The sequence below is a fragment of the Lemur catta genome, chromosome 8, assembly GCF_020740605.2.
Source record: "Lemur catta isolate mLemCat1 chromosome 8, mLemCat1.pri, whole genome shotgun sequence".
Classification (NCBI taxonomy): domain Eukaryota; kingdom Metazoa; phylum Chordata; class Mammalia; order Primates; family Lemuridae; genus Lemur; species Lemur catta.
This window is the reverse complement of record NC_059135.1, coordinates 24,005,352-24,219,046: the sequence shown is the minus strand read 5'-3', so window position 1 is coordinate 24,219,046 and position 213,695 is coordinate 24,005,352. Positions and strand designations below refer to the sequence as shown.

General features: G+C 37.4%; 1 protein-coding gene across 2 annotated transcripts; it reads left to right on the top strand.

Moving 5' to 3' along the window:
- The first annotated feature begins 23,338 nt into the window (after window positions 1–23,338).
- Window positions 23,339–211,739, top strand: UNC80 (unc-80 homolog, NALCN channel complex subunit). Of its 2 annotated transcripts, XM_045559183.1 has the most exons (64): window positions 23,339–23,438; window positions 24,384–24,432; window positions 26,999–27,155; window positions 28,061–28,362; window positions 33,258–33,381; window positions 39,566–39,639; window positions 42,833–42,972; window positions 53,655–53,916; window positions 55,019–55,153; window positions 56,652–56,868; window positions 57,543–57,683; window positions 58,773–59,041; window positions 59,937–60,305; window positions 65,674–65,820; window positions 68,950–69,097; window positions 71,098–71,246; window positions 73,328–73,494; window positions 74,226–74,324; window positions 77,984–78,192; window positions 79,356–79,462; window positions 80,803–80,899; window positions 88,473–88,645; window positions 105,690–105,902; window positions 109,209–109,344; window positions 112,199–112,332; window positions 118,342–118,507; window positions 124,230–124,433; window positions 126,388–126,488; window positions 128,767–128,967; window positions 136,241–136,348; window positions 137,503–137,641; window positions 141,086–141,267; window positions 141,840–141,971; window positions 144,452–144,638; window positions 145,249–145,380; window positions 150,207–150,350; window positions 151,976–152,076; window positions 153,463–153,549; window positions 156,541–156,724; window positions 158,265–158,359; window positions 159,765–159,854; window positions 160,572–160,673; window positions 162,534–162,714; window positions 163,786–164,054; window positions 165,555–165,689; window positions 167,199–167,337; window positions 167,992–168,088; window positions 170,531–170,701; window positions 173,750–173,842; window positions 175,248–175,283; window positions 175,605–175,823; window positions 183,636–183,836; window positions 185,979–186,102; window positions 187,041–187,166; window positions 188,392–188,515; window positions 189,226–189,432; window positions 192,561–192,745; window positions 193,303–193,468; window positions 194,850–195,029; window positions 197,471–197,609; window positions 207,008–207,089; window positions 208,043–208,154; window positions 208,789–208,988; window positions 211,015–211,739. In XM_045559183.1, exons 1-64 carry the CDS (start codon window positions 23,347–23,349, stop codon window positions 211,279–211,281), a joined length of 9,918 nt encoding a protein of 3,305 aa, XP_045415139.1. In that variant the 5' UTR covers window positions 23,339–23,346; the 3' UTR covers window positions 211,282–211,739. The 2 variants fall into 2 exon arrangements, with proteins under 2 accessions (XP_045415139.1, XP_045415140.1); XM_045559184.1 differs by lacking the exon at window positions 124,230–124,433 and having other exon boundaries at window positions 65,674–65,805; window positions 77,984–78,198.
- The last annotated feature ends 1,956 nt before the right edge of the window (window positions 211,740–213,695 follow it).

Below are 213,695 nucleotides of genomic sequence, written 5' to 3'. Positions count from 1 at the left end.
AGCACCACCCAAGACCAACAACATTTCCCTAGGTGATTCATCAGCACATTAAAATTTGAGAAGCACTGGGCTCATTCAGTCCTTGCTGATGTGCTTCAGGAGAAAGAGCCCTTTTGTAGCCCTCTAATAGATGAAAATCACCCCTAAGACTATTTGAGACAACATCCCTACTCTAATGCCAAACAGGTCAGTTACAAAGTGGTAGGAAGTTGTAACTGGTAGAATAAATACTTTTTTGTATTAGAGGTTTTCCAGCCCTCAAATCATTCTAACTTGGCTAAAACTCACGCCTCTTATCAATGGCATCATCACTTCCCATTCAGTCTCCCTTTGCTGATAATGCAGACTTGGTAAAACCTAGCAAAAATCACTAAGGTTTCTCTTTAATAATGTCTTAAAGTTAGCACCCATGTCGTCCTTCAAAGAGTCTTTAAACCACAATGGATTAAAACATGTACTTGTCTAGTAGCATGAATCACAATAAAATTTTTGATTGCTCTTTTTATTAATTAACAAGGCAAAGAAGAATGTACTTGCCCTTAGAAGAGACAAATAACTCATACATAATGTAGGATGACAGGATAATATTCAATGTAGCTTATAGGGAAAAAAATGTCCCTTTCTCATTTATGAAGAAAAGAGGGTAGTCTCGTGTCCCAAATAATTCAGGGCTAGAATGTTGTCAAAAGTACACAGTTTAGCCACCTAAAGTTATTTCAAAATACTAAGTCCCTCACTTGTTTTTCTTTAGCGTGGTGAAGCTGCATCACAGACACAGGAAGGTCCCTTTTTCTCTTTCATGCCTTTCCATCACAAATACACCTCAGCTGCTCCCACTTCTACTTCCTTTAATTTTCATTAAAATTCTCTGCCCCAGGCCTGAGTTGAGGTCTGTGGCCTCCAGATGTGCTTTGTTTGGCTTCCACAGTGCTTTGAGATTCAAGAAAGTACACACATACCAGATTTGGATGTTCTTTTGAAAAGTTGAACAATTTGGCAATGGTGGGCCTGCATTTTCTCATGGTAGCAATTGGCTGGAGCTGGTCTGTGGGTAATCCTGAGATAGGGTTTTTCCCTTCACTTGACCGCCATATCCAGATGTGCTTATTATTCCTCCTTGCCCACTTCATTCACCTTTACTCGTTACTATGACTGTAGACGTTAGACTACAGATTTGGAGTTTGTAACTCTTTTTTTTCCATTTTTTTTTTATTTTATTTCAGCTTATTATGGGGGTACAAAAGTTTAGATTATGTATATTGCCCTTCCCCCCATCCCCCCCGAGTCAGAGCTTCAAGCATGTCCATTCCCCAGCCAGTGTGCATCGCACTCATCATGTAGGTACACACCCATCCCCTCCCCCCAGCCCCCACCTCTGTCCGATACCCAATTGGTGTTATTCCCAGATGTGCACTTAGGTGATGATCAGGGAAACCAATTTGCTGGTGAGTACATGTGGTGCTTGTTTTTCCATTCTTGGGATACTTCACTTAATACAATGGGTTCCATAGAGTTTGTAACTCTTGACCTGTGCCCACTTGTCTTTCTCTCCCCCTCATTGTCTCCCTCATTCTGTGAAACAAAAGCTCAAAAGAACAAGAACCTAATCCTAAGGTGAGGGAGTTGGATAGGTCAGACTAGAATCCTCAGGGTGATGGAGAGCCTGCAAACACCAATATTGAATAGAAACATTTAATAGATTGTGCCCTGTCTCATAAAAAAAGACTTTAAGAAGTACATTTCTTTCACAGTAGCAACTGTTAATTTTTATGCTCATAATAAGCACATTTAGGATTCTACTTGCCACCTATATTTGTCATTAAATCAAGGAAAAGAGAAGAGTGCAGCTTGTTTCATTAGGTCTCCACCTCTGATAAAGACCTCATTGTCAAGTGAGAAATGACAAAGGCTATTTTTCTTACCCAGTAGAACGGAATGTTGCCTGTTCCTTTTAGGAACAGAAGAAAGAGAGAGAAAATACTCTAGCCTAGTCAAGCTATACACTTTATTAAGCTGACTAAGTTGTTAGAATATTGAAAGACTTACTGCCCAAGCCTCCTCCCCCTTACCAATGCCTGCCTTTGGCCGCCCAAACCTATTCTCCTGTGCTGGAATTGGACATCCTCCAATTCCAGCATCTACAAAGTCAATATGTGGTACAGTAGAAAGCCTTCAAGATCCTGCTCCTGTCCCCCCAAAAGTCCTGCCTTCCAGGCATCACCAGTGGCTACTTCCCACCACCACCACCAGCACCCACCACTACACACCCAGGGGTTCTGGAGGACTGGCCTTTGCCTTGCCAGCTATTGGAGGAAGCCAAGATGGGCAGTGCAGGAGGTATATGGTGGCACCTAGCAGCCTACTGGCCTGCCAGAAAGACCACCACAGCTCTTATTTACCTACTCCTGCCCCTGCATTGCCCCCAGCCAAGTCCGAAGGAGACTGGAACGCCACAGAGGAGACAGTGCCTTTGGTGATGTGCTGGCAGATAAATACCTGGTATATATACCTTGACTATTGTCACCTGCTATCATCCCCTAGAAGCTGCCTCATGTGGCTGCTTATGGAGTCTATAATGACCACAGGACTTGCACTCTTAGTGGAGTGTGAGAGATGGGCAACAGGCACTAAGGAGGTAATGTGGGCTTCTGAGGCCAACAACAGAGGGAGGTTGTGAGCAATAGACAGGCCCCACGGGGTGATTTGGGGCTAACAGATGCCTAAGGTAAAGTCTTTCTATGGTCCTTGTTGAAATTCACCTCCATTTTGAACCCACCCAAAGCCCACCTGACGTAGGCATTAACAATACTAATTTTGTACTTCTTTGGCGATTGTGCCAGGCATCCTCAAAAACATATGTTAACTCCTAAGAGTACTGGAGTTATCAGCATTTTTATTTTACAGGAGAGGAAACTGGGGCATAAGGAGGTCATTTAAAATTTAATGGCAGAGCTAGATTTTGAACACAAGCATCCCAAAACAGATGTTTCATCTAATGGATTAGGTTTGACCTAATTAAGTATGCTAATAAACAATTTTCATGACCATCAATAATAAAGATATCAAGTATATATTATGTAAAAATCTCAGTATTACAAGGACTAGAAAAATGTTCACATATTTGCTGTTAATTTGGCAAATGATGAAATGGGCTTATGAATAATAAACTCATTTATATAAAAAGAAATTCTCTATTTTTTTGTAAATACAAGCCATTCAATGACAATAGATTGAATTGGAAATCACTGGAAGATTTTTATGTGGTTCTCTGTATCAAGTCATAGCTCATACAAAAACATCTAGTGAGTGACGTCTGTGTCAAGCAAAGATCAACCAACAATTTCTAAAAATCAACAATTTATTCAGAAATTATTAGGAAAATTGGATGATTTATTTGTACTACAACACACATCACTTGACAAGCAGTTTTGTAATTCATTTTGTTTAGAGAATAAAAACATTTTTTCTAATATGTGTTAACTTATGATCATGTACCAATCACTAAATATTTTACCATCGCCCTTGCTTCCAGAACTATATAGCTTTATTAAAGGCTATTTTTTCTTTCTGTATTATGACACCAATACAAATTTCTTCCTTTTGTTACAAGCATGGAATGTCACTTAAGTTTTTCTTACGAAAACAAGGATCTGCAATTCACAGCATAAAATATAAAAATGCCTGACCAAGCCTTAGATGTGGAATGCACACTTCAAATAATTTTATTTGATTTTGACTATTAATAAGAAAAAATATGCAGATATTCATTCACATCAGAAAACTAAGACAAATACATGCCAAGGTGACTTTTTGGCCACTTTTCTGCTTCAAATGTAGAAAAAAGCAGAAAGCACTCATTATATGGATATCAGAGTATCAATAGTTCATCTTCTGCTGTGTAACTAATATATTGAACAAGGATGACTCATATGAATTTTGATCAAAACACAAATTTATTTTTGTGTCTCCCAGTTCCTCTAACTTTCCACTGAGTAGTAGAAGAAATCTTCCCCTGCCTCAAGCTGAAGACTTGGGCAGACCCATGACTTTATAGTCACTATTGGATAATAAAATTCTTCTGGTTATAAAAAGAGTCTTGATTATAAAGAATCTCAATTCAGAAATTAAAATTTCCATCCCATGCAAATAATCAAACTGTAAACCTGATGATGAGAGACCGGTACCATGGATCTGGCTTCTGGCTGCAAGCCTGTATTGGGAATGGCTTACAGTCCTTCTGTTTTCTTCTCTGTGGACTCACTGTCTCTTCATCCCGACAAGGTGCTGTTTTTGCTCTCTTTAGGGATAAAATTTGGGCAGTAAGAAAAAGAAAGGAGAGGTCTTATTTGATTTAGGGCTGGGCATTCTGTGACTATGGTGATTGGTGATTTAAGCAGATCTTTTCTCTTTTTCAGTGGGCAACTCAGTGGACATCTCCAGCCTCTTTCTACTGGGGCATCTATCCCACCTAGCAGTCCTACTGGGCAGGACCCAAGACATCTCTCTCCATCTCCCTCTTCTACCTCATCCTCACCTGGCCCTCATGTATTACCTATCCCAACAGCTGTAGGAAGCAAGGCAGATCCCAACTCAGCAGCACTCCTCAGTTCTCACAATCAGAACCATCAGTCCTCCTCTGGCCACTAGATTTCTCCACCTTGTAAAAATCTGGTGTATCCCAACATCTGTGTCTTTCTACACCATGGGACACATTTCAATGCTCTCCAAGTAGTTCCTTCGAATTTTCTTTTTATTAAGCTTAAGGTAAAAAGCTACTACCTCCCTCAAAAGGAAAGTATGACCCACGGACATCTCTGTCCAAAGAAATTCCTTACTAATGTCCTCTCACCAAATCCCACTCTATGTCCCATTTTTGAGTCCTTTATCTAATAAGAACATGTAATTGATAGCATTTCATTTGTAAATCTGCACAGGTCACTCTCATTGTTTTGACCTTATATCAATTAGGCTAATCCCCTCAGTAGATTCTCAGGCCAAAAGAATCTCATTTTAACATCTGTTGCCATTGTCTTTTCTTTTCTTCACTTTTGGCTAGAGTAGGCTCATACTACTTTATAAATCTGTACCCTTTTAAATAGAAAATGAATAAAAGCCACAAATGCTTATTGAATGCTACATCCTCATCTGGCCCAATGCCCTCAAGACATTCAGAGCCAAATGAGGAAAAAGATCATACACAACTAACCACAGCCCAAGATTAACAGGGAAAAGTGGTGAAAACTCAAGTTCACACAAAGATCCGGGTTGGGGGGAAGGTCTAGAAAGGACAAAGGATGAAAGATTTTTAGAGCAAAAGCATAAAGGCTTGAGTGAAGAACATGTTTTGAACATAAAAATCACCTGGTATATCTGGAGCATAGACAATTCAGAAGGAATGAGTCCAGAAAAAAAGGAGCTTGGAGATAGATTTTGAGTCTTCTATTATATCGGGAAGTTTGGATTTTAATGTGTAAGCTAGAGCAGTTGTTAAAGGTTTTTGAGGAGGAGAAATGACATGATCAAATGTGAATTTTAGAATAGCAATTTTGGCAATAATGTAGAGATTGAACTAAAAAGAAGAGGCCAGAGTTAGGGAAACCAGGAAGGGATGACTGGAGCCAGGGCCAGGAAAGTGGCAGTGATGATCTGGTTCCTGGGAAGGGGTAAGCTTACCACACTTGTAAAAGAAAAGTGACAGAACTTAAAGACCAGGGGATATGGGTTGGCTAATAAAGAAGGAGAAATAAACTTGAGGTTTTAACTTGAGTAACCAAGTAGATGCTGGTGTGATTAACTAAGATGAAGTATGCAGGTGAGGAAGATGACATGTCAGTGGATTCTCCATATGGAATCTCAGCAAACTGTTAATTCCCATTTGGATCTTAGAAGTGGGATCATGACCAAAGATGGTTATGTGAGTATCACTCCAGATTTTGGATGGTCCCAAGCCAGAGGGTTTAAATAAAAGGAAGAGGAATGCCTTGCTCCAGTCATGTCTAACCCAACCATATTGATCAATAATGAGCATTGCTAAAACCAGGCTTTTAAAATAGGAAAGAGTCCTATTTATCAGATGTAGTACACAGAGTAGGACAACTTGCATCTCTCACAATTCATTCCAGGACATTGTTCTCTCCAGATGCCTTGCGATGCATCTAGTTGACAATGAATACAATGTTGATGACCATTCCAGGTCCATGACATGCCTGTTCTGTAGAGGAACTGAGTTTTAAAACATTATCTGAGCCAGTAGGATGTAGGCTACAACAGTCCTTCTTCACATTGGGGGAGTTGTTTTATATTCAACTCTTCCTTTGTCATCATCAGTGCTGGCTCTTAATTGGTCCATTGCCCCAGGAGTGTTACATCTTGAGTTAGGAGAGGGTCTTGTCTTTTCTAGTTGTTTTATTTGTTCTTGATAGTCACTCCTTAGACAGGTATTACTTAGCTCCATTTATTCTATTTAGGGACAAAACATCGGGTCATCTGGGAATAACATCCTTAAGTAAGGAATGGCCAGAAAAAAAGTTATTAATTTTGCTGTGGTACCATAATACTTGACTTTGTCCTAATTTCCTCATTTCCCAACGCTCATAATCTCAAATAGAACTTTGAAAAATTTCTAACATGTGAATGACAGGGAATTAATGAACTCATGTAGGCTAGGATCACAAGGGAATTAAAAAGTCCAAAATGAGACAGTGTAATTTTTGTATTTAAGTGGCAAGCAGAAAAAAGGGAGGTTATCAGAAAAACCGAGGACCAGCCATTGGAAGAATGATACTAGGAGAAAATGTCACAGAAGCCACAGGAGAGGATGTTGCACAGGGTTAAAAACTGTAGAAAGTCTGCAAAATTGGGAAATAAGAATCTGTTGAATTTCAGAATAGATCATTCAGTGACTTTACAGAACAATGGTGGGTGCTGAAGATAGAAAAAGTTTTCTTGGACTGTACTTCATTTCACTTTCATATAACCTTGGGAAAATTGTATAACTGAGCCATTTGTAAAGAAATTTCTCCAGCTTCTGAACAGCAATCTGAAATGAATCTCCCTACTCATAGCTTTGGGATCTTGGGATATAATGTTTTCCCCTAGAAATGACTCTCATCCAGGGCACACAAGGTTCGTCAACATTGTCAATGATAAAAAAGACATCTCTTTGTGCTTTGGTTCTCATCCTATTGCTCCAATAACTATTTTTGAAAGCTAGCTTCTATTTCCACTGGTTAACAAGCACCTGCATTTGCCGTCTTGCTGGTATATGGGCTGCTAACTCTGACTTTGGCTTCTAAATGAACATAAGTAGATTTATTTCCTTATATTAAAAAAAGTACAAATAAAACTTTTCAAAAGGGTAAACAGGCTTTGGTAAGCACATGAAGCAACTTCAGTTCAATGGAAGGCCAGGTTAAAAGAAAGCGATTTAAGTCTGTCTCATTACTGATTCATTTGTTGGTCTTAGATCTAAGTCCTTAAACCAACCCTTCCAGCCACAAAAATGATGATAGTAATTCTTGCTTATATCCTTGTGTTTTAGCCAATTAGATTTGCAGAGTGATTTATGATTCTCAAATGAAAATTATTGAGTTTTCTCATTTATACATTATGAGAGTGGTGGATGATGAGTTGATGAATTGAAAATACTCTGCCTTCAGGGCCAGTCTGGAAAACCGCAGTAAATTTCAGTTGCATAATTTATTGTGAGCTCTTCTCTAGATAGACTTGAATGCCTTATACAATCATGCAATCATTTGTACATAACTGCCTTTGAATTATTTTCTATTTTGATCCGATTCCTATGCTCACATATACATGCATGTGAGCATACTCTAAATATTCTACATTTTATGACATGCCCATTCTAAAATTAGGTTAGTTTTTAATTTCTTAGTTAGTGGGAAGTGTTTCTGACAACTCTAGCATGAAAAGAGGGAGGGTAGGTTTGCAGGCTAGCTCTTAGAGGGGACTTGTAATTCCTACCAGTTATATTGTCTGTGCTTTCATTCCTGGTGCCAGAGGAACAAGTTTGCTTGATAAGAGAAGCACATTCACAGCAACACAATTTATGCAAAGCAAGAAAAATCCAAGAGGAGATGGGACATTTACCTTTATTTTGGAAGGAAATTTTTTAAATATAAAAACAAAAACAAATCACATTAAAATAATGTATAAATCACCAACTTCTACTTTTTTAAGAATATAGATTAAATATAGGAGAACAAGTAGAATACTTTTTCCTGAGCTTCAAACTCATATCCAGGTTTTTATTAAAATAAAACATTCATCCCAATCCTGAAAGGAGAAACTGTGTTGTAGAATATAAACAACATGAGTTTTCTAATCCCAACCTCACTGTCTACTAGCTATGTAACTTTGGGCAACTTAATTAATTTTTCTGTGTCTCAGTTTCCACGCCTGTAAAATGGAGACCATGCTAGGTATATTAATAGTATGATTAAATTGAAACTCAGTGGATTGTTGGGAATTTTAAATAAAATAATGTGTACAGTTGTCTTATAGAGTACTTGATACTCAGTAAGTGCTACATTTTCTGCTGTTCTACTTTTCATATTTTTAAAAGTAACATTTAGTGAAATAGCACAGCATAATTTAACCAAAAGAATATATTATACATATTTTTCTATACCATGGTGTTCTCTAAACCTGTATTATGAACATCTTTTAATTCAACAAATATAGGTTTGTATTATCTTGTTTGTGACTTTATTGCATTTCATTTGGTGAATATGCTATAACTCAATTAATTATTTATGTCTGAACATTTAGTCTGTCTTTAAATTTTCACTCTTATATATGGTCCTGATTTCCCACATCCTTGCACAGGTTTCTAGTTATTTCCTTAGCAAAAATTCCTGTAAATGAAATTTTTTAGTCAAATGGTATCCAGATTTATATGGGGTTTTTATACACGCAACCAAATTGTCTCCAGAAATTGTGTGCTACTTTTTATTTTTATAACAGAGGGATATTTCCCCGCTTCAATTTTTTCTTTGCCAATTCATTACATATACATTTAGCTTTTCAATTTAAATGCTTTTGATAACAATTGATGAAACCCTACTTATTAAGTTTCAAAAAAAACGCACTAAAAGCAACCCACGGTTTAGATCAGGGATTTGCAAACTTGTTCTACAGAAAGCCAGATAGTAAATATTTTAGGTCTTGCTCACCATAGCCTCTCTGTCTGCTCAAGTCTGTTGTGGTAACGTGAAAGCAGCAACAGACAAGACAAAAGTAAATAGCATAGCTGTGTTCCAGTAAAATTTATTCATGAACACTGAAATCTGAACTTCATAAAATGTTTACATCTAAAACTTTATTTTTCTTTTAATTTGTGTTCATTTAAAAACATAAAAACCATATTAGCCTGTATGAGCAGAAGACCTGATTTGGCCCACGCTGTATTGTACTGACTCTTGAATTGCATAGATGTGATGAGATTCCACGTGGTACATGCTTCCTGATTTTTATCTCAGAAAAACAAGGGCAGAGGTAACATAGATGGAGGGATGGACCATTGAAGAGACTGGTGCCCTTTAGTCTAAGTAAAGACTACCATGATCTTTACTAAGTACACCCTTCCATGATCCAAAATGACTTCAAATCCTGCTCTATAATTTGTTACCAATGTAGACTTAAATAAATTAGCCTCTATGCACCTCAGCTTTTCCTCATCTACAAGCTGGAATCATCCATATGGTGCCCCTAATTCATATGGAAGTAGTTAACTGTTGACCAATATTTTTCAGTGTTCTGGAAAATTCACAGATGAAGTGATGCAATAATATATTGGACACGTGTGCAATTGGACAGCCAAGCCAGTATTTATTTATAATCAATCACTTTACATTGCTTTTTCTACAATAACAACCTGATGCTCTGGTAATTATTCCTTTGCTTTTGTCTGGTGCTTTAGATTTATTAAACATTTTCAACCTTTTATTTATTTAATTCTTTTTGTTGTTGTTGAGACAGAGCCTTGCTCTGTCGCCTTGGCTGGAATGCAGCGGTGTGATCATAGCTCACTGCAACCTCAAACTCCTGGGCTCAAGCAATCCTCCTGCCTCATCCTCCCAAGTAGGTTAGGACTACAGGTGCATGCTACCACACCCAGCTAATGTTTCTATTTTTTGTTAAGACAGGGTCTTGCTCTTGCTCAGGCTATTCTGAGACTTCTGACCTCAAGCGATCCTCCCGTCTCAGCCTCCCAGAGTGCTAGGATTACAAGCGTGAGCCACTGTGCCTGGCCTACCTATTTAACTCTTAAAATAATCCTGTGGGATATATATCTTTGCCATATTTTATAAAGAAGAAACTGATATAAAGTAATTTTTCAAGATTATGCAGAACATGACTAGTTAATAAAAGAACTATAATTAAACACAGGTCTTCTAACTTCAAGTTCTCTTTTCTACATCCAGATAGATCATCTCCCATAAGAAAAGACTAGGTAGCTACCTTTTCTGCTGTCTCCCTAGCCTGGAACTGTCACTCATTTCCTGGCTCACAGAAATTCAAAGTGAATCCCCCCACCCCTCATGCCCCTGCTGCCATAAATAGTCATGATTTAGAACATGCCTTTTAAGCTTTCAACTCCATATCACAGTTTAATGAACCACTAAGGACCCTGTGAGTCAAAGACAGTTGTAATATTGTGAAATACATCTTTGATCTTCATCCCGTTTCCTGACACAAAACTCCTAAAATCCTTGGAATTTCCAAAGTGATAAGTGTCTTGTACATGCTTGTGAGTGGAAAGGTGACTGGTAGCCCTTAGGTAGCTTCAGGATGAGGCTGGTCACAGGAAAAACCAAGGCCCAACTAGAGGGTTGAGACTTTTCAACCACACCCCACAACCTCAGGGGAAGTGAGTCGGGCTGAAGATTAAATTGACCACCAGTGCCCAATGACTTAGTCAATTGTGCTTATGTAATGAAGCCTTCCTAAAAACCCAAAGTGACTGTGTTTAGAGAGCTTCTAGATAGCTGAACACGTGAAGGTTCTGGAAGGGCAGCAGACCCAGAGAGGGCATGAAATCTCCACTCCACTCTGCACACGCCTTGCCCTGTGCATCTCTTCCACTTCAGCACATTAATCAAACCTGAGAGGGGCGTTGTGGGAATTCCGGTTTATAGGCTGCCAGAAGCACAGGTAAAGCAACTTGGAGCTTGTGATTGGCAACTGAAGTAAGAGGCAGTCTTGAGGGACTGAACCCTCAACCTGTGTGGGATCCGATGCCTATGTCCAGGTGGATGGTGTCAGAATTAATTTGAAATAGAGAACGCCAGCTGGGTTAGGAGAGTACAGGAGAAACTGTTTGATTGATTGTTTTTTCTACAAAGCAGATAACAGCCAGGCAACTGGAAGGCAAAGTGACCGGAAAGGAGCAGGCCCACAGAGGGTAGCTGAGTCTCACAGACAAAGACGCTCCAGCGAGAACTGCTGCTGAGGTCCTGGTAGCACCTTGTCTCACCCACAGCTCTATCTCGGTGGGGTCACAGCACAACTTCGGTGAGATTTGCCTGCTTTTAATATTCCCCTTCCTTTAAGCTAGTCTGAATGGGTCTGTGTTTCTTCCAACCAAATCAATCCCAAGTCAAACACCCTCATTGATCTATTACACGTTTTTATTTCCTTCCTACAATGTGTAAGGACCTATATAAGTCCATGGAATTTGGGGGAGGATCTAAGAATAATTAAATATATTTACACATCAGATTTTAAAAATAATTTAAAAAGGAAACTGACACTTGTAGGTTGAAACAACATCAAAAGCTACATGTATATATCAGTATTGAGCACATTTTATAAATATGATGAAAGTAGGCAAAGTAGGTTTTGAATTACTTCTCATAGGAGTTAAAGAACATTGATTATTACCAACCATGAAACTTGTTTTGTGTGAGTCCTATTTCATGCTCAAATGTTGATCAAAGCCTTGGGGGAGGGGGATGAAAAACCTATCAGGTACAATGTGCAATATTTAGGTGACGGGTACACTAAAAGCCCAGACTTTACCACTACACAATGTATTCATGTAATAAAACTCCACTTGTACCCCATTAATCTATCTATCTATCTGTCTATACACACACACAAATGTATAAACAGGCTGATTTTAAAAGTAACATATAATTTAACCATTCAAATAAAAAAAATATATCTATTGAAGTATGACTAGCAGAACTAATTTTTTATTTAAATGTACTAATTTACCTATATTGTTATTTTAAAAGGGCTCATTTTAAAGAATGTAAGACAACCAAAATAATGCCTTTAATTGATATTGTTAAATGAGCCACACGGTTTGTTAATTTTGTCTTCAAAATAAGTCTGTGCCTTTAATTTACTACCAGTGCACCAATACATATGTTTTCTGGCTTATTCTAAAAGCTTAAGTAAATTTGAAGCTAATATAATATTCTTAATATTATCCCAATTTAGTAATAAACATGTTAACCAAATAGGAAAAAATAGCTTTAAAGGTAGAATTGATAGAGTATCCTTTTATAGCAATTTTTCTGCTTTTCCTGGTGATAAAACTCTATTTTCTTGGACAATCTTTTTTATACAACATTTATATAGAATTATTTACTTCTATAGTTCTAGTTTTCAATCTTTTATGTAGCCACAATTTTCTATACTAAGATAATAAAAGTTAGATAATTGTCATTTTGGTCCTTTAAGATATTCAGCTTTTACCTTTGGGCTGAGCTACTTACCTGCTTTTTCACCGTGCATTTATTTTAGACTCAGTTGGATTAGAGTACAGTGGTTCTTCATCCTGTTTTCATATTAGAATCACTTGCAGAGCTTTATAAAAATATTCAGAATCTTGCCCTGCCACCAAAGATTCTGATTTAATTGACCAGGCATAGAACTCACATATTCATATTTTTAAATTTCCTCTGGTAAGATTCTAATCACCAGGATTGAGAACCATTAGTTCTGAGAAATCTACCTAGTCTATTTTAGATACGTAATTAATCATCACCAAGATTGATAAGCATGTGGCTTTTTTCTCAATTAGATAAAAGGATATTGAGCTAGGGGCGCAGCACTTTGAATCAGGAAAGAGAAGAGATGAGTCAATGTATCTGTAACCTAGAGGTGCCATGTGAAATGGCATTTCTCAGAGGGACTCGGGAAGGCTTATGTGATCTTGCGTTCATCGATGGGAATGATTATGCTAAAAACAAAGAAATATTAAAGTATTCCAAACCAATTAATAGTTACTTTGTTATTAATGTTTCTTAATCATAATCAGATGATATTTTAAATCAAGTTGCAAATGCTTCTGCAAATCAAATTCTCCTCCTTTGGGGAAAAAGTGCTGCCCATGGTTACTCTGCTGGATTCTCTGGAAGCAGACTTCCAGGTGCAGCTGCAGGTGTGAGAAATTATAGTTGTATTCACTGTGGGACAGAGAAAGGTCCCTAGCAGAAGAAGTCAGGCTCAGGGGTATGTGCTGCTGCCCTGTGGCTGAGTCATGGACAGAAGCTGACATTCTGGGAGAGGGCACATGCGCTAGAGCACATGAGGAGTGAGGAGTAAGGGGACAAGAGCAGTGGCTGGGAGGAAGTGCTGCAGCAAGGCCTGTCCCTGTTTCACAAGGCAGCCCAAGTGTTACCAGCTCTCTTCACCAATTAAGGTATTTCTGAAATTCCAGCCACTCACACACGAACAAACATTTCATGAATAGGAAAATGTCAATAGAATACTTAAATGCTAATATTCCATTTCTACATTTTAAAAAGGTACACTTTCTAAAATGAACTATTTTATTTTTTATAAATTGGTCCCTGTGCAAACATGGTTTAGGTGATAGGAAAACATAGATCACAGCATTCTTTTAAGTGGCGGTATAAAGGAAGTTTCAAAAAATATTTTTTTCTACACTTCAGTGCAAAAATTAAGATACAGTTTTTTCTAAGGGGCTGTTAGGCATTTTCCACATTATGCCATAATATGAAATGAAAATTTGTACATCTTCATGATCATCATGTGACAGTGTACATAATAATGAAGGCTAAAGATTTAAAATGTTTCAAACCATACCACTGTTAAATAAAAATGAATACTCAGTGACTCAGCAATTGTGGTTTCCCTTACCATGAACCTTTCATATAATTTAAACACTGAAACATGTGATTGTCTATAAAATATAAGAAACAAATAAAATAGGATTTAAGATATTGAGGTCTCCTGAAAGTACGATATACTCATTTCTTCCTGTCTTCTTAAATCTCTATAGAAGAAAAAGACTTTTGTGCTCCTGAAACAGACTGTCAAGACAATTGACAGAATTAGAGGACTGTTATAAAGCCCTTTGGCAAAGCCATTGAAATTAAAGTCAAAATAGAGATCTGACCTATTTTAAGAGGCTGACTGTTGATGTTCTATGATTTTAAATAAGTGAATCCTAAAATGATGTGAGGAGCTAGCATCTGCCCCTGTACTCTACAGGCATCGTTGTGTGGTGCTGGGTCACTTAACCTTGTGCTTCAGGGATGTGTTGACTAGCAAACCCTAATAAGATGTCAAGTGGGAAAAATAAATTAGATGCATTAGATTGCAACATAAGACAAAAAAGAAGACAAAGCTATAGAAGTGTTCATTTGAAAGGCTAAAAGGCTATGTCGTCATGGCAAGAGAATACTACTAATGATACAGTAGAACAGGCACTGTTCCAAGTGCCTTACCTACATTGTGGTTATTTCAAAATGTGTCCAAAAATTATTTGACTGTACTCCTCATTGACAGTTGAGATCTATATTGCTTCCACTTGACTCCAGACCCACCTGAGTGACTTGCTTACAATCAAAAGACTGTTGCAGAATTGTTGTTCCCTGACTTTTGAAACTAGACCAAAAAAGACTGTGCAGTTTCCACCTAATGCTTTTAGGATGCTCACTCTGAGTGAAGTGAGCTGGAAAAAGATCAACTACCCTGAGACCACACTAAGGAGAAGCCACATGCATCCACTCCAGTAGACAGTCCAAATTGAGCTCCCACATGTCAGCCATCTGCAACTATCAGCCATGTGAGTGAGCCATCCTGGGCATATGGCCCATTCAAGTTGTCAAATAACTATAGTCCCAGCCACCTCCTATTGTAACTGCAGGAGAGACTCTAAACGAGAATTGCCCTGACTCATAAATCGTAAGCACAATAAAATGGTTGTTTTATGCTGCTAAGATTTAGACTAATCATTTGGACTTTTTTTTTTTTTTGAGACAGAGTCTTGCTGTGTCACCCAGGCTAGAGTGCCATGGCGTCAGGCTAGCTCACAGCAACCTCAAACTCTTGGGCTCATGCAATCCTCCTGCCTCAGCCTCCCGAGTAGCTGGAACTACAGGCCCATGCCACCACGCCTGGCTAATTTTTCTATTATTAGTAGAGATAGGGTCTCGCTCTTGCTCAGGCTGGTCTCAAACTCCTGAGCTCAAGTGATCCTCCAGCCTTGGCCTCCCAGAGTGCTAGGATTATAGGTGTGAGCCACCACACTCAGCCTAGACTAATCATTTGTTATGCAACAGTAGTAACCAGAAAATATGACCAGTTTAATCCTTACTACCACCCTACAAAATAACTATGCTTATTCACATTTTTCAGATGAAGAAACTGACACCCAGGCTGTAACTTGAGATAGTTATATAATCATATGTTGTATTGCATTGCCAAATGCCAAAATAAATGAAAGATTTTGGTTAAATGTGATGGACAGATCACATGTTTAAAAAAAGTCAGTGTAAGAAATAAAAACACCACCATACTCAAAGGAACAGAGTAACAGCAGTTAGGTATCATCCCCTGCCCACAAGCAGGAGAATTAGCTTAACCCTTTGGAGAAATTTAAAACGAGTGGGTAGGAGTTAACAGGGTACAAAAGTGAGGTGGAAACTAAAGCCAGTTTGGGTGGTAGTTAGGTGGAAAGGGTAAACACAGTGGGAATGCAGATTTCTTACATGGCTTGTGAGCAGCAATGCTGAGTATTTGAACCCTGGTAGTCAGGCTCCAGGGTTATCGTTCTTAAATACCTTGAAATGGGTGTTATCATCTCTGAACTAATGTGCCATTTCAGCTCTTCTTGATCTTACCTGTCTCTAGAGTCAATGACCACTTGTTCCAGCTTCAGTCACCTCTGCAGAGACAATTGCTGTGTGGACTCTTGCCAACTTTCCCTTGTCTTAATGTCCCTGCTACATACTCTTGACTTGTGACCCAGAGAGTTTCTATAAATGCTGAGGCATGAGATGTTGTAGGACCATCTCTGAGCCCACACATATGTGTCCAGGGAGTGTAGAGGAGCTAACACCCCATAAGGCAAACTGAACCTCCAGGACTCTTCTTTTTTCTTTCTATAGACACACTCTCCTGAGAAGCAGTTGTTCCAAGAAGCCGGTTCCCAGAAAATAGTCTCCATATCAAGCAATCAATTGCATCTGATACCAAGTAGCCCTTAGTTTGATATTGCACCATCCTATTAGCTGTGTCTCCTCCCCCACCTCCTCTATTTTTCCTTCACTTCTACCCACTTAGATTGCACTCCCTAATAAGAACATGCAAGCCATTGTTTCAAGCCCTGCTTTCTGAAAAGCTCAGACCAAGATAACATCCAAATATATTTTTATTAAATTATTTTGCCTATATATACATAAAATATATAGCATTGTTTTGCATATTTTAAACTTTTTAACTAAATGGTATTATATACCATAAGATCATTTTGCAAGTTGTTTTGTTCACTCAACACTGTATTTTGGAAATTTCTTCATGTCGTTACATAGAGCTCTGATTCATATGCATTAAAATGCTAACTATTATTCCATTGTGTGAATAAGTCATAATTTATTTATTCTTCTGTATATTAATATGAATAGGATCCTTAGAATTCACCACTAAAATGTTAGCGTGATGAATAATTATTGTTCTTATTTTTTTGTGTACATATGGGACAAATCTCCAGGGTCTACTTAGAAAGGGAATTTCAATTTTACTAGATATTGTCAAATTTGGTTCCAAATGATTTTATAAATTAAATCCTCACTGGCATTTCTACATGGTCTTAACAAAACTTGGTATTGTGAGATTTTTTTTTTAACTTTAATTTTGTGGAACTGTAAATGAATGAAATTGTTTTTATTTGCATTTTCCATATTATTTATAAAATTAAGCATATTGATTATTGAGGCTATGGATGAGATGGAAGTATATTATCATTTCTCAATTTTTGTCTTTGATTTTTATTTTGTCATAATTCTCCATGTATTCTGGATCCTAATTATTTGTTGATTAAATGCATTGCAAATATCTTTTCCCAGTATAGGATATATATACTTTCATTTTTCTGAGTCTTGCATTGTAGAGAATATTTTTGAATTATCTACATTTTCTTTTGTACCTTTAATTTTTTGAGTCTTTTACCAGAAAAACTGAAAGAGTTTATAAGCCAGGAGATAAAAAAAATCTATTTCTTTTTTAAAAAATTAGAAGTTTTACTTTTCACATTTAGGTCTTTAACTCATCTTAAATTCATTTTAAAGGTTTCAGATAGGAATCTCAATTTACTTTTTTCCCAATAAAGACAACACAGCCCACTGTGTGACATGATTTTTCTCAGATTTTATTGTTGGACATTTTATTCTGTTCTACTAGTTAATTTTTCATCCCTATGTTATTAATAATCACATTGTCTTAATTACTATATAGCCTATGTTTCCTCAACAATTTCCTTCTTTTTCAAATCTCTCTTGCCTATTCTTGACTTTTTGCTCTTCTGTATTAATTTTAGGAGCAGCTTTTTAAGGTTTATGAAAAATCCTTAAATATCATTAGATTTAAAAAATAACCAGGTGTCTTTATTAGGATGAGTCTTCAAACCCAGGAACATAGTGTTTTGTCTTGATGCCTTTAAACAATTTATTGCATTTTTCCACAAAGGTAGACTTATTCCTGGATACCTTATAGATTATCTTGTCATTCTCTAGACTGAACACAGGCAAACCTTAAAACAAATAAATGTGATAAATTCAGAGAAGAATTAATTCTGTGAAGTTAAAAACAAGAATGTAATAGAACATTTCTGGGACAGGATAGGGAAGACTATTTTAGGCAGGTTAATAAACCGTCTTATGTTAGAAAGTTATGTTGCGGCTGGTGCCAAGCTGCATAAAGATATAGAGGAAGAAAAGCCAGCAGTACAATGTCTTTGAGAGGCCAGCGTATCAACAAAGTGGAGCAGGAAGAGCTGTATGAAGTGAACAGGGATCATGAAGAACCTTACCAGCTAGAGTAAGGATCTTACATGAGTATGGTCCATGGGCTTTGGGGGTTTGTTCTGGCCATTGAGAGACCACTGGGACTTCCCTCTTTGGACAGATAAGATGTTTGTGCTAAGAATGTTAAAGACATATGGGATATATCCACTTCTGCATAGTGGGAGTGACCCCAAGGTAAATGTGCCCTCTCCCGTCAAACTCCAAAACTACAGCATCAAGGTAACCATCGTATACTCCTGACTGACAGACACATGACAGAGTAATCATGCTTTACCTTCCATTTCTAATGGGTTGCCACAGAGTAATGGTGGGCTTTATCCAAAAACTGTGTGAATTAATATGACTAATTATATTATTACTATTAATAGCTATCATGTGCTTACACAACATTCTAGATTCACTCACTGCAGCAATTTTTTACCAAACCCAGACAGTTCTCTTCTGCACAGCCTATCTGCCAAGAATGTTTATTTTTATACACATCTGGCAACTTGGCATCTGGCCACTATCAAAATGCACCCTTACCTTACAAAAAGAGGATAAACTTCAGGGCTGACAGACATTTAGCTACATTTGTCTGGATCTTCCAATTTCCTTTCACATGCTTCCTAAGATCCAGTAACCAGTTTTCTCATCTGGTTCAAGGCCACCCCATCACTGGGTAACATCTTTGGGAAAGCTTCACATCCAATCCAATGTCTCGTACAGTGAGATGGTAATAACATGCAGTGATTACAATGGAGCTAGTTTATTGACTTGGTGATGCAAGTGACCAGATGAACTTAGTTCTTAACTTTTCTCTAACAGTGTTCACCTAAATCAAAAAATAAATGCATGAAAAAAGGCAATGTCCTTTAGAGAGGACAGTTTTTTTCCCCAAAAGATAAAATATTTGGGGGTTTTCAGTGGGTATAGGAGAAGCAAACCACAATGGTAATATTGATTCTCCACTAAAATATTAGTTTGAAAACTGATCTTAACAGTGCTTATTATAGATTTCTTCCACCTCCAAATGACTCATTGCCTCAAGGGCATTTGAGAACAGGAAAGGAAATAGCTCTTCTTCATCCTCTGCCAGCAACAGAGCAAATCTTCCCTATGTCCTTGAGCAGCTTTTATTAACATGACTCATAGCACTTCTTCTAAACCCTCACAACTACACAATATTCAGTATTATAGTAAAAAGCTGGGGCAGAACTTTTAAGCAGACTTCACAATTTCCTCCATCATTTACTGTGGAACCTCAAGCAGGTTATGTAAACTTTCTGTGTCTTGGTTATCTCTTCTTTAAATGTTGATTTTTAAAAAATCAATTGATTGGTGCACTTAAAATAGACCTTGACATATAACAAGTATTCAATATAATTTATCTGCCCTTAATATTCTTTGACCAATGCCCAACTTCTCCCCCATCAAATATCACTCTTAGAAAATAACCTTACCAATTACTTCACAGCTTACATGGGACATCAAGCCTAAACTCTCTTATATTCTTATCCTTCTTCTTTTCCTGCTAATGTGGCCTCTACCATTACTCCTTATTAATCTCCCATCATAGGAATTATTCTACCACCCAGGATGGTCAATTCATCTGTGCCCTAGATATAGTCTTTTTCAGAACCTTGTTCTTTAATTACCCCCTCTTCCAATTATTATCAACATTCCATTTTTTAATTATTCTCCAATTCTGATCTGTAAATATGTCTAACTCTCTTATTTAAAAAAATATTCTATGGTACAACCCCCTTGTAAGACAATTTAACAGTTTCTTACAAAGCTAATCATAGTTTTATCATATAATCCAGAAATTATACTCCTAGGTATTTAACCAAATGAGCTGAAAAACTCATATTCACACAAAAAATCTGCACATGAATGTTTGTAGCAGCTTTATTCACAATTGCCAAAAATTAGAAGCAACCCATATGTCCTTCAATAGGTGAATGGATAAACAAGTTGTGATATATCCAAACAACAGAATATTATTCAGAAATAAAAAGAAATGAACTCTCTAGCTACCAAAAAAAAAAATAGGAAAGAAACTGAAATGCATATTGCTAAATGTCTGAAAAAGCTACATACTATATTATGCCAATTGTATGATATTCTGGAAAAGGCAAAACTCTTGAAGCTGTAAAAAGATCAGTGGTGGCCAGGAGTAATGAGGGGTGGGGAGATGGGTAAATAGATGAAGCACATGGAATTTTTAGGGCAGTGAAATTATTTTGTATGATACTATAATGATGGATACATTACATTATTTTATTTAGCAAAACTTATAGAACTATATAATGCAAAGAGTGAACTCTAATGTAAACTATGGATTTTACTTAATAATAGTGTATCAATATTAGTTTATCAATAATAAAAAATGTACAACACCAATGAAAAATGTTAATAATAGGATATACTGTGGACTAGGGGAGTGGGAGAATATAGGAACTTTGTACTTTCTGTTCATTTTTTTGGTGAACCTAAAACTGCTCTAAGAAATAGTATATTAATAACTTTTAAAAACTCAACAAGGTTTATGTAAATCATTTCACAGCACCACCTAGATTAGTGTTTGATTGAATAATTAGAGGAAGGTGTGTATATACGCCACGGGGTGGGAGTCTTGGGGCCCGTTTTAGAATTTTGCCTACCCCACTATCTATCCTGTGTTGTTACCCTTCAACAGCATCCTTTATGACAATAGACTAAAGTTGGTATCCTCTATACTTCCAAATTGGACCTTTCTTTTCTCTTTACATATATTTTCCTGGATTATTTTATCTACTTTCATGGTTTCAACTACTTTTTATACAATGTTAACCATAAAATTGATCTAGCCTACCTAGTTAACTTTTCCAAACTCCATATGCATATTTTTAGCTGCCTCTTAATGATATCCATTGGGATTTTCAATAGAGTCTCAAGAAAAACTCATTAATGCTCCCCATATGCACACACATAATAAGGACATGATTCTTCTTTTCAACTTTTTCTCTCTTTAAATGAGACCACCATTCACTCAATTGCTCAAAACAGAAAACTTAGACCTTTGGATGGTATTTATTGAAGGCTTAGTATAGACCAGACATTCTCAATTCTCTGTGTTAACATTCAATCTTCACGGCATCTCTACGGGGGAAGGTACTATTATTTGAAAATTTTGGAAGAGTTTTTCACTTTCCCAGGGTATTATACCTAGTGGGTGGTAGGACCAGAACCCAAACTGTCTGGCTCAAAAACTAAGCTCTTAACTATTGTGCTGTCTATTTTTCTTTCCTTATGCCCACTTGGTCAAGTCCTATTAATTCTACCTCTGCAATATCATTCAATCTCATATCCTTATTTGTAGCTCTGCTATTATGATCTTGGTTCAGAATCTCATGGAAGATTTCTCCAGTCTCCGGACTGGGGGTCCCATATACAGCTCTTGTCTTTTTCAAACAACTCCTACATTCCTGGTGTGTCAATCATACCTAAATGGAAATGAAGTTTTTATTTCCCTGCTTAAAAGGTTTCTATCCAAACTTATTAGCCTACCATACAAAGTCTTTCTCCATCTGATTCCTGTCCATATTTTCTGCCTCATCCCTTTGTTCATTACTGAAACACATTCATGTCTCCCATAATATCTTCTCTTTGCATGTCTGTTTTCTCTTCAATATTGAGTTCCTTATGAGCAGGAGTCAATATTGTGTAGTGCCTGATATGTAAAATGCACTCAATAAATGTGCCCTGAATAAACTGTATTTAGAATCTTTCTTTGTTCCAAGATTTGTATTATGAGATTCATAATAAAGGATGACTTCAAGAAAGCAAATGAAAAATTTATTCCTATGGCAGAAAATAGCAGTATATACTCAAAATATTTCTCTCTGTTGAGATTAGGGCCTGGGGTTTGATTCTTCATTTTATGGGTTGCGCCAATATCTTTGTTCCAAAAGATATGTAAATATATATGTTCTGTTTATTTGTTTGTTTGTAGGTAGGTGGACCCACAGCAATGGTTTTCTATCCAGACTGCTTCATCCTACTCCATGCCTACTTGTTTTACTGTTAGGTAATACATCTAACAGTAATACAACCATAAACTATATAGGCATTACCACAACTGAAGAAAAATGGCAGATATCACTGGGTTGAACAGGATCACCCAATTGCACTTAACGGATTGTAACAAGCCTCATTTCCTCACAGCATGATTCAAATGTTCTTCCTCAGTTTGCAATTAACTGATACTCACACCGGTTGGTTTTAGGACTTTGTGTTCCTACTCTGGCAAAACAGGTAAGGTTAATTTCTTGTGGTTAATTGTAAAAGAAATTCTCACAGCTGAGAACTTTCAAGCTTCCTCTCACTTGCCAAGCTTGCCTTCTTCCCGGGTTTACACTTGTAACAATTTTCATGTGTTCCTTCTGCTAAACCCCAAGGGTGGACTCCTGACCTCCTTGCTAGGAGGTGCGAATGATGCCAGGGTTAGAGACTGCTCTGCGGTTCCCCAAAGCTCCTCCTCCCCGGACGGGGACAGTTCTTGCTTCGGATGCTGAGGTTGGGAAGCAGGCCAGGGCACGGTCCTGGGTGCATCTCGGAGGGAGGGAAGCCGGGTCTGGGGGCTGAAGAGGCCGCGCAGGGGGCCGGCTTGCGCGTGCGATGCGGCGCGTGGACTCCGGCCTCCATCCCCCTGCGGTCCAACCGGCCCCCGACTCGCCTCTCCCGCCGGGCCGCCCGGCGCGGGCCGCCGTCCACCGTGGGAGGTGCCGCCAGCAAGGAGCGGGCGCGGGGGCGGCGCGGCGGACGGCTCCTCCGAGCGCCCCCCTCCCCGCCCCGCGGCTCCTCCAGCCCTGCCCTCCTCCCGCAGCCATGTTCCCCGCGCGGGCAGGGCGGGGGGGAGCGGAGCGGAACGGGGGGCCGGGGCGGAGAGAGCCGGCTCTGCCTCGGGGAAGGAGGGGATGAGAGTTGGGGGGAGCAGCGGGCGGAGGCGGCGGCGGCGGCGGCGGCTAGCGAGGAGCCAGCGCCGGGTCCTGCAGTAGGACTCCCGGGAGCCACCATCATGGGGAAGAGGAAGAGCTCCGAGGGCCAGGAGCAGGACGGCGGCCGCGGCATCCCCCTGCCCATCCAGACCTTCCTGTGGCGGCAAACCAGGTGAGGGGCGCAGCGGGCGCGCCGCGGCCGCCCGGGCTGGGGGCGCTCCCGGGGCCGCCGGGGTCGCCGCCGCCGCCGCCGCCGCTGCCGAGGCCGCGCCGCAGCCTGCAGCTCCCTCTCTGGGGCTGGAAGGCAAGCCCTCCGCACCTGCTCGCAAACACGCATTTCAAAAAAAATATTCCAGCGAAGTTTGACGACAAGCAGATTGACAGTTGTTGAATAAATATATACATTATTTAGGGGGCGGGAGGGCAGAGAGCCTGGGAGAGGGGGCGGGGAGCCAGGGAAGGTAATTAGGACTGGCTGTGCTACTGCGTCCAGCTCCCCCTCCATCGCCTGCTGTGATTCCAGCCCGGTGACCTGTTGTTTTTCCAGCTCCTGTTTGGCAAATAGCCGCTGTGCCCACTTGTTAACCATTTTGCTCAGATTTATCTTCCTGGTTAAAGCCCCCGAGGAGAGTGATTTTTAATAAGGGATTTCCCTCCCCCTCTAGAAACACCTGAAACCTTCCAATACACAGAAAAGATTTTCTTTATCATTATTATTATTATTATTATTATTTTAGCGCTTTATCAGATAAGAAATTCAATGCTGGAAATCATGACTCGCGAGCCGCGTTCATTCTGCAGTTTTTATTATGACGGTCCACATGGGTAATGCACCACTTCTGACCATGGGCGATTTAAAATCTGATTAGGTAAAAGTCTTCAGAATAAGAGTGGATAACAAAAACCGTAGAGATTCACATATCTTTCATATATATAATTACACATGTAAAAGCAAATATCATCGGCTGTTCAACACCTGCTCGTTAACAAGCTATAAGGAAGTAAGAAATTTGAGTTTCATAGCACCATGTCTTATTCATTGAACAATATGTCGTAAGAGTGCTTTAATAATAATTTTACTTACCTCTATTAACAAATATCTCTATTAATTTTTCAGTGCATTTTTGAGGCCCAAACTGGGGAAACAATATGAAGCCTCTTGTGTGGTATGTGATTTTCACTGTTTAATAATTATTTCCATATTCTGTATGGTAATTTGAACCCAAAGAAAAACTTTAAATCATACTGACTATATATTTAATATGTTAATTCATATGGCAGATATTATTGAGCACCTACTGTGTGCCAGGCACAATTTTCTTTGCTGGGGTAGAGCAATGATAAAAAAATATATAGCATTTACATTCTAGAGGGAAGGGGACAAGCCACAAATGAGTAAATACATAGTAAGCCAGATGGTGATAAGCGTTAGGGAGAAAAATTAAGAAAGGAGATTAGGAAGCACTAGGGTGGGGGTTTCATTTCATAAGTAGCAGGTAGATAAGGTTTATTTACTAATGTGGTCCTTGGATGAGGACATGAAGGAAGGGAAGGAAGCATAGCTAAGGAAAGAGTGTAGGGAACAGCAAGTTAAAGAACATTGGCACCAACTGGGGAGTTAAGTGAAAGGTTGGAGAGGGATTGAGTAGCAGAAGAGAGAGCAGAAAAATAACAGGGAACCCGGTGATGAGGGGCCTTCAGGGGCAAGTGTGAAAAGTCAAATACTTAACTAACAAAATCGAGGCTATTATATAGTGGAAGTTTATGTGATGAGTGCCTATGAACTATTTGAACAAAATAATGTGGAATTCTGTACTTTTATGTCTTGCATATGTTCTGCAATTCTGAAAATGAACACTATAAAATAAATGTGGAAATAATGATGCTAATATTTGTGCAAAATCAAGTGCATTTGTCCTGAGATTCTAAGGGAATCTCATATCCTTGCAAATTCCCATTTTACATATTGAGAAACTAAAACATGAAATCATGAAGCAAAATTGAAATGGAATTTTACTAGATTTCATTAATATTTGGAGCTCATCTAAATGTTTTTATGTTGCATATATTATAACCTAAAAGTGGATTTTGGATATTGCCATGCATATTTACAAATAGCTTCATGGATGATCTTTTGATAAAGAGCTCTGACATGTGTTAGGGCCACAAACTGTGATGGAAGCCAACTGGAGAGTTAAACACACACACATCCACTCAAGTAGGAATTTGTTTTGTTGCATCCCCTGCCCGTCAATGTTGTCACAAAGATATTTTTCAAAATATAACTTTCTTTCTTTTTCTTTTCTTTTTTTTTTTTTTTTGTTTGAGACAGAGTCTTACTCTTTTGCCCAAACTAGAGTGCCCTGGCGTCAGCCTAGCTCACAGCAACCTCAAACTCCTGGGCTCAAGTGACCCTTCCGCCTCAGCCTCCGAAGTAGCTGGGACTACAGGCATGCACTACTATGCCCGGCTAATTTTTTCTATATATTTTTAGTTTTCCAGCTAATTTCTTTCTACATTTTTTTAGTAGAGATGGAGTCTCGCTCTTGCTCAGGCTGGTCTCGAACTCCTGAGCTCAAACGATCCGCCTGCCTCAGCCTCTCAGAGTGCTAGTTTTTAGTTTCTTAAAAGAAAACAAAAGATATATCTCTGGTTGTGCTCCTTACCAATAATACCACAGAGTGCTTTTTATTATAAAGGTAAATTTCTTATTTTCCTTTTTTTGGATCAAAAAGTAAGTTTTCTTTGGAGAATCTCCATAGTAAGATACTTCTTTTTCATAGCTATTCTAATAATTCTAATAATACAGTTTGAGCACTTCAGACTTGTGTTATGATCATTTATACAATTTTCTTGATCATTTGGGGCATCACGTACCAATCATGTTCTTATAAGTCAAATGTTTATTAAATTTATTCTAATATTTGGTAGCTACATTTTCTTCAACACCTTATAGTAATATTCTCCTCCCCTTCAAAAAAAAAGAATTGAGTAGGTTAAACTTGTTATTTCTTTGGGAGTACTTCACTCTCTGAATGTATCCCTAGCAAGGGTAGAGGATTTAATAATCAGCAAAGGAAAGATGGCTTATTTCCCTCCTCCTTCCCTCCTCCTCTTTTCCTTCCATTTCTTTCTTTATTCAACAGATATATTAAGTGTCTTTTCTGGTTCCAGGCATTAGGTAAGAAGTGTTCTCTGCCAAGCCCTCGCTAGGGACATGAAATAAATCGAGAACCCCAAAATCAGATTTCTTGAAAGGGTTATATCTTAGTTGACACCTGTTGAACAAATTGACATAAATTCTGTCTCTCAAGACACTTTTGCAAAAGACATTTCATTTTGGTCTGCAGTTATGACAGCCTCTTTGGATGACTCAGCAACATTTTATAAAATATGACATTCAAAAATCCTATGAAGTGAAATGTATCCTAATACTCTTTGTTAGAGAAAGTTTATTTTGATGGAAATAAAAATCTTTAATAATTCAAGCCATTTACTTTGATCAAAACCCTGCAAAGGGGTAGATAATATGAAATTGTCACTGACCCATTGCATATCAACATATACAATGAAATGCCATGTGAGCATACCATAAGGGATTTAGTCCATTGATTTGTTTCTTTTAGGGTATACAGTATCTTGATATCCATGTTTTCAGTAGTCGGAATCTTCAATTCTTTATTTTACATGATTTTGGGTTTTAGTTTTTTGTTTTTGTTTTTGTATCTATAGTCCTTTGAGCGAGTGTTGGTAGAAAACAAGCTGCATGGCCTCTCTCCGGCCCTTTCTGAAGCCATCCAGAGCATTTCCAGATGGGAGCTGGTGCAAGCTGCTTTGCCTCACGTCCTCCACTGCACTGCAACCCTGCTTTCTAACAGAAACAAGCTAGGTTGGTTACCCTGCATTACTTCTTTATTGCATGCCGTTTCCTTTGTGTTCAATATTCATAATAATAACAACCTGTATTGAGTGGTTACTATTTCCCAGGCTCCATGCATATGTTATATCATTTAATTCTCACAAAATCTATTTCATTCATGTTCCCTTTATTTCCATTTTACCAATAAGAGAACTGTCTTGTTTTTAATCTTTTGATTTCACAAGCAGCATGTGAATATAGTCTCCTCTTAAACATTAAAATGTTATAAGTAAGCTAAAGACTCTCACTTGCCCAAGGTGAGTCCCAGCCATGGTTGTTCCCTTTGTTCTCTCAATTCGTGGAGCAATCACTTTCATAAATTTGGCATATTTCTTCCAGACATTTTCCCAACTTTGTAGTACTATATGTGAGTATGTGTGTACATGTGCATAAAGGTTTTTTTAGATTGTTTTGCAGATTGCTTTTCTCCTCTGGCAACATGTCCTAGCCATTGACTCCATTTAGTGTACATGCTCTTCTTCATCCCATTTCCTCTCCTCATTCAAATGTTACCTCTGTAGAGGGATCATTCCAGGTCACAATAGAACAGTTGTTATCTTCAGAGCCTACACTTTTAAGCACTGTGCTGCCTATTTGGACATATACTTGAGTATTTAAACTGAAGAGATGTGATTCATGCAGTTTTTGCCCCATGACAATGTATCATCTGCAGAGATTGCTGCCAATAGGGAAGCCTAAAAAACAAGAATGAGCCCCGTTAACAGTGATCGTAGGAAGTATAGATAAATGCTAGTGTCTGCTGGGAAATAGAGCCACAGAGCAAAGCAGGAATGTTCTTCCCAGCCACGCAGTTGACATCCATTGCTCTGGTCACAAAGTTGGCTTTAACCTGCCTGTGTGATTGTCTCATGCAGGCCACCAGGATAAACTGGGTGTTGCTGAGACAAAACTCCTTCACACTCTGCACTGGATGCTCCTAGAGGCCCCCCAGGACTGTAACAGCGAGCGGTTTGGGGGCACCGACCGAGGCTCTAGCTGGGGTGGCAGCAGCAGCGCTTTCATCCACCAGGTTGAAAACCAGGGTTCTCCAGGGCAGCCGTGCCAAAGCAGCTCCAATGACGAAGAAGAGAACAACCGAAGGAAGATCTTCCAGAACTCCATGGCTACTGTGGAGCTCTTTGTGTTTCTGTTTGCTCCTCTGGTCCACAGGATCAAGGTAAGAAGAAAGCTAGTGTCGGGGCTGGGGTGGGATGGACATGAGGTACGGGTGGGCTTCAAATGATATTTCCATGTTTGGTTGTCTGTGTCTTTGTATGATCTGATAGCTAGTCCAGACGTAGAGAGTTTAATTTCTATATTAAAACTACTAAACGTTACTTCAAAAACACAAATCTCCACTAATCCTTTACCTACTTAAATATCTTCAATGGTTCTTCACCTTCCTCAAGATAATGCCCAATGTACTGAACACAAAATGTAAGCAATGGAGCATGATGTATGGCTTGAATTGCTTTCTTGATGTATCAGCTGTCAATCCCTACTGACCACCCCCATGATCCAGCCTTGAGAGCTGTGGGAGCCATTCCCTTGCTGTTTGCTCTGCCCTCCTTTCCTTCCTTTGTTCCTCTCATGGTCCTTCAAACTCCAACTTTACTGTCATCATTAACATGGTTTTCCTTGGACCTTCCCCACCCTTACTTAGTCACTACCTCTTCTGTATTTCTAGAGCATTTTGTAACTACTGCTACTGTAATACAGGGTATAGAGTAGAAGTTTTAAATCTTTAAGTGCTATGGACTATTTAACAGTTGGGTATAACCTAAGAACTGCTTTCTAAAATATTTAAATGCATAAAATATAAAACACAGGATTACATGAAAACCAATTGTCTTAAATATAATTATGTCCATCTATCTCTTGGACCTGGAGGAGACAACATAACTTGAAATCACTGTGCCACTACTTTGTAGCTGTGTAATCTTGGTGATATTACTTAACATCTCAGATATTCAATTGCATAAAATTGTGGATACCTCTAACACAGGATAAGTCTATGTGAAGACACATAGTATATTTTCAACACATGAGAAGAAATCAAGAACTATTTGTTACTTCTGTGAGTAAGTAAATTACCATATTCCACCTAAATGCTAAGATAAGAGATAAGATGGAATTAATATGTTCAACTTCTTTTCAATAAAATATTATGACCCTAATGAACGGATGTTCAAGTTAGCAATGTATATGTAAAGGTGGTTGTGACCGTTAGCAATCACCGTTAGGGAGTCGGACTAGTGAGTATTTTCACCCATTTTAGTTTTCTAAAACATTTACTTCCTATTAACTTTGTCCATTGCTGGTAAGAATAAATTTGAAACTACCTATAAATTTCCTAAATGCAACACATACACTGGCCACATTGCCCACCAAACATACTAAAATTTTTAAATGTTGTTAAATTAAATTGCTTCAGCTTTCCATTTTAGAAAGTATTTTATAAAGGTTATACTAGATGGAAGGCATTACTTTAACTGAGACTGTCCACCCGGCCTGTGGGATCTGCCCCCACCCACCCCTTAGACCTAGGTAGCATTGGGTGTCCCATTAAATGTGACTCTAAGAGAGGAATTAGAGCCCCAGAGTTTATGCATTCAGCCACCTTAAGGAGTCTTACAAAGGAACATACCAACACGAGAGAAGGCTATAGATGCTGCAGGCATTCAGATTTGAAGAGTAATTGGATTTAGTTGGTGTTATTTGGAGAAAGTAAAGTATGTTCAATTAATCAAAAATTATGTATTAATGCTCAAGGAGCAATGCATGGATGGAGAGATCTCAACCTGTACTCAAGAAATACATAGTCTAGTTGGGGATGTGTCAAATAAAACAAAATGATGATAGTAACAGTCACACTGATAGACCAGATGTTAAAGGCCAGAATTTCAGTATAAGAAGCTCAGTCCCTGCAGCAGTTTTCATTGGAGTTTTACTTGTGTCAAGATTACTTATGAGAAACATGGAAAAGTACTGAGCTCTGAAACTAAGAAATTATTAAAACCAGGTCAATTGAGGTTTGGCTTCCTACATTTCTGGAGACAAATCTGGTAAGCTTTGCTTAATGCTAATTCCCTGCTTGCTCGTTCTAACACCACATACAGTACCATGCAAGCTTCCCTGTGTCCATTTCAAGGGAATGCGGGTTACTCTCCCCTTAACTCCAGACCTTTCTGTCTAACTGCTTACTCAGTATCTCTGTTGAATGTCTAACAGGTATCTCAAACTTAACATGTCTAAAACTACGCTTCTAAAATGCCGAACCTGTTCCTCCTTCATCTTACTCATCTTTATTAATGGCAAAGCCAAAAATCTTTGAAACTTCTTTCTCTCACCCTGCACTTCCAATCAGTTGGCAAATTCTGTAAGCCATATCTTCAAAACATATTCAGAATCTACCACTTTTCTTTGCCCTCTATTTGTACCCTAGTCTAATCATCTTTCACCTAGATGACAATAACTTCCTAAATAGTCTCTCCTTCCACCCTTGCCCTTTCTCAAATTAGTTTCAATGGCTTGAGTGAACCTGTTAAAATATACATCCAGTGATGTCACTGTACTACTCAAAACCCTCCAGTGGCTTCCCGTCTTACTTAGTAATTGCTGAAGGCCTTATCATGACATATCAGGCAATATATTACCTGGCACTCAATAGCTTCCCCAATATTACTTTTTTTCTATTCTTCCCTCATTCACTTGACTCCAGGCACGCAGTCTCCTGGTTATTTCTTGATACATTAGGGATCCTTAGGGGCCTTTGCATGTGCTGATCCTTTTTCATGGAATACTACTTCTGGAGATATCTACATGGCAGCTCCCTCATCTCATTTAGATCTTGACCCAAAAGTCACTTTCTCAATAAGGCCTTCCCTGGACTTCTGGTCTAAAATGCCAACACCTTGCCTGATACATCCCCTTACTTGCTTTACTTCTTCTCTGCACTATGAGCAGGGATTTTTGCAAGTTTTGTTCATTGTTGTATTCAGGAATCTAGAATAGTCCCAGGTAGATAGTAAGTGCTCTATAAATATTTACAGAGTACATGTTAAATTAATTTGACCAACAATTGCTTTATTTGCTTTTCTAATACTTCCCTAGGGAATCCTAGAGGCTTTTCCGCTGTGGGCACTTTTGTGGCTCTGCTGCTAATGGTGCCAGGATCCCAGCCTAGTGTTTAGGTTTACAGAAGAGCTCTCTCTGAACCGGTGTGTGAATTTATTCGGGGATTACATCAGCCTTTTCAGATGAAGATTCCTTGATGTTCTGCTACATTGATTCACCATGTGCAGAATCACTTATTTTTCTTTTTTACTTTTAATTATTATGGATGCATAATAGTTGTGTACTTATATAGGGTACAGGTGATGTTTTGATACATGCATACAATGTGAATTAATCAAATCAGGGTAATTGGGGTATCCATCACCTCAGGCATTTAACATTTCTTTGTGTAAGGAACATTCCAGTTCTACTCTTTTAGTTATTTTAAAGTATACCCTTACTTATTGTTGATTATAGTCACTTTGTTGTGCTGTCAAATATTGTTCATTCTATCTAACTATGTTTTTGTACCCGTTAGATATCCCCACTTTAGCTCCCTCTTCTTGATAGCCTTCCCAGCCTCTGGTAACCATCATTCTATTCTCTATTTCCATGAGATCAATTTTTTTAATATTTAGCTCCTGCATATTAGTGGGGACATGCAATATTTGTCTTTCTGTGCTTGGCTTATTTCGCATAACATAATGTTCCCAGTTTCATCCATGTTGTTGCCAATGGCAGGATTTCATTGTTTTTTGTGGCAATATATTATAATATTCCATTGTGTACATTTACCACAATTTCTTTATCCTTTCATCTGTTGATGGACACTTAGGTTAATTCCATATCTAGGCTCTTGTGAATAGTGCTGCGATATATATGGGAGTGCATATTTTTCTATTTTTTAAATTTCTTCCTAGCTCTTTTTCTTTTAGCTCAGTGATTTTCAATGTTGGCTATGAGAGTCAGCAGGGGGAAATTAAGAAAACCTCACAGAGATTCTAATTCAATGGGTCTGGGTAGGGGAGGTAAGTGAGACCTGAGCCTCCTAGTTTTAAAAGCTCTCCAGACAATTATGTAATAATATGCAAGCGAGGGTTGCAACTCACTGCTCTAAGTGAATTGTTGTGTCTCAAATGTGTTTATTAACCTGTGTTCACATTCTCTGTTTCCATCTTTACATTGTTTTGAGAGGCTGAGGTATTTAAGATGTAGTCCCAGAATGCCATATATTTGTACTTATACAATATGAGATTGCATTTTAAACACCTCAGTCTCTCAGAATGAAGTAATGTGAAGCAGAGAATGTGCTCCTGGAAGAGACCTTCAGTTATAGTTAAGCTGAGTGAGGACAGGTTGTAAAGTTGGCACAATTCGGCAAGTATTTGTGAGTATCTATTGTGCACCTAATTCCTAATGCTGTATTAGGCACTGTGATGAAGCTGGGGGTTGAGGGGGAAGGATGATGATTGATTTATTCCTGCCCTCAAGGAAGTAAAGACTGTTGAGAAAACATTACAAAATAATATACTATGGAGGGTCAAATTATATGTACCTGATGCCATGAAATATAAGAAAAAGGGATGGGCTGGAGAATAGAAAGTCAAAATAGGCAGCATCTAATGATATTGCTTTATGAAGGAGAAATAAAAAAAAATAAATAATCAAGAGGCATGATAATCATGACCGCAAGTGAATAGATCCACCCAAGACTCTTGAGATAAACAGGTCTTGATCATGGCATGGACAAAACAATTTCTGTGGTCTGTGCTTTGCCCAGAATTAATTTTTGATTAGTGATGAACTTTGCATACAGCAGACAACTGTGATTTTCCTAATTGCAATGACAATTTAGGGTCTTGGTTTACTCTGGAAGCGTTCATCTAAGCAATGAAAGGTTTGGTGGATCAATGCACTCTAAAAATAAACCTTGTGAATAATGTTAATCCTTTCATTGACTGGTCCCTTCAACCAATTTTTACATACCAGTTATTGGCCATAAATCTTCTCTTCCAGGAATCTGACCTCACCTTCCGTCTGGCCAGTGGGCTTGTTATATGGCAGCCTATGTGGGAGCACAGGCAGCCCGAAGTCTCCGGCTTCACAGCACTGGTGAAGCCCATCAGGAACATCATTACAGGTTCGTGACTCAGGCACCCAGTGGGACAGTATTAGCAAATTCCCTCAAACATAGTAATTAGGGTGATGGATGATTTGCCCTTAAAATGCCAAAAAGAAGCAAATCCTTCCATGGAGTTAGCTACGTGTCCAGGACGGGGCTTACTCACATGAGGGGAAACTCCAAATCAAGGGAGCACATGCTTTTCTGCTATGTGACTTTGCATAAGTTATTTAAACTTTCTGTACCTCGGTTTCCTCATCTGTAAAATGGGAATTAAAATACCATATTAATAGTACTTACAGGATTATTATGACCAATAAACAGATTAATGTACGTAAAACTGCTTAGAAGAATGTCTGGCACATAGTAAGTGGCAGCTGCTATAATTTATTATTATTATTATTATTGCTACATCATCATCATCATCATTATCATGATAGATGGACTAGAGGCTTTTTAACAAAATCATCTTAGCATTTTATTGCTATCAAAGCATTTCACTTTGGGAATTGTCTAACTAAATAGTCCTATTGTGGAATTGTATAAGGAGCACAACCTGATAGATCAAAAAGTGCATGGTACGCTCATGTTTCACTCCAAATCTATTGCTTATTATGTATGTAACTTAACTTCCCTGAGCATTTCCATTTATGTGAAATGGAGATGATAATGCCACCTTATTGGGCTTTTTAGTAAGGAATGAGAGTGCACATAAAGTGCCTATGTTATAGTAAGTGCTTAATAAATTTTATCCTTCTAGTCCCAACTCTATTTTTAGCATCAACAATAAAATTTTAAGAGAGAAATTATGTGGAAAATCTATAGAAGCATATGTATACACATATATATATTAAACATATACACACATATATATGTATGTAGTTTGCTTACTTCATAAGGTTTTTGTGCAGACAGTAGAGGATTATGCATGTAAAAAGGCTTTATAAAGGGAAGGAAACTATAAATATATCCTTACACACTTTTTCCCCCTGTAACTTAACACAACCTTGCAAAGTACATGATAGGTTAAGGAATTGTGTAAACCAAGGAGTGCTGTATTACTCACATATTTGATAAGATGCTTATAGTGACAAATGCAGTCATTCAAAGGTAGGATGAAATTTTTTTCATATTTAATAAAAGTAGATTAATCCTACAACTTACATGTATACAAAACACTAACTCTTGAAATACATTATAAATTCAAGAGTAATAGACTGTCATAGGTTCAAATATCAAGAAACTAAGTAAATAAAGGTGTCATAGCCAGAAATATACCTCAGATTCCATATACGGAATGAGGTTAACTATGTTGAATTAAAACAATCTGAGAGTGAAGATAAGACAGATGTAAGAAGTTTCTTAAAAAACTGAAAACAATAGAAATAAGAGAAATGAATAAAATATACTAAAGTATAACAAAATTGTTAGTGAAACAGCCATAACTTTACAATGTGTTGATTAAAGAAATTTATTTTTTTAATGTTTTAAAGTCTATCCATTGCTTTCCTACATGAATGGGGAAGTCACTTCAAATTTAGTGCTCTCACTCTCTCTTTTTGACTAATCCATAAACTATCATTTGACACTATAAAATATGAAACCCACTAAGAAACAGCGTCCTTCCATGGAGGCTCTTGGACTATTTAGCTCACTCTCCTCTTGCTTCTGGATGGTATTCACAGTGGGTTTCTTTCCCTCTGCCTGATGCTCGTGGACTCAAAGTGATGTCCAGCATCTGAGGGGAAATTAGACTCAGCTTACACGGCAAGAAGAAAAAACAATGGTACATGGTGACATTAGCAAATCACCTTCTTTCTCAGCACCAGTTTACTCACAATTTAAATGAGACGTTACCATCTTCGTTTCCCACTGTTTCTGATCCTCAAGTAAAGATGCAGCTGATTTGCATCTTACCTCAGAGGCAGTTTAAAGTGATGGTTAAAGCACAGGCTCTGGAGAAGGGCAAGATGGCGGAGGAGAAAACCTCCAGCCAGAGTGTCTCTGCAAGAAAGACAGATTTTAGGTGAAAGTAAAAAAAATAAACAGGCAGACAAACACAGATCGGATGAGGGTCTGAAGGAAGGGTGCCTGAAAATACAGAAGACTCCACGGGAAGAAGTTGCAGAGGAGAACAGGAAGGAGAAAGGCCCCCGAGAGGCTTGGAGATGAGTGACGAGGGTAGGTGGAGCAGTTAAATTTCCCCTCTCTTGCATCGCAGACTGCTGGTGGGCTCCTGAGCGGTTGGAGAGACCTGCTAACACCAGCTCAGAGACAGCCGCCACCAGCGAGCAGTGAGCCTCTTGTGTACAGGGCACCAGGCTTCCAGCTCCCTTGGGGCACCTCCTGGCCCACAGACCCAAGCAGATCAGCAGGCGCCATATTGCTTTATTCTCCCCTTCCCTTTCCTTACCTGCAGCTGCCAAGAGAGACAATTTAGCCACCACAAGCAGGCATCTGCAGGGAATGAGACCTTTCCTTCTGGGACCCTGCAGCAGACTGAGGGGTACTCAGACTGTGAGCTCCTTACCTGCCAGCCCTCCCAGGTGCCACTTGCCTGGTGACTCCAGGAGGGCGGGGCAAATCCTGAGGCAGAGAGACATGGATCCAGCTTGGGCACCCTGTGGGTGACTTGAGACCAGCACTCCTCTCCCTGGCAGGGTCAGGGATTGATCTCCAGGGCCCATAGGACGGGCCTGCAGACCAGATCCCATACACCCAGGTCTCGATTGTATTGCCCTGGGGCACAGAAGGGATATTTGTGAGAGCCTACTGAGGTGGGTTTGCCTTCAGGGGCAGATCAGCATGCTTGAGGGGCAACCCTCCTCCCACAGGAGGGCTGTGTGCACAGCTCAGGCTGCAATCCTGGGCAGGGACCCTCCCTGCTGGCATCACAGCCACCTGGCAGAGACCCAGGAGAAACCGCAGAATAGGGGAGGGTGGAAAGGAGTAAGTCCTGCTCCAGACTGCAGGTCTCAGACACCCGCACCCCCACATGCAGACTTTTCGGCTGAGTGGGGCCATTTCAGCCTCTCCCTGGCAGCTTTGCCCAGAAGCAGAGAACAGAACTCAGACCCCTGCTAACAGCATTTGTGGAGCTTGAAGGCAGACTCACCCAACCCAGCTCCACCCAGACGAACTCTTCCACCTGCCCCTACTGAGGTGGAGAATAAGGACACACCTGGAAGTCGCAGGGTAGCACCCACCACCTGAGGCACTAGAGTGCCTCTTCAGAGGAGCAAGAATTGGTTACAGGACCCAGAAACTACACTGAAGCCTGCTCCTCCTAGCAAGTGCCACCTACTGACAGGGAGGTGATTCCGCACACCCTTTAAGTGCATCTACTGACTCATCATACAGGGTGTGGTCGAATTGTACCCACAAACACCACCTACTGGCTCAGAGACTAAACAGGGCGTGTCATAATTCAAACGAAAATCTACATGTAAGAAGGAACAACTGATCCAGATGGGAAGGAATCAGCAAAAGAACTCTGGAAGTATGAAGAATCAAACAGAAAGCACACCCCCAAAGGGGAACACCAGCTCTCTAGCAATGGACGTTAACCAAATTCAGAACACTAAAATGACAGGAGAAGAATTTCAAATATGGATTGTAAGAAAACTCAATGATATGCAAGAAAAAAATGGATAACCGACGCAAAGAAACAACAACAACAAAAATCCAGGACTTGGAAGAAAAATTCACTAAAAAATTGAAATATTAAAGAAAAATCAAACCAAACATCTGGAAATGAAGAATTTATTCAAGGAATTACAAAATATAGTGGAAAGCCTCAAGAACAGGAAAAATCAAACAGAAGAAAGAATCTCAGGGATTGAAGATAACAGCTTTCAATTAAATAAGTCAGTCACAGAGATAGGGCAGAGAAATAAGAGAAAAGAGCAAAGCCTACAAGAAATGTGGGATTATGTGATGAGCCCTAACGTGAGAATCATAGGCATCCCTGAGGGTGAAGAAGAAAATACACAAGGGTTGGATAGGCTATTTGAGGATATAATAGAGGAAAATTTCCCAGGCCTTGCTAAAAATCTAGATATACAGGTACAAGAAGCTCAGAGGACTCCTGGGAGATTCATTGCAAACAGGAAGACACCAAGTGCCCATCAATACATGAGTGGATTAATAAAATGTGGTGTATGTATACCATGGAGTACTGCTCAGCTATAAGAAACAATAGTGATCTAGCATCTCTTGTATTATCCTGGATAGAGCTGGAACCCATTCTAGTAAGTGAAGTATCCCAAGAATGGAAAAACAAGCACCACATGTACTCACCATCAAATTGATCAACTGATCAACACTTAAGTGCATATATAGTAATAACATTCATCGGGTGTCAGGCAGATTGTGGGACGGAGGGGATGGGATATACACACATAATGGGTGCAGTGTGCACTGTCTGGGGGATGGACATGCTTGAAGCTCTGACTCAGGTGGGGCAAGGGCAATATATATAACCTAAACATTTGTACCCCTGTAATATGCTGAAATAAAAAAAATAAAAAAAATAAAAAATAAAACAAAAATTAAAAAAAAATAAAGCACAGACTCTGGGTGGAAACCTTCATGTAAGGCGAGTGACCTTGGGCAAATTAAACTCCCTGTGGCTTAGTTTCTTCATGTGTAAAATGAGTATAATAATATAACAGTATTATAGAGTTATTGTAAGGGTTAAATGAGTCTATATAGTCATGTGCTGCATAACAGTGTTTCAGTGAATGACTAACTGTGTGTACTACAGTGGTCCCATAAGATTATGATGGAGTTGAAAAATTCTTATCACCTGGTGACATTGTAGCCATCATAACACCCTAGCTCAATGCATTACTCATATGTTTGGGGTGATGCTGGTGTAAACAAAACTACTTTGCTGCCAGTGATATAAAATTATAGCACATACAATTATGTATCGTACACAATTCTTGATAATGAATATGTTACTAGTTTATATATTTATTATACTATACTTTTATCATTATTCTAGAGTGCACTCCTTCCAGTTATAAAAAAGTTAACTGTAAAATAGCCTCAGGCAGGTCCCTCAGGTCACATTCCAGCAGAAGACATTGTTATCATAAGAGATAACAGCTACGTGCATATTATTGCCCCTGAAGCCATTGGAATGAGTTGTGGAGGTGGAAGACAGTGATACTGATGCTCCTGACCTTGTGTAGGTCTAGGCTAATGTGTGTGTTTGTGTCTTAGTTTTTAACAAAAAAGCTTAAATAAATAAATAAATAAATAATTTTAAAGTAGAAAATAGCTTATAGAATAAGGATATAAAAAAGTAAATACTTTCTGTGCAGCTGTACAATGTATTTGTGTTTTGAACTAAATGTTATTGTAAAAGAGTCAAAAATTTAAACATTTAAAAAGTTTCTGAAGAAAAAAGTTACAATAACATAAGGTTAATTTATTATTTAAGAAAGAAAAATTTTTGATATAAATTTAGTAAAGCCTAAGTGTACAGTGTTTATAAAGTCTACAGTAGTGTACAGTAATGTCATAGGCCTTCATATTCACTCACCACTCATTCACTGACTCACCTAGAGCAACTGCCAGGGCTGCAAGCTCCATTGGTGCCCTATGCAGGCGTACCATTGTTTATCTTTTATACTGTATTTTTCTGTATATTTTCTATGTTTAGATATATAAATACTTACCATTGTGTCATAATTGCCTACAGGATTCAGTACAATAATATGCTGTGCAGGTCTGTAGCTTAGGAGCAATAGGCTAAACCATATAGCCTAGATGTGTAGTAGGCTACGCTATCTAGGTTTGTGTAAGCACACTCTATCATGTTCCCGCAACAAGAAATTACCTAGGGATGCATTTGTTAGAACATATCCTCATCCCTAAGTGACACATGACTATAACACGTAAAATGCGTGGAAAGGAACGACATATATTAGGTGCTGAGTAGATGTTAGCTATAATCATTATTTTTAGTATTGCACCTTAACATACTGAGTCCGACTGAAGAGATGAATATTTACATTGATAACCTGGAAATACTAAGACTTTTTAATTATTTAATATCTTTTACAACACATATTATTAAGGTAATAATGATCTATTAAAATGGGTTTTTTTATTTGAAAATGAAATGAACTCAAGAAATAAAATGAACTTAGAAACTTATAAAATTCATGATGAAATTTCTTCCACTTTGCAGCCAAGAGAAGTTCTCCCATCAACAGTCAAAGTCAGATCTGTGACTCACCAAATCAAGACACAAGACATCTAGAGGTTGGTTTACTATAATCGTGAGAAGGGAGGCAGTAATTCCTTGAATGTAATATAGTGTGAAGGGAAAGATGTTAATTCTAGAATCATACTGCCGGGCTCAAAGCTATTTTTTTTCCCTCTAAATGTGAAACTTTTAACAGCCTCAGGTGTTTTATCAGTCAAGTATGAAAATTAATTTTCTATATCTCCCGAAAGTGTGGAGGTGCTGAAACAAGACAATACATGACTAGTGTTTTATCTCAATGGTTAGTGTGTAATAAGTAGTGCTTTATCTCAATTGCTAGCATGTAACACTCAATAAATGTTAGTTATCATTATTTATCCAAGATTATGTAAAGCAGCCTCTTTTTCTCAATTATTGAATCTACTAGTGTTTGTTAGGTAACTCCAGTGTACGTAGGATAGTCCTGGGGGAGTGTAGAAAGGAGTCATAAGACATAGTCCTACCCCTTAAAGAATCTAAAGTTTAATGAGTCGTCAAGATAAACCCACATAAAATAGAAGATGCAAAATAAAAAAGAACATAATTCAATACAAATTTGTCACATTTAGTTCAGAAAAGAAAGAAATGAGACCAGGGTAGTTGAAAGCTACACAGAAATGTATACTGCCATTAACTTAACCTGTCATTAGATGACCCGCTTTCACTTTCAGTTCAACATGTTCAAAGTGAAACTTGCTGCCTTCCATCAAAACAGGATCCTCTTTCCAACTGATACATTACTGCCAAGAGTATTAGCAGTCTTTTTACCCTCCATGCTGGAAATTTTGGAATCCTATTATTAATATAGCCACCATTTACTGAGCAATTACTAAATACAGATACTGTGATTTATGTGCTGTAAGATGAACGTGTTTTTTACATTTAACCTCTTTGAAATTGAGTGTGCTTGATAATCTTTGGCCTTTTATAATCTCCCTACTAGTAGCAGTCTTCACATGGTTGTCATTCTTGTGCCTCATAAATTTGATCATTTCCAGCATCTAAATTTAAAGCATCAGGGTCAGAAGTATGTCAGATGAAATGGTGGAGAACTCTTTTAAGAAACAATACTCTTAAGAAATAACACTCCTGATCCAGAGGAAGTTATTCTTTGGAAAAACTTAAATATCAACAACTCTGAATTGATAATTCTAAATGTGAAGAAGTTCTAAAAATATCTACACCAATTTATTTCACTTACACTTTCCTTTTACATATACCTGGGCTGGATATATAATCAAAAGCTATGCCTAGATAAGTCTAAAACAGCTCTTTCAACAACTATGAAATAAAAAGTCCTCAATGATAAGAAATGAAGTGTCCTAATTTAATTCACAGGGTCTTTTTTTTGCTTAATGGAACATAAAATAGTGATACGTCTTGTAAGTGATAACATCTTAGGTACAATGAAATACGTTATGTTCTACGTAATCTCTGTTTGATTTCTTGCTGTGTCACATTGTTCTTTTCATTATGTTGCTCAGATGTGCTCTGTATTCTGTATGCCCACCACTAACCTGCAAGTTCAGGACTTCATAACTAGATTGCAGCTGGAACTACCTAATTGGATTTTCTACCTCTCCTCTTTCCTCCTTCACATAAATGTCACTTAAAAATTCCTGACTAATTTTCCTAATGCATCATTTGTTTATTAACTTGTTATTTCACATAAACTATTATATGCAAAAAAGCTGTCCTATTATCATATCCCTGCCTCCTTAGGAACCTCTAGTGGATCCTGTTGATCATCAGCTCAAGACAAAACTCCTGTCCCTGGTTCTCCGTGCCTTCCACCACCTGGCACCATCCCTCTTAAATGGCCTTATGTCTCATCCTTTTAGTCAGTTAAGCATTGCCTCCAACTTACAGTGCATGCTCATTTTAGCCTCTGGTGTTTTCTCAGACTTGTTTCCTCTAACAGAATGCTCTTTCCTCCTTCTCATTTGTCTAAATTTTATCCTTGTAAGGACAAATTAAGATCTCAATTCCCTGTGAACTCTTGTCTAATTAGTCTAAACTTACACTGCCCAATATGGAAGCCACTAGGCCCATCTGGCTATCCACCACTTGAAATATGGCTAGTCTGGATTGAGGGTGTAAAATGTACACTGGATTTTGAAAATGTAGTATTAAAAAAAAGAATGTAAACATCTTCCTAATTTTTATATTGATTATATGTTGAAATGATAATTTGGGGTTAAACAGAATATATTATTAAAATTAATTTCACTTGTTCCTTTTTACTATGTTTAATGTGTCCTTTAAAAATTTAAAATCATATATGTGGCTGTTTGTGGCTTACATTATATTTCTAATAGACATGCTGCTCTAACCTGTGCTTACCTGTCTTAAAACTTAACTGTAAGCTGTTGAATTTAAGGCTCAGATTCATCTTAGATTTTTTTTAATCTCCCAAATTACCTAACATGAGGCACACATAAGTATATTCATGCTAAAGGAATCTTTGATCAAGTTCAGAGGACTTCATGAAATTTCTAACTGTATTGATCTCTCCGTACATACATCAGCATTGAATAATGCCTTATTTTGTGCATAAAAATAGAAATTGTAAGGACTAAACTACTATGATAGATTTTTGAGGGTCTTTATACTTTAGTGAAAGATTTCATCTGTAAGATCTATGGGAAAATATTGCACGTTACCTGGCCAGCATTACATTTAGCAGCTAAATGTAATTAAAATAAGCTACTTGGTAAGAGAATTGCTGAATGTATACTTATAAATCAGAATAAAGGTCATCATGTTCAATTGGAAAAATGTATTGCACCGCTCCGCTGATGAACAATGAAAAAACTCGGACCTTGCACTTCCATTCTCATGTTCTGCCTTCAATTTGATTAGCTTCTAGTAACCTGGTGCTTGTTTTTAGCCTCATGCCTCTGTTCAGTTCACCTCAGTATGATGGGTTGTTGATTTGTAACTCTCCTATACTGGATGTGGAGGTGAAAAAAGAATCAAGGGCAAAATGAAATAAAAATATTTGAAAGTATTTAGCCTAATGCTTGGAATGATACAGGTGCTCTCTAGAAGTCTGTTTCCAAAATTCCTTGGACTATGACATTATAATCAGTTGTGCTGAAAAAAATAAAAAACCCGTATAAGTAACCATGTTTGTAATATGGTTGTTAACTCTAGACGATATATCTGAAGGAAGAAAACCCACTAACCTGCTATCTCCATCTCCCAAAGGGACTCCAGGTGGTCTGTGAAACATTCCAGTCGGATTCCATCTCACCCAAGGCCACCATTTCAGGCTGCCACCGAGGAAATTCCTTTGATGGAAGTCTGTCCTCCCAAACTTCCCAGGAAAGAGGCCCATCACATTCCAGGTACCTCATTGCAATGTTAGAGGCAAAATGTATCACTGGTCACCAAAAATTAAATGTGCACTTTTAGCTACTATTATAACCTCTGTTCCTTAAAATATTTATGTGCATGATATGTGTATACACATTCTTAGTCGAGGTATAATTAGATTAATAATTGCAGAAATATGCTATCTCATTTACACACACTAGGGTGGAAGTGGGAAGACATGTCTGATTTAATGAGATATCTGATTAGATACTATTTTTAACGTTTAAGTGCAGAAACTCAAATGATGGTATTGAGAGATTATGTTCCAGAGATGTTAAAGGACTTGTTTTAACATATAAGGATACTTTATACCAGCAGATCTTTGTATTAAAATGAGTGCTTCTAAAGTACCGGGAATTTAAAAGTGTGCTCTTCATAAACATTCCAACCTTGCCCCTATTATTTAATATACATAGTGAATATACTTGAAAACATCTTCCCCAGAAATAAGAACTAGTCTATTGCTTCCTACTCCCTGCTGAAACTATGGACACCTGAAGTCAAGAGGTTTGCCATTCCAGCAAGCGTCCCTGAGATCATTTAAATATCCTTACTTTCAAAAGAAATTACAGCCTAGTGGATAGTATTTTTTTAAAAAGGTATTTAAGAAATAGTTTTGTTGAGGTGTAATTTATATAGCATAAAATTCACATCTTTTAAGTTTACAGTTTAATGATTTTTAGTAAATTTACAGAGTTGAGCAACTATCACTGCAATTCAATTTTAGAACATTTTCATCACCCAAAAATATCCCTTGTGCCCACTTGCAGTCAATCCCATTCCCACACCCAGCTCCAGATAACCACTAATATACTTTCTGTTGGGTTATACTTCTAGACATTTCATGTAAATAGATTTACACAGTTTGTGGTCTTTTGTATGTGGCTTCTTCCACTTAGTATAACGTTTTTGAGTTTATCCACATCATAGCATGTATCAGTAGCTCATTTCTTTTTATTGATGAATAGTATTCCCTTGTAAGGATCTATCATATTCCCTTTATCCATTCATCAGTTGATGGATATTTGGGTTGTTTCCACATTTTGTCTACTATGAATAATGCTGCTGTAAACATTCACTTAAAAATTTTGGGGGGGCATAGGTTTTCACTTCTGTTGGATAAATACCTAGGAGTGGAATTGCTGGGTCATATGGCAAATTTATGTCTAATTTTTTAAGAATCTGCCAAACTGTTTTCCAAGATGGCTGCACCATTTTACCTTCCCACTAGCAATATATGTGGGTGTATTCATCTGTATTCTTGGTAGCACTTGTTATTGTCTGTCTTTTATTATAGCCATTCTAGTGGGTGTGAAGTGGGATCTGATTGTGCTTTTAATTTACTTTTCCCTAAAGGCTAATGATATTAAATATATTTTCATGTGCTTCTTAGCTATGTGAAAATCTTCTTTGATGAAATGTCTATTTAAATGTTTTGCTCACTTTTTAACTGGGTTACCTTATTATTAAATTTTAAGAGTTCTTTCTATATTCTGGATACAAGAACTTTAAAACAAATAGATTCAGAAATATTTTCTCCTAATATCTGACTTGCCTTTTCATTTGATAATTTTTTAAATGATTTACCTGTATCTGGCACTAAAACCAGGTAACATGGGTACAGTATTTTTAAAAGATTTCTTAGAATTGTTAAAAGCATGGAGTCATATAAATACAATTGTTTTTTAAATGCAATACTGTTATGTTTTGCTTTAAAAAAATAGTATGTAAAGAATGTGTTTATCTTTGTGTCTTTATTTAGACTTCAAAAACAAGAGACCCAGTTAATAATCTACTGATTGAGAATATAAAATTTTGACAGCAATTTTTGTTGTCTAAACAGAGCTATTTGTGTTTATTCATTGATTTACTGTCCTGGGGCAATGACGATGATGAGTACTTCGTATCATAAGTGAAATCTAAAAAAGTTTAACTCACAGAAGTAAAGAGTAGAATGGTGGTTATGGTTGGGGGAGGGGAATGGATGAAAAAAGGGAAGATGTTGATCAAAGGGTACAAAATTTCAGTTAAATGAGAGGAATAAACTTTAATTAGCTATTGCACAGAATGGTGACTATAAGAAGTAATAATGCATCCTATATTTCAAAATTACTAAAAGAGTAGGTTTTAAATGTTTTCACCACAAAATAAAAGTATGTGAGGTGATGGATTTGTTAATTAGTTTGATTTAATCACTCTACAATGTAAACACATATCACATTGTACTCCATAAATATGTAATTATACAATTATTATTTGCTAATTAAAGTATAATTTTAAAAATTAAAAATACTGTGGCAGGAGCTCTGTGAGGACTTCCAGTCCATTCTTCTGTCACTTAGCTGATGCACAAACAACATTAGCGTAAACGCTTTAAGCAATGAGGAATTCAGTACTCTCTGATGAATCCCATTTCATATTTAGATAGTGCTCTTTAGTGGAATGTCCTTCTTATATTTGACCAAAATTTGCTTTTCAATAGTTTCTGCGTATGGTTCTTGAATTAGTTTTTTTGTTTTTTTACTATTGTGTAACAAATTACAACAAGCTTAGTGACATTAACCAACATGCATTTATTATGTCACAATTTATTATGTAGGGAGAAATGCAGGCACAACCTAGGGTTCTCTGGGTTCTCTGCTTCAGGGTCTTACCAAGTTGAAATCTAGCTGTCAGCATGAACTCCAGTCTCCCTACAGGCTTGACTGGGGAGAGATTCACTCACTTACAACAAGCTCCCTCAGGTTGTTGACAGAATTCATCTCCTTGCAGTTACAGGACTAAGGTTTCTGTGTTCTTGCTGAGTATCAGTGAGGGCGCTGGTCTCAGATCCTAGAGCCTGCGCACAGCTCATTTCCACGTGCCCTTTTCCATAGGCTACCTCAAAACATGGCAGCTTACTTCTTCAAAACCAGCAAGGAAGAGAAATTCTAATTTCAGTCTGCTAATACAGAGTCTTTACAATATCACATAACCACAGGACATGATGTCTCATCACCTTTGTCATCTAAAGTAACCTAATTATGGGAGCGACATGCCATCCACCTCTGCCATATTCTATCGGTTATAAGCAAGTCACAGGTCTTGCCTGCACTCAAGAAAAGATTATAAAGGATTTGAATACCATCAGATGGGAGTCAAGGATGCCATCTATAAAATCTGTGAAAACTCTTCCCATGTTAACCTTCCACTTATACAAAAGTAACTATCATGACCACCCCACTCCCACAAAGCTCTCATTTTATTTGATAATGACAGTGACTCACAAAGTTATAAATGGCATAATTAAAGCATATTTGGGGGAAGATAGTTTACTTAGGACACAAACTAAAGAGAATAACAATAAGAACTACCTTTTTTGGAAATCTACATGGGCAAAACAGTGCTAGAGTCTTTACATTTATGGTATTATTTAAATGTTCATTTATTCATTTATTTCTATTTCAGTGGATGGCACTACTATGGACCCAAATATCCTAGTCAGAAATATGAGATTCACTCCTCCCCAAGCACTTCACATTCTGCCTTCTTAATATTTCCCAAGTCCTTTCCATTCTCTCCAACCTCATAGTCACTGCCTTAGTTCAGATTCTTATCGTTTCTTACATGGATTTCTGACACTGCTTCCAAACTAATATTTCTACATTCAGCAGTGCCTCCTCCTAGCCCATTACATATGTTACCAAAGTGATTTACAGTATCTGTGGACTCAAGAGACACATTATCTACACCAAATATACCCAACACACAATGATGAAATAAGCATAGGATACCTGCTGTGGACATGTCTATTCAAAGGAATGAAATGGGAGGCACTGGTCCTTATCAGTTATGAAATTAAGCTGGAAAAATGTTAAAAACTCCTTGATTAGAATTCAGTCCTACTCTTGCCCATGGCCCTTGGCTCCACCTCTGGGCTATTAATTTGATCCTCTAAGTCAACTTTCCTTTTTTAAAAAAGGTGTCATGTGTATATGGCTCATTAGTTTTCTCAGCTTTCTTCTTGCCAGTAAAGTTTTGGGGGTTCAATAGCCTCTTTTTATTTTGCACTGTCTCTGGAAGTGTTTGTGCTGATACAATTCTTTTAAAAACCTTTGAGTCCACTGTGAATCCTATTGGGGTCCACTAGAATGGACAACATCCATATCCACCAATCTCTTTGAGATAATCCCATCTCTACCTTAGGCTTCTGTTGAAGTGTACCACCCGTAAGTTTCTTAGATGTCATATATATATATTTGAATAACACTCTCAAAGTCTGTAGAGGGCCTTTTGTCTGATGAAACAGTATTCTGAGGTACGGCCTTAGATCATTCAGAAGTCTTAACAAATGACCTTACAGCTTCACCTTTGGCTCATCCTTAGATCATGTTTTTCCAACAGTACCCTAGATTTGATGTTTGTTGGAAGCTGTTTTTTAATTTTAGCGTTATCTGCCATCTAGAGAGGCTGAGAATTTTCAGAATTATCCAGTCCCAGATTATTAGTCTTTAACAGTTCTTCCTTTAGTTCATATCTTTTCTCTCTCAATTTACTATAAGCAGCAAGAAGAAATCGGAAGGCAACTTCAACACTTTATTTGGAAATATACTTTGTTTGATCACCCAGTTATTTAGGCACCTTTTTATTAGCTTTCCACCTCATAGCAAGCAGCTTCCTGTCGCTACATAATAAAGATCCCTCTCCTCCAGTTTCCAATGGTATGCTGCTTCTTGTTAAGTCCTTCTCACCAGCAGCCTCCTCAAAGTTCAGGAGTTCTACTCACAGTCTGTACAAGGCAAGTCATGCTTAAAAAACAAAACAAAACAAAACACTCCTCAAAGTCTATACTGCTTCTACCTACTGTCTGGTTCCACAATAATTCCCAAAATCTAGGGTTTTATCTTGGTACCAAAATCTGTATTCATTATCAATTTCTGTATAACAAATTATCTTAAATCTTAGCAGCTTAAAACAAAAGACATCTATTATCTTACATAGTTTCTGAGGCTCATGAATTCAGAAACAGCTTTGCTAAGTGATCATGGCTCAGGGTCTCTCAAGATGTTGGCCAGGACAGCAGTCATCTGAAGACTTGACTGGTTTGCAGGACCTGCTTTCAAGCTCCCTCAGATGGCTGTTGGCCAGAGGACTCAATTTTTCACCATCTGGGGGTTTCTCCATAGTGCTGCTCAAGACATGGAAGCTGGCTTCTCTCAAAATAAATTATCCAGGAAAGACAGGGAGCAACCAAGATGAAAGCTTCAGTGTCTTTTATAACCTAACCTCTGAAGTGACATACCATCACATCTGTCTTCTATGGATCACATCAACTAACTCTGGGACAGTGTGGGAGGAGGCTACACAGGGTCTACATACCAGGAGGCAGGAGTCATTGGAGCTATCTTTTAGGCTGGCTATAATAAACAATAATGATGTAATGTCACCATTTGTTAAAATTATTATGACTATTTCTGTACATTTCCTTCACATCAATTATTGAGTATTCTTCCTCCCCTAATTTTGCTTTATACAAATTCCAAAAAGTTTAATTTAATTAAAATAAGAGTAATTTCTTACTTTGAATACTATGCATCTACCTGACTTAAAAAAAAAATCATAAAGACCAAAAGTAGAGTAAAATTTTGAGGTCATAAAATATCCATGGTTTTATATTTCTTATGTAATTTTTCTCAGCCATAGTTAGCATTAGAAATTTATAAATATAAACGCAAATGGTGTTTGTTTTCTCTGACAAAATCCATGTTAATGGTTCCAATCTGATTCGCCTGTAAAAACAAAGCCAACTATAATGTCCAAGATTCTTCTTTGTTGGTGGACATTTTTCCCCATTCTCTGATACTACTACATTGAAGCATCTTCATATACATGCATGTATATGCATTCTGTGACACATATATGCACACAGTCACCTACAGCACGCATCTGTTCACATGTGTGATTTAGACATGAATCCGTGGCACTTTGGAAAAACGAATTAGGTCTTCTTGCTGCCTAGCTGCAGTGGTTGGTTGCCATGGAAATGAGGCACAAGGTAACTTTCAGAAAATGCTAATGTTAACGTGTCTTCATTGGAAGAGTTTATGTATTAGTCAGAAATGAAGAGAACTTTAATAACAAATCAATGCTAATATCCTAGCAACAAAAACTGTCTGCTTCTATCAAACACATTCAATTCATTATGTCTTTTGCTCTGACCTTGACTGAACTGCACATCAGTCTTACCTGCACTCTGCAACCAGTGAAAAGGTAGCTAGGTTTTTTAATTACTGTGAGATTTCATCTTTAATTACTACATGCATAGACTTAATTTATGTTTCATTAAATACTGCATAGGGTCAAGACTGATTTCCACGGTTCTCTGCCTGCATAGATTGTTGGTTATTTCCAGAGTGCTTATCTGCCTTCAATACTCTCTAGTTTCAGTTCCCTATCCTAATTCATAACAACTTGGTTTTCCGCAGCCATAGTTGCTTGGAAAATAGATTAAAGCAATTCTTACCTTTTTTTGTCATAATCATTATTTTATGCATATAATTTTGTATAACGCTAATTATAGAAAAAATTTTGAATGTATAAAATATTAAAAAATAAGTAAAAATCACCCATGAGTACATCAGGTAGCTATAAACATCAACTTTTTTGATATGTGCTTCTGTTCATTATTTTTACATATATCATTTAGAAAAAAAGTTGTATCCATATTCTTTAATAAAATTTCATTTTTTATTTTTATAAGTTATTCTACAAAATAACTTATAGAATTGTAGAATATTAGAGTTGAAAAGAACTTTTCTATCACATTTTTATGTAGTTATGTAAATTCATTTTCCACATGCTAATTAGTTTGGTAGTTAATTAAAATGACTTGTATCAGTTATTAATAGTTCGTGACAAGTTCATTACATCTGATAATGCTGTCCTAAATGATATAAAAATTTTGCTTTTTAGAGATGAGTCAGTCCAGTATAGCTCACACTTTAAGTCAAATAAACTAGTGCTTGAATAATACCTTAAAAGCAGGTGCTGGAGGTTATAAATATTTGCCACAGAATGTTTTAATTCATTATTGTTTCAAATGAGTCTCTTTCCATATTAAGCAATTGAAATGTGAAATTACTTAACAAATTTTGATTACATAAGATACAGACATGTTTTTAGTCTCTGATCACAGCCTAATATTGGTGGGGTCTTGCTGTTCTGCAGCCCATAATCTGCTGAACTGATAAATGCTGTTAGAAAGTAGTTAACAGCTACGGGACTCAATGATGCAGTTAGTAATTACTTTCCAGTCAAATAAATTTTGTGTGTAGAGAGAGACATAAATCTAGTCACTGGTGCCCTCAGGAACAAAATTGTCAACATATTATCTCAGTTGTGGCATTTCCATATAGGAATTATTTTTGATGTTGGCCTAAAGGTGCAGAAATCATGCATTACATGTTTCTCAAGGGCAGTTGTCTTTCCATCTTATTAAGAGTATCTAAGAAATACCTGGGGATATTGTTTAAAATAAAGATTCCTGGAGCCTATCCTCAGAAATTCTGGTTTAATAAGTCTGTGGTAAGACCTGGTGCCTGCATTTTTCCCAGCCTTTCTCCTCCCTTTCCTCCTTGGGGTTCTCGTAGAAATGGTTCGCTGGCATCTCATGTGGAGCACTGCTCTAGAAATTTGAAATAATTTATGAAACTCCCTAATCTAGTTTACTAACTAGAAACATTTCATTCTCTAAGATGTAGGGCAGAAAGTAAAAGGGTAAAGAATAACTATAGCTAGTCCAAGGCAGAGAAATAATCCTGTCGAACTACTAATATCCGATTTAATTACAGCAGCCCAGTCAAGAAAACAATGGTTTTCACAGGCTTTTGTAATAAATCAAATGATTGTCACAAAGCCTTGAGGACCTAAAATTACCCAGCTGGTATCCAGCCAACCTTATACTTTGTCTTTTCTTCATAAATCCAAGAGTACAGCGCTGAAAGAGAAAAGAAACGCCATTATCTTAAGTATAAATAATAGGCTGAGAAGAGTGGTTAGGTCATGCTTCTTAAGAAAGAGAAATGGGATGGGTGGGGGAAGGAAAGAGTATTGAAAGCCTTTTAGGAAACAGGTAAAAATGAGAATCAATGTTGTCACTTTCCCTCAAACTGGTTTGGAGGTGTAATCTGTCAGTGTCTCAGGAGGAAGCAAGTGGCCCATTGGCCAGTTTGAAAAGATATCAAAACAGAGGTCATTTATAAAAAAGGATGAATTTGGAGCTGAGAGACAATAAATCAATAACTGGCACATCAGGGCAGGCATGATAGAGAATGAGGTTGAAATGGTAAACCCAGTCAGATTATGTAGGCCTTGTTGGCCACTGTAAGGAGTTTGCATTTTATTCTAACGGTGAATGACTAATCTATTAGAAGGGCTTGAGCAGAAGCATGCATGGAGGAATAAGAGAAGAAACAATGAGACCAGTAGGAAGTCGTTGCAATAAGCCTAATGAGAGATGTTGGTGATTAGAACTAGGGTGGGGTCCTGTACAACTGATGAGAAGTGGTTGGAAAGAGAATCTATGAGAGTTTATCATGGATTGAAGGTTGTCATGTAACTTATGTCCAAAGAGTATTCTAGTTTTCTGGAAAAAGGATAAACTCTGGCATAGCACATGTGGAAATTTAAGGGATTATAGGAAGCTTTTCTTCATATAACTGCCAACTCAGTGAAATAATTAGTATTGTAGCACCTTTTGTGTTTGAATTTCAACTTACATTTAATTTCCTGTTTGTGAATTAAAATATTCAAGAATGTTAGACTATAAGAGAGCATTAAAATTCAAAACCACTGTGCACATGGGCAATGACCCCTCAACACACAATAACAATGCTATTAACAAGAGTTGAAATAACAAAGTATGACATATGTCTTGATATGGAAGTAGAAAGGCTATAAAAATGATTCACAGGGCATCAGACATAGTCTGGGTCTGTATTTTTGAACTTTTTACTGCAACACACAGTAAGAAATATATTTTACTAATGACTTGACAAACGTGTGAAGTGAGACAAAATTTTCACCAAACATACAAGTCCTTACTCCGTACATTTTATTCTAGTTAATCGATTAATAGTAGCTGTGTCCTATTGAATTATTTTCTTGAGCCACTAATGAGTCATAAGCCTTCAATTCAAAAAATATGGGCCAGAGAAGTTTAGGGAGATCTCTCCTTCTCACTGTCAGTGCCTGCATTTTTTGTAAGAGCTCTTTTGTGTGAGGGCAGTACCCATCTACTAGCTGATGGCAGGGTACAAAAATTTCTCTTTGGCATCATCTGACTCAGAAGGAAATTGTACTTAGGGGTTAAGTTTAGACTTTGTTTATTTGTTCATTTTTTTAAAGTTTAGACTTTAGATTTAAGATACCATCTTGGATCCCAGAAGATCTAAGTTCATATTTTGTCATTTATTGTCTGTCTTCTTCACCAGACCGTATGTTCCTCAAGGTGAGGAAGTTAAGCTTACCTTCATACCCACTAATGCTTCAGTCAGTTCAGGCTGCTATTACAAAGTGCCATAGCCTAGGTGGCTTATAAACAACAGAAATGTATTTCTCACAGTTCTGGAGGCTGGAAATTCAAGATCAGGGTGCCAACATGGTCAGGTTCTGGTGAGGGCCCTCTTCCAGGTTGCAGACTGCTGTCTTTTTGTTGTGTCCTCATATGGTGGAAAGAGGGCAAAAGAGCTCTCTGGGGTCTCTTATAATGGCATTAATCTCATTCATGAGGACTCTACCCTCATAACTTAATGACCTCCTAAAGGATCCACCCCCTAATGCCACCATATTTAGGGTTAGTATGACAGCATATGAATTTTGGGGGACACATTAGTTCATTGTACCTAAGATATCTAAGATATTGCATTATACTGAGTAAATGCTTAAAACTATTTTGTAGTGGAATGAGACTGAACATTAAGTAATGAATATATCATGTATTTAAACTGAATCATGGAATTCCAGAAACTTGAGATTTTTTAAATCAGTTTTGCTATCTGACAACAATATATAAATTTAGAATTTTCAAAATTATCTATTTCCCTCATAATAAAACTTTTGTTTAGCATTTTGCAATTTCCTTAGTTCTTTTACATAATATTTTCACAATTGAAATTAAAATAGCCCAATGAAGTAGGCAAGACAAATATCATTTCTATTTTTATCAGGATAAAAGTCAAATCTGTTCTTAGTACAAGAGAAACATCGTGATCTGAACCTCATCTATTTCTATAACACTCTCATCATTGTCCACCACCCAAATTACTCAACAACTATACTAATTACTTATGATTTCCTCCCCAAACTCATGATTTTTAAGATCAATATCTTTATAGGCATTCTTCCCTCTGACTGAAATGCTGTTTCCTGTCCCAACCTCAACTTTGCCTGGCTAATTTCTACCCATCATTTGAAACTCTCTCAATATCTCTACTTCCAGGGAATATTTAGTAAAAGTGGGATGAGTGGGACCAGTTAGGAGGCAATTAGAGTAAACCAGACAAGAGACAAGTACATGAATAAATGCTTGAGAACAGTAGAGCTAGAAGCCATGTTGTGCTGCCCTTGGGAGGCTTGACTGCCAGTATAATTATCTTCTTTCTGCCATTGGGATCAGGGCCTCTCTCGTGATACCTCCGTGCCAAAGGTCCCGCTATGCCACCTACTTTGACGTTGCTGTTCTTCGCTGCCTACTCCAGCCGCACTGGTCTGAAGAAGGCACTCAGTGGTCTCTGATGTACTATCTGCAAAGGCTGCGACACATGTTGGAAGAGAAGCCAGAAAGACCCCCAGAGCCAGATATTCCTCTCCTGCCCAGACCCAGGAGTAGCTCGATGGTGGCGGCAGCTCCGTCACTAGTGAACACCCACAAAACCCAAGTAAGAGAAATTCTGTCCATTGTCATTCGAACCAACAACTTGGGCTGTTAACAGATTTTCTTTTTCCCTTCTGCACATTCAGCTCTCATGTGCTCCACTGCTGACTATTTGGTTGGTGGATTACTCTGTTGCCATTAACCTTCCCCTTCCATCTTTCACTGCTGGACCCTTTTGCTGCTCTTTAGCATTTAACCTACCATTGGAAGAAGTGCACCTCTTGCACATGCTAATTTAGTATAAACCTTTGTTTATCCAGGATAGTGGGAAATTGGGTCTTCTGGATAATCAAAGTACTAATTAATAGAGAGTTCTAACATTAAATCTATTAATTACTACTATCATAAAATGTGTGACACTAGCATTTTACTGAACATGATTGAACCTCCTTTGCGTAACTCAAAAGTTTCCAGTGTCTCAGTGTCATCATTTGGGAATATTGCTTTTTGATCATCTTGTTTTATTTATCATAAATGTTTGGAGAAATCAACTGAATGCATACTGATGTGGTGACATCCCCATGAAAATTGCTTTTTGATAAATGAATGGATGTCCTAATATCATCTTGAACACCTGTTCTTCCCCTCTTTCTCATCAACAGTGTCCATTGAAAATGTAGAGAAAAATGTGACTTGTACCGTGTTCCAGTTGTTTGAGTTTACTTAAATATGAATTAGCTGGGTCTGAGATTTTTTCTGCATATTCTGAAAATAAACATGAGCAATATCAGAGTGAAAAAGAAATATACTCTATTTTAGTAGTAAATATTTTGTCCCAGGTGGATATCTCCTTTGGTGAATCATTAAATGGAAAGCTACTCTTTTTAATTAAAAAAAAGAGAGAACCATCATCTCCCTATTTTCTTAGCATGCTAGATCTGGGGCTAGAAGGCCTCACTTCTGAAAACTCCAAACAGAAGTTACAATTAATATGAAACATATCTTCTCAGTAGCAGAATTGGGATTCTAAAATTCCACATATGCAGGTTAAATATTTCATAGATATTAAAACAGTAGGCATATCCCTATTAAAAATGTGAAATTTTAATAAGAAAAGTATTTGGGTATGAAGTCCTAAGTCCTGATCGTTGTCTACCTTTATTAAGGACCTCACCATGAAGTGTAATGAGGAGGAAAAATCTCTTAGCCCCGAGGCTTTTTCCAAGGTTTCGCTGACCAATCTGCGTCGGTCTGCAGTCCCAGATCTTTCTTCAGACCTGGGCATGAACATTTTTAAGAAGGTGAGTAGAATTACTGATACTCTTTGATATTCTGGTAATTTTAAAAAGTCAGTGGGGCATGAGGTGTGTCTGGGTCATACTGCAGTGTTGGCTGGAGTGGGAAAGGGACCTCCGGAACACAAGTCAGCTCCTGGCTGTAGCACTGGCTTGCAGCGTGGCCTTGTGCAAGGCCCTTTGTGAGTATGAGTGTGCTTCCTATTCTCAGTGTTCCTCAGGGTTGTTAAAAAGCTCAAATCTTGATGCTGTGTGTAAAGCACTTGGCGTCGTGTGGGGGTGGAGGTAGCTATGGTAGCCGTGATGACAAGTTACCTTCGTATGGGTCTACTCATTTTGTAGAGTACTATATATAAATAGTTCTCATTTAACCCAATGAGATCTTTATTCTCGACATTTTGCAGATAAGAAAATTACCCTTGCAAACATTAGGAAGTTTGCTAAAGACTGAGCCCAAACTCAAAAGTAGGTCTTCTAGCTAAATAGTGAACTCTTTTGAATCCACCACTCCGCTTTTCTCTTTTGTAAGTATACGGAGATAATCAAATAGAAAATAATATGTGTAGACTAATATATATGCAGTGTTTTTTCTGTTTTTCAAAATTATTAGTTTAATTATATCAGAGAAGAACACAGAACATATTATTAGCTTATCTATGAGCTCCAAGTGTTGCTAAGTTAGCAGCTAGGTCTGCCTTCATTAAGAATGCAAAAATAGGCAATGGACATGGGTTTTCTGAAAACATTGATCATTTGAGAGAAAAAAAAGACGTTTTCAATACTGGCTGCATGTAAGAATTTTTAAGAATCCTTTAAAAATATAAGTTTCCAGGCCTGATCCCAGACCAATTAAATCAGAATTGCTGAAGGTTAGGTGCATGCATTGGTATATTTCAAAAGCTTCCCAAGCAGTTCTAAACTCTTAGTAACACTTGATGTTGAGCTTGTTTGACTGGTAAATAATGGATTTGTACCAGTGTATGCCCTGTATCTTTTCCAACTCTTCTTGTGAGCAGTGGCATACATTTGCAGTTGGCTGACTGAAGCAATGAATCTCAATCTTGAAAAATGGAATGGAAAGAGGTAGGCTGATCCAAGTGGTGACTCAGGGATTCTTACACTCTAACCCAATGGTTTGCAAACTTTAGTGTGCATCAGCGTTACCTACCATGCTTGTTAAAACACACATCACCTTCTGAGGACCTGACACAATGTGTCTGAAAATTTGCATTTCTAACCAGTTCCCAAGTAACACTAATGCTGCTGGTCCAGGGACCACACTTTGAGAACCATGGAATATGTGACCTTTTGCTTAGTTTCTTTTGCTTTTTTTAAATGTTGTGGAAATTTCTCCTATTTCTATTGGATGATATTCGGTGACTTTCTGGGTCTCCTCTTCCTGAAACATTTCCTGTATTTTACTTCAGATCATGGAGCCCCTTGGGAAGCAAATGGTAACCTTTCTTTTGCTCTGTGCCTATTCCTTCATCTCTCATCACTGTAGTTCAAGAGCCGCAAAGAAGACCGAGAGAGGAAAGGCTCCATTCCGTTCCACCACACAGGGAAGAGGAGGCCTCGAAGAATGGGAGTGCCATTCCTGCTCCATGAGGACCACCTGGATGTGTCCCCCACCCGTAGCACATTCTCCTTCGGAAGTTTCTCTGGGCTTGGAGAAGATAGGCGAGGCATTGAAAAAGGAGGCTGGCAAACCACTATTTTAGGTGATCACAAAGGCCTTCCAAAGTAGGGCAGAGCTTGAGTGACCTGTTTAGGACTAGATCTAGGGCTCCCGACAAACGTGGATCTTTCTTGAGCAGTTCAATAAAGAAATTACAGGACCCAATTACAGGTTCCCTAGTACCAAAATAATACTGTGTCTTCACAGCCAAAGAAAAGCAGATAATTGAATTAATTTTGTAAGCATTCTGCATAATTAGATAGGTGACTGTCCTATTTCTTAGGTCACTCAAGAGGTAGAAATATGGCCTTAGATGGCTCTGTGTGCTACCTTTCTTTGTGAATCTAAAGACAGACTTTTATTTAACTCTGATATTTAAAAAAAAGGAAGAACCAAAGCAAAGAAAAAATATCTTTTTTTTCTTTCTGGATGGCATAGTAAGAAGGCCAGCTTAAAATCAGGAGCTGACAGCTACCTGGGCCACAACAGATGGTTTCTGACATTTGGCTTAGATTGGGGCTGACCTTATCACAGGCAGCTTCATCAATCACCCTGACCCTGAATATCCCCAAGGCAAGTTCAATTCTTGGTATTTTGTCTGTGCCTCACGCTCGTCCTAATATCCCCTCACTTTCATTTCTGTCCTTGGGAAAGGCAAAATCTCAGCAGTCTTTCCGATGTGAAAACCCTCTCGTGGGGTGCTCTTGTGTATTCCAGGGAAATTGACCCGGCGGGGCAGTTCGGATGCAGCCACTGAGATGGAGAGTCTGAGCGCCAGGCACTCCCACTCCCATCACACCCTGGTGAGCGACCTGCCAGACCACTCCAACAGCCATGGAGAAAACACCGTCAAGGAAGGTAGGTAGGAGGTAAGGCCTGCGGGCAGGAGTTCAGATTTCTTTTCCTGTTTTTTTTTTATTTCCTGTTCTTACACCATGTTCTATTTTCATTGTAATCTGCTCCCTTATGTTTTTGGAAAACTTGCATTATTGTATTATATTGCTTGGTAATGTACTTGTTAACCATTCTTAGCATATCCTTCGTAGCAACAGCTATTTGACATTACGCTATAAATACCGTACCTCTCAGAGGAAAAGCAAGGGCAAGCCATTCATATTTGTTTTCCAAAGGTCATAGAGCCACAGGGCTAAGAGGGACGTTGGAAGACATGCAGATTCAGTGCTTCAGTCCCCTCTATGAGATCTCTCTTAAGGGCTTGTACACCTTCAGTGGGAGAAAAGTCACTGCTTTACAAGGCCACCTATTTTTTTTCAGGCAGCTTCTATTTCAGATAAATGCCTTATGTGCTTTATGTGGAGCCAACACGTCTCTGGATGGAATCCAAGACAGGTTCTCATTCTGATCTTTTAACAGAATAATGATTCTATTTCTTATTCTTATGCTCTCATAGAAGCATACATTTAATCCCTCTTTTCCCCAAATTGTATTTCAAATACTCAATGACATCTATTATCTACCACCACAAATTTATGTTCCATTACTTTTAACCAAAGGAGAAAGAAATTATTCTTGTTTGTTGCTCCATAATTCACTGGATAAAAACAAATATTATAGATAAATAGTTTATATCAATATGATCTGTCATATGCCAGTGGGTAAAATCTACTTGTGATGATCAACTAAACTAAGTCGATGTTAGACAAAAGTTAAATCCTAACCTCAGCCTTCAGGAAGCCAGTTGGAATTCACATTCTTCTATAACCTTCAGTATTTACCACATGCTCCATGGCATTAATGGCTTCTGTGTTTCCCTGGGAGTTGAGAATAGCTTTGAGACTATAAGTCAAATATTTACAAAAGCTACAGCTCTGATTGTGACCATGATTTATGTCTGATTGTGGCCATGGTTTAAATAATAGCATAACTGTCTAACTGAGCTTGCAGATTAATATAGGGAAAACTAAGACACTGCTTTTGCTTTATTAGTGCGATCCCAGATCTCCACTATCACAGTTGCAACCTTCAATACCACATTAGCATCATTCAACGTGGGCTATGCAGACTTTTTCAGTGAGCACATGAGGAAGCTCTGCAACCAGGTGCCTATCCCAGAGATGCCGCATGAACCCCTGGCATGTGCAAACCTGCCCCGGAGCCTCACAGACTCCTGCATAAACTACAGCTACTTGGAGGACACAGAACATATTGATGGGACCAATAACTTTGTCCACAAGAACGGAATGCTTGATCTTTCAGTAAGGAGCAAGAATTTTTCTTACCAAAGTTTGAAAGATATTGACTCTTTGGTCCAATTTTTACAACGTTGGATAAAATAGGCATATAGGTTCCTAGAAATGTTGAACCTTAAAGTGAAAAAACTACCCATATAAAAAATTTCACAAGTGTGTCAACCAGCACAGATGCACCTTTCCTTTTTTTTTCAGGCATTGAATTAGATTTGATCTGATCTCAGAATATTTTTATAATACAAAACTACAGTGAATCCTGAATGCATATATATAATTATACATGTGTGTGCTAAGTCACATTTTTCTAGAATTAGAATGAAAAAAATCTCCATTTATTTTCTTTTATTATATAAGTAACAGGACTACAAACCTCCAGTGTAGCCAGAAACAATGAATAGAACTTCTTAAAAGATTTCAGCTTGCTTTCTCAGGAGTGCCTGTCTTGAGTGTAGTTATTAGCAAATGAAAAGGTTGTTGTATTTTACAATTATATTTCACTAAATTGTTATTACACATTAGGGAACCTGGTGTAGCAAATAATTTAAATATTAAAATCAATAGAGGGACATAATTTAAACATGTAAATATAAATATTTTGTACTTAACTCACTAAGATTTGGTGTTCCCATTAATTGTCTATGTCATGGCAAGTTTTGGAAGAGTTAAGTGAGATAATACATGTATGCATTTTTAATTCTTTGGGTGATTTATATTGTATATTAAGCACATACACGAGTTTCCAATGTAACTAAGATAGGAAAATTTAAAAATTATCTGAATCATTTATGCCCAAGTTCATAGACTAGTCTAAAGAAATGGGTTAAACAGAATAATGAAATCTATTTAGGAAGAGGGAGAGCAGGTAACTTAATCATTCTGTGTTTATGTTTGCCTTCCCCAGGTGGTTCTGAAAGCTGTTTATCTTGTCCTTAACCATGACATCAGCTCTCGCATCTGTGATGTGGCCCTGAACATTGTGGAGTGCTTGCTTCAACTTGGTGTGGTGCCCTGTGTAGAAAAAAATAGAAAGAAGAGTGAAAACAAGGAAAATGAGACTTTGGAAAAAAGACCAAGTGAGGGAACTTTCCAGTTCAAAGGAGTATCTGGAAGTTCCACCTGCGGATTTGGGGGCCCTGCAGTTAGTGGAGCTGGAGATGGTGGAGGAGAAGAAGGAGGAGGCGGAGATGGAGGAGGTGGAGGAGGTGATGGAGGAGGAGGAGGAGGAGGTGGAGGTGGACCTTATGACAAAAATGATAAGAACCAAGAGAAGGTATGATTGAACCACCTTTTGTGTCTTCATCAAATGTTGCTCCTAATATCTTTCCAATGCTGGCTTGCCAGCAATTTATTAACAGAGAACAGCAACTAGTCACTACAGCAAGAAAGTGGTGAGTGTAGAAATCTCTCGTAGGTTCTCAGCAGGCATTAGTAGAAAGAGTTAGATGGAACGGTATTCTAAATCCAAAAACCATTGCCATCCAAGCAGTGTTAGAGCTAATTCTCTGGTCATGTTATTTAAGCAGGAGAACATTTCAGATACATTTTGTTGCCATAATTCTCAGTCTGACACCAAGAATAGCTTCTTTCTCAAGACTTTCAGAGTCTGACCTGAGTAGTATCTTAGCGTACTTAAACTGCCATAACAAAATAGCATAGGCTGAGTGGCTTTAAACAACAGAAATTATTTCTCACAGTTCTGAAGACTGAGAAATCTAAGGTCAAGATGCTGGCAGGTTTGGTTTTATTCACTTGGCATGTAGGTGACCACCATGTCACTATGAGCTCATATGACCTCTTCTTTGTGTATACACAGAGAGAGAGAAAGCATGGTTTCTTGTGTGTTTTCTTATTCCCATTGGTCTAGAGCCCCACCATCACGACCTCATTTAACTCTATTTACCTACTAAAGACCCATTCCAAATATCATCAGATTAAGGGTTAGGGTTTCAACATATAAATTTGGGGAGAACACAAATATTCAGTCCATAACAAGCAGTATAATTTTTCTTCTATATAAAGTTTCTTCTCTTAATTTATGTAACACATTTTTTTATTTCAGCATATTATGGGGAGTACAAATGTTTAGGTTATGTATGTTGCCCTTGCCCCCTCTTCCCCTGCCGCCAAGTCAGAGCTTCAAGCATGTCCATCCCCTAGACAGTGCTCATCACTCTCATTATGTATGTATACACCATTTTTGACAGCTAACTTCAACCACTGTTAAGGAGAAAAAAGAGAAGAATTTTGATTGATTAGTTGATTGATGTATATGGTGTTGGTTTAAAGTGGAAACAACTCTCCTAGCCTCAGCCATTCGTGTCTCAATGTGTCCCATCCCAATGGCTTTACTGATTGTTTCTGAATTCAATTCCCTCTGCCTTGTCAACATCTGGTTTATTATCTCTTCATCTAACATCAAGAATTAGTTTTCTTTTTTAACTTAATTTTAAATATAAATTATTGCAGCTTAAATTCACATAACTTACATTTATTTCAATTTGGGGTTTTAGGTGAAAAATGATGTTCAGAAATTGAAATCTACAAGATATTTGAATCTCTAACAAGTAAAAATTTTCACATTATGTCAAGTGTTTACACATGAGATTACACTGTGCAGAGTTCTACCATCTACATACATATTATATAAACTATAAATTGTCCATTTTTTTCTTACAAAACATCAGATTTTTACATCTAAGTAAGTGTTGCAATGTTCCTTCCTCTTATATAATTTCTTCTCCATTTCTTTCCAGCCCTACTTGATACATATTTAATATGCACTTATCATCTCTGTGTTTCTTTATCTCATTGTTTACTCTTATCTTTCCAATATTTGTGGACTCCAATCCGAATAGTCTTGCCCCAATAATCTTGGGTCCTTGAACGTTTTCTTTAGGATTTTCTTCTTCTGCCTTAATCATATATTTTCTAATTTTAATAGAATCTATTGGTACTTAAATTTCCCAACTTAGCTCCTCATACTTCACTGAGGACAGTTCAAGGATCCTCAGATCTCACCTTAGATAAAAATTATCTAAATAATGGTACAGATCACAAGGGATTTCATCATGAATCATAAGCTCTAAGGAACCATTCGGTCAGCAGTTATGTTGGAATTAGCAAGAAAATACAAGTCATAAGGACCAAATTTACAAACACAGCAAATAGTGAGATTCTTACTGAATTTCCATTCTTTTCCTATCAACTTGTCCATGCACTAAAAGAGATTATAGATGGTATTATGTACATTATAATAATAGAAAATTAGAAAGAAAAAATTATGAACTATTGACAAGCTTTTACCAATAAAATGCAGATATCCAACTAAATTGATGAGGGTGGTTTTATCTAATTTTTATTGAAAGCCTGAAAGTCTCTTGACCATTTAAAATCTAGATATTATCTTAGATACTATAGATTGATGTAGTAAATGTTATTTTGACCAAAGTTATCACTTTTGATCAGTATGGGATTTTTAAAGTCAGATTATGTGATCTACAAAGAAGTCACCAAGATATAAATGTTGTATAGTTAGTTCTCAAAATAACATTCTTTTTATTGCAAAGAATTTATAAAATAAAACCTGATGGTAGGTCAAGTGCTTTGTGTTTATGATTCATACAGGTCTGTTCTGCCCCAAACCCATCTGTTATTTTCAGTGGAATCAGAGGGTTTATCTAATTTTGCAACTTAGTTAATAACTGAAGCATAGGAATTGATCAAGACAGAAAGGAAGATCTAATTTCCATTTCTATATTTGCCACTAACTTGTACTGAGAGCTTGGAATGTTATTTAATATCTATGATTTCTGCCTGTAAGTTGATACATCTTTCTGAATGTCTCCTATGAGAGCAACCTAAATCCCAAGAACATCTGAAGGTCTGAAGAAATAAAAAAACCCAAATAGATATTTACAAAGAGCTTTCAGAGCTGGAGAATTTTTAAAGGAGCATATAGTGATTTTAAAATATATGCAAACCAATCTTCCAAATAAGCCCTTGCCAAGGGTGACCTTTCTGGGCCGTTCTGCATATGGCTCTGCGGTGTGTTCACTACACCGAGGCCCTTGGCTGAGGGTGCCAGCGAGGGCTTAAATCCCATCCAGACTCTGCTCCTGGAACTCAAGATCTGCATCCATCCAGGAACTGCATCTACCCACAGGGCTCACTTTTTCCTAATTTATTCACCCAGAGGGGTGCCTTTTCTAATTTGCATAAAGGTACCCCAGAGGGTGGCAGTGCCCCACACATAAAAATAACAATTGGCATTTAGTTTGCTATTATTTTGTGACTTTCATGTTTTGATTTATTTAATTCTCACAACCCTATGAGATAGATATTATTATGATTCCCATTTTGTAGGGCACAGATAAGTAGCTTGCTCAAAATTATACAGTCAGTAAATGTGGGAGCTAAGATTGGAATACAAAGTAAAAATTTCTTAATTGGTAAATATATATATACACACACACACATGCAGTATTTTTATATACATATATACACACACACACACACACACGGAGTATTTTTATCACACACACACACACACACACACACACACATGTATACATATATAGGTTGAGCATCCTTAATCCAGAAATCCAAAATCCAAAATTCTCCAAAATCCAAAACTTGTTGAACACCAACATTTGCCACAAGTGGAAAATTTCTCATGTGACAAGTCACAGTCAAAATGCAATCAAAATTTTGCTTCATGCACAAAATTATTAAAATATTGTATAAAATTACCTTCAACCTATGTGTATAAGGTCTATAAGAAGTATAAATGAATTTTGTGTTTCAACTTGGGTCCTATCCTCAAGATATCTCATTGTGTATGTGCAAATATTGCAAAAATCTAAAAAGAATCTGAAATCCAAAACACTTCTGGTCCAAGCATTTCAAATAAGGGATTCTCTCTCTCTCTCTCTCTGTGTGTGTGTGTGTGTGTGTGTGTGTGTGTGTGTATATATAGGTATATGTATATATGTATATATTGGTAAGTTTGAGTCTTCTATTTGCTATCTTCTGAGCTGGAAACAGGTTCAGATATGAAGTTATGTATCCAGGAGTTTCACTGGAGAGCTCTTTCAGGATCAACATCTATGAGGTATAGAAGAAGCAGGATGGGGCAGAGGGGGAAGTTCAACTTCAGTGTAGTTGCAAAAGAGGCCTCAGCCCAGGGAGTTCTGAGAGGTTTGGCTTTTCATTGTAGTCCCCAGGTGATTCAAGGGGCTCTTTTTAATGCCCCCCCCCCGCCATTTTATGGCTCTGAGCAGTCACTGGAGTGGACTGCCTCCAGGAAGAGAGCACAATGGTAGATGAGGCAGCTGTCTAGCTGGGGACACTCCTGGAGAGGCACTGAGCTGAGGGCTGTCAGCATCAATATTTCCAACTGTTCAGAGAATGAATGCTCCAGCCCTGAGTCCAGCACCACATCCACTACAAGAGCTCACAGATAAGACAAGAAATACCAACTAGATAACATGAGGGGAGGAGAGAGTCAACCCAACCACATTAAGGTGCATGATAATGTATAGATAACCCCCTATCCCTTTCGCACCCTACCCGCATTTGAGTACTCTCTGTCTGCCCCAAAGTTTTTGTGTCAACCTGATCATATGATTCTGGAAAAGTGCCTTAAAATTGCAAAGCAATTCTTATCGATTATTTCATTTACTCCGCACAGTAGACATATGAAGTAGGAAGGGCAGCTATTAGGATCCTTACTTCACAGGTGTGGAAATTAAAACACAGAGATCAATGACTTATCTAACATCATATGCAGTTAAGGACCAGGAGCCAAAATCTCAGGTTTACGGTTTGGTGCTGACAGCAGAATATAGCTAGAAGGACTGAGGCAGGTTGCAGCTTCCCAAAGAAAATGGCTTCCCCACACTGGGTTCTGCATCATTCCTTAGCAACGGCTTCCTTATGCTTCTTTGGAAATAATTCAAGGAAGTTCCTTTTATGGAAGCCATGTTCTCCGCTAACAACAAAGAAAGATTAAATAGAGCAAAAAAGAGGATGATAATAGTTCTCATAATGCATCTCAGGAGGGCTTCTTATTTAGTCCTAAAGAGAGAATCAAGCTGAATGTTTATAAAGTTCTGTATATTTTCACTTTGTGCGTGTGTCTTACAATACAGTGAAAGTACGCAATTAGAAAAATCCCTTCAAAAATGTCAGAAATTGCCACAAGATTTCAAAGTTCCGGACTTTGATCAATTCCAGAAATATAACAGTAATCCTTGCCTGGTAGGATTATCAGAAGCTTGCAGATGAAGATAGTTTCTAAGAAAACCTATTTGCTTTCATCACTGTGACTCCCCACTGTCTCTCTCTAGGTAGTCGTTCTGACAGTCGAAGATATAAAAGCATGTCTTCTGATACAGAGGTCTATATTTATATTCTTTAGCACCAGAGAATGTTCAAAATGCATAGATTTTTTTCTTCCTTTTAAATCATGTACTAGGTTTTAGAAAAGTTGAGCCATTGACAATGCCATTTCTCAAATTGCAGGTGCTTGCCATAAAACATATAAACTTGATTTAATCATACAGTAGACTCTTAGTAGCAAATGAGCCTCAGTGGCAAAATAAATAGCCTTCTCTTTCTTTCTCATCCCTGGGTGCTAGGATGAAAGTACACCTGTAAGCAACCATAGGCTGGCTCTAACAATGCTCATCAAAATAGTGAAGTCTTTGGGTTGTGCCTATGGTTGCGGAGAAGGACACCGAGGGCTCTCTGGAGATCGCCTGAGACACCAGGTATTCCGAGAGAATGTAAGAGAAGTAAAGTAGATTCCATTTCCTCTCCCTCTTCCTTCCCTCCAGTTTAAGAATGAGTCCTTTGACAATGAGGGTCAGTGTTCCCTGAGAACCATTGCTATTTCATAGTGGTAATTAATACTGTCTTGTGGTGGGGGTATTCCCACAAGATATCTCAAGACATCTGAAACCCAGGCTCAGGAAAGTTTAATTGGGAAAACAATTCTGCTTCCTGCCTAAAGCAGGCTCACTCTCAATTGGTCAAAAAATATATAATTGGAATGTGTGGATTGCAGCTCGAAAGAACTCTGCACAGATGAATACATTTAGCAAGCTTCTGATGACCAATGACAAATGACTTTTTAATCATTTGCCTGAGTGCTATAGAAACATATTTCATATTAGAGAAAGGAGTCAAAGTTTAGGACCTGGTTTGTTGTTCTCAATTAGATATGGAAAATGGCCCTTATTGGGACAAAACAGGACTGTAAAAGTAGCCAGTCATTTTCTGGCTTCTTTGAGAATGAACCTTGTGTTCTGAATATTTGAGATCACGTCCCTTTGAACTGTGTGAAACTTGAAACTCTGCCCTTGGGCTTGCCAAGCATAATTCTGTAATGGAACATGGTCTTACTCCAGTTCATTTTCGTTTGCACTTTTCCCTTCCAATGTGAACAATAACCCACCTCCACCTCCACAGCAAGTCTGAGCTGTGGTCATTGCCTCATACATATGTTGGAATTGATATAATTTGAAAATATTCTCTTAAAAATAAGGGCTTGATGCAAATTTGATTCCCACAAACCCTTTGGCATATCTTGGCAGAGTTTTAGGATCATGTCAAAATCTAATGCCAGTTCATTTTTCCTTGGTATTAGGTTTTGTCATGAAGTGTTCGCACAGTATTAGCATGCTGGGCTTCTTGCTTAATGCATGACCTGTCATATCTCTACCTGTCCATCTATCTATGCTTCTCTTTTTCGCTCTTTTGCATTTTATTATGTTATATTATTTTAGTTTATTATGTGTATGTGAGGGTTATAGCCACAGTGATTGACTTCTAAATTCTTAAACTTGAAATTTTTTGACCAAGATCTAGATTTTGAGGCCAAAAATAAAATAAGAATAACAATAAGGCAATAGAAAGCTGATATTGTCCCCATACTTACACTATGTAATAGAATTTTTAATTTTATTACAGTAATTTATTACAATAAATGCCTTCAAAGACAAATAAACTACATCATTCCCCATGCAGAAGACCAATTTCATGAAATGAAAAGCTAAAACATGATAAAAAGTGTCATGGTTTGGTTGGAGGTGTGAACTGGCTCTGACAGCCAGAACCTATCTTTCTGTGTTCACAGAAAGCAGAGCTAATTGGATCGGAAGCTACTTGAGAAGTTGCTGTTATTACCTAGTTCACCATGCTTTTCTCCCCAGGAGTACTGAACACTTCCTGCTAGGGTATCCAGCCAATTTTTGACCTGCCTTCTCAACTTGATTTATGGGGCAATTTCTCTGTTATCTTATATTAATAGTTCTGTTCAATGTTCACTATAGTATTATATTTGCTTATTCATGTTCAGTAAACATATTGCCCAAGAGATGTAAATTTGAGAAATTTTCCCTGGAAAATGTCTAGTTCAAGAAGCTAGATATTTCCAGATTTCTCTACCATTGGATTTTCAGAAGTTACTTAACCTTTAAAATATAAAGACTATTTCTCACCTGTACCAGATCAGATCCTCTCAATTTTTTTTTTAAGAAACAGAAGGTTACTGTAATTATATTCATCAAAGTGCCTAGAAATTCCATCATACAATCCTTTATTGCTTAGCTTATTAGTCTAATTATTAGCTGGTAGTCCCCAATTATTAAAAAGGAATGTATTCCTTAATAGTTTTACATCTCTTAAAGAAGTTTAGGATATTCATTCAGAATTGAAATATTTAGATATTCTTATACTTGCTTAAACTTCCCATTGAATTCACATAGACCATACAGACATTTTAATAGCCTCTAAAGAGAAGCTATGCCTTTTTGGTGTGTTTTATAGAGAACATAGAAAAATTTGTACTTTGGGGCTTTCCAACCCAAGGTTTTAAAGTGATTAGTAACTATTACAATGAAGAGCTTCACAAATTCTTTGTGGAATTATAATGAGATACTTCTTCATGCAGAACATATTTGACCTATGTGCTTTGCAAACTTCATTTTATAGCAAGTAGCATTTACTTTGTGAGCAAAAAAAAATGAGCTTGCTCAAGATCTGGCAACTAGCAAACTCTCTGGGAATAAAAATACCTGATTTCAAATCTTTTGGAACATAATAAAGGACAAATGAACAAAATATTCATCTGACTTTGTGATATAGATGGAAAGGTTATAACACGGTCATACCGAGAAGCTTATTGTTAATTCCAACTTTCAGCCTTTTATAATCTTTTTTTTTTTTTTCCTCTCAAAATTTCCAAGAATTTTTCCCTGGGCCTTGATTTGTCAAAATGGTGATATAGCTTCAGTTTTCTTCTGGGTCACCATTAAGGGCCCCAATAAGATCCCAGTTCTCAGGGATTGCCCTCCCTAATCTGACTTCCATGCCTATGCCTGGCTGTCCAACATTCTCCATCCTCAGCTAAGGTGGCCCCCACTCAGCCACCTCTCCTTTCTCCATCCTTATCCCTTTTCCCTCAACACAGAGACTGCTGTCATGTCCCCATTTCATTGCATTGAACTTTCGTCTCTCTCTTTTATTCAGATGTAGTAGTATGCTTCTTCCCATTGCACAAAGCCTTTGAGGTTTTCTAAAGGCAGATTCCCAAGACTATCACTTACCTAAATTTCACGCTCTGAGGTTTTTTTCATTAAGATCTTAAAATCTTGATCTTGGTGAAAATATTGAACTCCTTACCCTTGGGTTTTTCCTGAGGAGTAGCTCTTCTCACTGTAAACTCCCTCAGACTCCTCAGTGTTTCTCTGGCCACTCCTTACTGAGACAAGAGGGGCTAGCAGTGTTGTCTGGCACTGGCCAGCGGGGGTGGGTGGCAGCCCTTGCCTTCTGAAGGCTTCTGTCTCAGACTAACGGCGTCCGTAGCTTAAGCTGGTACTTGTGACTTTTTCACTTTTCTTCCTTCATTGCAGGCTCAGAACTGCCTCACTAAGCTATACAAGCTAGATAAGATGCAGTTCCGACAAACCATGAGGGACTATGTGAACAAGGACTCTCTCAATAATGTAGTGGACTTCTTGCATGCTTTGCTAGGATTTTGTATGGAGCCGGTCACTGACAGTAAGTAAAGCTACACCCGAGTCCTAGGAGAAATCGTTCTGAAGTGAAGCAGGTAGTGTTTCAGGGGCACACTTAATTTGTGGAGATAGAATTCAGAGGAGAAGATACATGTGTGTGCATACGGTGTGTGTCTGATGGAGCACAAACAAGAAAAACTTACACATCATCTTTGATGACACATTTTGGAAGCTTTCTGAGGACAACTGACCTCAGTGAATAAAAATTTGGTAAGGCTTGTGGCATCCTCACTTAGCCCTTCCATTTTTACACTACCACTCATGGGACTCCTCCTGCTCATATGACCTTCTGTTTTGTGGTCATATTCATTAGTTCAACAGCTATGAAATGAGAACCTATTATGTGCCTTGGCAATTTTTTCACAAAATAAAACAGGGAACAAAACATGATTACAGTAAATATAATAGTAACAGAATTTCAACATACACATATACACATACATATATAAATACATAATTTTTTAAAACTAGGCAAATGGATCCATAGATAGGCCCACAAACTACTTTATAACTTTATGGCTTAAAGAAAACTCCAGTATGGAGACCTAAGGGAGATCAGTGAATGCCAGTTGCATGCATAATAAACTGAACACCTCCAAGGACCATTTGAATGCAAATGCAGTAATGCAATGAAAGTGATGCATGAAGCCTGAGTTGAATAAAGTACACATTTTAATTAGAGTCTGAGAAGAATAACATCTTAGTATAAGCTTTTATTGCTCGTGTAATACATGTATGATAGTAGTTGATTAATTTAAAATGAAGATATATTTGATGGATTTAGAAGCAGTTTTCCTGGCTGTAACCTAGGCTTTATTGTCTGGTCATTACATTAAAAGAAAATACTGCTTCACTATAGAACCCCTGAAACAACCTATGTTATCAGAGTTGTTTTAAGCCAAGCACATTATAAATTTAAAACACAGTGAAGTGAGGATTATAGCTGAGAAGCTCTTGATTATAAACTTTTTTTCTCTTTCATAAGCTATTTGAAATAGAAACTATGAGCATAAGTAGAATATTTCTTTCACTAATGCAAAATCTAAAGGTAATCCCCATCAGTCGGCACAGGCAGTGAGGGGTAGGTAATAAAGTATGTTATTTTAAGATGAAATGGAAGGTGTGTGGAAGTAGATCACGATGGATCAGCCAGGGAGACACAGGTCCCCACCTGATCAATCTTGGAGCGGCACATTCCCTTCCCCACAGTCCACAGGTGGCTCAGAGGCCGTGAGGAATCCTCTGGCAAGGCCACAGAATACCTGTGTGCCCCTATCAAAGATCTATGGATATGTGAAAAACGGGCATAAAATGCCATGGAGGTTGATGGCTTCAGTTCACTGGCATTTCGCATGTGTATGAGTTAGAAGGAGGTGGCCCTTAGGGAGATTGTAGCTTTTCCCCTCTGTGTGCCCAAGAAGCTTCTGGGAGTGCTCTGCAGTTCTTGGAAGGGCTCAGTTTTTTTCCGGTGACTGCATGACTTCCCCTGCAGGGCTCCTCCCTGCTTCTTCCTTCTCCCTGCCCAGCTGGCCTGGTTCGTCCCACCCCCTTCCCTTTCTGACAGACTGAACAATTTTTATTGAGAAGCACACATTCCTCAGCACCAAACAGGTTGAATCAAATGGTGGCATTTAGTAGATCTTTTCTTTTTTCTTGTTCCAGTGATCACCTACTTAAAAACTACTCTAAGCCTAAAACTCTTTCTCAAAGGTAACAGTTGATTCCTTTTCCTTTGCTAAGATTTATCAATCAAAACATTCCACAAATGCATTGACTATGTCCTGGTAAGAACTCTGAAGGAGACCATGATTCATTTATTTCCAAGTCTGCACAGACGTTATTAAACCAGGGGTGTCTTTAATGCTCTGTTTCTGTATTTCATGTAGCCTTTCCCTAATTCCTGGGTACCAAGTACTTCCTTACTCCTTTCGATAATGGAACTTAATGGAAACATTGCTTATAATTTGTGCCCTTGCATTCCAGACAAGGCCGGGTTTGGAAATAACTTCACCACGGTGGACAACAAATCCACAGCCCAAAATGTGGAAGGTATTATCGTCAGTGCCATGTTTAAATCCCTCATCACACGCTGCGCTTCAACCACACATGAACTGCACAGCCCTGAGAATCTGGTGAGAAGCTCTCCTCTTCTTCCCACGGGAGTTCTCGGTCTCTGCTCTGAGAAAAGTTCTCATGGCAAGAAGAACAGTTGAAGTCTAAAAGTTCATACTTTAAAGTTGAAATATCTATTTTCCCCAGTGTCACCAGTAAGTCACAATGGAGCCTTAGCAATGCTTTTCTCCTCCTTGTTACTCAGCATCCTATCTGCAAGTTGACTTATCTTCCTCTTGCATCTCAAAGGTTATGTAGTGTTTGGTGAAATAGTTGCAAGGTATTTCGAGCCGTTCAGAAAGAAGGTGCTGGAGCACAGTCTGTTGGCTCATGAAATATTAAAGAATGTTATACCAAGAATGATTTGAAACCATATTTACTTTAAAAATTAATGCAAAGATGCTGCTGAAATTGGTTTTGTTTTCTTTCATTGAGCACTGTCATCTTTTAGCTACTCTTCTTAGAAGACTGTTGATTAAACCACTGAAGTCACAGGTAGCATGAGGGAGAACCAGGCTTTAAAGGTTGGTGCTTAGCTGCTACAAGGATATTGTGATTTTGGGTACAAAATATAGATTGAGGGCGACAAATCTGACATGAATAGATGAAGTCAGGTCTTTTGGGGAGGAAAAGGAGCATTTCTCTATCCTACCAATCTAGTAGATATTATGACTCCTATGCAGAAATCAGCCCATTTACACATACGGATACTATCTGCTAATCTACCGAAATCAAGGAAATATTTTAAGTTATTATAACTATTGAAACAATTGACTTAACTTGAGATAAACAGAATAAAACCCCAAACTAAAAACACAGGTGCCATATATGCATTCGATTTACTCATGGCAAGAAATACTTTAACAAATTGATTGTACGTGAGTGCTTATAAATCTTTGTTCACAAACTCATGTATAGAAAAAATACTATATTTCTTAATTTTTTAAAAAATCATCTTAAGTTTGACTTTGAACCCCTATCCCACCAGAATGGTCATTCTTGGGTTTCCTCACTTCGTGGTTTGGTATTAAGACCCTCACACCTTAGATAGCACCTAGAACCTGGGGAGGCTCCACAGGTCTTAATTATTCATCTATACCTATTATTTTACATAGTGCTTTCTGCAGCATGCTTAGGACTGTGTGCCCTCTGGTAAGTTTGGAATCCTTGCTCTTTGGGGTCTTACTCCATTGGTGGAGGAACCACCAGAGAGCACAGTGAAGGGCACAGTGACCCAAAGGGCACTCTCTCCATGTTTTCCTCAAAGGCCCTTCCTTCTGCTTTCCTAAAGATCATGGACATAATTGTCCCAGCGGTCTTAGGTTTTTGAAAACCAAATCTATCAAGGTAAGTGTTCTTTAGGCTTCTGTATTCTGCATTGCCATGAACATTTCTCTAAGGCAAATCTTCTTAGAGAGGAAAGAGAGGGAGGAAATGCTGGATGCAAAACTTAATTTCTCAAAAAAAATGTCCTGCATATATTTTAAATATTGATTAACCAATATATTTGTTTTAATAGTCCTGCACTACCTTGAGTTCACAGTCAAGTTCATGTTCAAATGGCCTACAGCACGCATATAATTTGCTAAATCTGTCCAGCAAAATGCATCATCCTTTGCATAATCAGGCTTTGTTAGATGTGTCTAGAAGACAACATATTTTGTCACAATCATGCAGAAAATTTGGAAAAGCTGAACAGGGGTTGAAATCTCCAGTCTAAACAAAATTCTACCTACCTTTTTTCGCAGGGATCTCTTCAGAAGTCACAATTAAGAGAAAAAAATTAAAGCTCGGGAGTCCAATGGTTAAAAGTGTTAATTAACATCTTTCTAATGATACAGCCAACTTTCTGATATGAAGCATGGTAACTATCCTTTTTCACACTAAGGATGACTGGCAAGGGCCTTGGTAATATTCTTCTATAGGAGCAGTGGAGAGGCCGTCCGTATACTATTGGTTTCGTCAGCAGTAAGCTGTCTTCCTTTTATGATTCCAGTGCTCACCTAAGCCTGAGGAATTACCATCCTCCTTTCTTTCTGTGAAACTATTTAATCACACAGCTATCTTTCTCTCTCCAAACTTCCTTCTTGCTTCCAAACAGGGGCTATATTGTGACATCCGTCAGCTGGTCCAGTTTATCAAAGAGGCTCATGGGAATGTCTTCAGGAGAGTAGCCCTCAGCGCTCTGCTTGACAGTGCCGAGAAGTTAGCACCAGGGAAAAAGGCAGAGGAGAATGAACAGGAATCTAAACCTGCAGGCAGTAAAAGGTTGGAAGCTTGGGCTCTCTGAATATTGGCATTTGCATTATGTCAGTAGAATATGATCTGTTGTGTTGTCTGTGTGGTTCCTGACATGATGTAACTTCGGTGCAGGAATGGTAAAACTATCTTGGGTAATTGGTATCACTGGCATAGTCCAGGAATAACTTTGGTGTCAACTAAATGGCTCCTCTGTATAAATCAGAGCTCAGTTGTTCCTAAACTTTCATATATTTGAACTTCACTTCATAACTATAAATTATGTGGTAAAATGTTATCTCTATGTTTGAGTCACTTCTATACATAATTTACATTTTTGTCCAAAAAGGAAAAGCAATTACTGATATCATAATATCATCCTGTTCAGTAAGTGTTATTCTAAATGTGGCAAAAGACAGATTGTTGAGCAGCACCATGTTGTTTTTCCTTCTAGTAAACATATTTTTATGCCTATTATATATTAACTTCCACTTACAGAGATTAAAAGAAACTACAATTAAAATCCTGCTTGTAGTTAATGACTGGGTTTGCAATAAGGGTGATGTTGTTAAGCAATAAGACAGCTAAGTCATGAGTTAAATGGTAGGTTATTAATTCCATACAACATAGACTCATGGTGACATAAGGTTTGCAGGCTATATAGGTTGTCTGTAACAGAATGTTTTGCTTTATGAGGTCTATAAAGTATTAAGAATTGGTGTCCTGCTCTGTTATAATTGGAGAATGCACAATTTGCATAGGTCAGAGGCTGGAAGCATTGTGGATAAAGGCCAAGTGTCCTCTGCACCTGAGGAATGTCGCAGTTTCATGTCTGGTCGCCCCTCACAGACTCCAGAGCAGTAAGTAGCATTGATCTTGTCTCCAATGCAGAGGGCTAAGCATTTCACACTGGAAGAAGTTCTATTTTCCAAACTGCTATTTGTTTTATTGTTGGTTTTTCATTTCCTTTGAACTTTGCCTTGCTTCTGCCCTTTACATTTCATTCCCAATGCCACTAATCTCTCCAGGCCCAAGTCACAACCAACCATCCTGTGTCTACAAGAAGCCTTCCTAACTACATTTTCCATCTCCGGTCTCTTCTCTACTTCTGCTTTTCATTCACACTCCTGCAAAAGAATCTTGAAAAATAGTATATATGTCAGGTGGGCTGGGGCTGTCATCCACTTTCTTGCTTAAAATCACTTATAAATATTTTTTTTAAATGTATGAATGGTGTCAACGTTCTTGATGAAGCTTTTCTAAAAAGAAATAATAGAAACTTCCCTAGTGCTGAGTTTTAGCTGAAACACAGACTGTATTCCATTGCACCTGCCTGCTCCCCTGAGATCCAGTCCAACATCCTCTGACATCTGTTAATCTCTACTTTGCACAATGGCAAAATCAAAAGCATCTTTAAATTAGTGTCCCTAGAAAATTTAGGGGTTACTGTAGACACTAAATATATAACATATTCTGTGCAAGCCTCATTTGTATTTATTCTCCTTTTGAGAATTATTAACCCACAAGTGAAATGATCAATATTTATTTATCATTTTAGGTACACTGTTCTGCTTCCCAAAAACCCAATTCAGTATTAAATGATTGTTCTTTCAGAAACTCTACAGGGTATTCAAGGTATAAGATTTTTATGTTATTTTTTTCTTCATAGTCAGGGAAATCAAAGCTGAGAAGCAAACAGCCATTAAACAGGGCCTTGGCAACCCATAGCAAGCAAACAAAACCTTCGAAGAACAAAAAGCCCACACAGTTCTTGTAGCACTTCGAAATCTTAGAGACTGACCTTAAATGGGCAGGGAAAGGGGAGGAGAAAGCAGATAAACTCCATGGGTCCAGGAACCATGTGTGGTTTGGCTTACTGTTATTACCCCAATACCAAAATGGGGCTTGGCCAATAGTAGGCACTTAATATATATTTTATGAATGAATGAGTGACTCAATCAATCAAAGAAAGAGTAAAATTGTCAGATTATAATTAAGCTTTTGTTTTCTTTAACTTTCTCAAAATTGAATTTTAGTTTTTCCTTTACGATAGCCTTTAGAGACTTGGTAAAAATCCAAACATAAGCTCTAAGGAAAACAAAATCAATGTGAAATACAAAGTTCTGTGGCTGGATAGCCACAAAACGAGTTAAAAGACTTTATACACAAAGTCTACCCAAAAAAAAGGAAAGAGAATTTTTTTCCCAAATAGCACCAGCAACTATTGAAGCTAATTTGATCAATTAAAATGACCTAACAGGCAAATTAGATTTTAAAAATAAAACCATCTACTATATCTTTATAGATGATTAAGTTTTCTAAATTCCAAAATATTCTCTTTGTTCACTGTGCTATTTAAACACCACCTAATTTTTCAGCATTTCGCACATGTCTATTCTTTCTCCTTCCATGAAGATACATGTTTTAATACGCCTCTACAAAAATATTTCCACTCGGAGGGATGTCATAAAATGTCAAGTATGGGATTTTCCCATGATCCAAGTGGGCCCAGGAGGTGTCATGTCAGATGTCCTCTGTTTAGCACTGGAGAAAGGTGGGTGGTCACTTTGGACAGTCGTAGTTCCTCCTCTACTTTCTCTTTCTCTTTCCATCCTCCCCCCTTCCTGCCCTGTCTCTTCTCCATCTCCCTTCTTAAATAGTCACATTACCTGACTGATACTAAAATGGTTTTGTGCACTCATTTCTCTGAAACTTATCATTGATACACACCATTGGACAAAGTTTATGCAACATTTTATTGAAAAAGATGATAAATTGTAGCTTCCCTGTATGTTTTCCCAGCCAGACCACATAGTCATACACTCATCATGTATCATGTATCCCCCAAAGGTGAGAAATGCTTCAGACCCTGTGCTCATTTGATCAAACGTAGCTGAGAGGTCAAATTCTGGAAAACTGATTTAAATTCATCCCATATTTAATAAAAAGAATGTCCTAGTTTAAAATAAGTCTGAATAAGTATTTAGTACTCTGATGAGATTTTGAGGGCTAAAATCTGGATCTCCATATAAATATCTCCAGAGAATGATTGTCATACATGGTACTGTCATATTTTAGGTCAATTCAGGATTCAGCCCCAAAGCTTGTAAGCGAATCATTACCTAAAACCCTATAAATAAATTTCATCACATGTTGCTAGAGCATTTTCTATAATCTTTCCTTTTCAAATTACTGAAGTAATATATGTTACTCAAGCTGACAAATGTGGAAAACACAGAAAAGTATAAAGGGAAAGTAGTTTAAGAATCAAAATACCACCAACTAGAGATAAGCTCCATAAAATCTTGGTATATTATGTTGGGTACATTTTTGAGCATGTGTACCTAGAAAGCACACTCAGGCATATGGTCACGTGTACTTTCGAAAAAAAATTAACCTAGTGTTACCCCATTTAAACCATTTGATCACTGCCTTTTAACTTTGCCACATATAATGAACATCTTCCGTATCAGTGGTCTTCTAAAATAAGGTTTTAATAACTACACAGGATGTCACTGTATGTGAATCCCACAATTTATTCAATTGTTTCCTGAGCGTTGAACACTTATATTGTTTCCACTTTTTTAATATTTAAGAATACGTCAGTAAGTATTTGACCTTCTTGTATAATATCTATATCTTAGTATGTTGTCCCATCATTTCTTTGAGATTGCTTCCTGGAAATTGAATTTCTCTGTTGAGGGTGTTGATACATGCCTTGGATAACATATTACCAAATTACCTTCTAAAAAGGTTGAATCATTCTATCCCACTACTGGAAGTATGGTAGTAACCATTGCCTTCTGTCCCCTACACCCTTAATCTTTGCCTATATGTGAGTGAAAAGAGAGATCTCATGTCAACTGACTTCTTTTTATTCCTAGTGAGATTAAACTCTCCATATTATTGGCCACTTGTCTTTTTCCTCTTGTGGAATGCCCTAGTCAAAAATCCCTTTGCAGGTGTTCATATTTGTCCTATTGAGTTGTACTTACATTTTACTTTTAGACCCTACTTAAGTTTCTTTGACTTACTTGCTATAAGGTGATGCATTCCCTGGGTATGATGATGGCATTTCATTTATTTATTCATTCTTTCATTCATTAAATATTTTTTGTGGGTTTACTTAGTGTCAAATATGATATTATACTGGGGTGGGGAATGAGGAGTGAGGAACAGTACTGTACAAGCCCCCGAGAGCTTTTAGGAATATTTTCTGACATTTTAAGTGCTTCTGCTACAGGTGAATACCCTCAATAATATTTAATCTTTTTTATTAAAGTTGAAAAAAATGACCACCTCAATTTGATAACTGAGCCAGGACTGTTTTCAAGAAGGGCTCAGAGGGTCAACCTTGGTGTCCCGCTTCCACTGTCACACCCACTCTTCCCACATCCCAATTCATCAAAGATCATTCTGCACGATTTGCCTAAATATCACTGGCAGGAGATTGAAAGAAATTTAGGAGAATTTCACACGTGCTGTAGGACACTTAACCCTGCCCTCTGCTTGCTTACAGTGACGAGCAAATGCAAGGAGGCAACTTGGGGCGGAAAGATTTCTGGCGCAAGATGTTCAAATCCCAGAGTGCGGCAAGTGACACCAGCAGCCAGTCTGAGCAGGACACTTCAGAATGCACCACTGCCCACTCAGGGACTACCTCTGATCGGCGTGCCCGCTCACGATCCCGCAGAATTTCCCTCCGGAAGAAGCTTAAACTCCCCATAGGTAAAAGTATGTCTGTATTTATTTATGGATTCTCTTTTTACCTACCATGTCCTCCGATCAACTCATAATCAAAACAGCAATGCATGGAAGGGTAAAGAAAGAGAAAGCCTTCAAGTCACAAGGCCTAGGCTGACTCTTTCATTCATTCATTCATTCATTCATTTCTTTTTACAGGTATTTCTCAAACCACTACTATGTGCCTCTCGTGCTAGGAATCAGGGACTGAATAGTGAGCAAAAACATGTAGTTCCCCCCAACTTTGCTGAACTTGCAATCTAGTAGAAACTACAATCATTAGGGCAGATAACCCTACAACTAAGTATAGTTGCAAACTATGAATTTTATGAAGGTAATAGACATAGTGCTATGAAAGCATGCAACAATGAGACTGACCTAAATGGGGGGGGAGGATGTAGGACTCAGGAAAGGTTTCTGGAGGTGGTGACATTAAGATGATACTTAGGAGAAGGAAGAGGAAAGCACTCCAGGTGGCAATATGTGCAAAGGTATTAGGATGGAGGAAATTGGAAGAACTGAAATGGAGGGAAGAGTGGCTGCATGACTATGGTAGAACAATAGGGGCCAGAGCATGTGAGGCCTTGCAGTTCAGGCTGGCTTCTCATCCTAGATCACTAGGTAGCTAAGGTGGGATATTGAACAGGAAAGTAAACTTTTTCTGAAAGACCACTGCATGGAAATCATACCGGAGGGAGCATGAGCAGATGAGGGAGACCAGATAGAAAGCTGCCTCATAGTCCAGCTATAAGTAAATAGAAGCTCGGACTGGGCCGTATCCATGTAAACAGAAGTGGACAGATTTGAGAGATATTTAGGAGGTAAGTCTTGAAAGTTGTCAGGGTTAACTAGATGGATTATGGTTTTGTTCACAAAGAGAATCAGATTCTAAGGTTAAGTAGGTGGATTATGGTTTTGTTCACAAAGAGGATCAGATTCTTTTTGTCCTGGTCATATTCGGTCATGTAATTTTATAGTCTAATGCTGAACATTTTGATTCCAAGCATGTACATTGAAAACAATTTGTTTTTGCTTCTATTTATATCAAGCCATGTAACTTTCATTGCTAGGAACATGTTGACTTTGTTGTTTAATCCATTTACTAGAAAGTGCTCTATCATTCTAATTATGTTTAATCTATGAAATAGGAAACTGGTTGAAACGATCCTCCCTCTCGGGCCTGGCAGATGGAGTGGAGGACCTCCTGGACATCAGCTCAGTGGACCGACTGTCTTTCATCAGGCAAAGCTCCAAGGTAAACAGGACATTACTTGTGTAAGGGAAGGTTGAGTCACTCATAGAAAAATGTCAGGGCTGGGAAATGCTGAACACCTGGAGGCGCCAATAAGGAGGAGTTGAAGAAACTCTTGAGTTTCTTAGATGAGCAATGGAAACTAAAATGTTGAAATAGTAGGCTATCATAGGAAGGATTAAAGAAAAAGTGTGGCAAAAAATTATATAATATAATGCAGATATAGAGATGTACATAGGCATTATTTTCCAGTTGTTTTTAACTTTTAATACATATGTGAAATTACTGACATCTTAAACCCTTATCCAAGGATCTAGTAATTCTATAGTGATTCCGTTTACATATTTATACCATTTATCCTCCTTCCACTACTTTTGACTTAATCTGAACCATTCTCCTTATTGAAAAGAATAAAGAAACTCAGAATAACTTTTTTCACTAAATGCTCCTTCATAACACTGTCAAGCATGGTAACAGCATAGGATTTGGTAAAGGTAATGATTCTCAGTGAAATACGTTTCCTACAAGAGTTCTTCCCTGTGGATGATTCATGGTCTGGTCACTTTATACCTAATTTTCAGCATATGATAAGAGTTAGTTTCTTTATGTGTGTACAAATTATTTGCTTCGACACTATTTTTTGAATCTCACTAAAACCAGTTTCCTTCTGTCTAGTCTGTTTTAAAACTAATATTTTAAAATTATAAAAATAATATAGCAAGATCATATTTATGTGTTTATAATTCCTTCCTCACCTTCTTTTTGCTAAAAAAAATTTGGTCAAGTATTTGTGTTTGTGTGGCCCATAGCTTCCTTGCCATGCTTAAAGTTTTGACAACTATTGACCTAATGACGAGATGAAGAACACATTTTAATTCTTAGAAAGAGAATTATGTTATTGTACTTTAATTATAGTACACTCTATAAATTACTTTATACTGATTCTTTCACAGAGAGTTAAAATATTCTATTGGGCTGTCTTGCACTTTGGCCTGATTCTCCATAGCGGTGTTATTCATAAAGGATGAATATGGCTTGCTGATCATGAATTTGAGTTTGGACTTTATCTTATTTTAACTCTAAGAATATCTCAATTATTTTTATAGTGCCTGATTATTTAGTTTTCAACCTATGACCTGGATCTTCCTTATATAATAGTGATGTCTTTTTTGGCACATGGGAATGAACTATACCGACTAACCAAATGTGAAAGCCAGAGAATGAAGTAAACTTCATGTTCTAAACAACTTATTTAACAACTTATTTTTCAAGTCAAGGATTAGTCTAACCACAAAAATTTGCTTTTGGATTTACTTGTCTGACTATTTTCCTTTTTGTTTCAGGTCAAATTCACCAGTGCTGTGAAGCTTTCTGAAGGTGGGCCAGGGAGTGGGATGGAAAATGGAAGAGACGAAGAGGAGAATTTCTTCAAGCGTCTTGGTAAATGTCATGCAGCCTAAGAATTCCATTCCGCTTTCATCACAGAACACAAATTTAATTAGATTAAGTGGTCTATTTTCTATTTCTGTTGACTTTTCGTTCATTTCTTTCCCATACACGTCTTTTACTACTATCTATAGCTTCTCTATTTGTTATCAGTGTGTTCAACAGACATTTATGGAAGTCTGGCTATGTTCCTCACTCCCTGGTGGGCAGTGGGTTTGCAAAGAATAAGACACAGCTTCTGCTGCTGTTCTATCCTTTATTAAAATCTAAGAGTTTTACACAACCTTCAGATATCCTTTATACACCCACCTATCTACTTACAGATTCTGCTCATTACATCCCTGACAGGTGGCCAGCCACCCTCTACACACTTCCACTGAGGGGGAGTTTTAACTTTACAAAGCAACCTGTTCCGCAGTTAGACAGCTTTAATTATTAGAAAATCTTTCCTTACATTCTGAAAATATATTTATTCTTAAATTTGATTTATTTGTCCTGGTTATGACGCTTATATCAGCGCGTGCACACACACACACACACACACACACACACACACTCTCTCTCTCTCTCTCTCTCTCTCTCTCTCTCTCTCTCTCACACACACACACATATGATGCTAGCTCCATATATATTCCACTTCCTGTTCTCTCTTTTAGTCTTACTGCTGCTGGTTAAGTATCTTTGGCTTCTTTGGTTTTCCTCACGTGTTTCTAGATCCATTACCATTCCGATTCCTTTTTACTATGTGTTTTACTTAGATGATGTGTGTTTTTGTATATTTTTTTTTTTTACAAAATGTGGAACTTCAGATGAAATGCAATATGCTACATTTGAAATTAATTAGTGTAATAGTGCAATTATTAAGCTCCAGGAATATAGCCAGTATATGAACACAATTGAAAATTACATTATTTATTTTCACATCACATGGTTTGTATTAACTTTTGCCAGCTCTTCTTCATATGAATAAATATGTATACATTGATGTAGCCATTATTACTTCTTCGTTTCATAAATAACTAAAGTTGTTTGTTTCATTAACTTATGGCATAGTTAAGTCACTTACCCAGGAAGGAAATTAAGAGACAGAACCCAAACCAAGTTGAATTCTCTATCTTTTATTTGCAATTGTGCTATAAAGATCCATCTGCAGAGACCTATACACTTCCCTGTTTTCTTGGAAGTTGTTCATATTATTACTGAACAGGACTAATACAAAGATATTCCAAGAACAATTCTAGTTGACTTTGATTGATTAACAATTTGTAGATACAGTTTTTCAGCCAACCATACATTTAATGTACAAGTGACAGCACTTTCCCATCTCATTACAAAAATATGATCAGACTTTATGAAAAAAATTCTCAGTGATATCTTTATAACTCTATCAAAAGGAAGAATGTGGCTCACTTCAACATGATGTATTCTTCATGAAGCTACAGTGGCTCCTATGATTACCTCTGTCTTTTTAAAATTTTCCTGACTATTTAATTATCTCTTTCAGAATTTGGCTAGGGCAGACATCAAGTTCATTAATTTGTGTTTTTAAGAATCTTCCTAGCAACCAGGGCCTTTGTTATTTTCAGTCCTTTCACACTCTTTTCACTTCTCATGATATTTCAGAGACAATATGTCTATTGTTCAGAATCGTCATTATCATAGATTTTTGTTGCATTTTCTGAGAATGAAGTGTGGACTAAAGTGTGTTCTCCACGTATGTGCCATGCTAGCTGGATGTTATTTGAGTGGTGCTGTAATCACATATCTAAGTTCTTTTTATGCACTGGAGTGTAGTTTTTTGGAACTGAGACTTAAATTCAGAGTGTAGGATCTCTCACATTTGGTGAATATTCCTTCTTAATGACCCTGTTCTGTTACTATGAATTAAATGTCTGTGTCCCCTCAAAATTCGTATATTGAAGCTCTAATCCCCAAAGTTATGATATTTGGAGGTGGAGACTTGAGGAGGTGATTTGGTTTAGATGAGGTCTTGAGGGTAGTGCCCATGATGGGATTTTAATGCTCTTGTAAAAAGAGGAAGAGATATAAGATGTCTCTGCATGTGCACATCAAGGAAAGGCCACATGAGGACATAACCAGGAAGAGAGCTGCACCAAGAACCCTACCATGCCGGCCCCCCGATCTCAGACTTCCAGCCTCCAGAATGTTTGTTGTTAAGTAACCCAGTCTGTGGTATTTTGTTATAACAGTCCTAACTGACTTGGGCACTGAACTTTCCCATTTGTAGATTTTTCCGTTTGGTAGAAAAGATGAAAGTATAATTGAGTTGCCTACTCTCCTTTTGATTCCCTTATAATTACTTCTTCAAGTAATAAGCCAATATTGTTACTTTTATTCTTGTTCCAAACATGTTATCATTAGCATTTCTCATAAACCTTAGTTCATTCTGGATTTTGTGTTTTACTGACCATTATTCCTACAGATTTTAGTCATTGTTTTATATACTCTTTACATTCCATTCACAAATAAAATGGAATATTAAAAAAGCCAGGCTCTAGGATAAGTTTGTGTCAGAAATGCCTGAAATACAGGCAGTCTCTTTCTGCATGTCTAGAAAACAAAACCATAATACTTGAGATTGATATCTGAAATATTTTATGTACCTGTGACTAGCAAGAAAATATAGCTTTATATATCACATTCTTTGCCTATGTTCTCTGGCTTGTTAAAAATTATAAAAGGTATTCTGTGAGATAATGCTTTTGGAATCTCTTGGAAAAGATAAGTATATCTGGCTATGCTAAATGAACCAAAACAACATCATCTGCTAATCTAAGTATACTGTATTTTGCAACAACTACTGCCTTTGATCATGTGCACATCTTTCTATCTCTGAGCCTAATTTTGTTCTTTCTTTCTTTTCTTCTTTCCTTTGCAATCTGTGTGTATAAATGATCCCTGTGCATCCATGATACCTGTGTTGTCCTTTCTTTCTCATTTAAATTATTTTTTGCATTTTTTATTTTTTTTAATTTTTATTTATTATGGATAATTACAAAATTGCTTTTTTTCTTTCTTTAAAGTCGTTAAGGAAAACAAACATCAAACATTCTTACCTTTAATTCAAATGTAGTACTTGAGTTAAAATAAAATGCCAATAGAATTTCTTTAAAATCTAAAAACTTATTCCACAAATGAAAAATATATCTAGTGAACATTTAATAGAATTAAAATGACATTCAGAGATCAGCTATCTTTTTCTTCTGTGTTTTCACATTGACTGAAATTATTTCGTTTTAGAAATCATGTTGTCTCTATTTGAAGGAAGATGTTTGATTAATTAAAGCAATGGTTTTCTTTTTTTAAACCAATCAACAAATTTTTGGATATCTTCTATGTGTTCAGCTCTACCATCAACTCAATGAGCAATGCTGCTTAAAGAAATATTAGATTTGGTCTATGTGAAATTTTGTACCCATAAATGTATACAATAACATTTTGTGTCTCTTTAAAACATCACCCACTCCTTTTGGAGAACTAGGATCTGCATCCCTGCCTCAGGCCAGCAGTCAGGAAGGGTAGGGGAATGTCTTTTGTTGTTTGTACCACAGGAGATGGCTAACGGGAATTATCTGGGTGGAGGTCACCCAGATCGCCTTAGCTGAAAATGGGATTAATCTGGGTGGAGATCAGGAGATTGCCTTAGCCAAAAATGGGATTGATCAGCACCTTTAAAAGCTGTGTTCTGCTCAAAAAGAGGACGTTGGTATTTTGAGACACATGTTGGCCAACCTCCTCATTTGCCGGCAAATTAATAAACTTCTCTTTCCTTCTCCTCAAAAAGAAAAAAAAAGATTTATCAACTAAAAATAATATTTAAAAAAGAAATACTAGATTTTGAAATGTCCCTTCTTGGATTTGATAGCTTACAAAAATAAATTCTATGTAAATTATACCTCAATAAACCTGAAAAAAATATTGAGCAAATGCAACTAAAATGTACTGAAGCTAAAAAAGTAATCATTATGTTCAAGAAAGCCAACGGGCGTTCTTACATCCTAGTACGTTTATATAAGAAATTGATAAAGAAGAGGATATTTGGCAGCCAAATTACTTTTTAACATTTCTTTTAGTATTACAATATGGAATGCCAGCAGGGTAAAATTTTATAATCAGTTTATCATTAAGGATACAGGGAAAAACGCCATACATATAATATATACAATGTTAAATTATGTCTTACATTAAATTTTCCTAACATAATCACTACCTTCAGCAAAATGTAAAAGTCTGACCTCCTTCCATGTAAACATTTGGGTGTTTTAGAGATGCAGTGTTGCAGTGTTGTAGTGGTGAGAGCACAGGCCCATGTCAGTAGGTCTGGGTAGGAATCCTGACTTTATAGCTTTCTATTGTACAACTTTAGACTGGGCTACTTAACCTGCCCTCTCTCTTATCTCTCTGTCTTTGTCTTGTCTCTCTCTCTCTCTCTTACATCCCACACACAAATACATTCTCTTTCTTAATCATCTTAAAAATCTATCTTATAGGGCTATTGCAAAAAATAAAGGAAATAAATTATAAAATAGTTCATACAGTATTGGCACATACTAAGTGCTCAAAAATAGGAGTAAAATTATATTGTTATCTATTGATGCTAAAAAATACAATGGAAATTTTCCATTATAGATAGCTTTTGTTTACAGCGTGATGCCTATGTTTTGTGCTTATAGGATTCTGCTGGTCTTCTCACCCCTAATAAATGTACATCATTCTGTGAAGCAAAGAATATAGGTTCTTGCTGACAGAGAGTGTTTTGATCACTTCTCTCCTCATTATTTTACTTACATTTCTTAACCGCATTATTTCTGAAGTTCTTTCAATCAAGATGGCGCTGCCTTTAGTAATATTGAATACATTTCTTTTGAAATTAGTCATCTTGTCAAATAAATATTAAAGAAAATGGTGAAATACATATCCTTAATGCTTCCCTTAATTAAATGACAACTGTTCTTAATAAATTGGATGAATAAGAATAACTTTATTGATCATCTATCCTGTCTTATGTATTACTTCTATTACAAATTTGAGACAGTTATCACCTAATGTGTTTTAAATCTTAATTATATTAACAAATAATAAAACAACTGGATTCACTACAAAGAAAACTAAAAAAAATCTTATTTGGGGTCTATCTCCAGTTTAAAGTTTGAGGGATTATTAAGTTGATATTTTTTTTAACAGATGAGAATCCTCTGATATACGTAACTATTAAAGGGATATATGCAAATGATTAATAAGGTGACATACAGCTATGGAAAATATCAAGAATATACCTACTCTAGTAGCTTTGTAATGCCCAGTGAGTAAATACAGTAGCATTTTGAAAGAGAGCTGGCTGAAAACAAGACTGTCCTGGAATTATTAGTTCCTTATCTGTAGCTTTTCTTCTTTGTATCATTTGAGATTCTGTCTTTTGAATTTTTTCCACCATTAAATTTTTCTTGTGATACTTCCTTTTGCATTTGATATAAAACATGCTTTACTAACTGAAAAAAAAAAGTATTGAAGATATTGAATTTGGAATTTCTGTATATGGAATATTTGCATCTGAAAAGGAAATATACTCATAAAGAATGAAATATAGGAAATTTTGATAATGATATTTTCATGATATTCTGAGCCATTTTTATGCATAAGAAAAATTTCAAACATAGACAAAAGTAAAGAGAATGGCTCAGTTGATCCCAAATATCCATTACCCATTTGCAATGATGATCAAATATTTGCCATATTTTCTTCATCTATCTTTTATGGTTTTTAAAATGTGTTTTAAAACAAATCCAAGACATCACATTTCATATCTACATACTTCAATATGATTCTGAGTCATTGTGAAAGTTGTAGACCAAGAATTGATAATTATTTTTATGCCATGCCTGGTAATAAAGTCTAAAGGAATCTGTGCCCCAGGCTTAAACTGCTTCCAAAAGTAGTGTTTCCTGATGGTAGGTACCTACTTTTTCCACTAGTAGATATGATGGCCAACATCCCTGTTTGTGACACACTGTCATGGTATACCCACGCCCATAACTGTAAACACCCCCTTTTATCTACCACCAATGCAAATTATTAGAAGGGTAACCTTAACTCTGGATTTGATCTTTAAAAGCAAATTTGCAAAAATTAGTGTTTATTAATAGGAACAAATAATTCACCATATATTTTGCAACCACCAGCGGTGACAGACTTGGGTGTAAGACACCTTAGTTGAGAGCTATGGACATAAGAGCCACCCTTGTGCTAAGACAGCAGGTGGGAAAGTGGGGAGTTGGGGGCAGAGGAAATCAGAGTATTCTTGACAGAAGAGGTGAGAAAGCCATTTCTAGAAATAAGATCTGTGACTTCTCAGAGAAGACCAAGAGTTAGTAACATCTCAAATGAACAATAATAGCACAAATTAAGCCAACCTCTAATTCAGTGATGCTCTTCCTAGAGGTATATTCTTGGATTTTGGAGGAACATTTCAGACTCATGAGAAGAGGCTTGGACCTGGTTTTAAAAACTATATTCAATATTATAACCATATATAAGACAAATGAGAAATATACCAGAAGCTTTAGAAAATCATGAGATATTTAGGTTTTTAAAAATGTGCCTGAGGATTTTTTTAAAAAGATGAAAAATCAATACTTTGTATAATTCTTCTTCAAGTGTGATCCTTATTTCTGCATCAAAATCATGTGGAGTGTTTGATAAAAATACACATAGCCCCAGACCTATGGAATCAAAATCTCTAGCAAAGGATTATTAATTTTCTGTATTTTAATAAGCTCCAGACTGATTAATCCATAGGCAGCTTAATTTCAGAAAAATAAGAGGGGAGGGATCAGTGGCTTCCAAACTTTGGGCCTCAGGGCCAGGTCAGGCTAGCTACATCAGTCAGCTGGGAGGCTTCACAAAATACAAATTGTTACACCTCACCTCAAGAAACTCTGAAGGACTGGATGAGATTCAGGAACTTCCCAAATAATTCTGATGCACAGCCAGGTCTGGAAATCCTGGAATTGAATGACTAACCTTTAAGGTACTTTACAATTCTAATAGTCAGCGACTCTTTGCATCGTCACTGAGAAAAGGTTTTTTATTTAACTGCAATGCTGTCCTTCATATCAATTTATTACAACAGATCTGAAATTGCACAGGGATTGCATCTTCCATAAAAACAGAAGTTAGTTGCTGATTCCAGGAATAATCATTTTAAATATACCAACAGCTCTTACTAATATTCAAGAGGAGACCTGGTAGTAAGATGATCAATCCTACATTTAAATGTAGGTAATACCCTACATTTTCATATGCCATGTATCACCAGATTCCCCAAAGTCAGAATGTGTTCAAATCAAGCATTAGGGAGGAGAGGAAGGAAGTGGAGTGAGGGAGAAAGTTTAGGCCAACAAATATATATACAGAGAGAGAGAGAGAAAGAGAGAGAGAGTAGGCCAACAATATAGGAAACACTGTTGTATCTTTGAAGCTCTTTTTAAATCTATGATCCATTACACTCTCTCTGTTTCATTCCTCCACCACGGCACCACCCCTACAGGTTGCCACAGTTTCGACGACCATCTTTCTCCCAACCAAGACAGTGGAAAAAGCAAAAACGTGGTGAATCTTGGAGCAATCCGACAAGGCATGAAACGCTTTCAATTTCTGTTAAACTGTTGTGAGCCGGGCACAATTCCTGATGCGTCCATTCTGGCAGCTGCCTTGGATCTAGTAAGTTGTTGGAAGAATTTGCCCACTCTGTCCCCCATCCCAATTCATACTGTTAATGAAGGTAAGCATGAATCCCTAATACTAACCCTAACTGCGGGGTTATTTATTTTTTCTCAGAATTAATGGTAAAGGGGAAAGAAAGGTAGTGAGGCAAGAAAAGAAAAAAAAGGGGAGGAAAATCTTATTTAATAAGTCTTGAGAAGTAGACTGTACACCACGTAATTAAAGGTATGTGAGGGTGCTGGAGTCAGACCGCCTGAGTCAGAATCACAATGACATTTATTAGCCGAACCTCTGTAAAATGAGAGTAAGAGCAATAATAATACTAGATCTACCTCCTAAGGCTGATGTGAGAATTAAATGTGATATTAGACATAAAGCCCTGTCACAGTGCCTGAAATATACTCAATAAAGTAGGCCACTATTATATTATTATTAGCTTTATGTTTGCCTTGTATTAGTCTTTTAAACTCTGAGTCTTGGTTTTATGACTTATTAATTGGAGGAAAAATACAAAGGAAGGATCAGTGAAAATAAATTGTATGGAAGCACTCTGAACATTGTATGGTATTGTACACATGAAAGGGATTAAAAAATATAAAGTGGGTCTTATTTAGAAAGTATTTTTGTCAGGTAAAATAGGCCCATGTGTGACTTTTGAACTCAGTCTCTCAATTCCCTTTATTTACCTTCTGGTTTGTAAACTCTTCACACATTGTGTAAACACGGTACAAAATACCAAGTACGCGTCAAGAAATGAACGTCTTTCATTTTCACTTTTAAGGAAGAAAAACTAAAATAGATTTTTATTGAAACAAAAACTGCTAAGGCTGCCTGTAAGTGATCCCTTTTCCAAATTTTATGACACATGAATAAGTGACCACTGGTCACTCATTTGACCTTTGAAAAATCATCCAAACCTTATGATGTAATTCATGAAATTTCTCTGTGATGTTTGCAGACTTTGCTGTCAGGATATTTAGTCACCAGCTAAATGTGGCTTCATTTAAGACTGAAATATAAATACCACTCATCACCCAAAATGATGAATTGCCATTATATAAGATTTTTTAGTCAGTTTCCCATTGTTTGGATATTGGCCTTTGCAGATTTTTTTTTAAATGACAGATTTGTTCAATGTGTATTGATGTATGCTACAGTGACTGTAAAAGGTAGAGAATCACAGGTCTCCAGGAGAGCTGGGGCCAGTGGCAATTAAAAGATCAAAGAACAGTAAGGTATCTGTCTAAAGCAAGAGAGCTTGACAAGGCAAGGAGCCATTTCCTTGTTTCCTAGGTGGGAGAGTGGAAACAATCCTGTCACTCCTTTGAGTCACACATGGTTCTTCTTAATCACAGCTCGATCTGTTCCCAAAGGAACAGATTAAAATAAATAAATGTAACATATTCATAAGAAAAGGATAAACAATTAAACATTTAAAAATTAATAAATATATGAACAGCCAGTTCACCAAAAATACTAGTAGTCAATAAAGTAGACCTCATCAACAAACCATGTATTAGATGCTTTGTTAGTCTACAATTAACAGAATAAAAAAAGAAGTACATATTAAAATATCCACAAATGCATTTTTTATATAACTATCAGATTTGCAATGATTAGAAACTGTTCATAAGGATATGAAATATCAGATGCATGGTGCCAGCCATGGTGTAAGCAACAGGGTTTGGTTAGGGAACAGAAGGAAGCCTTGAGCTAACAGGGTGACAGTGAGAGCAAAGATGGTGACTGGAGCACTCCTCTGCCCCTCCCTGAGTAGTAAGTGAGGTGACGGGGCGGGGCGGGGGGTAGGTGTAGTTCTGTACATCAAATGGCAAGAGTGGTAGAACTAAAAAGCCAGTAGTCTTTGTGGCTTATAAGATACTCACCATGTAATAATGAACTAAGTCGACAAATGTCTATTGAGGGCTTCCTATGTGCCAGGCATGGTGCTAGCTACTAATGATAACATAACAAAATCAACTGAAGAGCTTGACGAATTTTCACTTTTTCTAGTGAAGAGCGTATTTATATAGTGACCTGTTTTCCAGACTTCTTAGTACAGCATTCTAAGGTTGATAAATGATTAATATTTATTGTGTGCCTACTATGTTTCCAAAGGAAAACACTGAAGCTCAGAAAGACCAATTAATAGGCCAGGGCTACAAAGCTAGCAAAGGATAGAGCCAGTTTGGAACCTGGATCTGTCTTCAAAGCCCCTATATTTTGTATTCCACTGTGCTGACTCTCTTAGTAAAAAATTATATGAAACTACTTTAGAACTTACTTTAAAACATGCAAAAATAATAAGTTTTGTATTTTATACCCAATAACTTAGATGTGGTTAAGAAAGTGAAGGTGACAGAAGCTAGCTGAACAACTATTAAATACACAATGACAATTGCATATTGCCATCTTACAGATGGTTTAAGCTGAAGTGCTCCAAAGGTACTGTCATATCCATCTTTATCTCAGTCCTAACGTCATAGCTACTTTTGGAAATTTCTTAGACAACTGACTAATGAAATTAAGGTAAATAAATAAATAAATAAATCATCTTATTTCAATTTGTTTAAAAATGGAGCCAAAAATATAGGCACAGCTTACCATGCAAATTTGAAAATAACGGGATTATAGTAGAAAATAATAATTTTAATTATACTTGACAGTCTATAAAGTCAAGGAAGCACCTGATGAAAGTTGACAGACTGTCATTTGCTCACTGGAAAAGTCTAGGCCCACATTCTTTCAGAGATCCTGAAATCTCCACATAAATATGTCATCATGCCGTGTTAGGGATTCTAGCAAGCAGCTTTTTTCATTCACACGTTTTCTATATGAGAGAACAAAAGCCCCGAGAGCTGAGGTGAGTTTTCTCAAGGTCATATGAGTTAGTTGATGTTGAAACGGGGATCAGAGCAGAATCTTCTGAGTCCATTCAGGACTCTTTTAGCAATACCATATGCTTTCTCTATGAAAAAGATGATTTAAATAAATTAAAATGAGTATCTCTTTGACACGTTAAAAATATACTTAAATGTATATGGTCTCCTGTAATAAAGAAGATTGCTAATGACTTTTAGTGATCCCAAAGGGATTTGAATCTTCAAAAATATTACTTATCACATGAATACATGATAAATTCATAAAAGGCAAATATAAGACATTTTCAATTATAAAGATTTACAACGTATATTCACTCTCTAAACTAGTGTTTCTTAATATTTGCGGACGTAGATTCTTTCAGAATTGGATGAAAATTATGGAAATTCTCCCAAGAAAAGTACATTCATAGACAGAATTTTGCATTAATATCAGAACGTTCATAGACTCCTCCCAAAACCCATACATGAAACCAAAAATATTGAGAACTCAATCTTAATTAATACATTATCACTGGCAAAGACAGACCATTTCATCAAGTAATTGAAATTACTTTATTAATATTCATTGATGATATAAAAACAGAAGGAAACCTGTCATAATTGCTTCCTACATGGAAAGCTTTTAGGACTTATATAAGATATATGGGGATGGATGAAGCACAAGGCTTGTCACAAAGACAGCCACACACTTAGGGTTTTGAAAAATAATCCCAATAAAACAAATTAATACCGGGTTCTAAATGGAGATTATTTTAAGAGTAATATTGATGTACTCTTTGATAATGAAATCTTTTGGGTATTGGGATTTCATTCCCTCTTGTCAAATGATTTTATATTTATCTGGTTTCCAACTGCTGTACTGCTTAGAGTTTCCAAAGAGATATGACACAGGACTTTCCAGCTGTAGGTATGCTCTATTTCTTACTGAAGCTGGATTCCTGCCATTAGATTGGGCTAGAGCACATTGAAAATTTAAAATTTCTTTTACGTCACCAAAATAAGGCTATGACTAGATAGTTACCAGACCTCTCGATTCTCCTTTCTTCCTTTCCTGTGACACCTACTCTGGCCTTGTTTGAGCCTCTCAGTCTTTCAAGTCTCATGGTAAGAAATAAAATAGAGGCTTTTGATGCTTATAAGCAGTGTCTTTTGAGCCTTAACGTAAAGAGGCATTTGCTGAGCATTTTAGATGTGTACTTAGGGAGTAGCCTGGATTGGGAGGTAATGAGCTCTTTGTCACTAGACTGGATCCACTGGCAGCAAATGTACCGGAGGCTCAGGTAGTCGCTCGGTAGGAGGAGATCTTTTCATACTTGAGTCTTTGATTCAGGATCAAGGCCAAGCTGTGTGCAGAGCTCAGAGGTCAAAATTCCAGAGATCAAAATCAGTCAAAGTTTAACAGAGCCCAGTGGTCTCCATTAACAGGCAAAGAGAGAGAATCCAGGTAGACATGGTTGGTTGAGTAAAACGAATAGGTGATGATGATGATGATAATGATGATGATGACAATGGTGGTGGTGGTGGTGGTGGTGGTTGACAGAGGTGGTGGTAGAAGATAATAATAGTAATACTTTCATCATACGTGACAGCTTATAAAGCACCTTCAATTCATTATCTTAGTTGTTGGCATGAAAGCAAATGGATTAAGTCAGGATGTGAACCCCAAATAGGGACATACTTCTCAGTTATGGAAAGGTGAGGGAACCAAAGTAGCTGGTGAACTCTGATAAAGCAGCCTGAGAGGACAGGAAACGGAGCTGTATGTCCTGTGTGCTTGAATCAAAGCAGCATTTGGTATTTACTGTCATTTGTACAGGTGTGTCAAGTGCAGTTGTTTGTACCTACTAATCTGGGTTAGGAGTTCCTCAGGATTACTCTAACTTTCACAGATGTCTTCTGCTAAATGTATTTTCAAATTTAGTCTCCTCTGCATTTGGTTTCACCCAATATCTGATCCATCTGCTTCCTATCTTTTAGAAATACCTCAGTTTTTACATATGCTTTATATATTTTCCAATGCATGGCTTTATTTATATATGTGTGTGTAGTATAGATATGAATATATAAATATAGATCTAGATATGATATATAGTTATGCAAATGAGGTACAGGTGCAGGTATAGATAAAGACACAGATAAAGATATTGATGTAAATATACAGATATAGATACAGACATAGACATACATTTCTGCTGTTTCATCACACAGAATTTGGAAGAGGAGGAAAAAATGAATGTACTCAGTTCATCATCATATTCCAATCCGATATTTTCTCCCACTTCTCTTTTATTGTTTTGTTTTGTTGCATTCATTTTTAAGAGCAGCTTAAATATAATTTTTACATTATGACATAATTTTTATTTTAGAATAGTTTCATTGTTTTATTGGCTTAATTATAGAATTTAAATGTGATTGTTTTGTTTGCAATTTTCTTCAGAATTAAAAAGTATTATTAGATGAAAGAAATACTTGAAACATCTGTGTTCGAAGTTTTGCCAGTCTGGATGTTTTTGTTTCTTTTAAATAATCCTCTTGTCATCATTGCTATGATCACCAAATTTGCGGATACTTGATTCAATTTTAAATCCACCACAGCTCTTCCTCACAATCTTTTTCCTTAGGATAAACTTATCAGGTGCAACTGTAAGGCATTTTTAAAAAGACATATTTTAGAAAGGACTCATTTTATCTCTAGGTTTATATAATCTACAAACACAAAAAGAAAAAAAAATTAAACAGTTCAAACAAAAGGCACTGCTGTCCATTTCCTACATATTTCAGGTGAAGTATTATATTCTTACTCATCCAGTTGAATTTGTAACATGCACAGACAGTGATTTCTAATATACTGGTAATTTATTAGCATAAATAACCTAACAATAATTTCAGTTTGCTTTAGAAAATTCCATAAATATAAGAATACCAATGGGATCATAGAATTCTCTATAGTGTGTGGATGGAGAAAATCTAATTCATGTTAAATTATTTACCCTCATAAATAGATAGCTTTAGGAGGAGTGAATATATAATTTTTATTCACATAGGGACACTTTTAAGAGTGAAAGAGAGGGTTATCAATAATTATATGAGGAAAAGAGACCAGACATAAAGCAGGACTCTCGTAGGGAAAAGACATTCGGTTACCATAGGTCTAATTCACGCTTAATTTTCAGTCTTTTGCACCAAATCTAACACACATTGGGGCTTAATATCACAAGATATTTGGTGATCAAAGCAAATTAAGTCCTTTTAAGATGATAGGAATATATCCATAAGAGGAAATACCAAACAAAATGGTATTACATTCTTTTGAATCATGAGAAAAGTAGAAATAATTCAGTAGTAACTAAACTATCAAATTATTCCCTTAATTCTAGTGGTTCTAATTTTTTAAAAAGGTTCTAACTATGAAATGTAGCGTAAAAAGAATGTATGTCATAAACCGGGTGCAGTGGCTCACGCCTGTAATCCTAGCACTCTGGGAGGCCGAGACGGAAGGATTGCTTGAAATCAGGAGTTTGAGACCAGCCTGACTGAGCAAGAGAGAGACCCCGTCTCTACTAAAAATCGAAAAATTAGCTGGGTGTTGTGGCACGCACCTGTAGTCCCAACTACTGAGGAGGTTCAGGCAAGAGGATCTCTTGAGCCCAGGAGTTTGAGGTTGCAGTGAGCTATGATGACATCATTGCACTCTAGCCAGGAGGGCAACAGAGTGAGACTCTGTCTCAGAAAAAAAAAACAAAAACAAACAAACAAAAAACATCTCCTGTTGCTCTGTGTTCTTGCCAATATATCTTGTCCAACATTTTTACTTTTACCAATCTGGTACATTAAAGTAAAAGCTTTAATCTCTATTTCAACCTAAAGTTTGAGATGTCTTTTCATAAGTTTATTCCTGTTTACACTTTGCTGAAAGATTCCTTTTATGTCTTTTGTTCATTCATTTATTGGAGGGTTTTTTGTCTTTTATTGCTTATTTTATTTTTTATTTAAGGCCTGTCAAGTTATTGCTTATTTTAAAAGAGAGTGTAGATAGTAAATATTAATCTATTTTCTGTTCTTTACATTGCATCATCTCCCAGTTTGTGGCTTGCTTTTTTCTTCGTTCCTTGTGGTGTATTTTAATGAAGAGAAATTTTAATTTAAGTATGTTAATTCATCAAAATTTTCCTTTATAGCTAGCACTCTTTCTGTCTTTTAAAGAAATTCCAAGGTAACAAAGATATTCTTATATTTTCCTTTTTAAAGTTTTAAAGATTACCTTTCATACAAGTTCTTAATGAGGCGGTTCTATGTAAATGGTATAAGAGAAGAATTCGTTTTCCTTATTTTATTTCATTCACTTGGAAAAATAATTATTCTAGCACAATATGTTGACTAGTTTATGCATTCTTCTCTAATATGCAATGCCATGTTAATCATATGTCAGGTTTCCTTACAAGCATGGTATGATTCTGGGTTTTGTTCCATTCTATTTCCTCTCCATCCTGAGTCAATCTATTCTGTCTTAGTAGTTATAACTTTAAATATCTCCTAGGCTATTCTTGGCTCTTTGTTCTTCCATGTGTATTCTATAATCAGCATATCAAGTTCCATGAAAAATCCTTTGATTTATTATTGGAATTGCATTGAGTCCACAGATAGACTTAGAGATAATGGAAATTCAAATGGAAATTCAGATTTGAATTGAGAGTTCTGTTTTTTCCTGAGACAATTTGAGTAATTTTGATTTTTTCAGTAATTTGTCAATTCCATCTTTTTCTATATTTGTTGGCATAAAATTGATTAGAATATTTTCTTATTTGTTCCTAATCTTTGCAGCATCAGTAGCTATTTTATCTATTTTTATTTCTAAAATTGTTTCTATTTTTCTTTATTAGGCTTCTCAGACATTTGTCAATTGCATGAGTCTTCTTTAATCTATCTTTGTTCTCTAATTCATTAATGCCACCTCTTATTTTTATTATTTTCTTTCTTCTTGCTTTGAGCTAATTGTATTATTCTTTAGTTTATGAAATTGATTACTTAGCTCATTAATGTTCTTTTCTCCTTTCTAAAATAAGTATTTAACTATTAATTTTCCTCTAAATACTACTTTAACTGTATGCCATATATTTTGATAAGTAGCATTTTTGTTATAATATATCTTTAAGTACTTTCTAATTTCTTTAATGATTTTGTTTTTGACTCATGGGTTATTTAGATGTGTGTATATTTCAGTTTATAAGTACCGGGTTGTTTTAGGTAACAATTTGTTATTGATTTCTAATGTGATTTTTAGATACTGATTCTTTGGAATTAATGTAGACTTACTTTATGACCTACAACATTACCAATTTTAACAAATATTTCATGTGTTGTTGCAAAGATCAAGCTTGTTAATTAAGTTATTCAGATCTGTATCCTTATTTTTTCCTCACTGATCTAATTTGTCAGTTGCGCTGAAATCCCCTACAATGATGGCAAATTTGTTCACTTACATTTATAGCAAAGACAATTTTTATTTTATGTTTTATTTATGTAGAATCAGACAGCTTTAGAAATGATACAAATTTCTGGACATTTGAACCTCTTATTATGATCAAGTGGCTGGTTAATTTTTAGCAATGCTTTCTACCTTAAGACATGTATCTCTCTAATACTAATATAGCTACAATAGTTTCATTAGGTTAGCTTTGGCCTGGTATGTCTTTTTGCCAATCCTTCACTTTCAACTTTTCTACATGTTTGTGATTTAGAAATAGCTATTATAAAAAATCTATGTATTTAAAATTTTTACACCATTTTGACAATTTTTTTCTAGAAAACTTAGTCCATTTGAACAGATTGTGACCATTGACGTAATTAGATTCACTCTGCTACTTTTGCCTATTTATCACATTTTAAATTTTTTTTATTGTGTGTATGTGTGTGTATTCTTATTTCCATTTCATGCCTTCTTTTAGATTGTGTTACAGCTTGTTTTATTTATCTCATTTTGGTGTTGTTTCACATTTTTAAATTTTTTTTCCATTAGTGGTTTGAAGATTATTATACTTTGTCTATGTTTTTAGAAATTGCATACATATTTAACTAAATGAAGTCTAAAATTAATGACTATCTTTACTCTTCCCTCAAAAATAAGAGGGTTTTAACCCAAACTGTTGTTAAAAATTAAGTTCTATCTTGTTTTAACATTCACAAATTAGATGTTATGTTTTATTGATTTTTAGGAAAATGATTTTTAAATTTACCCAAAAGTTTAACATATTCTCTATTCACCATTTCTCCTTGCATCTCAGATATTCCTTCTAAGATCATTTCAGAAGTGTCTTTAGTGAGGATCAATTGGTAGTAGCTCTCTCAGCTACAGTTTTCTTGGAAATGTCCTTTATTTTAATCTCAACTTGAAGATACTTTTGCTGGAATTGTAATTATAGGCTGACATTTTTCTTTCTGTACTTCAAAAATATTATCTCATTCTTATCTGGCATAATTGACATTATTTATAGGCAATCTGCCTCCACCCCCAACCCAGTTGCCTTGAATTTCTTCTCTTATTGTTATTTTGCAGTTTCACGAAAATATTTCTAGCATATTTTTTTATTTGAAGTTCATCAGGCCTCTAAATCATGTAATTGGCATACTATATCTATTCTTAAAGTTCATAACTATTATCTCTTCAATATTGTATGTTTCATATTTTATCTAATCTTTCTTTCTAGAAAGAAATTGGTAACATATATGATAGATCTTCTCATTTTGTCCTGTACCTTTGATAACCAGTCTTTTGTATTTTTCATCACTTTGTCTCTATGCTAAATTCTGGTAATTTTCTCTGATATCTTTTCCATTTCACTCACATGGTTCTTTTTTTATAAGAACATATTTTGTTTTTATTTTTTTTCTGAGCTTTGTTTTATTTTATTTATTTATTTTTTAATTTCAAAGTATTATAGGAGTACAAGTATTTTTCATTACACAGATTGCTTTTTATAATGCTTGAGTCATGGTTATAAATGTGCCCATCACCGAGATAGTGTTCATTGTACCGATTAGGTAGGTTTTTCACTCATTCCCTCCTCCGCCTCTTGATTTCCATTGAGTTTTTCTTCCCTCTGTGCACATGTGTGCTCATCAGTTACTTCCAATTTAATGGTGCGTAAGTGTGGTGTTGGTTTTTCCATTCTTTAGATACTTCACTCAGGATAATGGTGTCAAGTTCCATCAAAATTGTTGCAAAAGGCATTAAGTCATCCTTCTTCGTGGTTGAATGGTATTCCATGCTATACATATGCCACATTTTATTAATCCACTCATGAATTGATGGGCACTTGGGTTGATTCCACATCTTTTCAATTGTGAATTGTGCTGCAATATACATTCAAATGCAGGTGTCTTTTTCATAAAATGACTTCTTTTCCTTTGAGTAAATACCCAGTAGTGGGATGGCTGGATCAAATGGTAGGTCTACCTTTAGTTCTTTGTGGTATCTCCATACCACTTTCTATAGAGGTTGTACTAATTTGCAGTTCCACCAACAACATAGAAGCATTCCTTTCTCTCTGCATTAGTGCCAGCATCTATTTTTGGACTTTTAATAAAAGCATTCTGACTAGGGTAAGGTGATATCTCATTGTGGTTTTAATTTGCATTTCCATGATTATTAGTTACGTTGAGCATTTTTCATATGTTTGCCGGCCATTTGTCTATCCTCTTTTGAAAATCTTCTGTTCGTGTCTTTTGTCCACTTTTTGATGGGCTAGTTTGATTAATTAATTCAAGATTGATAAAAGGCTTAAATATAAGGGATGAAACCATAAGAATACTAAAAGAAAATGTTGGAAAAACTCTTCTAGAGACCAGCCTATGCAAATAATTTATGAAGAAGACCCCAATGGCAATAACAGCAACAACAAAAATAAATAAATAGGGCTTGATTAAATCAAAAAGCTTTTGCACAGCCAAGGATATAGAGCAAATAGACAACCTACAGATTGAAAGAAAATATTCTCAAGCTATACAACTGATAAAGGTCTAATAACTAGAATCTACACATAACTGAAGCAAATCAGCAAGGAAGAGATCCCATGGTTCTTAACCAGGGGCTATTTTGCCCACTACAGGATATTTGGCAATATGTGGAGGAATTTTGGGGGATTGCTACTGGCATCTAGTGGATACATACAAAAGATGCTAATAAACATCCTATAATGCAGAATGTACCCTCCCACAAGAAAAAGAATGATCAGGCCCAAATGGTCAATAGTATTAAAGTTGGAAAAACCTAATCTAATCTGTATTTTAGTCCATCTGTTGAGTTTTAAATTTCAAGTTACTACGTCTTTTATTTGTAAAAGTTCTATTTGATTTTTATTTTAAAATTGCCTGGTCAACTTTCATAGTCTAATTCTTTCATTATACTTTCAATACCCACATTAATCTTTAAATGTCTGTGATGCACTATGATCCCAATAACTGCAATCTTTGTGAACTTGATTCTATACTTTGTTATTTCTGCTGACTCTTGCTCATAATGGATTACTTTATTTTGTATATTTTTATTGATACATAATTTTACATATTTGTAGAGTACATGCAATATTTTGATACATGAATACAATGTATAATGATCAAATCAAGGCAACTGGACTATCCATTACATCAAATATTTATAATTTATTTGTGCTGGAAACATTCCAGATCTTCTAGCTATTTTGAAATGTAGTGTAGCTTGCTCCTTAGAACTTTATTTGTAGGAATTTTTTAAGACCCTGTGTTAAAAGCAGTGTTTTTCAATGAAACAGCAACATCAGCATCACCTATGAGCATGTGAGGAATGCAAATTTTCAGGCCCTGCAACAGATCTACTGAATCAGAATCTCTGGGGATGGGGCCAAGGAATCTATTTTATCCATCTTCCCAAGTGACTCCTACAGTCAAGTGTAAAGGTTTGAGAAGTACTGGTTTAAAGTATTCCTCCAGAGAGAAATTCCATTTCTTTTGTCAGACACCTAGAAACATTATCAACCTAAGATAATTTTTTAAACTATTTTTTGGGCATGGGGGGCATGTAAGTAGTGCCCTTTCTTGCACTCCTAACTTGTATGAGAATGTGAGATTTTGTTAGGAGTTCTCATAAAAGACTTGTTTCCCCCTCTGTTCTACCCAGACCCAAGTCTTGTCAATTAAGCCAATTTCTGTAGGGAAGAATTGTTTTCTCATTTATCCGCTTCAGGTGGCTTCCACCTGAGATCTTGGCTTTATGTAGGAGCGTATGATAGGACCTCCCATCAGCTTGGGCTCAGATAGATAACTTGTGGCCCATTGAAAACCCATGATCCGGTCTCTCTATTGTGAGCAGAAGCCCTCAGGGCAAATATTCCCATGCTAGTTCATCCCCACCCCAACTCCCAGAATCACACTTTCTTGTAATTTCTCTTCTTCAGTGGTCTTCAATCTTACCTTAGAAACAAAAGCAAAATCAAAATAAAAAGTTTTTTGGATATTTTATCCACCATTTTAGGTGTTTTAAACCAAAACAAATTTGTCTTCATACCTAATTTTTCATATTGTCAGAAATAGAAGTCTTTGGTTTTAAAAAATGCTTACCTAAAATATTAGCACGATATGAGTAAGTGCTAAAATGACTAGCCATTCAGACCATGTGCTAACAGTAATGCCTGCCTCCAGCCTGCCCACAGCTGCCATAGAAATAAATGGCCAGGGACTAGGCAACCTGTCAGCTTTGTATTCCGTTACTTAATGATCTCAGGCAGAGAATTCAATACAGGTTAAGACATAAATACTGAGTCACAAACATGTACTTTCTAGCAAAGAAGGTTTCAGTATGTACTAAAACCCACAATAACTGCTTATTCCCACTGGTTTTAAATAAACAGGTATGCTGCACCAGTAATAGCTTTATATTTTATTGTAAGGCAGTAAAAAAAATTATGTAATTCTCAAGGGGCCCACATAAAATAGTTAGTCTTTAAAAACAGTTAGTTCCTGTCCAGTGTTATATGAGTTTTCAAGTTCACTCAAGGTTTCTTCTCACATAACAAGCTTAGATATAGTCCATCAGGGAAAGGAACGTATTGCAATTATAAGCTTCAATTAACCATCATATTTTGGTAACAATATTTTCTAGGTCCCCAGGCAAAATAAAGCACAGCTGTTTGAATTAGTATCCCAATTTTCTGCTTCACTTTCATAAAGGAAACATTCAATATACATAACAATCTTATAAAATTTAGGAAAAAATGACAAAGGAGGTCAAGGAAAGTAGCCAGATGCTTGAAGTTTTCTAGTTGTAGAATGTTAGAGAAATCCATGCTGCATAATGACATTCTCATGACTTTTTGTAATTTTAACTAGACAACTCCATAGCCATTGCAGAAAACAGCTTGTGTAAGTTTGAACCATATGAAATTGCTGATATTTGACTATTTTTGACCTCCAGAATTAGAAATTCCATAGTTTCAACCTAATATTTTGCCTTCCCAGTTAAAATTGATTTTTCCTTGTCTGGAAACTATGAAGTTGTGATGTAATGAAATAGGAACCATTCTATGGAATTATGCATTATGGAGCATTAAAAAGGTGATCTGTTAACAAGAAAGAAGAAATTTAAATATGCCTACTTTTATTTTAGGACCACCAGCAAAATTCTCTGCGGTATGCTAATGATGTCAAATTTTGTTTAGATGTTCCCCTGTAACTACGCCTCTGATACTCTGTGGTTCTTTTCAGCCATGCTGCATTCTTCCACTTCATTTTTCTTCATTTGTGCCATTTCTGTCTGTGATGTGAATTCATCCCTATCCATTATTTCATGCCTCCATCTTTTGCTGCTTCTTCAGATTGCACTGGGCCATAAGAGGTAAGCACCATCAAAAGGAGGAAAATCGACTTTCCTTTATGCCCAGGAGGAATCCTTTGTCCAAGGTATTCCATAACCTATCCCTGAAATCAATACTTTCTAAACTACCCTTTGAAAGGAACTCATAATGAAAATGATTCTTCACAGCCACACTCACACTAGAATTCCTTGAATGTTGCTGCACACATATTGCAAACTCCGTACTTTGTTTTTCAGGATCTTATACTAGGATGTACACTAGTATCCTTGCTTTGTACCTCAGTATCTCCCTCAGTTCTCTGTACAGTAATATGCATACTACAATATCCCAGAAATTGGTATTATTCACTGCTCTCTTGAATAAAGAATTCCTAGGCCTGCCTCCATCCACCAGGATCATAAGGATTATAATAAAAAGGCAGCATTTCAATGACTCTAAGTCATTATCCCTCAATACAAACAGTGATGTTTCCAAATGTTACTGGTTTTGACTATTTACATGGGTCAGATTCATCAAATAATAACCAAAGCTACCCTTAATGTTGTGCTATATAGCTAATGCAAATTATTTTTATATTGATCTCAATTCCATTTCCAAACTTAGATTAGAATTTCCCAGGGCCAATAACTGATAATATCTGAGTTTTATCATGAGAAGTTTGTGAGTAAAGAGAATTGAAATTGCTTTTCATTCAAAAATACCGTGAGCTTTCTAAGCAACTGAAACCATTTCTTAAAATATATTTTAAGAATTCATTTTTAAAAGAAGGTAAGCCAATCTACATAAGAAACCGCACATACCTTTATTTGGATTGTTGACTCATCTATTTTTAATAGTCTCAGTTGCCATCTAATAGGGACAATAAAATGATCCTCTGCTCCATACCTATGGTCTAGGTTAAGTTTCACACTTGTTAATCTTGAAGGAGCCAGGGTTCACAACATGATGCTATTTCAGCAATGTTATTTTTGTCTTCCCGTCATTAAGCTTTGACTCCACATTGCTTTAAATTGGGAATGTGTCATACTGTGACAGGCTAAGAATAAATTTGCATCCATTGCCTTGACCTCTAGACTGGCTTCCTTTCGAGAGACAGATGTTACAACCTTTTCTAGACACAGATTAGCATATCTAAGAGGTTTAGTAAAATAAACACCTAATACAAGAAAGAGTGTAGATATTTAGTGTGTACAGTATGGCACTGAAATATTGCTGGGTTTAATGCAGAAAGACATCTGACTCTTTTCAGTCTCACGTTTTTCTATCCCTGTGACCTGCTTCCAAGTTTTGGCCCCCACACAATTGATGACAGATTTTCATCATTGATATCCATCTTCTGTTAGTGATAGAGTCTAGAGTCTCACCATTAGTATTCATCTTGTAGCCTGCCTTTTCACATAGGTTATCATTTCATGCTGAGGCAATACATAATATGCCTTGTAAAATTAAATCCCTACATAAATATATTAATATTTCTTATTGGAAATTTTGAGGGCTGCATTTAAGATGTAGATGATGAGGACATGCTCAAGGGGCTAACTTACTTGAATCATCCAGTGTGTTTGCGATACTGTGGTGCTCAAGAATAGGAACTGTGCCTGAACAAGGAAGAAGTTTAGGAAGACTTCTCAAAGGAAGTAACTAAACTGAGTCTCAAAAGTGGGAATTTTCTGGATGGAAATGGAATTTAAAGGCTCTGCAAGCCAAGGGAACGGCATATGGCAAGGTAAAAGATGTCATATTTGGGAGACTGCAACTAGTTTAATGTAATTGGATCAGAGCGCTTGAGATGGGGATAGAAAGGGAGATGAACCAAATCACAAAGGTTGTACATGTTTATTCATTATATGATGAGACGGATGGAAACTGTAATAGATTTTAAATGGGAAAATGGTGTGCTTATATATTTTAGAAAATAATATTACATGAGACTAATATCCCACTTTTATTAATAAGTAGTTAATTTCTACTTGCATTCTACAAATTATCTTTTACTGAGATTTATATGAGTATAAATTAAGACAAATGTAAATACTAAAGAGGAACTAGACGAGGCCTGTGCATCACTGAGACCTGGGGTTGCATCCTACATGCATCCCTTTCCAGCTGTGTGACAGTGAACAAATTATATCACATTTTTTAAATCTTAAAATGAGGATATTGTTTCTAGAACATATGGTTCTTATGCATTATAATTCATAAGAGTTAACTGGCACATAATTGATTCTCTATATTAGCCCCTATTTTAACATTATGGTTCAATACATTGTTAACAATACTTTTGCTTAAAATGATGAAAATTGTTTCAATGAAAGTCTGTGGTTACTGAGTGACCTGTGTTTATTAAGTAACCCTAAGATATTGGATAATATTGTGATGTATTTCTTTAAAATCTAACACAAGTCAAAATGCACATTAATAGTTGATATTTATTTTTTATGACCTATTGACCTTCTGTGGGAAATTTCATATCCTTACTTCCCTTAACATTTTTTTTCAGCTTTTAAAGATTTCAGTAAAGTTTTGATTCTTACCAGTTTCTGGATTTCAACTAAAATCTGTATTTTCTTTATTTTTTCAAGTATATCGTGACCTGACAAGATGGAGCCATATTTTTCTGAAAATATGCTCTGTTTCTCATTTATCAATTAAATAATCTTTGTCAAACATTTTCAATTGAAACTATGCCTATTTAAACACAATCTAGTCTGTTATTCATGACAAAATGGAAAGGAAAAAAAAAAAAAAGACTAAGTCACCAAAATCTAATAAGGACTTCCTTTTCTTAATAGCCAAAATGTGCAGGCACAATTGTACCTCCTTGGAACGTATGTATGGTCATAGATAACAGATTATTGTTGGTACAAATCACTGTTGGCATCTTTGGTTAAAATAGGACTAGTTATAAAAATGGAATATTTGTTTGATTCATATTAAAATTTTAAGTTCAAAAAAAGTTTGCTATTTAAAACCTTACTAAACTCTCTCACTCTTGTACTCAAATCCCAGCCACCATAAATATACAAAGATAGAGGCATGTAATTACTTGAGATTCCCGAGAAGAAGGCAAACACAACACAGAAACCTGCTTAAAATATCTAATTCTTCAATACAAATTTTCCTTGCTGGTTTTGTTTTCCAGATTTTCCACTACTATGTCAGCCATACTGACACCACCTTGGGAAATATAATCAAACAAAATCAAAGCATGGAGACTAAAATAAACTAAAAGTACAGAGCAATTTCCTTTAAAGCCAATTTAAAGTTGTTGTTCACTAATCCTACATTATTCTTTCCCTCAACATCCCTACTCAGGAAGCCCCCGTGGTGGCCAGAGCAGCCTTGTTCCTGGAATGTGCCCGTTTTGTTCACCGCTGCAACCGCGGCAACTGGCCAGAGTGGATGAAAGGGCATCACGTGAACATTACCAAGAAAGGCCTTTCCAGGGGCCGGTCTCCCATCGTGGGCAACAAGCGGAACCAGAAGCTGCAGTGGAACGCGGCCAAGCTCTTCTACCAATGGGGAGACGTGAGCTTTCCATTTTCTTCTATAAACATGAGGGTGCTTCAGTGAAGTGGAGAAGTATTTTGATCGATTGTGTTTATTTGGAAGACAATTTATTATTTGTTATGTATCAGGCACTAAAGGAAACATTTTTTGGGGAAAATAACTCATTTAATCTTCCCAATAAATCTATGAGAGATATTACTATGCCTTTTACAGTTAAGAAAACTGAAGTTTATGCAGGTCCAGCGACTTGCCAAAGTTTACGTATGTAGTAAGTCAAGGAACCAATATTCCGTTTCCCAGGTTGGATTCCAAAACTTTGCTTTTAGTTGCTGTATTCATCAAGAATCATCTTTGTGAAAATCATTATTATAATTGTTAAATACTCGCGACTTTGTTTTGGCTTTCTATTCTAATTTATATTTTCCAAGACATGATTTTTTGCCAATTTCTTAATGGAATCTTCTCTTTTGTTGATGTGCCTCCTGTAAGTTGCCTGAAAGCCTTTAGAAATTACACACACACACGCACACACACGCATACATGTGTGTATATATATATGTGTGAATTAGTTAAAAAATTAATGAATGAAACTTCTTCAGGGATTCTGATAAAATGGGCCCTTATAATTACAACTTCTTTACCACAGGGGGAAAAATGTAAGGAATAAAAAGAAATTCAAGAGGACTGAGGTTTTTCCTGCTAATTTTGGACAGAGCCAAATCCAAATACACATAAAGAGAGTTCCATATATTCCTCTTTTCCTTAAAGATTACCTGGAGTTAGTTATAATTTCTCTTAATAATTCAGTTGAATGTATCCACTAATGTGTCTACTAAGGATATTCTTCCTCTAGTTTTACCTACATCTCTTTTGCAAAATGCCAAAATAATTCAAAAGGCATAAATAGTACATGCTTGTCTCTGCATTCCTGGGCAGCTAGCATGATGTCCCTCGAATGAGTGATCAGGTTACTCCCCACACTCAAAAACTACTTTTCAAGCTCTATCCAGGAAAATATAAGAGGCGCTAGGGCACTCCTCAAATCATGGTTTGGGTGTGGCAAAGTCATAACATGTAACCAAAATGTTTGTACCCCCATAATATCTTGAAATGCAAAATAAAAATTTAAAAAAACCTACTTTTCATCCTCCTTAAGAAAGCAAAGTGAAGTTCAGCTTCAGGAACTGGGAGGTCCTCCCAGCCCACCTTTCTAGATTTCCTGCATATCATTTTCTCTCACAAAATCGTGCTTCAACCAGGTGGCCTCCTTGTCAGCCTCTGAACCTCTGGTGCATTTCCATGAACATGGATCTTTTGGCCCCGTCATCTCAATATCTATCTGCTCTCCCCATTCTCCATCAGCCAAAACACCAATTCCTCGAAGTCTACACACTTTGAGATGTTCTATGATTCTCTGAACTGAATTTAATCTGTCTTCTGAATGAATAAACTGCTTTCAGTCTCTTTGGCCACTGAACAAGTTGTTTTGGTCTGTTGTTACCTCCTCAGTAGACTGTAAGCTCATCAAAGGAAAGAACACAGGCATAGGTAGTCAGACATGATGTTTGAATCCAGTTCACCATCTGCTGAGCAGCTTTGAGCAAGTCTCTCAACCTCCCTAACCTTCCTATTTGCCAGACACTGATCTTTTGTACGCGGGTTTACAATCTACTAGGGCTCATTGAAAAAAGGTACTAGTGCACTACTATAACAACTTATTCAACTTTGTTTTATTTAATGCCTAACAAATTGCCTCACTTAGTAAATATTTGATGAATGAAGGAAAAGAGGAATTAGCATAGCCCTAAGGCATTTTTCTAGCCTTGGATGAGACGTAGAGATCTAAATTATTACTTAGATATTTACTATTAGACCAGACAAGATCGTTTTTGAGCAACTCTTTAAGCTTTATAAACTGTGGGTTTAATTTAAATTGCTTAGTTACAACATCCTGGAAGGATTGATGTAGAAACTTTTTTTTCTTTAATTTCACTGTCTGGTTTGTGATCTCCATTCCAGTATCAAAATTGTATGTCTCCTCCTTTGGAGAAGTCTCTAAAATAGTAGCATCAGGATCAGGCTTTGTGTTGTGGTACTGGTTTTGTTTTTATGTTTTGTTTTGTTTGTGTAAAATTTCTCAAGTTAGCAGCTAAAATTTTCAGATCCTGCATTATCTTTCTACACTGCTTTCTCATCAGCATGGTTTTTGCTTCCTGGGTTTTAGCTCCTCACTTAATTCCGGAGTTTAATGAGACCTCTTTGTTTCCAGATACCTAAGACATTCAAAAATGTCTTTTTATTTAAAGAGTTCTGATCATACCCTTGTATGTTGGTTTCCAGTAGTGAATATATTTTCTTGCATGCCCAGAATTTAGTAATTTTTCTAAATATTTGCAAAGTATAATACAGGAGGAAACTAAAAAGCTAGCTGGAATTTTGTTCTTACTAAAGCACAGAGTAACCAAACTGTCAAACCCCAAGTTCAGTGATGAGTTTAACTTTTTCCCTGACTCTCCTCCCTAAACCTATGTCTCTTCCATTGTTGCATACAGTAGATGGTTGGCATGTCAGAGGAATTAGATAGAGGTAATTTTTTGTGTCTCTTCTTGTGGAAAATTCCTTTTGAAAAATCAGACAGTAGTATGTGATGATTCAGAAAAACAAGGGTGTTGGTTCTAAGAATACCGTGTAAAAGCCAGTATTGTCCATGTGCTAAGTTATTAAAAGTCATATTTCTAATGTCATTGTTGGGTCCTCTACCAAAAGAAAAGCATTTCTTACTAACTCATAGAGTATCATGGAAGGAGGAACAAAGTCTATAAAAGAAGCCAATAAGTACATACATAATGGCAGATAGAAATAAAATTGCAGCAACAGAATTCTTGCCAACTTCCAAACTCATTAGCATGACAGTCACATTCCCATAAAATAGCATAATCAGAAGCACTCTGAGGAACTGTGCCTCTTTATTTTTTACTGCAACAAAATCCTTCATTAAAAACAACTGCATACTTCTTTGTATCAGACCTATAAAATAAATAACCTTTGAGTAAATGGAAATATTTTAAGAAAAAATATTTGTACAAGTATACAAAGTTGTCGTTCCAATTTCTACAAGTCTTTAGACTAAATGACTGCGGAGATACTGGCAAATTTCTTTTATCTCTGAGTTTTCATATTGGCAAATATGGTGGAAACAACACTCTGGCATCCAGAGACACTTATGTGGAAATAATTGGTTGATTATGTCATCTGTAATGTGAAAGCCTATATTAGAGTCTGATATATTTTGTGCTGTTTCATTCTTTTTTCTCCTTGTGGTAGGCAATTGGCATCCGATTGAATGAGCTGTGCCACGGGGAGAGCGAGAGCCCAGCCAACCTGCTGGGTCTCATTTATGATGAGGAGACCAAGAGGAGACTGAGAAAGGAGGATGAGGAGGAAGACTTTTTAGATGACAGTAAGGAGACTCCCTTTACTACAAGAACCCCTGCTTGTAAGAACCTCTGCTTTAGGAGCACTTAATATTTCTCTTTCCTCTTTCACATTCTTACCACCTTCCCATGTCTCTCCACTGCACCTTCTCCCCCTTTCCCCATGCATGGATGTAAAGCATGTGCATAAAGCCACACAAGAAGGCAAGAACCAGAGAGAGAAGAAGATGGACAGGGTCAAGGAGCTGCAGGCAGTGTGGAACACCCGTTACTTTTTAGTCTTAGTCTCTAACCCTTGCTATTATACAAACATTAATAGTAGGCTTCTCTGAGAGAATACAGTTGTGGGAAATTACTGTCCCAGAAGAGATTTTTTTCAGGCTTTGTGGTTTATTATGGCTCTAGGAAATAAAGTCAGACAAAATACAATTGAACAAGAAATGCTTTCCAAATGACTAAAATATTGAAATATTTTAAAAAGTATATTATAGCATTTAACATGCAATTTAAATATTAAAATACTCAGAGATTGCAGAACTGTGAATGTCTGCTGTACTGTATTTATTTACAAGACTTAGAATTGAGACCCATCATAAAAGAGTAGAGACAGATTCCTGTCACATCCTTCTCCAACACCATTTTGTGCATACATGTGTTCTGTACCACACAAGCTTGTATGTATGTGTACCACTGCCTTTTATGGAGGATAAATTAGTATCTTGATACGGTGGATATATTAGTATCTTTATATAGTGATGATAGTGAAATCTCTTCCTCTTGACCTTCCCTTAAGGTTGGACATTCCAGCTCCCTGGTTATATTTGAAGGGTTGTCCTTCATTAGGTGTTGCCAAACCTACTGCATCCTTGAATTGTAAAACGATGGGTAGAGTGTAACACTGAACAAAACTAAATAATAATCAAAGAAAACCCTTATGGTCTTCTTTTCTACTTTCATGCTAAGGATTTTTTTTTTGCATTTTTTAATCATTTTGTCCCTTCTAAGATCTTATCTAATCAGAGAAAATCTTCTTGACTTAACTGTTGACAAAACACCAAGTTCTCACATTAGTCTTTCCAGCATAATGATGAAACTTGGCCCCAAAGATAGTCTAGACAGTCTTAGAATGTCTTATGGAATTGAGTCTGATCCAGAGGAAGACTTGAGGATTATCCAGCCATCACAGAAGCTAGTGAAGGCCTGCTATAAGACCCATCTAGCCAGAAGGCATCCACAAACCACCCTGTATCTTCCAGGGACCCTAAGAACATGGAGGTGCTGAACCAATATTAAACAGATGTATCCTCCTAGGCCAAAACAAACTTGAATCTCCAGTAGACCATATAAGTATCATTTACCAATATACTATGCCTGGTATATTAGCTTTTTTGTTGAAACCACATAGAACTAAAACCTTGAGCATTCTAACAGGATATTTCATATGATAGCCATGAGATAGTCTGGACAAAGACCAAGTTCATTGTCTACAGGACTGATAGGAAGACTCTGGATAATAACCTCAAGAATAAAAGGACAGACACAGAGGTTGATACTGCATGTCTAGTGTTCATTATTGTTTTTTTTTAAAGTTTTGAACATCCAGGCAATTTTTAGTCATTAAATCTAAGATTGATATGTCTGATTTAGCTCCACTTCCAAGTCAATACATAGCTCATCTTGCATTTAAAAGCTAATTATGGTGCAAGAAACTTTCAGTCTGGAAATTCTACAGAAGTTTTTCTTTTCCATTCTTAATGAGAGGCAAAGTCTTCAGTCAGATATTAACTCTGGAGAGAAAATAATGGTTTTCATGAGGAAACAATACCTTAGCTATCTTCAGAAAGACCATAATTTCTACCTATTGTCAAATGAAATCATGAAACATGTATTCTATTCAATTAAGGAAGCCTAGCACTCGGGAAACATTTTAGAGATATTTTTAGGAATGTTGACATGCAATGATACAGTGATTACTTGATGACTTGATTCATTCAAAATGGGTAACTATTTTCTTTCTTTTATGAGAGACAGAACTCAACATGGCTTCGATCTTTTCTGAACTCTGTTAAGTAATCAGTACATTTCTGCATTGTTTGTGATGACACATAACTGAGCATTAATCCCAAGAATTTTAAAAGTTACTATGATGTCACCTTGGCCATTATCTGTGTTTAGAGCAAAATCTACTAGTTGGCCTGTGGTTGAGACAATGTTTTACTAATTCAAAGACCAATATTCTTCAGAGCAAAACAAATATTTGCACACTTCTAGTGTAGCTGTGCCTTAATATAATAGGCTAGCTTATGTAAACTGTATGATCAGGTAAGTATATCTTGTCTGTGTTGCACAAACACATCTAGACTAGAGCTGAAACTTCCCTGCCCTCAGAACATCAAAACAGACATCCCTCGTAAAATGAGCTGATATGATTTTTGTAATTCCAAATCCAGTTTCTTGCCATGTACATTGTCTAAATCTGACTGAGTAGCAATGTGGAAATCTTGAAAGACTACTTTCCATTTCTGTTTTCATTAAAAGCCTTTCTAGTTTAGTTGAAGCTGCATTTTATTACTCTATGATGCTTTAAGGAAAACAATTTAGTTCTGCTTGTCTGATATTTTAATACTGAAGCATTCTTTATAGAATGACAAAATGGAGGAAGAGAGAGGTGTATGGCTATGCATAAATTATGCTAGAGAGAATAAGTAAATTGAGCTTACATAGGTAAAATCCTCACATGTAATTTGATTTTGGACATATGTAGGTAACATTCTCATATGCAATTTGATTTTACATATGTGTAGCTATGTCCATCAAACTGTGCCTTTCTGTATGTTTTACTGGTTTGTCTTCTTATGAAAGAACTCTTTTATTCCATAGGTACTGTGAACCCCTCTAAATGCGGTTGCCCCTTTGCCTTGAAGATGGCGGCGTGCCAGCTTCTCCTGGAGATTACCACCTTCCTGCGGGAGACCTTTTCTTGCCTGCCCAGACCTCGCACCGAGCCTCTGGTGGTAAGTGAAAGCTTGCATGTTGACAACCAGGCTGCTTGGAGAGGCCAGACACGTGACTCAGTTTCCAGTATTCAGTTTTTCTAAATGCCGAATGGCCACTGTATCACATAATTTAAAAATTCAACCAAGGGATTTTCATACATAAAAAGAAATACTCTTTTCTTTACTAAAAATAATAACTCCAAAGTTGACCTGGAAATCACTAAAGATAACACTACTGAGCACAATGTTTGATCACTGTCAGTTATGCTGGGAATATCTGACGGTCTTTAGGTTCCTTTACTCTGCAAAGTACAAGGCGTTTTATGGCTAATGTTTTCCAGAATTCACCAACAGATTTTTTTTTGGTACTGACTGCTCATAAATCTATATAGAAATATGCTTCCACTTCCAATGACTGCTCTCATTTAAATTATGGGTGAAAAGACTTCAGTGTTTAGTGTCTAAACATCCTCAAACACATATTATTTATGTAGTATTTCTTATAAATTATGGATAGACAGATAAAAGACACCCCCACACACTCACATATACATATACATGCACACTCATGTACAATGTACCCTCAGGGCCTGATTTATTTAACCAAGGGTACAAATACTGTGTTAGAGCCAGGAGTTGTCCCCAGAGTGTGTGGTGGCCCTGCACACCTGGGGGCTGATTCTCCCTGGCCCTTAGTTCTCTCTCTAATGAACATGGAGTTTCCAGTGTTTCTTTCACGACAGGCATCACCCAGCCAGAGCTGAGGAACCAGAGAAATTCTTTTTTTTTTTTTTTTTTTGCTTTTACACAAGGCTAATACCACTCTCCCAGAAAAATTATCACACTAACAATTTATGTGCTTCCATTTAAGTGAACTTTAGAATCCACCCCTCTCTTGCTATTTAAACCAAACTTGGCGGGCATGAGGGAGGCCATACCCCAAGCAAGGCCATGCCGGGTGGGAGCAGAGGAGGGGTGAAAGAGCCAGCGCCCTGGTGTCCCTGAGCAGCGCCTCTGCCCCTGGGTTTCCAATGTTTTAAGAAGCCCGTTTCCTCACACCCGAAAACATAAAATGGATATTTTAAAGTTAGAGATATTTATGAGTAAAACATGTTTTTAAGAGAAACTTACCCACATTTGGACTGTGAAACTGTACCATTAGGATATTGGAAGGAAGTTCCTTCTCCTGGCATTATATAATTTCATATTAACCTGGGCCTTTAATTTTCTAAATTACCACTTTCACTGTCATACTGAGACTACTCTATAAAATCAAATCAAGGCTACCACTCACACATGTGTTTAGTTTAAAGTCAAGTATAGTACAGTGTCTGATCTGTAGGCCTCTACCAGTGTTATCCTGATCAATGTGCTAATTATATTGACATCTTCAGGAAAGCACAGAGTATATCTGCTATTAAGTTTTCAGATTTTAATTGGTCACCATTTTGATCCATGATGACAAAAAAATAAGAATCTTAAAGACTGACTCAGTTATTTTTGCTCTCTCTTTCAATTCTATAAAGCTGTAGTTTAATGTCCCTTATTGTAACAAATTTTATATTTTAAAAATCAATCAAATCTTTTAAAAGTTACTGTATAACCAATTGGCAGACTCGTAGGAAATGCCAAGAAATGAAGCAAAAACAGAACCCGCAGGGATTCAGTCAACAAGAGGAAAATTTTTACTGCTGTACCACCTTTAACTAGATCTCAGAAATTTTTTATTCCTTACACTAAGATTTTTGTTGGTAAGAGTAGGTTCATGTATTGTGTTGGGATGTGACCTTTATAACATAAAGGAGGAAAGAAGCTTTTTCTCATACTTAAGCTACCTAACTATCTTTGATAGTAAAAAAAACTCACGCCACACTCTAACCTACTGAACTGTTTTACCAACACAGAAATGCTTGAAATTACTTTCTATCTTTAAATTATGGTCAGAGCACTTAACATGAGATCTATACTCTTAACAAATTTTTAAGTGTGTAATACATTTTTGTTGACTATAGGTATATTGCTGTACAGCAAATCTCTAGAGTGCTTTCCTTATGCTTGACTGAAATTTTATGCCTGTTGGTTAGTGACTCCTCATTGTCCCCTCCCCTCAGCCCCTGGCAACCACCATTCCACTCTTTGATTCTATGGATTTGGCTATTTTAGATACTTCACATAAGTAGTATTTGTCTTTCTTGTGACTGGCTTATTTCACTTAGCATAATGTCCTCAAAGTTCATCCATGTTGTCACATATGGCAGGATCTCCTCTTTCCTAAGGCTGATTTTTTTTAGAAATTGTACTATATAGTGAATCAACAGACTAAGCACAAATTTAGTCAAAATGAAATAGTCTAAAGTTTTAATAAACACTTGCTGCGAGGATTCTTATAGACCTTTGGAGTGCTTTAGTTGTTCAGTAACATTTTTAGTGCTATGAAAGTAAATAGCTACTTCAGTGTACAAAATAATATAAGATAATATACTCATTATATTAGAAGCTATACATAATCTGATATAATCATATTAGAAGCTGTACATAATCTGATATCTGATGCTTTGAGATGAGAAAAGATCAGGAACACAAACTTTCTACCAAGAAAAATTCTTTCTGATAGAAATTCCATAAGGCCATTTCCAAAATGGAAGAGAGTTTCATATAAAATATCTATTTGAAAAAGTCCTAGGTGCATTCAAAATGTGGAAGAGACAGCAAAAGAACTTAAAGTACAATAATTAAAACAAAAGTTAATTTGTTTAACCACAGTTATTTCATGGCTAGAGTCAGGAAAACTTGGGAAGCCACTGGGTTGGTGGAGAATGGAGATAAATGAAAAGGAAAAATTATATCAAAAGTATTAAAATTTTTTAAAAATATATTTTTACCAACTAAATTTTTTCCCAGATAGATCCCTAGATGTAACTTAATTAATGTGCTTTTTTTTTCCCCAAAGAAACAACTTCTGGCAGCATTTTTATTCACTCTTTTTGTAAACCACACAAATAAATTATGTCTAAAAAAAGGAAAAGCAGCATTTTTGTATGATTCATAGTCTAAAACAGCATAATAATCAAATTTTTCTCTAAATATTATCTTCCAAACTTGAGAACAATAAAAGAATTTTTTTTAAATATAATTTTGTTTATAAAACTGCTGGTCTGTTAAAATGTTTCCCAATTGAATTAGTGAGACCAATAGACAATGACCAAGCACCACGGAATAAAAATAGTAATTCCCATCAAATGCAGAGATGAGTTCATAATAATAAAGAAGAAGGCAGTAAGGAGGTTGTTGTGTGTCTGCATTCATTCATTAGAGAAAACAGCATAATACTGGATGCTTTTATGAAATATTGCGCTAGAGGCTATACCAACTGTACCAATGGGATTTTTAAAAATCAGGTTATAAAAAATATACTACTGGATTTCATTTATAAAATCAGAAGCAAAACATAGAAGCTGGATTCAGTTATAAAATCAAAAGCAAAACACAGTTTATATATACCAAGATTAAACTGATGAATATTTATTGAGAGTAGAGTATAAGCAAGGTTATGTGATGGTTGCAGGGATAGGGAAAGGGGGTGGTACAGAGTTGAATATATTTGTAACAGGAGAACTAACACAGTAAAAACCTATTTACTGAAGCAAAATATGAGTGGCCCTGAGAAAGTAGCAGAGAGGATTATGGCTGGCCAAAGAAGGGACAGGAAAGATCCAAGGAACCTTCTTGGAAGAAGCCATATTTGAATGTAGTTTTGAAAGATTAGGTGGGATTTTGACAAGCAGATAAAAGAAGAAATCGGAAGGGATAACTACTTTGGAGAACCAGATTTATTATATTATTACTTTATGTCCCCAACTAAGCAACTTCCCTAATTAAGTTTGGCTACCACAATGGGAAGTAGATAAGATTTTCTTTTCCTAAAAGGGGTTAATTTCAGGGAAGCAATTATAATTCTAGAAATACATTCCTAGAATATTTTTGACAATGTTAAAATAGATTCTGTGTAGTTCCTGTATTTTTCTAGAAGTGATTTAATTTTCTGAGTATCAAAGTGTAACTTCTGTTCTTAATCCAAAAGGAAAAGAATAAACATGTGGAGTCTAAAATTTCATTTCACTGATGACAATCAAAAGCATAAAATCTTAATCTTTTAAAAACCCAGTTAGCTGGGTTTTTAAAAATATTTTTGTTTTGCATATCTATTTGAATCTGATGTCATAATTAGAAAAATACTGTATAAAAATAAAGTTAGCATTTTATATATTTTTTCATATCCTCCAAAAGTACTTTATAGATTAATAATTAAATATGATCTTTAGGATGAGCAAGTCTCTATTCACAGAACAGGTCAAATTTTCAATTTGGGACCTCATAGGCTAAACTTCTACTAAATAATTATACACCCTTTGGGTAGATGACCAGTAGTGGGATTGCTGGATCAAATGATAGTTCTACTTTTAGTTCTTTGAGGTATCTTCATTTTACTTTCCACAGAGGTTGTACGAATTTGCAGTCCCACCAGCGGTGTCTGAGTATTCCTGTCTCTCTGCATCCACACCAACATTTGTTTTGGGACTTTTTGATAAAAGCCATTCTGACTGGAGTTATGTAATATCTCATTGTAGTTTTGATTTACGTTTCCTTGGTGATTAGAGATGGTGAGCAATTTTTTATATGTGTGTTGGCCATTATTCTGGCTTGGGTGGTACAAAGGCAATATATGTAACCAAAATGCTTATATTCCCATAATATTCTGAAATTTGAAAAAAAAAGTAAAAGAAAAGAAGAAAAAATAATAATTATACACCCAAGGCTTACATTACTGTGTGGATGGGATCATTCTGTTCATCAGCTGAGAGTGATGGAACCCCTCTTATACTTAGGTCCTCCTAGAAGGGAGTAAAAAACTCCCCTAATGTATGATTCTGTTTGGAGCCTCTGGCCCTCACTCGTGAGATTTCTTAAGCCTGAATTGCCTTTCTCCACTTATTTTTACCAAGCGAACTTTACTTAATCCTCAATACTTAACTCAAGCATTACCTCTGTATTTGTTTTCTATCTCTGCTGTAACAAACTACCACAAGTTTAGTTATTTACAACAGTACAAACATGTTATCATGTAGTTCTGGATGTCAGAAGTCCAAGACAAGTCTCACTGGGCTAAACCCAAGGTGTTGGCCAGGTTACCTTCCTTTATGGGCTCTAGGGAAGCATCTGTTTCCTTGCCCTTTATTCCTCTTCTGGAGGCCACTTACATTTCTTGGATTGTGGCCCCTTCCTCTATCTTCAAAGCCAGTAATATATCTCTCTCATCCTTCTCCCATAGTCACATCTTCCTTTGACCACAGGCTAGAAAGGTTCTCTACTTTTAAGGATTTGTGAAATTAGATTGGGCTTATTTAGCTAATACAGAATAATATCCCCATCTTAAGGTCCTTAAGCTTAATCACATCTACAAAGTCCCTGTTGCCACATAAACTGACATATTTACAGGTCCCAGGGGTGGACACCTTTGGGGGGGCCATTATTCTGCCAACCACAGTTTTAAGTCTTATTTCTAAGCTTTCAGTCTTGGAATTTATCACCAGTTTGCCTTCTCACTTTCTATTCTGGGATTCCGAGTTTCTTTAGGGAAAGAATGATTTTTTATTTATCACGCAGTACCTATCACATTCATACTTAATGCATGATTATTTAAAAAACTGATAAAGGCCAAAGATGCAGCCAAAGCTGTGGACAAAGAGTTAGAATGTGAGGAAGGCTGTTCCGGATTTGGAACAAGGTCTATGCTGCTGGAAGGTCAAGTATCTCAAGATAAGGGAAAAAACTATGTTAGGGCAGATTTTATTTATTTTTTAATTCAAGATTAGGTTTTTATGGCCACAATCTAAAATTGGCATTAGAGAAAGGAATTTGGCTGTTTACATGCAGTTGTAGGTAACTCAAAGTGGAGGGAGACTTGCCACAAGGCAGTGCAGTGCTGGGGAGACGTCAGCAATCATGTGTTCCTCACTGGCGTTTCAGGACTTGGAGAGCTGCAGACTCCGTCTGGATCCTGAGTTGGACCGCCACAGATACGAGAGGAAGATCAGCTTTGCTGGGGTTTTGGATGAAAACGAAGACTCAAAAGATTCTCTCCACAGCAGCAGCCACACCCTCAAATCAGATGCAGGTGTTGAGGAGAAGAAAGGTATGGAAAAACAAGGATTATTTCATGTTTCAGGGTTTCTCATAAGATATTGGGTCTGGGATCTTAACTAGAAAATTGTGTGCCCCAAATTTTGGCTCCATGTAATACTGAAGGTGTAGGCTCAGTGACATAGGAAACCACACGAGTTAGAGGTTCGATTCTGCAGTCAGAGAGGCCTGGCTTCTAGTCCAGCTCAGCAACTCTCCACAGCCCATTGCATCTAAGGTGCTGTGAGCTGTAAGATGAACCATCATTATAAGAAAGGAAAACCCCTCCCAATTCAATTCTTAGGCAATAATTTCTTATTACTTAGCTTGTATTTTATTCTTGTTGAAAGAGGACTTTCAGATTTAATTAGATATAGATCTTTATTATTTTTATATATCATTCTTGTGCAACCAAAAATATACAAATAAAATAAACTGGTTAAAGTTTTTCTAAACCATCTTCAATTCAGAGTTCAAATTTCTTTTTTTTTTTTTGAGACAGAGTCTCACTCTGTTGCTCAGGCTAGAGTGCCGTGGCGTCAGCCTAGCTCACAGCAACCTCAAACTCCTGGGCTTAAGCAATCCTACTGCCTCAGCCTCCCGAGTAGCTGGGACTACAGGCATGTGCCACCATGCCCAGCTAATTTTTTCTATATATATATTTTTAGTTGTTCATATAATTTCTTTCTATTTTTAGTAGAGATGGAGGTCTCACTCTTGCTCAGGGTGGTCTCGAACTCCTGAGCTCAAATGATCCACCCGCCTTGGCCTCCCAGAGTGCTAGGATTACAGGCACGAGCCACCACGCCCGGCCCAGAGTTCAAATTTCTTAATCACTTTTCAACACAGACTTCTCAATGTCAATGTTTTTCTTTATGATAGTGTCCTTTATGCCATCAGAATGTTAGTGATAGATCATTTCTTAAATAGATTCATAAAAGGAGTAAAGCTATTTGTGCTAATTAAGCCAACTTGCAAATTGTATGAAGTTAGCCCACCTTCAATCTCTCTTCAGGAAACACATCTGACTTACCGTCTCACCCACTCTACCACCCCTCACTACCACTTGGCTCCTTGGGGTCAAAGACACTGGCTCCTTTCTGTATATCTTGCTGTTGGTGCTTTAGATGTTCACATGGACACAAGCAATAACAAAGGTATCACTACTGCAGTAGTGAACCTAAGATATCATCAATTGTATGACAAATCTCAATTTATTTCAGATATGTTAAAATTTGAAAAAGTTGTGCATCTTAAAATGGGTGAAATATAGTAACTCACTGTTTGGCTTTGTCCAAGTTACTTACCTGCTAAGCATAGTTTTCTTTTCTGTAAAATTGGGTTAATAACACCTACTGCATTGTAACGCTGAAAACTTTAAATCACACAATGCAAGGAAAGCATAAACTTAGGACCTGGTGAATAGTAGGTATGTAACAAATAACTATTGTCATTGTTATTTTTTATATCATGAGGTATAAATTAGAACCCACATAGAAAATCCTAACTATGAACTAAAGATTGCAAAGTTGTTTTTTTTTTTTTTTTTTTTGAGACAGAGTGTCACTTTGTTGCCCTGGCTGGAGTGAGTGCCATGGCGTCAGCCTAGCTCACAGCAACCTCAAACTCCTGGGCTCAAGCGATCCTCCTGCCTCAGCCTCCCAAGTAGCTGGGACTACAGGCATGCGCCACCGTGCCCGGCTAATTTTTTTTTTTCTATATACATTTTAGTTGGCCAGCTAATTTGTTTCTATTTTTAGTAGAGACAGGGTCTCGCTCTTGCTCAGGCTGGTCTCGAACTCCTGACCTCAAGTGATCCGCCCGCCTCGGCCTCCCAGAGTGCTAGGATTACAGGCGTGAGCCACCGCGCCCAGCCAAGATTGCAAAGTTTTAAGTTGCTTTCTAGAGTCTCCCTTAAACTGTCAGCTTCACTATCTGATTTTGCTATTTCTTAAATTCCATTGTCTTTCAATGCTTTTCTAATGAATGTAAATTAAAAGAACATTAGCACATTTTTTAAGAGTCAAAGATGATTTTATGCACTGAAGTATTTTCTAGTGTCATATAAACAATGACTCAATAAATATTGGATAACTTAGTGAATGAATGATTCTTAGAAGGAATAGCACTATATAGAGGGCTATTTCTATATAGGAATACAGAAAACACAAAGTACTTAAATTCTGGTAAGGAATGGGTATACACTGGGAAATTTTGAATATTTCAAGATCAGAATATCACATTTTAAGAGTTAATAGCTAAGAATGTTATAGGAAGGATGAGCCAAGTCCTAAGCAATTCCTGAGTATGGAAAGTATCAAATCAATATTTTTTTAAGTATGACTACTTCAGACAAGGATACCTGCATGTGATGAGAAAATTCTATCTTTTAAACAAATCCCAAAGGGATTTTAATTTAGAAGGCAGTCTTTTTCCCCCATTCAAAGTTATTTTGCTAATTACCATTTAAAGTAGTCAAATAAAAATTGTTAATACTGACATGGCTAAACTTGAGCATAGTAAATTCTATACCCGTTTAAAAATAAAATATTAATTTTTAAGGACACCATAATTTCATGATTGTTTATGTAAATTGCCTTAAATGTTCAAACACTCATATGCTTAGTATTTTTTCTCCTCACTAAATGGCTAAGTTAATATATGAAAGTTGTTTAATAAATGAAGAAAAGAAAACTGAAGCCATAAGTAAAATGAAAGCATATCCCTAAAATGTTCTTAATCAGTTGGCAAAAATCTTCCCAAAGATTCCTAAATATTCCTTAATCCACTTGACAAACTGATATTGGTGACTAAAGCCAATGTGAAAATGGGGATGATGGGGACCCTGCTAACTAAGATTATTAAAATTTTATATTGTTTGTTTTTATAAAACCTAAAAAGTAAGTTTTAGAAATAAACAACTGGAGGACAATTCAGATTTTACCAAGGAAAACTAAAGTGAAATAATCCTTAGACCTAAAAATGTATGCCTAAAATCCCCAAGCAGGGTCTGTCAAATCATTTTACCCATATTCCCAAATACAAACTAAAACTAGTATTCCAAAATACACCCACTAGTCTAATCATTCAACCCGTCTACTGAGCACCTACTGTATGCCAGGAACTAGCACAGGTTCCTAGAATACAGCAATGAACAGGAAAATTTTCTCACTTATATTTTAACTTATATTAACCAATGGTTAATAACTAATAGTTATTCACATACTAGTGAATAATATAAAATACCAGAGTTTTAAGTGGAGGTAACTGATACAAAGAAAAACAAATCAAGGTCAAAGCTGTGACCTGGACTGGGAGGGAATGAGTCAGAGAAGGGCCCCTACTGGTGACACTGAGCAGAGAACTGCGTGACATGGAGGAGCCAGTCATGCAGAGGGCTGAGGAAGGAATCTCCAAACAGAGCACAGTGAGAACAAGGCTCTGATGCAAGAATGAACTTGGAGCATTTGAAGAAGGGCAAAAGTCCAACATGGCTGCAACAGAATGAGTTGGGGGAAGCGTGGTAGGAAATGGGTCAGAACGTTATGCAAAATACAAACAGGGTCTGGTAGGTACGGTTAGAAATTAAATTCTATTTTAAGTGTGTCAGAGAGCTGTTGGAAGGTTTGACCAGAAAAGTGATATAATGTGTGTTTTTATGCATTCAAAAGATGACTTGAGCTATGGGAGTGGGGGGAGAGGCAGAGCAGTTAGGTAGCTACATTATTCCAGGGAAGAAGGGATGGGACTTTCAAAGTCCTGTTGGTATTTTGAAGTGTAGAGCCAGCGGGAGTTGCTAATGGGTACAGTGAGGGGTGAAAGAAAAGGGGGGAAAGAGGTTTTATCCAATTTAGATGAATTTGTTTCACTTGCATACTAGTTCTTGTTGTCATGGAGATAAAAGCTAAAATTCAGTGCTGTACAATCTCCACCAATGTTTTTCATGTACAATACCAAATCTGAATTCTGACTGCTGTTCCCCTTGTAAATAACCAATGCCATAATTCTGAGCCCTCATTTTTCAGTGCTATAGGATGTCTCTAATCATCTTTGGTGGTAGAACAGGTTCTCAAAATTAAATTTCTTTCGGATCACATTAATTTGAGATTATTTTGCTGCGTTCATAAGCTGAAAGGTTTCATAAAATCAGGCAAAGAATGTTAATGTATGCCTGTGTAAAAATGCAAGAATTATCTCTCTAATCTTTTTCTCTACTTCCCAATCTATTAATACTTAGACATGAAATTGTACTAGTAGTCATTAAAAATGATAATTATATTCTGTTTCAAACATATTACAGATATGTGATAAAGTCTCAACTAAGCCTAAAAATAATATTGAAAAATACACTGGGTGTTGTGCTATAATTAAAATACAGCATTATAGTTCATAGTCTTTGTGGAATTTGTCTAACTGTGTTGCAAGAAATTCCATCCAGATGTGAAACCTGATTTAATGTGTTCAGGGAGCTCCATGAGGCGTTTATTAGCTGACTAGTGATAATTTTAGTCTTCCTCAACCACAAGAGTAAATTAGAGATTAAACATTAACATTGTTCAACAAAAATTCTGCTGGGCTCCTTTATATGACATTAAAAGTATACATTTAACTAACATTTTAAAGAGTTATACAAGTTTTATCACAGTCACATATTAACTCTCCTGTGGGTAGGAAACCAGAAACAAAATGCAAACTTTCTGATTGGGACTTTTAAAGATAATAACTGTGCCTTAAACAATTAGTAAGAAATTGTGTTCACCCCATAAGAAGGTAAGCTTACAAAACTGGCCCCTTCCTGATAATGGATTTTAAGCCCTGAAATTTTATTTATCCCATCCTTATAAAATCAATGTGTGACAACACCAAATCTTTGATGAAAAGGAAGGAGGTATGTATATGACTATGGGAAATAAAAATGTATTTGATTTTTTTAAAAAAATAGCTTTCAAGTTTAAACGTGTTTCTTTTACTCTTTTATTTTCCTTACTGATCACTGTTTCTTCCAGAACACAAAAGATGAATAATGCATGTTCTTCTTGGTACACATACACTGTAAGGTTGGCTCAGGGTGTTGCAACATTTCGACTCACATCTCACCCAGCCTTTTGACTGAGAGAAGGATGCTATGAAATCACTAGGTGCATTGAAAATGGAACCATTTCACACTCATGCTCACCCAAAGCACCCCAATGAAAACAGATCCTTTAGTGCCTTTGCTGAGGAGCAGAGCGGAACCCACTGCTGACTGTTGGAGAGAGAAGCGCCTCTTGTTTTTATTTTTTAATGAGGTATTCCAAAATGAAGGGGTTTACATGACAGCTCTCAGAATTCTGTAAGTCCCATTTCAAGAGAAAAACAAAAACAGACGGTTTGTGGTTCTACTGAATCAAGTAATCACATGATCCAAATGTCCTAACAGTCCTAGCTGCTGCTGGTGCAAGGGCACACTCATGCTTGTGAACCCTGGGCCGGAAAGAGAGCAGGTTGTTCCCAGCCCCGATGAGCTTGTGTCTAAGAAAGAAGCTGCTCCAGCCCTTCCTGGCGGCCCCAGCCTCCTGCCTGCCTCACAAAACCTGCACAACTGAGGGCTCGGGAGGAGCCTCTTACCCAGAACTGCTGCTTATTCAGGCCAACAGAGAGGAGGCTGATCAGGGACAAGTCGGGGAGAGCTTGAATATAACACTGGCTGGGGAAAACTAAAGGGGAAAAAGCCCTATTTTATTCTTTTAATACAGTTCCCAGCAGGAAGATCAGGATAGGAGGTTCTCGCCTGCTCCAGATTAAAGGAACCCGCAGTTTCCAGGTGAAGAAGGGGGGTTCCTTGTCCAGCATTCGCCGGGTCGGCAGCTTAAAGAGCAGCAAGTTATCACGGCAGGACTCAGAGTCTGAGGCTGAGGAGCTGCAGCTGTCCCAGAGCAGGGACACTGTCACTGACCTAGGTAACATAGAGGAGTGGGGTGTGCAGGGACGTGGGGGGTAGGAAGACAGGGCTCAAGTCCTGAAACAACCTGAAGTCCATTTCCTTACACATAAATAGACGGAGGGCAGAGCCATAGGTCAGACAACTCATTCAGCCAGAAAACCGTACTACCCTCTAGAGTCACCGGTCACCCTCTAGAGCGAGGCTGCTCAAGCCTTAACGTGCATATGGGTCACCTGGGAGTCTTGTTGAAATGCAGATTCAGATTCAGCAGATCTGGGGTGGGGATCTGAGATTCTACATTTTCAACAAGCTTCCTGGGTGAAGCTGATGCTGCTGATTCAAAGACCATGCTTTGAGCAGCGAGTACATAGCATACACGTTAGGGAAAGAAAACTCTTTAAAGACAGATCATTTTTTAAAATCCGTATTTTCTGATGAGGACCTTCTAAGTCAAATGTAGAAATTCCCTTGGAGTTGGCTCTCTATATTTTAAAGTCTCTATATAACAGTAAAAACAACCAAAATGTCAGAGAGGAAAGATTGTCTTGACCTGACAATTAGTGATTTTCATTTCACTTCTCAGGATTTGTTTTCTCTAACTATCCTGTGGGAATAATTCTATTTACTTCTTGCCTACTCTGTGGGAATGTTCTACAGATAAATTAGGAAATGGTTATAAAATGTGTTAAACACCTAAGAATGAACTGTATGTACAAGGAAAGCATTAGAGTTGTAGGTTGTCACTATAGGATCCAAAGAGACTCCAAATCCCAAAATACGTTAGTCCGAAATATTGGCCCTGATTAGCATCTTAATAGACAAGAAAAAGATTAAGTAGGCATGTAGGTAGAGCTCACCAGCTGCCTAGCATTAATGATTAGGTAAAAGTTGAAGCATATTCCCTTTGCCATCCAGTCTCTATATGAAAAGCAAAATAGAAAGCTGTCCTTTCTAGGTAGGTAGTTTCAAAAGTCAGTAATAAATGTGGATAAATTATTGATTGAGTCTACTGAAATAGAAGCTGAGTACATTTAATCAAAGAAAGTTTAAAATAGGAAACGTTTCTACGTCCACCCACCCTCGCCTTTGAAAATAGCTAATTTATGCATGACTTAAGATTCAGCTTATTTTTTAAGGAGGCAATTAAAAAAATCCTATGCCATCTTTTGTTACAGGTCTGAAGCTGTAACATTATCATCAGTTAGTTTGGGGGAAAAAGTATTGTCGTTAATTATTTGAATTGATCAAATTATTCTGACCAGTTGAGTCAAAATAGCCAGCCTAGAGACATTGTTTTGTCATTAAAAAGACCCATAAAAGCTTTTAGATTCAAGGGAAAACCATGTTGTATAGTATAATAAGTAGTGAGCTGTTGAGAGATGTCTCCTTCATACTTTCCCAGAGAAAGGAGTTTGGACACGGGAGTTGTCCACAACTGGACATAATTGCTTCCAAATTCCCTGAGTTTTTCTGAGACACCTGCACACTTTTGAAATAGCTCTGATAGAAAAGTCTGGTTGCTAGAGCAATAGCAGTAGCTGCAGTCACAGCAACAGTGGAGACAGCAGCGCAGTGCGAGGCCACTGCAGATGGGTTGGGGTCCCTACTTAACTACACCTGCGAGGTCTGGTCATTCTGGAATGTATTTGGGCACACTCAACCAGTAACTGGCTTATCTCAGCAATTCAAGGACTTGACTCTGTTTTTGTTTTTTTTTCTCTGCTCCCATCTCTCAAAATGGAAGCCACCATAACAGAGATCATAAATGTCTTTGAAATTGCCAGTTCAGCTGGTGGTGAAGGAAACAGCTCCTATTAATACTCCGCCAACAAAGTCAGTGTTATGCCCTGTAATCTACTGGGTCATGGTAGTCTGCCCTAGGATTCAAAAGCATGGACAACTATGCCATACCAGTATGCTCTCAAGGGAGACCAAACATTGAAACCTTTCATGTTATTTTTCTTTTGAAGAAGGGAGTCCTTGGAGTGCAAGTGAGCCCAGCATTGAGCCAGAAGGAATGAGTAATGCCGGCACTGAGGAAAATTACCACAGAAACATGTCATGGCTTCACGTAAGTAGGAATCTCAGAAAGAGCCCTGAGATCAATTTCTTTTGGCATTAGGGAAGATCCACAGAGGGAGGACAAAACATTACTTTAAACCATCAATCCAATTTTGCCTCCAGGAGAAAGCAGAGGCTTATATTTTTAGCTGAGTCTTTCAACACTCTTTAGGATTGGTGTTGTGCTGGATTGTATTCATTTAAGCTTAACTAAGACAAAGGTCTTCTGTTATGGCTGGGTCATGGGTCACCATAAGCCAGGGAAAACCATGAGGGATCAGGCCGACTTGGTGGTCAAGATAACCTGAGTGGCACAATCGGGGCATCGCCATCAGTTTTTATACAGGTTACCACAAGTGCTGAGAGCAAGATCATGGTGTCAGTCTTGGGTATATATTAGATCAAGTTGTAAATCAGGACAAGGATATTCTAAGATGATGAAGGTCACACCTCAAAGGGCTATCCAAAGGGCATAGGCAGGAAGGGATCCCAGGGAAACTTCGGGCATACGTTGGAGTTCAAGGTTGGAGCTGGGTGTGAAGAAAGAAGAAAGAGAAAGGTAAGGAAGCATACATAATCTGAGATATACAATTGGCAGGGTACTCCAGCGCCATTATTGTCATAGATGCGCTCTCTTGCCATTCACCCTGAACTTAATCTAACTTCCTGGCAGGGTGAGGTAAGGGCTAGCTGTTGGATCGTAGTCCTCAGAGTATACAGTGCTGCGCCTTCAGTGTGGAAGTAGTCACCGGAATTGCCCGATTTTAGGAATCTCTGAGGCAGCTGTTTTTAAAGTAACCTTTTTAGTGAAGTCTAACCTACACGTTGAAAAACATACCTAACCTGTATGTACAGCTCAGTGAATTTTTACAAAGTAAACACACCTGGGTAACCCTTGCCAGACTAAGAAAAATATTATCAACACCTTAGAAACCATACACAGGTCTTCTGTAGTCACTACTCTCTCCTACAGTAACCACCGTGCTACCCTCTAACACCATACATTAGTTTTGTCTGTTTATGAAATGCATAGAATTGGTATTATACTCTATCTACTCCACTGTGTCTGGGTCGTTTTGCTCATATAAATGTTAAGCTCTCCAACTTTGTTTTTCTTCTTCTTCTTCAGGATGGTTTGGTCTGTTATTGGCTGGATTCATTTTCATTAGAATCACCTTGTCAATTTCCATTAAGAAAAACTTCCAAATCAGCCTTACATTTAATATATAAGTGAATTAAAACTGAGGAGTTAAAATCTTTATGATATTGAGTCTTCCAATGTCTATAATTGTCTATCCCTCCATTTATGTCCCTCCATTTATTTGGAGCCTCTTATATTTCCCTCAATAATACTTTTTAGATTTCTGTGGAGTGTTCCACACATAAACACTCTGGAAGTGTTTATATAAGAGCAGTGTTATTTCTTCTTTAAATATTTGGAAGAAATCACTGGTGAATATTTTTAGACCCAAAAATTTCTTTGTAGGAGGGTTTTAAATTATAGGGTTGATTTATGTAATACAGTTAAGACCACTCAGATTTTCTATTTCTTCTGGGAGCAGTTTAGGTAAATTGATATTTTTTCCTATGAATTTTTTCCTTTAATCTGAATATTCACATATATTAACAAAGATTATTTATAATATTCTCTTAAGATTATTTTAAATTCTTTAGGATTTACACTGATGTGCCTTTATCAATTCTGATATTGATAGGTTGTCTTCTCCTTTTTCTTTTTCTTTTTCTTTTTTTTTTTTTTGGATCAGTCTTGCTAGGAGTTTGTCAATTTTATTTATCTTTTCGAAGAACCAGATTTTGGTTTTGTCATTTTTGGAATGTTGAATTTTTGTTTCATTAATTTCTGCTATTGTCTTTACTAATTCCTTCTACTTTTTTGAGTTTAATTTGTTTTTCTTTCCTTAATTTGTTGACATGAATATTTAGCTGGAAAAATGTGTATATATATGGTTTTAAGTTCAGAATCTTCATTTCAAAATGTTTGGAAACCATACACTCCACGATAATTGTTTTAAGTTTTCAAAGATCTGTTAACTTTTTATTGTTTCAAAGAGATCTTTCCATCAAGTATGAATGGAGGGAAAACAAAAGGCCAATGGACAAAGGCTTGTAACTCTTTGTTCTCCTGTGGAAATTATTGCATCACTGTGGTTTCAAGTCCCATCAAGGGAAGCTGACATTCTTGACTTTCCATTTTCCACCCCACAGAAATGTTCAGTTTGTCTGTACCCTGATTGCCTGGCTGAGTCTCAGGGGTGTTTGTATTGCAGGTCATGATCTTGCTGTGCAATCAGCAAAGTTTCATCTGTACTCACATTGACTACTGCCACCCCCACTGCTACCTGCACCACAGCCGTTCCTGTGCCCGGCTGGTCAGGGCCATCAAGCTGCTCTATGGAGACAGCGTGGACTCCCTCCGAGAGAGCAGCAGCATCAGCCACGTGGCTCTCCGCGGCAAGAAACAGAAAGAAGTAAGTAAACGATCATTGGATAATATACCAATAATAGGGAAAATGATGTCCTCACAATCTCTCCTCTGGAAATAAAAAAATTTTCAGACAACTACAATTGTATAAGCCAGGCTACCGGTTTGTGTGGTTCTGAACAAAGGAAGAAGATGAGTACAAGAAAAACAAATGCTTTCCCTGGTTGTGTCTTATTTCTGTAAATAAATGTGAATGCATAGGGGTGGTTGTGATGAGTAAGTTATTGTGGGAGGCAGAATAATGCCTCCCCCACAAAGACATTCACATCCTAACCCCTGAAACCTGTGAATGTGTGACCTCACACGGCAGAAGAGACTTTGCAGATGTGATCAAGGCTTTTACGATGGGGACGTTATCTGGATTATCCTGGTGTACTCAATGTAATCACAAGGGTCCTTATAATTTTTTCTTTTTTTACAAAAAGGAGTCAGGAAAGTCAAGGGCAGAGGAAGGAGATGTACTGACAGAAGCAGAGGTCAGAGTTATGCAGGGCCATGAGCCAAGGAATACAGGCAGCCTGTAGAAGCTAGAAAAGACAAGGAAATGGATTCTCCCCTAGAGCCTCCTGAAGGATCCCAGCCCTGCCAAGCATTTAGACTTCTGACCTCCAGAATTGTAAGATAATAAATTTGTGTTGTTTTAAGCCACAAGGGTTGTGGTAATTTGTTACAGCAGCAATAGGAAACTAATACAATTATGTATTAAGAAACAAGCAACGAATGGCCCAACAGGTCACAAATAACAGAGTCAGTTAGAAACTCTTGTATTTCCCAAGCCTTCAGCTGCACTTCCCTGACAACTACCCAGCTGCCCCTGAACAGGCGTGATAGCCAGGACACCCAGCTGAAGGCTGTGGGCTGCCCCTGCAGCTGCTTTTCCCAAGTGGTTTTGCAAAGAGATTTTTATATAACACCTATTCATTTCAACAAGCATTCATTGTGTGCCTGCCGTTGGCACAATAGTAGGCCAGATAGTCTATTAAAAAAAAAAAACTAAGAAGGAGCAGAGAATATTTCTACTGAGGAGTTTGCAAGCCAGATTTGGGCTTAGGGTAGGGGGCAGGCAATAATATATACATCAAACAACTAGAGAATATGAGCAGTAACAGCAAAAACGTACGGTTGAGTTGTGTGGCAATTTGTAAAGCTCTAGCACTTACAAAGGGATTTTTTCAATTACAACTTTTTTATTATGAAAGCAATATATGTTCATTAAAGAAAATTCGGATAATACAAAAGATCCTAAAGAAAAAAAAATTGTGTATCTCATCAGTGTACTAGTTCCCCTTCTAGGATATAATCTCTTAGTATTTTTTCTAAGCATATGTGTGTATAAGGTAGGTATATATCTTTGACAAAGTGCTTTTTGACTCTTACAAACCTTTGCAACAGATATTTATCTGCCTATTTTATAGGTGAAAAAATTGAAGCTCAGAAAGATGTGCTTGTCTGTTATTCACATCTATAACATATTCACCTGGACTTTAACCTAGCAATATGGAATATCAAAGTTAGGGCTTTATTAACTAGACTCAGGGAATGAAGGTGAGGAATGTATCAATGTGGGTTACAAATAAAATGCATAAACTGCTAAATGATGATGTAAAAAGAAAAGATGTGTATATGTTCGTGTGTATGCATATATACATTATATATCAAACATAAATGACATTGCATTAAAAAAAAACCTATTTTCATTTGTGTAAGTTCTCTCTTTATATAAAAACTGTCTTTTGGAGAAAACCATATATGCTGAAAGCTGCAAAAATACATGAGTCTACATTAATGTTCATTGTTCTTTATACACACTACAAAATTTCTTACTGCTGTACCTTTGCTTGAAGTATACCTTCCTCTCTAATCCATACATAGCCAAACCCAAACATTCCTTTTCTTTTTTTTTTTTTTTTTAATTTTTTTTTTTTGAGACAGAGTCTCACTCTGTCATCCCAGTTAGAGTACAGTGACATCATCATAGCTCACTACAACCTCAAACTCCAGGACTCAAGCGATCCTCCTGCCTCAGCCTCCCAAGTAGCTGGGGCTGCAGGCACATGCCACTATGCCCAGCTAATTTTTCTGTTTTTTGTAGAGATGGGGTCTAGCTCTTGCTCAAGCTAGTCTCAAACTCCTGACCTCAAGCATTCCTCCTGCCTCCACCTCCCAAAGTGCTAGGATTACAGGCATGAACCACTGTGCCCGGCCTCCAAACATTCTTTAAGATCCAACTCAAATGCCATCTCCTCACTGAAATCTTTTTTGATCCCTCAGGTATTAAGCACAGGGAATACAGCAGGTGAATGATAAATGTAATTTTCCTTCCTTCCTTCTTTGCCTAAATTATAATGGCATTTTTTTTGTGCTTTTCTCATTCTTCATTCAATCAATTAATTATTCACTCATTCTTTCATACATTCATACATACATACATACATACATACATTCATCTATTCAATGAACTTTTAAAGAATCTAGGGACCTAACTCATACTTTGTGCTGGGCATAATAATGGGCAAAAGAGATATGGTCCCTGCCTTCATATGATACACACGATCTAGTCTTAAGAGTCAGGCATTAATCAAATAACCTCCCAACTTGATGTAAAATCGCAACAGCAATAAGTGCAACAAAGGAGAGGCACGCTATACCAAAAGTTTATGAATGAGGCTTTGAAATTATGGGGTAAAATAAAAGACAATGTTTCCAATAAAGTGACAGGTGATCTTTGACTGAAGAATGCACAGATATTAATTGGATAGAGAATTTTCCAACCAGAGAGAAGAGGTGAGTGTGAAGGACCATGGCTGGAGCACAGAGGACTGTGGAGCATGAGGGGCTGCACAGGCAGATAGAGACCAGACCCTGTGGGGCCATGGGAAGGCCTTTATTCTGTCCTATGGAGTAGGGGCAATCATGCTCTGCCACTTAATTTTAAACTCTTTGAGAACTGAGGAGGTCTTCCACATTTTGTATCCTGTGTGATACTCTAACAGATCACTCACTTATAGCAGAAGAACAATAAATATTGAATAAGTGAGTAGAACCATAGCCTTAGAGTGTTTCATGAGTACCCTCCACTCTAGCTCAACCACCAGGACACTGGCCCGAGGCAGCAGAAGAGGCTAAGCAACCTTCTGTTGTTGCTTACATTTCTGCCAGGGAAAGGGAAAGTGAAGTAAGAATAAGTGCCTTCTAACCTTAACACATTGAAATTAGTCATTCAGGAGGTGAGCTGAAAAGATATATTGAATCTTCTGTGATAAACATTTTATTTCCAAAATGCTAGCCTCCTGCTGAAGCTCTTTTTATCTCTCATGATGTTTTTCACTTGCCTGTTGTGAATCTGTCACCTAAATGAACAATGCTCACATTTCCAGATCCAAAATGAAAATAGAGTGGGAAATAAATCAAGAATAAAAGCAGCGTTCTGATTAGAATCAAGTCTTATGAGCAATTGGTATTTCATACCTGTTTTTTTAAATTGGTTTTTATGGCAGAATATATTTGTGGCAGCCAGTACATTTTGTAACCATCTAACTCTGATCAATCTGCTAATCTACATTTCAATGCTCAGGAACTCACTGTACATGCTGTTAAGTCTATATTAGTGCACTTCCAAACTTGAGGGTTTTTTTTTAATAAACTATCATTCTATATGTATATTTCATTTTTACCAAGGAATTCTGATACTCTTCTTCTGTCCGTACTTTGTCCAAAGCCATGCTCTAAATAAAATAAATGTACAATTAATGCTTACTGATGAAAAAAGTAGTAGACAAAACAATTTTTTTTCTTTCAACCAAAATGGAGAGGGGGATAAATGGTGATACATCCCCCTAGAAAGACAGGACACCGTGTGGGTAAACTTTGTAAAGCCAATGCAAATGGCAAGAGGTCAACCGATTTATTGCAAAATTAGTATTTTTTTCTAAAGCTATCTATGAACAATGATATTGTGAGGCCAAGACCAGGCCCCAGGTCTTGATTTCATAGGCCAGAATGACTCCCCATGTAACACACATACTTTATGTGCCAAAGATGTATGAGGCACAAAGAGTCTAGGTTACCTTCAGGAAAATATTACACTTCAGTTGGCATAATGTTCTTCTCAGAAAGATGAGGAAATCTATTTCTCAGCCAGTAGGCTGACTTCAACATTCCCCAATTTTGAATATCTTATTATTTCTACAGTGTATCACCCTTCGTGCATGTATCTGCTTTTCTACTTATCTTGACTTTCATTCGTTTGCATGTTTGTCATCTGCCTCTCCTAGTAAGATACACTTTCCAGGAGGACAAGCATCGTGGATGTTTTTCTCCTAAGCATATCTCCAGACGTTAGCCCAGTTCCTGGCATGTGGTTAACCTAAAAAATATTCTTGAATCACTAAATTAATACATAAAATTTTTATTTACAATAAGTGTTATTCTCCTCTAGCCAATAATCTTTTGTCATAAGGAACAGAAACCCATTCCAATTTGTTCAGATAATGAGGGAGTTTCTTCAAAGGATATAGTGGAATCCCATGAAACCAAGGACAGAAAGGGAAACAGCCAAGCCTCAAGGGAATGAGAACTAAAGCTGCTGTCCTCCTCAGGAGGACATGGTCTCTTATCTCTGCTTCTTTTTGCATCATCTTCATCTGCTCATGCACCTCTGTCTCCTGACCAGCTCCTATTGCTTTATTGATCTTCTACTTAGACTAAAAATCTCAGAGTGGCATCATTATTTCTCAGCCTAGCAACCATCACTAAATGATTCAGACTCTGTGTCTCTTAATTCCCTAGGACAGGAATTTGATGGGGCCACCTCCTCCTCTTTTTGGGCAAAACACCATAAGTGATAAATCCTTAGCCAGTCAAAGAGTTGGTTTTGCATTGCAAATCTAATCAGTAGTGGTCAGGATGAGGAGCGAAGTCATAGAGTCAACTCTGATGGATTTTCTTAAGACATACACATAGAAGAAAATGACAGTAGTCCAAGTTCTACACCATCCTGTAGCAAGCATTCCCCAGTATCCCTGCCAGATCTTGGGGCTGTGTAACTGCTTCCCATGGACCACAGCTCCCGCTGGCAGAACCACCTCGACAATGTACGACTTAATCTATTAATGATAAACTCTGTCCTTTGGTCTTGGGTTTGTAGTCTTGAGTTTCTCTGCAGGTCCCTGTTTGATATTTAATTTCAAACATCAAGCATCTCACAGACCGGGGAAATCTCTAACTTTTCAAAGAACCATTAATAGATGCCTTTGGAACTAGCTTCCTACTCTATCCAGTTCCTGTATCTCTTCTATACAAGTTTTACATCAAATCACTAATGCAAAAAGCAGCTAATTATAGGTTTGTCAGTTTGCGCTAGGGGTCACACCAGTAAAGGGACTTTAGAGCCTTCATACAGTATATCCAAGTTCCCATCATATAAGTACCATCTATGATATCTATCTTCCAAGACTGATCAAGTCATTCAGAAAGAATTGCTAGCCTAACACCCTGATGCAAAAGCCCTTCCAACTCCCTTCTCTTTCCACCAAAACAAGCACCCTAAGTATCATGAGCACACCGGAACACACCAAGCTTCCTAAGGAAACATGGCAGGATATTAAATATTTGAGTATATATAAACATATAATGAGTATGACCCGGGAAAATACTCATTATAAAATCATAGTGAAATGAATTATTTAAAATTGTGTGCCACATACATAGCATTATCACAGCTGTGCTAAGATGCAGAGGAAAAAAGGGCTAAAAGAAACCAAATAATGGCTATCATTGGGTTTGGGATTATTGAAATTTGTGTTTTCTTTACAGTTTTTCTGTCTTTTTCAGACATCTTGCAATGTGAATGTGGTGTTTTATAAATAGAAAGAATAAAAGCAGAGGCATGCCAATTTTTAAATATCTTGACTCTTTTTGAAAGGAAGTCAGATACACCCCTACATTTATATGGAAAAATATTACTGTATATGATTTTAGAACAGTTTTCAAGTTATATAAAATAGGCATGCTATTTATGCTATATATTGTTTTTAATTCACAGGGGAAAAAAACAGTGCAGTAGTTCTCTCCCCAAATGATAATGTGTTCCCGATTATGTGCCTCCCTGATTTTTTCCTTAGAAAACACAGCAAGAGCTCTGAATCACTTGTTTCCAAATAGGTTCATTTAAAAAGTTGGTTTCATACCAGTCGCATAATAGATGCATTATCCTGGGTCTTTTTGTCAGAGTTTCGAAAGTCTTTCTTGGAACATGCATGCACTTTCAAATTTGCCTTTTCTTTCAAAATATCTTCATCTGTAACACTATGAAGCTCTGTTCAAGAATTCTTAAGGAGTTTGCTTTTTCCCCTTGGCTAGAGGGAGAAAGTGTTTCATTGACATGACACTGGAAAAACAAATGAGCATTTATTCTGTGAGAGGAGGATTCCTTCTTTGCACAGCCTGGAGTGCAAAAATAGGAGGAACTAGGACTCAGGATAAATAAACAAGGGCCTGTCCCCATCAGGACTGATCCATCTCCCGGTTGCTCTGTTCACTCCATTCCTTGGCATTTAGGGAGTTAGAGGAAGCAATTGCATTATCTATGCTCGTGCAGATGAATCACGGGCTATTCTGGACCCTGGGTGAGGAAACAGTTTGTAAAAAGAGCTGCTGTCTTCTATAGACAAGTATCCTTTTTTAAAGAAATCATTTTACCTGTACAACTCAGGCCCTGATGATGGATGCTATGAACTCATATTATACTTTCTTGACAAGTTTTTTCTTTGCCCTTTAACATTCTAACATTTCTCTACAAAATATTTTCTTTCTTCCATGAGCAAATAGTCCCACTTCTAGCATCCAACCTTATGAAGGAAATATTAAATAGAATGGATTTTATCTGACTCGATATTTTAAAAGATTTGTATTTTTAACAGCTTGATGGACTATAACTACCCCCGAAATGGAAATTAGGAAATCTTTGTCCTTTCCTTATTCTGCTAATAATTAGTTTTGCAACTTGGTCAAGTTATTCCACCTCTTTGGATCCCAGTTTCCTCAAAGGTAAAAGAGGAGCTTGCTACTAAATATCTCTAAGCTTCATTTTCACTACAAAATTAACTGCTTTTATAAATTTCAGGAAACATGGGCCCACAAAAAGGCCTTAAGTTATTCCTTCCGTTAGAAGATTGTTGTCTGGAGAATTTGGGGAAAATATAGCACTATTGGTTTTTGAGAAAGCACAACACTCATCACATATCTCATGTCCTTTTCAGTGCTCAGATAAGTCATGCCTGAGGACACCTTCTCTAAAGAAGAGAGTTTCGGACGCCAACCTGGAAGGGAAAAAGGATTCCGGAATGCTAAAGTACATCAGACTTCAGGTATTTCACTTGGATCAGAAGCATTGGTGAAACATTAACAGGGAAGGGACTCCAGACAACCTGTTTTCTAGTATTTAGGACACATAATAGTTGGCACAGTGTTGGCATAAAGCCCCTTTAATTGGTGAGCAAGAGTGCCACCAAGTGTGCAAGGAAAAAAATCCCTTCTTGCTAGAGAGCCAGCTTCCACAGACTAGGGGAGTTTGCCTGAAACCGCACCTCTCCCCACTCTCCCCATTGCAGTGGAGCTAATTTCCCGCCAGTGTGTGATGGCAACACCTGTGGGTTTTGGAACGCGACAGTCTGGGTTTGTATCCCATGTCTGCTGCTCTGGTTGTGGGACCTTGGGCAAGTTATTTCATTTTTCTTGGTCTTAGTTACCTTATCCATCAAGTGGGGATTTTAACACTAGACCTATCCCAAAGGTACTGCATGGATTAAATAAGACAATACATTAACCTATTTATCCAGTGCTTGACACATGATTATATTGCTATTACAACCTAAGCTCTAAATCATAATACCTTCCCCCCCAAAAAAATTATTTATGTTTTTCTGGAATATCTTTAAAATGATGACTTATCCAGAACCTACATTTGTCACCTAAATTATCTGAAACAAAGGATTAAGTGGGATTTTGTGGGCTAATATGGAGCAATAACCACAAACAATGTATAATGTGTTTCAAAGGGAAATGCCATCCAAGTTCACACTGGCTTGGAAAGCTAACTTTTTAAATGGACTCTCCTATCAATTAGAGACTGCTTGTAGTTTTCAGTGGAAATCCACTAATAGAAAGGAAAATAAGATCCTTTAAAAATCCTTCAAATCTTTTAATACAGAGATGTATTCGCTGGGTCATTCTTTATTAATAGAGTTGTACTCGTTCTATAGTTTATTTCTTGGGGGGAGGGTTGCAAAGCAGTTTTGTGGTGAAAACATTTTAAAATTAATATGATTTTTTCCTAATTGTGCTTCAGCTAATAAGGTGTAAAGCTTATCATACACCATGTCAGCTAAATATGCTCTCATTTTAGAAAGTATTTTAAGGTCATTTAAGAAAAGCAGCAAGAGGGGCATGGTGTTTAAGTTTTAAGAGGAATATAATAATCTGTCTTAAGTGATTTTAAAACATAATTTCCATCTTTGCCCAGGTGATGAGCTTGTCGCCTGCCCCCTTATCTCTGTTAATCAAGGCAGCACCGATTCTGACGGAGGAGATGTACGGAGACATCCAGCCAGCTGCCTGGGAGCTCCTGCTCAGCATGGATGAGCACATGGCAGGGGCAGCAGGTAAAAAAGACCACCTGGACCCTGCGCCTGCTGCCACTGCCACTCCTGATCCCAGTGTTCAAATAAGAGAGGGGTGCATTCGTTCTATTTTTGCTCCTGGGTCAGATTGATAACAATTGCTAGAACTCTAAGCAGAGCTGTGTGCTATAGGAAAATAGACCCATGTTTTGTGTGCTCTTTTCCAAATTCACTGTGTGGTTTGCACAAGAACAGTATTTGTTTCTGTCAGGGTGTTATCAAATTATAGAGAATGACTTGCCCCAGAACCTACATTTTCAAAAAAAATAAAATTCTTGTTGTATCTTAATCTCCTATATTTACTATGAAGCACCATTGTTAACTTTATTAAATCTTATGTGGATAGTGTTCTGTGTTCAAATTACAGTATCAAAACAAATTTGTTACAATTTTAAGTGACTTGTCCAAGGTCACATAGCTAATCAGTGGTAGATGCAAAAGTGTGCTTTTCATTTTTTGACACTTTTTGTACAGATCCTTTTTTTCTATACTTATTTTAATTTCAAAATGTACATGGTAAAATTCAAATGGTACAAAAGTCTGTGAGGTTAAAATTATCACCCTCTTTCCTGTGATCCCCCATTCCCTTCCCTAGAGGCAACAATTTTTAAGTTTCTCAGGAATCTGCTAGGCCACACTGCGCATATCTATGTATGTGTGTATGCATATATTGCATGTTTTCCTTTCACACAAATGGACATACTGCAATTTGCATTTTTTTCATGTATATCTAGAAGACTATTTTTAACATCAGTTTATAGTTTTGCCTCTCTCTTTTTGATGGCTACAAAATATTCCATTGAATGAACAGATGCCTTAATTTATTTAATGAAGACCTATTAATGAAAATTTAGGTTGATTCTAGCCTTTCACTTTTTTATACCATACTGCAACAAATATCTTTGTTCGCATTAAAGCTCAGGTTTTTGCTTCTCTACCACATGCTTCTCAGAGACAGCTGTGAAAGTTCAGGGAAGGGCTCCCCCAATATGGGACAGGCACAGAAACGTCCATGAAAAATATAAATAGGTGGACTGGGCTTTAAAAACACCAAATAGTTAGCCTAGCAGGGAAAATGGTGTGTGTAAAACTGTGTGGATGTGGAAATGCATTGGGCTTATTTGTGTGGCCTGTGGAGACTGATCTGATGACTGCAGTAGCTTTTGCAGAAGGGTCACCAGAGAGGTGAGTGGGGCTCAGATTGTAACAGACCTTGAATGACAGGCTTATGAGTGTGGACTTTCCACTGAACTGTGGAAACCACTCATGGGTTCTGAACCAAACAGTAATGTTGTATACAGAGTGTGAATTATTACCAAGTTTCATATGGCAGCAATGAGCATAATAGCTTGGTTTTAGAAATAGTGATTGTGGGGGTGGGGGGTAGGGAGGATGAAGAGCGGTTGGTTAATGGGCACAAACATTCAGGAATGGAATAAGGTCTAATGTTCAACAGCACAGTGGAGTGACTAAACAGCAACGTATTGTATACTTCAAAGTAGCTAGAAGAGGGGATTTGAAACGTTCCCAGAACACAGAATGATAAATACTAGTAGTATGGATACCGTAAATACCCTGACTTGATCATTACACATTCTATGCATGTAACAAAATAGCACATATACTCCATAAATATGGACAAATATTATATACAAATTTATGAAATATATTTTAAAATTAAAAAAAAGGAATAGTGATTTTTAGATGAAGGGGAGCTGGTGATATGTCGTTGGTGATGTGACACCGAAGCTAAGGAGAAAGGCCAAAGCTGGAGGTAAACTCAGGGAATAAGTTGCTTTGCTGGCAGCTGAAGCGATGAACGTGGGCGGCATCTCGGTAGGAGAATCAGTAGGGAAGAGAGAGCTGAGGGACGACCACTGAGCCGTTGGCCTTCTCCACCTCCAGAGGACCAGAGGAAGAAGCCCAGCTGGAAAAAGTGATCAGGAAAGTAGCAGAACTCCAATAATCTCAAGCCATGGAAGCAAAAGAGAAAAGCTCTTCAAAGGGGTTGTCATAAAGGTGTTAAAAACTGAAAGGAAACGAGTGCTGTAAAAATACTGTTGAATCTGAGGATTAGCGAGCATTACAAGGAAACTCTTTCAGTAAGGATTTTAAGGCAAAACTGCAATATTTAAAGAGTGAGGATGGTGTTTAAAAGTTGAGACAGGGTATAGTATATTTTCTAAAAAAGCAAAGGAGAAAGCTGGGCTGCTTAAATATAGAATAAGGAAAAGCCTGATTAGCAAAAGCTAATGATAACAATAACTGACATTTGTTATAGAACTATATCACACACATTATCTTATTGATAAACCATTCTATAGAGGAGCAAACTTGAGTCAGAGAGTTGAAAGGACTTATCCGAGTTCACACAGCTCAAGAACCAGGAAACCAAACCCAGATCTTCTGACTGCGCGTATACACACCCTTCCCGTTACACCATGTTCCCTCTAAAATGTAAAACATACTTTAGATGTAGCACTTTTCACTTCACAAAGCACTTTCTCATATATTGTTTTATTTTATTCTAACAACAAATTTGGAGGCAAGTATTATCACGATGGAACAACAAATTTGAAGTCAGGTGTTATTATCATCGTGGCCATTGCTGTTATTATTGAGAGTTTACCAGTGAAGAAATGGAGACTAAGAGAAGTTAAGAGGCTTGCCCAAGATCACATAACGGAGAAGTATCAGAGCTAGGACTCAGCCCCAATTCCTCTAGCACAACTGCCTAAGCACGTTTCAAGGCTCTGGGAAGGACTGCAAGAGAGATTCTAGAGTATGTTGATAGAGTGTAGTTCTCTGTCCCTTTATTCATTAGCTTTATAACTTACCGTAGCACTTGACCTTTCTCTTATTGATATTTGACTCCCCCCTCCAATTTTTTTAAAATGGTATTATGACTCATGAAATCTCTTTTGGCTTCTCAATGTCTTCAGTCTCTGGGAAGGGTAGAAGTTTCTAACAGCATCTACAATGTGGATTTTGTTTTTAACACAGCTAATGTAACTGAGGTGGTTTTTAATGGACATCTTTATGTACCATCCTTGTATTATTATACGATGACTCTAGCCATTTCCTAAAAAGCATATTTCAGAATGTAATTTTCTTTTTTTTCATTTGGTTCTCCTGTCATTCACTTTTCACTGTGAGTCAAAGGAAACTTTGCTCAGGATGAATTGTTCTACTGAAATGTCATGCTGTTGCTACCATCGCACAGCTTTTGGAAGACTGGGTGGCCCAAAGAATGATGTTTGGTTTCCAGTGACTGAAACAAACTTTGTTTTTGCCAGTGCTGGTAGCCTAGTTCCATTAGTTCAGGGGTCATTTTCAGGAGATAGGAGCAGTTACCACTTCTCTCCAACATCAGGACTTAAGCAAAATTTTACAATGTGTAGCTGATGAGCTCTTGACTGTCTCTAGCCGCCATGTTCCTGCTGTGTGCGGTGAAGGTCCCCGAGGCCGTTTCGGACATGCTCATGTCAGAGTTCCACCACCCAGAGACTGTGCAAAGGCTAAACGCTGTCCTCAAGTTCCACACGCTTTGGAGGTTCCGCTATCAGGTCTGGCCTCGGATGGAGGAGGGAGCACAGCAGATTTTTAAGGTGAGGGGCACTTCTCACATGGGCATTAGATTAGTAAACCCAATCCAAGTCGTGTTTACATCCTTGAACCTCAAAGCAAGAATACATGGCCAATGATATGCTTTTTTCCCTCTCTGATTATATGAGTAAACCTAACTCATACATTGATGAATTCTTGTTTTAAAAAATTGAAATATAAAAGAATATAGAGTAAGAAATCACATCTCTATAAATCTTAAAGTCTCACTGCCATCCCCAGAGGTAAGCACATAAAAGTTTGGGGTATTATCTCCCAGACATTCTGCTGTCTATACACATACAGGAGGTTTTTGGAGGATGGGGTGATTAACACAAATAGAGGCCACTTGATTGAAAGCCTTCATTTAGCTGATCAGTAAACTGAGGCCCAGGTTCATCCTGTGCTCTATAACAGAGAATCTTGGAAAATAGCCCTTTTCTATAATGCTTGCTCATTCTGCAAGGAGTCATTTAGAGCCTTAATACTTACTAAGATTGTGCCATACTTATACTTCAGACTCATTCTACCTTTTATTTCATCTTACTCACCTCATTTCTCTGATACTGACTAACAGATCCCACCTCCCAGTATAAACTTCACCCTGCCCTCGCCGGTGCTTGGAATGCCATCCGTCCCAATGTTTGACCCTCCGTGGGTCCCTCAGTGCAGCGGAAGCGTCCAGGACCCCATTAATGAAGACCAGTCTGTAAGTAGCAGACACTTTCCTTCCCCTGTCTCCAGGATCGATGGTGTACATATAAAAGACAATAATGAATGTGTGAGGCAGTTTGTTCACTCTTGTCATGAGGATGTAGTAATAACACAGAAAATCAGCCACAAAAAGTCTTTGTTCTTATGAATGGAATAAAAAGAACTAATATCTGGTTGTGAGCATTTGCAGACCTCCAAACCAACACAGATGTGTTTTACAACCAAAGCAGCAGCTACTTACAAAGCTATTGAAAGCATTAGGCATTGATTGCTTGGCCAAAGGCAGCCGGTTTGCCTCTGTTTGTTACAAAACCAACATAGTCATCTAACCTATAGTATATAAGCTATCTGAAAGTTAAGGACATTGATACTAAAAAAATTAAGAAATGGAAGAGAGTTGGCAGCTCTTATTTCCGTGTTTGAACCTTAGTTTTTTCTTCATTTTGTTTTTCATCAGTATTATCATCACAAACATCACTCTGAGACCTCAGGTCTTATCATTGTAATATAATATGTATATTATATACATATGTATTAATAAATAATATTATGTATGTAATATAACTCAGAAGGAGTTAAGTTTAGAACACAGCCCATTTATAGACAAAAACCAAGAATATGCACCTTTGGAAAAACTGGATCTTCAAAATATGCCTTTATTACCTGTTGAATGGTATTTTTCCAAATACAAGAGTAATGTAGAGAATTTGGAAAATAAAGCAAAAATAGAAAAAGAACACATCTCTTTGTACAAATCCTCTTAAATAAATTCCTCTGGAATTTATGGCAATTAATGTAATATTAATAACTATTAATGATTTTTAACACATCTCACGAAATATTCCCAGAAAGATTGTGTCATTTTATCCTTTTACTATAGAATTGAAAAATGTCTTATTGACTAGTATTATTTTTTTGCTACTTTGCATGGTCAAAAAAAAAACAAAACCCTGTACTGTTTCTTTTATTAACACTTCTTTGAAAAGATTAGTATGAAGATATGGAATTAGTTTGAGCATTTTGGGTTATCACACATGGATTTTCTGGGCATTTATAATTTTCTTTGGAGAGCTGTTTGTTACAATACACCTATTTTATTTTAATTCTTCCATGTACAGTACCTTCATATCTAATGGTTTCTTGCCAAAGAGAAAGACACACCTGGTTCTTCTCCTGTATGTGCAGTAATTTCAGCATCTGAACCACCAACATAAGGATCTTTGATTTTTCTCCCAAAGAGGTGGTGGCTTCATGTGAGCCAGCCAAACTCTCTATCCCAAGTTCAAAATGGATCAAATCTGAAACCAAGTCCCCTGATTCTGTATCCAGTTCTCTCTCTCATTTCACAATTCTTACCTTATGCCTTATCATGATAAACCAGCTTAGCCACCTGGCTCTGAAAATGAATTTCCATGTGGCCCATCAAATTCTCTTAATTGCTGCTATGCCATTCATCATAGGAAACTTTTAGTCTTAGGTTAAGGTCTAGCATACAGGGATCTTTTACGAATGTAGCCCCTTCCGAAGAGTGATCAACATCCCCTGCCTGTCTCTAGAACCCTGTGTGACTACAGATCAACAAAGAGATGTGGAATTGCTGTTGTATGTAGACAGTACTGCAACTCAGTAGGGAAGAACTCCAGTGATTACTTCCCCACTCTGACATCACTGATTCTGTCCCCAAACCTCTTGGAACTTGTCTTGGCATAAGAATCATGATTAAGGCATGAATATAATAGCCAGTTTGCAGAGTGAATCTTCTCTTCTTTATTGTTCCTTATCCTTCACCTATAGAAGAGTGGGTTGTTCTTAATATTTTTCCATTATGCCTTGGCTCCTGGTAAACACGGGCAAATTTTACATTCAACCTTTGCAGTACTATCAGCGCTCATAATTTTCATTCGGTAACTTTGTTTTTACAAATATTGTTAAGTGTTTACAGTGTGCCACTTTTTATCTATAAACATTAAGTAGTTACAGTGTGACAGATACTTGAGCTATAACAATGAAATAAATCATGTAACTAACTGGTTCATATGAGAGATATCTCTTTCCTCCTTCTTCCCATGGTTCTGACTTTTATTAACCTTATGAAATAGAAATCTTTCTTTTAAAACCAGTTCAAAAAATTTTGGAAAGAAAAAGAATATTAAAAAATGTTATTTGCTCTTAATGTTTAAGAGTGAATCATTGGTATTTCCCCAAATCCTAAAGGTGATATAGGAGTGTTTCCAGAAATTATAGATATTTTTGAAGAATCATTCTGATTGAGTGCGAAAAAGTAACTTAGCTCTACACAACCTGGAAATTTGGTAGAAAAAGAAATGAATAAATCTTTCTAAAACTAGATTATGGATATCCTAACATTTCCTGGGGACAAACTACCAAATCTGTGCTATTTATTGGAACACTCCTTATGCCTGTGACCTCACAGAAGAATTGCTATTAAATAAATTTGCTTTCATGTCTCCACAGAAATCCTTTTCAGCCCGTGCTGTGTCCCGCTCCCATCAGAGGGCAGAACACATCTTGAAGAACTTGCAGCAGGAGGAAGAGAAGAAACGTCTTGGTAGAGAAGCCAGCCTCATCACCGCCATCCCCATCACCCAGGAGGCTTGCTACGAGCCCACCTGCACACCCAACTCAGAACCGGAAGAAGAAGGTGCCCTCCACACACGGGACTTCACGAGGGGCTGAGTCACAGGGACATAACTTGCTTTGAAATAAACATTGACAGTTTTATGTGACATGAGGTGATATGTCCCCTCCTATCTCTCTGTCACTTTTTGACACTATCCAAAGAAAGAGAAAAGTTGTTGTTTTCTAAAGTTTAGAGTTGGCCTGTTTTAAGAGGAGGGCATTAGCTGTGTTGAATGAGCCAGTCTGATAAAGGACCAAACAGTATTTGTGATTCAGGGAACAGCTGAATCCAGACTGTGTATTAAAGTAAATGTAACTAACCTTTCATTGACTACTTTCAACCATCACAAGTACAGTTTGTCGGTTGGTATCAAAAAATGATTTATGAACCATTCGCAATTCAGTGATTCTCCGCCCTGCTTTTGTGGAAAAATTGGGAGGGATTTTCTTTCTCTCTTTCTGTAGAGTTCCCCACCCCCCTTTCCTAAGTACATTCTAAATTACTTAAGCCTTATGGTCTGAGAGCAGTATCCAGTATATATACACTTGTGATGTAAGAACAACCATAGTTGTGATGACGATAACTTTTTTGTCATAAAACCAAAGTTCACATTTCCCATTTTGTTTGCCAGTAGAAGAAGTCACCAATCTGGCTTCCCGCCGACTGTCTGTGAGTCCGTCCTGCACCTCCAGCACGTCCCACAGGAATTACTCCTTCCGCCGAGGGTCAGTCTGGTCTGTGCGATCAGCCGTCAGTGCTGAAGGTGTGTCTTCTCGCAAATCTTTTCTCTACTACTTATGACTTACATGTTTTGAAACATTTTCCAGTTAATATCATTATCTCACTTCATTTACACTGTCTTCATTAAATAACTTGTTTCATGACTTGAAATTATAAAAAAATTAGATTAAGTGGCATCCTAAAAAAAATTTGTGTTGATTTAACCTAGCAATTGTCATTTTTGAGTTGGCTCTATTTTAATTATATTACATGTAATCATATTGCTGAGGGTTCAGTTAATGGTTTTCTATCCTGGCTACACATTACAGTCAACTTGGAAGTTTTAAAAAAATAAAAGATCTGGGCCACACCCCAGACAAAGATCAATGTCTCTTAGGGAGGGACCCATGAGTTAGTATTTTTAAAACCTCCTCATGAAATTCAGTGCATGGCCATAGGATGCTTTAGGATGCTGTTTTAAGACAACCTAACAGTCAAAAGAAGACTAAAGCTTATGCTATTTTCGTAATGATGTGTGACTCTCGGGGTGGAGGGCTGGGGATAGAATGTGATGCCCTTCTGTTCCAAAAATTTGTAAAATATGTTTCTCTAACGATAAACAACTGTCTGAGACTCACTGCTTCGTGATTATGCAAACTTCATCACTGATTTATAAAGTCATTAAAAAGATATACAGAAATTGAGCAAAGAGGCCAGTAGTTCTCCACCTTTCGCTGTACAACCCTAGAGAACTTTAAAAAATGACTGATGCTAATTAATCACAATTTATGAGGATGGGGCCCAAGGCACATCTACATTTTATAACAACTTTATTGAGACATAATTCACATACCATAAAATTTGCCCCTTTGGAGTATACAATACAGTAGTTCTTAGTGTATTTGTAGAATGTGCAAACATCACCATTATCTAATTTTAGAATATTTTTATCATCCCAAAAAGAAACCCCATATTTATTGGCAGTCATTCCTTATCCACCACTTCCCCCAACCCCTGGCAAGAACTAATCTACTTTATGTTTCTGTAGATTTGCCTATTTAGCAAAATTCTTATAAATGGAATCATACAAAATGTGGCCTTTTGTGGCTGGATTTTTTTCATTTATTATAATTGTTTCAGGGTTCATACATGATGTAGCATGTATCACTGTTTCATTCCTATTTATTGCCAAATAATATTCCATTGTATAAATGTACTATATTTTGTTTATCAATTCATCAGTTAATGGACATTTGTGTTGTTTCCAATTTTTGGCTATTATGAATTATGCTACTATAAACAGACATGTACAAGTTTTTTGGGGGGGAAACTGTCAAACTGTTTTCCAAAGTGGCTGTACCATTTCACAGTTTACCAAAAAGTATGAGGGCTTTGATTGCTTAACATTCTTTTCCTTTTTTTTTTTTTTTTCCAGACAGAGTTTCACTATGTTGCCCAGGCTAGAGTGCTATAGCGTCAGCCTAGCTCACAGCAACCTCAGACTCCTGGGCTCAAGCAATCCTACTGCCTCAGCCTCCCAAGTAGCTGGGACAACAGGCTACGCCACCATACCCTGCTAATTTTTTCTATATATTTTTAGTTGTCCGATTAATTTCTTTCTATTTTTTAGTAGAGATGGGGTCTCGTTCTTGCTCAGGCTGGTCTCAAACTCCTAACCTTGAGCGATCCTCCCGCCTCGGCCTCCCAGAGTGCTGGGATTACAGGCGTGAGCCACCATGCCCGGCCTGCTTAACATTCTTGCCAACACTTGTTATTGTTTGTTTTTGTCTTAATTTTAGCCATTCCTATGGGTATAAAGTAGTATCTCATTGTGATTTTGATTTACATTTCCCTAATGACAAATGATATGGAGCATCTTTTCATAGGCTTATTGGCCATTTGTATACCTTCTTTGTAAAGTGTCCATTCAAATCTTTTGCCCATTTTTAATTGGGTAATATGTCTTTTAATTGTTGAATTATAAGAATTATTTACATATTCATACATCTCAAACTATCTTCTAATTTCTCCTGTGGGATTTATTATTTGACCTATTGATTATTTAGGAGTGAGTTGTTAATTTCCATATATTTATAAATTTCCCAAATTGCCTTCAGTTTTTGATATTTAATTTCATGTCACTATGGTTATAGAACATACATTTTATGATTTAATCCTTTTAAGTTTATTGAGGCTTGTTTTATTGCTTACATTTTGCTAGAGAATGTTTCAGGTGTCTCTTAGGTCTAGGTGATTTATAATGTTGTTCAAGTCTTCTATTTCTTTGCTGACTTTTGTCTAGTCATTCCAGCCAGTATTAAAAGTCAGGTAGTAAAGTATCCAGTGATTATTATTGCATTATTTATTTCTCCCTCTAATTCTATCAGTTCTAGCTTCATATGTTTTAGGGGTCTTTTGTTAGGCGCAGATATTTTTATAATTGTTCCATCTTCCTGATAGATTGACTAGTTTAATATTATAACATATCCTTCTTTGCTTCTAGTAAAAAATTTTTCTCTTAAAGTATACTTTGATATTAACATAACTACTCCAGCTCTCTTTTGGCTCCTGTCCACATGGCATATCTTTTTTCAACCTTTTTCTTTTTATCTTATTTTTGTCTTTGAAACTAAATCATATCTCTTAACAGAACCTATAGTTGAATCATATTTGTTTGTTTCTTATCCATTCTGCTAATTATGCCTTTGATTGGAGCATTTAGTCCGTTTACATTTATTGCAATTGTGGATATGGTAGGATTTATGTCTGCCATTTTAAAATATGAAATATGCCATATGAAAAACATAGTTTTCTTTATATCTTTATAGTATAATAGTTATGTTTTATGTAACATTCATAATGTTATATTAAAATAGAAAAGATTTATAATAGCTAATTTAAAATATTTGCCTAGTAAGTCCAACATCTAAGTTTCCTCAGGGACAGCTTCTATTGAATGCTTTTATTTCAGTATATGAGTAATATTTTCTTGGTTTCTTGCTTGTCTTGAAACTTTTTATTGAAAAATGGACAATTTAAATTATATAGTATAGCAACTCTGCAAATCAGATGTCCCCTTTCTCCTCAGGGTTCTTTGGTTGCTGGTTGTTGTTGTTTTGCTATTTGTTTTATGATTTTCCTCAACTAATATGGTAAAATCGGTATGCTTTGTTGAGTGTGATCACTGAAATCTCTACTCAGATTAATGGTCAGGTAAAGATTAGACAGAGATTTTCTCAAGTGCCTTGAACTAATAAGTCTTCTAGCCTTTGCTGAGGGACACTTTGGATGTGTTGAGACGCACTTTTGATTTTCCGGTAGTTTAAAAACTCTGTTTCAGCCTTTATTTTCTTACTTTCTGCTTGTGTAGGATCTCAAGATCAGCCAGAAGTGAGATATTAGGACCTTCTCAGGTGTTTGCTGCTCACCCTGCCCATGCATGCAGCCATCTAGATACCTAGGAATACGTCAGAGGTTTACAAGTCACTTAGAGAAATCTTGTTCCCCAGATTTTCCTTTTAGGTGTTTTTCTCCTTTTTTTTTTTTTTTTTTGTTGTTGTTGTTGTTTTTTGTTTTTTTGGTCAATCTTCTGCTTGCCCCAGCTGATATAAACACCCCTAACAGTTGCAATGTTAAACAACTTTTGTTGCTAATTTTTCTGGCAGATGCCCTGGGGATAGAGCTGTTTGTACCAAGTAAGCTTTGAGTCAAGTTAAATAAAAACAAGTCCAATGAATGGGGATTTTTCCAAGGAACTGCTAGATAGGTCAAGTTGTGACAGTTCTCTGGTGATGAGGTTTTTAGGGCACACCAAACCTGTTCTGCTGCTGCAGTAGCTCTTAGGCTGCTGGTTCTCACAGATACCATGCTTGTGAGGCTGTTAATTTTCAAGGTTACCAAGGAGCAAGACAGAGAGGGAGGTAAATAGGGCAAGTTAAAATGCTAGAAAAACTACCCATCTTACCAAAATTCTGCCTTTTATTTTATACCTTTAAAAAAATGCTCCTTGGATTGTTCCAAGCTTTTGGTTAATTTCAAAAGTTCTGAAAAACTTTATTTTGACTATATTTGCCAGTGTTCTCATTATTTTTATGGAAGAAGATTTCAGGGATCTTTACTCCACTATTCCATAAGTGTTTCTGCCACTGTATCTATATATTTTTTAAAGATCTCCACATGCATCTAGTATGAAGACATGATTAAAAATAACTAAGTCCTTTACCCTCTTCATAGGCCCTCTAAAATCCCAAGTAGCCACATAAATTTCAGTATGAGACTCAAAGGCTCACAGTTCATTAGTGCTTTAGAAAAATGACGCATACATTTTCGTATTAAGCTGTTAAATTCCTTTCCTACCTTCCTTGCGTGCTAAACCTAAAGGCTTTCATTTATTCCCATATGGAATTATATTTCCTATTAATGTATTCTTAATTATATTTATTGATGAAGATGAGAACATTAATGTGTTGTTCTTACCCTAAATATATGCATGTGTATTTTCTGCTACCCCATGTTAGTGCTTACGATCTTTCACACACTCCCATGCACACAACCAATTGCATCTATGAAAAATGTCTTAGTCTCCACTTAGAATTTATCTTCACTCATTTAATAATGTGAGCTGATCTACCTCTCCCAGATTGTCAGGGCTTCTCTTTCTCTACAAAATAAACAGAATGACAATACTTAGACGGTGGGTTGGTTTCGTTGTTTATTTTAACATGGAGAGGCACCTTTTTAAAAAAAGTTCTGGCATATTCTTATTGTTGCTAGGATTTTACTGTCAAATAGGTAGGCCTGGAACAGAGAAATGTGTGGCATTAGAATTACATTACTAAGAAAAGCACCCTGATTTTGTCTCCCCTTCAGACGAAGAACACACCACCGAACACACACCAAACCACCATGTGCCTCAGCCCCCACAAGCAGTGTTCCCAGCATGCATCTGTGCAGCGGTACTTCCCATTGTCCATCTGATGGAGGATGGTGAGGTGCGGGAAGACGGAGTAGCAGGTACAGTTTTGACCACACTGTCAGTGACATTCTTAAGCTGTTCATTTGATAGAGGACAGCAGGTTGCTTTTGAACACATTGCCTACCAAACACGTGTTGATATATTTTATGCACATATTATAGTTACAGGTTTGTAAGATAATGTACTAACACTATCACTTTCTCCACCTACTACCTTTCTGACCAAAATAATGCATTTAAAATAGATATTTGGGTCCAGGAGAATTTCTCATGACCATGGAACAGAACAACACTTATTAAGCCACATAGAAATCAAACAGTGACTTTGGGCACCAAAAAAATCTTAGCTATTAGCTTGCTGCCACTAATGCTATATTTTCCATTTAATTACCTTTCCAGAGATCCTACCTGCCTGAAGAGAATAATTGCAAAATGAAATTATAAACTAGGTGTAAAGATGAGTTACATGTGTGGCCGAGAAAAGCTTAATATTCTTAATGTTACATAAAAAAGCTCTTATAACTCAATAATGGCTTTTTAAAACCTCAATAGAAAAATGGGCAAAGGATATTAAACAACACTGTTGTTTAAAGCAACAATAAAATCTTACAGTTCAGCTACAAAATAGAAACACTATTCTGCTCTCCACTTCTGTGAGACCAACTTATTTAATTTCTACCGATGAGTGAAAACATGCAGTATTTATCTTTCTGTGCCTGGCTTATTTCATGTGTAAAGATATTTTTGCAACCAATTTCAACCTAAGGAAAACCCACACCTATTTTAACTATTTACAGAAACACATGAAAGCTAAAGCTCTGTGTGTGTGTGTGTGTGTGTGTGTGTACTTCTTATTAATACTGTTTATATAGCTCTTAGTTTTATTTGAATAACTTCTGAAGCAAAAATTGATAGGATTTATTCAAAATGTAGGCTGAATAATAAATTCATGCTAAATTCTATATTCCTAATTTGTAGAATTAATGGAATTTGGAAAGACTGCTCAGACTGAAGATCATCCAATGTTTGCCACCACTACTTTTAACCTACCTGCTTTCCTAGCCTTGCCACTTCTAGGCAATTAGCCTGACCACCTTTCCTAAAGAAGTAGCACTACATTTCTCATTAGGATTAATTATTTGTTCCTAAGACTTCCTCATTAGAAGTAAGAACCTAATTATTACTGGCTCAACTACTTTATCTCGCTGAAAGAGACACTGTTTAAAGCATTTGTGTGGACAGTAAAAAATCATCTCTAATTCATACACATTCTAAACTAAAACATGTTTTCAAAAACCAAATTTCTTTAGGAATTTCTCCATAAAATAAGCAATAAAATATGACTTTAATGTAATACATACTTACCACTGCTAATATTAGAGTAATTTCTACAACAAAGACAACCACATATATCCACAAAAGTACTCTTTGCAAAAGCATGCTAAGACCTGAAGACAATCCTAGATTTTTTGTTACTTTTTCTTTACATGTGAAAATGTTCAGAGATAACAACAAAGAGAACAAATATCCACCTTTCAATAGAAAAAGAGTTCACAGAACCTGTTTAAGGCAAAGAGACGAAAGCTTAGCACATTGTTGAATCTTTTATCTCATAGCTTTATTTTCATTTAAGACAACTGTTCAATTTTCTTTCTCTTCTAAAGTGAGTGCTGTGGCCCAACAAGTCTTATGGAATTGTCTAATTGAAGATCCATCAACAGTTCTTCGACATTTCCTGGAAAAACTGACTATCAGCAATAGACAAGTAAATTCCTCTTCCTTTTTAGTGTAGCTATGTAGCTACAAGTGTGAATGCTGTTAAAAGGAGGAAAAAAGTCTATAGTGCTGTGCATGCAACATCAATGTCCCCTCACTCTGTGGTCCCCAACCCCTGGGCCATGGACAAGTACCAGTCCGTGGCCTGCTGGGAACTGGGCCACAGAGCAGAAGGTGAGCGGTGAGTGAGCAAGGGAAGCTTCAACTGAATTTACAGCTGCTCCCCATCACTCGCATCACCTCCTGAGCTCCACCTCAGCCCCCAACCCCCATCCGTGGAAAAATTGTCTTCCGTGAAACTGGTCCCTGGTACTAAAAAGGTTGGGGACCGCTGCCTTAACACATAGCCAATAAGTACTTTTTAATGATGAGCAATATTAAACTTTGCTGTTTTCTTTTGAATTTCTCCATTAACTGATGTTTGTGTAATGTCTATGGCACACTGCTAGTAATGATCCTAAGATACTGCAAGATTCTCAATCTTTTATTTATTTATTTATTTTCTTTACATTTATGGGTTGGAGATTCTCCGTCTTTTAAACAAAGATTAAATTCAGTCTCATGTCCTTACTATTGAATATGTTTATTGAATATTCTCATTGCTTGGCAGTCTGTGATGTAGATAGGATTATAGATTATGTTAAAATTCTTTATTAAAACTCAAAAATCTAATTTGCCAGATCATCCTGTAAGAAGACTATGCCAAATAAAAGTATTTTTCTGGCAAAATACACTGATGATCTAAAATTATTTGTTAAAAAATAAAACTGAAACAAAAAAAAATTTTTTTTTAAATTAAAAGAAATAATGAAAGAAATGATTTATTCATATCTGTGTTATAGTCATATTTACTGGAAGGTTACATTTAGTTTCTGAAAGGCAAGGTAAGGTTAATTACAGACATCTCAATTTGTCTTGTTATGATCTCTCTTTATCTCTGACTTGAAACCTAGGAAGCAGAATTATGAAGTTCAAAAAACCTGGTTTATTTAATGGTTTTCAACATAGGTCCTCACATTCCCATCACACCTGGCTGCCATGGCAGATAGATTTAACTACATAGATAGCTTTCCTGTGATTTGCCTATGACCTATACGCATGTTGTTAATTAGAAAAAAACAAAAAAAAAAGATAGTTTTCTGGCTACTGCTCAGTGATTTTTTTCTACATGTTAAGCTCCTAGGAGAAAAGTATTTCAGACAAGTTTAAACATAATTTGACAAGTATCACATGGACTATATTAGAATGTTGAACACAATTAAAATCAACATGTTGCAAAAGTAAGAAAAATAGACCCCCCACCCAGCTTTTCAAGAATTTTATTTCCTACAACATGGCAACTGAATGAAACATCAAAATTCTGCTCGTCTTTCAGGATGAGTTAATGTACATGCTTCGCAAACTTCTCTTGAATATCGGAGACTTTCCGGCTCAGACTTCTCATATCCTATTCAACTACTTGGTGAGTTTCAGCAGAGAGTATGTTATAAATGTTCATTTCCAAGAAGAAAGCAGTAACATGAGAAAAAGTTCTTTGGGGATTTTTTTTTTCAATAAGTTTCCGTTAATTATGTGATTAAAGGTGAATCATAGTCAAATTCAGCACTTTTAGTATAGGGAAGTCCCTGTCTCTGCCACAATCTTTGGCTTCTGGAAGGCACTCGATAAATAACAGTTTCCCCTCCATCTTCCTTTAGCAACGTACACCTTCCTTATGTTGGTTCTTAATTTTGGTTTTCTGTAGAGAAAACTTGTGTCATTTTTAGACATTATTTCACTTTTTCTAACTCAATGTTTAAACACACACACACACACACACACACACACACACACACACAGAGGTAAGTGTTGCCCTAAATGGGAAGTATTTGTGAGTGTATTTTTCCACAGCTACTATTCTTGAAACCACCCTGACAGCTTCTCCCTGAACCTTCCAAGATTTACCAGTTTCTTCACATTCTCTTCCTTACACCGCAAATGAATATGCAGTTTGGGAACTGGGGCCTGATGACCACTCTTTGAAATTGCCCTTTAATCCAGGCAGACAAATAGCTAAATTAAATGTCTGTGTTGGGAAAACTCCTTCTCTCTCCTTTACTACTGTCAGGGAAGTAGTTATCCATATGCATTATGTATCCCTAGCAGGGTGATAAATTTAACTCACACCGCAACTCCCATGTGCAGAGAAAAGTTGCAATTCCTTCTTCTTGTCTATGACTAATTTGGTCATCTTCCTCCCGAGTCCCTGCATGCTGGTTGGCAAGGGGAAAATATATAAATGTGTCCAGTCCAGATTTAAGCTGAGACTGATATAAAAATATAAACAGCACTTTTAGGTAGTGTTCAGTCTCTCTTGGATAAAAATGTTTAGTCTCGAGGAATTCTCCTCCCTTCCTACTGCTTTTGTCTCTAGAGCTTTGTGGAATGGGGAGAAAAAAACAAATTTGTTCTATGTCTCATCCCTTGCATTTTCTCCAGCTTCCCAATTTGTGAGAAAATGTTGTTAGTCTAGCTGGTTGCTGGCTGGCCTGGCTGGCAAGAGCCAAAGCCCACGGCTGCTGAAACTCAAGGCCTGTCTGCTCCTGGCAATGTCTGCTGGGAGACTCAGCCTCACCTCAGCGTCTGCTGGTGCTTTAGACCCCCCTGAGTTCTGGCCATGAGCTCCAGGTGTCTGTAGCGTAGGAAGTCCCCTGTCTAGAGCCTCCCCCTCAGTGACACAAGCCTATGGCAATTCCATCTGGAAAGTTCTCCAGCCAAGCGTTCCACTTCTGAATCCTGTCTACACCACCCAAAAACCAAAGGTGGATTAGCAAAACCAAATGTCAGGGCCTCCCTCAGTTTAACTCATTGACTAACACACTAGAAAAAAATTTTTTCCTTGGGGCTACAGTGTTTTATGATGCAAATAGAATAAGAACTTCAAAAACAAAATGATCCTTTCTAATTTAATGAAAAATTTGTTATTTTTTATTGTTTTCTGTGCATGAGTTATATGCAACTTCAAAAAAATAGTTCTCGAGGCTCCCAAGGTGAATAGACATGTGAATAACGTATGCTTCACGTGGCCCCAGGCTCAAAATTAGTGTGAGTTAAATACAACTCACATGGCAGTTAATGAGTTAAGTAAACTTGGATGCCCTGCCAAGTTTACATTGCATCTGGGTTCGTATGGAAATACTCTAAGGTGAGCTCCCATCAGAGTCCCGAACAGGAACAGGAGGTGAGACCCCCTTAGGTGTTACCCTTGTCTGCCCGTGTACCTGCCTGTTCCCCAGGTCACTGCATAAGGCAAATGTTAACCGTACCATTGTTCTCCTCCATCCTTTAGCCCTGCAACAGAAAAGATGTTTTAAAGGGGGTTGCTGCCCAGATAGTTTTAAAAGGATAAATCTCAAAATACTTAACTTACAAACATGCACTAACACTAGTTGAGCAGGCTGCCATCTCTAGCACCGTTTTTCTACTGCACGTGAGGAAAACCCACCCCACCATCCCAGAGAGATGACCAGGCTGCACTGACGGGCATGGGGGACAGAGAAAGAATCTGAACTTTTGTGTTAGTTTTAAGGAATCCTCCTTTCTGATTGATCAAGGCACTTTAAACCCATAGGACTTCCCACCAGTTCCAATGCTTTATACATTTCTGTTAGGAGTAAGGCTTGGCCATTAGGGTGTTCAGTGTTTAGAATCACCAAAGCAGATTGGACAATAACACTGATTCTTTCAATATAACTGGGAAGTTTCCCAGGACTACCAAATTTTTAAAGAAACAATGGCTAAAATCCACCGGGGTCGGGGGAGAGGACCTTTACATTATTTCTTTCTGAAAGTATTGTGCGTTACTGAATAAGGTAGTTAAAACTTATTTTGTCAAACATTCCAGTTACAGTCAGTTCTCATCTTGTTCCGACATATGGAATGTTTAATGTATTCTGCCTCCTATTGACAAAAAATAAACTTATGATGAGACATTTGAAATGTCATCCTTAAAATGCGCAAAAGGGCACACAGGTTTTCTAAATTATGTTTCTTCTAAAACGCAAACAAAAATTTTGAAGTTCACCAACCTAGCCAAGCACTCTTAGGTTCAAGACTATTAGACAGAATCCAAGCTGCAAATAGCATTTGGGTGAACTTCATGTACAGATTAATTCTGTATGTCCTGAGTACCTGAGCTTTCAAGTGACATGATGCCTGAAAAAAAAAAAAAAAAAAAAGATCTTTCTTTTTAAGAATTAGCCATTTTAGTGATACTTGAAAAGGTAGAGGAGCCTGTGTGGTCCGTTTTCCAGTTGCGCCATCTCCTGGTGACTGCCACGAAGCGTGTTAGGGAAGCATTTGAACAGAGAATAAGGCACAGAACATTTAATTTTAAAAAAGAAAAGCCAAGGAAATGAGAATGTGAGCCCAGGATTATTGTGGCTTTGTGAACTCTTCTTATCCTGACTTTTAGGTGGGACTAATCATGTACTTTGTGCGGACCCCCTGCGAATGGGGGATGGATGCCATTTCAGCCACTCTGACATTCTTGTGGGAGGTGGTGGGCTACGTGGAAGGCCTCTTCTTCAAGGATCTCAAGCAGACGATGAAGAAGGAGCAATGCGAGGTAAAGCTCCTGGTGACCGCGTCAATGCCAGGTAATCCACTACTGCTTTGGGCTGACATAAAAATGGTTTTAATGTTATAAATAGCCCTTTGAAAGACCAAGAGGCTCCTTCATTCATGAGACAATTTTCAGAGTTCTAACCTCTAGTACTGAGTGCTTCAAAGAGTTTTTGTTTCATACAATCAGAAGAAAGACAATAGACCCTTTAAAAAGTCAGCAGTTGCCAGATGAAAAGGGAGACATCAGAACAGAGATCCGTGTGAATCGGTCCTTGATGGGATGCCAAGGCTGAAGATTTATTTAAGTCTATCGCAGAGGGCCAGCTGAACAGAAAGCCTTTTTGAGTGAATTTTTGGCACTGCAAAGAGAATAATATTGTTTGCATGGCATGGACCCAGTCCTTTGTAAACTCAATGAGAGACAGCTTTATGAAAAATTGGAGAAGGGAAAGGCAGGAAGAAGGAGAATTACAAAAGAACGTGAAGTGTGATGTAAACTCTAGATATAGTTCCTTTTCACTTCAGAGAGCCTGTTTTGCCTTAAGACAAAGATTTTGACAAGCCTTTATCCTTGTGCAGTGACTAAGAAAATATGAGATGGTACGTGTAATGAAATAAGGAGAAAGAGAAAATGACATAGAGATGAGAACACAGGCTCTGGCAGTAAAGAAGCCTGAGCTAAAATCATAGCACTGCCATTTATTAGCCCTATGCCTAGCATTAGCCGTGAAAAGTACATCATTTTTCACAGCTTTCTTTCCGCAAGTGTAGGAGAGGGATATAATTCATACTTCACAGTCGTGAGGAATAAATGAGTTCAGGTATATAAAACACTTGCTGCCATACCTGCCTGATGGTAAGCATTCGATAAATGATAGTTTTATATATTTTTATGTTCTGTAGATTATCCCAAAAAATGATCAGTTTTTATTACAGCAAAGAAACCCGTATTGTCACTCATATACTTAAAGACAACTCATTAAAAATCAAGGTTTATCACGATATTCACAAAGATTTGTAATTAGTGAATGAAAACTGTCTCAACCAGCCAAGGAGAATACAGAAAATGTAAATTTAAATTACATTTCAGGTACTTGTTTTGGTTTTGCTAATTATCTCTGTTTATATTTTCTTGACCATTATTGCTTGGTCATCTCGTTTAAAATATAGGAATGTATTACTTATTGCAATGCTTGAGGTTTAAATTCTGACTCTTCCACTAAATAAATACGTGTTTTTTAATACATTATTCAATTACTCTGTTTCCTTATTTGTAAGATGAAAACAATAATACTCCTATCATGGGGTTGCTGTGAGATTTAAATACAATTATGCATGTAAAAAGCAGGTAAAAGTATTGGGAAGTCCATAACTGGTACCTATCATTATTTGATAAGTGAACACCTGTAAAATATATATTTAACTATAAATAAAGGAGTGCAATTGGTATAATACACATCTCACACTGAGCACTTAATAACAGTAAAAACAGCTCATTCAAAATGTTGTATGCTTTAAAGACAAACTTTCCTGTAGTAGAAGTCAGTTTATTATGATTTTTACCTTCTGTAGGTACTAAAACCTTGGTAGTTCATGGACAGAATGAGTGTGATATCCCAACTCAGTTGCCAGTCCATGAAGACACTCAATTTGAAGCCCTGCTGAAGGTAGGAATGACTTTTGACAGAAATGATTTTTTATGCACAATGCCTAAATTGAAACATGCCATTTAGAATAAAATGGCATTTTTCTGTCTCCAAATGGATGTATGCATTTCTTTACTCTTCTAGAATCTGCTCCACTCTTATGTACTTATGCTATTTCCTTGCATAATTTTCTTCACTTTCACTGACATTTTAGCCCTACATTGAAGTAGGCAAAATCAGGCAGGTTCTGTCTCAGCTATAGCAGCAGCTTGGCCCTCTGGTGTTATTGCTAACTCCCCTTGGAATGCTGCGAATTCCTGCTCAGGAGGAATTCCTGGCATCACTTGTGGTTCTGGAGGTGCCCTGGGTGTGCTCACCGACAGTGCTGGGGCAAACGCTAGCTGTCAGCTGACAATCCATGCCAGAGACCCCTACTGTGGCATTTAGTTGATGATGTAGTCTTGACTTGCCAATGGCAGAAATAATTTGAGAAGCAGAACTATATTCCTTAGGATAGATCAGGTGAGTCAAAAAAAACATTTTCTAATGGTTATGGTAATGATTCCCCTCAAAGGAAATGTAATCCATAGCTAGATGCTTCTGTAAGCTTTTTAAGGTAAACTAATAAGTAAACCAGTACAATGATTCCCAATTTGCCTGGAGTCTAAACTCTTCGTAATGTAATTTCCTGGAACACAGCTCTGGGCGCAGATGTGAGCAAAGACCTCTGAAAAAGTCAGCTTTGCCAAACTTGTGCGTTTTATTTCAGTAGAAGGGGTCATCATCCCTTCTTTAGGCTTCACCCCGACTTCTCCAGAGAATTTCTAAGGCCCAGTGAAGCAAATTGCAACAACCACTCCATTTTTATCACCCTGCTGAATGGTAGCATAGCGTGAAAGCAGACAGAATGGGTTCAAGTTCTGGCTCCACCATAACCAGTGTGACCTAAATCAAATGATAGGACCTCTCAAGTCTCAGTGTCTTTTGCAACAGTACTGAGATACTAGTTCGGGTTATACAGATTATCCATGTGGAAAGCGCTGAACCTAGTGTATAGTATATAATAAGTACTCAATGCATTGTAGTTTGTGTTATGCTTAATGTTTTACTAAACACGATTTCTTCCTGAAATGGAAACCAGTAGTGCCACTGTGCCTCCATAGACCATCACTCAGTCTGAATTACAGTCGTACATCTGGGAGCACTATGAGAGCAGACAGTTTATATTACATTTTTGGTCTTTATTATATCATTCTTTGGATAACTGTGTGTGTTTATATTTTCATATATGTATACATATACAAGATATTAATATGTATAAAATCCTTATGAGAAGTTATCTTAATATTTGTATTAGTCATCTTACTACCTAGTACATTATATTTTATTGATAAATATTTATTAAAATGTGTTGTTATTGTTCTAGGAGTGTTTGGAGTTTTTTAATATCCCAGAATCCCAATCAACACATTATTTTCTCATGGATAAACGATGGAACCTCATCCACTACAATAAGGTGAGACCATACGGTAATGACATTGAATTTGAGTTGTGTCAAAGGCTCATCTTGCCTTTCCTGAGAGGCATCATTGTTTAGAGGTTGACTGTATAGCCACTTGGGTCACACCACCTTACTATCTATGTGGCTTTGGACTAGCTACTTTACCTGGTTACTCTTCAGTTTTCTTGTCTATAAAATGAAGGTAATGATAATAGTATCTACACTAGGGTAGTTGTAATAGCTGAAGGAGATAAGCTAGGTAAGGCACTTTGCCTGACATCATTATTACATCTAAGTGAAAAATGAAGTGGCCCATATAATAACTATGTGTATCTATTTGGAATTTTGATGCTGTTCTGGTTCTCTTTTCTACCATATTAAACATGACTATGGGGACCTGATCTAATGGACAAAAGGGCACTTAAGGACAACCACTGACATCACTTCACAGTGATCTTCCAGATGTTATTTAGTAAATTGCCTTTGGCTCCTTTGCTCCTGGCATAGCACGTAGGCACTTAGGGACCTAAGCCTCAGAGGTTAAGCTTTCCTAAGGAGGGGGTTTACCTTCTCTGGGTTTTTGTAGAATTGGAAAACATAAAAGTAGTAAGAGTCAAAACCATTAGCAAATTCATGAGCTGTTTTGTTTATCCAACCTTTGGGTAAAGAGGCAATGAGAATAAATGTTTAACCCTTTGAACTTTTTTTTTCTCTTTGTGTAATCCAACACAGACCTATGTTCGAGATATTTATCCTTTCCGGAGGTCAGTATCTCCACAGCTGAACCTTGTACATATGCATCCAGAGAAGGGACAGGAGCTCATTCAGAAACAGGTGTCTGACCACTTCAGTTTTACTCTGTGCTTCTGTCATGTTGTGGGGAGAGAGCATCCATAAATATGTTGCCAACCCTGAGATTCTGTGATTCCATTATGACCCTCTCTGGAGAGAGTTGATGGCCCTTGCTCAATGGATTGCTCCCCAAAATAGTGTGTTAAGTTTTATAAATTGGATCATAGTGTAAAAGGTATTAAGAAACGTTCACTTGGAGTGGTACTATGATGAATTATTGGATATAAACAATATAAATCTTATAATTTATTTACCTACCAGTTTCTAAGTATGGATTTTCATTTTACTTTTTTGTAAAAAAGAGATTGGAAGAACACATAATGTAGCTATTAAATGGTTTCCCAGAGGTTTACACTAGCTGGAAAAAGAGAAAAAAGGGTCAATGTAGTATGCCTGAAAAAAAACATTAAACTAAGGTCCAAAGATTTGGATTTCATCCCAGCTCTGCCTCTGACCAGGAATCTGACCTTGGGCATGTTATTAACTTCTCTTAAAACAGGAAGAGACATAATCAAGCAGTTGTATTAAGGTTTAAGGTTGAAGAGCAGAAAAATGTTCACATATCTACTCTCAAATCAGATTTTGAGCTTAAGAAAAGTCACTATTCTACATGCAAAATATAGCTTTAGTATATAGTTCTAAAAGTGTTACAATTTTAATATTGTCTATGTATTATGCTCATTTTTAAATAAAATTTCTAATCAAGAATTTCAGGACACTTGATCATTTCACTCTTTCTGCACATATCAAGGATAATAATTTGGCATCAAACTATCTAAAAATATCTTCATGTAATGAATGAAAATGGCATAGAATTAGACCACTTAAGTAGTTAAAAATATAGCTACCTATAACTACCTAAATTTTATTTAAAAGAAAGAAAATACTGAATGTGTTGCAAGGTGTGAGATATTGGGCAAAACTGTGAAATTTTAAATATAAACAATTTCTAAAACGGTTCCCCCCAAATTATTCCAGCCTCTGATTTTGGCAGCAAGATAATTAAAACCATAATCAGTAATGGCACTTCACTAATGTGTGTGTGTGTGTGTGTGTGTGTGTGTGTGTCTGTGTGTATTTAGCATGTTTAAGAACATGTTTTAAAAGAATCCCCTAAAATTGGGCTCTTGCTGTATGTACACTCCAAGTCTTCCTTCTGAGTTCCTCAGGGAGATGATAATATGGAGGTCTCTGGGTCTGGCTGGGAAATTTCCTCGTCAGCTGCTCACAGCATATGAACATCCTAATCATATCCCTCTTCCCATTGATCATCACGAAAAGGGGAACTAATAGAAGGGACCCAAAGCCCCAGGTGTATGCCGTCTAAACTCAGGACTAAAGGGGCACCAATCTAGGGCCCGTCAGCTTTTGTCCCAAGATAGGACTTTTCCTGGATCCCATTTCAGTCTTTTTTTTTTTTTTTAAAGAAATAAACCCAGAACTGCCAGGAAACAGCTTAAGGCATCAGTAGAAATGGTAGAAGCAATTGGAACTGACTGGCTTCCTGTTAGAGAAGGTCTTCCATATTATCGCATCCAAACAAATGGGCTCTGTTTAACAGTGAGCTACTCTTGACAATGCCTGCCTTGTGCTCCCCCAGCCTACAAACTGCGTAAGGAATACTTCCTTCTGCAGAGGAGGCAGAAGCAGGAAGTGACAGTCAATTTAGTATTGTTTGCTTGTTCTATGTGGTAATGGAAAAAAAAAACATTCTCCCTCATTTCACTTTTCCCCCTTTTATAAGCCTGGTTTGTCATTACAGATTTTACTTCTATTTCTTCACTGTATAATTTTGGGGTTTCTAATTCTGTTTTTATCTGTTCCTGATTTTTTTCCTGCTAGGTGTTCACCCGGAAACTGGAGGAAGTAGGGCGGGTGTTGTTTCTCATCTCCCTAACCCAGAAGATCCCCACTGCCCACAAACAGTCCCACGTCTCCATGCTTCAGGAGGACCTCCTGCGACTGCCCTCCTTCCCTCGAAGTGCTATCGACGCTGAGTTTTCACTCTTCAGGGATCCTCAAGGTATCAAGCGAGAGAGAAGCATTTTCCCTCTTGGGCTTTTGCTAACATCACCCTTGTTTTGTTCTCAACTGGAGAGCATCTTAGTCAGCAAACAGTTCTGGAAGCCAGTGGTTCTCAAACTTGACTGTGCATTAGAATTGCCTGGAGGACTTGTTAAAACACAGATTGCTGGACCCCCTTCCAGCTCCAGGTTTCAGGATGGGGCCCAAGAACTTGCATTTCTAACAAGTCCTCAGGTGATGCTGATGCTGCTATTCCTAGCACCAAGCTTTGAGACCACTGCTCTAAGCGAATCATAAGCAGTTGATGGTGTTGTTAGGGAAGGGAGTACTTGACTCAGCAAAGACCAGATATTCATATGAAGTTCAAAAAGAAGCAAATCTAATTTAGGGTGAGAGAAATCACAACAGTGGCTGCCTCTGGGTTGGGAGAGAATGAATTTTCTGGGAAGGGGCATGAAGGAACTTCCCTAGTTACATGAGTGTATATTTTTGTCATAACCCATTGAACTGTACATTTAGTATCTGTGCATTTTACTCTAAATTATGCCTGAATTGAGAGACAGAGAGTGAGACAGAGACAGAGAAACAAAAAGAGACCCACTTTGGAACCTCACTCTGTGACTCAGTTATTAAGAACTTGAGACAATTTACTTAAATTAGGATCCCTGTGGCTCAACATCTTCGCCCAGAAGCTACACAGCAATAGCGGAAAGAGCTCTAGTCTGACCAGTAATTAGAACACCAAGCACTAGTCTTAGCCCTGCCATCTTCTAGCTGAAATAACTTATTTTCCTTAAAGCTACAGCTAATTTAGCAGCAAAGTGCTGCAAATGCCCACCCTGTCTTGCCCACAGAATTAAATCAAAGAGGTGATGATGCCAGTCCTTTGGGAACTAGGAAGTGTTGCACCAGTGCCAGTAATATTGTGCTGGAAAGCTTTTCAGCAATGGATCTCCACATCCAGGAGTTGCAACGAATGGAGAACAACAACGCCCTCAGGTTTGTTCTCCTCACACTGACAGGACTGGTGTGGGGCTAATTCCGTCTCTGCTGTTTCATGTCCTCACAGCTGGGAAGGAACTGTTCGGCCTTGACACTCTTCAGAAAAGCTTATGGATCCAGCTGCTGGAGGAGATGTTCCTGGGCATGCCCAGCGAGTTTCCGTGGGGAGACGAAATCATGCTTTTCCTCAACGTGTTTAACGGGGCTCTGATCCTGCACCCGGAAGACAGTGCCCTGCTCAGGCAGTACGCTGCCACCGTCATCAACACTGCTGTGCACTTCAACCACCTCTTCTCTCTCAGCGGCTACCAATGGATCCTCCCCACCATGCTGCAGGTGCCGGAATCTCCTCTCCCAACCAGAACATGAATCTGAGTACTGCTCGTATCTGGCAGTTCAACGAGATCTAATACTAACACTTTGTAATAACAGTTATTTCTTTTGTGACAACAGGAGGCACCTAATGAAATCCCCCTATACATTTCCAAAAGTTCACAATATCCCATTCTGTCCTGACATGCCCCCAGACTTGGGATATGATTTCCCCATTTCTTCAAGGCCAATGGTTCTCGAAGTGTGGTCTCTGGACCAGCAGCTTCCATGTCAACGGGGAACTTGTTAGACATGCACATTCTTGGGCCTGCCTCACATCTACTGAGTTGGAAATTCTGGAGTCAGGGCATTTTTAATAAGACCTCCAGGTGGTTCTGATGCCTTAGAAAGTTTGAGAACTACTGTTCTCCAGTCACATGCATGGCAAGTGTTCAGCTGATATTTCTCCCAAGAGATTCTCTGATCTCTATCTGAATAGAGGTTTTCATTGCCACTAAATTTGGTGTGATAGGATCGGAGCAGGAGAATTTAGCAGGAACAGTTTCTATTTACTCATGGTATAATGTATTCCTGACTACATTTAGGAGTCCTGAATAAAATTCAGGCAGGGCCTGGGGGCTCATCCTAGTTCTCTATTTTGGGACAAGTTTTAATAAAAATTATGAAAGTAATACATGTTTATGCAAAAGGGAGTTTGCTTAACTTATAGGGGCAAGAAGTTTACTCTTACTATCACAGGACTCTCTGCCCTGTTTTTAAATAGTTGCAGTTTTCTCTGTTTTTAATAAGTTTTTTTTACCAATTACCAAAAACAGTTATGCTTATTTTATAAGATTCAGAAGATGAAGAAAGTTTAAAAAGAAAAAGATCACCTGTAATATTCCCTCCCAGATAATACTGTTTACACTTCTTGAAAATCCTAGCGCTCTGTCCCACACAAGTGTGCACACACAAGCACACACACACACATATGCACACACTTTTTGGAGGAAAAAAAGCTGGATTATACCATATCTTCAAGTTTGTAACCTACATTTTTCATGTAACATTAAGAATATCACATGCATTTTTAATGTAGCTACACTTAGCTTTATAGCATTTTAAAAATTACTGCACAGTATTCCATTGTTTGCATGTACCATAATTCACTTAACCAACCACCATTTACAAATAATTTAAGTTGTTTCAAATTTTCCACTAGTACAAACAATCTTACAGCAGGCATTCTTATATATATACTTCGTAAATTTTTGTAGTTCTTTCCTTGAGATAAATTCCTAGTCACAAATTTCCTGGGGAAAAAAGTATATGTAGATTTTTTAGGATTTTTATGTATGTTACCAAATTTCTCTCAAGAAAGCTTATACCATTTCACACTCCCCTTCACCAGTTTAGGAAATTAGCCATTCCCCTCCCTGCTTCCCATGGCTTTGAGTTTTCAAAGCAAGCATAACTTTGATACATTCTCAAGGCATTTTTTGAACATGTAGCATTTTTCCACAGGTATATTCTGACTATGAAAGCAATCCCCAGTTGCGTCAAGCCATCGAATTTGCCTGCCACCAGTTCTACATTCTACACCGGAAGCCCTTTGTGCTCCAGCTCTTTGCTAGTGTGGCCCCTCTCCTGGAATTTCCTGTAAGTAAGCTTGGTGGAAATAAATGAAGACCAACCAGATGAGAAAAGCAAAGGTTATTAATTCAGAGCTTGCTAAAGCAAGGGAGTCAGCCGTCAGCACTTGTGCTTTGGCAAACATGCAGAGGCAGGGAGAAGAGTGGGTGAGCTTGGTAGTGGAGAAAATGGCATGCCCTGATTGGAGGCTCTTGGCCTGGGGAAGCTGTAGGTGAGCTAACTAGAAGCAAAGCATCCTATGTGATTGGTCAGGGGGACATAATTGGCTTTCTCTGGTTGGTCCTAAGTTGGAAGGGAGGACAAAAATTAGGAAAGCTATCAGTTATTAATCAAGTCCTGGCCATTTCAGGCCAATTATTACAGGGGATATTGTTTGGTTACCACTAGAGCTAATGGTCTGACTTACAGCAGGCTGGCTTCCTGGCTGGTTGTTGTAGACAGTGGGTTGGTTTTCTGGGCAGGTTGCTGCAGGTTGTGAGTGAGAGTTCTATGTGTATATGTGGTCTGGCCATTGTCAGTTTGTATATCCAGTCTCAGCTCTTTATTCAGTCAGTGATGCCATAAATCATTTCTCTTTCAACAAGAATATCACTTCTCTTCAACATTGCTTCTCAACCCTCCTCTCAGCCCCTAAGTTGTAAATAGACCAACTCTCCAGTTTTTCAACGTTCAATTCATAAAGGGGATGGAAAACAGAAAATGGTAAAAGGAGGGTTTCACAATTCCTGTTCCCTTTTGTCACTGTCTATCACCTGCCCTGATTTATTTTTGTTTTTCTTCAGGGCATTTACTACTGTATCATGTTATACATGTGTTTGCTTCATTAACATGTATCTCTACTACATTCCAGCAATAGAATTTAAGCTCCATGCAAGCAAGACCTTCGTTTTGCTTGTTTGTCTGTTTTTATTTGTTGTTATTGTTTTTGTGTTTTTTTGGCTTGTGATTTGGTTTTGGTTTTGGTTTGCTATAATGTCAGTGCAGAGAATGGTGCCTGGCACAGAAGAACTTAATAAAAATTTGTTGTTTCAGTGAATGAATCAAAGCCATTTTAAATAGATTTGAAATAGCAAGTATCTCATTTTGGAGATATGTTGTCAAACAAGACCTGTGAAATTCCCAGAGTTGTTAGTTAAAATAAACATATATTCCCCAAACATGCTTGTGGTATCCAACCAATCCATTGTGAAAATTTCCTTAGTTCTACAGTCTTAGACCAAAGGAGCTACTGGCATGAACTTTTCTGGCAGTTCATATATTGCTGTATTTTTATGAGTTTCCATAATTATCTCTTTTGTACCAGATTAGCATTTAAGAGATCCTTTAAAAGTCAGGTGTACCACTCCAAAATCATGCAACAGCAATGCTGGATGAAGAATTATGTAAGCTGAATACCAGACAGATGCTGTAATTATTATTGGTGATAGTGTTATAAAATTTGAATTCCTGTCAAACTATATTAGTACTAGGGTGGGAGTCACTAAACTGAAATTGTTTTTTTTTTTTTTTGTACAGGATGCTGCCAACAATGGGCCCAGCAAAGGCGTGTCAGCTCAGTGCCTATTTGACTTGCTGCAGTCCCTGGAGGGAGAGACCACTGATATATTAGACATCTTGGAGCTAGTCAAAGCTGAGAAGCCTCTTAAGTCATTAGGTAAAAGCAAAATTTGCCTTGACATCCTGTTTCTTGCTGTAATTGCTAAGTGTGTGTGTGTATAGTTATATATATTCTATAAATATAATAATTATATAGGGAGAGCTAAATAAAAACAGCAAAAATAAATGAAACAATGGTATAAATTGAATGAATACATTTTTCTACCTCCTGTTTTTCTTAAATTTCTTATGGATTCTAAGGAGTAAGGAATTTTCTGCCATGAAAATTATATTAAAATGATGCTCAGTAGATCACTGCTCTAGCACTGCAGTTTTCAGGAAGTTGCATTATCTTGGGTAATTCTAAGTAAATAACCCCCCAAAATGGTCTTTTATTATCATGAAATGTGTAGAACTAGAGGTAATTCAAAGGTTTTACCTTAGACTATTTAAATGCCCTTCAGTGTTTCCTATTAGGTGAGATTTCAAAACCACCCCCAAAAAGCACTTTTATTTTTCATTCTGTGGTTCAGAAATAGAAAACAGAATTTTATTCCCTGTAGATGAAGAAATTAATAGTTTGCACGGTTTAAGAATAAAATCTAACAAAGAAAAAGCTACCAAATATAACTGGAAAGACAGTGTTAGGAATGATAAGTTCTTTATCCCCAGCAGCATCCACTCCGTGTGCCTTGACTTTCTGTTCCTTCAGATTTCTGCTATGGAAATGAAGACCTGACATTCTCTATCAGCGAAGCCATTAAGCTCTGTGTTACTGTGGTCGCCTATGCTCCTGAATCTTTCAGAAGGTAACTGCAGCCCTTTATCCTGTGCCTTGTGACAAGTAACTGTGGCAAAGGCAATAAAATTGAAGCAATATAAAGGTTATGTTTAGTAATATCAGTCTGTAACATCCTGGCAAGTTAAGTTTTTAAAAACTAAATTAAGGAAACTTGTCATAGCAGAGATTCTGGAAAACACAGTAAATCTTCATTTATTTGAAATCTAATTTGGAATTTGTGCAGATACTAAGGAGTTTTGTTAGAAAATATTTTCCTCACATGTAATACAAATTAGTAGCAAAGAAAATCTCAAGACAGATATTTAGTAAAGAAAACTCCTTTCAAGGAGCAGTAAGAACCCCTGTCATACAAAAGGCAAGAATATAAATCTCGCCTTTCCTTTTGGCCAGTGCGGGGAATCCGAAAGACTCACGTGGAGAGTGCATCATCCCCATTCAAGGATGCTGGCTCTGGTCTGATACAGAAGTCTCATCTCTCTATCCAAAGTTTTGCTCTGTTAGCAAGCTCTTCCAGGGAGAAGGAAGGAGCCAAGCTGATCGTGCCCAGTATATCTTTATTTAAGTCTTTCCTTCTCCCCCAGAACAGAATGAATAAAGGGCCAAGAGGAGCCAGGATTTATACTTATTGAACTCTCTCTCCTGGAAGGAAACAGGAGTAATGAGTAAGAAATGTTTCCCCCAACATTCCCAGCTTTGTGTTGTTTTAAATGATGGAGATTAAACATTATGCTGTGCAACCAGGAGTGTGGCTGTCACCCTCAGGAGAGCAAACCTGCAGCCTACCAGGATGGTCCTGCTCTTACTTCCCTGCTCCTCCTACAGTACCACAGCTCCAGAAAGGTTTCCAGGATGGCTCAAAACCCTGCCTTAACTCCATAACCACTCTGTGCCTGAATGTAAAAATCTACTCCCTAGTCTATTTTCCATTACGAATATGTCCCCCCTACATTGTTTATAGGCTGTTTCAGGGATTCTGCATTGAGAGTAAGTGACAACATTAAGCAAACCCCCAAGTTGAACTAAAAAATCCTCCCATTGACATTTTTTACCAAATTTCCCGTGAGATGTGAAAATTTTTCAAGTTAAAATTCAAATACATTGAAATCAAAAGGAATTAAAGTTCATAAATTCCCTTGTCATTGTGAGTTAAACATCATTTTTTAAAATCCTCCCTAATTTCCCATTCTGCTCAGTTTAAATCAGAGGTCTTCTTACTGCCTTGGTGGAGTTAGGGTTTCTTAAGCGGTTGTTCCCTGAGATATCTCTCATTGGAATACAATTTTGTTTCCCTTCTCAAAGAACCAGTATTTTTGGCTTTGTTGATTTTTGCTATTGTAGGTTTATTTCCTGCTTTTTATTTCCATTCTTATCTTTAGTATTTTTTACCTTTCATTCTCTTGGGACTTAATTTATTGTTTTCTAACTTAAGATGGACACTTAGATTATTAATTTTCAGTCTTCTTTTCTTACACATTTTAAAATATAAAGTTTCTCCTGATCTACAAGTCTATATTGGCAATTTTTTTAACAATTTAAAGAAAATATTCCATTTTCTACTGACTTCCATCATATCTGCTAAAATCAGTATTAGGTCTCATTGCTCACCTGAATTTAATGTGTCTTTCTCTCTGGCTACTTTTTAACATTTTCTCTCTACCTTGGGTTTGCAGCAGTTTGACTGTGATGTGCCTCGTTGGGATTTTCTTTGTCTTTATACTTCTTGGGATTCATAGTGCTTCTCAAATATAAGCTTGATAGCTTTCAAGAATTTTAGGAAATTTGACTAGTAACACCTCAAATATTACTTCTATCCCATTTTATCTCTCCTCTCATTTTAGGACTTGATATATATATTTTTTCTCCTTCTGAGGTGATGTTTCTGACATCCCAGTGCTAAATTGAGTGTCAGCCTATCCAGTGAGTGGGGTTCACCGACTCTAGAAAGCAGGCATCGCCAGACCTCATCACAGTGGCTGTTTCCAAAGACCCTTGCTATAAATTGTTCAGGCTTTAGGAAGCCAGCCTGTCAGGAAAGGGTTTTATATTGTTTCAAAATTGTTTCAGCTACAAAATCACTCTCAGCAAATTCCTGAATAGAAGCTTTGTTGGTGATTCTGAAGCCTGTTTCTCTAGGTGGACTGTATAGCTCCAACTGTTATCATTGTGTTCTTTTGCCTATTTATTAGTATATATGACTAATTCCCCTGACTAGATCACGGGCTTCCTTAAGGCAGGATTCATCACCTTTTGGCAGATGCTTAATTAATTTATTAATGTTGGTCAACATTTCCCGCAGCTCTAGCTACTATTGATTAGGGTGGGGTAGCAAGGGGGCTTAGAATTTATCATCTCTCTAGAGGCTTTTCATTTTTCCATGCTCCTAAATACGACACAACCAACGAAAGCAGAATGCGAAATGTGACTCGGTTTTTCTTTCTGTCGCTTAAAGTCTTCAGATGCTGATGGTCTTGGAAGCTTTGGTTCCGTGTTACCTACAAAAGCTGAAGAGGCAGACGTCCCAGGTGGAGACGGTACCTGCTGCCCGGGAGGAGATTGCTGCCACAGCTGCTCTTGCAACATCCCTCCAGGCCCTTTTATACAGTGTAGAGGTCCTCACCAGGTAATCCCACTGGCAGAAACATCCACAGCCTTAAGCCATATGTGTCCACTGAAAAGATGAAGCAAAAGTGTGGCTAAAAATCTCTAAAACCCAATCTTTATTCACAGATACCTACCCGAACTCAGCCCTTTATAGCTTATAACTGCAAACAGTTCCTAAGTTATTTGGATAAATAATGCTAAGCACTTTGAATAGTAGTAGTAGTAATAATAATAAAATGATAATAATAATGCCATCATTGCTAAACACACATTTGCAAATAGCTTACTGAGCTTCTCTGGAAGTTTTAACCTGGTGGTAAATAAATCTTTTGTAAAAGAGCCAATTTAGTAATTATAAAAATGTCATCCACATTTTTATTTGTTATGATATTTTATGAGACATGAAATGTCTGCAATTTTAACTGAGCAATCTTTTGTTTTACTGTTTGCGAAAGGTTGCACTTTTTTACTATAATTTCAGAAACCACTCAACAAATATAAAGAGCAGAATTTTGTTCTAGCAATAGAACGAATGAACAGACTCTCTGTGGGACAGGACTAAACAATGCTGAGAGAGAGGGTTGAGAAATCTGGGAATGGAAAGGTAAATTGGCATCAGAGTTCAGCCCTACACAGAGTTCAAGATACTAGTCCTGTCACAAAATTCTTGGGTGCAGAAGCAGAGGAATTGGGCTACCATAGGGCATGGAAGGGCCAGATGGGGATTCTGGATGGGACAAAGGTAGAGTGAGCATGGGGAAGGTGGATGCAGGACACTATGCATAGGATTGACTTTCCTTCTCTGTTCTATCTAAATTATCTGGAAGCAGATATTCTTCCCCAAGGTAGAGATAGGGAAGCCTCTGTCCTGGGTTTGTGTCTTTGCTCCTTCATTTCATTCTGCCATGCTCTGTGTCCTGTCTGAATTGCCAGATCCTAAGCACAAAATTCTATCTATGCCCCCACCAAAAAGTACCAACTTCCCCAGCTTCATCTTGCTGTGTTAGTAAGAGGGAAGTCCTTTAGTCCCAGGAGGACTTTTTCAGCATGTATCAGCAAGTGAGAGAGTGAGTGTGATTGTTATTCATTAACTTCGATATGTGTTTAGTTCCTAATAATGAGCCACACTGCCAGCCTGGGCACGCAGAATATACCCTTGGGTAGACTATCCTCCTGAAATGCTCGTAGGTACCTAAACTAAGGAAATGGGAAGAGGTGGAACAGAAAACCAGGACAGGTTGCCTTTTCTAATGCAAAATAGTCCCAATGCTTTGTTGATGGTATCATGAAATTCCTGGGAAAAAGAACATCTGAAGGAGAAATATAAGACTTGTACTCTTCCTTCTGTACCTGTCTGGTTATGTCACTAGCGCCCTCCTACGATCAGAGGAGAGAAAAGTAGTCAACATTCTCCAAATTCCACTTTAGTTATTTCTCCTCATATTTTATAATATTGGTGTTGTCTTCCTTTCTGTTCCCTTTTATAAGGATAAGTCAATTAACTTATCCAAAATTGACTTACCTCAAATTCCATGAAGAGTTATGAATAGAGCCCTGGCATTTCAAATTCTGTGACTTTAAATATTTCAGTGCATTTATTATTATTTTGGTGGGATAGAAGACTAGCCTCATTGGGTTGGTAGTTACAACAAAATTGGCTCCATTATTTTTACAAAAAGAAGGTAAGAATCCCCTTCACTTCCACACTCCTAATTTCTTTATCTGAACAAAAAGAAATGTAACAGTTATATAGGTAACATTAAATAAATAATTATATTACAAGTGTATTAGTTTTCTATTGCTGTATAACACATAACCACGAACTTTGAGGCTTACAACAAAATGCATTCATTATCTCACAGTTTTGTAGGCAAGAAATCTAGGAATGCTCAACTGGGTTCTCTGCTCAGTGTTTCACAAGGCAGGAATCCAGGTGCTGATCAGTCTGAAAGTACTGGGAAAAGAATGCACTTCCAAGCTCATTCAGGTTTTTGGCAGAATCCTTTAGGTCTGAGATCCCGTTTCCTCACTGGCTGTCGGGCAGGTGCCATTCTGCACCCCTTCTCACAGGGCCGCCCTCCATCTTCCAGCCAGCAACAGTGCCTTAAATCCTCTTCATGCTTCAAATCTCTCTGCCGTCAGCCAGAGAAAACTCTCTGCTTTTAAAGGGCTGGTGTGATTAAATTAGACCTACCCAGATACTCTCCCTCTTTGACATGTAAGGTAACATAATCACTGGAGTAACACCAAGAGGCAAAGTTCTTAGGGGTCATCTTTAAGTTCTGCCTGCCAGGGAAGAGCTGGTGTGGCTGTTAAAAGCTTAGTTATTTTCCAGGCATACCCAGCATACAGAAAATGAGCGACATAGAAGCAAGCCTTAAAGATTTCATAAAAGCCATTGCTTTGAAAAACTATATTATCCCTTTTATGTCCCAAATGCCAATACAGATGCAAATTTTACCTAATATTTAAAGTAAACCTTGCAGATATAACATAAGATGATTCAGATCTATTACTAAGCACCTAAATTACTGACTTGTAATAAATACAGATTTACTCACTTTTCTGGATAGGCTTAGGAATAATTTTGACTAGGAGAATTCTTTCATTTCTTGATAGTTTCTCAGCAAAACAGAGTTGTTGAATGTGGTGTAGGTGGCCAAAGTGGTATGTACCCTCTTGCCTTTTACTTATTGGTTGACTTAATGGTTGACTGCCTGGTACCTGCAGAATTGAAGAATCAGTTCTTAACTCTCACTGAATCCATACCAACTTAGAAGTTTGATTTCATAAATGTCTTTTTTGAAGAGTCATAGTTTACTGCTCAGAACTAGGAAGTAGAAGAACTTAAATCTTGGTGAGTTTATAGACTCTTGGGAATCAATGTTCCATATAAAGTGCCTCTCAGAACAGAGAGAAAATGTGTGACAGAAAAGCCCAAAGCTAGACAGCCTGTCTTTCTAAGACTTCAAAACTAACTTAAAACTCATGTGAACCTCATTAACATGAGGATTTCATAAATGTTTCCAGTTTTGTTGTTTTGTGGTGACTGCTGTCGTTGTTACAGGCCCATGACGGCCCCACAGATGAGCAGGTGTGACCAAGGTCATAAGGGAGCCACCACAGCCAACCACACCATGTCATCTGGCGTGAACACCAGGTAATTCACTGCCGTATTCCTCTATGATCTCTCAGTTTCATACAACCTGAATTTCAGCTGTCGGGAATGAAAGGAATCCTTAAAATAGTCAATATTGAGTGTGAAAACCTCCAAGGAAACGAAAAGAAAGTGAGAGTTTAGAGTTACAAGAAAATACTGAGGCTTCTTTTGAAACTGTCAAAGAGATATCCAAAACCCTTCATAAGTTGGCATTCGTGTTGGTTTGTTTGCGTGAGCATGCTGGATGGTCTCTGCCTCCTGGGTGGTCTTTGAACTAGTCTGGTGTTGTTTCATTTGCCTCCAACAAAAGGCAAATAAACAAAAATAATCGGGAGGTGGTTTTTCATCCCCAGGGCAGTAAGAACTGACTTACTTTCATTTGGACAAATTTTCTACAGACATTTCATCCAAACTTTGACTTATGTCCTCAAATGATGCCTTTCTGTGATTGTTCACTTAATCTCCATTCCTTGTTTTGGTGTAACTCAGACACTATTTATACTAGTTAATATTTTACCTGTTTCATTCTATCTGTGTTAACCTTAAATACTCCAACACACACAAAAAAGTTTAGCTTCCTCCTCCAAGAGAGATTTAAGATAAGGCAAACCCAAAATCAGCTTAGGAGAAAATAGTCTTTTCCCAGTAAGAAGTAGTTAGCAGAGAGATCATAATGAGAAACTTAAATAATTTTCTACTCTCTCTGAAGTATATTTTAAGTGTATAGCATTATTTATGTAAAGTGAGTTCCCTATTCATCATATATACTCATATTAAAGACAAAAATAAATAAATTCCAACCCCAACTATAAATTGCCTGATGGGATGGTTAACTCATGTCTTAATTTCTTATATTAAGGAAAAATGATAAACTGTAGTTTAAGTGATATTTAAGGGCTTCTCTAGGCACATTGGGTTAGCTTCAAATACTAGATGAATGGTGCAAGGAGAGAGAGGCCTTCTGAGTCTTGTTATCAATCATTCGTAAAGCAATAAGTCTCCAGAACTCAAAGGAAGCCATCCAGGTTTCTTCCTCTGATCACCTCAAACAGAGCACATGGTGTTAAAACTGTAAGTAAGATTTCAAAATTTCCAAACTTCTCTCATTTGGCTACATTCCAGGAGTTGGTATATGTCTTTATAATGTTTGTCTTTACCCAAATTATATGGCAATGAAATAGCTTTCATAGCAGCTGTAATTGCAGCATATGTACAGCCAAATGAAAGATAAAGCTTTTCTATTTTAGGATTAATATGTGTGTATTTGTGAGCTTATCAAAATGTATAGCTTTTTATATATTCCATAGCTCTGGGGCTTTTCATATGAAAATGTCAATAGGAAGCCCCAGCAAGGGGACCCTGTTCTTGCTCTGATAGTTATGTAGACTGTTTTTCTGACTCCCAGGTACCAAGAACAAGGAGCCAAACTGCACTTTATCAGGTACAGAAAGACTTGCTCTAATTTCTTACCAGTTCTGACATCTTGAGATGATTTGTCTTTTGAGCTGGGTTATGGTTCTGTTAGATTTTCTTTAATTGAAAATGGCCAGGAAGTGGCCAATGTAAAGCCACTATAATTTGGGATGACAGTCTCTACTAGGTTGATAAACTTTCTTTATCCTTCAGATGAAGTTCTCCTCATGCTCCTGATTCATTAATTCATTAGGAATCTTATCGATTTCTTTAGTGTGATAACCTTCCTCTAGAAGTTGCCACATGTACACATTTTCAGACCCCTAGTTAATCTCTTATAATTTCCCAGGGAAAACCTTCATTTGCTGGAGGAAGGGCAAGGCCTTCCCCGAGAGGAATTGGATGAACGAATTGCTCGGGAAGAGTTCAGAAGACCTCGGGAATCCCTGCTGAATATTTGCACAGAATTCTATAAACACTGTGGGCCAAGGCTGAAGATCTTGCAAAATCTGGCCGGAGAGCCACGGGTCACTGCCCTGGAGCTGCTGGATGTGAAGTCCCACATGAGGTACTGGCCTCGTTTTCCCTGCCCTGAGTGTGGACACAGCTCGGGCCATATGTCTGAGTATGTGTGTTGGACTGGGGCTGGGAGGTCTCCAGGATAAAAACTTGAGATACTCAGAATGATTTGTTTCCTGTGACTTGGTTACATGTCATACATAACCCTCTGGTAAAGTGTAGATTAAGTCCATCAAAAAGGATCTCATGGTGGACACGGGGTAGATTTTCTTAAGACAGAAAAGCACAATACATATGTTTACTTTTCAATAAAAGAGAGGGAAAGGGAAATTTCTTGACTTGAATTCTTAGAAAAATAGCCTTCTTCCAAGTACTATTTACTGCCTAGATTCTAATTTTTCACAAGAATCCAATATTTCTCTTCTGTTATTTTACATGAAAAATGCACTACTAGTTTTTGCTGGAGTACTCATTCTGCCCCTAGACTCCCTAAGTACTCAGTAATGAGCCCTACAGGAAAGTGAGCAGTTTTACCTTCTAGCCATGCTTTGCTTGGGCCTGAAGCCCTCTTTATGCATAGCAGCCTTCCAACAGTTCAAAAAAGTGTCCTGGTAAAAATTCTGAACTGATTAAGGCCAGTCATCATTTAAATGTTTGAATTCTGTTGTGCCAGGGAGAGGCCCCAGAATTACATCTTTGTGCATTCCTATTTCCTTCTTCCTATGGAGGTGCCATTCCACCTGTTACTCATGCTAAAGGCCGTGTTTGTGTTTTTATATTCTTTAGAGGAACATGATTCCAGAGGACCTTCTATTTGTAACAGTTTGTAAAGGATCATAAAAATTACTTGAAAGAAAAATTTCATGGGTAACAAAAGGTTCACTTGAAAAGTTTAATGTATCTATAAAGCTAAAGGTAGAGTTAGGTTCTAGCCATTCAGAAATAACATTGCAATTTAACAAAACACACCAATTTCCAGCTTATTGACTTTTAAAAAATGAATCTTTGAAAAAAAATTAGAAAGTACTCAGTGAAGGGAAATGAGAGGCCAGAATTGCACAATCAGTACAGGTTCTTTTTCCTGCTAATTTCACGTTCTTTGAATTGTGGGCACACACCCAGAGCTTCATATGAGTTCATTCTCCCCGTTGTGCAGTAATAGGGAAGAGATTATTTCACACTGAGAATTTCAGCTCCTAGACGGGAGGCTTCAGAGAATGGGGCGGAGGAAGTTTGGCACGTTAAAGTGCTGTTGCCATAGCAAGCCAGGGCTCTATTTAGTCCCTCCCCTTCCTTTTCCACTGATACCTCTAGCTGACCTAAGTAATTTTGTGAACAGAGAAACGTCACGTTCCCAGAGTCAGAAAATCACTACTACCAACAGCCATTTTGTGAGAGAAAGGGCAAAAGATTCCTAAAAGATGGATATGCATGTGTGTGAGAGACAGACCATGGGACAGTAACTCTCCCATAGCCTGACTGTATCTACACTCTTCCTTGAGGCATCCGGAGGCACAGCAAGAGTCAGGGAGGCCTGGAGCTCCCTCTAGAGGCCAGCACCTATCAAAGCTCAAGTGAGCTGTAATTTAAGAGATTTAGCTCAGTGCCTGGGACAGATCTAGGATACAGTAGATACTAATGCTAATGAAAATGGTCCAAATACTATGCTAGCCACTGGGGATGTAAAATAAAGTCCTGGTTCTCAAGATTATAACAGTCCAATTCAAGAAACATACAGAAGAAAATAACTATAATACAGTGTTGCAAGTACTATAATCACGTGTGCACTTATGTATTTATCATTTTATAAAGAATTTAAGGCAACTTAGAAAATTATACGATACAGTGGGATAGGATATACCAATTACAGAGTCAGAACAATGTGAAAAATGAGTGGGAAAAAATATGCTTATGATAAGATTAGCACAGGAAATTGATATGAGATAATATAAGATGATATTCATGAATCATAAATTTGACTTTGAGCTTCTGAGTTATCAAAATGATTAATTACAAAATCATAATGTCAATAAGATAAAAATAACCGGTTGTTTGGTGAAACAATACTTTTTTTAAATACGAAGAACAAGAAATGTCTTGTAGGGGCCAAGGCAAGACTTTCCCTTCCCCCTCTGAAGGTTTGCTCAAAATCAACTGACAAAAAACAGATTAATAGGAGAAAAGGCATGCAAATTTGTTTGATCATACTTTTATGTGACACGTGAGCCTTTAGAATGAAGGCCCAAAGATACAGGGGAAGCTGTCTATTTTTATACTTAGGTTTAGCAAAGTATGGATAGCCATGTGGAAATATGATTGGACAAAAAGAGTAGGGTCTAATGCTAATAGATTGAGTGGGGAAACGCAGCAAGGCCTGTCTGTTTAGATTCTTCTTGGCCTTTCTGTGCAGCCTTCATTCCTTTTGGGCATGGGGTATGACCCTCTCTGGAAAGGGGGTCATATGACCTACAATCAAACAAAGTAGGTCAGATAATTTCTTTGTGAACAATTTTTACATGGAAAGGCAAGGAGAAAGAGTGATATTTTTAGGTTTCATGGCTGGCTTCGGGGGAAAGAGGTTCTGGTTTCAATGACCCACCTTGGAGAAGAGGGATTCTTGTTTCTATGACTAGCCTGGGAAAGAATGAGGGGCCAGAGACAGGAGGGCAGGAGATCAATGAAAAACTTTTACTTCTGAGGCTTTCATTGTGCTGTATCGTTTTCTGAGCCTCAACTGTCTCCTGGTTGGTGTTTATTAAAAGGAAAGAGTGGTATGATGAACAATGTCCTCAACAACATCTCCATAGTGGAGAACGTGGCTGGATGCCTGTCAGTGGAGAAAGTTGGCATAATGTCCCAGTGCAATTCACCAAAAGCATCCCACCTGGAGCCAAGATAATGTCATTCAAGAACAGTTATTTCATGGCTTAGATGTTTAGGAGGGCAAAATTTTTACTGTCTAGGGAATATTTAGATTAAATGCCCTCTATTCATGCAATTTCTCACAAAAAGCTTTTGATAAAGACAGGCCTGTCATATTCTCTGGACAAACAGAGATATTCTACATTGCTGAGTAGGAGCAAATCCATATGCTTTGACCTTATACCAAATAAAGGATATGTTTAAGGTTTCCTCTTATAAATTAAGTGTATACTTGGAGACATATATATAGAAGTCATAGCTAAATATAAATATAAAGTGTGGGTAGTATTAAATCATTCTTAAGTCATAAGAATGGATAATGTCACCAAAGGAGAGTTTATTTAAAAAATAAGTGGGATGATATTAATATAAAAAATATAGGAGATATTTTCAGGAAAAAAACTGAATAGAGCCAAAGGGTTAAGCAGCAGAGTCGAACACAACCTGTACTCCTGCATTTGCAGAATATATGGCTGATTGCAAGGCTCTAGGGGAAAATACTCTTGATTAGATAGATTCTCTGCTGTCAGGGAATTTGTTGCTTCATTTGCCCGACTTAGAGCTACCAAAGCAGCAGGATAGTAGGATCTGCAAATTCAATCTCTCTCTCTGAGTCTCTCTCTCCCTCTTTCCTTCTTTCTCTTTCCCTCTCTCCCTTTCAATGGAAAAATTTCTTGTGTTCTCACTGGGAAAGGACCACAGGAATGTTTTCTTCCCTAGAGAGTATTCATGTGATAGTACAGCAAAGAGTGTATGAGGGGGAAATTTTTTTTTTTTTTTTTTGAGACAGAGTCTCACTCTGTTGCCCAGGCTAGAGTGAGTGCCCTGGCATCAGCCTAGCTCACAGCAACCTCAAACTCCTGGGCTCAAGCAACCCTTCTGCCTCAGCCTCCCGAGTAGCTGGGACTACAGGCATGTGCCACCATGCCTGACTAATTTTTTCTATATATTTTTAGTTGTCCAGCTAATTTCTGTCTATTTTTTTAGTAGAGACCGGGTCTCGCTCTTGCTCAGGCTGGTCTCGAACTCCTGAGCTCAAACGATCCTCCCGCCTCAGCCTCCCAAGTGCTAGTATTACAAGCGTGAGCCACTGTGCCCAGCCAGAAGGGGAAATTTTATTTTATGCTCAAAGCAAATTTATTTTGTTAGCATGACCAGGAATTAGAGAAATTCAGGTGGTCATCTATAAAATGACTCTTCAATTCAGCTCTAAGTACTGCTCTCAAGCTTAAAATAAACAGACTGATCATTTCTCAAGCATTTCTCAATGTTATCTTTAAAAATATTAAGAACTCACTCATATGTGGAAGCCAAAAAAAAAAAAAAAGTAGAACAGAGGATATTAGAGACTGGGAAGAGTAGGGAGAAGGGAGGAATAGGGAGAGATTTTTTTAAAGAATGAAAAATTATAGCTAGATAGGAGGAATAATTTCTAGTGTTCTATACCACTGTGGGATGAATATAATTAACAATAATATATTATACAGTTCAAATAGCTAGAAGAAAAATATTGAATGTTCTCAACAAATAAATGTCTGAGATGATGACTATGCTAATTACCCTGATTTGATTACTATACATCACACATAGCAAAACATCACTATGTAATCCATGAATATATATAATTATTTGTTAATTAAAAACTTAATTTTTAAAAAGAAAAAGATTAAATAATAAGAGAAAATAAATAAGCGCCTATAGACGTACTCTTTTTTGTCACACAAATAACCTGACGTGTAAAGAGTTATTTTCTGCATAGCACATTTATGAGAAAGAGCTAAACAAAAGAATGTATTGGCTGTTTAAAATAATTTCTTGAACACCCACATTCACACACAATTTCCAGGACAATGTGAATGTTCCATCTGTAGAGAAGACAGTGGGGATGAAGGGACAATAACTACTTGACAATGAAGAGTTGCCATGGAGATGTATTGGATTTATGCTTTCAGAGTGAGCCTAGTAGGAAGAAATTAGAGGGAATTTAGGAGATATGAGGAGAACTTCTCACAGTGTGGACCCCCAAAGATGGAATGAATTGCTTTCTACAGTAGTGAATTTTCCATTCATGGAACTAGTCAGATGAGGCAATAATAGAACAATCCAAGAATTAGATAATGGTTTGGCTGTGATTCCTAAACCAGAGAGCCTATCAGAATCAACTGGAGAGCTCTTGCACTAGAGATCCTTTCAAGCATTTATTTATTCTACCTCTCCTGTCCTCTTGGAGTAATCAAAATTTCTCTTTATTAAAATGCTATAGTTAGTAGATGAGGAAAGGAATGACACAGTATTACCACTGTACCACTCCTAATGCATTAATGGATCTGTGCAATGATCACCAACGGCAGCTAACGTCATAAAAAGAGCTACAACAGGAAGCATGTGTGTGCCTCCTGGTGGAAGTATACACCATCTGTTAGGTGCCCTTGACAGAAAATCCAAACTGAGTCTGCAGATCTAGACCCCAGATTTAACTACCAATTGAATCAAATATGGAGACAGTGGGATAGATGAAATTGCACCATGGAGACTGAATCAGCAAATCCAGAGTGTCACTACAGTTAATTTCTTCAACAGATAAACTGCAAGATAGCAACAAGATAGCAAAAAAGAAAAAAAAAGGAAGGAAAAGAAAAGCAGAAGAGGAGGAAAATCTACAAATTAAAAGAGACTTTAAAGACATGTTAACCAATCAAAATTAATGGGCCTTATTTTTGTTCCTGATTTGTAAAAAACAAAATAAAAAAGTGTTTAAAACTTATGAGTTAGAGGCCGGGTGCGGTGGCTCATGCCTGTAATCCTAGCACTCTGGGAGGCTGAGGTGGGGGGATCGTTTGGGCTCAGGAGTTCGAGACCAGCCTGAGCAAGACCGAGACCCCGTTTCTACTAAATATAGAAAGAAATTAGCTGGGCAACTAAAAATATATATATATATAGAAAAAATTAGCCGGACATGGTGGTACATGCCTGTAGTTCCAGCTACTCGGGAGGCTGAGGCAAGAGGATTGCTTAAGACCAGGAGTTTGAGGTTGCTGTGAGCTAGGCTGACGCCACGGCAACAGAGTGAGACCCTGTCTCAAAAAAAAACTGTGAGATAGAGTGGGAATCTTGAAAATGGATTGGATATTCGTTTTTTTAAAAAATGAATTATTTTTAATTTGATAAATGTCATAGTGTTTTGTGGTTAATTTTTTTGAGTCCTTAACTTTAGAGACACATACTAAAATATGTATGGATAAATAATATGATGCTTGGGATGTACTTCAAAATAGTTTAGGGTAGGGAGAAGGGGAATGATTGGGAGTGTAAGTGAAACAGGAGTGTTCATGAATTGATAATTGCTGAATCTGACTGATGAGTACATTGTGGGGGGCGTACTATATACTCATCTCTCTACCTTTGTATATGTTTGAGATTTTCCAAAATAAAAGTCCAAAAAAAATACAGATTTCTGGGCCCAACCCTTGGAGATTCTTACTTATTATAATAGATCTTAGGTGGGGCTTGGGAAACTGTATGTTTTAGTTTTCCTTTTAAGTTGTGTTTGTTTAAACATGTAGAACCCTACTACCTAAAGGACTATTATGGTCTCTTTGAACCCTGAGATTGCATGACTCTAATGAGATTATCTTCAGAGCTTTTCCAAGGCAAACTTGCTTCAGAAAATAGAAAAGCTTATTTCTGATGTCCCTGTATCTCCAACCTCCTCTTCTCTTTTAGTAACAGTCCTAAAAGCTCTCAGTTTACACATGCCTCCTGATACTGCCGTTCACATGTGTACTCCCAGGTAACATTAGGCCTCTCTACTCTCCTCCTCCATCAAGATTTCCCTGTCCTGCTTTCCTCTTCCATAGGATCCTCTGTCTGCCTGGTTAGGCATATGCTGATTCAAGCCAAATATTCAAATAGTAGATTAAGATATTACTCCTCTTAAAGAAATTTGTTTTCAAAGGAATTTTCAGCACCTTAACATAGAATGTGGACATTTCAGACACCATGAGAGGAACCTTGGGTATATTTTTCAGAATGTAAGCCTTTTTCAGGAAAAAAAAATCAAGCTCCAATCATACAGCATAGTTTCAAGACATTTCCATGAATGGGTATACATTTCCTCTTAATAGCATCTTCTGCACATTCTGCATCTACTTACTATATTTGTCTGTGAGGCATTGTAAAATTCTAAAACATTTTTTCCATCATACTAAATTAAATTAAATTGGCTTTAAGGCTATGTATGTCATTGTATTTGTGTTATTTGGAAACTAGTAGTCCATATCTAGCGCTAAAGATTATTTAGTTAATCAACTATTACATTTACCAGAAACCCCATTTGCCCAGTCAGTTTTGTGGGCCAATTCCCCGCTGAAGCAAATCCCACATTTAGGATGTAGACACATGGCTCTGGGGACTGAGAACCTGGGCCCACCTTGAAGGAAGCACAACTTTCCCTCTGGCGGTTCCTATGTGGGACTGAGTTGGGAAATCTGAGAAGCAGAGGCAACCAAAACCAAAGCCATCCAGACAGTACAACTGGGCCAATTATAGAAAGAATCTCAGTAAACATGAGGATCTATGTGTAGGACAAAAGGAGAGGAGGTGGCTTTGAAGGCGAGAAATGGAAGTGCAGTTTGAAGAACTCCTTGGGCTGCAATAAAAACCAATACCACTTTTTATAGTGTGTCTTTGACCTTGACTATGCGCACTTAGGGAGTTCTGAAGTCATAAAGCTCACTTGGACATTTGATATGCATCTGTTAATATGCATGCAGGTATCAATGTACTGATATGTAAGAGAAGAGCAGATGGGTGGAGGATGTTGGGAAGAATGTTCTTCATTCAGAGAGTTAGTGTACTGGAAGGAGGTGATTAGCATGATGTTGTGTGGGAAACTTCCCATCGTTGCATTCTAAGCTTATTTTTTTAAAAATCATTTTAGGTTGGCAGAAATTGCACACTCCCTTCTGAAGCTGGCACCATATGACACTCAGACAATGGAGAGCCGTGGGCTTCGGCGCTACATCATGGAGATGCTACCCATTACTGACTGGACAGCCGAGGCAGTGAGGCCTGCCCTTATCCTCATTTTAAAGAGATTGGATAGAATGTTCAACAAAATTCATAAGATGCCTACCTTGAGGTGAGGATGCCTCCTAGTCAGCTATTGATATTACAAACCTCAAAGTTAGGATTTGTCATTTTTTAAGATGGTGGATCAATTGGGAGTTGGATGAATGACTTGAAAGTTTTCTGTTGTTATATGTGCCTAGCTAATCGGGTCTGTGAATGCCTAAGCAGCAGAATCTACACTTTGAGGAAATAACATTTTCTTTAAAAATATATATGTTCATCATGGAAAATCTATCCATTTCTTAGCTATCATGTTCCTCACCTGACACACATAAGAAATTCAATGAGTATCCCTTAATCCCTTTTGAAATATGTCTTATAAACAAAATAGCTGATCAGAGAAGAAAAATTAATTTGATGTTCAAAATGCTGTATTTAACATAGCTAGTTAACATATTTAGGTACCAGTTTAGAGAAATGCCAGGTTTTACAATAATCAGCCAAGTAGCAGTTAAAAAGCTTACAAGGTTGATAACAAATACCCAATTTTCATCTGTGGTGCTAAATGAACATTATTACCATTTTATATGTGTTTAATGGCCTGAGAAAAATCCATTGGTAGCCTTCTTATTAGCACATGTCTCTGAACCAGTGTAGCTGGAGATGTGAGCCCAATTTGGAAACTATAGTGAGCAGACAGTTCAGTTGATAGATGCTGGTAAACCCACAAATTTGGAAAAGTCAAGTTTGTGTCAGTAAGAGCATTTTCCATCCTTTTAAACTAAACTAAAATCAATGCAACTCTTGCCCAAGAATGTATAGCACCTAATGTTCAATTTTTCAGAACTTTTCCAGGTATTAGCCTGTGGTCTTCACATTTATGCAGCCTTCAGGAGTCATTGAAAAAAACAAATTGAAAGATTTCATTCTAATTTATGGTCTGTTCTTATATTCTTGTATACTATGGTGATGAATGCCTATACATTATCTTAAATGCTTGTTCTTAAAGCACTATTTCTTTAGTGGTCCCAATAGAACATTTGTATCTATCAGCAAATGGCTTATCAAAGATTTATAATTGTGTTATGAGGGTATGTCAAAATAAATTCCTTTTCTTAAATAACTTGATATCTAAAAATGTTAAACATCTCCATAAACTGACCCATTTGCCATATAATTTAAGCTTATTATAAAGAACATCATGCTTCCCAAAAGTAGATTTCTTGATTATTGCATAGACTTGGTCAGTTGTAGGCAATTTTCTTGAGAGGCATGCCATGAATATGGGATTGGCTTGGATTTAAATTTTTAGGTGATCTTAGTTCAACACAAGAAATGTTGACTGAATCTGATCGGTGTATTACTTGGGTACCTTCAGCATCGGGGATATCAATATATCCTCATTTATTTCCATTTTGTCATTGCAGAGTTTCCATTTTGGTAGGAAATATAAATTTTGAAAGTATTCCCAGGAAAATATATAAACATAGTGTTGATATCAGCAAAGCCCAATATGTTTATTTTGGGGCCACAGGGATGAATCTTTCAATACTGAGACAATTACAAAATAGATTGACTTTTATTACAGAAAGTCCCATGTTCATCTAATTGGGTTATATACACAGTATCACTATTTATACTACCATACAAAGTAGCCAAAAAATATGCTATCTCTTGGGAGGCAAGAAAGAACATTTTTTAAATAGACTATTTTCTTCTAATGTGATCTTTTTGGCAGGAGTTAAGCCATGTAAATCCAATTAGTAGTAGTCTGGTGTAAGAGCTGATGTGATCATGTGTAGTCTGATAAACAGATTTCAGAAATGCAGCCTGGATCCGATTAGTTCTATTACAGTAATTACCCTCATGATGGGTTTCCTAAAATGGTAGTCTCTGGTCTCTCTCTCAAAGCTAAAACCAGGGAACTTAAAATGCAAGCCGTTCATCATCTCTGTTTTCTCTTCAATAGATTTTGTCTCATTAGTCGAGTGGGGCGGGAGTACCTCTGCCACGTTCTCAGTCTCTTCTTCCCCTCCCAGTGTGCTCTGTGCTTTTGGAACAGCATGGGTAAACGTCATCCTGTGTGCAGCACTTTGTTGTCTGAGACACACATCCTGTCTTAGATGGCGTCAGAACCACTGTCTCGTTCACTTGTTTCAGACTGTCTCCAGCAGGGAGCCAAGCCGCTAATGGCTCCTATATTGTATTCCAGGCGACAGGTTGAGTGGGAGCCTGCCAGCAATTTGATTGAAGGGGTTTGTTTGACACTTCAGAGGCAGCCAATCATATCCTTCCTGCCTCACCTTAGGTCACTGATCAATGTCTGTGTCAATCTGGTGAGTAGCCAAGTGGCAATCTTATGAAATTTTGCAAAATTTAACTCTGCTATTGACTTCTCTGAATTGAAGATTTACAGGTCAACCACTTTGTTGCCCCTACCTACCCATGAAAGCAGATGGCTCAGGTGACACTAAAATAGCGAGGTACATTTCAAGGTGGTGTGTGGGGAGATCCAGGGGCCCATCCCTACCCAGACGGGATCTTGGCGTGCTGCTTCCCATGCACTACTTTGACAATTCACCTCTTCCAGTTGCGCTGAGAGTTGAGGGCTGCCAGTTGGAGAGTGGGGTGGCGGAGACGGCACAATTGGCTAAAAGTAGAGGTAGTCTGGGGTGGGGGAGCCTAAAATGCAGAGGATATTTTTTTCTTTTAGAGTGCAAAATGACACTGTGAGTTGGCCAGTCTCAGATTTCTGGGAAGAAAGAAATTTTTTAATCACTTATGTAATATCTAGAGTCTGGTCCTAACAAGGTTTTGTAAAATGTGTGGAAACCATGTTAGAGCATTTCATTGAATAGGATCTGCTGCTTAATTAGTTGAGCAATAAATCTGTAGTTGGAATGCCTAGTGCAAATAGAGCTGTTGCCATCATCATTGTTGTATTTGCTCCATCAAAGAATGTTGTCTGCATTCCCCTGAATCCACAAGTAAGTGTCCAAACTCCTGATTAGAATAGCTGTTTGGTTCATCTCTCATTGACATAGTTAACTATAGACAACATTCTGCAAAACCTTGGCTGAATCCAGTATAATGATTGATCTGACTCCAGACATTACATGCCATCAAAAGAAGGCAACAAGAAAGAAAATATTGAAAGTAACATGCCCAACCTTCAATTTATCATTACCATTATTATTATTATTGAGACTCCCTTAATATTGTTGCATGAAATTGCAATAGTCAAGGCTGGTCATGTGCTCTGTTTGTATTTCAGGTGATGGGAGTGGTAGGACCTTCCAGTGTTGCTGATGGATTACCCCTTCTTCATCTCAGCCCTTATCTCTCACCACCTCTGCCCTTCAGCACAGCTGTTGTCCGGCTTGTAGCATTGCAGATACAGGTGTGACTGCCTTACCTGTTTGTCACGCTCATTAAGTTGCTGGTTGAGGCACCAAATCACGGTGTTCTCTTTTTTTTCTGCAAAGGCTGGGCAAAATCTGTGAAACAGAAGTGTAAACACCTCCAAACTTTTATAGGTTTGGAGCTACAGCCCTGAGCTTGGCCCTAAGTTGTGCTTCTGTAATTCTTCTCGAGATCTCAAAAATAGCAGAGTCATTTAGTCCTGACACGACCTCAGGGACCACTTCAGCCATTTAATGTGTGTGCAAAATAATGGTTCAGAGATAATCAGCTCACAATTGTTAATTAAAGGAGGCAGTAATATTCACAGTCTGGTTTTAAATGATTTTCAGAAAGAATTGCAATATAAATTCTTTCAGATGTTATTACTAGACTTTGAATATCTTAATTTTCTTTAATGATTGTGGGTTGAATATTGTGGGGATTTTATAAAAAAAAAAATTCTTCCACTTTATTTCTTAAAATAACCATTTCCAATGGAAAAAGTGCAGAATCTCAAATCTCCTGCCTATTTCTGTGTGTTATTACAATTTTCAAGAATGGTAAATCATTGAAAAGCTCGGTAATCAATGGAAAGTACACAATTGATGCAAATGGATAACTGACTTGTTTGTTAACTGACAATCAAGCTTGATGGTTCATCATCCAGAGAATGGGTAGATGACAGAGAAGAGATCAAGAGCAATGGCTACCACACAGAAGGGAAACAATGACATCCCTAAAATGATGCACTTTAATAACCTTTGTACAAAGATCATTTCTTTCTTTCTATGTTGCTTATTGTTTCCCGGCTTGGTGAAGGCCTTGGCAGGGGTCAGAGAACTTTTAACTAACTCCTAAATGGAGCAAGTTCTGGTTTTCTTCCTTTTCCTTTGTTGCTAAAGTATTTATTGTATGTATTGGTGGAAACATGGAGAAGATTAATGGGAAAATGAGGTTGTTTTTGTACCTGACCATAAATCTATAATTTCTCACTTAATAGTCAAGATGTTACTATCTTTTTAGGTATATAGCTCTCAGTTATGTCAAGCACATGGTAAAGTATCAGTTTTGAGTGGATCTTGTATGCTGTACAGATGACAATTGAACTCATAGTTCACAGGAGCAGCCAGCAGGGAGCCACCATCTGCATCATGCTGTGTAAGACAAACATACTAAATGGGTATGGTGGTCAATTAATCTTCTTTTCTATTATTGCTGCACAGGCTTTAAAAGAAGATTTTCCTTTAAGCCATGTGATCTCCCCATTCACCAATCAAGAGCGAAGGGAGGGGATGCTTTTAAATCTACTCATCCCATTTGTGCTCACAGTAGGATCTGGAAGCAAAGGTCTGATTAATTTAATTAAAGGGAATTTATCATTATTGTTGTGTTTTCTTAAATGTCATGCTGTTATTTCTTTTTCCTTTTCCCATGAAGGTCATCACTGAAGTCGATCTGAATGATTTGAATAGGGTTACCTTAGGAAATAAGAATTTTTCTTTCTTTCCAGTTTAGCTACCCTGGGACAAGAGTTTCTCTGCTCTGCTTCTTAGAAGATACATCCTATTTAAAAATCATTTCAGTACAGCAAAAATCAGGAGAACATTGTTTCAGTTCAATTAAGAATGGTATTAGTTGAAGTACAATATGATGAGAATTGACAGGTGAATGCACTTTATGGGGTTAGCAGAAATCTGCCACTGTCATTAAATTCCAATATATCTTCATTACTCTTCCTTCTTAGGGCTTTTCTTTTTTTAGGAAAAGTTTGTCTCAAATGTAAGGACAGTACGTTATGAGTATTTGCAAAAAGAAAGGAGATTGTAACGGTAAGCAGGAGATTTGGTTTAAGAACACAAGCCTTTGGAGAAAATACTTAGGTGCCAGGAACAATTTCTGTCCATGGGAGAAGCTATATTTGGTGGGAAACACCTGGATTTCTAGGGTGTTCTAGTTTGAAATTGGAAAGAGAGCTGAGTTTTTCTGTGTCTAATATGTAACATCTACCTTGTGACTGTTTTTCTTTCTGCTTCCCTCTTCCAAACTCTGCCCCTCAGATAGCCCGTGGCTAGAGCAGCCTGAGGTGCAGCTGTTGCTGCAGACTGTCATTAATGTGCTCCTGCCACCTCGGATCATCAGCACATCCAGGAGCAAGAACTTCATGCTGGAGAGCTCCCCTGCCCACTGCTCCACCCCTGGGGATGCAGGGAAAGACTTACGCAGGGAAGGGCTGGCCGAGTCCACCAGCCAAGCAGCATACTTGGGTGGGTCCTTTTTCTCTTTATAGGTGTATGTGTGTATATGTGTATGTATATGTACACAGATGTATATATGGATGTACTTAGTTAAGTTCCATCTTGACTCAGGAAATATTTAGAGAGACTTCAATCCAGAAAGTATTTAAAGAAGCCACTTGAACAAGCAACATTACCCTTGCAAAAGAGTCTGTTTTCCTTAAGTAAACATATGCCAAAAAACAAAGTGCTTTCATATCTGCAATGCCTAAGTTACTTAGTTGTTTTTATAAGAGTGTCTGGGCATGTAAGGAGGCCTCTGCGGTAAGGATTCCTCCTTGCTGATTAAGTACAAGATCAATGGTGAGATTTGGTGGCTGTTATCAGATCTAGACTCAGTCTAGTATACAAGGACATTGCATTGTACAACTCACAGAGCTCCATTGGTCCATCATCTATGTGAATGGAGCCCTGGACCTGGAGTCCTGCACGTCCTGTGCAGCTATCATGCCCCCTACCAGTTATTTTTCTTCCTTCACAATGTCATCTTTAATCTCCAGCTTGATCTTTGCATTAGTGAGACCGGTCCACATATTCTCCTCCCCTAGGCTTGCCAATTCCCTTCCCCCTTTCACTCCCACCTTCCCATTGCCTTCTCCCTTCCTCTAACTTGCTTCTGACCCATGGAACAATGGAAAGCCACTCTTTGGCCCTGAATGAATTGGGCCGGGGGAAAAGACCACTCTTGCCATAGCACTGAGAATAAGGAGCTCTGGCAGCAGGAAATTTCAAAAGGAGAAAGCTGAGAAAGTCTTTTCTGACATTTTTCAATTCATCAAAGCAAATCTTGGTGGGAAGGAAAGATGAATGCAAACACACTGATAAAAACAAGTCCTTGGAGTTGGGAGTGTGGGGGGTATTTGGATCGCATTATAAAGAGATGTGTTTGAAAATGATATGGTTGACAATAAGAATGAAAAAGGAGGGGAAAAAAACACTCAAAAAATACAATTGCAAAGGACCCAACCACACGGGTGCTCAGTTGCCCCAGTAATGAAAAACTAAGGTTCAAATAAAATCCAAACTCTGACATATACCCTGCCTGAGGTTTGGGATTGTACAGAGGGTGATGGAGAAAGTGGACTTACCACGTAAGACAAGGATCTGAGAAAACACTTGATGAGTTTCAGTCCTCTCCACTTTCTGCTTGTATAGTGAAGGGATTTTTGTTTTTTAACTTTGCTTACTTGGCCAGGCTACTAAACTTCTATTTTTAAATTATTCTTATATTTATTTTGAGCATTTACTGTGCACCAGGCAGTTTTCTGTGCTTTACATTATCATCAGATTGAATGCTCACATCCTCACAATAACTCAAATAAGTTAATGTTATTCTCATTTTAGGAGTGAAGAGGCTGGGGCCCAGAAAGGTTGACAAACTTGCCTAAAGGCACACAATTAATAAGTGTCAGAGCCAGAGTTCAGATCCAAGCCATCTGGCACCAAAGTCTCTGTCCTTGAGCCCCTTGTTATATGCTCTGTGTGGTGGGTGGGCTGATGGAAATGAGGGCGGCAGGCAGAATGGCAGAAACCCAAAGGCAGCCAACAACCACATAGTAACCGGGGAAAAGTCACTAGAATCAGAGTAGAGAAAGAGGAGTGTTGCTCTTTGTTCATTTGTTTGTTTGTTTAGCTGAGGGAGAGGACTTGAGATGAGCAATTGCTATGAAAAGTGAGATTTTGCAAAGGAATTTGGGTAAGAAAGTATCCTCCAACATCTCTCCCTGGGTTGCATGGTATGGTTCTCCCCTGGAAATGTCCTAAAGCTGGCAAAGGTGTATGTGACTCTTGAGGGCTTTAGAGAGTTGGATTTCTGTGTGCATTTAGTAGTCCAGTGCACTTAAGAAAGATGATTGTGTTCTCCTAATCAGAATCAAAACATGTTTGCTCTACAGATTTTTTAGATGCTGAGATAGATGGGCCTTAAGACAGAGGAGGGAGGCCCGGGTTCACTTGACTGCCCATGGCAGACCCTATGGTGAGAACTGTGGCATCAGAGGAAGCTCCCATCACAATCTTTGACATCTTTACAATATTCTTGTTTCTCCTGACATACTGTTTGGGAAATTTGCTTCCTGAAAACAATAAATAGATGTAGATAAATAGATATGAATGGCTGCCAGAACCTGGGAGGACTATGATATTGTAAAAGAAATCCAACAGGGTATCGTAACAGACATAACATGCAGTGAATAAGAAAGTGACAGAGAAAGAGGTGTTTTTCTATCTGGAAAGATATACTCAGATGTTTACTGGTTATCTCTGGAGAGAATTTTAGGGTGGGATCAGGAAGAGAAAGGACTTAATTTTTTAATTTTGTACACTTCTGCATAGTTTGATTTTATTGTTAATAACACAAGGCCAGGCACGGGTGGTTCATGCCTGTAATCCCAGCACTTTAAGAGGCTGAGAATCACTTGAGGCCAGGAGTTCGAGACCAGTCTGGGCAACACAGTGAGACCCCATCTCTACAGAAAATAAAAAAATTAGCCAGGAGCGGTGGTACACACCCTGTAGTCCCAGCTACTCAGGAGGCTAAGTCAGGAATAGCTTGAGCCCAGGAGTTCCGGGCTGCAGTGAGCTATGATCATGCTACTGCACTCCAGCCTGGAAGACAGTGAGACCCTGTCTCTAAAAACAAATAATATAAAATAAAATTAAAAAGAACATGAATAATTATTTCTATGGATAATAAAAAGAAAAGATTTTAAAGACCCATGTTTTAGCTGAGGATGTGAGTGATATGCCGGTATTACCTTAAAGCCACTGTGACAAAACTTTTGGAAAGTAAAACATTAGCCACACATCATGTTTATAAAACATTTCCCTTTCAGTTCTGTGGACCACATTGCTCTATATTTTCTAAAATAGTAGTTCAATGCACTTAAGAAAGACATCTCCTAATTAGAATCAAAATGGTGGCCACGCAAATTTTTGTACTGATGTCCAGAACACTCTTGCTCAAGAGTGCACATTAAGTTTTTGGAAACATGGAAGGAGTTTAGAAATTTAGAGAATTTCCGAGTGCATAAAGGACTGTGGATGTGGGTTGGGCTCACAAGTCTGCAGGCTCACTTTTCCCTCTTCTTGGTGTGAAGCGCTGAAGGTGATCCTCGTCTGCTTTGAGAGGCAGCTTGGAAGCCAGTGGTACTGGCTGAGCCTCCAGGTGAAGGAGATGGCTCTGCGGAAGGTGGGAGGCCTGGCCCTGTGGGACTTCCTCGACTTCATCGTGCGGACCCGAATACCCATCTTTGTGCTCCTGCGGCCTTTCATCCAGTGCAAGGTGGGGTGTGTGCTTCACTTCCTGGAAGTGACAAGCCCCCGTGAATGTACTGCTCTCCTTGGAGGCAGGGTTATGACAAGAGTGCCCATGGAACATGCCATAACCAGTTAGTAGGGCCTGTTAATACCATGCTTGATGAGAAAACAGCCCAAAAAATATATCCCAGAGGATAAAATTTCACGTTAGAAGTGCCTTCACACCAATCATGCCCCTACCGACCGCCCCACCCGTAGAAAGACTGGAATGGTCTGGAGAATGTTCTCCCATCTTCAGTGGCATGACTGAGATCCGATTCTTAAATAAACATATGAAAAAGATGGGATACTTAAAGCATGTTTTTCCTCCAAGACCCTCAGTACTCATTTCTTTTGTTCTTTTCATGCCCTGATTTCTTGGGGCAGTGATTCAAAACAATGTGTTTGTTAAGCACTTCCTGTATGTAATACTGTTCTACAAACTTCACAAGCACTACCTTATTCACTCCTCACAACTATGAAGTACGTACAATAATTAGCCCATTTTACAGCTGGAAAATTGATGCCCTGCCTTCCTTTCAGCTTCTGGCCCAGCCAGCAGAGAATCATGAAGAGCTTTCTGCCCGGCAACACATTGCTGACCAGCTGGAGCGGCGCTTCATACCACGCCCTTTGTGTAAGAGTTCACTCATCGCTGAGTTCAACAGTGAACTAAAAATTCTAAAAGAGGCAGTTCACAGCGGATCAGGTGAGTATGCATGGGGGAATTTTGAATTTGTTTGACTAATGGAACCCACAGCCTACAAAGAATCCCTCTGCCCAGCTCACGACTCGTTTTGGAACCATGGATAAATGAGCCACTGTGGTACACTGCTAGATTCCACCATGTGATCATTATCAATAAAACAGAAATCAAAGGGGTATCATAAAAGTTGAATTATATTCCTCTTCTAAATATTTTTTCAGTCTTCATTTTAGTAGTTAAGCTCTTTCTGGAATATTTAAATGGAGGGAAAAAACCTGTTTAAATTCTTACCTTCAGTTCCTTTTTGAAAAAGAGAAGGGGGACTCACATTTACTGGGCTTCTCTTCTATGGTAGGTTACTTCACAGATGTTTTTCTCTTTAATCTGCACAAATACCTGCAAGGTGCATAACTGAAAGTTCCCTTAAAGAATGAGGAAACTGAAACTCAGTGGAGGTTAAATAACACATAGAAAGTGCTACCAGTAAGGAAATTTTAAACCAGATTTGTCTGACAGATTATAAAGCCTTTCACTTTTTACAAATTGGAATGGGGAGGCTTGAATTAGAGTTGGCAGGCTAGGAGGTACTTTCTTTACATTATTCAAAAGATTTTCTTTGGGAGTACACTGCTTACTTTTTACAATTATATTATTATAAATCATTATTTGCCATTAGAGGGCAGTCATTACCCACAAGTAAAATATAGAATATTGGGTTTGGGTATTTTTTCCCTTTCATTTTTCCTTCTGAAGCTTTTATTTTTCTTTGCAGACAATGTGTTAAAGATAAAAATTTTGATAAATACAATCTTAGTGAAATCTATACACTGCTATTCAAATATTCTGCCTTTATAATAAAATAATCTAAGATAGAACTGAGGGGTATTTTATTGGTTGTAATTTCCAGAAAAGGAAAATAAAAATAGAGTTTCGATTATGTATTCTGATTTTGACTGTGGGGTTCATATCAGACAACTTATGTATTACTTTCATATGCTTGTGTCAGGTAAGGTATAGTTCTCAGTAAAAATTGGCAAGCTGGAAGCTACAATTCAGGTCAAAATTCACTTGCATCCTGCCAACCTTGGAAAATGAAATAGAAAAGAAATGAGAGGGAAAAATGTCAAAGCATTTTACATTGTTAGAGATGTTATGCTCTAACATGGAAACTATTCAATTATAAATACATCAGTGGCCAGTATTGATTCTTTTGCTTAAAAACATCCTCACTTCCATTCGCTGCTTTGCCCTAAGGATCATTTGTCTGGGCAACATTATTTGACTAACCTTTCCTAAAAAATACAAGTGGTCAGAGATGAAGCAAACATTTGTTTTCTTTCAAGATTCTCACTGTACATTTCCTTTGTTCTCTTGAACCCCCCAGCCTACCAAGGGAAGACATCCATCAGTACCGTGGGCACCTCCACTTCTGCTTATCGCCTGAGCCTGGCCACCATGTCTCGCTCCAACACAGGCACGGGGACTGTCTGGGAGCAGGACAGTGAGCCATCCCAGCAGGCTTCGCAGGACACACTGAGCCGGACTGATGAGGAGGATGAGGAAAGTAGGTCACCCTGGAGAATCTGGGCAGGAGACACAGAATATAAATTGACCATACTAGTGGGGGCTTGGCAAGGATTTCTGCCCTTCTGATCTTTTCCAGTTCTGATCCCCGAGTCATTTTTACAGAAGGGATTCAAGGTGAAAATGTGACTGATTCCATGATTCCAAATGCCTGCTCTTCTATAAATTCCTTGGTAGCCTTGGTCATTTGGAAAGAATTCAGGCAAAAAGTAAATCTTTAGTGACCCCTAATTTTTCTTTGAGCTTATGTATTTCCACTAACTTTCATTTAAATTGTGGCTAAGTAACTAAATACTTACATGACCCCATTGGGCAAGGAAAAGTGGGCAGTGCACATGCTCAGGACTCAGAAAAGGCCAGCTGGCTATACCATCCAGTATGTAAACCAGCAAGCTGCCTTGAGGGATACACTCCAAATTTGAGTTAAGAGACTACCTGGTGACTAGGTCAGCCCAGGAGCTTCTAATGCATGTGCTACAGATTTGGGGTTATGACATGAGGGAAAATCTGGTCAAGAAATATTTTATATGTTTGCTTAACCGGAGGTTTTAAAAAGTAGGGTGAAAGGTTCCATTAAATGCTACTGTCATTTAAAGGATTTTAAAATTGCATCAATTATTTTCTGCTGTATTTAAGACACTCTAATATAACATTTATAGCAAAGTTGTGCTGTCAATGCCTTAAGAATGAGAACAAAATCTAGATCTCCACTCAGAGCCTCTCCATACCAAACAACAACAAAAAGCCCCACTCTGAACTAAATTAAATAGAGGAAATGGGAGTTGAGATTAGAATTTTAATTAGCTAAGATGAATGAAAGTATTTTAATGTCCCACCACAGTTGGGTGTGTAAGAGAGGAAAAGAAATAAATGCTTTGTCAAAAGACTTATCAGTAATATTTCCAGATTTAGTTTCAGGGTCAGATAAAGTTGATAATCATATTGTCCTGCACCTGGCCTATAGATATACTTGTCTCTAAATTGCTCTAGTGACTGCTCATGAAAATATACCTAAAGTTGTAATTAGGGAAATTTTGAAAAATCTTGACCAAGAAAACACAACGATAGAAAATAAGATCAGCAGTTTAAATATCCAATAAGTCCTGGCAACGGTTCAGAACTTAAAGTAAAATCCAGTTTTCTTTAATGCTTAAAGTAGTCTCTCCCAGCAGTTTTTTTTAATGATGGAAAATGATGCTACCTATCTTTAGTAGAGCTAAATATATTTTGCAGGTAACTTTATGAATAAGAAGATGAGCTAACCAGTAGGAAGGAGCTAGGGAGGAAAAGTGGAGGAAACAGGGAAATCACTGGCCAAGAGCCAACACTAATGTACTGATGAGGCAGAGGTAGGGGGATTGGGAAGCATGCAATGTTTGCTAGTATCTCTGTTCCCATTCAGTCATCAAAGCTATATTTAGACCTATTGGGTATAAGACAAGGAAGAAGGAAATACGAGAAAGATATGTTCTCTGCCCTCTAAAATCATAGGTATAATCTTTGTAGAGGAGGTGATAGACATTTGCAATAAAGAACACTTAACAAAAGGGTTAATGGAAGATAGTGCATGATTAACCACCAAACAAATATTGGGGGAGTGTTAGGTGATGTATGAATACAAATAAAGATGGAAAATCAATGGAATCTGGGAAAGGCATTTGCAGAAATAGCTCAATCTATCCTATCAGGTTTTTCATTATTTTTAAGGCAAATTTGCTTATTCTCTTCTTTGTGAACACAATTAAAAAGGAAATAATACCATTCTATAACAAGAATCAATTTCAAGTCAGTCATTAGATAGAAAATTAAAATTTCTAGCACTTTTCATAGTTTTTCCAATATGTTTCCTAAAAATACCTGAGAGCTTGGAGTGGTGACTCACACCTGTAATTCCAACTACTCAGGAGGGTGAGGCCAGAGGATGGCTTAAGGCCAAGAATGGGAGACCAGTGTCCCCAAGAAAAAAAACCAAAAAACACCTGAAAGAGTCTTTCCCTTGCCAGAGACTAGAACTCATTAAATGTACCTGAATGCAACTTTTGAATGTCAAGGACATGTACTTGACCCATTCAATAACAAAGCCCCTTATTGAACTATTCCTGCCAAGTTTTAAAAATTTATATTCAAGCTTTCTGAAATCTTAAATTTTCAGGTGCCTATTGACTTTCAGAAATAATCTACTTGTAAAAATGGACAAGAAGTTTACATTTATTTTAAGAAGGCTGTTCTAGTGTGGGAGGGTGAGGGATGTATGGACATGACAAATTATCATTACCCCAAAGGTCTTAGTTTTTGGTACCCCCTTTAGAGACCATTCTAAGGTTGTACTCAAGTCAAGGATAGAACCCAGGAACAGCCTTGGTTGGGTTTTCTGATCAGTGTCATAGTTTTTATAACACTGTATTCCTTTGACCCTTTCAGATGACTCTATAAGCATGCCCAGTGTGGTAAGTGAACAAGAAGCTTACCTCCTGAGCGCCATTGGAAGGAGGCGGTTCTCCAGCCATGTCTCCAGCATGTCTGCACCTCAGGCTGAGGTGGGCATGTTACCCAGCCAGAGGTAAAGAGCCATGGCTATATTATACTCTGCATTTGGGGGCAAAGATGAAAATTCTGGAAATACACTCTGTATATTCTACAAAGGCTGAAAGCAGTGGTAATGTTTTTAGAGAGATCATTCAACAAAGAACTTTTCAACTAGGTTCCTACACAGAACAATGTGCAGTTTTCTAAGCCAGACTAGTAGAAGGGATCCCAATTTCTAATCCAAGCATTGTCTCTCCTTAAAAACTTCCACAAATTCCATGGTCTTCTTTCTGGTTGTCGAATGACATTGTTGTGTTTCAGATTTATCATTAGCTAAGCTAATAATGAGTACTTGGCAAAAATATAGGACTTGCTTCATACATTTGGTAAAGTTTAGGCTTCTGATATGTCATCAGTATTTAGTCAAAGATAGTGATGCTTCACCAAGTAGAAAAGGATCTATGCCACTATGTGTGACCTTGGACAGGTCATTTAACAATAGCCCATAGTTTTCCCCTCTGTGAAATAAGGAGGTTGGCTAAAATTATCTTTTAATGTAACTTCTCTATCAATAGTTCTATGATTCCACGACCAAATCCTTTTAAATATTTTCTTTATATGTTATCTGCCTTCTAAGAATATAAGTAAAAAAAATCTCCCAAGATATATACATATACAATAAAAGTCCAATACAGAAAATGACCTTACAAAAGAGTAAAAACATTATCTAAGAACCAGTGTTATATTCATTTCAGGAATTGAATTATTTCAAAGAATTGGCTTTATGTGCTTTTAATTATTAATAGTTTGTTGCTTATTTTTTAATACCTATAGAGTCATTGTGGTACAGTTCACATAAGGAAAATAATAAAAGTCAGGGTACATTGTAATGTTTAGATAAAAACCAGTTTATATGCAGGAATAATTATCTGTACCCAAATCCTTTAGCAAATGGTTCATGAACTACAAAGATGAAATAAAATTTGTGAAATAAAGCCCAAGTTTGGAGAATATCAAATAATAGGGGAAAATGATAAAAGATGATTAATAAGTAAAATGCATACTTTTTAAAAAGGCAGTATTTTATGTAAGTGCCATTTAACTATTACAAACGTTAATACTACATAAAGCTTCCTATCATTGTAAGAGATTGTTTCACATATTATTTGGTAATTTTCCTTTGAAAAGAAAGTCATAAACAAAATGTGTGATCAAAATCAGAGCCAAACAATAACTTGTGCAAAAAAAGATGGAAAGTCATATGAACAGTTAATATTGGTAGCTGTTAATTTATTTTTAATTGCTAGCAATGTACAAGGTTCCATGAAGAATAAAAGAAAATAGCAATTTATTTAAAAGTTTTATTCAAGTTATAGAACTGTAGGAATTTTAAACAGAGTTTTCTTGTTTTTGTTGTTGTTGCTGTCACTTACCTAAAATAACCAGGCCATCAGTTCTTTTTCTATATATCCATTAAGGGGTTAACTTGTTTCCAGGGACAAAATTTGTCCTATAATGGACATATTAGAAATCCAGAAAAAATAATATAGTTAAACTCTTTGAGCTTGAGTCATATTTTGGAAGACTGTCTTTGTACGAGAGGGAAAGTGAGCCTCTGCTGGGGAACAGAGGTTATTTTTACAGTGTACAATTAGGTAAACCTCAATTCTTTGGGGGCAGGCACTCCACTTTTCTAAATGGTCTAATTCCATCCAAGTTAGCAAGTATTTATTGAGTGCCTCTTGGGTGCCTAGCTCAATGTTAAGCACTGAAGAAAGGACAGAAAAAGTATGACAGTTTCTGTTCACAGATCTCAGTTCAGCTACATACAAATAAACCAATAAACTATTTAATTACTCTCTCACCAACCTGACAGGTTTCTTCTTTTGGCATTTATAATTCAGTCACTAGAGGATGGAGAGTAAGGAGGTAAATGAGAGTTCTATGTGAATTTTCCAAGATATCTTCCTTCCGTTTGTTTACTTGCATTTTCATTGCAAAATTAGCAGGGGAAGTTGGGTTCTTTCTTTGCTTTTCTTAATGGCATCAGTTCCAAGAGCTTGGTTGTGGCAGTTCATGGTAAGTGGTTTCTGTGTGACAATGTCAGAATGCACAAGGAAGAAGCAGGGTCCTGGCTAACGACCATACATAAGACAGGTTAAAAATAATAACCACCTAGCCAATGGTTACCAAAGGGAAGGATGGTTTCATCTTCTCCAGATTCATTCTGCAATGCGTTTCAGAGCTCACAGGTCCATTTGGAGTTCATTTTAACTCTTGACCAATGAATAGATCACTCTGAGAGCTGTATCCATCCAAAGTCCTTCCTCCCCCATTGCCTTGAGTCCTATGTCTTGACAAACCCAGCACAAGGTGAAATGGTTGACTGTCTCCTTTCCTTCCTTGTTCTGTTAAATCTATTTATTTTTGGTTCTTGGAAGCAGAAAATTGCATGCCTTTTTTCTTTTTTTTTCATTTTCTTTCCCTAAATGCTTCATCTCCCTACCCCTCCTGCAGTGAACCTAATGTCCTCGATGACTCCCAGGGCCTGGCCGCTGAGGGCAGCCTCTCTAGGTACAGTGTCAATGCTACCTGTCTATTGGTGTCTGTGCTGGGAAACTAGCTGTTCCCTGTCTCCTCTGTCTCTCTGTCTTCTCTGTCTCTTCTCGCCCCGTCTTGATATCTATTTCCATTTCTTGCCCTTTGTTGTTCATAAACATACGAGCCTGGAAGTCAAAGGTGTAGCAAACCCTCCTTCATTTTCAGCTTCAGAGCGCAATCACAAATGGCCTTAAAAACTTACTAAAAACAAACAAACAAATTGTAGAATTTTCTATGGGGCTTGAATCCTATGGGTATTTAAAAAGTTTGATATGCCAAACGTCAAATTTATCCCACCTAATCATTCCCTCCCACAGTGATATTCATTAAGAATTGTTTTTCAGGGGTCCTTTAAATATAACTCCGTCATCAGGAAGCCCCTTACTAAATCAAGACAGGTCTTTTAGCTAATACCATTGATGGTAAGAAACAACGATGCTTTAAGAAGAATAGCAATGTTGATACAATTTATATACTGTACTTCCTTCTTTTTGATGCATGCTATTTGGCAGGCTCTTATAGTTGCTTATTGAAGCAACACTTATATAAAGAGTGTCTGTTCTAGCACCAAGGTGACTCCCAAACTTGCCATGAAATATCAGACACAAACATTTCTTGGTAAGTAAGAGAAGTCGTATGATGCAAACGAAATAATGTCTTGACTAATAGTTTAAAGCTTCAGAAAAGGGGACTGCACCTTTAACACTCAGATAAACCACGTCAAACATTCCTAATCTTGTGCTGTTGATTCACACCTCTCAACTAATCCTCATTAGGGGTAAGGCTTCTTGTTCATCCTTAGAGTGTCTTTGTTCCATCTCAAGAGAAAACATTCCTTTTCAGGTCTGCATTATATAGTGAGTACAATATACCTGTGTTTATTGCTTTATCATAAAGATGAGGAAATGTTGAGAGGCTGTTCCTGTGAAAAGTTGTCTTTTCTTTTCTTTGCATCTTGTTCAGATTTCACATTTTCTTTTGCAATTGAAAATGGGAAACATAGTCCATCATTGAGTGTATCTTTTTTTTTTTAATTTACTTACCAGACCCATAATTCATGACATTCGTGTTTGCGAGCCCTCGCCTTGACAGATCAGTCTCTTATTGGTGGTAAATGTGGAAGTGCTGCGAAGTGCAGGCAGTTCCATTAGCAGGAGCTTTGGGGGCAAGGAGGAAGTTGAGAAACAAACGATCCACAAAAGGGCTTTCCTTAATTGTCCGCAGTGTTTGAAGAGATTTGAACCAAGTCTAGGAGGGTGATCATTGCTTTCAAAGAATGCATTTATTTAATGCTTAAAATTACATAAGGGATAGGAGAACCTTGATTAGAAGATAATTTCAGTGACCTACTGAGTAGAAAGGATTAAATCAGACTTCCATTTAGCTGGCTTTGTGCTGGGGCTTTTCAAATTAGGCCAAATACTACTCTTGATGAGTAAGTACTAGTTCAGAGGTGGTGAAAAGAGGCAGGAGTTTGAGTTGGCCCTCTCTGGCGGGCTCAGGGTTCAGATGACTGATCTGTAGTTATCTAAACCAGCTTAGTCTACCCTGGTTCCAGTATCAATGGGAATAAACCCAAAGCTTTTGCTAAGTGAGACCGGTTCCGAGGCAAAGGTATAGATTTTGTTTACAGCTGAATTAGTCACTCATGTCAGTACTTTGATGAATGTCTTAGATCAACTGTTGTTGGTCTGTTGTTTCTGTAACTGTTGCGTTTTAGTTCTGGGTATCAGGCACCCAGACTCAGTTGTGGTCATTAAGAAATGGAAAGATGAGGCATTCATTCTGGATTCTGAAATAATTATGTTAACGCCGAGGCATCCCCACCAACCAGTAGCACATCCACCTTTGCCATATCCTACAAGTCTCTCGAACTCCATCATGTCACCGAGTTCTCTTTGGAGGAGAGGAACTTTTGCCATTTACTAGGAGGTGGGTCTACAAAATAGGATATATGCTTTTTATATTTGGTTTCCAGGTTTTCTTTTTTTTGGCATGAGACTTCCTTATGCTGCAGACTCTTAAAATCCTAAAGCAGTAAGGCATTAACCAGGTAAATTACATTTAGCACACACTCCAACACTCGGGAACTAAAATACACCCAAAATAGTCCTACGAAAAATCTGGCTTCAAAGCTTAGAGAATATCAGGAAGCATGCCTAGGGGGAAATAATAAATCCTGCTCCTCTCACCACCCGCCCATAATATTTTGCTAAACTTTCATGAGAATTTGCTTTTGCAAAAAAACATTTGTTTTAGACAAAAAGGACAAGTTGGACTAAGTGGGCTAAATGAGGAAGAGACCAAGATAACCTGATGAATAGGTAGAAACCAATAAAATTTTATACACCTATTGAAAATTACTCCAAGGATTTCTTTTTTTCAGCTTACCACTTCTTTCAGGATACTTCTAGGATTTTTTAAAAACTGTGCTAACTGGTTTCTTTTAAAGATTCATCCCAAGAAATAGCCTGTTAGAAACACTGTGCTCTCGAGAAATACTGAAATAATGTTCCATAGGAGAATTCTCTAGAGAGTGTTGCTCTTACAAGTATAAGAACTCATTATAGATGTTTCTTCCCTGTCCCTGCCCCCAAATATACACATACTATGGAAATATTTTCTCTCTAGAAGAATAGAGACATAACAGAAGTTACTCAAACACTTAAGACCAGATGTTTATACCAGACAATTAGATTTTGGTTAGACATGTTAAACATTTTGAAAGGCAGGAATTGACATTCAACTCTCATTTTAAAAAAAGAGATGATAATGCTATTTGATTATATAAGGGTAATTTTAAATCACAGTGAAAAATAAGAATGTTTGAATAAGACTATATAGTCTAACTAAGATGAAATAAAATAGCGTATTTAGTGGAACCCATTGTATGATCATCCACATTTTTCAAGTATAAAAATTTGGCAAGTACTTTCAAAGTACAAAGAAAAAAATTAAAACAACCTTTTTATATAGCTGAGAGTTAATGGCTAAGCAAATGTGCGTTGTGATACACAGATGTGTACTTTGCCATTGCTAATTCAGTTCTCACAGGATATCTAAGATCTGGATTATTCTATTCCCCCTTTCAATCGGACTCCAGCCTCTAAGCTCTAAATTCTGTGGCCCTTAAAATATATTCTCTTGGATGTTGTGGAGGCTAAGTAAAATCTAAACAATAACCTTGTATTGGGAGAGGGGAAATTAAGATTTAGTCTACTGTTTACTTCCCCGTTCCCTACAAATGCCTTGTCGCTCCTTTGGGAGCTTTATGTTTTCTCATCACAAGGCAATGGCTTGGTAAATGGCTATCCTGTGTATCTTGTGTTTCTCCTCTACATTTCTATAACCATATTAAAAGTGAAACCAAAACACAGAAAAAAGCAATGAAAATACTAATCCCCTTTTCCGTGTGCTGGTCTTACCCAGTGCTTCTACTTAAAATTTTAATTTATGAAATATACTTCAATCTACACTTTTTTTATAATATTGAGATGGATGATATGAATTTTTATTGCATTACTGAATGGCCCCTTGTTCATCTATCTTTTATTTTAAGAAATACTATTAGGTGTGTGTTCTGTTAGGAGATGCACACATACTTATACACTACAATCCGGGCCATCATGAGGACACAGGGGAAAAGAGGTAATTTGTATCTCTTCCTAATATTGCCTAAATTTCCTTAGTTTGTAAATTACTTCCTTGCATTTCAAATAAGGTGTTTTTGTTTTGTGTAAACAGTTTAAGTCACACCAGTTTTACCAAGCCCCAGTTGCATTTACTTCTCTAAAACCTAGACCATTATACAGTTTGCCATAGTGACATTTTTCAGTGATTCAAAAATGTAAGAGATGATTTATTTCCAAATATGTTGGAAGATGTTAGCCTCACTTTAGAAAGTTTAATTTGCCTATATTCTTATTATTTCACCTTATTACTTAACCAAAACAGTGGAAATCAGCCATGTCTCATTCCCAAGAATAAAAATTTCAGGAAAGCATTTTTCTCCATGAGATACAGGTTTTAAAACTTGCCCCACTACTCTGACATATCTTGACAAAGTCTCAACTTTTCGGAGTTATTTTTTATGACTGTGATATGTGAAATAGTGATTTAAGTTGTTCAAAAGGATTCAGTGGCCTATTGGAATATAATATTTTAAAATTTGAGCCTATCACATAAAACAGTATTTCCCTACAGGGGAAAATAATTTTCATTATTGCAGTTGTGGTAGATGAGGACTATAATGGGACTGTTTCAAAAACTTCAAATAGAAACTGGGGTGTAACATAGAGTGGTGCTTAATGCAAACACCTTGGTCTTCTCTTGGTTCATTTTAGTGTTGCACATCTCACAGTCATGCATCACAAATCCTTCAGATGACTGAAATATCACATGATGGGGAGAGAAGCTAAATTGAAACTACTTTTTATTTGTAACTTCAGTTTGATATAGACCACCACCAATTTGATATAGAAAAAGAAATGTGTTCTAAATTATTTCTGTTATTAACTTTTCTGGCTGTTTATTATTAATGTGTCCTAACTGTATACAGTTAAGCCAGCCTTTGATATTCCAAATATAAAATCACATTTTTAGGGAGAGTGTAAATTATCAGCTGGGATATATTTCCAAGGATATGTTTTGTAATTTCATCTTTGATATGTGCATTCCATGATAAAATGCTATATCATCTTCATAGAACTAAAGCTATAAATTTGATACATTTCTTAGATATAAGCCTCTCTATCCATAGAGAAAATTTTGATGCTTATGATACTCTTGGAATAATCATCATGAAATATCATTACATTTTGACATTTAACACTCCCTGAGTAACATGTATTTCTTTTCTTTTCTTGCACCATTTTTTTCTCACAATCTCAGATTACTAAATAAAAATGAGACAAGTGGACTGCCTCGATTTCATTTTCTCTGCCCAATTATTTTCCAAACATTTTATTACCTACTTCCTTTTAGTATTCTATAAGCAATAAACTCACTACAAATCAAATGTAAACAAGGAAGCATGCTACATATATCACTTTTCATGTTCAAACCATTTTACATCAATTGACTTCTTTTCTCTACCTTAATGGGAGGTCGTTGGTAAGTATTAACCTCCCTTTATGGCCAAGGGAACTGAGGTAACATTTAGTTGTCAATGAAGAATCCATTCCAATGAAAGCTTTGCTTGGTATTGGGAGAAACTTGTTTCTACTTTTGTGCATATGGTTAATTGAATACTCTTTCCAATTTAACAGACACGTCCGTGTTAAAATGTATAATTAATAAGGAGATGTCATTTCAGACATGCCAGCAACATAGTTTGGATTGCTTATCAGAATTTATTGCTTTGTTCCTTTGGGGTAATTTTCTTTCCTCATAGAAAGGTCATATATATGCTACCAGGTTATATATGTATAAGGATAAAGTACATTGATCTTTTGAACTGGATATTCAGGAGAACAAGAAAGTTCAAAAACATCTGTTTTGGTACTCTTTATGGGATTTTTGTGATTGCGTACCCCAAATGGTATAATTACATCTCTATTTCATAAAAATTTTGATGAACCCCATTTGGGAATTATTGATCTTCTTCTAGTGGAAATGTAAGACTTTTAAAAAATGACAGATATGACTGTGTCAACTATGTGATCATTAACCAGTTGTTAACACAAAAGGGGAAACATCTGATTGCCCATCCTGCCACCAGTTTCTCTCCCTACAACTGCAGCTAGGTATTTAGATAGCTCATTTTTTTAAAATAAATTGAAATAAATAGATATAGTCTTTCTTTCTTTTTCCTAGACAGTTGCTGACTTTGGATTCCTCTGTGGAATATTTTGCACTAAAAACTATCTGTAGATGACTCTCCTTTTGCAAAGGCAAAGCAGAAATTAATTACCCATTAACCAAATAATCACATTGACATCATCCACAGAATTACAGTGTTCTCTGGGGCACAGTATATTTCTTTTTTTCACCCCCACTCTCATTATAAATATCTATTATACATGCATGCAGAATGATAAAGGACCATGGGCCCATACTAGTATTTTCAGCTTCACCTAACACTAAAATAGCAACCACTTCCAGTCATTTTTGCATATGAAAGACACACATACACAGTAAATTTGGGGGGAGCAGGTTGTTCCTTTTATAAACTGCACAGTATGTTTGAGTGCAGTTACTCAATATTAAAGCTCCTGAGTTGTAATGATAGCTTAATGACTTTGCCAGCCTTTTAAATCTAAAACCATTTTAAAAGAACATTTAATTGTCTACCCATGTGACTATTCATTTATTCAGTAGTCACAGAGACTTCAGGCTGCAAACATGTGTTGAATGTGCCCCTTCACCCAAATGGATTCTGTGTCTGATGTGTTTGATATTTGTCCATCTTATTTTCATTTAAATTGAAATTTTAAAAAAGGTGTTCCCATCCATGTAATAGAGTTGTTTGTGTTTGTTTGTCACTACCTTTTCCCTTCCCCTTGGAAAAAAAATTGAGATTAGAATATGACATCTTAAACCTTTTGGTGGCTTCCAAACCATGGGTGTGATCAAACCAATGTTTTGCTGAATGATAGATACGGCAGCAGTGATTGAAAACCGAATCTCAATTTTGGCAGCTTGGGGCTATAAGGCCTTTTCCTCCCTCCCAAACCTTTGAAAACCCCTATCCCAGGGACTCTTTCCCAAGGATCCTTCAAAGATAATGGTATCTTTGAAGTGACTGTGTCATAAGTGATTTTGGTAACACCCACCACAGAATGGTCTTCTGTACTCTCTCCAGGGTACACTAACACTGTTGATGCTTGACAGGGTGGCAAGTGTACAGAGTGAACCTGGCCAACAGAACCTCCTTGTTCAGCAGCCACTGGGGAGGAAAAGGGGTCTGAGGCAGGTAAGCAGACCCTGAACAGGCAAGAGAATCATCCTATGAAATGGAAGCTCTATTCAATTTTTAATGCCCATGTCTATTAAGATTATATTTTACCTTCTCCCTACCTGAAATAAGCAGTACAGAGCAACTTTAAAATATGGTAAGTACTTGGGCACAAGCTGAGCATTTTAAGCTTCTATTTTAGCTTTGAATATCCTTATGGGCAAAGCCAATGACTTAGTAAAGTGAGCCTATAACTCTATTTGTTCCCTATCCAGAAACTAACTTTCCCAGCCAAACTTACTGACAGAGATTTGTTATACAGTTTATGTAATGAATGTTTCTGCATAGAGGCAAAGACAAAGAAGTCCTTTCTTCCTCATTTTGAGATTAATGATTTAATTTAAAACAAATTGGAGTAAGGGTCATCTTTACCAATTTCCTTAGGTAGAATTCTTGCACGTTACTTTCTAAATAAAAATCTAAATGAGGCTTTTCAGTGTAGCTTCAGTGAGAGTTTCTCAGTTGTGATTCAGGTACCACATACTTAGCCAGCAATAGTTTGTTGTTGTTTTTTTTTTAAATAAATCTCCCCTTTGAAAGTTAGCATATATATATTCAACTACAATTTTTAGATGAGCAAAGGTTGATCAGTAAGCCATAGTTACTAGTTTTGCATCCTAAAATCCCTGAAATTCTCAAATTTACAATTTAAATTATGTTAATTAATGTTACTGGGATAGATAAAGGAGTAATAGCCAGGAGATGAATTGGTGAAAGAAGATGCCAGAAGAAAATACTTATAGTTAAATAAGCAGAAAGAAGTTTATCAGCTATAGATGTAAGGAACAACTCTAAGAGTCCACAGAAACATAAATTTAAAAAACAACTGTATAGTCAGAATCCTCTGAGCACAGTGTTTCCTCCCAGGCAGTTAGACCCGCTTGTGAGTTTATTTTGCCTATTCTCTTTAGCTGAGACGTCCTCTACTATCACGTCAGAAGACTCAGACTGAATCCAAAAACCGCCATGCAGCTCGGCTGTCAACCACTCGCAGGAGCATTCAACCTAAAACGAAGCCATCTGGTGAGGCCTCCTGTGTCCCTTCCAACTATACCATGGACTTGATACCATGCGACTCAGCCAGGAAGGCCTGCAAAAACTGAGCTGATGCAGATAAGCACACCTTTGGGGAGGTGCTAAGATAAGGGAAGAAGTTTCTCAGAAAATTTTAGTGCCTTTTTCCTTCTTGCCTTCCCCAACTCCTGTCCCTACCCCTATGAAACTAGGTAAATGGAAGAGCCCAAGGTAAACCACTAATACTATTAAATTTGGCCATAGAGGCTTGTGTTTTCTTTATTCAAACCAAGAACAGGGTTTGTTATATGTATTACTGAAGATAAAGGTATGATGAGTAATAGAGACTTTTAAGTCCTGTTGGCAGCTGTTCTGAGGAATGCTCAAGTTCCACCTAATGCTTCATGAAAATCTTGTTTTAGGCCATTTTATATAAAAATGATTTTTCTACCCAAGTCCTACTCTTTGTAAGAAGATGAAATCAAACATGTACAAAATAATCAAACATGCTCTCATTTATTAATAAGCCAGCAATGTCTTTATTAAGAAAACCTAGGTGACACTGGTTAAAACCAATTATTAAGCACTAACAGTCTATTTTCCCCAATTTCCCCCCACCTACTGCCTTACCTCTGACCTCCAGCGGATCAGAAAAGATCTGTGACCTTCATTGAGGCTCAGCCAGAGCCAGCAGCTGCCCCAACAGATGCACATCCTGCCACAGGTCAACCACAGGGCTGCAGCCCAGCCCCATCTAGGAAACCAGAAAAAATGGACGATCCAGTTCTCACGTCTTCACCCGCCATAGTTGTTGCGGATCTCCACAGCCTGTCTCCCAAGCAGGTGAGGGCGCTAGAGAAACAGGCAAGGCTTGCTCACTGCATACTTATTTCTAGGAACCACTTGGATATGTAAATTTATTCCACATAATTAAGTCTGGGTCTGCAATGCTTTGTTATCCCAACAGACACTGGTCCTGCCATCATGAAAAAGAAAACCTATATAAAGCATATTGGCTGGGCGTGGTGGCTCACACCTATAATCCTAGCACTCTGGGAGGCCTAGGCGGGAGGATTGTTTGAGCTCAGGAGTTCAAGACCAGCCTGAGCAAAAGCGAGACCCCGCTCTACTAAAAATAGAAAGAAATTAGCTGGACAACTAAAAATATATAGAAAAAATTAGCCGGGCATGGTGGCACATGCCTGTAGTCCCAGCTACTTGGGAGGCTGAGGCAGAAGGATTGCTTGAGCCCAGGAGTTTGAGGTTGCTGTGAGCTAGGCTGATGCCATGGCACTCACTCTAGCCTGGGCAACAGAGTGACACTCTGTCACCAAAAAAAAAAAAAAAAAAAAGCATATGGCCAGGAATATATCTACTTAAGAAGGACCAAGAGAAGTCTTGATATTTTTAGTTACGAAAAATCTAAGAGAACTCGGGGGGTGGGGGAGCAAGGGCAATATACCTAACCTAAACTTTTGTACCTCCACAATATGCTGAAATAAGAATAAAAAAAAAATCTAAGAGAAAATACCTCACAGCTAAAACAACCATTGGAAACAGGACACCTTGAGCATCCCTAACCTGACAATGCAAAATTGAAAATGTTCCAAAATTCAAAACTTTTTTTATTTTTATTTTTTGGTGGTTTAAAACAACAGAAGGTTATTGTCTCACAGTTGTGGAGGCTAGAAGTCTGAAATCAAGGTGTTACCAGGGTTGATTTCTGTTCTTTGCCTCTCTTTATGGTGATGGCTAGTAATCTAGAGCATTCCTTTGGTTGTAGATTCATTATTCCCATCTCTGTTTCTGTCTTCACATGGTGTTCTTCTCATGTCTCAAAACTTTTTGAGTGCTGATATGACACTCTCAGAAAATGCTCAAAGACTCTGGGAAGCTGAGGTGGGAGGATTGCTTGAGCTCAGGAGATCGAGACCAGCAAGAGCGAGACCCCATCTCTACTAAAAATAGAAGGAAATTAGCCGGACAACTAAAAATAGAAAAAATTAGCCGGGCATGGTGGTGCATACCTGTAGTTCCAGCTACCCGGGAGGCTGAGGCAGAAGGATTGCTTGAGCCCAGGAGTTTGAGGTTGCTATGCGCTAGGTTGATGCCACGGCACTCTAACCCAGGCAACAGAGTGAGACTCTGTCTCAAAAAAAAAAGAAAGAAAGAAAATGCTCATTAGAGCATTTCAAATTTCAGATTTTCATATTAGGGATGCTCAGCCAGGTAAGTATAAATGCAAATATTCCAAAATCCAAAAATATCTGAAATCTGAAACACTTCTGATTCCAAGCATTTCACATGAGGGATACTCAACCTGTAATACATAGCTGAAAAATAGTTCAATTAAAAAATAATGAAGTTACCAATTTAGACAAAGCCTTTAAATATTGAGCCTTCTGAGAAACTTTTTGTTTTAATCTTTTCCCACATTGTTTTGATATTTTTCTTCTTGATATTTTTCTTGTTGCTTTGATTTTTTTTCCTTCCTTTGATTTTAATAAATGAATTCCTATAGGTTCCACATTCTTCTCATGTGGTATTTAAAGAAAACTAAAAGGCAATATTACTATTTATGTTTGTATAGTCTTTAAGGCTTAAAGAGCATTTCAACACTTACCATTGTTATCTGATTTAATCCTCACAGTCTACAAGGTGAGCAAAACAAAAAATTATGCTCACGTTACAGGTTAGAAAAACAAGGCTTAGAAAGTTGGAAGGGTCTATATAAGATCTTACCTATGACAAAGGCTACAACTGGGACTGGCCTTCTGATTCCTTAGTTAACAGCTAGACAACATTTTTCGATATTCTTCTCTGGTATCCAGCCTACCTTTCCATGATGTGATGATCCTTTTGATCATAGAGTGAGGCCATCTCCACTGAAGAAGGAGAAAAGAAGGAGGACACAGAAGCACAAGGTGCTACAGCACTTAGTCCACTCTCTGCTCGACTCTCAGACCCTGACGACTTCACAGGCCTGGAGACATCCAGCCTCCTACAGCATGGAGACACTGTCCTTCACATCAGCGAGGAAAATGGCATGGAGAACCCTCTGCTGTCCAGCCAGTTCACTTTTACTCCCACTGAGCTGGGGGAGACAGATGTAGTCCTAGATGAATCTCATGTTTAATTCTGAAACTTATTAGCACTGCAGGTGTAGAGGAGAAATGGAAGGGATCCCTCTTTTAAAAGTTGATTAATTTTGCTTAAAAAAAGATTAATAACAAAAGAGCACTTTGCATCCAATGGGTAGCACAAATCTAAGTAGATTTTGTTGCCAATATGCATAATATTTCATAAACATCTTAGAAATCAATGGCTAACAGGATTTAGTTGTATGAAAATCATAAAAACCAGGGAGGAATAAGGGGAAAGAGCCATTTCACTGCACATTGTTTATGATTCAAGAAGCTTTCAGCAGTTAAAAATACATACTATTACAGTGCTGCTTTCATAGAAATATTAACAAATAATATGTTCTAAAAATAGAATGCAATTTTCTGAAATTATTCACATTATACATCTCATGTAAATGTTTATTTTTATAGTTTTAAAAATATTAAATCAGGTGGCTATACAAGTAGCAATTTACATAAAAATAATGAATAAGAAAATATTAGTTTTGGGAGACTAAATAACAAATAAGTCTGCAGCCATTTTTGTTTTTATCAATAATACAGCCATTTAGAAGAAGAAAAAAATAATATATTTAGAGTTGTGAACTTTTCAATATTTATTTTTTAATTGCCATTTTCATTGCATGTTGTAAGTCAAAATGCTAATGCCATAAGATCATTCCATTTTAATAATCAATCACATTAGGCAGAATATTCTAGAAATTATCAGATATAATTCTGAATTAAGAAGAATTTAAACAGTCTCTCCAGCTATAAAAACTAAATGTAAATGTAATAACTTAAAAGAGATGGTATTCCTACTTCTAGCCCTGACAGCGTAAATGTCAAGATTAGGAAATACTGAGAAATGTGATTACTTTTCCTTACATTATCCCGTGCCTGCCCTTGAGGGCATATTTTCAGATATTAAGGTTAGTATTGTAAGAATTGGTTCAGTAAAATAACTTTTTCTCAATAGTAACAATATTCTTAAGATCCTCAGAACATCTAAGTTTATGAGGAATAAAACATAAAGTAAGCAACTCTTCATAGACACAGCCAGCTTGTATATTTTACAAATAAATCTTTAATTTGAGGTTCGGTAACTTCAAGACAAGTATAAAATTTAGAAGGCTTGTGAGGCCAATACTTAGTGTGTTATTGATCCTATAGTAGGGTTGGGCATCATATAGTTCAAAATTGAATTTCAAAAGTTTAACAGTTTACATTAGAAAACTGTGACATAACTACTAAGCATATAAAAAACTCATATACATAAACTAAATTGGTATGGTGGTGTATGTGCGTGTGTGCGTGTGTGTGCGTGTGTGTGTGTGTGTGTGTGTGTGTGTGTGTGTTAGTTCTCAATTTGAAGTTAAATATAGACTTTGATTATATTGCAATGAGTTTAAAACATTCTGTATGCTTAAACTTTGACTATGTTGGCTATGAAATGTATATATATAAAGAGGAGACCTAAACCCTCCCTAATCATAAAGGCAAATTATTTTTTGTTAGAATTGCTTATTAAATAGGCATTGTTTATATTTTCAGATATAATTTGGAGTTATGGTCCCATTCACTAGGAGAATGAAAGATATCTATGAGTTAAAAGAAAAATTTCAAATCTAACAATTTAGAAAAATCAAGGAGGTAAATGGCCTCTTTTATGTTTTACAATATTTTTACATCATTTACACTTAATGCCGAATTAATTCTCAAGTGCAGAAATATAAATTTTATGTGGTTTTATGGGTTCTAAGCTGATATATTCACCTGTTAAAAATTATGCTGCTCAGTTAGCATTAGAGGCCTTATGTTTGGTAATGACCAGTGTCTGGGCTACGTGAGTCTCTATATATGTGTGTGCTTTGTTCGTTTCTTGATTCAAATTATCTACGTATAATTGTATCAAATATTTTAAAAAGCAAAAGGGTCAAAGAAGATTGTTAAATATCCAACAAGAATCCTAAATATCTTTATATATATTTTAAAAGTATTGGGCTTATTTTAAAAGTGTTGAACATGATTATGCTGGTCTGTCTGCCTTTTAGCCTGACTCCTTCACTCTAGCGTATGGAAGTCTGTTAGAAATGTTCAATAAGTTAAGTAATGTATCTCGCAAAAAAGCCTCCACTCTGAGAAACAGGGCCTTATAGAGTGGGAATGTTTTCATACTTGGACTACTGAGATTTTGCAGATGTGTGTATCTGTTCCATTTAAGGTACCCTTAAATGTGTTGAATGTAATGTTTTGAATGTTTATGTGTAATGGCTAAAGTATCTATATGTATGTGCATAAGACTGTCACAAGATGTATTCTCAGGAATACTGTTACCTGGAGTTTGAAGAAATAACCATTTAAAAAAAAACAGTTGGGGAAGATTAGAAAAAAAGGTCAAGATAATTGACAATTTTTGTAATGTTTA

Coding starts and splice junctions, on each gene's coding strand:
- UNC80 (XM_045559183.1), top strand. CDS start 23,347: ATGGGGAAGAGGAAGAGCTCCGAGGGCCAGGAGCAGGACGGCGGCCGC. Junction 189,433..192,560: donor CAGCCAAGCAGCATACTTGG/GTGGGTCCTTTT, acceptor CTTGGTGTGAAG/CGCTGAAGGTGATCCTCGTC. Junction 207,090..208,042: donor GGAAAAGGGGTCTGAGGCAG/GTAAGCAGACCC, acceptor TATTCTCTTTAG/CTGAGACGTCCTCTACTATC.